A 232,942-nucleotide genomic window follows, 5' to 3' on the forward strand; every position below is an offset into this window, starting at 1 on the left:
CGGTGGGGTGGAAGGGCCTCACATTCCTTCTCACTAAACACACGCCATAGATCTCTGTATACGTGTGGGACTTTTTCTAGACAGGACATCTCCTTTCCAGTCGCTCCTACATCTCTATTGTCTTCAGGTGGATCAGGGCCTACTGCCAAGCGTAATTTGCGAAAACCCCCTTCCCACCAAATGGTAGGTTTCCACTTATCTAACCATGATAGGCCTAGAATGATGGGTTCAATCATTTTTTCTACAACCACAAATCGTACTACTTCCCGATGATTCCCGATCTCAAGTGTCACAGGTTCTGTAACATGGGTAGCTGGTTGTCCTCCTAGTGTTGAACCATCCATTTGCTCAAAATAAATAGGTTTCTGCAATTTCACTACACGGAGTCCAAGACTGTCTGCTATCGCCCTTCGTAAAAGGCAACGGGTGCAACCGGTATCTACTAAGGCCCCTTGCTGTTCCAGTCTACCCGACCCAGGGTGTTTTAGTGTCACCTGGATAATGAACGGTCGAACAGGATCACATACCATAGGATCCGTGTGTTCCGTTTCCTCCTCAATGTTCCCCTCCTCCGTCGGTGTTCGGATGATGTCAGGAGATCCACCATTGCCATCACGACCATTGGCCTCGCCACCTCTTGTTTGAGCCGCGATACGAGAGCGCTCCGATAGTCTGGAACGGAAACCTGCCCGCCTACCGGAACCTGATGCCTGGATGTCTGGGGCCCGGAGAGGCGGGAGTGGGCAATCAAGCGCTCTGTGGCCCTCCTGGTCACACCGGTAACATCGGAATGGTCTTCGTGAGGCAATACCACCTCTTACTCCTATAGGCATATATGTTCGAATACCTCCCCGCCCTGTTGGTGGCTTCTCCAACACTTTCCGTGGTGGGGTCACGGTGTCGCTTCGCATCCGGAACTCCTTCAGGCCTACATCCAATTCGACAGCCGCTTTATACCAGGCTGTTATGTAAGGACCAAGGCCCCTATAAACGCAGGCCTGACGTAGGTCTCTATCCAGCCCCTTATGGAAATGGTGAACCAATAAACGTTCGGGCCAGCCCCTCAACCGATTAGCCAAGGTACGGAATTCCTTTACATAGTCTTTAGCCGCTCGTCCATTTTGTTTTAGTGAAACTAGATCGCTTTCGACAATGGCCTGGGTGCTGGCATCGTCCTCAAATCGACTTCGTAACGCTTCCAGGAACAGTCCCAAATCTGCCAGTTCTCGAGCGTGCATGGTGTGTAAACTGGCCACCCAGTCAGCTGCTTCACCTGTCAAAACCGTCGTAACCGCTACTACTCTGGCCCACTGAGAGGAATAATAGTGCCCGTAAGCATCCATATAGCTGATCACCTGGCTTAGAAAGAGGGCTACACGGTCTGGATTCCCATCGAACGTGGCTTGTAAGGGAGGGAGGCCCCATGGTATTTGCTGTACCCAAGGCCCTGGGATCCATGCAGGTGCTGGATCCCGTTCACGCCTGGACCGCTCTCCACCCCGAGGGGCTCTTCGCTCCAGTGAGCGGGACCGTCTAGCAGCAGGCTCACCTTCCTGGTCTTCACGATGCCCCTGACTATGTGGCTGTCGTTGTGTACCATGTATCCCCTTGCTTGACAAGGAACCCCCCCCCCCTGGGGAGCAGAGTCCTCATCCCTTCTGCCCCTATATCGACTATGGTCTACTCACAGCTTTGGACTGGCCAAACGCACCCTGGATTCTGACATTCCGCCCGTTGCTGCTCCCACCCCACTCTGCCACGTGTTTGACTGGTCTGCCCTGGGTGCCCAGGGCTGCCAAGAGGGGGCATCCCGGAAGCTAGCTTCCCCAAACCTCTCCCTCAACATATCCATGGTGGTTACGCCGGGGCCAGAAGAATAACTCCAGTCCCCCTCTTCCTCCTCCTCCATCCATCGCCTTTCCCACCATCCTTGGAATTGAGGGGCTGGAGGGGGGTTAGCTGACGTCTGAAACCCCAACTTCCCTAGTATAGCGGTACTTTGCCACCAATTTCCAGATGGTTTTCGAGCAGCTTCAGTCCCCAATGAATCCTGTCTTTCCCGCTTGTCTTCTGAGGGGGGGGGCGACACCACTCTCTGTTTGGGGCGTACTACTGGCTGTTCGCAATGCCCCTCTGTCTCCACGTTCTCCTCCTCCTCTGCCTCCAGCTCTGTCCCCAAATCCAACACCGTGGCATCATCCGTCACGCCCTCTGCCATCACAGCTGCTTGCAGTCCTCAGACAGAAGAATAAAGCGTCTCCGACTTTCTGTCAGCCTCCTCTGGAACCACCTGTGCTCCGCCGAACAAACACCACACGCACACACTCAAAGGTGGAGCTATCCGGTTTAATCGTAGCTTACACGGTGGTCATTCAGTAAAGCGCTGAAGTTTTCTGATGAAAAACAAAGTCGGAGACGCCCGATTCCTTCGCTTATCTGGCTTTATAGAACGCCCCCAAGCGCCCCTCCCTTGCTCAATTGTGCATTTAAAGTGACCGCGCTATTTAATCCTTCAGTTACTTCCGGATCGCGCTGTCCCTCGTATTGAAGGGCGTTTGTTTCCTTTGACATCGTTTTATTGACCCTGCCCCCAGATTCCCTATACCGTCCACCACCTGATATCACCGTGCCCTGCTAAACGCTACAACACCCCCCTTCACCGTGTCTCTGTTCTTCTGGCTTGTCACAGTCCCCGGGAGCATGTGTCGAGGGAATGACTGACACTCGACACAGAGAGCATCCTGTGAAAAGGCTTGAGTGTTTTTTCCCCTAACGCAAAAGTCTCCATAAACATTTCTTGTAGTAGCAGTGAATGCTTCCTATTAATTATAAAAATGTACTTTTTTGATGACCTCAAACGTATTGCCATTTAGTTGTAAATATTGAAATTACTATTACAAAGAAAAGAAAGGGAAAAATGCTTTTTTTCCTATACCACTCACAGGAACCGGATTAAAGACTGTAGTTGTAGAGAATTGCAGAGATGACCTTGGAGAAGGCATGCAAGTCAGTTAGCAAAACATGAACTCAGACCAGAAAACAAGATAGAGTGAAGAAACATAAAGTGACCCTGCTTTGACTCATTTTGATATAAAACTGAGGGAAGGGAAAACCTTCACAGGGTTTCAAGATTCTGGCCTTGGTCAATGAAATAGAATTCTAGTATTTTTTTTGTGCAGCACATTTCCTGACCTGACATATTTTGGGGGTGGATAGTAATCTGTCATCTCTCTTTTACCCACCCCATTATAAATCTCCAAAGATTTGATAGCTCAATCTGAAACATGTCAATTTAAAAATAAGCAATACTGAATCCAGTGGAATTTATTCCCAGGGAACTTTGGGGTGGCTGAGCAGAACAACTTCATCTCAAAGTATCTAGTATAAAATGTATGAGTTTGAGATCCATAGATGCAATCCTTTTCCTACTGCCTAGCCCTAGCTCAGATGTCAGCAACCTGTGGTTCCAGAGCCACATGCGGCTCTTTGGGCCCTCTGCTGTGGCTCCCTGTCAGGTGATTCCACCACTGGCTGGCTCCGCCCCTCACCCTCTCCTCCCAGTCGCTCCTCGCCTGGCCTGAGAAGATAAGGATGGATGGCGGGGGATGGAGAAGCGGCCGGGACAGAGACAGAGAGACCCAGAGAGAAGGGGGAAGAGAGGGAGAGAGAGGAGGGAGGGGGAGGGAGAAAGAGATGTCAAAAGGGTTTTGTGGTTCCCGGTGTTTTTTAATAACCGGTTCTCTGCCCTGACTGGGTAGTCGTGGCTAGGTGGGGGGCATGTGTGTGTGTGTGTCATGTGACTGGTAGAAGTGAGTGATGTCGAGTTGGCCACGCCCACTCAGGTTTTGTGGCTCCCAGTATTTTCTGTGGGAAATGGGCCCAAATGGCTCTTTGAGTGTTTAAGGTTGCAGACCCCTGCCCTAGCTGATCCCCATAGTGGGTGAATCATAAAGAAATGGATCACCAAATTTCTGCTGCCATTAGTGACAAGTCTACAGTGTGGCTGTTGGAAGACCAGCTTGTTTATTGCCTGGAAGAGACTGTAATACTGCTGTCTCTTTGCTATTGACAATGGGAACCCAGCGACCTGCATCAGATCATTGGTATGTGGGGAAATGGGAGAGAGAAAGATGAAGAAATTTACTTACGGCATGCATGTCTGCGAAGGGATCTTTGTATGCTTCTTTTTGGTTCCTTGATCATCTGTTATATACTCTCAGTGTATAAAATGGCTGCAGTTCTATAGCAGTGATGGCGAACCTTTTCAGCATCGAGTGCTGAAAAGGGAGCGTGCCCGCAACCTGGAAGAGGAACTGCCCAGGGCGCATGCGCACACCTGAAAATGAACTTCCAGTTTCAGCCAGCTACTCTTCTGGGTTTCTGGTGCTTATGAACACACGACGATCAGCTGGCTGGCGTACATGCTTATGCAGGAAAACGGAAGACCAACTCTTCTAGTTTCCGGCACTGCCGCATGCAAAATGGCCAGCTGATCATCGTGTGCGCATGCGCGCCAGAAACCTGAAAGAGGAACGGGTGACGCCACACATGCCAGGCGACATGGATCCGTGTGCCACTTCAGGCACGCGTGCCATAGGTTCGCCATCACGGTTGGATAGTCTCCAGGCAGATGTCTCAAAAGACCTCAGGATTTTTCTGAATTTTCTTTCAGAACCTGACGAGTTCATATCCTGATAGCGGCAATGCAGCCCTGGAGATCTGTTCCTATCAATCATCCCGAAAGCTTCACATCACAGCTCTTTCCAACGTTGACAATATCAAAAAAGACCAAACGGAAGTTTGGCTGAGGCAGTTGTGAATCCAACCATTGTCCCAGTGTGCATTCAGAGTCGTCATACATTACGCCAGTCTTGGTTTTGGCATGAGGAAGTGAGGGAGGGAACAATTACCTTCTACTATCAGACAATGCGATTTTCTGAGCGGGGGAACAAGAATGGATGTTTGCCAAATACTGCAGACCAAGAATGGACAGCAAAAGTGCCTCCTGAAATCAAGAGAAAGTTAGGGTGAACAGCATCAAGGAGGACCCTCCATAATGTATCTACTGACACAAAGTTTGTTAATGTATGTATACATTCTGTTTCCAAGATTCTATTATTATTTTTTTCCTTGCAAAGAATCTGACTAAAAAAGAAGTTGTGAGAATCTAGCTTTCTTGGAGAGAGGGCTTGACACATTCCTCTGAAAGAACAGATTTTATTTTCTTCCAATTTCCAACCAGAAAAATGGGATAGTCTAGACTAGTATTTATGCCTTGTAAAAGATGAGTACTTTGTAGTAGCGTATTTCCCCGAAAATAAGACCCTTCTTATATTTTTTTGAACCCTGAAATAAGCGCTTGGCTTATTATCATGCGCCCAAAAGCCCAGTGGGGTTTATTATCAGGGATGTCTTATTTTGGGGGAAACAGGGTATATGCAACTTCTACCAACCTTACATCAATGCAATAATCTGTGGGCTAGGAACTATTACAGAAGGATAATGGGTGGGCTGTATCAGGTGAAGAGGGAGAAATATTACATTTGTATTATGCTTATATTATGCTTTGTTTGGCATTTGAAATGTTTAAAAGACAAGCATGATTGAGATGCAAACTTAAAGTGCCTCCCCTCAACATTCCTTTCAAGTTCAAATTCTCTTCACTTTTTCCTTCTTCCATTTTACTCTTTACCACCACATCATAATCCCATAATTTATTTATTGGCAACCCACACATTTTTATATGCAATTTTAGGAAGGGAAATCCTTGTAGATACAAATGTAGAAAAATGATTGCAGAGGTGAAATAAAGATGGTGGTTTGTCAACATATGCTTAGATAGTAATTGATAGACTGCATATTGATTAAATTCATTGAAACAGATCCAGTTCTATATTTTTTCCTAGAATGTCCTTCCACACTATAAAGCTGCCATGCAATTTATACATACCAAAGAAATCTAAAACTTGGTCAAGATGTGTTAGAGGTAAAAATTTCAAAAATCTGCAGGAGGTAAACGAATTTGAAAAAAAAATTAAATCCCGCTTTCAAAATTTGATTTTGACAATCCTTTTTAATATAAACTTAAAATATTACTTTTAAGGCAATCAAAACCGCAGCTTGCTGAATGCAACTTTTTACATCCCTTCCTTCACCTTAATATTCCCAAATTGAGTGATTTAAATTAAAAACAAAAACAAAAAACAGGTGTTTTGCAAAAAAAAAAAAAATTTTTTTTTTGGAAGAGTGAAGTGGAGAACACATATCCCTTTCAGAAAAAAAAAAAGAACTTCGGTTCTGGTAGGAAAAAACATGACTTTATTTAATGCAATGTTGAATAAAAGAATCATTTTTGTTTTTTCTTTAACAGACCTCTCCAGACACTTACTTTTTACATGCACAATAAGTAATAATACAATTTTTGCATTATCTGTAATGCCACATCAATTGTGCATGTATTGGAAGGGCTTTGTGTCATGAATTACTCCTCAGCAGTCTTCTTTCTTGATGCAAGATCACTACTAAAAGAGAGAAAATGATTGTTTCTCCCTAAGAAATGAGCTCTGTGCTAGTGTGCAATTCCGTTCATGTATTTTTTAAAAGTTAAAGGTGTTGAATTGTCTCAAAAACGCTGGGGAGGCAGGAAGAGAAACCAGACTGAGGGATTCAACAGGGCAAGATTAACTCAGGTTTTAAACGCTGTTTTAATTTTTGTCGATACCTGTGTAGAGAATTGGGAATATGACCTTGAAAGAAATAAGTAAAAACTCTTGCCTTAACAGAGGGGGCTGAAATATCTTTTAAGATCTGAGAAATATTAGGATGTAGCCTCTGATGTACTGGAGCATACAGTAGTGGCCAAAATTGTGGAAACCTTTTGGGAATAGTGTATTTTTGAGGTTTGATGGTTAATAACACCACTTTTTTTTTTGGAGTTTCAAGATAATCATATTCCACTGCTGGAATGGCCTGGGAATAGCCCAGACCTTAACCCAATTGAAAATCTATGGAGCCGACTAAAGAAACTTGTTAGTCAGAAGCGACCCAGCAATAAAACCCAGTTAATAGAAGCCATCACTCAATCTTGGTTTAACATTAGAATAGCTGCAGAACTAAAAGACTTGGTTCACTCCATGGGAAGATGTTGTAAGGCCGTAATTCTGCTAAAGGTTACCCAACTAGTAACTGACATGGTGATAATTTTTGTACATCTCGTTTTTTCTATGGTGATAATTTTTGTATATCTCATTTTTTCTACGTGTTTCACGTTTCTTCTTTAAACTGTAAGTGCTATTCTAGTATCAAATCCTTCATAAAAGTTATTGCATTACATTCTTGATTAATTTATCTTTCCATTGATATATAATTTTATGGTACTACTCCAAAAAAAAGTGATGTTATTAGCTAGTTTTAGAAAATACACCTCTACTGGAACGTGGGGCCAGCAGTCAGGAATGGGTTAACTCTGTCATCTGTCCCGGACTGAGTCTGCAATCTGTTAAGCTCCTCCTTTTCCTCCTGCTTCCCAGATTTCAGACTCAGTCTATCTGTTTGGACAGACTTCGCTGAGCTGTCCCTTTCTGACTGCTTTTGCAGGCTTTTCGTTCCAATCTGTTTTTGAAAAATATTTGTTTCCAGCTTTTCAGCTTCTGGAAGGCTCCCAGGGATCTGGTTGAGCTCCTCTTTCCAGCACGAAGGGCTCACACCTGATCCCGCTGAGGACCGCCTGGGGGCCCAATCCACCCAACCGGTTCAGGCTGCCCAAGTTATTTCTCAGGACCTGGTTGCCTCCCAGCTTCCTTCAGAGGCCCCCATTCCACTGGCAGGGGTCCCACCGCAGGGGGCTGGGGTTCCCCCCCACTGCTCCTGACTTGGCTACCCTTATTCAGGCTGCTGTCCAGTGGGGCATCACTGAGGAGATGCAGCGCAAAACTAGTTCATGGGTAACAGAGCAGGCCAGGGCTCAAGGGGACCTTCTACTTTCGCAAGGCTCGGTGGACCTGGACCTGGAGTATGCTAGGGCTTCTTCTAATCAGGTTTCTGCTGCTGGGGATGACCTCGGGGAACCAGGGTTGTCGGGTGATGAGGATCTGGCCCCAGATCAGCCATCATTTGTCAGTCTGTTCAAGCCTCAGGTCTTCAGATCTCTCCTTCACAAGGCCAAACTCACCACCTGACTGGGCCTTCCTCATCCTAAACAGGGCCCATCTGGTGAAGCCGTGGGCCCCTCCATTTCCTTGTTTGAGGAGCCAGCGTTCGAGGTGGAGGAAATTCCTGGTCCAAAGATGTTCAAGGACGTTGTCATGCGGCAGTGGTCAGCCTGTGTCCGGCCCTAATCCTAATGCATTGGACAGACGGCTGTATAATATGGCTTCTGACATCTCTTCTATTCTGCAGGTTCCTGCAGTGGACCCCCCCAATGGTCGCTCTCGCAACCCCAGCTGTTCCCACAGGTTAGAACACTCTCACCAAAGCCCATCAGGCAGCAGCTTGGGCCATTAAGGCTTCTTCGGCCGTTTCCTTCTTTAATAGGGCCACTCTCATGTGGATTAAACAACTGCAGGACCGCTTGCCGGTATCTGATACCAGGGCTTACCAGGATGTGAATAAAATCGTGGCTGCCCTGGAGTACTCGGTGGACGCCACTTTGAATGCCTCCAGTTTTGCCGCCAAGGCTATCGGCTCTAACATTACATCCCGCTGTCTCCTTTGGCTTCGCCAATGGCAGGTGGATGCCAAAAATAAATGGCGGTTGCCAGACTCTCCGTACTAGGGGGACAGGCTCTTCAGAGCTCCTCTAGAACCCATTCTCATTGAATCTAAAGATAAACGTAAGATTCTCCCATCCTTGTCCAGGAGGGGGGAATCCCGCCCGTTTTCTTCCTTTTGACTCTTTAGAGGTTCAGCCTTCGGCTTTTCCGGCTCCAGGGCTCAGAGATATTTCTCCTCCCGCCAGGACAGATCCCATAATAGGCAGGACGGATTCAGGCAAAGAGGCCAGACCCATAGACCCTTTCGTGGGGGGCGGGGTCATCCCTTTCGCAGATCCCATTGACTCCTCGTCCGGCCCTCCCATCGGAGGCGCACGGGCTCTTTTTGTCAGCCAGTGGGAGGCATCTTCCTCGGAGGATTGGGTCAGGGAGATGGTCAGATTGGGCCTCTCCCTGGAATTCTCTGCTTCTGCCATGCAGCTCGTCACTACCAGTACAGGGCTCTCCCTTTCGGCCTCTCCACGGCTCCCTGGGTGTTTACCAAATTGATGGTGGCGCTAGCGGGCCACCTCCGGACTCTGCCGATAGGGATTCAGTTCTATCTGGACGACCTCCTTATACAGTCCAGTTCGGAGCGACTAGCGCGACAGGACCTGGAGACCAACATTTGGGTCCTGTGCAGCCACAGGTTTTCCATCAACATGGCCAAAAGCCACCTGGTTCCGACGACCTGCATTCAGCACCTCAGGGCGGTGATAGATACGGTCCAGAGCAAGGTCTATCTTTCCCAGAAGCGCCTGACCAGCCTGCGGTCACTGGTCGGGATGGTGACATCGGGCCGGCCCGTTCCGGTTGTTTTCACAGCTCCTCAGAAAGATGGTGTCGTGCATCGGCATCGTTCCGTGGGCATGTCTCTATTGCAGGGCTCTGCAATGGCTCCTTCTTCTGTATCAACGAGCTCACAGGAGCTCCTCCACTCACATGATTCGGCTTCCCCCCAAAGTCTGCCTCTCTCTTCGCTGGTGGTCCTCCCTGGCCCTAAGCAAGGGGCGGGGTTTCAAGGAGCCTCACTGTCTGTTCCTAACAACAGATGCCAGCCTTTACGGCTAGGGGCCCACCTGGGCTCGGATTTTGCCCAGGGTCGGTGGTCTCAAACCAACTTGGCCAACAGCATAAACTGGCTGGAGCTAGGGGCCATCCACCTGGCCCTGAAGGCATTCCAGGGCACGGTACAGGACCATCACATTCTAGTCAGAACGGACGTGGCTGCAAAGGCTCATGTGAACCGCCTGGGGGGTACCCACTCCTGGCGTCTGATGCGGGAAGCCGAGCGCCTGGGCCTCTGGGTGGAGAGACACTTGAGATCCATCTGTGCCGCCCATATCTCCGGGACAGCGAATGTGCAGGCATATCTGCTCAGCAGGGCCACGGTGGACGAAGAGGAGTGGTGCCTGCATCCCTCCATCTTCCAGGACATCGCCTCTTGGTTTGGCACTCCAGCAGTCGATCTCTTCGCCTCCAACACCAACAACCAAATGGACAGGTTCTTCTCATGGTTCCCGACACTGGGGGCGGAGGACGTGGATGCCCTGCGGACCCCTTGGCCTCGGGGCCTCCTTTACGCCTTTTCACCTCTGGCAGTGATCTCCATGGTCATCCACAAGATGCTGGACAAGACGGCGGAGCCGATCTTGATCGCCCCACATTGGCTGCCTGTTTTGCCCCTGTTTTGCGGACCTGGTGGCCTTGTTGGTGCCCCCCCCGCGGCGGCTTCCCCGGGACTGGCTGGCCCTCAGTCAGGCCTCGTTGCTCCTCCCAGACATCGGCTGGCTCAAGCTAACCGCCTGGAGGTTGAGCGGCAGATCTTACGGGGCTGCAACCTTTCTCCGGGAGTCATAACTACATTACAAGCATTACGTTGGGCCTCCACCAACCGTATTTACCATTCGACCTGGTCCTCCTTCTGTGGCTGGTGTGACAGATGGAACCTGGTCTCCACTGAGGCGTCCACGGAACACGTCCTGGAGTTCCTGCAGGCTGGCCTGGTGTCAGGTTTGTTGCCCAACACCCTGCGGAGACAGGTAGGTACCCTCTCTTCCGTTTTTATCTTGTGGGTTCTCGGGGTCCCTCTCCAGGCTTCTGCTTATCCGGCAATTCCTCAGGGAGGCCACAAACCTCCGCCCTCCCATCATTCATAGGTACTCCACCTGGGACCTTCCTAAAGTACTCAATGTGCTCACTCGGGGCCCCTTTGAGCCCTGCGGAAGGTGGGTCTCCATTTCCTTCCCTATAAGGTGGCGTTCTTGGTCGCCATCACTTCGGCCCGCTGGATCTCGGAGTTGGCCGCGCTCTCTACGAGGGCTGACCTCTGTATATTTCACATTGACCAAGTGATCCTGCGGTTGGACACCACGTTCATCCCAAAGGTCAATACCCCATTCCACAGGTACCAGGAATTGGTACTTCCCAATTTTTGTACAAATCCAGCCCATCGTTTAGAATGTATTTGGCATACCTTGGACATCCGTCGGGCTCTCTGTATTTACCTTAAATGGACCGCCTCTATCAGGCGTTCTGAAAGTCTCTTCGTGTCCTTCCAGCCGGCGTCCTTGGAACATAAGGTCACTTCCTCCACCATTGGTCGCTGGCTTAGGGCAACTATTGCCCCAGGCTACAGGGTTCAGGCTCGGACAGTCCCTCGAGGGATTACGGCCCACTCGACTCGCAGCGCTTCAACCTCTGTGGCTTGGTCCCCTCAGGCCTCCTTAGAGGACGTTTGTCCTGGTCGTCTCCTTCCCCGTTCATCCATTATAAGTTGGACGTCTATGCGGAGGTGGAGGTGGCATATGGCCGCCGGGTTTTACAACAGGTCCATTCGGGGGGACAGCTTCGGTCTGGTCGGTCCCCACCCAATAGGAGGTCTGCTTTGGCATGTCCCATTCCTGACTGCTGGCCTCATGCTCCAGTAGAAAGGGCGTTGCCTTAGCTGAACGCCCGTTCTGCTGAGCACAGGGCCAGCAGTCAGCTCTGCTTTTTCCTTTCTGGCCCTTACCGTGGGGGGGTGGGGGTGAGACGTATGGCTAATGATGTATTTTCAGCTCAGCTCACCAGTCTGCAGCATCTCCTTCGCTGGAAATCTGGGAAGCAGGAGGAAGAGGAGGACCTTAACAGATTGCAGACTCAGTCCGGGACAGATGACAGAGTTAACCCATTCCTGACTGCTGGCCCCTCTGCTCAGCAGAATGGGCATTAAGGTAAGACAATGCCCTTTTCCCCAAAAGGTTTCCACAATTTTGGCCACTACTGTAAGTACAATGGGTGCTGTACTGTAGTACTGTACTTTAGTATGGTGGGGAGGAAGGTACAACACAATTGGACTTGAAAGTTTATTTTTATAGTAGCCAATCTCAGTAAAGTTAATTCTGGTTTTCCTATAGAGTTGATTTCCCCATTTGGTCTACCAAGTGAGGCTGACATAACCCCATTTCAAGGACACAGCCATATTCCTCCCACCCTCTTTAATCAATAGCTTTACTGTATAGAAGATAGCATTTTTACGTTCTTTTCAATGGAGCCCTTCCATGAAGCAAGAACTTCAAGTACTGCTAGAAGAAGGACAGGTACCTGCCGTGACTCCCACCTGTCCTAGTCCTCTAAGCTCTGATTTGTTCCAAATCAGGACCATCTGCTCAAGGGGTTGAACAGCCAACAACCTTGCTGGATTTTGGAAAGCCATCATCAGAGGGTTTCTTCACTGCAAAGAAGGGGCTCAGTGGTAGAATACTAGCCTTATACAGGTAATCCTTGATTTACCACAGTTCGTTTAGTGACCGCTCAGTTACAGCGGCACTGAAAAAAATGACTTATGATCATTTTTCAGTTATGACCTTTCCAGCATCCCCATGATCATGTGATCAAAATTGAGATGCTTGGCAACTGGTTCATAAGCTATGACCCCTGCTGTATCCCCAAGGTCATGTGATCCCCTTTTGCGTCCTTCTGGATAAACCAAATCAATGGGGAAGCCAGATTCACCTAACAACTGTGTACTAACTTAATAACGGCAGTGATCCACTTAAAAGCTGTGGCAAGAAAGTCCATAAAATGGGACAAAACTCACTTAACAACTGTCTTGCTTAGCAACAGAAATTTTGGGCTCAATTGTGGTCCTAAGTCGAGAACCACCTATAGGCAGGAGGGTTCCCAGCTGAATCCCTGGTACAGATAGTCCTCATTTAGACATGACTGGAACCACCAACTCTATTGTTGAGCAAAACACTTGCTTAAGTGAAATCATGACTGTTGTAAAGGGGGTAAGTGTAAAAGTAGAGTTGTAAAGCTGATTTTTCATCACTGTTGTAAGTGCAAACAGCCACTAAATGAGGACTACCTATATTGCCAGGTAGCATTGGACAAACTGCTTAAAAACTCTAGGTTGAGTTAAAGCTAGGCAAAGCTGACATTAATACAACAGATGGACCAGTGTAAGGCAGTTTTCTGTGTTCCTCTCTTGTCCCTGCTTGGCTAGATCCTCCTTGCCCCTGTAGTAAGCTAGGCCCAGGACTATTTATTACTTGTAGTGGTGCTCTGCTGGCATGAGATTGCCAAGACATACAATATCCCAAGATATAAACAATTGCACCTGCCTCTTTTTTCTTCTCCTCAGCAGTCTCCTGGAAGGGATTCTTTAACTGGCAAATCAGTCTTAAAATAAAAGAATCAACAGGGAACCAGGATACTAAACTTCAAGATTTTGGTAGGTGAAAAAAAAAACTAACTTTCAGTTTAATAGTGCTCTGTCATCACAGTAATATCCATATAGAAAGGGAGATATAAATTATGCCACATTTCTGCTTGGATACGATTAGCAGATTTTGTAGCTGGATAGGAAATCGCTATGAAAAGTGGCTCAAATAAAACAGGGTTTTCCCCATCGTTCCTGGTGGATGCTATGCTGGTGGCAATCCTAATGCCACCTTCAAAAAAAGAAAAAAATGCACACAAACTAGGCGAGGAGAACCTTTTTCCTTTTAACTGACCATGATTTGTCTGACACAGAAGGAAGTTAAACGCCAATGGACTCCTAAGCCTTCACAGCTCGGTGCAACGTCAGAGAGGAAGGAAGCAGCAGGCTGGGGCACAATAAAACACGAGGAGATCTCCCCTCTTTCACTTCAGTCATCACTATAAACAGGTGGCAGGGGCAGGGGAGACTTAGCCACAAAGTGCTCACGGCAGCCAGGTAGGGAAAGGGAGATTCTCACTTTGAGCTCCAGCCCTCAAGGGATCTGAAAGACGTTGAGTTTGCTGGTGTTTTTGAGTGTCTGTCGCCGGTTGCAGAACCAAACCCGGACCACTTCCCGGTCATAATTGAGCTCCTTGGCAATCTCGGTGATTTCATGGCCGGTAGGGAGGGTGTTTTTCTCAAAATAGGCGTTGAGGGCCTCAATGGCCTGCGGGGTGAAAGAAGTGCGGCGTTTCCGCTTCTTGGAAGGCTCCCCACCCACAAACTCCATCAGGTTCTGCTGGCCTTCCTGATTCCGAAGCTCAGCTTCACTCAGCCACTTCTCCAGCACGGGCTTTAGCTTCTGGGCACTCTTGGGGGTGATGTCCAATTTTTCGAATCTGCAAAATCAGCAGGAACCATTGAGGAAGGCAAGGCGGACTTCTTGTCACTACTGTTTGCTACCCAGCCCTGAGGAAATAAATATCTCAATGTTCAGGTTTGATTCATTAGTCATTTAAGGCAGGGCAGAGGTCAAAATGAGTGGGCTCCACATGATCCCTTAGAAGTAACTGCCATCATAACGACAATCTACTTAATTCAGGATTAGAAACTGATATGGAACCCTTCTGTGATGGAATGTGCACCTGGAGGAGCAGAGGGGGAGGGATTTGGCAACATGGAGCTTTCCCAGAAAGGGGCCCAGAGTAAGAGGCCACACAGTTCCGAGATGGATGTGGGAAGGGCGAACAGGTTCAATGTAGCCACCTTAGAATCTGTCAAGAAATATCTAGTAGTCAGTAAGTTATAGCTTTAGTTTGGCAAGGTTCTGTCCATCGGGTATAAGCAAGTAAAGGATTGAACTCAATTGGACCTTACTGTCTCATCTCTGAGCTTGGGCCAGGGATGAAATCCAGCAGGTTCTGAGAGGTTCTGGAGAACCGGTAGCGAAAATTTTGAGCAGTTTGGGGAACTGGTAGCAGAAATTTTGAGTAATTCGGAGAACCGGCAAATACCACCTCTGGCTGGCCCCCGAGTGGGGTGGGAATAGAGATTTTGCAATATACTTCCCCCCAGAAGTGGGTGGGAATTGGGATTTTGCAGTATCCTTCCTCTGGAATGGGCTGGGAATGGAGATTTTGCAGTATCCTTCCCTTGCCACGCCCACCAATCCACACCATGCCCACCAAGCCATGCCCACAGAACAGGTAGTTTTAAAAAATGGATTTCACCACTGGCTTGAGCCCAACACATATATAGGGCTATAGTATTCTGTTTGGGCTGCAATTATTTAGATATCCACTAGATGATAATCAAGATATACAAACAATTCTATCCCTTTTGCTCAGTGGTGGGATTCAAGTAATTTAACAACCAGTTCTGTGCCCTAATGATTTCTTCCAACAACCAGTTTGCCAAACTGCTCAGAAATTTAACAATCGGTTCTCCCGAAATGGTGCGAACCGGCTGAATCCCACCTCTGCTTTTGCTGCCATGTAGTGGTCATCTGGATTTTGCATCCTAGATACGATAGCCCCATCTTATTGCTTTGATGATATTGAGCTATATAAAGAACTGGGAAGGAGGAAGGCCTAGGGTTGATTTAAAAGAAGACTGGGCAAACTGTTTTTCTATTGGGGGTTGCATTCCACCCAGAGTCATCTGCACAGGGAAACAGACTCGCTTACCTGCATATAGCAGACTGGCTGTATGCAGGTCCTTCAGTGGCAGTTAATGCCTGTCCCACCTGGGTTTGGGTGAGACCCAGAGAGAGACGTCGAATCTTAAAGTTCTTGGCAAACTCTCTGATCTCCTCCAGGTTTATGCCATCTTCATCATTTCCACTACTTGAAGGTTGAGGCTCTGGTAGGAGAAAGAATGAAAAAGACACCCTTGTTCCATTTTGCAGTTTCTGACTAAATTGCACTATAAATCCTTTTCTCCTGCAGCCACATGCATCTTTCATGCCACTGGGCAGGAAGTAGTTTTTATTTCACAGCAGTTGAGTTGCGATCTGAAAATGGGGGACATTTCCATCAATCCCTTTAAATCTCACACTGGTCTCCTTGGATTAGGTGCTGGTGATTCTCCTTCCTGACTGAATGGTTGGTTCCAGTCAGTGGAAGAGGTTCAGCCTATAATTAGTCTATGACAGGGTGCCACAGGGCTTGGCTCTTTCCCACTTTTTATTTAATATCTATATGAAGCTGCTGAGGGGTGCCCAGATATCTTACCGAGCAGGTTGCCTTCATAAATAATGAGTAAAGCAATAAAACCTGGGTCTGGGAGAGAGAATTTGCAAGATGTTAGATTTTGGTATTCATTCTGTCGGTCAGTGTCATTACAACCTATATTGTTAATTAATGTTGTGTTGTTGTGATCCTCCGTTTTTCTGTGTATGCTGCTGTTTTTTTTTAAAATGTTTTTATTATTAAAATATAAACAAAAATATAAAGACAATACAAAGACAAACAAAACCCCACCACCTACAAACCCACACAACATTCTACATATATGCTTTTTGTCATCAACAGAATATATATTTCTTTACGTATTAATAAGAAAATAGTATTAAACTCATAATTCAAATGGTTTAAACTAAGAATAATCTTGCATCTTCTCTGTATTCATCTCCTACTATTAATCTTTCACCCTATTTACTTTCATCTACAGTTGTACTGATTTTCCTTTCCAGCCATTGGTACCATTGGTGCCACACAAGATAATAGTCACTTTCTTCCTTATCCTGGAGTTCCAGCGTCAATCTATCCATGTTTGTTATTAGAAGTAGAGTGACACATTTTTAAAAAAAGTAATACTGTACGTGGGGTTTTTTTTTTGGTTTGGATTAACACTTGCAGGCGTCCCCACCATCCGCCTTTTTCTGAACAGCTGTGGGATGTATAACAATGCCTCTTTAATACAGAAATCAGGCAACCCCCCCTTCATGGTTTTCTCCCATAAATGTTCCACGCATGTGATCATGAACCAGCCTCCAGTACTGGCAGCTTCTTTCTCTGCCTGCTACAAGAATCACAGGGATACCAACATGCTTACTTGAAACCAGCTGGCTGACAGTTGGTGTCTCTGAGCAGGTGATGGGGACAGGAGTGGAAGCTAGTTTGGATGCTGGGGGAGGACTTGCAATGACCACAGTTGGCTGTGAGAGAGCTGGGGCAGGTTGAATTGGCTGGACCTGGCAACGGAGCAGAAAAAAAAAAGCAATATTCAGACCAAAACAGTTTAATACTGCTTTTGTTGATTTAGCTTGGCTGCCAATTTTCTACAGGTAGCCCTTGACTTACAACAGTTCACTGAGTGACCATTCAACATTACAACGGCACTGAAAAAAAAAGAGAGACTTATGACTGTTTTTCCCACAACCATTGCAGCATCCCCATAGTGACATGATCAAAATTCAGAGACTTGGCCACTGGCTCATATTTATGACGGCTGCAGTGTCCTGGGGTCATGTGATCACTTTTTGTGTGTCTTCTGATAAGCAAAGTCAATGGGAAAGCCAGTTTCACTTAACAACCGTGCGACTAACTTAACAACTGTGGTGATCCCCTTAACAACTGTGACAAAAAAAAAAAGCTTGCAAAATGGAGCAAAAGTCACTTAACAACTGTCTCACTTAGCAACAGAAATGTTGGGCTCAGTTGTGATCTTAAATCAAGGACTACCTGTATTTATTTTGCATCGTTTGTAGTTTTATAGTGCGAGTTTTTCAAATTGTTGCAAGTCACCCAGAGATGCCTGTTAGAGATGAATTGAGATAAATTGGATGAACGAATAAATAAAGAAATGAAATGAAATGAACTACGAATGAAAAATGGACTAATGAGCCATTATGCCAGTTGCAATCAGGGTCAAAGAAGGTGCATTAGCCAATGAGAATTTTGCCAGGTAGGAAATACATTTACCTTTGTTTATTTTATATGATTTATACTGTTTGAATAAAGTTAACATATCTTGACTCTCAAGTGCATGCTACAAGAGCTCTTAGTTCAAGTGTCAGTGCCAGCTTTCTCACTTCCTAATTGAAATACCAGCCATCAGATCAGCCAATTAGATTCTAGCTCAGCTGCAGGACATGCCTGTCAGCCTTATAAAGTAATGGTCCATAGGTATCAGCTAATTTTTGCTAGGCATCACTAACTTCAGCTACAAAAGGAGTAGGATCAGGTTTTCCAGAGCTTGGTGCTGGAAATCAAAATGGATTGGAGGAAGGACATTTTAGGTCTGCTGGCTCTCAAAACACTACTTCTGTTTTCATCTCAATCCAGGATGATATTATTTCAACCAGGACTCTCTGCATATGGGCCTTAGTTGCTAACCTGAGCACGAGTGTTGCTATATCTAGCATATAAATCCCACTGATCACCCTGACACAGATATAACATATGTCATGCCACAAGCAACACTTGACAAGAGGAATATTTTACACATTCAGCTACCAAGTCATCAAGGGTCAGGGCCAAGCGAAGAGGTTTTGCAGCCTGAGGCAAAACAGGAAATGCTATTCCTGCTTCCAGCCAATTTTGTGACACCCCAGGCTTGATTAACTAATTTGACAGGTGAGATGCAAAATCCCACTGGCCTGCCTCCTTTTCCTCAGCAGTAAAAATAATAAAGTGCCTCGTACTGTGCCTTGCTTTTTAATATATTTTTATTTTTCATAATGGTTGTTTTATATTTTTATAAGGATTGTATTTATAGAATTGTTATTCTTATTGAGGTATGCCACCCAGAGTGGCTTTTTGTGAGATAGGCGGTTGTATAAATGTGATCGATAAACTGGTTTATTAATCTAAAGCATATGAAGAATGGTTGAAGGAACTGGGTATGTCTAGTTTAATGAAAAGAAGGACTAGGAGTGACATGATAGCAGTGTTCCAATATCTCAGGGGCTGCCACAAAGAACAGCGGGTCAAGCTATTCTCCAAAGCACCTGAAGGCAGGACAAGAAGCAATGGAAGGAAACTAATCAAGGAGAGAACCGACCTAGAACTAAGGAAAACTTTCCTGGCAGAACAATTAACCAGTGTAACGGCTTGCCTCCAGAACTTGTGGGTGCTCCAACACTGGAGATTTTTAAGAAGAGACTGGACAACCATTTGTCTGAAATGGTATAGGGTTTCCTGCTTGAGCAGGGAGTTGGACTAGAAGACCTCCAAGGTCCCTTCCACCTCTGTTATTCTGTTAAATAAATAATTTGGAGCTCTTTCATGACTTCTCCTAGTTCAACAATCTATCAAAAGCAGTAGGCTCCCCATTTCTATTTAATCCACATTCCTCCCCCCCCCCACTCTCTCTATAGGTGCCTCTTTGGGCATCTTGGTAATTTTGTTGTTAAGATCCTCTGGTGATTTTCTCAGCAGCTTTGCTAGTTGCACTCACCTCGCTCTTGGCAGGAGATTCTGGGGGGGTTGATTTCCTGATAGTGGTTGCTGTCTGGATGGTGCTAGCCAAGGTGGCGATGACCTGACCTTGGGCATTTAAAAGCAGCTGGGGTGTCACCGCCTGGACTTGTAGATTTTGTGCCGGCAACGTAGCAGGGGCAGGAGTTGCCGTTGCAATTCCGGTTGGGTTCACTACCCATGGAAGAGTTCCAATAACCTGGAGGACAAAGGCAAGGGAAAGCACCAAGGTTGCAGTGTGTTAATCTTCTGACATTTTCCTATCAAAACCACATGGATTTAGTTTTGCCTTTGTAGCAGAGCCAAGATAGTATAAAGTTTAGGGTGTAGGACTGGGACCAGGCAGAGTCCCATTTGAGTCCATCCATGACTATGAAAATTCACTGGATGACTTTGGCTTAATAATTATCTCTATGCCCAATCTATAGCAAAACAGGAGAAGAAAATGCTTTCTAATGCGCCTTAAGCTTTGGAGGAAAGGCAGGCTGTATAACATTAATGAATAAACTGCACAGATGTTTGGCAACTAAAAAAAAAAACCATTCTTGTGTCCTTTAAGCATGGCCTACAGAATCCATTAATTCTGTTTCCAGAATGGAAACAGCACTTACTTGCCCTTGAGCATTAGTCAGGATTTGTCCAGTTATTCCTTGCACACTAGGAATGGTGTTTGCAATGACAGGCGTGGCAGCTAGTGAGCTAAGCAGCTGGGTTGGGGCTCCAAGAGAAGCTGCACTGATCTGTAAGAGATACCAAAACGAAACAATAAATGAAAACAAAGATCAAAGGTTAGGATTCTTCATTTGCATGCAAAGTGAGATCTTCTCTGCCTCAACTGCCTCCATACTTTCTTCCACAAGGCAGAATTACATATGCATTTGTCACTCTCTGAAGATATGAAGTGTTTATTATATCAAGGAACCTGATAACTCCTGAGGAGGTCAGTTTGCCCTGTTCCATGATCTAAATAATAAAATTACCTTTGAAAATATGCAATCTGACTAACCTCGTTCCAAGTTAATACATGGATAATGCTTGCCATTTTTGGCACCAGTCTTCAAATATGGCTAAGGAGCTATTTGTTACTGCAAAGGTCAATGCTTCCTTCAATAAGAAAAGAGTGGCTGGATTCTTGTTTTTCTTATTTTTAGCATTTTTCTCACTTTGTTGCAGCATTTGCTTGTTTTGCACTGCACACTATAGTCAACACGGCAAAGCTATCAATGCATGATGTAACGAGAGTTTTTGTTTTTCAGCCACCATGTTGTGGAGCCTGACGCTGATTAGAGCTGAGGTCATCCAAGCCGACTTTGAAACTGAAGGGGGGACTAGAGCCTTAGGCTTGGGAACCTGGACTATAACTAGTCTAGCACTTTAACCACTATGGTATACCATACCCGCGTTTCCCTGAAAATAACTTTTCCTCCAAAAAACGCATTAGGGCTTATTTTCTGGTTAGGGCTTATTTTTGGGGATATACGATACTAAATGCATCCGTCTGGCTGACAATCTTAACTGGGGCTTATTTTTTGACTAGGGCTTATATTATGAGCATCCTGAAAAATCATGCTAGGACTTATTTTTCGGTTGGGTCTTATTTTCGGGGAAACACTCTATTTTTTCATATCCTCATTTGAAATGAAAACTGAATATAGATTGTGGTTCAGATTTTACCGTTTCCCCCAAAATAAGACATCCCCTGATAATAAGCCCAATCGGGCTTTTGAGCGCACAGCAATAAGACCAAGCACTTATTTCAGGGTTCAAAAAAACTATAAGACAGAGTCTTATTTTCGGGGAAACACGGTATATCAGGGACATTGAAATCTATTTTTATGTATCGAAGAAATAGATTTCTCATTATCAGCGCAGAGGCTTATTCTATGCAGTTACTAGATTTGTTGAATTTATTCAGTACTGAATTCATCACAGAAATGTACATGAGATTTTCTTCTTTGGAAAAATCAGAAAGGATCAAAGTGATGTGGAAGGCCTTGAGTTGGGTCAGAAATGTATTTATAGAAGGTTTGTCAGCTCCCAACCCTGCTTCCCTGTAGCTCAAAAGTCTTCTTCAAGGAAAGGGGTTTTCTAATGTCTTACTATTCCTGCAAATCCTGCCGGCTGAACCGTGATCTGTGTTGGAGTTTCCAGTGGCTTGGCGGCAGGTGGAGTGGCTGTTGTGGTTGGCTGTGACAAAAGAGTTGTCTGAGCTGCTGGTTGGAACACAGTCTGTGTTTGGATGGATGGCCGGGGCTGGGCTGTTGGCTGTGCCTGGAAAGGTTGGGCTGGCTGCAAAGGGGCTTGTACTGCTGTGTTCAGCACTGCAGTGGCTGCGAGAGCAAGACAGAAAGAGATGCGTTAAATTCAGGGTCGTCGCAAAATGTACTTTTTGAAGGGGAGGGACAGTCTCCAGGTTTGTCACATAAGTTCTAGGTTTGACCCATGGGAAAGCAATGGGAAGAATTACTTCTCAGCATTTATGGGATCTAATGAGCCAAGAACTAAACCTTGAAGATAAAATGGGGGAAAGGCTACAGGTAGTCCTCAACGTACGGCCATAATTGAGCCAAGAATTTCTGTTGCTAAGTGAAACATTTACTAAGTGAGTTTTGCCCCCATTTTACAATTTTTCTTGCCACAGTTGTTAAAATGAATCCCTGCAGTTGATAAATTAGCAACCCGGTTGTTAAGTGAAACTGGTTTCCCCATTGATTTTGCTTGTCAGAAGGTCGCAAGAGGTGAACTGCTGGACACTGCAACCGTCATAAATATGAGTCAGTTGCCAAGCAGCTGAATTTTGATCACATGACCATGGGGAGGCTGCGATGGTCGTAAGCATGAAAAACAGCCATAAATCACTTTTTTCAGTGAGGTTACTTGGAACGGTCACTAAATGAACTGCTCTAAGTCGAGGACTACCTGTATTTCATATTCAGAGGAACTATTGTACCAGCTGGAGTTAAAAGATACACCACACACAATGCAATTATATTGAAACAGGGTTCCGTGGAATTCTCTCTACTCATGCTAGAAATTATCTCTCTAATGCAAGATGAAATCAGGGGCCACCTAAACAAGTAGACAACAGCTTGGTGGGCTGGGCTCCATCATTGCCGGAACAGCTGTTGCAACTCAGAGTAACCACAGCTACTTTGCATCACTGGCTCCTTGTGTGAATTAACTGCTAGCAAGAAGTAGCGCCTGGGGAATTAATCCTAGCTCTACATTTTTAATTAAGCATTGCTGTCCTACCAGTCTTCAGAAAATGAAAGTTATTTGCAGAGAATACTGACTGGAACCATGGTTTCCTTTATAAATAACAGGCCCCTGAAACCAAACCGCACTGTATTTTCTGCTGTCACACAGACTAGGAATTTAGTGACATCATTTAGCCAAGAAACTGCTGGTCTACAAGGGAACATCCTGGGGGCTTTGATGCAGCCATAAAACTTAGAAAGACCTCCCCATTCATTTCAGAGGGGGAAGCAGATCCTTTCCATCAATGGATCTGGTTCCTGCACTCAAGTTAATGGGGGAAGTCTGATGCATGCCGTTTTGGACCAGAATACCTTGGCTTTTGACCCAGAGCAAAAGAGCTATCCCTCCCTCCCTCCCTGAAATTCAAAAAGATTATCAGCCTCCCAACATGCTCCCTCCCAGATTAAGGCTGATTCTGGTTAGGGCCCAAGTGCCGCAGACTCTTGCTCCCCCTATGTGACCTTCCAAGAAACAATGGTTACCTTGCAAATTGGCTATAGGTGATTTGAAAATTCCCCCAGTAGGAGAGGCAGCCGTCAGTCCTGGGAGGGCAGCCACCGTTGCTGCAGGAAATGTCCACACAGCCAGCCCCTGCTGACTTGCCACTTGACCTGCAATACTGATGGGGATAAGAAGAGGTTGAGTAACTGCCCCTGCCGGAACCATTACGCCTGTCACAACTGTTGCTAAGTTTTCCTGAGTCAAGACCTGCAAAAGCAAACGAGATGTAAAAAAGAAAAAAGGGAAAACAAAATCAACGCCACTGCAGACAGCATCAGTGCAGCAGTCACGTCAGCCGGTCCACCGGAGGCCCAGCCCAGCCAGGAGATGCCTGACTGAGATGTGCCGGGTGCGGCTTGGCCCCCACCCCGTGGCCAGCAGCTGGGTGACCCAGCTCTGTAACACTCCAATGGGAGGGGGCTGGTTCAAAGTCAACCATGAAAGAACCTGGGACATATCTTTTTTTGTTTTTAATTCCCAGCCCTGATCGATTAGTCTCTGCTGTCTGTTCGCCCAATCCCTTTTTGACTCGAAATGCAAAGTCCAAAGCATAGCACAGTAAACCCTAGTTATCTAATTTATTAGTTATCAGGCCAGTTTTAGCCAAGGATATGTCCTTCAGAAAACTGGCACTACTGTACTGCACCCTGGGGTGCATGGTCATCCCACAGGTCAGTGTAGACCAGGGGTGTCAAACTCAAGGCCCAGAGGTTGGATTTGGCCCATGGGGTACTTAGATCTGGTCTGTGAAGCCACCCTGGAAACAGCGAAGAACTGCCCCCCCCCCCCCAAAGCTCCATTTTCATTGGCAGAAGCCTGCAGAAGGCCATCGTGGCCAAAAATGGAGCTCAGGAGCCTGTTTTTGCTGGCAGAGCACTTGGGCCACCACAGGTGCCCCAACACGAGTGACGTCAAGCTGGCCATGCTCACCCTGGCCACGCCCACCCCAGCCCCCCAAGGTCAAACACAACCCTGATGCGGCCCTCAATGAAATCGAGTTTGATACCCCCGGTGTAGACTAAGAGGGAGGCGGAAATAATTTCCTTGCAATGTTCACAAGCTATCTAAAATACATGCTGTAAACAGTACTGGCTTTGTTTGCCATAACGGTGGGCAGCAGATCTTCCTGCTGGGAAATCATTTCATCACTTCAGCTACTTTTCTTTCTTTCTTTCTTTCTTTCTTTCTTTCTTTCTTTCTTTCTTTCTTTCTTTCTTTCTTTCTTTCTTTCTTTCCTTCCTTCCTTCCTTCCTTCCTTCCTTCCTTCCTTCCTTCCTTCCTGAACTACAAATCCCAGCAGCCTTGGCCAATGATAAGAAAAGCTGGGTATTGTTGTTTAGCAATTTCTCGAAGGCCAAATGTTCTAGGATGTATTCCAATCTGCTATTTCAGAGCAAAGCTGATAAGCTTATTTGACAATGAAAATACAATTTCTCTTTGAAGGTGCCAACCGCAGTTTGAAGTATTTTGACAAGAAGAGGCATGAGGAAGGAGAAATCTCCCCATCCTGGCAAGCAATGATAGGTGATTTTAATGTATCGCCTGTGAAACTGTGTGCATCACCTGAATGGGGAAACATTCATTCGCCAATGCCTGTCCTCATTCTTAATCCCACTGTTGTTATCCTATACATTATTTTCTAAACAGGTGAAAGTAGGGAAAAAGATTACTTTGTATAAAATAACAGTGCTTGCATCACAAGTAAATGAATCAGAATTCAAAGGCATTTTATCCATTCCTTTACGTTCCAAAGCCCTATGAATAATATCAAAACCCCCAACAGGTAATGATTTTGTTCTCCATGTGACAAGGATAAGATGCAGGACAGTGAAGGAAAAAAAAAATCAAAAGATACCGTAGAAAATGAGTTTTATTCTCTTTATGGGTCTCAAAATGTTCAACCTTTCAGCCCTTTTCTGGAGAACCACAAAATAAGTGAAGAAACTCCACATCCTATTCCAAGAGCTAAAAAAGGGCATTACCTCATGTATTTGACACTCCTAAATATGTTATTTTGGAGAATGAAACTAATAGTCTACAGCACATTTGGATAGTTTCCTCTTTTGTGTTTTTTTATATCACTGAACTAAGGCGGTTTTCTTATTTCTAAACTGTGAGGCAATTTACACTAATTTTCTTAAACAGCTGTTGCTCTATGAGAGCTTGTATGGAATAAAAGGTATACAGGCTTTATAGAAGATAAACAAGGCAAGTCTCTCTTTACCTCCTTAATTTTGTTGGGTTGGGCTCTCATATAAGGGATTAATGATATGTCAAATTGCATTTGTGTATCTTGCAGCACTCTTTAAAAAACCCACCCAAATGCCTGCCAAGAAAACACTGGAAGGGTGCATTTGATTTCTACAAAGCTTTGTCAACTGCATCCTTTAAAAAAAATGAGACCACATTCCAGAGTACCAAAGCTATCTGTAACAGGGCTCTCCAACCTTGGCAACTTTAAGATTTGTGGACTTCAACTCCCAGAATTCTTCAGCCAGCATGTCTGGCTGAAGTATTTTTGGAGTTGAAGTCTTCAAGTCTTGATTGGAGACCCTTGATCTATAACATCAAAAAGTATCTTAAATGTGAGAACCTCTAAGTTCCATAACACTCTGGGATTTTAGTAAAGATTCTCCTTCTGCCTAAGTATCCTGCCCATATTCAGCTGCTCCACAGGGCACTGGGAATTCCCAACTCCACTAGAGAAATTGAATGCATTACAGTATTTCCTTCGTTCATTGAACAAGAGGTCCCTCCTGTTTATATTAAAACTACAGTAGTAGGGTAGTTACCTGTGGTGCCGCTTGCACTGTGACAGGAGTTAAAGTTGGTGTTGGTTGGCTTGTCACTTGGCTAAATGGAACAATTCCTGGGATAGGCACAGGTGTTATTTCAGGCAATGCCTTGACTTCACCTTAAAAAAGAGAAAACATGTTACTCTGTTAACCTCTTCAACTATCATCCTGGATATTGTATATCAAACCAAGTTACTTTCATTGAATGAAGAGGACATCCTGAACATGGATCAATAGACTGCATGCATCTCAAATTGGCAGGATGTAGGCAACAGTCTACTACATCGTTCAATACTTGAAGTCTTCCAAGGCTGCCACAAGGAAGAGGGGGCCAACTTATTTGCCAAAGCACCAGAGGGCAGGACAAGAAACAACGGATGGAAATCAGTGGCGGGTTGCCCCCGGTTCGCACCGGTTCTATAGAACTGCTAGTAAAACCAGCGTGAGGCTCCGCCCACCAACCCCGACCTTATCAAAACGCTTCTGCACATGTGTGCAGCCCTGCTGCGAACCGGTAGTAAAGGTAAGTAGAACCCACTCCTGATGGAAATTAACCAAGGAGAGAAGCAATCTAGAATTAAGGAGAAAACTCCAAACAGTGAGAACAATTAACCAGAGGAACGGCTTGCCTTCGCAAGTTGTGGGTGCCTCGTCACTGGAGGATTTTAGGAAGAGATTGGATAGCCATTTATCAAAAATAGTATTATACCGCGTTTCCCCGAAAATAAGGCCCTGTCTTATATTTTTTTGAACCCTGAAATAAGCACTTGGCCTTATTGCCATGCGCTCAAAAGCCCGATTGGGCTTATTATCAGGGAATGTCTTATTTTGGGGGAAACAGGGTATTGGTATTGGTATTGGTATTGGTATTGGTATTGGTAATAGTATAGTTATAGTTATAGTTATAGTTATAGTTATAGTTATAGTTAGTTTAGTTTAGTTTAGTTTAGTTTAGTTTAGTTTAGTTTAGTTTAGTATAGTATAGTATAGTATAGTATAGTATAGTATAGTATAGTATAGTATAGTATAGTATAGTATAGTATGAAGAGCATGGGGTTGGATGACCTCCAAGGTTCCCCCCAATTCTGTTACTGTCACTGTATTGTCTGCTGGCAAGTAGTATCTGGATCAGAGATCCATAGAATGCTTATGTAGGAAAGCACGAGCATGATTTAGGCAAAGCTGGCCTTTGGTTGCTGTTATGGCATGCTGGCCAAAATGTTTCAAAATTACCACTATTAATAAAGAATGCTATTATGACTAAGGCTGATCATTTAGTCTAGCCTACAGGTGTCAAACTCGCCGCATCACGTTGTCGTCACGTGATGTATTGTGACACTTTTTCTCTTCGGGGAGCTGGTGTGGGTGTGGCTGCCAATCTGACACCCCTGGTCTAGCTTTTCTTTCTCTAATTACATGTATTATGCAACCATTTTGATTTATCTACCTAATGATGCTGAGGAAGCTACTGAAGTCCTAATTATTTTCCCAGGCATTAGGGCAGAATTATAGTTGAACCCCTGCTGGATATTTTTTTTTTTAAATTGCTGCTTTATGTTTATTTTTGGGGCTGTTCATGATTCCTTCTTGGGTTTTGTACTTTTATTTTTTTTTAATAGTACGTTGGTCAGAGATGTTGGGAGTTTGGCGGTCTCTAAATTGTATGCATGTGTATTTGTATGTGTCAATAAATGGATACATAAATTTTGTTGTTTAGCCGGTTTTGAAGGAATATTATGAATGAAAGTTTACTGTGCATTTGTTGATTTAGAGAACGCATATAGCTAAGTGGGTAGGCTTGAAATATATTTTATATAAACATGAAGTTAATAGGGGGTTAATGTGTAAAATAATAGAAATAAAATCTTAAGTACGGTAAGTTTAGAGAGAAGGCTTAATAAAAAATTTGACACTGTTTCATGGAAAAGTTATACCATTATAATGGTATAGCTGTGAACTAGATTTATTTGGATTTTATTTTCTAATCTCATACCTTTAATTTCTTTTTCTTCTTCTTTTTTTCTTTTCACAACCCTGTAATCCTTTTTATTGGGGTGGAGTTGGGGTGACTGAACGGAGCTGAGTGTTTACTGGCCCTTCCTAATGTCTCTGTGGAGTTTGCAGCAGATATTTTCTCTTTGTGCCCTGATAGAGAAACATCTGTTGCTGCCTAGAATTGAACTCTCAACCGCCTGAGTGTGAGGCAGCTGTCTTCATCTCTAGGTCACCACACCACACTACCTTTTTTTCTTCTTGTTTATTACTAGATTTTTTGTGCTTTTTATAGCACTGCATGCTCCAAAAAGGAACAGTATGATGGGTACACATGTGCAAGAGTTTATATAATTAGCAAGCGTGATGTGAAACGATCCTTCGAGAAGGAAATTCTTACTACAAGAACTACTTGAACAAGGAAAGTGACAGACAGAAAAAGGACTATGTGACCAATAGAAGAGAATATCTTGTTTTCTGGAGGTATCACGATTTACTGATCATTTGCAAGCAAGCAACCAAGTTTAGAGAGCACAAAAACCAACTCTGACCTACAGATATTCTCTTCAATTGGAACCGCATATGGGCATCAAACATTTCAGAAAGCATGTATAACAGAGGCACTGATGATGTTACCTAATTGGGTAATGAAATGTCTGTAAGCAAGCAACCAGGCTCCTAGAGTGTCAAGGACTCCACAAATAAAATTACATCAACCATTCCTTCCCTACTCTCTATTTCCTATCTTGATTTTCCTCTGGAAAAAGTTTTACCTGTTAAAAAGGATTTTTAACGCTCACATTTCTCTCAGTTATTTGTGATCATGATTTTTTCCCATTGCAAACTGGATAGGTTCTGAACTAGATGGGTTGCTTAAAATAAATCTGATGATGTTTCTCCTTCAGAGTGTTAAATGGTTTTTAAGAACATGCAATATTTACACACAAAAATGGAACAGAGAATTTCCAAGGGGACTCTTCTTAAGGCCAGCAGCAGATTAAGGAACATAACACTTGTCAGAGCCACAGATCCCAACACTACATGCAAGCCCAATACCCAGGAAGTTGACATCTCACCATCCATCTCATATCCATCTGACTTCAAAAGTAGAAACCAGAATTCAGCCCAGTAACTGAACACTTTGAATAGAATATTTGTAGTCAAGAAATCATGTCATGAGATAAACACACCATCCTCCCAGGGGTGAAATCCAGCCGGTTCTATCCAGCTCGGGTGAACTGGTAGCGATGGCTGCGGGAGGCTCCGCCCACCCGCGCAGACGTCATGACGGCGCTTTTTTGCGATGATTTTAAGCCTCTGCGCATGCACATTTGCGAACCGGTAGGGAAGGTAATTTAATTTCACCCCTGCATCCTCCACTACCATTTTCTAATCCAAGTAACTTCTTGTTGCCAAAAATGTCACTCGACTGATCCTGCCTCACTGCCAACCAGCTGTCTTCTTCATTTGCCCACCTGTCATTTCTTCAACCTCTCTGCTCTGTTGTTGCTTGGTCCACTGCCTATAAATTGTTATTTGAGGTTTGAAATTTGGACCATCCAATACTGCAGCTATCAGGCTCAATCCATTATTATTTTCTGCACACTTAATATGTGGAAAGGCCTAGAAATGGGACACCTGACAACAGGCTTTAGGTACACCATTCTCTATTCATCTTATCTGTATTTTTTTCCTGCCTCTCATGATGAATCTCCAGTTTGTTCCAGAGGAAGTTTTTATTCTGTAATCTCCCTGCCTCAGTCATATAATTTAAGGTTGGGGAAGAAGATATCTTGATGTCTCACATTTATAGTCCTTCTGCATTTTCTCATTACTTCTGTCTTATTGCAAAAGAAGAGCTGCAGAATGTTTGCTGATGGCTAGCTCCAGAGCCCTCTATATGGAAGTATCCCTCGGCTATTGGAGAAGAATAAAATGGGGAATTTCAGTAGGTGGAAGCAGGACCTAAGGAGACCTCCATGGTTCAGCTTATGTGTTTTTGAGGTCTACAGATTCTCCCTATTCCAACATATCATTTTAGCAACCAAAGAGAAGGAGGGTGTTTTTTTTCCTGAATACAGATACCTATAAATGACCTTTGTTAAACTTTGTGAGAGCCTCACACAGTCTTGTTCTATGTTTCTTATGAAATTGTCCCATATGGCTTCTATCTTTACTTTTCTGATTTTCTGATTGGGTAACAAGGTGGGGACGTAGAAGACCAAATAAATGGAAACATATGAAGTGCCACTTCATATGGCACTTCATTCCTACCGTCTGGAATGAGCTCCCCCCAGAGATACGGAGGATTCCGGATCTGCGCACCTTCCGCCGCGCTGTGAAGACTTTTTTATTCCATCAAGCGGGCTTGGCCTAATCTCCTCCCTCTTTTAATATGTAAATTTTAATCTGTTTTTAAATTATTGGGGTGTTTTAATCTGTCTGGGCCAAAATGATTTAATTTGATTTTATCTGGTTTTAAATTTTGTGTATTTATGTATTTTATTGCTTGGCTGTTCACTGCCCTGAGTCCTTCGGGAGTAGGGCGGTATACAAATCAAATAAAACATAAAACAAACAAACATAAACACTTACCGCTTGATTCTCTGAATGCCTTCTCTGGGTTTTGTTGTACCCTTTCCTGTCCTGTTTTACTTGATTCTGGAGGGCAGTTTGCAGAATCCTCTCCTCCAGCTGCTGCATCTGTTGCTTTCAGCGTTTTCCCTTCATTTTTTATTGAGACTGGAGCATCTACTCCCACTTCTAGTACCCTAATTGTCTCATGTCCTGACATCACAATCACCTGAGAAAAGATAGCAAAGCATATGGGGACATCAGGGCTCCAAATCATCAATGCAATAGGCAAAGGGAAGTAACTAGGGAGATATGCATTGCATTCTTAAACAGGGAAGCCAGGAGCAGCCTGACTATGTACACCAAAACTCCCCCAGAGAAGTTTTGGAAAACTTTCTGCCTGAAAACCAGGCTGCAGATCTTGGTTGACAGTGCTGTCAGACTGGATATAAGGTGGATAAATGAGGGGTTATTATTAACACCCCTCCGTCTATTATTTTCTTTTTCTGTATTACTTTTTCCTTCCCGGTTTTAAATATTTTTTAAAATAATTTTTATATAACAGTTTTAGATAATGACTGTTTTATGTATCTACTGTATTATTGGACTGTTGTACACTGCCCACAGCCACACACCATGAGATGGTGGCTATGTAAATTTGAGAAAGAAAGAAAGAAAGAAAGAAAGAAAGAAAGAAAGAAAGAAAGAAAGAAAGAAAGAGAGAGAAAGGAGGGAGGGAGGGAGGGAGGGAGACAGAGACAGACAGACAGACATACCTGTTCATTAACAGTCAGGGAAGCTTCCTGTGAGGGCACAGTTTCAGTCTCCATAATTCAGTGCTGAAAAATGGGTGCTACCACTGATGGGTCGCATACTGAAAAGCAACAGAATAGTATATTTGTATGTCAGACTCTCCTTTAGCTCATCTTATTCTCCATGTTTATGAATTTATCCAGCCTTGTCAAAGCATTTTTAAAATCCTTTTATCTGGCTCCTTCATCACCTTCTGATTCTGCTCATCATTTCTGTTAAAGGAAGTTCAAAATGTTTTGCTTTCTTAAGAAGTAAGCATACTTCTGAAAGGACGGACTCTCTATAGTAACAAAATAGAAGAACCCAACGAGGGAAATCCACTTCTGATCCTGGCATCCTGATGTAGTTCTTCTTGACATGCTCATCCCACAAGGTTGTGTTATCTGCTTGTATCTTAGCCCACTTGGTAGACCAAATTAACTCCACAGGAAGACAAAAACTGTACTGCATTGAAATAGGCAATAATAACATAAAACTCTGATTGTGCTTCCCTACTCTTGTTTCTTATATGCCAGTAAATCAGGGAAGTGTTTATCTGAGCCACTTCCTAATATTATCTTGCTTCTTGCTTTTTGTAAGATGTTTGATAGCTTTCAACCAAAGCTAAATATAGGCAATATGAAATAGTTGTGTATTTATTGAAGAATGATATGGCAAGCTCCTGACTTCTGCTTATATATGATACAGAAAGTGACTGTTCACCCCGCCCCTTTTCCCAAGTAGCACTTGAGTTCCCATTGGTCCAAGATCTACGAATTGAATATGTAATTCTAAGAAGACATTGAAGAGAAGTATGCCAACTGTTGGTTACTATAAGCCCAAGAGCTCACCCTGTAGAGTGCTGCTATGCTGTGACTCAGCAATATATTCAAAGAAGGATAGTGGCAATCATGAGAGACTATGAACTATAGAGTCCTAAAAAGACAGAAAGAATGATCTGGGCATATTCAATTTTGTGAAAGAGATTTAAAATAGCACCAGTGAAATCCCTCAGCGAACATCACACCCCCAAAAATTGATCAAGGCTACTTTTTTTTGTCACTCCAGAGTGCAGAACATGAATTAATATATTTAAATGCCAGAAGGTAAACAATAAAACTAGGGCTTTCATTCATGTCAGAAAAGTGTTTTTGTGCACACAGGAGCACGAATGAAGCTCTGACTGCAACTCATCAAAGCAGCCAAATTTGTTTCCAGGATCATATAAGGGCAATGTAAGCTTCTCTTTAAGAGCCACTATATCAGTGATGGCTAACCTTTTTGCCATCGTGTGCCAGAAGCGGGGGAGGAGGGGGGGTCATGCGCATGTGTGCCCACACCCATAATTCTATGTGCCCTGCGCATGCACACATGACCCCCCCTTGCTTCCTCCCCGCTCCTGGCACTTGATGGCACGGTGGGCCTGGTAGGCCCGTTTTTTGCTCTTCCCCAGGCTCCAGAGCATTTCTAGGAGCTTGGGGAGGGCAAAAACAGCCTTCCCCACCCCCCCGGAGGCCCTCCAGAGGCCGGAAACATCCTGTTTCCCTACTTCCAGTGAGCCCAGAAGGCCCGAACGCTCGGGTGCCCACCAATATGGCTACACGTGCCACCTGTGGCACATGTGCCATAGGTTCGCCATTACAGCACTATATGATCCTGAGTTGCAGGCAGGCATTTGTTAACGCTCTTGCACATTCTAAAGGACATCTCCAGAGAGGTTGTGTATTTCCCAACCTGGACAACTTTGAGATGTGTGGACTTCATCTCCCAGAATTCTTAGCAATGGCCATGTTGGATAGGGAATTCTAGTTGAAGTCCACACATTACAAAATTGTCCAGGTTTGCAATGTAGCTACACTGCAAAAATTCAGGCCAACTCTACCTGACAAAAGATTTTGATGCCAGCTCTTAATTGTCAAGATATGCCTTGTTTCATCTTTCAAATTTTCCCTGGCACTGTGGCAATTGTAGATTGTCACAGTAATGCCAAATAATTATTTGCATTTCAGCTGCTAACTTTAATTAACCTGGGTAAGCTTGGTTCGTGTTTAGAAGGAAGCAGTTAAGGTGAAAGATTATTTGTGTACATCATGGTTAGAGGTGGATAGAGCTTGAATCCCACTCAGTGGTGGGATTCAAATAATTTAACAACCGGTTCTCTGCCCTAATGACTGGCTGGGTAGGTGTGGCCGGGTGGGCATGTGACTGGGTGGGCATGGCCAACTTGACGTCACTCATCACACCCAGCCCTGCCTCCCGGCCACTTGCCTCAAAGGCCTCAACAAGGTACAATTTCCCTCTCTATTTATTTACTACTACTGAACATACAAACCGGCCTGAAAAACGGCTTGAAAACAGCTCAAAAAATGGGCAAGGACAGGGCCAGCCAGTGGTAGGATTAGCCAGTTCGCCAAACTGGGCAAAATTTTAACAACTGGTTCGCACAAACCAATCCAAATTGGCTGAATCCCACCTCTGCCCGTGCTATTGAAAATAGAGGGGAAGAGTTTAAAGAGATTTTTCTTCTTAGCAAATTTTTTTTTTTAAAAGGTTAAAATACAAAACTCCAAGAAATTTAAATTTAAATTTTAAAAAACAAAGAAAAGATACAATGCATACAAGGCATTAAAAAAAGAAGAGAAAAAAACCCAACATATATACACATATAATTCCCCCTGGTTGAATACTCATTAATACATTGCTACAATATTAGTTCCCACCTCTTGTGAAACAGCCCCCCCCTTTTAAAAAAACAAATAAATCTATATGCAAACTATTGACCTGTCATCTACATTGAAGACAAAATAGTTAACAGGGAGAACAATAAGAATGAAAAGGACAAGATTACAGTTTCAAAACTTTCTGTTAACAAAATGTTACTGTAATCAACTCATAGAAAATTTACCATGGCATATCCCAAATCTTCCCAAAAGTGAAAAGTACCATAATTCATCCTGGATCAAATATCCACATTTGTTATTTGATACTTTTTCTTATCAATTGTTGTCTAATTACATATAATACATTCAAACTCTACAACAAAGTCCAGATAAAAGTGGCTTGCAATTAAGAGTAATAAATCCATTCCCCAATCTCTCCTGTCCTCTTAAGAAAAACCAATTTGCCACTTCTCCATGTCAGGCTTCTGCTATGGTAAATAAATACAGATTTAAAGTTCAGAGAGATATATGGAATCAATTTAATTCCCTGTCTGTACAGTTGATATCTCTTTGATCTACACCACAGCTTTCAAATCAAATTCCTCCAAAGCTAAATGCCTCCGGATATTTTCCATGATCATTATCATGTCATCAAACTTTTTAAAAAAGTTTTCAATTAAAAGCTGCATGTTGCCAAAAAATCTTTTCTCAGATTTCAGCCACTGCTTATCTGTACTCTGAAATATTGTTGTTCGATGAAGCTCAACCAGAGAATAAGCAGCCTGAAGCAGAAGGAAACAGGAAAGGTATTTTCTGGATATTTCAATTGGAGATTAAAATAAAAATTAAAAAGAAATAAACTCCAAGTATTTTTCAAATTAAAAAGATGCAAAAACCATGTGGTGAGAGTCCAATGTAAATCCAATGAAAGCATTTCACCGTCCACAAGCATGTCCTGTTTCCATACAGAAAATGAAAGTTATAAATCAAAGAAAAAAAGAAAACAACTGAAGTCCAGCAGGGGGTTGAAATAATTCAGCCAGCTGGTCTACTTTTAAAGATAAAAAACAAAGTAAAAATTCAAAAAGCCCATGTATGCTTATAAAAACCTGAAATGCCAATAGGAAGATAGATGCTCACAACTTTCTGACTGCTACCAAAGGTACTTGATGTCAGACCTGGAAGCCATCTTTTACCTTTAAGCCTTCAGGTCTACCACAAATTCTACTGTGGGAAAATGGGAGGGGGGATTGTATGGAGTGAAGATGATATGTAGTCAAAATAACATTCTTTCCAGAAAGTCAAGGCCGCTTTGCCCTGCAGTTGTGCTGAGAAGAGGTATCTTCTGTTCTGGAGGGTACCCGATTGATTTCGGTGATGGACATGTGGGCGATGGGCAAGGACTTTAACTTTCTTTTGGGTGAGGAAAACCTGGAAGCTCTCAGATTCGGGTTTTCCCAAATGTGCCAATGACATCTCTAATAAAAATTAGCTTTGAGGTAATTCAAGCCTTGGAGTTTGATTTCGTTGGGGGTGTTACTTGGAACCCTGACACTTGAATCTTCAAGACTCCCCTTCTCAAATGGGTCCACGGCTATCTAAAAGTCATCTCAGATCATTCCTAAGTGCTCCCATTCAAATCCAGGGAGCAGCACTATCAGAGAGCCAGTTTAGGCAGCAAAATCGGCAGATTGTCAGAAAGAGAGAAATATCCCCTTACTGTTCAGCAACCATCTTGGGGAGGAGAGTTTAAAGAGATTTTTCTTGTGTCTTAGCTCAGGAAATAAGACAGGGACACAAAAGTCCTTTGCATCATATAGGGCCAAATTTGGGCCTACAAATTATCTAGAAATGAAATGAAAGAGTTTGAAAGCACTTTGTAGGTCACGTAACTCAAGCGCTTCATAATACAGGTAATCCAGAATGGGAGCATCCATAAGAGATGCATATTGGCCATCTACTGAAGACCTCTACAGAAGATAAACTTGATCCCTTGTGCAGCCATTGTAGAGTTAAATTAATTCAGGTTAAGTTATGTGAATACATCCTGTAAGGACAGTCTCTCCCCCCACCCCCCCTCTCCCTCTCCAACTTAATGTTGACTCCTGGCAACTGCCTGGATTAGTCCCTGCAGTTTTCTTGGCAAGGTTTTTCAGAAATGGCCTGCCACTGCCTGCTTTTTAGGGCAGAGAGAGACTAGCCCAAGGTCACCCAGATGGCTTCATGTCTAAGGCAGAACTATTCTCCCTGTTTCTAACCTTTAATCAAACTGGCTATTTTATGATTGGCTTGCTAACCTTGAATTAGCCTTGGATCATCTATCACACCTTTAATCAGTTTATTAGCTAAATTACCACTAGGAACCTAGCCAATGCTTTGCTAAAATCAAAATACATTACATCCACAATATTACCATAATGCATTATATAATAACTTGATTGAAAACACATTTGGCAGGAATTATTCTAGCCAGAAGTGCATTGTTTTCTATTAATTCTATGAAATCTTGTTACTATAATCTGTTTTGGTAAGTTCCCATACTGTATTGGAGTCACTTTAACTGATTTATAGTTTTATCTTTCTTTTTCTGTTAGATACTTTACTGCTCTTCTGAGTCCTTTCTTCCCAGTTCTATGGCATCTTACCCATTCCTCAGAACATTTCAGAAATAATAACTGATTTTCTGAGAACACATTAGCAAGTTGCTTTAATAATTGTCTGATGCAGAAGTCTTGAATTCCTGAAAAACACCTTATCATTTTTGAACCATAGCCCTGATCATAAACCAGCCATGGCACTTATTAATCAATATAATTTTCCTTTTGTCTTAAGAAGAACCATGTTTATCTTTTCCATTTTATTCTTTAACATTTACAACATCCTCATTGAGTGGATGACTTATGAATTCAATTCCTTTCTTCAAATACTCAAAATACTTTTTGGGGGTTATGGTTCATGTTCCCCAGACCTGCCTTGTTTTTAACTTTCTTTCCTTCTGTCTCTGTAGATGTGAACCAATTGTCCATACTCGCCTTCCTGTTTCTTAAACATGTTCTTTTAACAATTCTGGTGTCCACAAAACATTTTTGTGTAATTTTTCCTTGTACTGCAGTTGCTTATTAGTGACCATGCTTGGATAAGTTGCTTTTCAGGAAGCCTAATCTATTTTAAGGCTTTTTTGCCTCTGAATATATCCAGCTACTGAACTCTATCTAGCCTTTTTTCCTGATTTATTCAAGCCAATTTCCTGATATCCAAAGTATGTATTTAATTACGCTTATTTCTACTATCTAAAAACAAGTAAGCCAAAGCCACTGCTTCTTAACTTTAGCAATTTTATAATATATGGACTTTAATTTTCAGAATTCCCCAGCCGGCATGCCGGCTGGGAAATTATGGAAGTTGAAGTCAGCATATTTTAAAGTTGTCGAGATTGAATAACATTGATATAAACTGATCTTCAAATCCTTCTGCAGAATTTTAAACTCTTCAAGTTACTGTGTGGAAGACAACTCAATATCTCCTTTCTCATCATCTACCTTTCTTCCAAAGGCTCTCTATATTGGATTATTTTTATTCATGTCAGGCTCTGTATCTGTTTACTTGTTTTGGACCGAGAGCTCCATTGCAAATGTTTTCATAACCTCACATAGTCCCTGTACTGCCTTGTGGAAAGGTAATTGTCTTTATAAAAGACTTGATTCATTTTTTATAAGGGATATATCTATAATGCACTTATCTAGTTTGTCTGGATGGCATTCAACTTCTTGATGCATGGAGTTGAATTTTTTTTTTATACAGCTACACGGCAGGTCAAAAATTCCAATCTCCGAGCTTCAGTTCTCGAGAAAATTTGAAACTGTGATGCTAACGTAGGTTTATGAGAGCCCAGCTACCATCCCAAAAGACTTCCAGCTTCGGTTTCTCCCATTTTCCAAAACCTCCGAGACTTGTGTTGTGTTAGGTCATTCTTCAGACAGTGATTGATTTGTGGTCATTTCCCAAGTTAATTTAACGTTAGTATTTTTTTTCTGTTCAACTAAGATGCTATTTTCATTGCTTCCCAAGCACATCTACTTCCATCTACTTATGCTATACATGCAGAAAATCTGCCACTGTCTGCAGTTTGAAATCTTATAATGCAGAAACGAAAACATCCTACTGTCTTTAAAAAAAAACCCTGGGATATAGCCGAGAGCTTTATGTATAACTTGAATCTATTAAAACCACAGAGCCCCTCCAGATTCACTTAGGCCAACCTACAATCCCCCAAGGCAAACTATATATATATATAAAAAATCACATGCCAGCTCTGTAGCTCATCTTTGCTGTCCCTTTTCCTATGTTCCATTTCTGAAACATCTTGCTCTTATCTGCCTTTGATATCTCTTTGGTGTCATCTTCCTTAAGTGGATTTCAGATGAAGAAGAATGGGAAAAGATTAATGCACAGAGATAATTATCCTGTAAGATCTGCTTTACAAGAAAGGAGAATTCAAACCATTAGTTAATTTAGAACAATGTCCTTATTTTAATTAGATTTACTACACAGATACTGGTAGGCAGACCTACACACTATTACACCTACATATAATTTTACCAATTTGGGCCACCTCACCTATGAAAAATTATCATGCATGCAATCATTTATTTGTCCTCCAAAGTCAAAGAAACTAAAATTACAAAACAAAAAAGAGTAATATCAAATAAATGCCTGATGGTTTCAAAGGTGCAGAAGCTGCAGCATTGTGGGTGCTGTGCCTGCAAGAGATTTCATTGATACACAAGGTCAATGAATCAGGATCATCAGTTATGTGACCGCATAGATAATTTATTCAAGCCTATACACAAGATGATGACTTTACTCAGAAACTGAATGGAGAACTTGCCCACTTAGAATATTCAAATAGAATATTCAAATATATTTTTGTAATTAAACATCAGAAGTTCAATCCAAATTGAGGGATTCTTTAAAAATGTGGGGATGATGGATTCCAGTCCATTCTGTTCAGTATGAACAGAAGAAACTGCAGCCCACAGTATCTCTTGAATCTAGAAATAATTCACTTTGTTTACTTCGTTTCTTTCTTCTGAAGATAAGAAGTCCATCAAGTGAATGGACTAGAAGTCCTTTCGACTGAGGAAGATGAAGCAGCTTTTAAGGCTTGTCTCACACTATAAAAAGCTTGTAACTGCTCACCAGGTGCCATGTCTTGTACTATTGAACATCAGCTAAGCAGGATTTGCAACCACCTATGTGGTACTCAGAGCCATTCCAGAATTTGCCTCCAAAGTGCAATCTTTAATATGATAAGGAGGGGGATCATTAAATATACGAGGAAGAGATAATGAAATTGCATGTGCAATAATTAATTTAACTAACAAATGAAATCAAAAGCACTAGTGACATGCATCTACTTCCAGCAACTCTAGATCGAAGTCTAGATATATTTAGCACTGCCTGGTGATCCATTCAATTGCTTCAGTACAGATCAGCCAGAACTATGATTTGGTTAAGAGTGCCATTAATTCTGCAGCTCCAAGTTCCTTCCAGAGCAGAAATGATTGCATTGGAAACATGGATGGGGCAGGGGGAGGGAGGCAGGGCCCAGGAGGGAATAAAAGCATACATCTGTCTCCTTACAATAAGAGTCCCTCAGAAACTGATGAGCAGGTAGCCTCCCCTAGACGCTGGGAGAATCAACCAAGAGGAAAGCAGTGAAAGGACTTCAATCATTCTGCTGTTAAGGTCAATAAGCATTCAGAGATGTCCTCATTTCCTCTCCACAGAGGGAAAAAATTGTTGGAAGGTGTGAAGGCCTCAAGGGAGTTACAGTATATGCGTGCATAAGTGCGTGTGTAGTTTCCACATGAACCTTTCAGGTGGCGGTGGTAGGGTTTGAAGATCACCTATCCCTGCCTTACAAAAAGGTTCATTACACAAAGCTGTGGTAACAAGTCAAATCGAAGTGTTATTTTTAGACTCTCTTTGCATGCAAAAATGATGAAAAGTCTGAAGCCAGCCGTGGTAGGATAACATTCAAGTCAAGGTATTTATCATTTGCAAAGAAACTCAGATCTTCTCAGGCCCTCCCAGTGGGACAGAGTCAAGCAGAGAGCTATTTTTTTCTGATGCCGTGCAGAGACCAATTAGCAAGAGAGGCTATTAAAATAGACATTTCATAATGTCAAGCTCTGTGCATGTTCTGTAGCTCACAAGTGGGCTGGATTTCATTTAGCCGACATTCCACTAACATGTAGTAGCATTTTCATTTGCTTCTCCATACATTTCTGCAATTAATGGGACAAACAATTTTGCCCAGATGGCAATGTTATGAGTGCACTGCAACAACAACAACAAAAACCACAGCCATTTCACAGCAGATGGTGACAAAGAATTGAAAATGTGCAAAACTAAGAGAGAGAGAGGGAGAGGATGGATTTGCAACACTCCAAATCTCACGGTGAACATAATTACCAAGTTTAATTACAAGTGCTGATGAATCAGACATGATACTGTCCCAGATAGCATCCCAGGGAGAATCTTATCTTTATTCTACCATAGGTAAGAAATATATCATTGGAAAACTGTCCTAGTGTCCTAGTTCTCTAATCCTAAAAGAACTGGCCTGTAGGCAGATTGCAGATTATCCCTATACAGAAATGGTTCTCCAACTTGAAAGCGCATGAAGCAGGAGGATTGGATGGTGACTTTGGTTGCACATTTATTTACACATTATGTTGTCAGAAACAAGGCAAAACACCAGAGCAATACAGAGCCCAAAGACTCTAAAGCGTATTTCTTGTGAAAACAAGCTATTGATGTGGGGAATGTGCTCTGTAGGGGAGGTACAGAAAGGATCTCTTTTCAAGTTATAGTAAATTGCAAGTGAGGGTATTTTTAGACAGCCAGTTTAGTCTAGCAATTTAGACACCAAACTAGAAAGAAAGAGACCATGAGTTCAAGTCCCATCTTGGCCATGAAAACCAAGCTGGGTGATATTCGGCCAGTCACTCTCTCTCAGCCCAACTCACCTCACAGGATTGTGGTTGTTGTGGGGAAAACAGGAGGAAGAAGCTGTACTGGAGATGTTCGCTGCCTTGAGCTATTTGTAAAAATAATAAAGATAGGAAAGAAATAACAAACGTTCCTTGCATTTCCACCACCACCCCTTAGCTTTTCTGTGCAACAGGAAAAGCCATAGTTAGCTGATAGTATCCAAGCACATCTAAGAAATCTGGAAGGTTCTAATATCCACACTTTTTTTTCTGGAGGGCCAAGAATGATGTCTACAGCATTTATATTTAAATTGGGTGAAGTCCCAATTTCATGTTGGGTAAAGTCCCAACTTCAAGACTACATTCATTCATTCGTTCATTCATTGGTTTGATTTATATGCCGCCCTTCTCCGGAGACTCAGGGCGGCTTACAATGCGTTAAGCAATAGCCTTCATACTTTTGTATATACCTGCTTAGTAGGGGTTTCGCCCCCCCCCCAGCAGTGTACTTTTTTATACAAAGTCAGTTTATTGCCTCCACAATCCGGGTCTTCATTTTACCTACCTCGAAAGGATGGAAGGCTGAGTCAACCTTGAGCCTGGTGAGATTTGAACTTGCAGTAATTGCAGGCAGCTGGTGCTACTTAATAGCACTTTAGTCTGCTGCGCCACCAAGGCTCTTGGTGTCCACATACATGTGGACAAAACTGTATTACAACTACATTTAAATATTTGTTTTCCTCCCACTCCTACTCCAGCATCTTGGACTCTTATGGGGACTCTCCACAGAAAAGCGTTTGGCGCCTGATACCTTTCAAATGATATTGACCATAATTTCTGTGCCTCCTCCAAACTGGATGGTAATATTTATAGTCCCAATGGAACTAAAAGGCCTGCAGCTGGGAAAACCACCACAGAGCCTCTTAATTCTTCAGCTGTCCTCATCCTTGTTTCACTGCTTGTTCACCTGAGACCAGAAACACTCACAGAACAAGGGCAAAAGAGTATACTTGCTTAACACACCTCCTCAATATGGTTAGACAAGTGGAAAGTAGTGACAATGTAGAGAAAGAGAGAGACAACACGGATAGCATTTTTCTCAAGGAGGCTATGCAGTTTCTCCCGGATAAGACCAAAAAAAAAAATCCTTTGTGGGTATTGACTGCAAATTATTGGCAGAAGGGCTGCAACCTTTAAACAGCTTGATTGGTTTTATGTGATAATCAGTGGCTTTAATATTTAACCAGAAAAGCCGAGATCAGAAAGCTGACATATCCATTTCTCAAATTCTCCATCTGCAATTGCCCTAAATCTTGCCTTTCTTGTATTTTAAAATATTGGTAGGTACTTCCCGGCAGGCTTTTGGGAGAGATAGCTGGGAGGATTATTTTAAACCTACATTTATCCTGTAAGCGTACTCTGTACAGCATACCAAGATAGTGTGCATTTTATGCTTGGAATCCAGAATGCGGGTGGAAAAAAAAAAACAAGAAACAAGGGGGAAAAAAACCTCAAGCTTGTTATAGGTGATTTTAAAAATCATGAAAACAATGAGAAATTTAGTGACTCCTGCTGATGCAGCTTTTGGAATGCATCTGACTGCCCTCAATATCCCAAATTTCAGTAATTATTTAAGGTGACTCATTCTTATCCCTGAAAAGACTACGCTGGGATATCCAGCTTAGAAAAGCTTTTACTGGTGGAGTCTCTAAAAATACATTTACAAAATAAATAACACCAGAGAATTTGCTTAAAACTGTTGGGAGGGCATGGGGTGGGCGGGAGGAATATCATCCCAAACTATAAAATAAGATGTCATCTCATCTAGAGGCTTAGTTCAATTACGCTGTTCCTAAAGGAAAACCAAGTTACTAATGACAGCCACACACTGAACTATACATCTAAGCCAGTGGTGGGTTGCCCCCGGTTCACACCGGTTCTATAGAACCGGTAGTAAAACCGGTGGAAGGCTCCACCCACCAACCCCGAGGTCATCAAAATGCTTCTGCACATGCGCGCGCACGTGCGGCCCAGCTGCGAACTGGTAGTAAAGGTAAGTAGAACCCACCCCTGATTTAAGCTAGATAATTTAAGCTGCAGTCAGCAAAACAATCCTAAATAAAAATAAGATGCAGCATCTTACTGGTCTCCTAGTGCAGCATGATCTATGGCAATAACCCAATATGTTCGCACTGAAAATGCAAAGAATTTTCAACATTTACAGTAGGCAAATGGTTCCAATTTGCAGGTATGCCATGAGCTAGAAGAAAACACATCCCTGTTTCAAACTCTGGCTTCAAAGCAACATTATCTGTACAAATGATGTGGCGGTTTCACATACATAACACTAAGCAACAGTTTTCTTAACCATAATTTGCATATTAAATTAGAATTAACTGGATTCACCTACAGTTTAAGCCATTGTAGATTTCTTTGCATAAAACATTAAACTAAAATCAAACCGATCATGTTATGTATTGCATACTGCGTGTTAGGAAATGATTTTACCTAACTTGTTGGATTGGCAATATATTTATTTATTTATTTATTTATTTATTTATTTATTTATTTATTTATTTATTTATTTACTTCAAATTTATATACCGCCCTTCTCCCTAGGGACTCAGGGCGGTGTACAGCCAAGTAAAAACACATAAATACATAATACATAAATTAAGAACAGATTAAAAGGAAATATCTCAATTTGGCCCAAAATTTAAAAAGACAAACAAATTTAAAATCATTTAAAAGGATTTGTTAGGCCAGCCCGGCTTGTTGGAAAAGGAAAGTTTTAAGGGCACGGCGGAAGGCACATAATATAATAATATATAATATAATATATAAACCATAAATATAGCTTTAAGACTGCTGTGTTGCTGTATTGCATCATACTGTGTCCTGATTGGTTAGCTCTGTAGCCAATGTCCTTAAGAGGGAGCTAGAAACATGGTTTGTTTCTCTTTACTTCTTTTTGATGCTCTTTGCTGTGTTTGCTACTGTTTGCAACTGTTTATCATGTATGACTACAACGACTGGTAAGAAGACTTTGTTACTGGATTATCCCTGGACTATTGTTTTACTATCTACTGCTTTATACGTGTATGACCTGGACTGTTTATTGGACTGTGCCTTATTACTATTTCCTGAAAGTAAACACAACTCAGTGTATCTCTATGTTGACTGTGTTATTTCCTAACTACTCTCAATCGCTTTTCATGTGCACACCCTTGCTACTCAAGGGTTGCTCTTTTTTTTTTTAATTTGATTTATATGCCGCCTTTCTCCGGAGATTCAGGGCGGCTTACAATGCGTTAAGCAATAGCCTTCATACTTTTGTATATTTATACAAAGTCATCTTATTGCCCCCACAATCTGGGTCCTCAATTTATCTACCTTAGAAAGGATGGAAGGCTGAGTCAACCTTGAGCCTGGTGAGATTCGAACTTACAGTAATTGCAGACAGCTGGTGTTAATCACAATGCTTTTAGTCTGCTGAGCCACTAGGCTCTGCAAATTCCTTAACACTGCGTTAATGATTGTTTCTAATTATCTTATTACTGTTTTTGAGTTCTTAAGATCCAGGGCCATGCAGTCCAACTGCCAAAACCTGAACCTAGTGTATCAGGTGGAATTAAGTGATTCCACTTAATTTAAAATTGAAACACCATCCTGTTTTCAGAGATAGAGGTAGGAGATTCCAATTAAAGTTAAATATACTTATGCAGTATAAAATTACTGCTTTATTCTACATGGCAATGGGGAAAGAATAATGTTCTATATAAGAGGCAAAATTATTCTGCCAGAAATAATGAAATATTATGAATGCTATATCTGGAGATTGTCATAAGCATGACTCACATTTAGTAAAGAACAGAAGAAATTTCCTACACCGAAAGAAAACTGCCATTTTATTGTGTATATTTATTTAATAGGATGTAACACTGCATCCCTTTGATATAAAGCATAAAGAACATCTACTTTAGTAGATATTTGCTACTTTGATTCCTTCTGGTTCAACAAATAGCAAAAATTACCATTTCAGAAGTTTCCTGTAATTATTGTTTCACAGGGGGGACAATGTTGTCTTGTATTTTTTTTTTTCCCAACCCAACAGAATATTTAAAAAATAGATGGAGGGGCAATGCCCTGTCTGCCAGCAGGGCAATTTTCATAACACAGAACAGATTAAGGCCAAATTTGATGTTTGTGTGTGTGTGTCGGGGGTCAGATTTAAAAATGGATCAAAACTGGTCAAGAGCTACCAAGGAGAGGAAAAAAAATAATAAATTTCTCTAGTGCCTCTCTATAGGAGAGGCAACTGGATGGTATCTTGGAATGCTGATGACTGTCTCATTCTAGGCTTTTCTCCTAGTCATGTGACCCAGAGTTCTGATGCTATTAAGCAGGGGTGTCAAACTCAAGGCCCGTTGGCTGGATCCGGCCCACTGGGTGCTTAGGTCTGGCCTCGGTACCTCTGTGTGGCCCTCCAGCACTCCGTTTTTGCTGGCAGAGGGTTGCAGGAGGCCGTCACAGCCAAAAACGGAGTTCGGGAGCCAGTTTTCCCTGGCAAAGCGCTTGGGCCACCACAGGTGCTCCCGACACAAGTGATGTCAAGCTGGCCATGCCTACACTGGCCACGCCTACACCGCCCCTCCTCCTGATGTCAAACACAACTCTGGTGCAGTCCTCAATGAAATCAAGTTTGACACTCCTGCTAATAAGGGATCATAATGAATCCCAGAATCCAGGATCTGCTGGCTTTCCCTTCCTTGTGTTTGAACAGTACTGTATTATATTATATACCTGTTGTACAACAGAGAAATGTGATAATTTACCTGCCTTCACGTACTATAATAAAAACCAAAGGCTCTTTCCTGGCATTTTCGATTTGAAGAGAAACCTGCCCTACCAAAGAGAAGAGCAATATATAAATGTAAGGTTTTGTTGTTGTTTTTTAAAGAAACTAGCTGCTTTGTTTAGATTATTTCAGATAAAACATTGGCTCACTTTTGCAATGAATTTGGCAAGAGGAATAAAAAGATAAAAGCTATTTCCTGAACTCTCAGCACACGGGAAGAGGTATATTTTTGCCTGCAGTGCAAAATAAAACAACATATTAATACAACATTGAATTAAATGTTTCAAATGTATTGACATTCCATGTTAGGGAAAAGAGAAGGTGGTATCTAGTAATGCTATAGTTTACTATTGCTGATTAACAGGATTTCAATGTTTGTAGGTAAATCTATTAAACATTTGTTGGTGGAGTCCTTTTTGGGTGCTTGGTCCCTTGGTGCTCTCTGAGCTTGTTTTCTTGCAAATGTTTTCTTGCAAATGTTTCATTACACAACTACCCAATGTCTGTAAGAAAACAACCAAGTCCTTGGTGCAGAAAGCACCAGGGACTCCACAATTCAACTCTGAGCTACAAGTATTATCTTTTTTTTTTTTTATTGAAAAAGTTTTTCAAATACAGATTTTTTCCCCATTTCCCCCCCTCCACCCTAACCCCCCCTCCCCCTCCCCTCCCCCCATGACTTCTCCAAAATAAAATCCAAATTAACATCAAATTATATAATACTTTACCATCCTTTTACACCCCCCCTCACATGCTAACCATTTCTTTCTAACATTATTATTATATCCCCCCTATACTATACTATACATTAATCCAGTTGAAAGACATTACAGAAGATATTATATGGATTACAAATTTAAAGTCATTTGAGGATTTTATTGATAAATATTTGTTTCCTCCACTTTAAATAAATGAAATATGATGCATTTAATAATAGTTTGAACATAGATTTTCAAAAAGGCAGGCACAGGGCCAATAGCTTGCCCTCCTATCCTAATATCTAAAGCAGTGAATTAAAAAATGGAGTAGACATAAATTTTTAAAATAAGGTGTAGTGCAATGGATGCATATATTACCCATTTCTTTTATAATTTTGTAAACTGCCCCAATCTGGTCATATATCAGGCAGTGAACATCGAAACAGAAGTAAAATAATCCTTGGTATAATATCTAATAACTTCAACAGATTCATCATAGAAAGCTGCCTATGATGGATGGCCACAATCAGCTGGGTTGAAGGCTTGCTTGGAAAACAGTTTTCAAATGCAGGAAAGGATGGGGCCAAGTATTTTGGGGGATGACATCTTCCAAATCTTAGAGCTGTTTTAAGTTAACCCAAGTGAAATGAGTTCATTTTTAGACAAGTTATCCTAAGCAAATCTATCAAGTTATCCTAAGCAAATAAAATAAAATACAAGACCATTTGCAACCTCTCCAGCTTTGCACCTCCAGACAAACATAATAAACTACAAATGGAATAGCAGTACAGGTGCTGAAAGTACTGTCAGATCCATGATTTTTTTTGCTTCTCACAAGTTCCCCCATTTTGGCATTACTTAGCTGTTTTAAAGAATGTAGTATCTTCATATGAATGGAACCTGCAGAAGAATTCATCCCAAATGAAAATGTATACCAGTATTACTGTTATTACTGATTGGTTAATGATGTTGTTTATTTGTTAATAATGTGGTTAGTGTGGAAGTTTTTAACTGGCTGATTATTACAGTACCATGATCATCAAATGTCCCCAGCAGTGTGGGACAAACAAATTAGTAAGATTCCTTCCATCTCTCTCTTACTTATACAAGGAGCTCATGGCCAGCTACAAGGCTAACTTCATCTCATGGCTCATCCGTCTCTCAATCTGACCTTCATACCAATCCAGGGAGCATGAGGGAAGTCAGAATGAGAAAGGGTGTCCAATCTCACATGGCTGTGGGGATCTGAACAGAAATCTCCTGTGCAAAGGATCTGGATTGCACATAAATTCCAGTTCATAATGTTTATTGCTAAAGCCAACACATAAGGATTTAGTTAACTAACATACAATACTAAATTGGCACCAGATAAGGTCAACGGAATTCAAGAGGGGTTAGACCTAGATTGTTTATGAAAATGTAAGGACTCTAGGCTGATGACTCACTTAACTCCACCCTTCCAACTCTGTCTGCTTTTCTATATGAAGTCACCTTAATTTTAGAATCATAGCCTGTACATTGCCTTACACCAGAAGTCCCCAACCTTTCCAGTTCTAGGGACTGGTGCAGGAAGTAGCCCTGGGGATGTGGGGGGGGGGTGTAGGGGGGAAAAATGGTTCTGTGTAAGCAGCGTGCATGTGCTCACCCACTGTTTGTGCAAATAGAGTTTTGCCCACTCGCCCACCGCTTGTGTGACCCAATTCCCAATAGGGGTTGGGGACACCGCCTTACACAATAGCATTTACATGTATACTTATTATAATATTACATCAATACTTCATTCTGGAGTCTCTAGGAGACCAGAAATGTACTGTCTTTCACCAGCCATCTGAGCATGTGTGAACATCTATTGCACAAACACTGCCTCTCAAATCACGCCAAGAGGACTGTGGACAGAATAATTCAGCAGGCACTAAAGCGATGCTGCCACATCTCTTCATTTCCTGCTCAACAGGATTATTTTTAGAACGGTTATCACATAAAATTTGAAAATGATTAGCTCTAATTATCACATTTTGTTGCTATGTTGGTCCATGACCAAAATAAAGATTTTGGTGTGATATGTTAGGAATGGTTCATGGGTGAAGACAAGAAACTGTCATCCTCAGCAATAACTCAGCGATTCATCCAAATTTCTTATATAGGACACTCCCAGCTATACCGGTGATCTTATTTTACAGCATTTTCTATGGATAATGTTTTAGATAGCAGAGGTACCTGTCAAAATGTATAATGTTAAACCGATGCTCACTCAACAATCCTTTTCAAGCACATTCTTCTTTACAATCCTCTAGTCTAGTTCTTACTAAGAGGATAGGGTCTTCCTTGTACTTCTTGAGATTATAGGCAGGCACTCACAAAATTGTAAATAGCATTTCAGAGGGAAGGTTATTGGAGGTTTTTTCTCCACATCTGGATTATTATGCAACACAAGTTTTAGAATGAAGGACAGAATGGATAGAAGCAATATGGTTCATATAGCTTTTACCACATTTAACAGCCAGATCTTTAGTTTGTTGTTAAATCTATAAAATGTAAAGGAAGCAGGGAGGGAAAGGGTGTTGAGAAGCTGTTGTGGAATTTGTGTCCTTTGGCCTAGATCTCCTCATTCCTTAATTTCAGATTTCACAGGATTTAAGCAACATTTTCAAGGCTAACCATTATGTGACTGAGTGAAAGATCTATGGCTTTCAAAGATGTTTAGGCATTTGTGGGCGAAGGGCTAAATATGGGAGCAGACATATCTGATTATTTGCTCCAAATATATACCATTTGATAAAAGCTACTACTTACTGTTTTAGCAACAGATTGGAGAGAAAAGGAAATAAAATATGAAGAGTTCCCCTTTCTTTTTTGCCCCAGTGCTACAATTGAAAAACATCACCAGATGTCACTTTTCAATCCCCCCTACACACACTCTTTCTCTCTCCTGCCGCCCTGATCCTTTGAAGGCTACAATCGCATAGCTAAATCCCCCATTGCAGGCGATGGAGCTTCCCGAGTAGACAGATGCACGATTGCTCTGTTACAGCTAATAAAACAATTGGAGCTCGGATTCGGAATCTATAAATAGCCCGAAGGAAAGCGCTCAGACTTTTTCCTAAACTAGAAGCAGGACGACACCGTTGCTTTTCCAACTCTTTTTGGTCTCCTTGTTTATATATACCCCGTAATAGCCACCAATCCGTCTGCAGAGGAACCTCCAAGGGCGCACAGAAGATCTCTTGCGTCGGATTTTCAAAATACGAGCCACAATAAATGGGATCGCCTTTGCCTTTACACACGGCGTAGGTCTCGGTTTTGCCGACAGCTTTTCGCCTTTCTCGAATTTTCTCATTATTTATGTATTTAGGGTCGAGCTCCGGTATTGAACAGAAGCTCCATGGCTGCGCTCGGGCTCCAACGAGTTTCTTCTTTCCCGCGCAGTTCGCTCCGAGCACTCGCGAACTTCCCTGAATTTCTCCTTTCTTGTTCGCTGCCCGCTCCTCCACCCCATCCGCAGCCCAGCTCATCCTGGCTCTCCCTTCTTGCTTGGAGAGGAAGTCCCGTTCTTTTTCACCTGCCTCAACGTCAGTGCACCCCCGTTTCGCACCTCCTTACCCCGCCCGCAGGCTTTGCCCAGGTCAAGTCCTCGCCCGCCACCGCCTCCTTTACCCACCCATCCCCCGGCATCGTCCCCGATGCTCAACTCTTCCAACTCCCAGGGGAAGCTGGAAAGGCGCGCCCTCCAGGCGACGACAGCCCTTCATCCCGCGCTTCAGCCTTCCTCTGGATAGCATGAAGGATCCTCCCTCAAGTGGTTTCCCCCGACCCAGATCCTGACAGGGAGCACGATCCCAGTTCCCACCGAAAGCCTTTTCCCGCACGCCTCCCCATTCACCCCGAGATGGGTTGCTTTTCCCGACAGAAAACCCAGAAACACCGCCTTTTCCATGCCTCCCCACCCCACTCCCCCCACATCGCACCCACAGCTTCCCCTGCAGCCCGCTGCTGCCATCCCCATGGACTAACCCCGTCCCCTTTCCCTGATTTCCCCACTAGCCTGATTCCCAAGACTTCCTCCACCACCTCCCCTCTCTTAAGCAGCCCGTCCCGGTCCCGACATCCAAGAGGACGGATCGTCCTCCAAAGCTCCATTTCAAACCACCACCACCCATTGATTCGGGAGGGGAAGACTCCCCGCTCCGACCCCCAAGACCCACTTCTGTTTGAGCACCAACTTCCCCACCGTCTCCCAAATATCCCGTTCGATCGATCGGACTCCCTTGGCTTAAGTCCCTCCATTATTTTGATTGAGCCCCCTCCCCGATCGGAACCCCCCCCCAAAAAAAATCTTTCCACAGACCACATACAACGTGGTCCCAACCCCGTCCTCCCCGTTCCCTTGCGCCCCGTTCCCTGTTTTCTCCCCTCTCTCTTTATCATAAATATATAAATTATGCTAATTAAGACCATTGCATATTCACCGAACCGGGTCCCCCCCGCCCCCCGATCCACGCCATACCGGGCCGCCGCACCCCCACTCACCGCTGTGCAGCCGGGAGAGAACGCTTGCCCCCAGCCCGGGCTGGGGCTCCGCCGAGCCGATCTCCCCCCCTCCCCACACTTTTTCTTTTTTTTTCCTGGGGAATGATTAAAAATTCATCTCACAGCAGCTGGAGCGAAGGTTGCTGCACAGACACAAAAAAGGGGGGGCAGTGCTTGTTTCTCCCCCCCCCAGGCCCAGTCGGCCTCAAATCCTGCTGGAACCGCAGCCCCCGAAGGTTTGCATCAGGGATGCCCCCCTCCCCATCTCCAGGTACAGCCAGCGAAGCTCTTACCCCGCCTGGGGGGGGCTGGAAGGCAGGGGCAGATTTTGATACTCGGGATTTTTTAGCTGCTGCGTCATGAACATAATTTATGCAAAGGCCTTTGCCGCATCCTGCATACCCCCGAGGTTGCCACTAGGTGGAGCAGAGAGGCCCCCTCCCCTTTCCAGCCGGCTTCCCCTCCCGCCCGTCCCATTTCCCCACCCACAACTCTCAATGCGAGGAAGGCTTCTTGTGCATATATAATATATTCTTTCTCTTTTCCTTTTTTTTCCCCCCTCTTCCGTTCTCATCAAGTCAGAGAAAGGGGGTGGCGGTGGCGGAAAGCTGCCCAAACTGAAGGTATTTCAGTAGTATGTGTTTTTGATGCTGTCTAAATCTCTTCTCAGCTTCAGACTGAAATGTACTATAAAGGCAGATCTAATTTTCCCAATCCTGCCAAATGCTTTTGGACGAGGTCTGGATGATATTTTTTTTTTAAAGTTCAGCTAGATTACTGCAGTCAGCCTGACAAAGGACAGGTAAACAAACTGCAATGACCTAGAGAATTAAAGCAGAAATCCAGTCGTGCTGTACAGTATCCTAGTCTAAAAGTAACTCCCATTCTGCGGGAGGGTTTTTTTTTTTTAAATAAGCATGCAGATAGTATGCTGCCAGTATTCTTTCTCCAGCAAAGGTTTGTGCTGTAGCTTAAGCAAAAAATCAGTTCTTCCATGAGCATTTCCACTGCTACAGACAGACTATATGGTTGATTTACATTGGGAGATGGTTGGAAATTCAGTACAAAAAAAATACCTATAGGTTCAGCAAAAGAGAAGAGGAAAAAAGAAAGGAAAGGAAAGAAGGAAGGAAGAGGAAGGAAGGAAGGAAGGAAGGAAGGAAGGAAGGAAGGAAGGAAGAAAGAGAAAGAAAGAAAGAAAGAAAGAAAGAAAGAAAGAAAGAAAGAAAGAAAGAAAGAAAGAAGAAAGAAAAAGACCAATACAGAACTGTACTGCAGTTTGCTTGATAAGAAAAATAAATAATTCTGGTGTCTCCAAGGAAACAATAAACTAATCTCTCTTTTTCAATGGCAAATTGTTGTTTACCTGACATGTTAGCCCTTCAAGTTAGGCCAAGTCAAGAGACAGATTTGGCGGTGATTCCAAGAATGTGCTTTACAGGTAGTCCTTGATTTACAACTCCATTTGAGCCCAAAATTTCTGGTGTTAAGCAAAACAATTGTTAAGTGAATTTTGCCCCATTTTATGACTTTTCTTGCCACAATTGTTAAGTGAATCTGGCTTTCCCATTGATTTTTTCTTGTCAGAAGGTTGCCAAAGGTGATTGATTACATGACCCTGGAAACACTACAACCATCCTAAATATGAGTCATTTGCTAAGAGCCCGAATTTTGATGACTTGACCGTGGAGATGTTACAATGGTTGTAAGTATGAAAAATGGTCATTTTTCAGTGCCTTTGTAATTTTGAATGGTTACTAAATGTACTGTTATAAATCAAGGACTACCAGTATAACAGTAGGGTAGAATAACAGAAGTTGGAAAGTCCTTCAGAGATTTCCTCTGCCCCACTTTATATTGAACAAAATCAAGGTAGGGTTATTTTGAGTTTCATTCTCGTGCTTTCCTCTCTCTCAGAATAAAGTCATATTTTCTCCAAATTCCCTCTTAAGGGTTGGCTCATTTCTTCCTCATTCCCAAGGTCTACATTCCTTCACCCTTCTACCCACAGAGACCACAATTCAGGTTATTTTTTTACACTGCTTATCTATCTATCATTCTGTGATTCTAAAGGACTTAAATCATAAACTTTATTTTGGAATTTAGTGGCAAGGAAAGATGATTGCCCCAACTTTGCAAATCAGTAAGAGACAATATATGATAACTTGCAGTACAAAACTTGGTTAGGATTTTGTATTCTGAATATGACCCAGAAAGAGGTCATTGTGGGAGGGCTAGTTTAACAGAGAACCATTCAAGCTTTCTACAAAATATTTCATTCAGGATAGAGAAAATATCACATGAATAAAAGTATTTGCATATGCAAGTAGTCCTTGACTTATGACTTACAAGCACTCCTTTAGTGACCGTTCAAAGGCACAGTGGGCTTGAAAAAAGTGACTTTTGACCAGTCCTTGCATTTATGACTATTGCAACATCCCCACGGTCAAGTGATCAAAATTTGGGCCCTTGGCACCTGGCATGCATTTATGATGATGGCAGCATCCCAATATCATGTGATGACCTTCCTAGCCAGCTTCAGACAAGCAAAGTCAATGAGGGAAGCCTGATTCACTTAACAGGCACATGGTTATCTTTAACAATTACAGTGATTCACTTAGCTATCATTGGGGCAGAAAGGTTGTAAAATTGAGCCCAAGTCACTTAACAACCACCTTGCTGAGCAATGGAAATTCTGGTCCAATCATGGTCATAAGTTAAGGATATCTATAATTTAAGTTATCATTTCCTATCCAGCTAGATCTTTGATTCACCTAATTCAGTACTGTACTATAACTGCTTAGTGACAGTGTCCATCCTGAGGCTAAATGTGGGACTTTTGCAAAACACCAAGTTGCAGGCTGCATTCTGTCATCTCTTTGATGTACATTGGTCAACCTCTAAAAATTATAATGTACTTTGACATGTGAGAGTACAAATCATCGTTTACTTCTTTGAGCCCAAAGAGTCTGTTTTACATTGGATAAACACACCAGATCAAAGCTGTGCTCTGAGTAAATGAATGAAGAAAGGACATGAGCATTTAATGGAAACAAATTAGAGTAATAACAGAGCTGAATTTATAGCTTCCAGAAATTTAGTCCTGTTTGCCATATATAGCCAGCTACTGCTTTTCTAAACATGAAACCAAACCACATTTGCGATCAAAGCAAATGTTTAGGAAAAAAAGGTTGTCTGCATCCAGATCCATGAAGCATATGAACATTAATATTATTCATGTTCTTTTTCTGTAATGTATACCCAAGTAACATTGTCAACATTTTCAGTAACAACTGAATCCATTATGGTAAAATGTGTCTGCTCTGGTACAGCTGGTTTCAGACATCATATTGCAATTCAGCTAAGAACTTAGTTTGCATAGGCTGCCTGGTGATTATGAATATTTAAATACATCCATCTCACTGAATTTAGGCTCATTTACATACATTGGCATACTATTAATATAATACATTCAGGAAGGTAGAGCACATTAATTTTTTAGCTCAATCAAGAGATCAACAGAAATTCTTTCTAAAGCAACATTTTAGAAAGGGGGGGCAAAATATACTTTAAAAAATAAAACCTCTTTATAGATGTTAAGAAATGCACTACGTAGAAATCTTCATAGATTTTTATTCCTTTTGCAATAAATCTGTATTTATTGAGGTTATTGTAGTTAGAGATTGCTCCTTTATCATGGTCAAAACTCCCATTTATACATTCTCTCTGCATTCTCTGACAGGTATTCTTTAACGGCTCCATTTAAAAAATAACCTATATGCCCATTTTGAAACTTCCTGATGCTATTACTAATCTATACTTACCTATGTTCAATAGTAAAGCTAAATTTCCCCTAAAATGACTTTTCATTTAGATATTGCATAAGTACTAAAAAGAGCAAAAAAATGCCAAAGTTGAATTATACATCTTTTTCAAGGTGATAAATGGTGCTTAACATAAAGCTATAAGGGACTATAAACCTACCAGTAGTGTAAAAGTATGTAGTATATTTATATGTGTATGTGAAATATCTATCAATTGATATATATCTCTAGAGATATAGAGATATATAGAATAGAATAGAATAGAATAGAATAGAATAGAATAGAATAGAATAGAATAGAATAGAATAGAATAGAATAGAATAGAATAGAATAGAATAGAATTTTTATTGGCCAAGTGTGATTGGACACACAAGGAATTTGTCTTGGTGCATACGCTCTCAGTGTACATAAAAGATATGTTCATCAAGAATCATAAGGTACAACACTTAATGATAGTCATAAGTTACAAATCAGGAAACAATATCAATATAAATCGTAAGGATACCAGCAACAAGATTAGATAATAAAGATTAGATAATCATGCTGCAGCGTGATTCTATTCGTTGTTGAATTTCATTTTTTCTCATTAATCTATACTCAGTACCCCATAATGACAAAGTGAAAACAGAATTTTAGTATTTTGGCATAGGTCAGTGATGGAGAACCTTTTCGGCACCGAGTGCCCAAACTGAAACGAATGTGCGTGCATGTGCAAGCGCACCAGAACCCCAGAAGCTCAAAGACAAGTTGGCCACTGCGCATGTGCACACCGGCCTCCTGGTCTTCGGGTTTCCAGGGCTCCAGCACACGTGAAAATCAGCTTGCCAGCACACATGCGCACGCTGGAAACTAGAAGAGCAGAGGACTCTGTGTGCCACCTCTTGGCACGCATGCCAAAGGTTCGTCATCACGGCTATATAACTTCAACTCTTGTAGATTCATGAATGTGCAGAACAAACTGTTAGGCGCAAAGCTTAAATAATTCATGAGTAGAAAAATATTCTTATTTTAAAAAGTGGGAAAGAGTCCTGGATAAATTTAGAGTAAAGCCAGGCTCGCTGCAAATTCATTATGGCTGCTCACTTAAAAGGAGAAACAGTTTGAAAGCAAGAACTAAGCTGTCAGAGATAACAATTGTCTCAATCTCAGGATTTTCCTGGGTAGAGAGAAATGGATTCCAGATGAGCTTCTCTTCCCATTGAAACCATCTGCATTTTCTTTTTTTCTCTTTATGCACAAAAAGTTGAAGGAAAGGCAGAAAAGATCTCCAATATTTTTTGCTAGGTTAGAGGTGATGCTGAAGATATATCCTGAATGTTTATCCCTTACTAGTTCTATTTGATGAATAGAAAATAAACTGCTTTTACTTCCTCAAAAGACAGGAATATTTTGAAAGATTCTTATGGCTGATAGGGGATTCTTATACTTAACAGAATAACAGAGTTGGAAGGGATCTTGTAGCAGTGGTGGATCTCAAATGTTTTTACTACCGGTTCTGTGGTTGTGGCTTGGGCATGGCAGGGGAAAGATTCTATAAAATCTCCATTCTCACCCCACTCCAGAGGAAGGATACTGTAAAATCTCCATTCCCTCCCCAATCCAGGGGAAGGTTTCCCAATCCATTTTCTCCCGATCAGCTGGGATTTGGGAGGCAGAGAATAGATGGGGGCGGGGCCAGTCAGAGGTGGTATTTACTGGTTCTCCGAACTACTCAAAAGTTCCGCTACTGGTTCTCCAGAACTGGCCAGAACTTGCTGAAACCCACCTCTGCCTCGTAGGTCATCTAGTCAAACCACCCCCCAAGTAAATACTTAATTAGACACTTAAATCAGTTAGCTGATTGAGGTGTGTGAATATCCAGTTTTTCCACTGTGAAAATCTCTTATCTCCTTGTCTTCCAGTTTTTCAAGTTAAATGGGACCCAAAGAAAAAACTTTTTCCATTTCACTCCTAAATTAGAAATTGTGGGCAGAGGCTTTCAAAGGGAGGCAATAATGTATAAGAGAAAAAAACATCACTTCTTGTAACATCCTCCGTACACTATAGTCTTCCTCAATCTGGTGTACATCAAATGTTTTATATACTGTATTGATGAAAGCCAAGCTGTTGTGAAATTACAAGCATGCTTTCATGTATTTTGCACTGAGGAGAGGTTTCCGTCTAGACATTCTGCCATAAAGCCCATATCGGTGGAGGGCTGCACTGATGATTGTCCTTCTGGAAATCTGTCCCATCTCCACACAGGATCTTTGGAGCTCAGTCAGAGTGACATCAGGTTCTTGGTCATCTCTCTTACTAAGGCCCTTCTCCCCCATTTTGTTTGAGCAGACAACCAGCACTTGGAAGAGTTCTGGTTGTGCCAAACTTCTTCCATTTGAGAATTATGAAGGCCACTGTGCTTTTAGGAACCTTCAGTGCAGAAGAAATCTTACTGTAGCCTTCCTCAGATCTGTGTCTTGCAATAATCCTGTCTCTGAGCCCTGCAGGCAGTTCCTTTGACCTCGTGGCTTTTGCTCTGCTACAGTATGCATTGTCAGCTGTGAGGCCTTCTATAGAGAGGTCTGTGCCTTTCCAAATCAATTTAATTTACCACAGCTAGATTCCAATCAAGGTGTGGAAACATGGCAGCAACGGTCAAGAGAAATGGGATGCACCTTAGCTAAATTTCAAGTGTTGTTGCAAAGGATCTGAATACCTATGCCCGTGATGGCGAACCTATGGCACAAATGACAGAGGTGGCACACAGAGCCCTCTGTGGGCACGCGTGCCGTCGCCAGCTGCTGTTCTGGTTTCCAGCATGTGCATGTGTGCCAGCAAACTGATTTTTGTGTGTGCCGGAGCCCTGGAAACCTGAAGACCAGGTGGCTGGCGTGCACATGTGCAGTATCCAACTGGTCTTTGAATTTCTGGAGTTGTGGTGTGCTCACGCATGCACGCACATACATTCTGGTTTACGCACTTGGTGCCGAAAAGGTTACCATCACTGTTATATAGCAAGGAAATAGAGTGTTGATCAGAAAGCTTAAGACTGTCTAAAGCAGAGGAGGAAGCCTTTGGTTCTCTGGACCAGGGGTCTCCAACCTTGGCAACTTTACGACTTGTGGACTTCAACTCCCAGAATTCCTCAGCCAGCGCATGCGCTGGCTGAGGAATTCTGGGAGTTGAAGTCCACAAGTCGTAAAGTTGCCAAGGTTGGAGACCCCTGATCTAGATCAGGGCTGGGCAATTAATTTTTCCAAGAAACTGGGACTGGTCTAAACCAATGCACTTGTTTACATTTGATTTCTAATTTCTGATTGACCTCACATGGGCCAGACAGAGACAACTGAAGGGCCGGATGTAACCTGGGGACATAAAATGCCCATGTCTGCTCTAGATGTTACTAAAGAAGACTTACCACTAACCATGCTGGGTTCTGCAATTTCAGTGTTTACTATGATTACCAGCAGTGTTTTTAAAGTGTGGTTCAACGGTTCCCAAAACCATCTCAGGTGTCTACAAACATTTTTTTTTTTGCCAGATATTAAAGATATTTGTAAAAATGTTGAACGCCATCAACATTAACAAAATCACCACCAGTCAATTGCAAAAGGCAGTTTTATTTGGAATAGCTTACATCTTGCAACAATACCTTTAATGCTATCAAAGAACATCTGCCTATCCCAGGTCCTAGTTAATAGGTAAATAAAATTTCCAAATATAATCTAAATATCTGGCTAACTGTGCAATCAACCATAATAATACACATTATGTCAACCAGAGTCCTTGAAATCTCTAATACAAGCAGCCTCTGTCCTTAATCTGTCTTGCATAGATCACTTTCTGAATGAACTCATCTATATATTTACATAGAAATCAGAATGCATTCAGAGCTTGCTGTCAATTACACCAAATGTAATTAGTGGGAATTATATTTGTAAATCTGATTACATTTTGACCAGGATTTTTTCTATATTATACCACAGGGGTGTCAAATTCAAGGCCCGTGGGCTACATCCGGCCCGCAGGGTGCTTAGATCTGGCCCATGGGGCCGCCCTGGAAACAGCAAAGGACTGGCCCGTGATGCCTCTGCCAGCAAAAACGGAGCTCAAGAGTGCAGCCCTCACGGGCTCCGTTTTTGGCTGCAACAGCCTCCTACAGCCCTCTGTGATGGTCCTCCTGCAGCCCCAGTTCCATTTTCACTGGCAGAGGGCTGCAGGAACCATCGCAGCCAAAAACGGAGCCTAGGAGCCTCTCAAGCCTCGTTTTTGCTGGCAGAGTGCTAGCAAAACAAACTACTAGCCAAAGTGGCATTTGATCACACGAGTGACATTGAACTGGCCATGCCCACCCCCCCAGCCATGCCCTCCAGCCCCGAGGTCAAACACAACCCTGATGCGGCTCTCAATGAAATCGAGTTTGACACCCGATATACCACAACCATCCTATTACAAAATTCTAGATGCTCCATAAAAGAGATAACATGGCAAGGTGGAAAATATAAATATAGGTAGCTCTTGACTTGCAACCATAATGGAACCCTTTTTTTTTTTTTTTTTTTTTGCAGCAATAGTTAAGCCAATCTCCATGGTTGTTAAATGAACACAGCAGTTGTTCAGCTATGGAGTGCTTTTGCTGACAACCAAAAGTAAACGGTAAAGTAAATCGCAGTCCTGTGATCAAATGACCATGGACACTGCAAATAGTCATAATTGCAGTCTGGTTGCCGAGAGTCCAAAATATGGTCTGCAGTGGATCAGCCATCGGAACTTCAGAACAGGGATATAAAGTACCTTTTGGGACAGTCAATAAACGACCAGTTGTAAGTTGAGGACTACCTGGTAATAGTGTTTTTCCCCTTGTACTTTCTAGTGCAATGAATCCCTCCCCATTCCGTTCATGTCAGAGGCACCCTTCAAAGTGCTTTCCGGTTGGAAGACTTAGGCAGTGACATCACCATTGCTTGGGGGATGCCCATGGGGGCTCCTTTCATGTCCCCATCAAGGAGCTGGAGCAAGTGACGGGAGTCGCCCCACCATGCTGCAGCATTTGACTCTTGAACACGGGCTTGCTAACCTCCAACCCAGCATCCTAACCATGTCAGCCACCGTGCTCTGAGTGCAATGAATGAAGAGTAAAAATTCCTTTAGGTTTTTCAACTATCTTGCCTAGCATACAGCTGTGACTTCCTAGTGGTCTCTTGTCCAAATATTAATAATTGCTTAATACTTGAGTCCAAGGAAAATCAATTAGATGTTGACATCTGCTGAGGTTTTATAATGATCACTTAAGCCAAATACTGTAACACGTAATACTATAATGTATTCCTTAGTTAGGTTACAGTGCAATGCACACTTATTGTCATACAAAACTGAGCCAGTGGGATCTAACTTCTGAGTAATTTGTTTAGGTTTATTATAAGTAATTTGTTTAGGTTTAAAGGTGTTGGTCATCACCTTTAAAGCGCTCCATGGCATAGGGCCTAGCTATCTTCGAGACCGCCTGCTGCTACCGACGACCTCCCATCGACCTGTGCGCTCCCACAGAGAGGGCCTCCTCAGGGTGCCATCAGCCAAACAATGTAGGCTGGTGACCCCCAGGGGGAGGGCCTTCTCTGTGGGGGCACCTACCCTCTGGAATCAGTTGCCCCCAGAGATAAGGAGAATCCAAGACCTCAGTGCCTTCCGCCGTGCCCTTAAAACCCACTTTTTCCAGCAAGCCAGGCTGGCTTAAGAAGAAATTTTTAAATGTTTTAATTGGTTTGTGATTTTTAATTTTGGGGCCAAATTTATATATATTTTAATTGTTTTTAATATTTGTATTTCATGTTCTTAATTCTGGCTGTACACCGCCCTGAGTCCTCGGAGAAGGGCGGTATATAAATTGGAACTAAATAAATAAAATAAATAAAATGAGCGAGAATCTGCATTAAAAATCAGAGTGGATCAATGTGTTTGGGGGAGATCTTATCTACTTGTTTGTTTTATCTTAAAGTGAGGAAAATGTTTTAAATCTCCCCTCAGTAAAAGCTATTAAGGTGACATACAGCAAAATATAAAACATTTCTTTAAAAAAAAATCAATGAAAAATCAATAGGGAACAGGCTAACAATTCTGATAAAGTAAAAAATGTCTTCTCCAGATAATCCTAGAATCCTATCATGCATGCTATTTTGAGGAGGATATTCCATCTATGAATAACAGAAAAAAACCCTCCTCTTTTAACTAGACCTATATACTTTAAATATCTGAAGGTGTCAGAGAAGTGAACAGAACATTTCTATGGTGAACAGAATGTTTCTATGGTAAACAGAACATTTGGGCACATGAATCTTGAGTTTTATAGTTCAGCACCAGTGCTTGAAACGGTGGCGTAAACTAGACTGAAAGTCAATGGCATTGATGAAAAACTGGTGAAGGAACTCCATACTGTATACTTACTCCTATGTAACTGCTACAGTAAATTGTACTGTAATATGCTTCAAAAGCTGCTCTATGTGTAATACATTACAGAAATCTAATTTCATTCCTCAGAAAAACAAATTGCATATTATTATTACTTTTTTTTTTTTTAATGAAAAGCTCATGCCACAGTTTTTTTTACCAGCCTCAAATCATGGCTATTCAAACTTCATTTTGTTAGTGTGGATCCCTGAAACAAACACTTCTGGGGTTTTGAGCATTGAGTGAAGCTGGGGTTGGACAAATTTACAGCACTGGGGCTTTGTAAAACTCAGTACAGCCATCTGGTGGAGGAGAGAAGCCAAGGAGGGTAGAAAACATCAATTGGGTTTTGGAAAAGAAATGTAAAGCTTCGAAGAATGAATATGAAGGGCTGCTTGGACTGAAAAGCTGATCATCGTTCTCAGGGTAAGTACTTTGCAAGAAAATATTGCAAGTAACCAGAAACCTTGGAATAAGTCTGCCTACCTCTAGGAATCAGTCAAGAGCATGGAGAACCTTTCAGCTATGATAAAATCAGTGAGGTTAGCCTTTAAAGTAACTATCATTATTAGCTAAGCCTGATGCTAAAACAGCAGTGTGAGAAAGCATGCTTTTGATGTTAAAGAACAGTACTCTCTAGTGCAAATTAAAAGCTTTCTGGCTTAATTAAATTTGAAACCTATGTGCAAGGTCTTCCATTGATCTCATATGCATAGATTTGGACATGTATGCAGTTCTTCAACTGGGAAAGTAACTCCTGAGAATTTCCTATTTGATTTTTATCTCCCTGAGAATTGTTGTTTTGCAAAAAAAGAGAACCAAATTGATTTGTATTGATCAATATATGAAAATAGCTTCTTAATGTATAATGTATTGCCAACGGGCCATACAGGGTTGATATATGATTCCTTATTGGTTTTAGAGTCAATATAACACTAAGACCTACTTTTTACATCATAATAAGCCATAATGTGATTTGCTAGGTTTTGGCTTAGCACAATATAAGAAATCTACCACTGTGGCTCATTCAGCAAACTGGGATTAAATTAAATAAAGTCTCAAGGGAATGTGCTGATTTGCACTTGTAATTTTGGCCTACTAAAGCATATCCTAGCCCAGTGATGGTTAACCTTTTTAGCACTGAGTGATGAAACTGGAACATGCGCATGCCGGAACCCGGAAGAGAACAGCTGGCCAGTGCGCATGCGCGATGGACTATCTGGCCGGTGTGCATGTGTGCAATGGAATCCAGAAGAGCAGCTGGCAATGGCGCGCACACCCACAGAGAAGGCTCTGGGTGCCACCTCTGGCATGTGTGCCATAGGTTTGCCATTACGGTCCTAACCTGACTACCTTTTTTTTTTTTTTTAATTTGATTTATATGCCGCCCTTCTCCGGAGACTCAGGGCGGCTTACAATGCGCTAAGCAATAGCCTTCATTCTTTTTGTATATTTATACAAAGTCAGCTTATTGCCCCCACAACTGGGTCCTCAATTTACCTACCTTAGAAAGGATGGAAGGCTGAGTCAACCTTGAGCCTTGGCGAGATTCGAACCTGCAGTAATTGCAGGCAGCTGGTCTTAATAACCAGCTTAATAACAGGGTGCCTTAGACCAATGTACTACCAAGGCTCTTCATACCTGCTGGACTGCAACTACAACTAATTATCCATAATTGGCATAAGTAATGGGAGTTGCAATGTAACATACTGTAACCTGAACGTGCCAGGTAAAAGAAGGCTAGTCTGTTGTAATATAGATAATTGTGCAGTATTTCGGAAGTAAAGTATTTTCTGAGGACTTTCCAAGTTTCATTGCAACCAAACTGCTGTCAAATGAATTATGCACAGTTACTTTTTGGAAGGTAGTCCTCGACTTAGGACCAGTGGTGGGATTCAGCCGGTTCACACAGGTTCAATTGAACCGATACCTAATTTTTTTCTGAGTTCGGCGAACTGGTTAGACGTGTTCCGGAAAATCGGTGTTTTCCAGAACATGTCTGATTTTCATTCAACTTCCTTCTAGGCAGGGGAAAAAGAAAACCCTCCCCAAAAGTCCAAGAGAGGAGTGGCAGAAACCTTTACTCAGGCGAACACTGTCTCAGGCAGCGAGGAAGGGCCTGTGCATAAGGCAGCAGCCCAGGGCCAAAGCACCAACAGAGCACCAGAGGGTCGGGGAGGGTACTGAAGCGAGTGGACAGTACCTGCCTGCATCCTGCCTGCAGTGCCCATGCTGACTGCCCCTTCCCGGCCAGAGCTGGAATTCTGCTGCGTTTAAGTGTGTTTAAGTGCCGGTAGATGCCAGCCTTCCCTCCGGCGGACCTGGGCAGCTGCTGGAGAGAAACAGGCCTGTTTCAGCACCTGGCACCCAGATGCCCTCGCTTCCCCTAAGCATTTCTTTCCCTACTTGATTTCCAGCTCCATCATGTTTCTCTGTCGCGTTTCTTGCCATTGTGATCTTTTTTTTCGCAAGAAGTTCAAATAGATTGGTTGAACTTTTTTTTTTTAGTCTCACAAACTTTTATTTCTCTGCACACAACGGCAAGAAATGTGACGGAGAAACGCGACGGAGCTGGAAATCAGGTAGACAACTAAATGCTTGGGGGAAGCAAGGGCATCTGGGTGGTGGTGGGTGGGGCAAGCGGCGCGGCGCTGCAATGGAGAAAAAGGAAATGGAGTAGCTGGTGCAAGAAGGAGGAAGCCACATTCCGTCTTTCTTCCCCCTGCTCCCCCACTGCTCCATTGCAGCGCAGTGCCCAGGATCCACTTTGATAGCGGGGGGAGAAGGAAATTTAACAACCACTTCGCCCAGGGTCAGGTTGGCCATTGCAGGAGGCTTGTATCACATGTGCGGCGAAGCTGGGGGATGGGCCACGCCTCCCACATCAGCCAACCTAATCCTGGGCAAACCAGTTGTTAAATTATTTGAATCCCACCACTATTTAGGAACAATCATTTAGCAACCGTTCGCAGTTAAAACAGCAGTGAAAAAAGTGACTTGCAACCTGTCCTTGCATTTATGACTGTCACAACATTCCCATGGTCATGTGATTAAAATTTGCATGCCTCGTACAGTTGCCGCATTTGGGGAATCGTGATCATCATTTGTTACTTTCCCAGATGGCTTCCGACAAGCAAAGTCAATGGGGAAACTGGATTTGTTTAATGATTCACTTAACAACTTCAGTGATTCACTTAACAACCATGGCAAAAAAGGCTGCAAAATTGGGCATGACTTACTTAAGCTTGCTTAGCAGTGAAAATTCTGATTACAATTGTAGTCATAAATCGAGTAAATGTATGAATGGTGCCTGTATTTTCATTTTTTTTTTTTTTTAATTTGATTTATATGCCGCCCTTCTCCGGAGACTCAGGTCGGCTTACAATGTGCTAAGCAATAGCCTTCATTCTTTTGTATATTTATACAAAGTCAGCTTATTGCCCCCACAACTGGGTCCTCAATTTACCTACCTTAGAAAGGATGGAAGGCTGAGTCAACCTTGAGCCTTGGCGAGATTCGAACCTGCAGTAATTGCAGGCAGCTGTTCTTAATAACAGGGTGCTTTAGACCACTGTACTACAAAGGCCCTTTTCATCTGACTGAGATCTTACAGCATACAGAATTAGAAAGGAGGGGATGTTTGATTGTTCCTTGCCATGTTTGACAAGCACTTTAGGATGCAACTTTCTCACGTTTATTAGGAATAAGATTTACTGAATGTAGTGAAACTGCTTCTAGAGCAAATATGCAAAGAAATATAAAATATTTATGAAATTAAACACTCGTCTCTGTCACACTCATTTTGTATGCTGTGGCATTTAGGATTACATATTTTGAATGTATTTTTTGTTTGTTCAGAGTCAATTTATATAAACAAACCCATTTATTTAAAATTGCTCTAGTACAAATATTGCACTAAAATGAGCTTCGTTGATATTTGGCTAGAAGCAGTTTTTCTTAGGAACACTTTGTGAATGAGAGATTGGGAAGATGTTTAACAGATCAAGAAGACAAAATGTAACATTTTAATTTAAAATTTTAATTTAACTTAGTGACTGGAAAAGGGTCTTTTCTGTAGTGACATTCTAATTTTGGAGCATCTCTTTGGATATCAGTTCAGTGATTCGGAGGATCTTACACATTTTTAAGGCTTTATTTTTCTTAGTTGTGGTGGCATAGTGCTTAGAATGCAGTACTGCAGGCTAACTCTGTCCACTGCCAGGAGTTTGATCTTGACTGGCTCAAGGTTGACTCAGTCTTCTATCCTTCTGAGGTCAGTAAAATGAGGACACAGATTGTTGGGGGCAATATCCTGACATTTATAAACCACTCAGGGCTGTAAAGCACTGTGAAGTGGTATATAAGTCGAAGTGCTATTTATAAGTGTATTTTATTTTATTTGGCAATTAAACTTGACCAAACATGAACCACAAATATTAAGGCCTACCTTATGGCAGTAAAGGCGATGAAGCAGCAATACGTCTTTGATCTTATTGGGTCCTCAGATAGCCAACCGGCAGCCTTGTTTAAGGTGACCTGCATTCTCCTAGGGAAAGAGATCTGTCTACAAGGCCAGGTGGAAGAATTTGCACATCATCTGTTGGGACAAAATCATTCACAATCATTCCAAGTTGGATGCCAATTTTGGTCCATGTCCAGGGAAGATGCTGAGATACAGTCTTGATTGGTTATCTGGGAACAGATTGATCCTGTTGGACCTTAGGAAGTGGACCAAGGGTGCTTAGAACAGTGAGCCTAGCCACCTGCTCCTTAGATCCATGCCCTCATGCTAGTTAAGGCTGCCCAAAGGGTGCTTTGTGATTGGATCTTAGTGATGGTTAATTCTTCCTTAAAAGAGAGGATTGGAACAAAGCATCATTGGTTTGCTCCCCTCCTCAAGCCATCACTGGATCCTACTACACTGGACAATTTTTGTCCAGTATTGTGGAGAAAGTGGTTGCAAAGCATCTTTAGAGCCCTGGATGAAGCAAATTATCTCGACTCCTTTCAGTTGGGATTTAGGCCTGGACTTGGGATACACTTGTGAAATTTTGGCCTCAATTGTGGTTGTACGTCGAGGACTACCTGTACTATAATGGGACTGTACAAAGGGCTGCCCTTAAAGGCTATTTGAAAGCTTCAGCTGGTGCAAAATGTGGATGCACAGATATGCATGTCCTTAAGAGGGCACACAATGGGATGCAGTGGCTCAGTGGGTAAGACGCTGAGCTTGTCGATCAGAAGTTCAGCGGTTTGAATCCCTAGTGCCGCATAACGGGGTGAGCTCCAGTTATTTGTCCCAGCTTCTGCCAACCTAGCAGTTCGAAAGCATGTAAAAAATGAAAGTAGAAAAAGAGGGACCACCTTTGGTGGGAAGGTAACAGTGCTCCATGCGCCTTTGGCGTTTAGTCATGCCGACCACATGACCACAGAGACGTCTTCGGACAGCACTGGCTCTTCGACTTTGAAATGGAGATGAGCACCGTCCCGAGTCGGGAACGACTAGCTCATATGTGCGAGGGGATCTTTACCTTTACCTTAAGAGGACACACATGATACCTCAGTTCCCCAGTTTGCTTCCAGGTGCAATTCAAGGTGCTGTTTTTGACCTTATAGAGTCCTACATGTCATGGGGCCAGAGTATTTGAGGGACCATCTTTTCTCAATTGCATATACCTGTCCCTCCAAGTCAGGCAGGAAGGGTATGTTGTAAGGTTAGCTCATCTCTGAAAACCTTGAGAAAGGTCTTTTAAACCTGATTTTTTTTTGGGGGGGTGGTTGTCTGCAAGATGGCTGCATATTAAGTGATGTTTGTTCTTTTTTATCTCCGGTTTTATGTTTAACTGTTTCCTTTATCTGTTTATTTGTTTTTAGGTTGTTATGGAGTTAACAGTTTTGCTGTATACGGCCCAGAGTCGTGTGTTTGTGAGATGGGCGGCTATATAAATATGCTAAATAAACATATGAATGTAATTGTGTAAACATGAAAGGATAGGTAACAACTCGTAAGGCTATATGTTTTTTCCGCTCTCGGCACAGAACACGTAGAACATCTCCCTCAACTCCCTTCCTCCGCCCACTGCCTACAGACCGCCACGCCCCCTCGCCTCCGTGGCCACACCCCTTGACACAGCCGGTCGGGTTTTTTTTTTTCCCTGTTCCATTCCTCGCGGCAGCGCTGCGGCGTGACGTCACACGCTGTAACGTAACCCCTTTCATCAGGGCTGCAGCGACAACAACAAGGAAGTGGTTGAGCGAAGAGGGTCGCCGCCGTTGCTAAACGCTAACGAGTCGCCTGAACCTTTCGTAGTCGGGTGGACCGTCGTTCTCGTCCGTTCGTCTGCAGCGCCGCCATCATGAACAGCAAAGGCAAGAGGCTGATTTCCTCCTCCTCCTTCCTCTCCTCCCCCACCCCCCCCCACCAACAACCCCACCCAACCGTCTCACCTTTAGCAGGGTCGCTGCTCCTTTAAGGCTACCGCCGCAGTGTTGTTATGTGCGGGCCTAGTCCATGACTGGCGGCAGGCCTGACCAATAGGAAGCCGGGCGAAGTCGGGGGGGGGGTTGGAAGGCAATGGGGGAAGGGCTCAGGTTAGGTGGCTATGACGTAACCTTCCTTGGCAGGTTGTTAACCCTTTGGCTGCTGCCACCGGAACGGGTGTTCGTGGGCCGAAAGAGCCCTCTCCTTTCCTTGGATTTCCAGATGTTCGCCGGAAACACGCGAGTCCGGAGGGGCACCGGAGGGTGAAAGGTTTTTTTTAATGGAGGCACCGTTTCTCTGGGGATGGAGCCCCTAGTGCCACATGCACCTGAAAACACTGACATTTGGGAGAAGGGTAGAAATTGGTCGCCGGGAGCTGTGGGGCTGGGGGTGGGTTGGTGGATGGGGAGGATCGCAGCTTTGACAAGTAGAAAATCCCTTTGGAGTCGATCGTTTGGTGGGAGCTCCCCTTTTGGCACCAGACAGCAATGGGCAGGCATGGGGCCTAATACTGCTGTGCCTCTTTTGCCCCTTAGTTCTGAAAAGGATTTAGATGCCAAAAGTTCTTCTGCGGTTCCAGAACTGACAGTCAACCATTCTTCTTCTCCTTCATGCACGATCCCTGATGTTACATGGGATGCTTTGAAATTGACACACGTGCCCGGGGGCCAAGGGGGCATCATTTGCTCCCTATCAAAAAGTGTCTCTGTCTGATAACATTCCTTATTTCCTTTGCAAATTTAAATGAAGAGGCTGGAATGGGAAATTGTGTTTGATCCTCAGGGAGGGGTTTTTGACACCGGAGTGTGCCCTCTGCCATTAAGAGTAAAATGGGAAAGGAATGAACAATGAGCCACAGAATGCAGAAGCAAGTCGCAAAATTGTGGGAAGGGTTCACATTCGTTTCTTCTTTTGCACCTTATTAGGTGTTGCCTTGCATTTAATTCATTGCTTCCTGGAGGAGAGGTGTAATTTGGTTGCACCTTGGCAGGTCCTAAAAGGAAGGAATACAAATCACAGGATCATCCCTGGATAGTTGGGGGCATGTAGGGGGTTGGTTAAAATAGTACGCCGATAGTCTGGTCCTTTTCAGGAAGCAAACCTGGCCAGATTTAGGGTTGCATTTGAACTGGTGGTATACCCAAGCTTACAGTTTTACTTCTCATGAATTTTTTTTTTTTTAAAAAAGAAGAACTGATTTGGTAGGTTTCATAGTCCAAACATTGCTCTAAATGGGATAGCCTACATCTGTTTAAATCCAGCACATTCCAAAATGAAATGTGTACAGTTTTCTTAAAATGTGCAATGTGGCAGTATAAGCTATCGAGAATAAAAGTACAAAACATCGATTAAAAAAATTCTGAGTAATCTTAAAGCATTATGGCCTCTTGAGTTGCTCAGAATATGAACTATCTGGACTTAAGTGACTCTTGAGTCACAAAGCTTATTAAATAGTCCCTAGTAAAAGGGGTTACCTCAACTGAATTCATTTAGCTTATACATTTATAAATAGTTATAAATTGATGGTATTAACTGTGTATGTCCTTATTTCTCATTGCTTCCTATTACTTTTTTCAATACATTATTCCTTAATGGCTACCTACCTACCGAATATCAGTTCAACTCTTTTAAGCCACAAAACAGTCTTGACTGCTTGAGCATACCATCCAAATGAAAGCTATATGCTCAGGGATGGGCAACCTAATGAGTGAGCCTACATAACATTTCAAGTATAGGAAACTGGAGAGTAATGTCTAGTTTCTTGTAAAATCTAGCTCTTTATAGCTGAATTTGGCCTATGGTTTCTTTGATTGTGTTTGTGGCAGGCCAGAATGAGGCATTTGAACAGTTTAACTGCTTTTGCAACAGCAAAAGATAGCCAGTTTATTTGGGGGGGGGGGGGTTGAGGGGTAGAACCAATGGTGAAATCCAGCTGGATCTATCCGGCTCGCGCGAACTGGTAGCGCCAATGGCGGCAGGCTCTGCCCAGCCGCCAGGACGTCATTACATCCCGTTTTTTACCCACTACGCATGCACGCTCCCATTCCCAAACCGGTAGTGAAGGTAAGTGGATTTCACTGCTGGGTAGAACCCTAAAATCTGGGTAAAGGTGCTATATGTGCAGTGTTGTATATATTGGAAGAAATACCCATGCACCCTTACAACTATCAAGCAAGCAACCCATTGGTTTTGCTTGCTTGTTAGTTAAATCAATGGGTTTAAAATAGATTTGGTATCCAATGGTGAGAATGGTTAAGCAATTAATTTCTTGTTGACTTCTGAAAAATATTTATGGTGCCCATAAGATGGCACTGTCCATTTAAAAATACAATTGTAAAAATACAATTATTGACTACCTTTGTTCTTAGTGGGAAAGCTGGTTTGAATGATATCACCTGGATCTCATCTAAGGAATTTTACATATTAAAGAACAAAAACACCTGTTTGGCTCTTTTGCTGTTTAGATATTGTTTTTTGAAACTTTTTCTTTCTTTCAGATAAAGCTCGCAAAGGAGGGATTTTTCTTTATTTCATACACTTCCAGATCCTTTTACAGGAAAGACAATTGTGCTGACATTGATTAATTTCTTCTCTTAGGTCAATACCCTACACAGCCTTCCTATCCAGTTCAATCTCCTGGTAATCCGTCTGTGTTTCCACAGACCATACCACTTCCTCAGGCTCCACCTTATTCCGATGCCCCTCCTGCCTACTCAGAAGTATGTACTCCAATCACTTTCTGTTGTAAGAATTAAGATAAGACTTTCTGGATCAGATCAAAAACATTTTTTCACTTACTAAAATAACACCTGTGATTGATAATTGATGAATCAGATAGATTACTATCATACCAGCTGATTTAGGTACAAGAATTTTCTCTAGAAGGTTTCCAATTATTTTTGAGGTAGTTTTGCCAAATGTTTACAATGTTTGAGTTATGATTTCATCATATGCAAATTATAGATCTGCCTGAGCACTTCATTATAAGCCAGGGTCAGCATGATGATCAAGATACCCATTGATGCCAAAAGCAGAAGTATGTAACTTCAGCTTTAGTTGAATATAAATGAAAAGAATATTTTATACTGAACCTCTTTCCACTTTTCAAACTGCAGCATCTGGCACTTAAGACTAAGTATGGTCTTTGCTTCAGATACTCTTTTAAGTTGAAAGTTTTACAAGGCAAAGGACAAATGAGAGAAATTTATAAAATTTGTATGTTCTATTGTGAACTTCCCAGAAACAGCTAGCCAGCTGGTCTACATTTATTTATTTATGGAAGCTTATTTCCATTATCAGTGGCAAAACATCTTCCTAAGTAGAACCAGAACTTTGAGAACAAAAATTTCTGAGTATATAGCCACAAGGATTTCTTTATGTGTGCTTTCTTCCTCAGCTGTACCGCCCAAGTTTTGTACATCCTGGAGCTGCTACTGTACCTACCATGTCTGCAGCTTATCCTGGTGCTTCACTGTACCTTCCTATGGCTCAATCTGTAGCTATGGGGCCAATGGGCTCTTCAGTTCCAGTGGCTTTTTATCCTGTTGGCCCTGTCTATCCTCCTGGATCTGCTGTACTCGTGGAAGGTGGCTTTGATGCTGGAGCAAGGTTTGCAACTAGTGCTCCTGGCAATATCCCTGTAAGTAGGCACAGAATATTATATTTGCTATCTGTGTTAGAGAATTATGAAAATAGTTTCCCTACCTGACTTTCATGGTAATAATGGTATATTACTATCTATGTGCAATTACCAAGATGCAAATGAAATCATTCCCCCCCCCCCCCCCGCCCCTAATATTTCACAATTATAAATGCAAAGTACCTGCAAGGATTTTAAGGATTTTCAGCCTCAGGTATTAATGTGATGTAAACTGTGGGATAAGGCAGGGAAAAGGCCCGCAGGGTTCCAGTGTCACTTATGCTTTTGTCTCCGTAGACGTTAGTGAAAATGATAATAACATAAATAAATTTCCTTGAGCTCAAAGTGACACTGGAGCTTTTCTAAGGATGCTGTGATCTTCTTGCAGTGATTTCATCTTTATTGAGGAATTACCCTTCTGAAAGGATAGCTTGCTTGATTTGCAAGCCTAACTCATCTACAGAATTGTCAGGGAGGTGGTTTAAAAAAAATCCTAGTCTGCTATAGTTTAATCACCCAACCATACAGTTTGGGGGGGAAAAAATCTAGTTAGTGTAACTTGTGCATTCTGGAAGCTATGCAAGAAGCATAAGACCGATTTTTGCAGCCCAGCCTGGCAGCCTCTGTCGAGTCTGTGGTCTGCACTTTGTTAGCCTTGTCATACGGCATCCCTCTAATACGTTGCTGTTGTTCTCTTTCAGCCTCCTCCTCCTGGCTGTCCTCCCAATGCAGCCCAGCTGGCTGTCATGCAGGGTGCCAATGTGCTAGTGACGCAACGGAAGGGCAACTTCTTCATGGGGGGCTCCGATGGTGGCTACACCATCTGGTGAAAGAAGGGGGGGGCTACATTGGTGTAAAGGAACGACATCACATACTGTCAGCACTTCTCACAATGTAACCGCTTTAGTCGTATTAACCTGGAGTTGCAATTTAGACACATGATGATGCGGGGTGTCTTCCTGGTGCCCTGACCCTTCAGGCACTTTTTCTTTAAAAAAAAAAAAAAAAAGCAAATTTTAAAATACAAAACCATGCAATGGTAGGAGTGCCTCTCTTAAACCTTGGGGGTTAAATTGTGAAATGAATGTGAGCTAAGCTTCCCTCAGATTTCCCTTTAGATCCACCAGAGAGTGCTTTTCACTGCAGCTCTCTTTCTCTGTGTCTGGCTTTTATTAATCAATTATATATAAAAAATGGGGTTGGGGATGAGAAATGGTTGGGGGAGGGAGGAATGGTTGGAAGAAAACTCGCTTCCACGTATCAAACGTACCAAGCTTGCAGATCAGATATACCTGTTGCCAATGACTAGGACTAAGACCCATCTTTCCTTTTCCTTAGAATCAATGGTGCTGGGGAGAAAGATAGTCAGACATAATTTTTTTTTTGGGGGGGGGGGCATCTGTGGTAGATGCCTATTGGAAGATTATGATTGGGGGGGGGCTCAGTTTTCATTTCAGAACCCCTCGGTTGGTTCCTTCTACTCACCTTTGCTCTCTGTTCCTTTGCTAGGAAAGTATGCAGCTAGAGCGATGTCCCAGGATGTCCTTTTTTATATATTCTTAAGTGATCTTGGACTCCTTTGCACATTAAAAATCTAACTGAAGCCATGTTTTGGTGCCAGAAATACAACATTTCATTAAATGCTTCCTGTATGTTTCAACAAACAAAACAAAAGAGCTTAAAATGAAACCATTTTTTTAAAAAGGGTGTGGGGGAGGGAAGCAACCCAGTGTCGTAATAACAAAAACTCTTTAAGTGGAATGTTATTCAGGCTAGAGAGACAAAAAAAAATGTCTGGTAGATGTCAATCAGTGTGCAAGTTTGCTGGATTGATGGGTTTTTTTTGTTTTTGTTTTTTTAGACGCAAACATTTAAAAAAGTGACTTGGGTACAATGAAGTCTTATTAGGATTAAGAAGAATATTTCAGGGATCCTCAATCTTTTGTTGTTGTTGTTGCTTTTGTTTTTATGAATTAAAAAAATTATCAGATTTGGTGAATATATTTTATCTTAATTTTCTGTGTGTTGTATGTGTCATGGTCATCCATACAGCTGACTGTTAATGGAAGGTTGGGATTCTAGGTCTCTCTGTAAACACTGTGGTGCACTTAACTTGTGGACTTTTTATACTAAAAACAAGTAGAATAAAGGCTATTTTGAAAATTTGAATAAAGTGACAAAGTTGAATTTAGCCTCTTAAATTCCTGTCCATTATAATGCTGAAAGTTTTAAAACTGATTTTGCCTTCGTATCTGTTCCTTTGTTCACTGTGCTGTCAGTGTGAAAAAATAGAAGTTATATGATATAGGGGATGATATAAATATGGAACACATTTACCGCTACATAATAATGTTAAGTATGTCATTAGGAAGCCAGTTAGTATGCTTTTTGGAAAAAAAAATTAATACAAAGCCAGTTAATATCTTCCCCTTCCCTGAAACTGCTATTAGTCCCAGAAAAGAATTGTCATTAGCAGCCATGCATGCTTTCTTTTCTCAGATGACAGCAGTGTAGAAAGGATTATTTTCTTTGGGACTGAGTCATGGGAGAGAAAGAGTTAAAACTTTTCCTTTCCATATGCCACAGTTCCAATGGAAATCTTCCTCCTGCTTCTGCTGTTAATAAGAATACAGTAAACCAATATGCTTCTAGAAGTGTTTAGAACTGTCTTTAGTCCTGAATGCACTGATATGGAAGTAAATATAATATTTCACTTTTTTCCAAGTATTTTAAAAGATAGCAATCTATTCCCCCTCTGCTTCTGTCAAGATCTGCTAACATATATTCTTCCTCTTGCTTTCTCAGCCTATGGCAATATTTGCCCTCATGCAACGCATTAACCATACAAATTATTTCATTATTATTCCTCTTGATATATTGGAAGTTTAGGTATTTCCATTTAGACTGTAAAGCACATGCTTGAAACTATGAATGCGGGTGTTTCTTCACAGAACCAAAGGTTTGATATGCACAGACACTACATTGCGGGATTAGAATGAATAAAAAAGCCGTTAAGGTACTTGTTAGAAATATACATATTAAGAAGGTTTAGAAAAAATAACAAGGCAGCTCATTTTTTGGAGCTTTGGAGTTGGTTTGCTTAACTGAAAGCAACACCCATAGAGAGTTGCTCGTGACATTAGAAGTTCCTAATGCCTCACTTCCATGTGTGAAGGCTTGTAACAACTAAAAAGTAGTTTTGCATGTTAAATATATTTTTGGTTTGAAATGGGTTTTATTTTTTTGCTTTACAGATGGGTAAGATGTGAAAATAGATAGCTGTCATTTGGGTTAATCCTCACCCTGGTGTTTTCTTTCCTATACCAGATAGCAAACTATCTGGGGTAAAGAGGTGCCTATCTGCCTATTCTAATTGTAGATAATTAGAATTGGACAGAGTGATGTCCACTCTGCATTGTAAGGGTTGCATCACTGCAATCCATAAATAACTTGTGTGTTGCCACCAAGGTGTAGAACTCTTTGTTCACTACTCTGTTTAAGCCAGAGTTCCCCAAGTATATAAACAAAACTTACTAATACAGCTTTAATTCCTTGAGTAAAAGAATGACAAACCTAAAACTTTTGTTTATTTAAGTTAGGACAGTCTAAAACATGGCAGCAGTCCGGTATTTTCTATATGAAGTACTCTTCTTTTTCACGTTTATAGGGGAAGTCTTCCATTTGGACTGATCCCTCTGGATCTGCTTCAGGTTGTTCATAAGTGTGATAGTTGCCTTTATTCTTGTACAGGTAAATAACGATTATCACAACGACTGAAAGGAGAGTGAGAAAAACCACGGCAATAACAGCTTGAAACAAAATAGAGAAAAGAAACTGTTTAGTTTTTGAGCAGATCTAACAGACCAAACAATTGTTAGTCTGAGAACAAGTTTCTATCTTACTTGCTTGTTTCTCTGTAGCACAGACCTCCCTCCCTTTCCCTTTCCCATTTCATCTACCATTATATTTGCTGCCAGAAAGGTAACATTTGAAAGCAAAAACGTAGAGTTCATTTAGGGGAGCTAATGTTAATAGTGGTTAGAACTATAGCAATCTGGGGACCCCAAAGCCTTTTAGGCTGAGTACCTTTCTACCTATGACTCTAAATGGTAGAACAAGATTAAAAGAATTGAAGCAAAACAGCACTGAGCGATGAGGAATTTATGGAGGGAGGAACCTAGAGCCTATTCCTTACATTTTATTTATTTATTAAAAGTAATTGAGGTTTATGCTTAAGAGTGTAAATAAGCTTCTACATTAGATCCTCCTTTCTCAAGCTCAGCAACTTTAAGCTATGTGAACTTCAACTCCCAGAATTCCCCATGCTTTAATAAATGTATGCAAGATTTTAGACAACATGGGAATCTGATCAAAATCCTGCACATGTCTTGTGATCTACCATTGAGCTCCCACTGAAGGAGTGGACACACAGCGAATGGATCTTCATCAACAATCTTGTTTTTATGTTCTTGCACCAACATCGCCTTTGCCTACTAAGTCCTGCCAAGTCATATTCTTCCTGAATCTGCAAGCCTTCATTTTTCAGATTCATTTATGGAAAGGTTATATAGTTTCCATAACAATACAAATGCTGAAATTGATTCTGGTCCTCTTTAAGAATTACAGCCCCGATCGACAAGAGAGTTAACTTCCTATCCTTTCATGGGATGATAACGTAGCTCCTTCAGAGGTTATATGGAGAGCAGCAGAACAGGCTTCTAATGTGCCCCGTCCCCTGAATGAATTCTCTGCCCAGAGCTGTATGCCTGATCCTCTACAAGCAGGCAATATAGATAATTAGTTAAATACAATAATACGGCTTGAAAACAGTCAAGATTTCAGCACTGGGGTAAAGAAGAGAGGGCTTTCGCATAATAGCTCCCTGGACTAGACAAGCAATTTTGTTCCCCTCTAGAACTGCTTAACCATTTCTTTTAAGTTAAAATAGGCAACCCATACACAAGAGGCAGAAGCCTGTCTTTGAAGAGGGAAGTTGGATGATTTAAGGGGGGAAAAAAACATAGAGCAAGGTTGGAAATGGCCATTGCTCCTGGGATCATTACCTCCAAAGCCACTACCAAAAAGGAATGGTCTAACACCTTGCATATCAGGAAATAAAATGTGCTAAGTGGGTAGTCTTAGCTAAGTCAAGGGATAAACAAGACCAGCATCACACTCTTGTCCTAGGATGCCCAAAAGTGTACACGCTGTGCATGAATGAGTACATGTGTGCATATACAATACTAATAAAAGTGCAGCTATTGGCTGAAAAAAATATCTGCCCTTGTGTCAAAGATATGCAGGTCTGATTGGAGATTACCTCCTAATACGTAGGATACACTGGCACTTTTACCACCCGCCATCTATGCTGCTGGCTTTACCATTAGTGCTTTGGGGCTATGTTGGAGTGCACCCCATAGTTAGCCTTGGAAAGATAATGGCTATTACCTCCTATAACAGCCATATTGGCATCCTCTTGGGACGCAGGCGTGTTCATCTTCTTCATGAACGGACTGGTCAGCATCCCTTCATGGAGGAAAAGAGAGGGAGACGTCAATATAGCAGCAGACGGTGCGCTTGATTTGAACCAGGAAGTCCAGATTCAAATTCTTTTCTGTCATGAAAATGGAAGAAGGGAAAGATGACCTCGCAACAGGCTCCCCCGCCACCCCTTTCAGGCTAACCTACTTCCCAGAGCTATACTGACAAGAAGAGCAGGAAGGCGCAATGATTTCCTTGGAGAAGGAATGAGAATACGTAAGGTATGCTAATCCATATACTACATCTTCCAGAAGTAGGCATGCATGCATCCTGCACACACACACACACACACACACACACACACACACACGTTTTTTCCTACAGGGAAAAAAGTGTACGCTAAATAAGATGAAGTGTTGAGGCATAATATGCAGCAACAATTGCAAAGAGAGAGCTTAAAATAATTAAAGGTAAAGATAAAGGTTCCCCTCGCACATATGTGCTAGTCGTTCCCGACTCTAGGGAGTGATGTTCATCTCCGTTTCAAAGCTGAAGAGCCAGCGCTGTCCAAAGACGTCTCCGTGGTCATGTGGCCGGCATGACTAAATGCCGAAGGCACACCGAGTGCTGTTACCTTTCCACCAATTTGGTCCCTATTTTTCTACTTGCATTTTTTACGTGCTTTTGAACTGTTAGGTTGGCAAAAGCTGGGACAAGTAACGGGAGCTCACCCCGTTTCGCAGCACTAGGGATTCAAACTGCTGAACCGCCGACCTTTTGATCGACAAGCTCAGCGTCTTAGCCACTGAGCCACTGCATCCCTCTTTAAAATGATTAGGGACAAGTAATTTTGGTGAAATAACTGGCCAAACTGCAAGGGGAAGAAAAGTGCCATTGAAGCTGCTGGAAGAGTTGCTCAATAAAAGCCTTCAACCTTTGGCTCCAGTTACAAAGCAGAAACAGGTCTGTTCTGTAGTGTTTCAGGGCTTAGGTAATCAGGCTTACTCAGTGAATATCTAATAATGTACAACAGTGGCAGTGCCAGCAGGAACAAATGTTCTGCCAGCAGCTCATTTCTAAAGATTTCTAAGACTTGCCAGCTATTTGGGAGCCAAACTCTTTACAAGAATGTATGACATCGAAGGATCTTATCATATCTTATCTTATCTTATCATCCCGGATCTGCGCACCTTCCGCTGCGCGCTTAAGACTTTTCTATTTTATCAAGCTGGCCTGGCCTAAATCTTCCCCCTTTTTAAATGTGGAAATTTTAAATTCGTCTTATTTATAGGGTCATGGGTAAGGCGTTTTAAATTGGGGAGCCATTTTGGATTTAATTCTGTTTTGAACGTATTTTAATGTTTATATTGTATGTTTTTTAATTTTGGCTGTACACCGCCCCGAGTCCTTCGGGAGAGGGGGCGGTATAAAAATCAAATAAATAAATAAATAAATAAATAAATAAATAAATAAATAAATAAATAAATAAATAAATAAATAAATAAAATAAATAAATAAATAAATAAAATAAATAAATAAGGGCCTCTGAGCCAAACCAATGTTTTCCAGGCTGCAGATAACAACCTATTCCCTCCAAACTGTGGCCGAGTCCATGGCATCCAACCATATACACACCTCACCCTTTCCCCTGCTGCAAAATTGAATTATATTTGTGAAGCATTAATTTATACTGTCTCCACCCTATCAAAATCATCAGTAGGCACAAAGGAAAACATTATGCATGACAGCAACCTATCTAATGTCTGGTTAGCTAAAATTGATGTGTGTAATTATGGCTTTTGATCCTGTCCCCTGCATTTTTGCCTTTGCAGAAATGAACACCTTTTTAACAATACACAATGTTAACTTTAGACTATGTATGTACAACTTGCTAAGATGACATTTGTTTAACTTTGATTTTTTTTTTTTTTTACTAGAACTTAAATGGTGAAATTTATATCCAATTTAAGCTGTAACCCATAGTTTATAAATCACACTGACCAAACAATACAAACAAGCAAACAAACCTCATTTTGACTTGAAGTCTGTCTTGGAAGCAGCCTTAGTTTGGCATCATATGCTAAGCAGCAATGTAGTTTGGTTTCAGCTTAGCATGTTGGGTGAATCTGTTTAATTGGATCTGTTTATTTGTCGTATATTCAGTAAACAATAGTGATGCCAAAAATGCTTCAGCATGATGTAAAAACCTAGGTTGTTTAAAAAACATTTATTTCCAAATAAATAGGCTGCTCTCTCTGAAGAACTCTGAACTTTTCCTGAGACATTAGGATGATTGCAAACATGCTATGACATTACAGCCAGTTCATCCAGTAATTATTTGGAGAAAGTTAAATGGAGTCAGAGAAGAAGGAAAAAATCTCTCTCTCTCTCTCTCTCTCTCTCTCTCTCTCTCTCTCTCTCTCTCTCTCTCTCTCTCTCTCTATATATATATATATATATATATATAAATATATATATATATATATATATATATATATATAAATATATATATATATATATATATATATATATAAATATATATATATATATATATATATATATATATATATATATATATATATATATATATATATATATATACAGGTTTATGTAGGTAGAACCTGGCTAAAGAGAAAGACACATAAAACCTACGAAAAAGAAAGAAAAACAAATATTGTACCTTTACAGGGAGGATACATGAGATGAGGGTGTGGCTAACTGATGAGGCCTTATAAGGCCGAAATAGATCTAGCTTAGTCTCCCAATGAGCAGCAAAAGGTCTGCTGGCTGCCAGAAGAAAAAGGAAAAAAAAAAAAAGCCCAGAAACTAGTGAATTGTGAGTTCACTGAACTAGGCCTGCATAACATCTTGGTTTATGTAGGTAGAACCTGGCTAAAGATATATATATGTAAAAAAAGAAGCAGCAAAAGAAGCAGCATACTACAAACTCTGGACATCGTGCATGACGATAGCAAAAACAACACAGCTGATTACAAGTGGGAAATGGATGGAAGGGCCTATTACACGCGCAAAGGCTAAATTGATTAATGGCATATAAAGGCAGAGATCTCTGTAATGGTAGTTTAATACTCTGACGATGTCAGCAGATGGCTGATGAAAGCTTAGTAAAATAAAATTTTAATTCTTTTAAAATTTTAAAATCTTAAGTTCCGGAGTTCGCAGTACGTCTGCTTCTTTTTTTACTAATATACTTAGAACTCGTATTTTTAGAAGAGTTTGTTTTATATATATATATATATATATATATATATATATATATATATATATATATATATATATATATATTTGTTTTCTCAGGTTTTCGCGGGTGTTTGTATGTAGGTCTTTGGTTATTCGGGTCTTCTCCCACGTAAAATTTTACGTGGGAGAAGACCCGAATAACCAAAGACCTATACATATATATATATATATATATATATATATATATATATATATATGCAAAAAATTAAAATCTCCGGTGTTTTCCCGCGTCATATTAAATAAGTATATTTATGTATACACACACACACACACACACACACATACACACACACAAAATCAGATTACTGAACTGCCCAATTTTCTCAAAGAAAGGACTTCTTATTAGCAAAGAAAGAAATTACACTAAAAATAATAGAAATGATAATTTTTGCCTGCCTTTCAAATAACTTTTGGATGCTGAAGCATACTGTGACATTTATTGCAAATTGTTATAGCTACTCGCCAAAGAAGGAACAGTGGGATGGCTACTATCTTAAGATCGTGTGCTACTTTCAACATGGATGGTGCCAGAACTGAACATAGAATGACATTCTAGTATTGTTCCAGGAATACTATGACAGAGTTCTGAGATTTGCGTGGTTGCAGTGCACAAAGAAATGAAAAACCGATGTGCTGGATAGCTATAGATTCTTCCAGTAGAATAATATCAGTAACTAGATTCGCTCACTGCAGTAAGTCAATGTTTCTCAACCTTAACACGTATGGATTTCAACTCCCAGAACTGAATGAATTGAAGTCCAGACATCTTTAAATCGATCAGATTGAGAAACCCTGCATTAAACCATTATCTGATTTACTTGGTTTCCATTTTGGCATGTTGTTCTAACACCAGTGATTTGCAAACCAACCTTTTTATGAACACAGCCTATTTTGGCTCAGTCAGGAAACCATGATTAAAAATCATGGCTCAGTACGGGGTGATAATGTAATAATTTATGTATGGATCAAGTCTAGTGGGAACAGAGGAAATGCCAACTAAATGGGCTACAATCAATATAGAGTATGATGAGTCCTCCCTTCTCGTGGCTGTTTCAGCAGCAAAGAAACACTGCTTCCTTATGTTTTCAAAGATAAAAGAGGAAGGAAATTGACCAAAACCAAGCATTTCTATAAATATTTTTACACATAGAAACATCTACATTCTTATCATTCAGGCAAGAGGCTGGGCTCACAATTTACACTAAACAATAATGTAGCTTCCTTGATCTGGGCTTTTAATAGAAGCCACGGTGGTAACAAAATTGTGAATTAAGCCATTGTGCAAATGTTGTGAATTACATACCGGCATCATTTTGTATACTGCAAAATGTCCAGAGAATGTAATTTGTGATGTTTAGGTGCTGATATCCTGATGCAATATTGTTGCCTTCCTCCTGCACCTATGTCCACGAATACATGTATCAAAGTCATACAGCTTGTACGCCATAGGTGGTCTATTATCGTGTCATCTATAATTGACAAATCTGAGGAATACTGCAGAGCCGAATATACCATTCTCTCTAAATACTTCAGCATTCACTTTTCTGAATTCAGATTCTGAGAATGCCAGAAGCAAACCAGTAAGCCAACATAGCAACACCCACACAGACAGACAAAACCTGGGACCTTTGGTCCAGACTGCACTGAGAGTGTTGGTGGAGAAAACAGTGGTATGCCTTCCTTGTGGAGCAAAGATTTAGGACTCAAGCAAATTTAGGTGAATTGAAAAAAAGTTCCACATATATTTATAGGATAAATCTTAGCACTCTCTGCCTACGCAACAGCAGCTGTCATTATCGAAAAAGGATTTCCATTCCAAACTTTGGTATTTATTGCTCAGTAGGGTTAACTGGGCTCAAATTCAAAGGCTTGCCATTGGAATTGGGCTTGTTTTAGTTATGGGCAGGCAGACTTATGCTTTCTGATTGTGGCCTCTGTTTATCGTAATGGGACATACGCTAACCTTCCAGTATTTAATCAGTTTTTTTATCTGCATATCTTCAGAAGTCTTAGGGAATTGAATTCCAACTGAGAAAATCTGTATCTTGTTCTCTTGCACTCTGCAATATTGATATTAGTAAATCGCATAACTTTATTTGCAGTTGCAAATTTTAAAAAATCAGAGGACTATTTTACTTAACTTGCAAATGATGAAGTCAACTGTTTTGGATTTTCAAGTTATATTTTATCTTATTACTAGCTGAATACCCGTGCTCAGCTACAAAACTATATGATCGAGCTTGATAAATCGGCACTTACAGCTTGAAAATTAATGAGAAGTTACAATTGGCCTCTCCTCTCCCTTTCTCTCCCTCAGCCTAGCCCCCAGAAGCCTCCCCTATCCTATCCCCTTGTCTCCCTCAGCCTTGCCCCACAGAAGTCTCCCCTATCCTATCCTCTTCTCTCCCTCAGGCTTGCCCCACAGAAGCCTCCCCTATCCTATCCCCATGTCTCCTCAGGGATGCTCCACAGAAGCCTATCCTATCCTATCCTGTTTTCTCCAGAGTTATTTTCAGGGTGGGAGGGGAAGTAGAACTTCTAATTAATTAGCATCTGACCATGTTAATAATAATATAAGAAATACTAATGATCTGATGGTCAGGAGCCTGAGTGGTGTAGGAGGCTAATGCCTCCTACTAAGGCAGCATTTAACATCCAGCTGCCTGCAATTACTGCGAGTTCAATTCTCACCAGGCTCAAGGTCGCCTCAGCCTTCCATCCTTTCTAAGGTGGGTAAAATGAGGACCTGGTTTGTGGGGGCAATAAGCTGACTTTGTATAAAATATACAAAAGTATGAAGGCTATTGCTTAATGCATTGTAAGCAGCCCTGAGTCTCCGGAGAAGGGCGGCATATAAAAATAAATAAATAAATAAATAAATAAATAAATAAATAAATAAATTAAAAAATTCTTTCTTAGTGAGCACCTAGAAGCCAAGAGGAACATACGTACCAAATTTCAAGTTTGTAGGCTTTACAGTTCTGGAGATTTTGTGATCGCGGCGTGAGTGGTTTTGGCTTTTATATATATAGATAAAAATAGCTCATCACACACAAAATCTACTGGAATGGAACCATGATTTGTAGCTTAGAGTTGTGTATTACAGTATGGTTTATATGCTGTATTCAACAAATCATGTTTAAAGTCAACTATGGATTTATGTGGGCCCAACTAGATGGAAGATGTTTCCTGAGTATGTTCTCCTTTGTTTCTCTACTGTCACCTCCACCTCTTGATTTAACAGTGAAAGAAGATAACTATCTTCTCCCCTACTACCATAATTTGTTATAAAGTGGCTAAATATGTTAGATATTGTACATATACTTTTAAATCCTATCCACGGGTTCTCAACAATAAAATACTCTGAGCTGCTGAAATGAGGGAGCCTGGGGAAAAATAATTTTCCACATCCGTCATTTTGTGAGTAAGCTTATTCCCCATCCTATACAAATTAAAACAGCAAGCTTTCCTTTCTCTAAAAATCTTTTTATTTTATCATCCCCTTATTCCTGAGCGGACTTACCTGTGGCCGATGACGTTGTTGGAATAGCTGCCATGGCATCACCCTTCTTCGTTAAGTTGTTTTGACTTTTAAAATTGTAAAAAAGATTTGAAGCTGAGGAAACCAAAAGAAAGAAAACCAAACGATAATGCTGTTATCCAGATAATGCTATGAACAGAAATTTATCAGTTCATCATTACTGCTGATCACAGTGTGCAAGATGCTATTATAACTTCTTTCTTTCTTTCTTTCTTTCTTTCTTTCTTTCTTTCTTTCTTTCTTTCTTTCTTTCTTTCTTCTTCTTCTTTTTCTTTTCTCCTCCTCCTCCTCCTCTTAAATATCAACTACAGACTGGTAACTTCAGTAATGCTGCTTGCATTTTTAAACAAGCTTACTAAAAAGTACACCCCATGGACTTTATTAGCTCCATCAGGTCAACCCTGCAGTCTTCTTGGCAACATTTTTCTTGCCAGTTCCTTTCTTATGTTGGAGAGAAGCTGACTGTCTCAAAGTCACCCAGCTGGCTTTCATGCCTAAGGCAGGACTAGAACTGTTAAGTAATAGCAACTGAATTTCTAAACAGGCTTACTAAGGAGCACACCCCAAGGAGCACACCCCAAGGAGCTTACTACTCATTAAAATTTTAAACAATTATTAGCCGTGCAGTTTTTTCTGTGACTTTGACAGGTCACAGACAAAAAGGGAGGAAGAAGAATACCGGTTAAAAGCACACACCAGCACTTCTGAATAGGGACTATAAGCAAATAAACAGTCTGTGAAGTTCTTTTAAAACTGGCAAGTTATCAGAGCAACCAGAAAGTAATCACGTCTCTGACTGCTGCATCTTGCTCTGACTGAGGCTTTTAAATTATTTTCAGAAGTAGTCTGGCATGTAATATATTTAGAGCAGGGATAATAGAACAAAGAACCCAAGGGGCTGATTATCATAAAGAGTTAATAAAGAATGGAAGAAGGAGTATTTCTAAAGCAAAAATGAAAATCAAATGTATCAACATGTACAGACTCACAGATCACGAAGAATTCCGTGAGAAATGAGTGGTATAAAAAGAAATAGAAATGGGATCAGGTGAGAGAACTGCACAGTAGAAAAATGAAGAAACAGGACAGTTTTGAGATAAGACCAGGAACACCACAGCAAGAAGTCATTAGTTTAGGTAAAGGCTAAAAGGTGAAAGCTAAGAGATGAAGATCAGGATAGATGGCAAAAAGCAGTTGACTCATAGAATGATAAGGATGACTACAGAAAAAAATCCAGCATCTGTTCCAAGAATTCTGCAATAGGAGGAAACAAGGGCCACATCTATTTCCAGACTTAACATTCAGAGTGGGTCACTGGGTTAGGTCACCCATATATTCAACAGGGAAAAGGGAACTAACTACAAGTGAGGATGTCATCCTTTCAAAGGTAAGTGCTTTTTTCAGGTACAGTAAAAAGGTAAAGGTGAAGGTTTCCCCTGCCAGTCGTGTCCGACTCTAGGGGGCAGCGCTCATCTCTGTTTCCTAGCCGAGAAAGCCACCATTGTCCGAAGATGTTTCTGTGGTCATGTGGCCAGCATGACTATACGCTGAAAGACAGGGAACACTGTTACCTTCCCACTGATCTCCATTTATCTACTTGCATTTGCATGCTTTCGAACAACTAGGTTAGCAGGAGCTGGGGCAGGAAAGGAAACTCACTCTATCATGCAGTACTTGGTCTCAAACTGCCAACCTTCTGGTTGACAAGCCCCACGGTTTAACCGCTTGGCCAGTGGCCATATTTTCTTGGAAAAAATAAAAGACCAACCCCCAAAAGGACTCACTGAATATTTAGGGTGTGAGGAAACCTCAGTTCTGGAGACAGCTAACACAGTAGTGGGTTTTAATTTCGTCAGCTACTGATTCGCTCGTGGGCATACGCAGAGACGTCCAGGCGGGTGGGCGGAGCCTCCCGCCATTGCTGCCACTACCGGTTTGCCTGATCTGGGGCAAACTGGTAGCAACCCACCACTGAGCTAACAAAAAGGATCTAAGAACATGTGGATTGACTATGACTGGGTTCATCTCAGACATTGAACTGGGTTACACATTTAGCCCACCATTTGAGCTCATACAATAAACTCCATGGGTTCGATTGGCTTTACAGGTTAATCCATGCATGCTTAGCCTGTTGTGCAAATGCAACCACTGCCCTAGTTAAACGAGCTATGCGAACCCATCCTATAATAAATGACCCAGGGAGGGCAGAAGTATGTAAGACACTGCCTAGCCCTAACCCTATCTGTAGGCCTCTGCAGGGCTATTTTGGTTCAATGGTGGCAGGATCCAATTTGGTGGGGGCAGAGAAGAGCAGGAGGGACCGTAGGAGGAAGAAGCCTCACTTACCTCCTGGTCTTGTTTCCTCTTGTCCCCAAAAACTCAGAGCTGCAGAGGGACCCTGTCAAGCCCCATCCAAGGCCTAGATTAGCCAGACAAATGTACACCAGAAGCCACACCTTCTGGTCCGGGCCTAGGAGAGAGGAGGGCAGGAAGTTAGGAACAGGAAGATTGGAGAAATTGATCATCAGGCGGCGGCTGCAAAGCCGTAAGAAGCAAACTGTGCTTGGTGTATCATGAAAATAGCAAGACCACAAGACTTCATTGGACATACCGTTCTCGTAATACATCACAGGAAAGCTTGAAAGGGGAACTAGTTTGAAATGGCATCCTTTCAAAAGAAATTGTCTGTGAAATGGAATCTGGAACGGCAAGATTAGCTTCCTTCCATTAATCATTTCTCCATCTTAATTATTATTTCCATATTTCAGATGTTCGAAAGGCACCCCCAAATGTGAGTCTTAAAACTCATTACTTTTTAAAATGATATATTAGAGAGGGTGACTGTGTGCACATGAGACATACTCCTTCCTGTTGGACATTTTATCCAGCACCAATAACCACAATGAACCCAGAATAGTTTGTGATGCTACCGTCTTAATGGCCATTTTGGCATGGAAGACGGTTTTTGTTTTCTCAGATATTTTAAGTGCAGTTTAAACAACGCTGTGCTGTAAGAAATAAATAGCCATATGCCTTCTAATACTTCATTTAAGTATTACTTAATGTAATTACTTAAAATGCTTCATTTTGTTTACATTTTAGTTGTTTTATTCGTTTTGTGAAACACCCATGAGAATACCATCAAGGGATGATTTAAATATATTAATACGGTAGTAAATTAATACAACATCCGCAAGTTACTTTGATGAGAAGAAAGGTTCAAAAGAATATATGAAGATATTCTCAGAATTTCTGTAGTGCCAAGAGACAAAATCGTATCCATAAACTATAAAAATGCATGCCAGTTTAATTATGCCATTGCTGATTGTAGCTAAAGAAAGCCACAAATGATCTTTTTATCTTCCTGAAGAAGGCAGCCACTGGTTCTGTGAGTTGGATCAGGATTTAAAGCTGCTCCCTTGTTTGCTATTAACACCACTGCTCCGTTTACTCTCCAGACTGGTAAGATTTGTCATCCCTTTTTATCTAGAAAATGACATCTTCATCACCTCTGAGATCGTGCCTTATGAAGTGAATGACATAGAGAGATGGTGGACATAAAACCTTGAGAAATAAACAATGCATTAAACTCCAGTGAAAAATTAAATCTAAAGGAATCTTAAAATGGAATAATGGATTAAGTATTAATGAAAGAAAACCAAGTTGGTCTATAATATTTTACAAGTTATATATAAGGCATATAATCAAGTTGTTTCATGTTGTGCAGAGAAAATTGATTCTTAGGTACAGAAATCTTGTTCACAGGAAAAATGCCCTTCCCAATTTTAGAACCGATGCCACCCTTTCACCCTCACATTATGATCACAAAATGATGGCTAATCCCAAATTTTGAGTGCAAGGATCTCTTGGCATTCTTTTAACAGCAATGGTGAATGAAAGGAAATGAGTTGCTCTTGGATTGACAGCTGATGCCATCATGGTATCTGAATTTACCAATGCATATTATGCTCATTTAATCTTCAGGCCCTTCCTTCCAAAATTAGGACATTACTAGTTGCTTTTTAAATGCATGATTGATGCATGATGTACTTAAGTTATACTATCGCAAATACAATCCCCATCACCTAGTAAGAAATTACACTCTGGTCTGAGAAAAACCACAGTGCAAAGTTAAAATGGTTATTCATTTTTGATTATATATTAATTTCTCTTTATTCTTATCCTAATATTTGACGAAGTGATGCCCTTAGTACTCCTCAAAACAATTCTCATTGGTGTAGTTTTAAGGTGTAGAATTATGCAACTGGACAACATGCAAATACATAAAAATAATATGTTTTGAAAAATAGGCTAACGTGGTTTTATTGAAATAGAATGCTGGGCTACAGATCATCTGGATGAGTTGTTGGTGATGCCAATAAAATGGATACTGAATAAAGAACAAAATGCAAAATGTAAATGTATGGACAGAAAAATATGAAAAATCAGAGTGAATTATTATTGTAAGTAGATATTGTTATATTTCTTATAATTTTTGGCGTACTATTTCTTTCTTCTTTTCTGCATAATGCTGCTTACCCCAAAAAGTAATAGCGTGATGGGAATGTATATTTATATGCATTTAATTTGGATATATAGCTTGAGAAACAAATGTGTTCTCTGTGTGACATCAAGCCACTCCTAGGTAGAGTTGCCCGTCTTTTGAGGAATTAGAGACACTTTTGTACAGTCCTATTGGATTTCAGACTGTCTGGTAAAAATATAAGCCGCATATTTGATAAATGAAGAACAATATGTCAGCTGCCATTCTCTTTGGGCTGCTGGATTACAGACATCTGGAGTCACGAGTCCTCTGCTCTGCTACTCAAAGGTTGGTGTTACTAAGTGTTCTTACCACAGTTCTGTATTAAGAATAGAAAAACATGGAAGACACATTATGTTTAGAAACAGCCACCCTCCCACCCTATCCTTTTTTGTGATTGAGATTGTGAAATTATAGTCTCATCTAGAAGCAGAGCAATCTACCACTCCCAGAGGTAGGAGGAGGATCTGCTACTCAAGACTAGTTGAGACTTTACTGCCCATAAATGTTGCCAGTCCTATCATTGTCCCCTCCTGTTAAGCTTCTGGACCAGTCACTTTCTTAATATCATTCTTGGGATATCCTGCATAGGCAATTGGTAAGAAAACAACAGAGAGACATTTTGATATAATGGTTAAGGCACCAGGCTGGAAACCAGGAGGTAATGAATTCTAATCCTACTTTGGGCACCAGTCTCTCTCAGCTCTAGGAAAAAGCAACGGCAAGTCATTTCTGAAATTTATTTATTTATTTGTTTCCATTTATATACCGCCCTTCTCCAATAGGACTCAAGGCAGTGAACAGCCGAAATAAAAAACAGAACATACAAAATTTAAAAGCAGTTTAAAATGATTAAATATTTTTGGCCGTAATTTAAAACAACCCAATTTAAAATCAATTAAAATTTAACTCAAGCCAGCCCGGCTAGTTGAAATAAATAAGTTTTCAGGGCCCGACGAAAAATCCAGAGGTCTGTTATTGTACGTATCTCTGGGGGGAGGTTGTTCCAGAGGGTGGGCACCGCCACAGAGAAGGCTCTCCCCCTGGGGGTCGCCAGCCAACACTGTCTGGCGGACGGCACCCTGAGGAGGCCCACTCTGTGCGAGCGTAATGGCCAGTGGGAGGCTATTGGTGGCAGAAGGCGGTCTCGTAAATCTTGCCAAGAAAACTGCAAAGACTTATCCAGGTAGTTGCCAGGAGTCAACACTGACTGGAAGGCATGCACACACAGACATATCCAAAAAACTAGACAATCTGGAGAGCTTTATATCTTAGAGACAACAAGCATGTTGCTCCATTTGTAAATTAAAATACAAGGGATGGTCACTTGGCCTCAATTTAATGCCACATCCCAGTCTACCTCTTGAAACAGTTCCTTCTTTCACTAAATTTTGAATTAACCCTGCTTTGTTCTCCATACATTAGATTAACATGAGGTGTCTACTGTTAGCTGGAAATTCTAACTGACTCACCAAGCAGCTTCCCAAATGCCAACAGGAAAAGAAAATAAGAACACATAGCATCTCTTTGTGCCAACAGTACTGTTTATCCACTTTGATTTGTCTGTTTGAAAGTACTACAAATTAAGTCTACGGACTTAATTCTCTCTGAGCTCCTTCCAGACAAATGCCTCCTACCATGACCTTATCTCACAACTAGTGTATTCCATCTTTTGTTCTTTCACACATTGTGTGTGTGAGAGGGTGTGTTGAGAGGGGGAAAAAAGACAGAAGAAGCAATGTGGAAATATGGAACATTACACATGGAAGATGGTCACTTTTTGTGTGTAATTTCATCATCCGAGTAGAGCCATTATAGAATAAAAGCCTCCTCTGAAGCATCATAGATTAACAAAAGAATAATCTTTATCCATCTAAACAGTTTAGTCATTACTTATAAGATTTATATTTTACCTTTTATTCAGAAGTTCCAAGTTGCATGCAAAGTACTCCCATATTTTAAGACCTTTAGGTCACTGTCAAGGGATGTGGTAATGCTGGTTAGGAGGAAAAACAATATAGAGTTTTCTGAATTATGGGAATCCCTTTGTGTGGTTTTGTTTTTATAGCTTTGGTCCAAGATCTTCAAGAAAGTTTTATAAAACAGATTTTTAAAAGCTGGCCTTTCCCTCCTATGTATCTCTTTCAAAACTTCAAGCCTGGTTTGAATTATTGCATTTCAATGATAAGGATGAGGTTGATTTTGTTATATGCTTGCTTCCAAATGTTGTTTTTGAACTACAATGTAGAACCCAGATTCTACATAGACAAATAGCACAATTCACTAAGAAAAATTTAAGCAGCATTATTTGACTCGTTCAGTAAATTGTTGATATATGCAAACCATATGTATTCATGACTGACTTCTGCCACCAATAGCCTCCCACCGGCCAGTTCGCTCCCACAGAGAGGGTCTCCTCAGGGTGCCATCAGCCAAGTTATGTCGGCTGGCGACACCCAGGGGAAGAGCCTTCTCTGTGGGAGCCCCAGCCCTGTGGAATGAACTGCCCCCGGAAATACATAAGATCTCCGACCTCCGGGTGTTTCGCTGCGCACTGAAGACCCTGTTGTTCCGCCAGGCAGGGCTATCAACATAATAATTTTAAATTGGGGTATTTTAAATTTTCGGGGTTTTAAACCGGGCCAAATCTATTTAATTATTTTAATTTTTAATCATTGTTTTGTCTTGTGTTTTTAAATTGGCTGTACACCGCCCTGAGTCCTTCGGGAGAAGGGCGGTATAGAAATAAAATTATTATTATTATTATTATTATTATTATTATTATTATTATTATTATTATTATTATTATTAATATTATTATATGAATGTTTTCAGTTTTTTTTTACAATTCTGCTTGCTTTAGCACAGTTTTGGAAAAGAAACAAAACTAATCAAATATATGTTTGAAAAAAAAACAGGAAACTATTAGCCAAGGAAAGCAAGCATTATCTATAGTGTAGAAATTGCTTATCTATTGCTTTCTAGCCAGATGTGCAAAGTGGTAGCATATAGACACAGACTTCAGAGGATAATTAGAACTGCAGAAAAAACAATTACTACCAACCTGCCTTCCATTGAGGACCTGTATACTATATGAATCAAAAAGAGGGCTGTGAAAATATTTACAGACCCCTCGCATCCTGGACATAAACTGTTTCAACTTCTACCCTCAAAATGACGCTATAGAGCACTGCACACCAGAACAACTAGACACAAGAACAGTTTTTTCCAGAATGCCATCACTCTGCTAAACAAATAATTCCCTCAACACTGTCAAACTAGTTATTAAGTCTGCATTACTATTAATCTTCTCATAGTTCCTATCACCCATCTCCTCCCACTTATGATTGTATGAGTGTAACCTTGTTGCTGGTATCCTTACAATTTATATTGACTGTTTCCTAATATGATTTGATTACTAATTTGTTCCCTATGATCATCATTAAGTGTTGTACCATATGATTCTTGAGAAATGTATCTTTTCTTTTATGTACACTAAGAGCGTATGCACCAAGACAAATTCTTGTGTGTCCAATCACACTTGGCCAATAAAGAATTCTATTCTATTCTATATTTCAGTTAAACATCTTATCAAGGGGCCTGTTGTGTAGATAAGCAGATTTTCAAATTGGCTCCTTGTTAATTTTGTGAATAGAGCTAGGAACATTGCACCCTTTACCACTGTGTATTATGGCTACATCAATTAATTACAACTAACTAATAAATTGATTTTGTGTCTCCTTTCCTCTCCAAAGTGCTTCTCTCTTTATTCCTCTTCCTTTGTTTCCAATTGTTCTTTCAAAAAGTAGTTTTTCAAGAAAAGGATTTTTTTTTAAAAAAATGTTGGCGTGGATAGGAAGACAATACTGCAATTGTAACTTAAAAAATTGTACGTAAATAGTACTGTATGACTACTAGTTAGAAGGAGTGCAGGGATTCAGTTTTGCAGATACAATACTATAAGCTTGAGAACAAAAATACAAGTTTTTCCTGCATCCATGATATCATATGCTTGCATAATTGATCAGCACTCTTTTATCACTCAACTGAAGGGATTGATCTAAAATGTAAATTAAGTGAGCTGCATATTAAAAGTATCCTCACACACCTACTGGTTGATTGCTTTAAAGCAAAAGTGAAATCAGTTCCATAGAATGAAAAATTTCTTAGTGATTCTTCCAAACTTCCGACTTCCTATTAATATTTCTCATTAATTCATGAAATAAGAATGATCCACATTGATGGATGCCAGATTTGGAACGTGTGCAATTATAAATATTGAATTTGGTAGCAAAGGACTCAATCCCTTGATTTGTTTTTATATTCCTCTATCGCTACCCCACCATATCAAAAAGCAATTAGAACAAAAGAAAAAAGAAAAAAGTTTTGCATCAAAGCCCTCACTTAATGTTTTATCTCTACAAGTTTCAAAGCTTTTTCTTTACCCCCTTTTCATCAAATGTATATACCAACATTCAAGAAAGTTAAGTGGCTAATCCTTATGGGAATCTCAGGGGATAAAAAGACACCTGCAGACAAGAAAAAGATTGGGGAAACTGGATAACCAGCACACTACGAAATTAGTGGTGCATGTATTTTATATTCCTGTTAGTGTGCCTGGAGAGTGTGCTCGGGAGCAGCACAAGCTCCGTTTATGTGTAAACATATAGTTCAGAGCATTTACAGGATCCCAGATGTAGAAATAATTTTATTTTCTATTTTATTTTCAATTACTCCTGGGGTTAAATTGGTTCCCTAACCATTCTTACCTGATTGGAGCAATCCTGGTTGATGGGAAAATAATATTGGCTTGACAAATTTGTTGAATTTCTTCCCCGGCTCCACTAGCATGGATATTTCTTCTCTACTTTCTTCCTGTAGCTGCTTCCTAGCCTTCTAGTGAATAGGCTAAGGCGTTCCCCTGCCCATCTCACCTTTCCAGTTTCACTACGTTGATAATAAACAGCCGAGTCATCAGAATGCTTATTCCTTAACTCTTTGTAATACCGACGAGAGTGTCAAGGCCCATAATATTCTTGTGTCACTTACTAATAAGGCAGGGCAGTTTGGTTCAGCAGGAGGCACTTTATTCGAAGCTGCTGAGGTTGCCAAAATTAAAGATTGAGGTGGAGGATGGAAGATTTCTGCAAGCCAGTGTAGGAAGTTAGCACCCACCCCTTTCCTAGAAGAATGACATATTTTAGGAAATATTAAAAAGGCAGAATATTATATTTTCTTGGTTGAGAAATGGAGAAACATATTTTAAAGACAAAGCAGCTCCCACTTTCCTGCCCCCCCACCCTTTGTCAATGGACCATCATCTGCAACACAATAGGACCCATCTAGCAACAGAAACTCACCACATGGCACCTGGGAAGATTACATCAGCCAGCAAGGCTAGCTAAGACCCCCACCCCCTGGGAGTCTGACAACCAATCAGGATACTCTTTCTGGGTCCCAGGAAATTCAAAGCCAGAGAGGGCATAAAACCCAGGGACTCACAGCATTTCGGCCCTTTTTCTGTTCAGGAACTCAAACCATGTGATCCTGTCCACCATTAAACCATCTTTCCAAGCAGTCTCCATGTTTCCAGTGTCTTTTTCCCCATTTGGAGCTGAACCCAGAAGGATAATTCTTCTAACACCAGTATAGCTTATGTAGCCCCAAACCACCCTTTTTTCTGAAATTATGTAATCTATAGTCAGCAGAACATACAAAGTAGTGAGCTGCTAATGTTTTGGGGACCATTCAGCAGCTCTGCACAAAAAAATGCTTCTGAATGTACTATAGATGAGATCAATCTTCCCCAAATTAGCTTCTCCTCAAGTCAGCAAGCAATTACACCTCCAAAGATATAATAGAGCACCGCATTGAAGGAATCAGATGCACGTGTTTCAATTTAAAATGCAGACATATTTTATTATGTGTTAGGCAGAAAAGAATTATGTTTTTATTGACTGCTATAGGTACAGATATATTTACAATACCTCTCAAACGGTATCTAAGTGATCAAGCTGGAGGAGATAGGTTGATCAATGATTACCATCCATGATCATAATAAAATGCTTCAAGCAAGCAACAGATGACAGCTCATTTCGATTTTAAATTTTGTATATCTATGTGTCTTATTTCATGGCTGTGCACCGCCCTGAGTCCTGCGGGAGTAGGGCGGTATAGAAATTCAATAAAATAAAATAAAATAAATATTTGTAGTCCAAATGTAGTCCAAATCTGATCCCAAACCAGATATTTCTAGTTAAAACAATGGTCTAAAACAGTGGTCCCCAACCCCCGGTCCATGGACTGGCACCAAGCCGTGGCATGCCAAAAAATGGCCTGCACAAACAAGCAAAGCCCCATCTGTGGGCTGCAGGCAGCACGTGAAACCACACCCCCTCTCATCCACAGAACCAGTCCCTGGTGCCCAAAAGGTTGGGGACCACTGGTCTAAAATAAGAGAAAACAGAATACAATGTGCTTGACAACATGACAAAATGGATGATCTTAGAAAAAACAGGGAAGAGTTCAGAAGCAGTTGAGCATGGAAGGCAGTTCCACGATTCAAAAGGATTTTATAAATATCCTCTAATATATTCCGTAATGCCAGCTTCTGATTGGTGATTCATATATACAAAAAAGAAAGCAGTAAGATTTTTCCATAACAAACTGCTTCAAACACAAACAGATAAATGGTAAAATTAAATGGTTCCCCATACATGGGAGAAAAGTCCCATTACATGTTGGGGAAGAAGGTTTTTTTCCCCCTTATATATACAGTATATATTTTCTCTGTGCAATATGTTTTATATATGAACTTTAATGTGTGATTTCCCTATCCAAAGTGATAATCTCATCATGTAAAGTTTCATTAAGTTTCTCCTCCCTCTCATCCTTACAGAATAGAAGTTAATCATTTTTCTTACTTTTCCCATTCTCCGAATAATCATTTAACTTTGTCTAGAAAAGCATGATTGAACTGCAATTATTAATTGTACTATTTTCTAGTAGATGAATGCAACGAAATTGCAACTAACTTAAATGGAGGACTTCTCTAAAGAGTCCAGTGTGGGTAAATGGTTCAGAAACCCCAACTGTATTCTGCAAAGGAGGCTATCAGCTATTCTATAATAGGACTCTTTATGGTGATGTTCCATTTTAGAAAAGTACCTCTGAGACAGAGGCCTCAGAAGGACAAATTTCTTTCAAAGATTGCCAGTTTCTGATTTATAATACCATAGATGGAACTCATATTATTCAAAGGTTCATATATCTTAAATATTGCCACCTGCATGATATTATACTGATGTGACGCAGCTGGCCTGGAGGGGAAAAAATAGTTTAATAATTATAGAAAACTAGATTTTGGAAAACGAGGCTTTCTCTTTCTTCCTTCATTCTGTTGCTTTTGAGCTTATTTCAGAGGGACCGATCTGATGAGGACCTGGGGGAAAATGCCTTTCTGTAGCATATCTTGGTTTTCCTTCCAGTCACTTTCTTTTATTCCCATCCAAAATCCTTTTTCCTAGAAAAGTAAACAAGTAAACAAACTTCAGTCAGAGCTTTTCCATAAGCACACTCATGTTCGTTATAATTTAAAAATTTGGAAAAGTGACTTGAATCCTTATGCATAGAAAATAAGTCTTCAAAGATGCTAAATGTAGGGCATTACGAGTGATAGTCATCATTATGCTAATAGTGCAATGTTTATAAGGGTTGACTAGTCCCTGCAGTTTTCGAAGCAACATTTGAAAGTGGCTTGTCCTTGTCTCCTTCCAAGGGCTGAGAGAGAGGGACTGGCCCAAAATCACTTGCCAGTCTTTGCGTCTATGGTGGGAGTATAATTCACGCTCTCCCAGTTTCTAGCCTGGTGCTACACACACACACACACACACACACACACACACACACACACACACACACACTTATTTATTTATTAGTTCGATTTATATGCCGCCCTTCTCCGGAGACTCAGGGCGGCTTACAATGCATTAAGCAATAGCCTTCATACTTTTGTATATACCTGCTTAGTAGGGCTTTTTGGCCCGTCCTAAACGGTGTTCTATTTTATACAAAGTCAGCTTATTGCCCCCACAAACCGGGTCCTCATTTTACCTACCTCGAAAGGATGGAAGGCTGAGTCAATCTTGAGCCTGGTGAGAATTGAACTCACAGTAATTGCAGGCAGCTGGCAGCTAAGTGCTACTTTAACAGCAGCAGTTTAGTCTGCTGCGCTACCAGGCTCCTTGTGTTTATGTACATAATACATAAACACATAATACAGGTAGTCCTCAACTTACAACTACAATTGAGCCCAAGGTTTATATTGCTAAGTGAGAAATGGGTTAAGTGAGTTTTGCCCCATTTTGCGACTTTTCTTGCCACATTTGTTAAGTCAATCACTGCAGTTGTTAAATTAGTAACACGATTGTTAAGTGAATCTGGTTTCCCCATTGACTTGGCTTCTCAGAAAGTTGCAATCACATGTCCCCGGGGACACTGCAAACTGTCATAACATCTGAGTCAGTTGTCAAGCATCTGAATGTAAAAATCATGGGGATGCTGCAACAGTCAGAAGCAGGGATGAAATCCAGCAGGTTCTGACAGTTTCTGGAGAACTGGTATCAGAAATTTTGAGTAGTTTGGAGAACCGACAAATACCACCTCTGGCTGGCCCCAGAGTGGGCTGGGAGTGGAGATTTTGCAATATCCTTCCCCAGGAATGGGGAGGGAATGGGGATTTTGCAGTATCCTTCCCCTGGAGTGGGGTGGGAATGGAGATTTTGCAGTATCCTTCCCCTGCCATGCCCACCAAGCAACACCATGCTCACCAAGCCATGCCCACAGAACCGGTAGTAAAAAAATTGGATTTTACCACTAGTCAGAATTGTGAAAAATGGTCATAAGTCACTTTTTTCAGTGCTGTTGTAACTTTGAACGGTCACTAAGTGAACTGAGGAGCCCGGTTTAGCTCAACAGACAGAAGCACTGTAACTTAACACCAGCTGTCTGCAATTAAAGTAAGATCGAATCTCGCCAGGCTCAAGGTTGACTCAGCCTTCCATCCTTTCTAAGGTAGGTAAATTGAGGACCCAGTTTGTGGGGGCAATAAGCTGACTTTGTATAAATATACAAAAGTATGAAGGCTATTGCTTAACGCACTGTAAGCCGCCCTGAGTCTCCGGAGAAGGGCGGCATATAAATAAAAAAACAACAACAACACTGTTGTAAGTCGAGGACTACCTGTAGCTACTTTTATAGGAAAAAACCTGCTCTGTGTTGTTTCTGCTAAAGGGAGAGTTAATGATTAATGGCGGTCATATCAGACACAAACATACAAAGAGGAAGAAGTAAATAGACCTGAAACCTAATGGCAACAGGAGTAGCAGCTCTGAACTCTCTCTAAACAGCATGGCATTTTCAGCAAGAACATTTGCAGAACAGGTGACTCCAAATTACACCTTATTTTTTTTTTTTTGTCAAACAGAGGTCCTGCTTTGCAAGGAGGAGAAGGCCCAAGGTTCAAGACTTGAAGAAGGCAAGGTATACATCACACCATACTATGCGGAGTCCAACACTGGACCAAGAAGTCAACTCCCGAAAGTGCTCTTCCTTTAATCTCTCTTCTGCAGTTTAGAATAGTGGCTGCCCCTCCTGAACTGTTCCAGCTCAGGGGTTTCAGACTCAAAATTACCATGCGTGTGCATGAGGACTAGTTAATTAGCCCAAGGGCCATGACTCTGAAACTTTTTTTTTTAACCTTAATATAAAAGTCCCTGATGAGTTACTGGCAGATGGTATTACTATTAAACACATACATATTAAATACTTTTTATGTTTACCAAGACTGTTATTTTATAGCTGGCCCCAGTTTTTTTATTTTGCTTTTGTTACTGGGTTGATACACACTGTATTTTTTCAATATCATATTTTCCAATAGGATATTATTATGTATATAATCTAGGAATTGGTCCTTCCAAGAACTGCCTAAATCCTGGTATTCTTTTCCTTCTCTCTTGTTGCTGAGCAGAGAGACCTGGCTTTACTTTGCTGTTTCCCTCATTGACTTTCCCTTCTCTTTTCTCTATATTGGACAGAGATCGTCTTTCTTAGCAGGAAAATCTAGCTTGTGTGCATGCTCCTCCCTTTTCCTTGCTAGGCAGAGAGACCCTCATACAGGGTGAACAGATTTGATATTCCTCTTCAGCTATACTGCTTTCCTTCTCTCTAGCAGCCCAGCTATGTGGATCATCTTTCTGGACCAAAAGTTGCCTCCCTGTTGCCACTGCTCAGAAGCTCAGGCATCACCTCAGAAGTAACGCTTGCCACAAAATCGATCAGCAGGTGGTATCAGCCCAATCAGGTGGATGAAGAAACCAATGCCCTATAGGTCAGGACTGGGGTGGGCTGCTGGGGGTTCGCAGGGGTTCAGGAGAACTTCTAGCTAAAATTCTGGGCAGTTCGGAGAACCACCAAATCCCACTCCTGGCTGACTCAGCCCACCCCATCCCGCCCCTCCCAGGAGTCCCCTTGCAGCCCATTTTGGATGCAGATAAGTGCAGATAAGTGCAGGGCGCGCGTGGAGGCTCGGGGAAGGCGAAAAACGGGTCTACCAGAAGTTTGGGAAGGCAAGAAATGGGCCCATTTCTGGTCTCCAAAGGGACTCCAGAGCCTGGGGAGGCCGTTTTCGCCCTCCTGGAGGCTCAAGGAAAGCCTCTGCACCCCAGGGAGGGCAAAAACCGACTCTGCACCCCAGGGAGGGCAAAGGCCGACTAGGCCATGCCCACCATGGCCACGCCCACCCAGCAACCGGGCAGAGAACCCCTTGCTAAAATTTTTGAAGCCCACCCCAGTCAGGACTATTTTTATTGTAACAGCTATAGTAATAGAGTCTTGCTAGTCTAGTTGTGTGTCTCCTTCTGAGATGTTCTTCTCAAGTTATTGTTTTGACCTGGGCTCAAGCCCCTCTTATCTGACTGTTGCCTTCTGATTCTTATCTGACTCTTTCTCCTGTCCTTTGAGGTCATCATTTTGCCCTCAACAGGTGAGAATTCCCAGAGAATAAAGCTGCTTTGTATATGAAGCCTATGGGCATCACCTGTCCCTCAGTGCCTAGAAAGCATTGTTGTAAGCTGCAGAAAATTCCTTGGAGGGTTGCATGTGACCCAAGGACCATGAATCGTCATTCATTGCTTTCAAGAACTATGGAGTCAAGGCTGCCAGCCTTTAATTAAAAGAAAAAAAGAAACCTTCTGGACTCAAGAAAGTGTAGCTGCTGGATTATGCAGGAAGCTGTCAGTATCTGTTAGATAGAAGTTACATCCAGGCAGAATGTGATAAATCAGTGGGCATAGTAGATTATGATGTAACTTGAGCAGAAGCTGGTGGAAGAGCTGATAATACATTTACTATCTTTACAGACCATAATGGTGTTTACTATTCAGATTTTAGTTTCATCAGCCTGGCAGAAAAAAATATAGTTATAAATGTTACGTTAGGTCTCCAAGATCCTACATCCGAATCTTCATTTGGCCTAGAAGGTTGCTGGATGTTTTTGGGCCAGGCACTAATTTTCATCATACCCAACCTCATAAGGACTGGGAAGGAGTGGGAAACATTACAGCAGATAAATATCATAAATGTGTCTATCAGTCCTACATAGGAGGTTGCAGAAGGATTTGACCATGCTAGCTGGATCTTCTGAGAGTTGTAGTTCAGAACTAAGGGACGCCCACCTCTAAATTATAGCTTCCTTTGCCCAATGTATTTCAAATTATCATGCCAAGCAAGTCCTCAGATGTTACCTCCGCTTGAATGTCTGATATCACAAGTATGATATCTCCTTCTCCAAACTGAAGATGATTGTCATCTTCTGAAGCATGAGCTTGAGTTGCTTGAGCCTGGAACATAAAATGTGAAAATAATAAAAATAGGGCAGTGTAAAAAGGGCATCTCAGCTCTTCATCCATCCATCCCACATCTGAATTGAATACTACCCTGTTTCCCCGAAAATAAGACATCCCCTGATAATAAGCCCAATTGGGCTTTTGAGCGCATGCGTTAAAATAAGCCCCCCCCTGAAAATAAGCCCTCTCCGAAAATAAGCCCTCCTTGAAAATATTTAAACATATGCACAGCCGGTCCCTGCCATTTCCTCTGGTTAGGGTTAGGGAGACAGAGCTGGAAATCAGGTAAGATGGCAAGAGGAGCCTCGTCTTGCTCCATGTGCCCCAAAATAATAAGACCTCCCCGAAAATAAGGCCAAGTGCTTATTTCGGGGTTCAAAAAAAATATAAGACAGGGTCTTATTTTCGGGGAAATACGGTACAGAAAAGGCTGAAAAAAATAATATTTAAAGTAAAATTTAAAAAGTCAGCAATGGTCTCAGCGGACAAGGCTTGGAATTAATACCCTCCCTTAATTCATATCTGGGTTTTTATGACTCATTAGCTGGGGAAGCCTAAAAGCCAGTTTCTTTGATTGCTGCATCTTACCTTGAACAGGAACCCCAAGGGTAGCTTGTTCTCTTTCTCTTCTTTAGCTTCTGGGAAAAAATTAGCAATGATCTGAAGCAAAAAGACCATATGGTTATTTAAGGGACAGGGAAAAAGATATTGGCCAGGTATAAGAAGATCTGGAATCAGATCCCTGATCTTCAGACCCCTGGGGAGTGGTGAGGTAGCAGTCTTCTACAATTAAAAGCTTTCAACATTTTACAGACAAACAAAATTCAGACGACCCAAAGGTGCTTTTTTCACGAGGCAACTGGACTTTCTGGTTTTTCTTTGAAGATGTTTTGCTTCTCATCCAAGAAGCTTCTTCAGCCCAGAAAGTCCAGTTGTCTCTTGAAAAAGCACCTTTGGGACAACCATGACCTGAATGACGTAGAATCTCCATAGAGAAGATTCAGATGAGGGTCTCCCCTGCTATTAATCCATGTAGCTTGGTTGTTTTTGGCTTCCTATGCTGTATTGTCAGCCTCCCAAGCAGACCAGTCAGGAAACACCACGAGATGAAATAATTCTTCTTTATTGTAAAGTTACATTAACAAACTCTTGTAAGTCTTGAAGTACAAATCATTTTTAACATTCTGCTCAATTAGGATGGATCCTTCCTAAATTTCTTTCTCTGACCGCTAAGCCACCGGTGTTCTCTGTTCTTTTGTCTGATCATTTTCAGCTTCTCTTCGCCTCATGCCTCAAGGTCATTCTCACCTAGAGCTATCCATCATGGATTACCATTATAAACCAGGCCAGTAAATTCAACAGATTATAGTTAAAAGCTCTGTCATTATGCAATCCCAATTTTGTGCCTGAAGGAAATGGAAAAGAGAGATGACTATCACTGGGGGCAGGAGATTCCTTTCTTAGGAAACTTCCAAAAAATACCTGTTTAAAAATTCAAAGCGGCTTTTTACATTAAATTAGAGATGAGGTGAAAAAAGACTTTAATTATTACAATAGAAGTTTCTCACTAAATAAAAATTCTAATGCCTGTAATGAAACCAACAGGATAGCCCAAATTCTTTAGAATCCCTTTGTTTCAGCCCCGTATGATTCTGGCTGTTTAATTTCTTGTAAGAGTCAGACACTGCAGTGTGTATATTAATTGCGTTGATAATTTAGTCATCAGCAGCATGCAGAAATAGACCTACTCCCTTACAGAGTGAGAATGGCATGAATTAGCTAACTCAGTTTGCTCTGTTTGAGACATTGATACATCTCCCAGCTATTGCACTTCCTATGTTGGAAGGCCAACTTTTGCAGTGGGAAACTTAACTTGCATATAGGAAGACCCCTTCGGCGGATCCAGTATATGAGAGATATTGAGATTATCATGATTCCAACAAAATCAAGGGATTCAGTATAATTTCTGATCAGGTAGGTCTTGATTAGTGCAGCTAAAGTATCTCATGAAATGACTGCGCTATTTGAATTCACACAACTCAAAGTCATATTTCGGTGGAAAACACTGTAGTTGGCATCTTCAAAAACACACTTGCTTTGCATACTTATTTTTCTAATTATTTTTTGGAAATTGCGTGTTAACTGCTTTTCAGCTATTAGAAATCTATAAATATACATACATACATACATACATACATACATACATACATACATACAGTAAAAGGGTGATTTTGGAGAGCTACAGACCAGTGGTGGGTTCCTCCCGGTTCGGTCTGGTTCAGCCGAGCTGGTAGCGGTGATGATATGACGTCACCGAACCGGTTCTCCCCCCCGCCCTCCCACCCCCCCACCCACGTTATTCTTACCTTTTATTTGGTCCCACCCCCAATCTATTGCCTCCTGAGTCCCAGCTGATGACTAGAGGGAAAAAAACTGTTTAAACTCTTGCCGCGGGGCTTCAAAGGGCCGTCCTACAGCTGATCAGTGTTAAAGCAAACAAATGAGTCAGGTCGTAAGTGCGAGGAGTGGTCGTAAGTGCGAGGAGTGGCCGTAAGTGCGAGGAGTGGTCGTAAGTGCGAGGACCTTCCAGAAATGACTCTGACCAGCTAGCCACGCCCACCTAGTCACATGACCTCCAAGCCACACCCACAAAATAAGCCACGCCCACAGAACCGGTAGTAAAAAAAATTAGAACCCACCCCTGCTACAGACTGAAGACCCAGGTGCATTTGAAATAAGAATTTGGGATGATGTAGAATTGTTGGCATTGGAAAATGCTTTTGTTTTGAATCCTCTTAAAAAAGAGCAGGATGAAACTTGAAAGGGAGACACTAGAAGGAACCAGAAGGGACTAAAGATTTCAATTAAAGGAGAACTCTTGTATTTGACTTATTAATGCAGCATGAAATACAGCATGCACCAACTCAGGAAGCTCAAACTGCCCAAGGAGCTGCTGATACAGTTCTACAGAGGAATTGAGTCTGTCATCTGCACCTCTATAACTGTCTGGTTTGGTTCTGCAACCCAACAAGACAGACACAGACTTCAGAGGATAATTAGAATTGTAGAAAAAAACAATTACTACCAACCTGCCTTCCATTGAGGACCTGTTTACTGCACGAGTCAAAAAGAGGGCTGTGAAAATATTTACAGACCTCTCGCATCCTGGACATAAATTGTTTCAACTTCTACCCTCAAAACAACACTATAGAGCACTGCACACCAAAACAACTAGACACAAGAACAGTTTTTTCCTGAACTCTGCTAAACAAATAATTCCCTCAACACTGTCAAACTAGTTATTAAGTCTGCATTACTAATACTATTAGTGTTCTCATCATTCCTATCACTCATCTCCTCCCACCTATGACTGCATGACTGTAACTTTGTTGCTTGTATTCTTACGATTTCTATTGATATTGTTTCCTAGTATTTGTTTGTTTATTTGTACCCTATGACTATTAAGTGTTGTACCTATAATTATTGACGAATGTATCTTGTCTTTTTATGTACACTGAGAGCATATGCACCAAAAACAAATTCCTCGTGTGTCCAATCACACTTAGCCAATAAAGGATCCTATTCTATTCTATTCTATTCTATTCTATTCTATTCTATTCTATTCTATTCTATTCTATTCTATTCTATTCTATTCTATTCTATTCTATTCTACAAAATATTTAAACATTGGACATATTGGAGGATATTTTTAAACAATGAATCCAGAAGTTCATTTTAAGAGTGTCTAGCTCCATAGATAATGTTTAAAAGATGTTTATGAAAGAAACACAGTTTTACCAGACAAGATTGTTCTGAAACTGGATTTAAAATGACAGGCTACAATAATGATATGAACAAAGATGCTACACTGGACATACAAAAGAAATACTAGGGTTCAAACTGGATCTTTGGGGAGCATTTTTCTACTTCTTTCATTAGATATATAGATAATAGATAGATAGATCTAGATTATAGATATATAATTTTTTTTAACAAGGTTAAAAACAATACAAATTTTAGAGAAGAAATAAAGAAAAACAGTGAAAAAAAATAAAACAAGAAAAAGAAAGAAACAAGAAGAAAACATTATAAGGCAGTGCCTTCTAATGTTCTTAACAGCAGTTATAAATCTACTTACATTTTACCCTTTCTCTCTAAGATTACATTCTAATTTCCTTATTCACATAGTTTAACCTTTTTAATCATCCAAATTACAAGTTCATTTTTTCCTCTCTTCAGCAAAAAGTTAGTATAAGAAGTTTCCAGGCGCTAATAAATGAGGTTATTGTCCTTTTCCTAATCAGACAAGATAATGTTGCCATCTCTGCTAGTTCTGTCACCTTCACTAACTATTCTTCCATTGTGGATATGTTTCAGAGTCTTTCCAGTTTTATTGAACAATAATCTTGCAGCAGTTAACATATAGAAGAACAATGGTCTATGACTCATTTCTAATTGTCTATCCATTAATCCCAGCAAGAAAAGTTCTGGTTTCAGTTGAATGTTGATACCAAAAATTTTTTGGTATTACTGTGTGTATCTGAACCCAAAATTTCCGGGGGTTTTATGAGTCCACCAGGCATAATACAATGATTTTGTATTCCCCACATTTCCAGCATAATTGTTTCTCATGTTCCGACTACAGAAACCTCATTAAGGAAAGAAAGAAAAGCTGCACACTGTTTTTCCGATGGCCAGGAGCCATCTAACTCTTTGTTATTCTCCACTCCTTTCTGTCCATTCATTTATGCTTTGGGTCTGACACAGCTCTGAGCTTCAGCAGCCAAGAGGTCAAATACCAGTCATATGTGGAAGAATGGAAGGCTTTTGAGGTACCACAAGTTCTTTGAAGATATCAAAAGCACAATGTGAATTTGAAAGATTGACATGATTGTTTGAAGCAGCAGATTTAGTACCCTAAAGCTCTGTGGTTTTAGGAAACTAGTTGGTTTTCCTCATGGGGTGTGATGGTCCCTTTTAAAAAAAATGTCGGTCATGCCTTCCAAGAGCACCAAGCCCTGGGCTTTTGGAAAACATGTGCTGTTAAACATGGAGGCACATTTGGCAGGCAAAGATGGCCTTGAGAAATCTCACTTTAAAGAAAGAATTGAGCATCATCAGATGAGTAAGAAAAGCAGACCACTGTAAGAAGCTGAGCTATCTCTTGCAGAGCCTACTAACAAACTCTAGGAAAAACAATAGTTGAACTAGATGAGACTTTGGTGTGATCTGAAGGGGTGTGTGTGAGAGAGTGAGTGTTTGTGTGTGTTTCATACTTGTGTTCTTATTTTATGTATCATTATACCTGTATCCCATGAAATGGACATTGGATAGTGGAGGATAGAGGGATCTGGTGTTCTATGGTCCATAGGGGTCATGAAAAGTCAGACCCAATTTAGTGTCTGAACAACAGCAAACAACAACAATCCCATGGAATTTCTGCAGTGAGGTTGTCCTGGCAAGCGACGAGCTGTCTTCATGAGTGTTGGCAAGAATGCGTTGGCAAGGATGTGCTTAGCTTGAAAAACTGAATGTGTTTGGGTTTCAAAATGAATCCTGTAGCAGACGAAGCCCCAGAAAAGAGTGCAATGCCAAGGATTGGGAATGAAACTAGGAATGATACACCAGAGATGGAGACATCCAGTACTGTAATAAGTAGACAAGTACAGGAAGAAGTAGATCAAGTTATACTATATGACGTAAGGTTTTCACTGCCTCCATGCCAATACATGGGATATAGGGAACAAACAATAAGACATCTTAATGTGGGAGGACAAAGATGATTTTGTAAGCATTCCTGAAATGTAGAAGTAAACGCCTGAGTAGAATGCAGGGACTAAATGATGTAACTTAATTGAAGGATTAGGGCACACTGTAGAGAAGCATTGTATGCCGAAGTGGGCTTCACATACTGTAGCAACCGGTTAGACCAGCACCACAAAACACGGCAATTCACTCATGCATGCCATCTGGACATGTGTGTGACGTAAAAAAAACACAGCAATATAGGGCGGGATTGCGCCCAGGCTGGTGGGTGGGTACGGGCCCACCTGCAAGTCGCCACTACCAGTCTGAACCGGCTAAATACCACCTCTGATTGTATGTGAAGGAGGTACACATAGATATAGAGATCCAGGAATTTAAATATGGATCCAGTTAAGAGCATTTGAGTAAGAATACCAGGAAGAAGAAACAATAACCAAGCAGCAAGCCAGGCAGAAGATTTTCATAATCTGCCCTTCTGGACTGATGACAGAACTTCCAGGGAGGAGAGATATACGAAGAATGGGAAATTTCAACTCATTGGATTTCTGCTGGAAAGGCAATTCAACCCAAACCTCAAGGTCCTTCGGAGGACCTGTTGACTATCTCATTTCAGGGGTGAAATCCAGCAGGTTCTGACAGGTTCCGGTAATGGAAATTTTGAGTAGTTCGGAGAACCGGCAAATACCACCTCTGGCTGGCCCCAGGAGTGGGGAGAGAATGGGGATTTTGCAGTATCCTTCCCCTGTAGTAGGGTGGGAATGGAGATTTTGCAGTATCCTTCCCCTGCCATGCCCACCAAGCCACACCACGGCTAAGCCACGCCCATAGAACCGGTAGTAAAGAATTTGGATTTCACCACTGTCTCATTTCGTAGACAGCTGGAGAAGACCCAAGGGAATTGAATCCATAAATCTTTCCTAACCAACAGGAAAATAAAATAAAATAAAGCATTTGGAGCCTTGGAGGAAATGACCATGTCGTCTTGCATTTAAAGGGTCTGCATAAAATAAAATTGGAGCATAGTCGTACATACAAACTAAATTTCAGAGGAGACAACTTCAAACCAGTTTAGAGAGGTACTACCATGTTTCCCTGAAAATAAGACATCCCCTGATAATAAACCCAATTGGGCTTTTGAGCACATGCACTAAAATAAGCCCTCCCTGAAAATAAGCCCTCCCTGAACATATTTAAATGCATGCGCAGCCAGTCCCCGCCATTTCCTCTGCTTAGGGTTAGGGAGACACAGCTGGAAATCAGGTAAGATGGCAAGAAGAGCCCCGTCTTGCTCCACACACCCCAAAATAATAAGACCTCCCCGAAAATAAGGCCAAGTGCTTATTTCAGGGTTCAAAAAAATATAAGACAGGGTCTTATTTTCGGGAAAACACGGTAAGTGGGATCTCACATATCAAAATCCTCAGGTCAAAAGGAGGGTGAAAACGTTGGGAACTTCTCAAAAATATGTTGCTGAAATACAATTATTTACTGTACCAATCTTAATGAGAAAAAACGGAGGAAGCTAAGGAAACTGTTACGGATGTTTAGGAAGCTTTTGATCAAGCTAAGAGGGTATGCATAGGAAATGGTTGATGGTTTAATGACCGAGAAAGCTATGCCGACAAATAGTTAATGTCGGTAGACACAGAAGTGGAAGGAACAGTTTTTGGCCTACGTACTACTAAGAGGAAGAAAAAAGGATGGCCTACTGCTTAGAGAACATAGGATATTAACTGGTGACCAAAAGAACTGAGAGAAAGTGTTTTGTATGCCAGTTTTATGACACATATAAAAAAAATAATTGTGTCTCAGTTTTCCTGCTCTGACAAGGGGCCTCCTTGCTTTTTGTGGCAAAACAAAGAAGTGGACAGCCAGTGGCATTTAATTTTTCTCTTGATTTTTTTTTTTTGGTTAGCAAACATGTCCATCCCCTGCAAACGGATGTGTCCAATATGCAAAATATCATATTATTCATTTGAAATACTTACAGACAGTGGTGAAATTCAAATTTTTTTATTACCAGTTCTGTGAGCATGGCTTGATGGGTGTGGCTTGGTGGGCGTGGCAGGGGAAGGATACTGCAAAATTTCCATTCCCACCCCACTCTGGGGCCAGCCAGAGGTGGTATTTGCCGGTTCTCCAAACTACTCAAAATTTCCGCTACCGGTTCTCCAGAACCTGTCAGAGCCTGCTGGATTTCACCCCTGTTTACAGAGCAGAAGCATGCTTGAATTGTTGCAACACTTATTTTAAGTACCCTGTTGGAATATTTTAGCTACTGCAGTTGTTTTTTTTTAAATGTCTAATTAGCAACTGGAAAAGGGGTCGGTGACATTTCTTCTGGTCTCTTACCTGAGCATTGGTACCCTTGGGGGAAATCTCAATTTCTTCCATGCTTCCTTCGCTGCTACTGTTATCATCTTCTACATCTCTGCAGCTGTGGCTACTCTCATCTGTCTCCGTATTGGGTGGTGCAGATTCATCGGTTGCAGACGGGACCTCTTCTGAGTCTCCTTCAACTTTGGTTGAAGAGGGAAGACCTTGGGGGTCATCTTTAGGGCAAGAAGAGCTCTCCTCAGGTGGCCCTTTGTGGTCCTGACCGTTCGCTTTCTCAATCTGCATCTCATCCTGGATCTCTTCGGCATGCTCAAGGTCATGTTTCAGTAGAGTTGGGATTTCATCCTTTGCCTGGGGTGGGGAACCATCCTCTGTTCCAGGTGTATCATTGGCTTCAATGTTTTCTTCCAAGAAGGGCTGTTGTGCAGGATCTTCTGAATCTTTAGAAATGCTTTGCCTCTTGCCAGTAGCTTCAACCATTGCCTGTGATAAAATCTCGGCCGCAAGGTTCTTTGCCACGACCTCAAGGGTCCTGCCAGAAACACCCTCGAGCTCTTCCAGTTGGGTCTCTTGGCTTTTGCCTTCTGTTTCACTAGCAGCCTGAGCATCTGATTCGGCACCCTGGCTAGCCTCGTTTTGCAATTCTTTGACCTCTTCTTTGGCTTCATCGTCATATACAGTTGTGGATGCCACCTTGGTGGCAGAAATAGTTTCTGTTTCTTGATTTGGGCCAAGGAGAGATGTGGAGACCTCATTTATGCTATTCCCTGCTGGCAGAAAAGAGTTGCTGGTTGGGCTTACTGGGGATGAAATAACCAAAGAGCCTCTGTTGCTGCATTGGGAGGGGAAAAAAAGCATTAGCCAGTCTTAGAATATTTGAATATGCAACCTCTAACAATCCAACATTTAATTAGTTCAGCATTCCCCAGCCGGGCAGCCTTCATATATGCTGAGATTACAAGTCCAAGAATCTTCATCTGGAATTCACTTTGCACTTCTGGTTATGAATTTGGGGAGTTGCAGCCTCAACCCGTTTGAGAATCAAAGCTCTATTTAGACATTTATACCCAAATGAAGGCCATATGTAGGCGTTTCAAATGCCAAATAATAGAAGTGTAAAAGCATTAACATACTTTAAAACAGCAGAAAACTACACAGTCAGTTCTGAACGACTTGTATGACTTAATTAATTTTTGTGGTTCAGTCGGAATCGGCTGGGAGAACATGTGGTTTGAAGGCTATTCCTCATTAAAGCTCACCTCATGATGCCCTTCAGACAGTGGTGAAATGTAAAATTTGTTACTACCGGTTCTGTGGGCGTGGCTTGGTGGGCAGGGTAATGTGACTGGGTGGGCGTGGCCAACTTTTTTTTTTTTACTTTTTTAAAGCATTTTTTTACAACCTATTTGGGCGTGGTGTGCGATCGTCAGAGCCTTCTTTTTTACATTTTAAAAGCAGGAAGTAACAACACCCGGTGGGTGGGTGAAGCCTCGTGCTGCCATTGCTACCGGTTCTCCGAACTACCTGCCACAATCGCTACCGGATAGCCCGATCCGGTCTGAACCGGGAGCATTTCACCCCTGCCTTCAGATTGTATTAGACTACCACTCGCATCATCCTAAGTCAGTATGGAAGTTAAAGATCACTTTGGGGACAGTCGGTATGAGCAAATTCAGGGAAGCAGCTACTTGGGGCATGCCGTATTCTTCACAGCCCTGAAACTTGTTCAGGTAGAATTTCTAACCATCAGAAATTCTGTAGCTTTCCCCTCTCCAGGTTGTGTTACCCACTAGGTGTTAAAAAACTTGTTTCACATTGTCTGTCTCTTACTATACACTTACTTTCCATAGAAATTGTAAGTATTTTCTACAGTGCAGTGAAAATGAATCCTTATTGTGAGGAAAAACTGATATGGGGTTCCAGATATCGCCACCGAGCACCTGTCACTATAATTGAGCTTCACCTGAAACACACATGCCAAAATTGCTGGAAGGAACAACCTCTCTCTTCATTCTCATACAAATTGTATAAGAATGCAATAGAGCATGAGGAAAAGAGCATGAATTTTGCAAGGGGCCAGCTGTCTGGTCCCAATGCCCCTTTAACTGCATGGTTCCTTTTCACCTGTATGGCAGAAACTGAGTGATACAGCAAGACAGTTTTTAAATTTGCCAATAGGTAAAATTCACTACCAGCTCTAATTAAAAGACTCCTTTGAAGATAATTATATAGGAGAAGTGTTGTTATATTCAAGAAGAGCCTGTGGAATTATTAATTACTTTTAGTTTCAAGCTAACTAAAATCACCTCATTATTTCGGTGGTCACTGAACTTCAGAATAGGCTTTACCTTTTTCAATAATGGTTCAGAAGTAATAGAATCAGCTACCTGTATGGGTGAAATTATTGCAAAAGCTTCCTTCCTTCCTTCCTTCCTTCCTTCCTTCCTTCCTTCCTTCCTTCCTTCCCTTCCTTTCCTTCCTTCCTTCCTTTCATTACTTCCTCCCTCCTTCTCCTTCTCCTTCTCCTCCTCTTCCCCTCCCTCCCTCCCTTCTTTCTTTCTTTCTTTCTTTCTTTCTTTCTTTCTTTCTTTCTTTCTTTCTTTCTTTCTTTCTTCTTTCTTTCTTCTCCAATCTTACAAAAGCTGAGATGCCCCTCCAAAAGGCTTCTGTGTTTGTTTGCTTTTTCTCTGGCTGCTCTAGGGTTGCTACTTACATTTTTTAAAAAAATCACATCTTTATTTTATGAATATTTTTTCTAAATAAATTAAAGAATCTCTTTTAGTGAAGATATGTTCTAAATCTTTTAATCCATAACAAAAGCAAACAAGCTAGATCACTTGATAGCTACTGAGGGAGTAGTAGTAGAGATGGAGATTTTTTCCCCCTCAGCATTCCTGGGATGCTACTCAGAGTCCTAACATATCTGTAGCAAAAAGGAAATGACCTACCTGGAGACCCCTTTAATGATGAAGACTTTATTGGAATGTTGGTTCTCCAGCTTGCTCATTACATCATACAAGTCATGGTTTAGCTAGAAGCAGGAAGAATTGGGAGAAAAAAACATTCATACCCAACAATCACAAAGACACATCACCATAATCATATCTCCAACTTTATTATCACTATCTATTATTATTACAGTTGTCACTCGTTCAACTTATTAACTCTGTTTCCTGAATTTATTCTTGATGAGGATTTCAAGGTGCCATTGGCTGAATAATAACTCTTCCTTCTCCCAGTGAAAATGGAACATCTGGCTCAACAACTGAAATATCAATTTCTGAATATTACATAAAAATCACATCCTTCCAATTTTGCAGGGTTAGCTGCAGGACACAACTAACCTGCAGACATTTCCACACAGAAAAAAAATACAATAATGTGAAGGAAAGACTTGGCCAATATTGCTATAGAAGAGTCCATGGTTTTTCTGGATCCCATGCACAATATTTTACAGGGTGCTGATGGTGAATCCTAGGACATTATCACTCAACTGTAACCCTGCTCTGTTTTCACACTGTTGTCTGAATCTGCTTGGAATATGGGAGAGTTGCCTAGTATCTTTTGATTGGTATATCTAGCATCTCTGCTTTGAGAATCCTCCTCAGTTAGAGTGTAATGGTATGTGAGAAAGACCTTGGGAGACAGGGCAAAGAGATGCTACCTAGGGGATAAGGGACAGCAAGAGACAGGGTAGTGGGCGAAGCGAGCAGCTCAAAACAAACCCTCCCTAGTTTTTCAGGCTGTAAAGCAGATGGCAGGAGAACTGTATTTTCAGACTTGTAAGATTCTATTATTAATGTATCTATTAATATAGCTTTACAGTAAAAAAGGATTAGTTTATGCGGTTGTGTTTCCTGTCTGGTCTGCCTGGAAAGGCTGACATAGAGGGAGTAAATGGGTTCTATCTAGGTGTCCATGGCTACTGCAGATTGCACTCTTAGCCAAATTTGCCTGATCTTAAAAATTTGAGCAAAATACGATCAAATGGATATTTGGATGGGAGACTATAAAAAAAAATCACTGGGTCAGAGATTAAAACATCCCAGATCAACCAGCCTTGTAAACAAATCAATTCCATGTTTTTCCTACATGGCTGCATTCCGGAAATCACTAAGAGTTGAGCTTCACTCAAGGACTCCTTTACTTTTAATCAGTGTGATCAACAGAACTGCCTGCACAAGCGGGCCATTCTCATATCCACTCAACAGCTGGAGCTCTTGAGGGAAGAGTAGTAGTAAAAGGCATGCAGTAGTACCTGCGCACGCAGGAGGCAACTTGAATAGTTGATTCAGTATTTGTTATTTGCAGGAAATTTACAAAACTAAATAAATGGTGTTTGTGTGTATAGAATTGGGGGTAATTCTGATCAGACCTCATTATTTATTTATTTTATTTAGCATATGGCATAACATACATGGGCTAGCAATATATATTAACATTTCATTTGGATTAGTAGAACACAATAAAATATAACTATTAAAAAAATCTATGTTCAAATACGAATGTCTAGGCCAGGGATGTTAAACTTGATGTCACTGATGGCTGCATCAGGCTTGTGTTTGACCTTGGGAGGGGGGCAGTGTGGCCATGGCCAGTGAGTGTGTCCAGCTCGATGTCACTCGTGTTGAGGGCGCCTGTGGTGGCCCAAGCGCGCTGCCAGCAAAAATGGGCTCCCGAGCTCCGTTTTCGACTGCGATGACCTCCTGCAACCCTCTGCCAGCGAAAACAGAGCTCAGGAGGGCGGCCCTCCCGAGCTCCGTTTTCGCTGGCAGAGGCACCACGGGCCAGTCCTTCGCTGTTTCTAGGGTGGCCCCACGGGCCAGATCTAAGCACCCCATGGGCCGGATCTGGCCCTTGGGCCTTGAGTTTGACATCCCTGGTCTAGGCCATCTAATCATTGAAACACAGCATTGTTTATATTTTATAAAATCAGATACTGGACCAGTATATGACCTTGTCTTACAGCCAGTCATGATATGATCTACAGTCTGCTATGGGATCCCCTAGTTACACTGAGGTGGGGATATTATATCCCATTTATACAGAGAGTCTCAGCAGATGCTGTGTGAGGTGTGAGGTGCGAATCCTATTTAGGATTGTCCATTGCTGATGTAATTCAAAGCCAGGCATCTTTTTTGTAGAGTCATTTATACGTCATCCTAGATCAGTGATGGCTAACCTTTTTACCGTTGCATGCCAAAAGCAGGGGGAGCATGGGGGGTCGCGGGTACGTGTGCCCTCATCCATAATTCAATGTGCCCCACCCTCCCGCGCATGCGCACATGACCCCCCCCCCACACTTCCCCCTGCTTTTGCCACACAATGACACGGTAGGCCCGGTAGGCCCGGTAGGCCCGTTTTTCCCCCTCCCCAGGCTCCAGGGGCTTTCTAGGAGCCTGGGGAGGGCAAAAACAGCTTCCCCATCCCTCCCGGAGGCCTTCCGGAGGCTGGAAACAGCCAGTTTCCCGACTTCTGGTGGGACTGGAAGGCCTGAAAATCAGTTGGCCAGTGCGCGCATGTGCGCTGGAGCTCAGCTAGGGCAACACTTGCATGCCCACCAATATGGCTCTGCATGCCACCTGTGGCACCCATGCCATAGGTTCGCCATCACAGTCCTAGATGTTGTGTGCAAGTACCAGAAGGGGCTTCCTGGATTTGAGTTTTCCTGCTAATAAATGAGGAAGGTTTCGTGTATCAGGTCTCGTTGATCAGCTCTCATATCTCATGTTTTTGGCACAGGATAAATGATGCCTTTAGTGGTGAAATTAAAAAAGTGAAGGTAATCAAACCTCTCACGAATTGATAAGGTTACTATTTGGTCTACAGCTGGCTCTGTCCTGGTTTCTAGACACTTAAGTAGCAATAATTGCTTTCACATTTGCTGGGTTTGCACATGCATAACCTAAGGTAGCATTTCTTAACCTTGGCAGCTTGAAGATGTGTGGATTCAGAGAATCCCCAGAATTCTCTGGCCAACTGGAGAATTCTAAACAAGCACAGATGGGAAAAAGACATTAAGAGTCTTTTCTAAATAAATTGTATGTTTTCCACCCCTGCATATTTACCTTACTCATTTCCTTGTAGAAGATATCTCTCAAATTGGAAATATTCTGGAATATTGTCACATAGCATGCAATTCGACTAGGAAAGAATGAAGACAAAATAAGCAAGTCAATGTTAAGTTAGCTGAGCAACTCAGTGAGGAGGAAAAAAAAAAACATTTGTGAGCCAAACAACTTATTGCAGCAAGAAAACATGAATTACACTTCTTCAGAGTACAGATAAGTCACTTGGCAGTCCACACTCCCTCCTCACCTCTCAACTAGCAAACTAATGTATTTCAATGACTATTAGGCTAGAATATTTTACCCAATGGGTTAGCTTTCTGGGAGAATGGGATTTCTCATTGTAACGGGAGATTGTATACAAGTAGTCTTCGACTTACGATTACAATTGGAAGCAGAATTTCTGTTGCTAAGCAAGGTGTTTGTTAAATGAGACATGTCCAATGGCAGTGAATGACTGCCGTTGTGAAGTGAATCACACGATTGTTAAGTAAGTTTGGCTTCCCACATTGACTTTGCTTGTTGGAAGTTAGTTGGGAAAGTCCTAAATGGAGATCACATGGCCTGGGGATGCTGCAACCTGTTGCAAATACACGCTGTGACAAATACATGCACCCAAATTTTGATCACATGACTGTGGGGATCCTGCAATGGTTGGAAGTGCCAGGGCCAGTTGTAAGTCACTTTTTTTCAGGCCGTAACTTCGATCACTAAACGAATGGTTGTAAGTTCAGGATCAGGACTACCTGTAAACATAAAATCCTATATTAAAATGTAGTATATTTAATAAATCCTGGTCAGAGAAAGGATGGTTTAACAAAAGATACAAAGTCTGTGTTTGCATCCGTACTTATCAGATGCGAAGAGGATTTGACACAAAAGATGACAGTTCCCCTTTGTGTTTCTATGAATACCTCTTTTGTGAGGGCATTTGAAACCATGCTAGTTGAGCATATCCAGATATATATGTAAATGTAGATTCAATCATCCAATTAAATCATGGCAAATGGATCAAAGTTGCCATGATTTAACCTTTTTACATGCATACCCAGATCCTTCACTATTTTTTTTGCCAGGTCCCCAGTCTCAGCTGTTGATAGTCAGACAACTCAGTTTCTTCTTCTCCAGCAGATTACCTAGGTTAAATTCACCAGAAGACATAAGACCAGCATAATGGTACTAGCACTAATACAATAGTTAGGAACAGATGTGTGGATAAAATAATGGTTATTAGGATTGGGGGAAAATGTCTACATATAGGAAAGCCATGAAAATTACTTCTAAGTCAATTCGGTCAACTGAAGGAAAGGGCAATATCACAAGAATAAGACAAGATATTCAGGGAATTAAGTTTAGAATTTGTGGCCGTTTGAGGACTGGGGCCTAGTCTTACGAATTTTGAGGGGACTGAGGATTCCACGGATGGAATGATGACGTTGTGTGATGGGCTGTGAGAATAACCCTGAGGAAAAAGAGAAGAACCACTTCCAAGGTCACAGTCTGATGAAAAGAAACATGAGACCAAAGCAAAAATGTAATTTGAGAAAATGTCTCAGACTTGACCCTCCTTAATTCTCTTTAGGATAAAGGCAGCGAGTGGGGAGGCATTTTCAGACTTGCAAGATTCTATTACTGTAACCGTATAATGAAAGTAGTTTTAGTATTCCTAACTTTGGTTTTCAAGTCTGGTCTACTTGAAGGGTTAGCACCGTGATGGTGAACTTATAACAAGGATGGCATGCTGTTGCCAGCTGCTCTTTTGGTTTCCGGGGTGTATATTTCCAGCCAGCTAGTCTTCATGGGTGCCGGAGCACCAGAAAACAGTCTGAAAACAGCCTGAAAAACGGCCAGAAATGGCCAATAAACAGGCTGTTTTTCAAGCCATTTTCCGAGCAGTTTCCAGGCTGTTTTTAGGCCATTTTCCAGGCAGTTTCCAGGCTGTTTTTAGGCCATTTTTCAGACCATTTCCAGGCCATTTTTCAGGCTGTTTTTGGCCCAGACTAAGGTCTGAAAACGGTCCAGAAAACAGCCTGAAAAAGGCCTGAAAAACGGCCAAAAAACAGGCATGCGTGCACTGGCCAGCTGGTCTTCAGTTTTCCAATGCCCGGCATGTGTGAAGACCAGCTGACTGGTGTGCGTGCGTGTGCCAAAACCCAAAGACCAGCTGGCCGGCACACTCATGCGTGCTGGCCAGCTGGTCTTCGGGTTTCCGGCGCTTGGGCATGCGCTCATGCACACACATGCACGCGTGTTCCGGTTTGGGCACTCAGCGCCATCACTGGGTTAGCATATTGTGTCAGCAAGGCAATGAAGCAATATGGGCATAACAGCATCACTCCCATTATTTTTTTGCATTCCTTTTTGATTTGGGAGAAGTTCTTTTATTCTTCATCTGTTAAGCCTGTTCTAGGGATGGCATAACAGCTTCTATGGCTGTGTTCGCACAACACACTTAACTGTTACTAATAAAGGAGAATATTTGTAGCTCAGGGTTGACGTGAGGGGTCCTTGGTGCTCTCTGAGCTTGGCTGTTTTCTGGCAGATGTTTCATTACCCAAACTAGGTAACATCACCAGTGCACCAGTGGTGGGTTGCTCCTGGTCCGGTCTGATTCTATAGAACCGTTAGTAAAATCGGCGGGAGGCTCCGCCCACCTGGCACGACATCATCATGGGTGATCTGCACATGTGCAGAAGCTTCTGCGCATGCGCAGTAGTGTGCGTGCGCACATGCTCCGCTGCGAACTAGTAGTAAAGTTAAGTGGAACCCACCCCTGCAGTGCACTGATGATGTTACCTAGTTTGGTAATGAAATGCCTGCAAGAAAGCAAGCAAGCTCAGAGAGCACCAAGGACTCCACACTTAACACTTCATTCATTTATCTGTTCATTCATTCTTTCGTTTGGTAAGGCTGTTCCAGGGGTGTGTTCTAAATTTTTTTTACTACTGGTTCTGTGGGCGTGGCTTATTTTGTGGGTGTGGCTTGATGGTCATGTGACAATTCTTTAAGATTTAGCAGAGGTACTGGTCTACCAGGCTTTTAACTGCTTGCAGAGCTGTACCGGTCTACTCATTTGTTTTTGGAGGCACGGGTCTACTCATTTATTTTTTCAGGCACTGGTCTACTCATTTGTTTTTGGAGGCACCGGTCTACAACCACACTGCCTTTTAACACTGATCAACTGTAGGGTGACCCTTTGAAGCCCCATGGCAAGAGTTTAAACAGTTTTTTTCCTTCTAGCCGATCAGCTGGGACTCAGGAGGCAGCAATAGATTGGAGGTGGGGCCAAATAAAAGGTAAGAATAACACGGGGGGGGGGGGGGCAGAGGGGGCGGGGGGTTGGGGAGAGAACCGGTTCAGTAACGTCATATCGTCACCGCTACCGGCTCAGTGGAACCAGGAGGAACCCACTACTGGGCTGTTCTGTAAAGACTCTGGATGGCAAAATATAAAATACACAATATATTGAACATAATAGATTAATTTAGAATGCAGGGCTGGGCACTTCGTAAATGTTACTGTTGTGTTTTCCCCTAAAAAATATCTGGAAACTATAACATTTTACAACAGTTTGGTGAGGTTAAATTAGGCTTGCCCATCCAACTTCGAGTCTGAGTGAAAATTTGAACTTGTATCTGGCACCTAAACCTGTTTTAGGTTTGATACCTAAATGCACTCCTACTAGCTTGCAGAATGTGAAACTTTAACCTGATGAGCCGCAACATCAGTGGTGGGATTCAGCCAGTTTGCACCACTTCGGGAGAACCGGTTGTTAACTTTCTGAGCAGTTTGGCAAACTGGTTGTTGGAAGAAATCATTAGGGCAGAGAACCGGTTGTTAAATTACTTGAATCCCACCACTGCCCAACATTGATTGCAGGTGGAAAGAAACAACAGAGTGTCCAGTAAGGTGTCATCAGGCATTTCAGGAACTTGGTGTTAAGAGAAAAGAGGAATAAATGGGAGAATTTGGGTTGAAATGAACAGTCTAATCATTTGGGTTTGTTGTGTTGTCTTCTTTTTTCTTCTACAAGCCATTAGTAGTTTTCTTCTAAATTACCTTTTACAGAGAACTAATATTCACTTTACCTCGATTATGCTGCCATCCTATGGCCATCAGGCCTCAGTACGTTCCTAGCACCAAATATAACCCCAACTCGCGCATAATCCATCATGTGCTTTCACAGCAGAGTCTGGAGAAATTCAACTTATTCTCTGCCTTTATTCTGCCACTTCTGTTTAAATAATCTTTGGGACTGTCTGAAGGGTTAAGGAGTAACAACCAGCCTAATACCAGAGAAGGAATTGAAAAAAATAGACCAGGATGGTCAGGCAGAAGTGGTGTAACTAAAGACTTTTGACTGTGGTCTGATTGGTCTCCTATGATTCCCATTAGACGGTCACCTTCATTACTTAAGCTGGGAAGCACCCAAGTCTTATTTTTTCTTTCTCACTCTCACTGCTATTTTAGCACATTCTATGGCTAAATATATTCCATGTGATAAATTGGTGGAGAAAAGGATTCTAAAAGACAAGATAATAATATGAGCACCTATAAGATTGTACATGCTCCCACAATTACAACATGTTTTTAAAATAAGTTGCTGAGGAGCTGAGTTTAATCCTGGAGTCAAATTCTGTACATGTTTGAAGATGGTCTACTGTTGTTTTCAGGTCAAACTTGACTCTGAAAACTTCCGTCCATTGAGAGTTGTTAATAAGTGGCATCTTAGTTATGTTGTACAGGTAGTCCTTGACTTACAACAACTCATTTAGTGACCGTTCAAAGTTACAATGACACTCACACGAGCTGCACGTTTATCTCCTTCCCTGTGTGTTTCTGCTCTGCTCGTTGCACAAGCAACAAATACTTTTTACACACACCCTAACACTTATGACCATTTTGCACACTTATGACCATTGCAGTATCCCCTTGGTCATATGATCAAAATTTAGATGCTTGGCAACTGGCTCATATTAATGACAATTGCAGTGTCCCAGGATCACCTTTTGCAATCTTCTGACAAGCAAAATCAATGAGGAAGCCAATTTCACTTAACAATCGTGGTTTACTAACTTAACAACTGTAGGGATTCACTTAACAAGTGCAGCAAGAAAGGTTGTAAAATGGGACAAAACCAGTGGTGGGATTCAGCCAGTTCGCACCACTTTGGGAGAACCGGTTGTTAACTTTCTGAGCAGTTTGGCAAACTGGTTGTTGGAAGAAATCATTAGGGCAGAGAACCAGTTGTTAAATTACTTGAATCCCACCACTGGGCAAAACTCACTTAAAAACTGTATCGCTTAGCAAGAGAAATTTGGGGCTCAATTCTGGTCATAAGCCAAGGACACCTGTAATATTTTTACATCTCCATCTTTCCTTTCTCAGCTGCCTCTTGCATAGTCAATAAATAGATTCCCAGGGTTGAACACTGACATGAATGAAGAATGAAACTCTTTTTTTGTTGTCTGTGGGAATCACAACTCCAATTCTTGGAGAGGCATGGTGGAGATGGAGCTAAAGGTTTTCAGAGAAGAGACGTCAGCTATGTCAACAATCCCAAATAATTTGGCTTCAGGAAGTTGAAGCACAGAGCAAAGAGTCATTTGAACATGAGAAAAGACAGTAGTAGCAGCAATAGGTTTAGCGGGAATGGTACTCTCATGTTGACAGAGAGCAGTCAGTATCTTAATACAGTTTCAGTCAAGTCTGTAATAGAGACTCTTATCTGCTGTGCTGGTTAAATGTCCAGTAGGCTTCTCCCAAGTCGGAATTTAACAATCTAGATAAGCTGTGTAAAAGTCAAGACTTGTAGGGTTGCAACTTAATCTTAAACCTGATGCTATAAACTGCACTTCCTCTGCAGTTGCAACTGGACCTTTAGCGTGCATTACCTGTTGTAAAGGACCGGAAGTTCTTCTCGTAGTTCTTTATTGAGTTCCTCAAAGACAGTTTGGGCTTTGTAGAACTCCTCTTCAGCCTATGGAATCCAAACATGAATTAGAGGAACAGAAACTGCAAGGCCACCATGCATTAAAAAGTCCAGATTCTGATTACACCGTCTTCTGCAGAGCTGCCTAACTTTTTTTGAGACTGGAGGCTATTCTCCAAGAAATATGCCGAGCCAGGAAAAGTATGTGAGTGAGCCAGGTTAAAAAAAACAACCACACACACCTAATTTTAATTTTACAATTTCCTCTAATGGTAATTAAAATTTAATTTAATCAATTAAATAGAATCATAGTTGTATGATTAGTCTACTTTTTAAGTTTTCTCTTCTGTGATGGGGAAAAAATAAAATCAAATCACCGTAACTTTTGTAGGGACTTTTTGAGAGCCACCCACTTTCTAAGATGTGGGACTGGTTGTAGCTGGGTGGCTTCATGCTGTCTCTTTGTGCTATGTTCTTTACACAAAAAGTTAACAGTGGGTAAGCCCATCTATGATTTGTTGACATTCTGCCAGCATAGAAAAGCAGAGGGATTTGTAGAGCCCCTGGGCTGCCTTCCTCCATCTTGCTATTTTTTTCATTCTATCTTTCCATATGTTGATGCTTTCCAGATGTACTGGAACTGTAACTCAACTTTCACCACGTGAGCTGGGAGTTCTGGACACAGCCGTGGCAACACACATGGAAGAGATCAGCCAGAGAAAGATTGATCTCTGCTCAACTTTCCTTCAGCACTTACGGTAGTTCTTTCTGTTTTTCCTTTCCCAAAAATATAAGGAAAAACAAATCACTTGGAGCAGTGTTTTTCAACTTCAACAACTTCAAGTTGCATGGACCAACTCCCAGAATTCCCCAGTCCATGCATCTTAAAATTGCTGAAGTTGAGAAAGAATGTTCTGGAGAAGAAGTAAGAAGCAGCAGCTCTTCCCCATTGCTTGCCACCAGAAGCAGCCTTCTGGATTTTCTCAAGCTGCTTACATGTTGCTTTCCCACCCCTCCACAAGCTACACAGGGAAGCCAGAACAGCTTTTTCTTTCTGTTATTTCTTTCTGCTTATATTGCTCCTTTAGCAATTAATTGCCCCAGCTTTTCCTCTTTGAAAAATGAAGGCAGTGGTGAAAGCCAATTTTTTTTACTACCCGTTCTGTGGGCGTGGCTTGGTGGGCGTGGTGTGGCTTGGTGGGCGTGGCAGGGGAAAGATACTGCAAAATCTCCATTCCCACACCACTCCTGGGGGAAGGATATTGCAAAATCTCCATTCCCACCCCACTCTGGGGCCAGCCAGAGGTGGTATTTGCCGGTTCTCCAAACTACTCAAAATTTCTGCTACCGGTTCTCCAGAATCTGCTAGAACCTGCTGGATTTCACCCCTGATTGAAGGGATAATTCCTGACCAATGAAACAATAAAGCATACAGAATTGGTTCTTTAAAAGTAGAGGAAAGCAGCTGATTGTTCCGTTTTCTCTGTATGTTTAGCAGCTATTCCTCTGGCCTCATTTATCTACATCTCTTTAGGATCTGGCAAAGTCTCCTTTGATGTAAATGTTGGTAGGATAGGAATGCACACCTGCCACCTCCAGAGCCGAAATCCCAAAATGGATCAGGACAACATCTTTCTGAAGGAGGTTCAGGAGTGAAGTAGTTGTCTTAATCCATTTGTCCCCTTAGCCCCTCCATGAAATTCCTCTAGTGCAGTGATGGTTAACCTTTTCGACACAGAGTGCCAAAACCGGAGTGTGTGCATGGACGCACCGGAGCGCCGGAACCCGGAAGAGAGCAGTTAGCTGGTGCACATGTGTGCGATGGAACCCGGAAGAGCAGCTGGCGATGGCGTGCATGCCCACAGAGAGGGCTCTGCATGCCTCCTCTGGCACCCGTGCCATGGGTTCGCCATCACGGCTCTAGCGCAAAGGCAAAAAAAAAAAAAAAAGGTCTAAAATGTTTGGTTCGGCACACTGGAGGAATTAGGGGGAGGTCAATGCCACATTTTTTGCCTTAGAACCAAGAACTCCTCCACCAACCAGGAACCACATTGATTCCTCCAACGTGTTGACCCTAAGGATGGAAGCCGAAGATGGAAGCTGAAATGTCTGAAGAGAAACCCTTTGATCTGAATCTAATTGGATTCCTCAAGAGGTATTTTTACCTTGGCAATTTTAACTTCATCTTTCTTTTTAGCATTCTGAAGGGTTTCCAAGTGATGTCTGCTGATATCATAATCCACCAGTTTCCGTCCTCTCTTGGCAATTCGCTCCTGTAAAGGAAGAGAACACATCAAAGGTCATCTAGAGACAACAGTCTTCTTTGTGTAGTGTTTTTAAAAGAATATCTGGATAGCTCTTCTGAATCTGCAAAGTAATCAGTCTTCAAGACACCATTCAATATTTAGGGGAGGAGCAAGGTATTGGTAAAGATTTTTTTTGCACAAGGTCTTGCAGGATTATCTAGAAAATCCCTGCAGAAAGTTCATTCATGTCTGGGATAAAATTTGGGAAAGAACATTTGTGGCTGTGTCTTCGGTATTACAAATCCCATTCAAGTAATATGTAAAAAACCAAAATTATATTCTTTTGGCCTGCTCAGTTTGAGCTTCTACATTTTCTGATAGATTTTTCCTTGCAATTCATGTCATCATTGGATTTCAGAATGCTGGTCATTATAATTCAGAATTTGTGATGGTGATGTATTGACCTAAGCAAAAATGTAAGGTATTCCACCTATTTTTATAATTATTTTATTTCAGTCATTGGCCAGCAAAAGAAAATGAGATTTAACTCATTGAATATGAATATAACCTATGCAGCACAGAAAGGCTAAAGTAAGACAAGCTATAAAATGATATAACAATATAAGTAAAAAAAATATTAAGAATTATTAACATTAAAAATTAATACAATAAGATATTATACAATTGATATAAGTCAATTAAATTATTGTTTAGAATGTATTTTATAAATATTGATGTCAATGGTGGCCAACATTTTGGGCATTAACTACAGGTAGCAGGATTAAGAATTAATCCTTTATTGTCTATGGAGATTCTGTCATCCAGGTCACCAATTCTAATGCATGAGCAAGACATCTTCAAGGAAAAACAAAGAAACTCCAGTTGCCTCTTGAAAAAGCACCTTTGGGACAGGATTAAGATTGTTCTTCTCCCATTGACCTCAGACACCACCTTCCCTTATGCTCTTTCTTTTCTGCCAATCTGGCACTTTCCTGATGTATTCCTCCAGCCAGCTTGGAATTTATGTGGTCCAACACATCTGGGGGGCATCAGGTTAGCAAAGAATTATAGTTCTTTACCTGCTTGACTTCTAAGCTCTTTAGATATAAATACCACAGAGAAATAAAGAAACAAAGAGGCAGAAAATACTTAACAGGATATATAATAAATATGCTGTCAGGATGGAAAGAAACTTTGCCATATGTTTTTTTTAAGTAATTTCTTTAATGAAAGAAAAAGAAATGTGTGGATGTGCATGTGCGCGTGGAAATAAAAAGTCCCTGAACACACATGCATACATTTAAAAAGGAAAAAGAAAGAAAAAAGAAAGGCAAGATTCAAGAATGAGCTGCTCTTCATGTGGGATTAGTGACATATTTTTCCCAAAAGAAGTTAGATAAAGATAACGCTCAAATGAATTCTTCGCAAAAAAAAAAAAAAAAGATCGAATTTTATATGTAAACTATAAATACTTTAACAGGAAAAATGGAACTTCTTGGCACTGTATTTTGTTCTAGACGGTGGATACCGTATCTACACACAAATTCAGAAGTACAATACATACTTTAATTTCATTGAACTGACTCAAGTAGTTGTCCATGGTCCTGATCGCTTGGTCTGCCAGTTTTTCCTCATAATCTTCCCATAGAAGATCATTGCTCTGTAAGGAAAGAGAGACACTTTTCAATATGCTATTGAAATAACCCCCATGCAGTTATTCTTTTCTCCCAGGACAGGGGTCAGCAACCCGCAGCTCTGGAGCTGCATGTGGCTCTTTCATCCCTCTGCTGCAGCTCCTTGTTGCTGGTCGGCTCCACAATTGATAGGGCTTTCGATTAGGACAGGTAGAGGAAAAAGGATGCCATGCTAGGAGGCGACTCTATGGTGGGGGAATTGACTTCCGGTCAGCAGAGGAAAAAGGACGTCGCGCTAGGAGAAGACTATGATGTGGGAACTGGACTTCCGGTTGGCTCCAGAATTGAACGGGGGATTCCGGTTAGGACCTTTGTGGCTCTTTGGTGTTTAAGGTTGCCGACCCCTGTCCCAGGAAGACCTAGAGGTCTACAGGGTCACTCTAAAAATAAAAGTATAACTGTTTTATACAGAGACTGGGAATAAACAAGAAGAATTGGTTTAGTTTCCTCTTGTAGATCATTTTATTCCATTGGGGCTTTTTTTTTTATTGAGCAGCAGAACAAACAGTATTCAAAAGGAAGAGAAAAGAATGGTTAGAACTGAAATATCAAATATACCCTACATATTTGCAAGGATATTCTAGAATACTAGAAAATTAAGAATGGAGGTCTAAGTTCTGAGAGCTGGTTTCTTGTAATAGTTACAACTAGGAACTAGTGGGAAGTCTAATGTTTCAATTTAAAAAGTCAGCCCTGATACCTGGAATATATCATAATTACCTGAACTATGGCCTTCAATTCTTCATATCCATTCCATTCATCACAGTAAATTTCTTGCAGTGTTTCAGACACTTTCTTGGAACTTTCATGCATTCCTAGTAAAGTCAAAATAAATGATAACAAAAGTCACTATTAATCTAAGTCAGCATGTTCTACTGATTAGTGGCTGTATTTGCATATTACAGTAAGCCATATTTTAACCAAGGTTTGCTAAATACCCACAACTGAATAGGTTCACCCACTATGTTAAGCTACAAACAACAGTTTACAAAATGGACTGTCTGGGTTCATACAACATACTAATTAAATTTTTAAAAAGCTTTCTTATGGTATAACATGATATATGAACTGGGAAAATTAGGAGAAATCTTCACTCATTAATGACTTTGATTTAAAATCAAGTTGCTGGAACCTCAACTTGGTGAAGTTTATGATTACATGATAAATTTAATCTCCCTATCAAATATGATTAAAATATGAAATTCTGAGGCAACAGGTACAGCTTCCTAACTTTCTAAACTTCCCATCCTATTTTTGTGAAAGAGAGCTAATTGGCAGATAAATGTACATAAATTGGAATTAAAAGGGTTCTCTCATCCTCATTAGTGGCAGACCACATGAAACCATATCAATAATGAAACTTCCTGGGTCATTTCCTTACAGGGATTTTGTGTAAGAATTAAGGGTCAAAGTGACATATATGCCACCAAGAAGCACCTTGACGGAAGGATGGGATTTTTAATGGCCTTAACAAGGGCTCGGAGATAAGAGGCAGATTCTATCTGTTTTCTTTACAGATAGTGTCTCATCAGATAACCGATGGGATAGGAAAACAGAGGAGTCTTGCGGCTAAGATCCGATACCTGCTGACTTAACTTGGAAAATGTGCCATTCTAGAATTTGGGCTTTCTGTACCTTTCACAGCAATGAGGAAAGCCTTCAGTTCTTTGTAGAGTTTTTGCCCTTCAATCTGGGGGAAAAAGAAAGGGAAATTGTACTTCTAGTACATTTCTGCATGTCATTCCTATCAGAATTCTGTTCCTGGACTTTGGTCATTGCCAAGTCTGTAAACTTCAACTCCCAGAATTACCCATTCAGCATGGACAATGTTGAATTTTCTAGGAATTGAAGGCTATACATCTGGAAGCTGCCAAATATGGGCAAGATTTCATTAGAGTTTTTAGAGGACTCCCCTCCCCCTGTGTTCTTACAATTCAGGAACTTACAGAGAAGAGGTCTGTGCCAAATATGTTTTACTGTATTACCATAAACTTAGCATCCCACATATTTATAGACAAAGCATCATCAGAATCTTTCACAGCAGCTTAGTTTCAGGTTGAGCTTGTACAAAAACATTTTGAGAGTCTTAAACAAAACCTGGTATAGAGACATTTCAGATTCCGGCATGCCAAAAACGCTAGGTAAACCTGACCTAAGCTTGTATATCCACCATCCCCAAATTTCCAGAAAGCAAGTTGCTCCCACAGTTCCATCATACAACCTGCTGCTGCTGGAAATTATAGGCACTTTGTTCAAATTGTTCATCTTTTGTTTCCACGGTTTTTCCCAGTTTCTGTAGAACCTACGGAAGAGACAGAAAAAGAAAAGAGAACTGCAGCAGTTATTGTACATCTTATCCTTCACCTGTCCAGTGAGTTGACCACAGCCTTATTTTTGGAGACGTGCATCTATGGAGCAAGTGGTGCATTTGTTTCCATTAATGGCACTGCATTGAAAGAATTATGTCAAGTTCTGCTTCTAGCAAAAAGCCCCCAATCATTAGTCTTTCCATGAGAAAGGGTGGAGTAATACCTGCTGTACCACATGTCTTGGTATTCAGGCAGATAAACATACATGGATTTTCCAGTAAGTTTAAACCCAATAGGAATCCTATAGAGGTCCTCTAAATTTTCCATGTGATATGGGGTAGATGGCAGAGTCTCTTTTTTAAGGGCGCTAAATTTGAGCCGAGAAACCCCAGCTGACCAGGAGAGGACAGCAAAGAGATATAAAAGCTGCCAACTTTGTCACCAGAGTTGGCAGCTTCTATGGTACCTGTAGAAGCTTTTAGAAATCATTTGCAGCCCACTCTACTCTTTTGCATACATTTATTTTCCACACAAAATGAAGTTCCCCCCATTACAGATGTGTGATGAAGCTTGCTAGAATAACCACACAATGCCCATCTGTCAGTTCCCATGAATAGCCTATATGACTTCAGCACTATTCCTTTTTTAGATATTTGTACCACATGGAGGATATGATAAGAAGCATGGAATGAGTAGGCAGAGCTCTGCCTTCTCTTGGTTTGTCCATGCAACCTTCCTTATACTGTATTCAAATTAGTAACCAAAAAAGAGATTAGCACCACTTTTTTTAAAAAAGTAAAATGAACTGATCCTTGATGTTAAATATATGGATAGGCCTATAAAATCCAAAGAGTGTAATCCCAGGTATATTTAACTGGGATATTATCATCTAGCAATAATACGAAATCCCAGTTGTTGTTTTTTTTTAAATCTACCAAAAGCTTAACTCTTGTTTACCTAAAAGGGGAGTGCTAGCAGATAATCACTAGATGACAATACAAAGAATTTCAGTAACTTTTCGTGGCTATCTTTTAGTCATCTGGATTTTTGCAGCCCAGATCTGATAACCTTAAAATAGACACTATCTTGACATACAAATAAGAAACTACAAGCATCTCTCTGTATCAAATGACTCCAAGCCATTGTGGTTTCATTGTGACTTCAGAGGAAACAGCACTACTATTGTTTACAAAAGATTTCCCTCTAGAAATTTGGGGATTATATTACCCACAATTTCCAGGAATGACAAAAAACACCAGCCTGGGGAAAGTCGTTTGTATAATTGCATTTCCTGAAATTAGGCTCTTCTGAGATGTTGGGATCCTTTGGTTGGACATTCTTCCAGAATCTTTCCAAAAGGACCATGCTGAGAGGATGAGGAAACATGACAGAGCATAAGATTTGCTTACAGAAGATTCCAGTTTCAATATCTGGCATCTCTGGAGCAGACAAAGAAATATGAGCTTTACTGGCATAATCCATCATTCCATCATTAAGTAACCCTATTATTTTGGCTAAATTCAGTCCTGGGGTAAAACCATGCAGTCCCTCATTCAGTCCTCCTGCTCAGCATAAACCACTCTGAAACCGAAGAATAAAGAAAATCTCTATATCCTCCTTGAGGTTTTACTGTTCTGCCTTGATGGACTTCTTCAAGCCACTTTCGTTTTTAATCCAAGAGATAAATGGTCCTTTGTAGTGAAATACATCAGGAGAAGTGGTTCAGTTTGGAAAAGCCACGCACCTCCAAAGCAACTAGCGTTTTAGAGGTAATATTGAAAGTGGTTTCCAGTTCCCATTTCTTGTTGCACAAGAAGAGTTCAGTGAGAAAACTTCATGAGACATTTCATGGTGATAGGAAACCCTTCAAAACAAGGTTTGATCCATCCAGCGGAGAAACAATAATTCTCTGCAGTCAGGGCTCGCATTTTGCAGAACATCGTTATTGTTTAATGGCTAAATAGTTTTATGTGCCCCACTCCAACAAAGTTTTGGCCTGCTGCCTATGATATATAGTCACATATCCAGAAAAATACAACCCGTGACATATGCTGTTGTGTACGTTTTACTTACATATACAAATAAGAAACTGCACTAATGACCTATTTCAACACAGACACTGTTAGATGCAAACATAGCTCATGATTGCACTGAGAATTTGGACAGCACACCAAGGCAAAGAGAGCTGATTTGACAGGCCCCAAACAAAATCGACACTTGGAGATTCTTCCAAACTGAGATTTTTATTTACTTAATTCATTAAACATGAAACTCAGTCAACTAAACATTCAAAAATGCATCACAAATACCATTGACTGGTGCTAATAGTTGATATGGGTTGCTGCCAGCATCCTAGGTATCAACCATGTACCTTCTTAAGGTATGATGTTCCAAGCAGCACAGTTTTTTGCAGTTCTGTAGGTATTATTGCAGAAAGCTGCAATTTGTTGATGTATCTTATAAAATTCTTGGATATGGTACCAAGTGCCCCGATGACAATGAGTATCACTGGTGTTTCATCCATAATCGTGTAGTTTCTATGGCCAGGTCAAGATATTTCATGATTTTTTCCCAGTTCTTTTTCTTCGACTCTGGCATCTCCTGGTACCACGACATCAATACATTGTACGTTTCATTTTCAACAACCGTGATATCTGGCATGTTGTGTTCCAAGTGACGACCCGTCTGTATTCGAAAGTCCCACAAGATCTTCACCTTCTCATTTTCTGTAACTTTTTCCGCTTTATGTTCCCATGACTTTTTGGATACAGGTAAGTCGTATATTTTACATAATGACCAGTGGATTAATTTAGCAACTCGGTCGTGTCTAGCTTTGTAATCAGTTTGTGCGATTTTGCTGCATTCACATATTAAATGTGAAACAGTTTTGACTTTGTTGTTGCAAAGTCGGCAGTTTGGATTGTCGGTGGATTTTTGTATCTTTGCTTTCATGGCATTAGTTTGTAGTGCTTGTTCTTGACCAGTGAGTATTAAACCTTCCGTTTCTTTCTTGATGGTTCCCATCTTAAGCCATGCCCATGTAAAGTTGTCATCACATTTTCCTTCAATGTTTTTCAAGTGCTGTCCATGCAAAGCTTTGGTTTTCCATCTATTTAATCTGTCATCCAGCTGTTTTTCCTTATATTCTGCCTTTGTTTCTATTGTTTTTATAATGTTCTCCGTTTTCACAGCCTGCAGCAATTTTTCTGTACTTTGGTTCACATAATCATTCAAACTTCGCTTTTTTAAAAAATTATTATTATTATTATTTAATCTTTAGTGAGATTCACAGCCTTTGAGGCTGGTTAATAGCTCAGCAGCTCGAGTCCTAACCAAGGACCTAGGAACTGTTAAGGTATCGTCGGAGGATGTAAGCTGTTCCGAGTAAGGTGGTTTTTTGTAGAGTCAAAATGTTCAAGTCTGGCAAATTTAGAATTTCTAAATAGCGGGGTAGCCCTTTGGGTATTGCTCCAAGGGCTCCAATTACAATCGGGACAACACACGATTTCTTTTTCCATAGTCGCTCAACTTCAATTTGCAAATCCCGGTACTTTGTGATTTTTTCTTGCTGCTTATATTATTATTATTATTATTATTATTATTATTATTATTATTATTATTTTCACACCTATAGACAAAATCTTGCCAAACTGAGCACTCTACTGTCTTTGCCTCTACAATATATCTGTGAACTATTAGGGAGGGGCTGTCTTCACCCTCGTTCTCTCATGCATGATATCTGGGCTGAGTTGCCTCTTACTCCTCTGGAATGCACCCCCTCCCTCCTGGGAATCCATCTTGTTACTACATTCCGCCACATACAGATAGTTCTCAACTTATAACAGTTCATTTAGTGATCGTTCAAAGTTACAACAGCACTCAAAAAAGTAAGCTATGACCGGTTTGCACCCTTACGACCACTGCAATGTTCCCATTGTCAGGTGATCAAAATTCAGATGCTTGGCAACTGATTCATATTTACGACAGGTTGCAGTGTCCCGGGGTTATGTGATCCCGTTTTGTGACTTCCTGACAAGCAAAGTCAATGCGGAAGCCAGGTTCATTTAACAACTGTGTTACTAAGTGAACCGCTGCAGCGATTCACTTAACAACCGTGGCAAGGAAGGTCGTAAAATGGGGAAAATGTCACTTAAGAACTTTCTTGCTTAGCAACAGAAATTCTGGCCTCAGTTGTCGTCGCAAGTTGAGTACTACTTGTACTTTTTGCAAACCAATTCTACCCCATTCCCCTAATTAAATGACTGCAATGTTTGATGGCACTGATAATTTTTCTGTCTTGCAAGTTAATAAGATGAGAGGTAGTGATTGAACGGCCCTTGCTAAATAACAGAACATTTCCACAGCATCCTATGTGTGCAAGTATTTATTTATTTTTTTGCTTGCATCTAATGAGGGCTTGGATGGAATATTTACTTTTTGTAGCAATGAGAAAAAAAAAAAGGAAAGGTATGGGGTTTTTTTTTTTGTTTTTTTTTTTAGCTTGAGCACAGCAGGGCCTACACCCTAAGCTGATGACACGCCCTGCATTCTGGAACATTCTTCTTGTGGTTTCCTTCACTTCCATTGCCATCCGATACTATTAATACACTTACACAGAAAAACAACAAAGATGCATTTTACTACTATAAAAGGACTTCCTTCAGTGTCTATCAGGACCAGCAGAATGTTTCGGAGGAGATTAAAGTCAATCCAAGCATTAATTATGAAAACATGTTTTAAGAGTATGGTGAATTTGGCCTCAGCAGACAAATGAAGATCTATTCAGTAGAACAGTCTGGTATGCATAATTATGATATCTGGACAAACCTAGACAGCCACCAGTTAACAGTAAAGACCTGCTGTATCTTTTTGCTGTATTTAGTGGTTATCTGAATTTTTGTAGCCCTTAAACGAAAGCTCTATAGCAGCCAAGTGCTCAAAAGCAAAGCTAAGGAAAATGTGGCTTCCTCTGTTCATTGTCCTGAGCATCTGGTTCTCAGTAGTATATTGTTTCTGAACATGATTGAGGTTTCATGATGCTAACCTGACCAATAACGAGTGGTTAAACTGATGACACAGACTTCTTAAACTTCAGTTTCTCTCAGTTATCAAAGCCCATAGCAAAGGACTGTGGGAACTGTAGTTCAAAATGTTTTGCAGATCTTAGGGCTACCAGTTCCATTAAGGCAAAGCAATAAAACATGGGGCCTGTAAAGACCTGCCCACTATAGACTCAGAATCTCCTGTCAAATGTTGCTGTACTGAAGTAGCCCCTCTGAGGAATATTCAGTTTGCATAATGGAGTAACTTGTGACTAACTAAGCTAGCATGTCATCCAAATCCAGTCTCAAGGGAGGGAAACTTTATTATAATAAATATGGTAATGAAACATTGTGCTAACTAAGCTGTCCTTCCCTGTTTGGGTGGTACACAGCAATTATCCTCAATAGTTAAGGGAGGAGGCCTCTTCTCAACTATTTGCAACAACTGATTATGGTACATCCATTGTAGTAGAACACAGAAATACGGCAAGCATGCTATTAAGAAGAGTGATGGATGAGCCACCCAGACACATTCCCTGTAATAATCCACCACAACATCAGCAATAACAAAAGCTGTATGTTCTCATTCCATTAACATGTTGTTTCTCAGAAAGCAGCTTATAAGATGAAAGGGATAGTTAGAAATCAGATAAAAACACAAATTAATTCACAAGTCCTCCAGAGTCATTGGGTGTTGGGCAGTATGTAAATGCCTTAAAGAGGCTGAAACCTTCCCTGTCTCCGATACTGAAGATGGTGTCACCCCTGTGCAGTTTATAGGATGAGCATTTTATTTTATTTAGTAAATAAAATAAAATGCTCATCCTATAAACTACACAGGGGTGACACCATCTTCAGTATCGGAGACAGGGAAGGTTTCAGCCTCTTTAAGGCATTTACATACTGCCCAACACCCAATGACTCTGGAGGACTTGTGAATTAATTTGTGTTTTTATCTGATTTCTAACTATCCCTTTCATCTTATAAGCTGCTTTCTGAGAAACAACATGTTAATGGAATGAGAACATACAGCTTTTGTTATTGCTGATGTTGTGGTGGATTATTACAGGGAATGTGTCTGGGTGGCTCATCCATCACTCTTCTTAATAGCATGCTTGCCGTATTTCTGTGTTCTACTACAATGGATGTACCATAATCAGTTGTTGCAAATAGTTGAGAAGAGGCCTCCTCCCTTAACTATTGAGGATAATTGCTGTGTACCACCCAAACAGGGAAGGACAGCTTAGTTAGCACAATGTTTCATTACCATATTTATTATAATAAAGTTTCCCTCCCTTGAGACTGGATTTGGATGACATGCTAGCTTAGTTAGTCACAAGTTACTCCATTATGCAAACTGAATATTCCTCAGAGGGGCTACTTCAGTACAGCAACATTTGACAGGAGATTCTGAGTCTATAGTGGGCAGGTCTTTACAGGCCCCATGTTTTATTGCTTTGCCTTAATGGAACTGGTAGCCCTAAGATCTGCAAAACATTTTGAACTACAGTTCCCACAGTCCTTTGCTATGGGCTTTGATAACTGAGAGAAACTGAAGTTTAAGAAGTCTGTGTCATCAGTTTAACCACTCGTTATTGGTCAGGTTAGCATCATGAAAGGCATTTCTACAACTCTCTAAGAATTCACTTTTGCTACTCTTTTGATGCCCAAATTCTGCTGGGGTTGTACTATAGCAGTGGTTTTCAACCTTCCTAATGCCGCGACCCTTTAATACAGTTCCTCATGTTGTGGTGACCCCCAACCATAAAATTATTCCTAAGACCATTGAAAATATGTGTTTTCCGATGGCCTTAGGAGACCCCTGTGAAAGGGTCGTTTGACCCCCAAAGGGGTCGCAACCCACAGGTTGAGAACCACTGTGCTATAGACTTTTGCTGTAAATGGTGGCCAAAAGTCAGGATATTCAGTACCTCTTTGCTGCCATCTGATGGGTGGGTAGATTTTTGCAGCCTAGGTTGCAAAATCTTAAGAGTCTCTCAGGCCTTTAAAGTTGAATTTCAGAAAGGTTTCACAACACATTCCTTTACCTTAAAGCATTGTACAAGTTAGACTTCTGACTAAATACTGAAGAAAGAAAGTCTTCTCCTAAGGTATCAGCCAATCAACTGAAAGTGTCACATCATTTCTTAGCTTTCCATTCTGCCTCCCCTCCTTGCCTCCATCAGACAATATGCACTGATCCTGAGCACAATTAATTCTTTTTTGGATTATTTTATTTTCTGTGAGGCTTGGGATCCCCCCCTCCCCCAAACCTTGTACATTCCATCTTGTGCATGGATCATGCTCTTTTTTAGTTATACATATCCTGCTGTAAATTTAGTAAATTAAATAAAAAGCTCATCATATAAATTAAATGGGGATGACACGGACAGATATACTACCTATATCTGCCTAAAATTCATATGTGTATATGTATACATCCTCAAGAACGAAGCTGTCAAGATATTTCAAATTAAAGAAAAGTTAGCATTGCGAGGCTGGATATAAACCAGTGGTAGAAAGGGAATTATAGATAAGGAATCAGAGAATGGAGAATAGAGCTATCAAACTGAATTTCGGGTTGATGACATAGATTATATAGAAAACTTACCTTCTGTTACACCAAGAAAGCATGATCAAACTGCAAAGAAGGACATCCAGACTAAAATCAGGGAGACATTCCTGACTATACTAAGTAGCAGCCAGTGGAATGGGCTGCTAGATGAAGCAGTGAGTTCATCACTAGAGGTCTCCACCCCATGGCTGGATGATCAGAAATGCTTTAGTATATCCTGCACCAAGCAGGGAACTGGGCTAAATGAACTTTAGCATCACTGCTTTAGTTCTATGAGTTTATGCTTCTAATGTGTGTGGGGGTAAAGTATTGTAGAAAATGATCAGGTTCTGCCATAAGGGAATGTGAAAAGATTTAGCTTATCACATTATGAGCTTTTTCTTGATCAGCATTTACTCATTTTTGTTCAATTCTGTTTGACTGAATATAATCCTCTCCCACTTATTATACCATCAGATGATCGGGCTTCTTTTTTTATACAGTTCTGGAGGGGCAAGGCCATTTAGGCTGTGCTGTGTGATGCTGGAGTGTGTTGTTATGGTTTGTGGATTGTGGACATGGTGGGAAATCAAACACACTACACTATAAGGTAAAGTAAAGATAAAGGTAAAGGTTCCGCTCGCACATATGTGCTAGTCATTCCCGACTCTAGGGGGCGGTGCTCATCTCCATTTCAAAGCCGAAGAGCCAGCGCTGTCCGAAGATGTCTCTGTGGTCATGTGGCTGGCATGACTAAACACCAAAGGTGCACGGAATGCTGTTACAGTCCCACCAAAGGTGGTCCCTATTTTTCTACTTGCACTTTTTACATGCTTTCAAACTGCTAGGTTGGCAGAAGCTAGGACAAGTAACAGGAGCTCACCCCGCTACGTGGCACTAGGGATTCGAACTGCTGAACTGCCGACCTTTCGATCGACAAGCTCAACGTCTTAGCCACTGAGCCACAGTATACCAATTGTCTTGCAAGTAATACGGTAGCAACTTTAAGATGATTTAGAAGAAAGGAATGGATTTGGAGGAAGTATTAACCCTGAGAGACAGTACTGTATAGTGTAGTGGCTAAGGTCCTGGGCCAGAAATCAGGAAGAGTCTGTTAGCATCTTTTCCAACTACCAATTTTATTAAAAGGCGTAAGCTTTGTGAGCAACAGTTTGCTTCCTCAGAGGCAGGGAGTGGCAAAACTTGGGTGAGACTATGAAGGCTGACTTTTGATTTGACAGTCAGGGAATAGAAATCCCCATGAGACTTTGGATAGTCCCTGCCTTTCCATCCAACCTTCCACAGCTGGGCTTTGCGGTAAGGATAAGGTGAAAAGAGAGCCAGACTCTTGCAAACTGCTATGAGCTCCTAGAGGAAAAGAGCTATAAATTACAGAAGTGCCTCCAATCTGGATACCACATCCTTTGTTTAAATGTCCCATTGCAAGTGGTTTTGACAACAATGACATTCGTATGCTGCTCCAAAAGGACATCCAGTCAGGATAGCATAGACATGCTACCCGTGTCACAGAAATATATGCATGACGATATATTTCTAAACGTTTCACATAAAATCTCTCCGACAACGTAACACCTCTTCTTTCTTACATGATGAAATTATTTTCAAAAGGCACTGACACGTTGAACTGTGGACAAACTGACTTTATATGGGAATATGTGTGAATCCTCAGCTGTCGCCTGCAAGATAGCAATGCTTATGCTACGTGTATTTCTTTTCTTTTTTCAAGATTCTCCCCTTCACCCTAGATCAGGGGTGTCAAACTCAAGGCCCATGGGCTGGATCTGGCCCACGGGCAGTGGTGAAATCCAATTTTTTTTACTACCGATTCTGTGGGTGTAGCTTGGCGGGCGTGGCAGGGGACGGATACTGCAAAATCCCCATTCTCACCCCACTCCTGGGGGAAGGATATTACAAAAACTCCATTCCCACCCCACTCTGAGGCCAGCCAGAGGTAGTATTTGCTGGTTCTCCCCGAACTACTCAAAATTTCCACTACGGGTTCTTCAGAACCTGTCAGAACCTGCTGGATTTCACCCCTGCTTAGATCTGGCCTGTGGGACCAACCTGAAAACAGTGAAGGACTGGCCTGCGCTGCCTCTGCCGAGCTCCGTCTTCACTGGCAGAGCGTTGAAGGAGACCATTGCAGCTGGAAACGGAGCTCGGGAGCCCGTTTTCGCTGGCAGAGCGCTCGGGCTGCCACCGGCGCCCCTGACAGAAGTGATGTCAAGCTGGCCATGCCCCTGGCCACGCCCCCACGCCCCCCTGGGGTCAAACACAACCCTGAGGCGGCCTCAATGAAACCGAGTTTGACACCCCTGCCCTAGATAGAACCTCTGCCAGAGGAGGCCCTGTTCATGGGAACGCTCAGCCTGCTTTAGATCAAGACTTTCCGGGAAAAGATCACTATCCTGCTTGATAGAATGACATCTGCTAAATCTCTGGGGTGGGGAATACAGGTAGTGCTTTATTTACAACCCTTTGAATAGTGACCATTCAAAGTCAGACTGAAAAAAGTGATTCTGACTATTTTTCACACTTATGACCACAGCAGCATCCCTGTGGTCATGGTCATATGATCAAATTCAAATGCTTTCCAACTGACACTGCAAGTGACAGTTGCAGTGTCCCAGGGTTATATAATCACTTTTTGTGACCTTCTGAGGAGCAAAGTCAATGGGGAGGCCAGATTCACTTAACAACTGTGTTATTAACATAACAAGTGCAACAATTCACCTAACAACGATGGCAAGAAAGTTTGGAAAATGGGGCAAAACTCATTAAACAAATGTCTTGTTTAGCAACAGAAATGCTGGGCTCAGCTGTGGTTGTAAGTCGAGGACTACCTGTACTGATTTGACTAGTTTAACTCTTTAGCTTCACTGGGCTAATCCTTCTGTAGATTAATTAGTATATGAAAATTACCCCCCACCCCACTGCCCAGCCCTTATACAGTCATAACTACAGAGGTGGTTTAGATTGTTTGTTCCAAATATATAGGAGAAAAATCTATTCTATAATTGGGATGTTATTGAAGGAAGGAGAGCAAAAGCTTTAGGGTGGCTTAGAGATAACTGATAAATTGTGATGATTAGGATCTTATATTAGGATGGGGTGGGTGGAGAAAATCCATTTTCTTCAGTTTCTCATTCAGCCCTGGATTTTAATTGAATGCTTTTTTGACCCAGTCATTGCTTCTCAGCCCAGCCTACAAGATTATTGCTGGGATAAAATTTGGAGTATACTGGTACGATATGTATACCAGCTTGTTCCAGTAAGTGAAAAATATTCAGAACAATATGAAAAATGTCCAGAAAGCAGAAATGAACAACAACCCAACTTCCCTTTCAACTTTATCTAACCTCTCATTTTGGTGGGACAGTTCAGGAGAATCTAAAAAAAAAACAATATCATTTTCAGGTCATAATAAAACTAGTAACGTGAAAGAACATTTCAAAATAAATACCTTTTCTTGGGCTCGGCTGAGCTGCTTTTGAACCCGCTTAGCAAACAGGCCGGCACCTCCTGTTTTGCCTTCTGCCATGACTGTGTCTTGCTGTGCAACTTCTGTTTTCAGCATCAGCTTTATTTGTGGTTTAATTTTTTTTTTTTCCCTTTAAGGAAGGAAGTCAAGACGTGTTAGAGATCACTAGGCTGGTTCTGCCTCACCATTGGTTTGAGGCAAATTTGCTTCCTCTGCTGGGTTCTGGGTAAACGAAGTTTCCCTCACAGACAATGTAAGGTAGAAAGTTGCTCTTGTATACGTGTCAGGACAGAAAAACCTTAGCGAACAAAATTTTAATTTAGGTCAAAACCTGGTACCGAGTAAATAGAAAACAAAAGGTGCAATAGCTATATTTAGGCCTCGTGTAAATAAATTCATGGATCTCATGAGATTATTACAAAAAAACTAAACACTGACTGTTGTCTCATCTTGGGCCTTATCTGTTGTTGTATGTTGTGTGGAAAAGCTGCTGCCTGGCTATTTAAGTAGCACACTTCCTCGTCTTCTAGGTGGCCTGGAAATTTTTATTTCTATGGTAGTCCTTGCATGTGAAGCCACTGACTCCATGGATATAGTCAACTGCGGTCACATTGATTGAGAGCAGCTCAGAGTTGGTTACAAGACAGGCCACTGTTAGAGCTCTCTGGCTTTCTTTGATAATTACTGCTAAATTTATGATCACTTTTGTTTTCTCATTTGCTGTGATGGTGCAGTGGTTAGAATGCAGTACTGCAGGCTACATCTGCTGGCTGCCAGGAGTTCGGCAGTTCAAATCTCACCGGGCTAAAGGTTGACTCAGCCTTCCATCAGGGGTGAAATCTAAAATTTGTTACTACCGGTTTTGTGGGCGTGGCTTGGAGGGGAGGTAATGTGACTGGGTGGGCGTGGTCAACTTTTTTTTTTACTTTTTACTTTTAAAAGCATTTTTTCTACAACCTCTTCGGCTGAAGAGGTTGCAGAAAAAAATGCTTTTAGAAGCCTCTGACGATCAGGCAACTCAGCTGGGATCGTCAGAGGCTTCTAAAAGCATTTTTTTTTCTACAACCTCTTCGGCCGAAGAGATTGCAGAAAAAAATGCTTTTAGAAGCCTCTGACGATCAGGCAACTCAGCTAGGATCATCAGGGGCTTTTAAAAGCATCTGACGATCCCAGCTGAGCCGCATGATCATCAAAGGTTTTTTTTAAACTTTTAAAAGCATTTTTTTCGGCCGAAGAGGTTGTAGAAAAAATGATTTTAAAAGTAAAAAATACAGCCTCTGATAATCGCGCGGCTCGGCTGGGCAAGGGGGGGGGGGCGCACAGGGATTTTTGCTACCGGTTCTCCGAACCACCTGCCGCCATCGCTACTGGATCGGGCGATCCGGTCCGAACTGGGAGCATTTCACCCCTGCCTTCCATCCTTCTGATGGTTGGTAAAATGAGAACCCAGATAGTTGGGGTCAATATGCTGACTCTGTAAACCGCTTAGAGAGGACTGTAAAGCACTGTGAAGTGGTATATAAGTCTAAGTGCTATTGCTATTTAATGTATTTTATTCCTTCTAAGAATGGACTTAGGTCAAAGTCGGTCCATCCCCATTTGTTTGTGTAAGAGTGATCATAGATCTTACAAATCTTCTTCCTGAACAGATTTTATAATTTCCCATCTCTTCCTCAGCTATCTCATTGCCTGCCACTCTTATTCGTGCAGTGGGAAACTCAGTTCTAATGTCTTTCTTTCAAAAACATTGCCATTGTTTGTTGGTTTATTAAAAAATATTTCCATCTTGTTAACCCTGGTTACTAGTGGACTACTTCCTTCAATATTTTGACTCATAATAGGACTCTGTATGTTTTGAAAATAATTGGAAGGAAAGCTTTAGCTCTTTTGAAAGCACAGCATCTCTCTACTATTCATTCAAGCAAATTTGGACATGAGGGAGGGGAAAGCTTTGGTCAGAGCCAGATTTAAGGGGGTGGGGCTTGATTTACAGCGTTGAATTAACTTGGGTGAATGGAATTCTTAAAGCAACTTTCTCCTTCTGTCTGGCCACTTTTTACAGAGGCCCGGTTGAAAGTGTTTTAACAAACTGCATCATGGTTTGGTTTGGGGGTAGCAGTGCCTGAAATAGAAGGTCCATGCAGAGAGTGGCAAGGAAAGCCGAGAAGATTATAGGAAGCTCACTTCCCGTTATTCAAGATACTGCTTATAAGCACTATGTGCTTAGAGCTCGAAGTATTGTTAGAGACCCCCACATACGCACTTTACGGCCTATTTCTGTTGCTCCCCTCTGGGAGGAGGTTTCAAAGTATTTCTAGCAAGACTACCTGATTTCGTAACAGCTTTATTCCCTATTCCCTTATTCCCTATGTCTGGTAAACTCGCAAGATTCGTTTTTCTCACCATGTACTTGTATTATACATCCGGACTAGACTGTGTTGTTTCTCTGTGTCGTAAAATATATCTGGGTATGTGGGTGTATGCAATTTTTTTTGGTCATGTTTCTGTAGTGTATATTGGAGGTGGTGACCCTTTGAGAGCTGTATGCAACGGAATTTCATTTTAATTTATTCCCATTAGCGTACATTTAAAGTGACAATAAAGTTATTGTAAGCTAAGCTCCAAGCTCAACAGCATCATTTGTTTTCTCATCTCACTTGGAAGCCTACAAAAGCCTGGCTGCCTTAATAAATCGCAGAGAAATGCCGCAATCAGAAAAAGCCCCAAATGCTTCTCTTAAATTATTTTTGAAGCATGCACAGTTCTTACTGTGTGATCTATAGAGGGAAGTGTATAAATGGAAAATAATTGTCAGAGGTAACCTTTGTTTTCTAGCCTATACTGAAGATAAGGGACTTTCAGTATTGTTTTAAATTGTTCTGCAGATGATGAAGTTTGATATTTTACACGACTTCCTCTTTGGGGAACAATCAATTAACACAAAGAGCTACTGTTCTGGCTAACCTTACCACAGGAGGTCACTGCTTTCTATCTTCTAAATCATCCTTATTGCAAACACTAACATTAAGTCATGATTGGTTTTTTGTTTTTTGGATGTCTAGTAGCCTTAGAACATCAGTGCTAGACAGATCTTAAAATATTTAGTAACTGTTTTGTTACTAGAACCTCTTCAGCTGCTATGTTTACAGAAGCAAAAGATATAGCATGCTTTGCTTTGTGATTATAAAAGGTAAGCCACATATCAGCTATCCGACTGTGCTGGAAAAATTCAGACAAATGTTTTCTGTATCACTTTGCTGCCCTCCAGACCTGGGAGGCCTGTTGTGGCCCGTCAGCGGCCTGTGCGGATTGTAGCTGATTCTAACAGCGAGGAGGCTGGTGTGGTGCTGCGCCAGCAGCCTGTGCAGCTGGCACCCGAGTCAGACAATGAGGAGGCTGGAGAAGATGTGGTGCCAGAGGCAGGGATTCAGCCAGGGCCTTCAGAACCTCCAGAAGCTCCTTTAAATGAAGAGGATGAAGAGGAGGAGCCTCTTCTTGATGCACGGGCGCGCAGAGCTGCCAAAAGGCAGGAGTGGCTCCTCAGGAGGAGGTCTTCTCGAGAGCAAGGCTTGGGGCTAATTGGCCACTCCCTTAGCCTATTTAAGGAGGAACGCCGACTGAAGCTATTTGTAGGGAACAACTTTAGTTCATTCTCCTTCGCGTCTGGATTCTCTGCAAAATTGTTTAACCTTAGTAAGATTGTGATTACTTTATCTTTGTTTTCTTTTTTTTAAAATTTAATTTATTGAATTAAATTTAAATTAAATTAATTTAAACTAAATTTAATTTAGTTTTCTTGTAGGTTGTTAAGGAAGTTTATTAACAGCCTTTGTTTGGAAAAGACTGAGTTATTTTAGTAAATTTAAGTTTTGTACAAACTTTGTGTGTGCTGTGTTCTTTGGGATCCGTAGCTGGGGCAGAACAAGGCCAGAGGTTTTCAAACTTTTTTCTATCACAAACATCATATATCAACATCAAGCCACTGCTTGAGGGCTCCTGGATTGGAGCTGAAAGGCAAAAGGAAAGCAGTATGCTCCTTCTCACATTGAGGTAGACCAGGTGCTTTGACAGAAAAATATTATATATATATATATTTATACACACACACATATACATATACATATATATGTATGTGTGAAAAGTTTTTATTAACAAAAAGAGGAAAAAAATAGAAAAACAAAAAACAGAGCAAAACAACCAGACCGATGGGTTATTGGAAGTTTGTTTTTAAAAGGAAGTTTGCAAAAAGAAAAAAAACTAATGATTTGAACCACGGCCTCCTGGGCCAGTGAGGCGCCACCAGCACAATCTCCGCCCCCTCCAACAACACCTTCCTGATGACTGCCAGGATCAGGGGAAGGGGAAGAAAGGCATATAAGAGGCTACGGGGCCACAGGGTCCTCAGAGCATCCACCCCTTCTGCTCCCAGGGCAGGGAAACAGGACAGGAAACGTGGAAGGTGAGTGTTCATTGGAGAGGCGAAGAGGTCCATCACCGGGTGACTGAACCGGTCTACTATGTCCGCAAACAGGCGAGGATGGAGCCTCCACTCTGATGGGTCCACGGTGGCCTGACTCAGCCAGTCTGCTTGTACGTTGTCCGTCCTGGCGATGTAATCCACTGTCAGGGATAAAAGGTGAGTCTCTGCCCATCGGCAAAAGTTTCTGCCATGTTTTGAACTGCAATCTTCTATTTGCAAGGCAAAAGTTGTCGTATAACCATTCTGCTACTACAGCATTTATAGTAAAGGTGGATTTAAAAGACATTGAAACAAGATAGGTCAGATGACTTGTTGTACCTGCATGTAGCTGCATGTGAATGCTTTAACTTTCTGTATATGTGAGAGACGTTTGGTGTATTGGTTAAAGCACCAGGGTGGAAACTGGGAGATAGTGAGTTCTGGTCCCACCTTAAGCATGAATGACCTTGGGCCAGTCACTCTCTCTTAACCCTAGGAAGCAGTCAAGAGCAAACCATTTCTGGTGACATTTACCCCCGATGAGGATAGCCAGAATGTTCAAGAATAAATTGGAGAAGTGTTAGAAGTGTCATCAGACTCCAGGATCTTATTACCATATGTGGTGGACATGCACAGAAGCAAGGAGATATTGGACTAAGATACACATGTGGTTGGAAAAAATGAAAAAGAGACATATTGACCTTAAACCAGAGATATTTTTATTAGGGATCTTGCCAGAGACATATAATAAAGAATTGCATTGTGAATATCTTAACAGCAGCTAGAACTGTATTTGCTAAAAATTGGAAAGGAGAAAGGATACCTACTGATGAAGAAATTATTAAGGAAATGATGGATTGTGCTGAAATGAGTAAATTGACATTTGAAATAAGAGAACAGAAAGATAAACAATATTATTTGATATGGGATTTATTTTATCAATGGATAGATAATAAAACATGGAGATAAATATGAAATATGAAGTGGAACTTGAGATAAAATAAGGGAAATATTTCCTTATGAAAATAAGCTTTGGTCATATATTGATACTTTGAAGATGGGAATGAGCACAAAAGGATGTTAACCGATTGATACACTGTGATTGCTTGGAATGATGTTGATTTTATGTTTTATGTTTATTTTGAAATAAAAATTGTTAAAAAAAAAAAAAGAAACGCAGCAAGGAAAGGAAATCCCGGGTGCAAAGGCAAAGATGTTGAAAGATATGGGCTTCCAATTCCCCTTGGAAAGTCAAGAGCTGCTAAAGTTTTTGGTGGTAAGGGTGTTACAGGATAAGTACAGGATAAAAAGCTCCTCAGCAGTAGCTTGCAGGATGCTGAAATAAGTGCAACTCCAGTTATTCCTTTTTGTATTGGTCATAGCCCAGCCAGATTTGATCAATTTAAATAACTGGAACAGTAAAGCGATCAGCAAATTTTAAGAAGAAAATGGTTAGACGGAGGAGGAAATGGATGGGGAGGAATGAAAGTATATTTCTAGCAATCCAGAGAGCTTTCCAGTTCTAAATAATTTTCTTGAAAATAGGATGTGGCTTCGAAATGTATATTTAGGACTGCTTTTATATATACCTTTATATTTAAGATTGCTAATCACAAACTTTATAAAGCTGGTTTGTTTTTCCCGTGTCCAAGGGAAGAGGCGTTTTTCAGGACTGAAAAGACAAGACAGTTGGGGCAACATTAAAGGATGTTTTTATAAGGAGGGAGGGAGCTTGTGGAGGAAAGATACCAAGAGATAATTCTATTTTCACTTTCCTTATCGCTAATATATTCTCCCAGAAGAACCGTCTAAACAAACACTTGCTTTCCATTTTAACCACTTCTGTAACACATAATGAGAACGAATCCGGGATAAGCTATTCATGAATTCCATGCGCCTAATTAAATAACACTAACAAAACGTGTTAGAGGGTGGTTCTCAGAAGTTCAAGGCCGAAAACTTGAGCTGTCTATCTGGAAAGGGGGAGAGCTTTGTTTGGGGATGCTAAATATGTGATTACTGTGCTCTTCTGGGGTATTTGGGCAGGACAGGAGAAACGGAGCAAAACAGAATTAGGAGTCATCCTTTGCCACGAGATTAGAAACCAACCACCGAAATAAATGGTCTTTTCTGCCTCCAAAAAAAAAAAAAAAAGAGCAAACCATTTCTGAAATCATGCAGTTACCATTAGTAAAGACTGACTTGAAGACACCAAAATAGACAGACAGACAGACATGTCCAAGAAGATCTACCCACAGGAAGGAAAACGATTGGCTATTTCTTTTCTGGAACAAAAAAGTGGAAGAACAGAGCAGCAGGGGAATTGTCCAGCAAGAGGATGGTGGAAGCCTATAGTTTCCGCTAAAACCTTTGTAAACTGTTGTTAAAGTGTTTGAGTCTAGATAGCATTTTCTTAGAATTGAAGGACCCGTGTAAATGATGAATTACTCATTTGATGTATATCCTGCCTTTCAGCCCTGAAAGCAGCCTGTTACTCCCTATAGAAGCAAGGCAACAACTGGTTTCTATGGAAACTAGTTGAAGTGCTACATACAGTGCAGGATACCACTTAATAATTCGATTATAATATTACTATCTAGACCAGGAAGTTCTGCCAACATGAATCCTGATTGTTCCTTAGGGAACAGCATATATAGCATGATCCCAATATGTATGATTTTGCCTGTCTCAGCATGATTTTGCCTGTCTTGTGCTATTATTGGGAGAGGGCATGCTCCAGAGTCTTCCACAGCGAGAGGGGAAGGGATCATGGTTGAGGAAGCAATTCTTCTCTGTAGACTTCTGGGCACTATGATGAACACTGTCTCCTGAGATACATTGGTCCTGGCTACTTCATTTATATCCCTTAATGTATTTTGTTATTTGATGTTTATTCTGAATTTTTATGGACTCTATACTGTGTTTAGAATAGAATAGAATAGAATAGAATAGAATAGAATAGAATAGAATAGAATAGAATAGAATTCTTTATTAGCCAAGTGTGATTGGACACACAAGGAATTTCGTCTTGGTGCATATGCTTTCAGTGTACATTGTTTAGTGTTTAATAAGTGTACAGTGTTCAGTCTTCAATACTGGAACTCTTAATGCTATAAAATACAGATAGTCCTTGACTTACGATCCTATAATCGAGACTGTTGTATGTTGTTGCTGTTGTAAGTGGAGGCATCACATGACCAGATCTGCTTTTTTAAAAACATTATCCATTTTCTCAAATGGGTATTTTTTTTCCTGGAAACCAGAAGTAAATGCCAGAAGCCAGCCAAAAAAAATTCCACAAATTGTGATCCCACAATCATGGGACACTGAAAATGGCTGTAAAAGTGAGTCAGTAGCCAAGCATCAAAATTGCGATTATGTGACTGGAGGGGGATGTGTATGGCCATCGTAACTTTGAAAAGAGTTCATAAGTAGCTCTGGCAGGTTTGTTGTAACTTCAAATGGTCATTAAACAGTGGTCGTAAAATGAGGACTACCTGTAAAGAAACTTACAAACGACAGCAAAAAACATTTTAAAATGAAATCAGCAGCAATAAAAGCAACCATCCAAAAATACATTAAATATATATATATATATATTTAAATAATTGGAAAACAACAAATGAGACCTGTTTTTGGAACAATTGTTACAAACAAAGAAACGTGGATAAAATGAACAAGTTCTGTAATCCATGACAATGAGAGAAATTACTTGCAGAACTGCTGATTCTAAATCAACTGTTCAATATATATATAAACCATGACTCAGTTTCCCCAAAGAATAATGTCTTTCCATGTTCCCTTCCCTCTTTGTGAAGTGGAATGAGGGGTGCAAAATGATAGTATAACAGTCCTAGATTCATCATAAGGAAAGCAAAATATAAGATGAAGACTGCTTGGCTTGTGCTCAAAAATTTGCAGATTCTTCTTTATTGTTATTAATATTAATATTAATTCTTTTTAAAAACAATTGTATTCACTGCTTAACCCTCAAAAGCCCCCAAGACTATTCAAATATTTTTTAAAATCATTTATTTGTTTGTTTATATCCCACCTTTAATATTTTTACAAATAACTCAAGGCAGTGATCATATCCAACCCACCTTTCTCCTCCTATTTTCCCCAGAAAAACAATCCTGTGAGGTGGGTTGGACTGACAGAGTCTGACTGGCCCAAAGTCACCAATAATTTGAGTTATCAAAGTAAGGATGAACAAAACAGTTTTTTCATAAGCATACATCCAATGTGACTTCGGATGTATTTCAGAATAGAAAAAGAAGAATTAAATTTAGTCATTAGCAATGCTGTAAAAAATGGAATGAAGAATCATTGTATATCACAAATAGGCATTAATATTGCCATTCTGAAATTTTGCAAGATGTTGAAAATCAAACCAAGCACATTTTGTTTCTTAATAATAGATTTTAAAAACACCTTTGCTTTCTTTATATATGTTTATAATCCCAAACCAGCATGGATAAAATGGGAATTGCAACTCATCTTGAAGAGCACTGGGTTGGGGAAGTGGTACAGAATATAGACCGAATAAGTTCAGCCCCTTTGTAATAAACTTTAACATTTGCCTCAACCATAAAATTTGCCTCAATCATAAAATAAACCCAAGAGAAACTATACCTATGAACAGAAAGTGCACTCAAAAATGTTTTCAATGGATGCCATCTAATCATTACCATTCTATTGAATAGGATGGGAATTTAATTGAGCCTCCCCTCTTTATTATGGCACAACGAGTCATGCATAAACACCTGTCTTGTGCATGATCAGACATTATTACTTCCACATTGATTTAATTAATAAAATTTATATCCTGTCAAATTAAAGCTAAAAGTCAGAGGGCACAGCAGAAAGAAGTAGCTTATCAGTGGCCCGCAGATACAGCTTTCCCACCACCAAGCTGCTTTTTCCATCTGGTTTTCCATTTGTTTTCTATTGTTTCCATTTAAAAATGTGCCGTCTACCTTTATCTTCCTTTCCTAGGATACACTTGAATCACACACAGGCCCTGATGGCTTTTGTGAAAATGGGAACAACTGCAGCCCGGTGCTTTCTTTAGAAAGGATGTCATTCTCTCAGGAAACAGAGAACCAAAAAGGAAACCAGGATGATGAAGTGATCTCTGGGGCTCAGGGAGTAAGATCACCAATTTGCCTTTTGCAAAAGGATGGTTTGTGACTTCTTAAATTACCAGAAAACCTACATAGATGCTTCTCTAGCAGGGGTGTCAAACTCGATTTCATTGAGGGCCGCATCAGGGATGTGTTTGACCTCGGAGGGCCGAAGTTGGGCATGGTAATGGTGAGTGTGGCAATGGTAAATTTCCAGGATAGTAAATAGAAGTGACTGTCAATTATAGATACAGAATAGAATGCAGAATAGAATACAGAATATAGAATATAGAATACAGAATAGATTGTTGATTGTAGTTTAAATGGACCTACAGTATAGGATGTTGTAGTGGTGAATTCAAGTTATTTTACTACCAGTTCTGTGGGCGTGGCTTGGTGGGTGTGGCAGGGAAAGGATACTGCAAAATCTCCATTCCCACTCCACTCCAGGGGAAGGATACTGCAAAATCCCCATTCCCTCCCTACTCCTGGGGGAAGAATATTGCAAAATCTCCATTCCCACCAGGGGTGGGTTCCAGAGGTGGGTTTCAGCAGGTTCTGACCAGTTCTGGAGAACCGGTAGCAGAAATTTTGAGTAGCTCGGAGAACCGGTAGTAAACATTCTGACTGGCCCCGCCCCCATCTATTCTCTGTCTCCCAAGTCCCAGCTGATTGGGAGGAAATGGGGATTTTGCAGTAACCTTCCCCTGGATTGAGGACAGAAGGAGTGGGGTGGGAATGGAGATTTTACAGTATCCTTCCCCTGCCACACCCACCAAGCCATGCCCACAGAACTGGTAGTAAAAAAATTTGAAAGCCACCACTGGTGAGTTCTACTTACCTTTACTACCAGTTTACAACGGGATCATTCACATGTGTTTGCTTTGCTTGCATGCACGTGCGTGCTTCTGCATATGCGTAGAAGCATCCGGATGACATCAGGGTCGGTGGGTGGAGCCTCCCGCTGGTTTTACTACCAGTTCTTGTAAACCGGTCCAAACCGGGGGCAACCCACCACTGATTCCCACCCCACTCTAGGGCCAGCCAGAGGTGGCATTTGCCAGTTCTCCGAACTACTCAAAATTTCCGCTACCGGTTCTCCAAACTGCTCAAAATTTCCACTACCGGTTCTCCAGAACCTGTCAGAACATGCTGGATTTCACCCCTGGGATGTTGCTTGTTTTCTATCCAGATCAGGCACTTACTTGAGGCCACATAATTGTAATCCAGTCCAAGCCAGTCCTCCTGTAGCACTTTGCCAGCCGAAAACTGGCCACGCAGAGGCCCTTTGAGCTGGTCAGGATCGAAGGAATCTAACTCCTGGCAATATGAGTAAAGTTAGCCTGCAATACTGCATTCTAACTACTGTGCCACCACGGCTCTTAATGTGGATGTTGGTGGACTTCTGGCACATGTATTGCAAAATGAAGCTGACTCTATGCAGAGCCAATGACTGTGGCAAAGATCAAAGAACTGGTAAGCAGACTGATTCCTTTGAACCTTTCTGGATAAGGAGAGGATAGGAGATGCCCACATGTGATTTGGGTGGCTGGTTCTTGCAAGGGGGTTGCATGACAGCAGTATTCCATGCTTTTGAGACTTCCAGGAAACGATGGGACCAATCATCTTGCTTGCAACTATGGCAGAGCCTTTAAAAAAATCATGAGCAAACCTCATTTTTGAATAATTAGAAATGGATATTAACCAGCTAACAGCTAATAGAGAACTTCAGAACAATAAGTTTAAAAAGTCTTTATCGGATATGTTTATCAACTCTGAACAAAAGAAAATAAAGAATTTTGACTTCCGGTTTGGCATTGCGGCAAGACAGTTGGGGAAATAGCGGGCTCTGATGAGCGCCACGAAAACCGCAGCTGCCGAACTGCTGCTGATGGGTCTTCGGACTGGAACCATCCTGCAGGGACGGGGAAAAAGACACCTCAGATGACCAAGAGGAACAGGCAAGTTCCTCGGAGGTCAAAGGGAATCCTCTGTGAGTCGGCGGCGGGGGAAGGCAGCCATGGCAGCTGCCACGAAGCTGGGACAACTGGGCTAAGAGATGTCCTGGAGGAAAGTGGATTGAAACAGAGCCTTTTGAAGCCGGGAGAGTGACAACCACCCAGGCTTGTAACAACGCCTAGAGCAATATTACTAACTATAAGACCCCTAGCCATAAAACAGAGGCTGAACAACAAAGGGGCTATGGAAAGTTTAAAATGCAAATTTAAAAAGACAAAGACCCAATAAACAACTAACTCTTGAATAGAACTAATGGAATCAAATACCGAGACATGGTGAAAAGACTGAATACTTTAAAATTTGAATTGGATCTTAAGAAAAAAAAAGACTTGATATTTTCAAAATTAAAAGAAGAAGAGGAAATAAATTGGACTGTTACATAATTGCAGCAAAATGGACTTGCATGACTAATGGAAAATGTGGATTGTAGAGGGACACCTTCTGATTTAAAAAGGAACATTGTAACTCACCTTTGTTATGGAAAATTTTGAGCTTTCCTTCTTGTCTGCAGGCAGCTTGACTGGTGAAAAGAAAAGGAAATTATAATGGAACTCCTATAACTGAAATAATAATAATTTAAAAAACTAGCGCAGGAATAAAATAATGTGTAGATGGATAATAATAATAAAGAGGTTTTTATAGAAATATAAGAGAAATTAAGCATATTAAAAGAGATTTATAAATATATGCAAAGGTATGTTTTAAGTAAGAACCATGTCTCAATGTTAAATTGTCATGGAAAAGGATAAGGATAAATATGATTAACTGGAAATAAGCAATGTATAGATGGATGGAAACAACAAAGAAAGGATTATGTAGGGATTAATAGTTAAACTAACTATGATTATGCTGTATTTAACAGCCAAAAAACAAAAATGGTTATGCAGTGTCTAACAGCCAAAAAACAAAAATGGATATGCTGTGTAACAGCCAAAAAACAAAAATGGTTATGCTGTGTCTAACAGCCAAAAAAACAAAAATGGATATATTGTGTAACAGCCAAAAAACAAAAATGACTATGCTGTGTTTAACAGCCAAAAAACTAAAATGATTATGATGGGTAGGACAGCAAAATAATGAGAATTTTGCGGGGAGTAATAGTAAAAATGAAATGATTATGCTGGGTTTAACAACAAAAGTAATGACAACATTGCTGGGTTTAACAGTAAAAATAAAATGAGGTTAGACAGCCAAAATAAGGAGGAGTATGTTGAGATTAACAGTAAATATGAAATGAATAAATTGGGTTTAAAAAACAGAAACAAAGATAATAATGTTGAGTTTAATAGTAAAAATAAAATGATTATGTTGGAATTAAATATTTTTTGAATGCTTATAATAACTGTAATGATTTATATTTTTAAAATATATCCATCTAAGTAAAAAGAAAAAGAAAAATGGAATGATATTTGGTTAGGTTTTAAGATTTAAGTAACAGGTTTTTGGGATAATGGAATAGTTAAATAGATAGAATTGAGGGAAATAACTGAGTAAAATATTAAGTTGTGTTAATTGAAAATTACGATTTGTTAGTGATTTGTATTAATCTGTGACCGGATCAATGCTTCGTTTTGGAAAAGATGTGTTTTATGTTTATGTTTTAAAAAAAATAATAAAAAACTTTTTTCAAAAAAAAAAAGAAAATAAAGAATTTGAAGGATTTGAAATAAACAGCAAAAAACGAAGAAGATCTTGATTTAAGAAAGTTATAAATGGATTAAGGGTACAGATAAATTTGGATTATTGACTTTTATTAGAAGATTTTGGAACTAACTATAAAACATAAATAGCTTCTTATGGGCAAAAACTTATTTTGGCTATTCTGGCTATTACAAAGATCTTTGTCGTAACAAAGATAAGTGATGATTTTAGAAACTGGACATTAGAGGAAACTAACAATTGTAAGCAGAGGAAAAAATACAAGAATGTTCTTGATGTCAGTTAATACTGAGGCTTGCAAAAATGACAAAATATTTTAGGATCACAAATATTAAAGGAGAATATTTGAATTTTACATATACAATATACATTTATGATCTTTAGGAGAAATACAAATGTTTTAAATATCCATAGTCAGTATTTCAGGCCAAAATGACATTTGTAGAGATAAAAAATAACATTAAAAAAATCTAATATAGCTAAAAAGGATAGTGACTAGATATATTCCCTCGAACCCCACCCAGTGAAGGCACTCAGCCTGTGAGAGTGGCCTAGCTCTAGAACAAGCTTCCATTCCTATTTTGTAGATCATCTCGTCTTGGAAATGGGTTGGGCCATTTATGGACATACAGGGGCCATGAGAGAAAATGGCAACTTGCAAATACTGACATGACTTAATATGCAAAATATAGTCTTATTTTCTTCCAACCCTCAATTTGTGGTTGATGCCCATGAATCAAACTTTTATTTATGGGCCTAAAATCATTACTGAGGTGTTGTGACTTTTTGTTACATTTGGAATATCAGATTTTGTTAATGATTTATGTTAATTTATTTTTTTATCGTGGATGTTTTATATGTCTGTAATGAGGTAAACACCAGGTTTGAGAGTATGCAATTAAATGAACGAATAAGGAAATAAATCATTACAATTGTTTTCCCACCCACATTAATTGCTGCTTCTTTTGGCTGGTACTCTAAATCATTTAAGGAAAAGACTTGGTGGAAATAAATAATTGTGTCAAACTTTCACTAACACACACACACACACATACACACACACACACACACCAGTAAACTGGCTCTTCTTTACCAATCTTATTTATGGCTAAATGGGTATCGCAAATTTGGCTAAACCAGGCCTGTCAAAGTGGCAGCCAGTGGGCTGGATGTGTCATGCGCAGGCCACGCCCATCCCGGCTCCGCAAAGGTAAAAAAAAAAAATCAATATGTCCCAATACGTCACGTGACACAATCAAGTTTGGCACCTGTGGTCTAAACTGTCAATCCATCTGCATCGTTCCACAATTCTTCAGTTGTGAACACCTGTCTTCTGGAATGATCTCCTATCACGACACCATTGGTCCCAACTCTTTTGCCTTCAAAAAACCACCCTGAGGTTTTCCTTGGGTGTTAAGCCAAGATTATTAGAACTCCAAATTAGAGAGGATGTAAATGTGAGATTCCAGCTGCCGACTTACATCTGTTTGGATTTGAAATGAAAATCTTTCTCCTGTTTTGGTGCATTTCCTGTCATCTAATCTTGTATGCAGTGTGTGAGTTGGATGGACGTATCATTAAAAAAACAAAACAAACAAATGAAGCTGAACAGAATCAGTTGTGAAAACTCCCGGAGTTTGTCTGACCTTTTCCCTTATCTAGTTCCCATAAAAACATTTCTAGGCCTGGGGATGAATAAAATGATCAACCCTTACATGTGATAATTCTTTGATAAGCTTCCATTATTCATCCAGGAAATATAAGCTGAGACAAGAGTAAATATAGTAAGCTTTGGGTAAATGTTGCGTCCGCTACTGGAAACAAAGCTAGTGATTTCATGGACAACATATCTGCCATTTGCCATGTGTTTAAAGGCCCTCCTGAATGCCCCTAGAATGCAAAGCAAAGATGGGAGAACTACATTACTGAATCTATTGTGCTCTCTGGTTTTGCCACAAAGCATGAAATAGCTGGTGAAATAAACGAAGGTAGGGCAATGTGTAGCCTGCAAATGATCCACCAAGCAGACAACTGCTTTTGGAGTATGGTTATTTTGAAGAAATTTGGATTTCAGAGATATTGCAGGTAAGAAGTGGATAAATAACCAAATCCTCAGACTGGATCCTCAAGGTAAATTTGCCAGAGTTTTCTCAGATAACGAAAAGTTCTTCCTTAGGAAACAGATATTGGATGGTGGATTCTTGGCGTTGAAATTATACACTTCTAAAGAGTTTTGGACCTGAAGTACCATTTCCAAGCCTTGAGAACTTTTAAGATGTATGGATTTCAACTCTCTTAATTTCCCAGCCAGCATTCTTTCCCTTTGCTTTGCATGGGGAAGACCCCACTGTAGGTTTTGCATCCAATTCTGGCTGTTCCATCTCAAGAAGATTCATAGAACCTGGAATGGGTGCAAATCAATGAGAATATAGAATAACAGAGCTGGAAGAAGACTTAGAGGTCTTCCCTAATTCAACGCCTTGCTCAAGCAGGAGACCCTAAACCAGTGATAACTAGCCTTTTTTTCCTCGGGTGCCAAAAGCGCGCATGCCTGTACACGCCATGCCCCCCATGCATGCGTGCGTAACCCCCCCCCCCCGGGTTGGCCTGGCCCTCCGGAGGCCAGAAACGGCCCGTTTCAAGATTTCCGGTACTTCCAGGAGGCCCATTTTTCGCCCTCCACAGGCTCCAGAGGCTTTCCCAGAGCCTCCATGAGGGCAAAAACGGCCTCCCCTGGCCCTCCGGAGACCCTTCGGAGGCTGGAAACAGCCTGTTTCCGGACTTCCAGTAGGCCTGTTTTTCGCCCTCCCAGAGCTGCCACTTGAGCCTTGTACTTACCTGGCATCCAAAACGGGCTGTGTGGAGATTCCTGGGAGGGGCAGGGTGGCATGGGCATGCATGCGCGTCTCCCGCATGCGTGGCAGAGACCCGAAAATCAGCTGGCCAGCGGGAGGCGCGCGCACATGTGCAATGGAGCTGACCTAGAGCGATGGCTTGCGTGCCTGCAGAAATGGCTCCACATGCCACCTGTGGCACACATGCCATAGGTTCACCATCACGGCCCTAAACCATTCTGGACAAATGGCATCCCTTCTTAAAAACCTTCGGTGTTGGAGCACCCCCAATTTCTGGAGGCAAACCATTTCACTAATTAATTGTTCTGACTGACAGGAAATTTCTCCTGTCATGTAGTTTAGAGATGTGCAACTTAGCATTGCTGAATTTGCACACTTTCTGCCAAATTGAAGTGGTCCAACACAGAGCAGAAGGCTGAGCTAGATAAAACTCAGGCAATTGTGGCAGGCAATGACCTTCCTGAAACTCCCTTCTGTTGTTAACAAGTATATGCTTTTTACACCATGTCTTTATAGCATGAGATTACCAGGCAGCCAGCACACACCATGGTATCCTTAACTGTTAAGCCCCAATAGCATGGATTGCAGTAGATAGCATGATCCATGAGTGGGAGATAGGCTTGCTGCAGAGTTGATGCCAGCTGTCCATTTGCTGTACCAGAGTGATGGCGTCAGTATGATCAAGAAGAACAATAAGTCTAAACTTTATTTTGACTTCCCGCCTTGTAAAATGGAAGGAGGATTTCCCAGGGATGAACAGCATAATGTAGGATAGCATAATGAAGAATCTTTGGTTCTTCACTAACTGCTGAACCGCCTCACCATTGGCCATATTCATGGGGATGACTGGGAACTGAAGTTCAACAATATCTGAAAAGCCACATGTCCCTCCTATTTCATGCAATAGATAAGTAGATTGCCTATCTAGCTTCATTATTTTTCTTTCAAGGCATCAAGATCAAACTAGGGCAAAGCCAAATGGCAGATCTATATACCTAGCATAGCATAGACGTAAAGGTGTCATAATTGGAACACAGTTCAAATTCAAGTCTCCACTGGACATGGAGTTGACTGGGTGATTTTGGTTAGTGTCATCCCTATGAGATGGAGAACCAAAAATAAAATCTACAGGACTAGAATACTATAGCAGTAGGCTATAATAATAGAATCTTTTAAGTTTGATTGTACTATTCTCTCTTCTATATCCATCAAATTAGGGAGAAGCCAACCATAGCATCTTCCTAATATTGTCTCTGTTCCCAAGACCCAGGGGTGGGTTCCTACTGGTTTAACAACTGGTTCGCTGAGTGTGCAGAGTTTGGAGAAAAGTCACCTTCCGCATTGCTGCTGGCGAGGAAAACAGTTGAGACGCAGCAATCCACTCTGCCGCGCCAATCAGCTGGGCTTCGGAAACGGAAATATAGGTGAGTGTAACGCAGGGGCGGGCAGGCGGGCCCATCTCAAAGTTGAAGCGAACAGGTTCGCTCACGGCTGAAAGTCGGATCACACAGCTGGCTACAATGCAAGGTCTCTTTGGTTCTATCCTGGTCCTTTAACCACCACACCAAACTGATCCTCCGGGCATTGATTAGATATCTCCCAATGCTAGAGACACTTCTTCCTTGATGCAAATCATTTACTTGATGCAAATCATGGACAGAATCTATGGTTTGTAATGACTAGAAGTTACTTGTATTTTGGGCAATGTGGTAAGCCATGTGCTGCAGAACCTTCAAGGACAACCTAGGCAATAGTTCAGCACATTCAGAACCCAACTATCCAATAGTTGGCATAATTGCAATCTTTATCATAAATTGGAACCTCCTCATTGGTTTAGCTTCAGATTGACTGGCCCTAGTCATGAGAACATTTTTTGAGAACAACCTCCAAGAAAATCTCAATGTCTCAACACATCTATTGACCTAAAAAAAAACCACACACACAAAACAAACCCATGAATCCCCAGCTTAAAAAATGCATAGGTAGGACCTAGCAGTTTTCAGGACAACTCCATTTAACCTTCAGCAATATTATTGCTATTCCACTTCAGATGCACAAAGATCTGCTCCGCACTTAGGGTCTGCTCAGTTCCTTCATTCTTATAATTGTTGTGGTCACCAGCCACCAGACGGAAAAGCATTCTTCTAGATAAGAGAGCAAGGAAATAAAATGGAGCTGTGTCGTGAATTTTGAATCTTTCCATAAATTTCAAAAATGTTACTTAGAAATATTGTCCAATAAGGAACAGAAGTAATAAAGTACTTAAGGCAAAGAAGTTCAGTTTATGGCAATTAATAGGAGTCGCTTCCTACTTTCATAGCACTTGGTAGCCCATGAATATGGCCCACTGAACAATGTTTTTGAATGCACAGTATAATTTTGGCTGCAGTGCTTTCAAAATTACACTTAACTAAAACATGTTACTTATAAAGGTAAAGGTTCCCCTGCACATACATGCTACTTGTTTCTGGCTCTAGGGGGTGGTGCTCATCTCAGTTTCTAAGCCGAAGAGCTAGCGCCGTCCGAAGATGTCTTCGTGGTCATGTGGCCAGCATGACTAAATGCCGAAGGCGCACGTAGAGCTGTTACCTTCCCACCAAAGGTGGTCCCTATTTTTCTACTTGCATTTTTAAAGTGCTTTTGAACTGCTAGGTTGGCAGAAGCTGGGACAAGTAATGGGTGCTCACTCCATTACGCAGCACTAGGGATTCGAACTGTTGAACTGCCGACCTTCAGCGTCTTAGCCACCGCATCCCTTATGTTACTTATAAAGACGGCTAAAAAGATATTTGCAGCCAATTCTTTTCTCTCAGCCTTGCAAGGTGTAGTCCAGGCAAGAAGCACAACTAGGAGTATTAGCTCTATCTTTATTGCAAGGTTATATTAACAAAAACTTGCAAGACTGAAAGTATTTCTCCACCTTCTTCTTCCTTCTGTCTCCCAAGGTCATTTCCACATACCATTTCATTTTCCCAGGATTCAAGGCATAGTTCTTTTATTAAGTGACTTAAAACTGTTTTTCACGCTTACGACCATTGCAGTATCCCCATGGTCACGTGATCAAAATTCAGGCGCTTGGCAACTGTCATGTATTTATGACAAATGAACTGTCCCTGGGTCATGTGATCAACCTTCCCATCCAGCTTCCATCAAACAAAGACAATGGGCGAAGCCCAATTCACTTAACAACCGCATGATTCACCTAACTACTGCAGTTGAGTCACTTAACAGCTGTGGCAATAAATATTGTAAAATGCCCTGCTTAGCAACAGAAATCTGGGCTTCATTGTGGTCATAAGTTGAGGACTACTGGTATAGCTTATATGACTACCAACCTCCTTTAAATGAAATAGTGTCACTGAGGAATGGGGCTGGGTGGGAAGTGTGCTTAACATTAATTATAAAGAAATGCAGAATTAGTGAAAAAAAATGAACCCAACACAGAATTTCCTCATAAAATAGTTATCAGCTTTATTATTTCCAGTCAAGATAACCAGAGCAAGACTTTGTTTCAATGGAAAATTTTTCCAGCAGATGAACCAAAACTTCTAATGCTAGCTCCTGCATTCAGAATCTTAAGTCCTTTCACCCTGTCTCCGTTCTTCGAAAATGCTAAAAGAATTGTACGGAAACCAGCCTTGTCTTTTCTAAAATGGAAAGATGGAATCATGCAGATAGGTTTTGATCTGTAATGTCAACCAATCGGCGATTAAAAGTGTGGTGTGCTCATAAAATACCCAGTACTTATAAAAATCCAAAATCTGTTTTTCCCTTTGGACTTATACCTTCCATTGAAGGTGAAAAATGCTAATTATTTATAAGTTACAAGTATTACCAGCATAATTGTCAGTTATAAGAAAGTTGCTGTTTGGGAGCTGACAACTTTGTTACAGAGCGGACTCGCTCCTTCCTGCCCCTTATCTGAGGAAATTCAAGAAATGTACATCTGAATGTTTTCTTAGAAACATTACAAACAAATAATAAGGGCAAATTTTTGGTCCAGCAGATCACTTTGATTAGCAGTAACCATGATCACTTTACTCAAGTTGCTTTCCTAGTTGGGTATTTCTTGTCAACAAAATGCAAACACCAGTATACAGACACACACACACACACACAAATTTGGGGTTTTGCGTTGCTTTAACTCCCATCCCCTGATGTGAGTAAATAATTCGTTTGGCAGCTGGTTTCTCATGAGAGACAGCTTCCTGCTCTGCTAGTGTTTTGTTTTGTTTTTTTAAAGGCACATTAGCAGCTTTCCTTATTCCTGGCAGTGCAGTGTACCGCTAAGGCTATGGATGTTTCTGAAATCAAGCCACATACCATCTCCCACCACAGCAGGATGTTCACACCAGTGCAGTCTAGGAAAGCCAGGCTGGGCCCGGTTTAGTCATAAAGAATGGAAGCAAGTTGCAGCCTTCTGAAGGCCTAGACCGCAGGGGTTATGAGGAGAATTAAAAGGCACATCAAGCTCAGACATGGGGAAGGAATTCCTTCTCTTCAATTTGCAGCTAGAGGACACAGTTTTAATTCTTCCACAGAATCATCAGTTGCTACCTGCAGCATGCTGGCAAAGTTTCCGAAGCTTGAGGTAAAACACGGGCCACAGCCTGTGCAAAAGGCCTAGGATTTCAGTCGCACAACAATACTGCAGGCCAGCATTTGCTATTTTAATTGCAGGTAGCTGCACTGAGCCTTTGGAAGCAGAGGTTTACCTGCTGCTCACCTGCATGTCAGTGCAAAGACCTTTAAGACAGCTGAGAAAGCATTAGAATTATGGAGATTTCTCCTCCCAATGCCCAGTATTGTCAGAAGCCGCATTTTCTAATGTAACAGATTAAAGTCATTATCTTTGGCATCCGATTATTCTCTAAAACTACACACAGACAATTTATTCCTTAGGACAGAGCCTCAAAGTACTACTTCCTATAATATTCACAACATACAAATTAGGGAAATGTTTGAGTTCACATCTGGCTGATGGCCATTTTTTTCTCTACAGCCATAGGAACATCACCAGTATAGTCTGCCTCAGAGTGTGGAACTTTGATAATGCATCTAGTATTCTAAAGAGCAAACATACCAGCTTGCAATTATTTTTATCAAGAAAAGCCCAAATAAACCGATATACCGATGTTGGCTGTTTTTGACCTTATTGCAAAAAGGCACAAGAGTGTTAACAGGCAAATTTTGGATGATGCAGCAAATTGGTTCCTCCTCTTATTTCCTGATATGTACCCTCTGTTGCTAGAAAGCAAGTTCAGAAGAATGGGAGCTTTGACAAGAGATGCATTTCAGAGCTGCTTTGGTCTTTTTCTTGGACTGCTTTAGCTGAAATGCCAAATCTGATGAGCATCTGCAGTGTTGCAGGGAGCCATGGATGGATGCTCACCTCTTGCAGACAAACACCAGTTAATTGCTACATTCTTAAGCAGGTGATCCTAAAAAAAAAACAAACAAAACAAAAGGCACACTGTTGAGATAAAACAAATTAAAAACAACAACAACAACAACAAAGAGATAAAACATAATCAAAGACTCCACTGGCTAGGAATTCCGGGAGTAGAATGTTAATATCTTTTTTTTTTTTTTTTGTTACTTGGAGGGAAATTCTACAGCTAGAGGTTCTATTAAGCCAAGAAGATGCTCAACACCAGGGCTGTCAAACTGGCAGCCCGCGGGCCGGATGCGTCACATGCTGACCATGCCCACCCCAGCCCCACAAAGGGGAAAAACATTGCGATATGTCACGTGACAGCAATGTGACAGCACAAGTTTGACCCCCGTGCTCTACACAAAAGGGCACGCTGGCCATGCTTCCACCTGGAGGACCTTGTAGTGTGGCTCCCATTTAGTCAACCTATGCCCTACCCTTTGAGAAAAGTGGTGCAATCGAAGCTAGCAACAGCCACATTTGCTGATGTAACATCACCACCTGGAGCACACTCAAACCACTTCCTGTGTAGTAGGTAGCAAAAGAAGGAGAACTTTTTTCATCTGCAGGTGCAGGGGAAAAAGCTATTTTTTTATGTGCAGATATAGGTGGAAATGTATCACTCCCAGCTTCTGCACTGATAAAAATCATGATATCTGAGGATGGAATTAGACTTCCGCTTCTTAACCCTCCATGACAATTTTTGAACTGCCAATGCTGGTTCACATCTGGAGGGTTTCACCCAGAGGTCTTCAAACTTGGCAGCTTTAAGACTTGTGGACTTCAACTCCCAGATTCTGGTTTAACCTAACAGCCTCTTTTGCTGGCTGGAGAATTCTGGGAGTTGAAGTCCACAAGTCTTAAAGCTGCCAAGTTTGAGGACCCCTGGTTTAACCAAACAGCCTCTTTTGTGAAAATTTATCTTTCTCTGAAAAACCTTTCCATTGACTTTGGACAAAGACAAGGAAAGAGGAGATTCATAAGCTTTGAGAAACATTTAAATATATATATGAACTATTTCCTTAAATGTTTATCTGACTTTGAAACTTCATTTAACTCCCACAGCTACAAAATGGGAACTGAACAGCTCTTCTGGTTGATTGCTAAGTGATGAATGATGTCTCTCTCTCCCTCCAGAATGATGTCATGTAAGATTACGGTTGATTGGGCATTAACTCCAAATAGGGACAAAGGATTTCTTTAAAACATTTTTCAGAATTTTAATTGGCTTCACTGCATACCTAACAATCAAAATTTGGCAAATAGATTTCTTCTCTTCAAATGATTTTTGCCATTTTGCTCATGGCAGAAACAGCCATGATCTTTGTAGCACAGACTGAATTCATAATCTTTGGCATCAGATATTTCCTAAAGTTCTTATTAAAGGTAAAGGTTCCCCTTGCACATATGTGCTAGTTGTTCCCGACTCTAGGGGGCGGTGCTCATCTCCATTTCTAAGCCGAAGAGCCAGCGCTGTCCTAAGATGTCTCCGTGGTCATGTGGCCGGCATGACTAAATGCCAAAGGCGCACAGAACACTGTTACCTTCCCACCAAAGGTGATCCCTATTTTTCTACTTGCATTTTTTATCTGCTTTCGAACTGCTAGGTTGGCAGAAGCTGGGACAAGTAACGCGGCACTAGGGATTCAAACCGCTGAACTGCTGACCTTTCGATCGACAAGCTCAGCGTCTTAGTCACTGAGCCACCGCATCCCTTAAAGTTCTTATTATCACCAGCCAAACTCATATGCTACTCTGGCTTCAGATTTTCTTTTGAAGAAAGAGCCCAGTAATGCAAATAGGGACCTTCAAAACTCACTCCGAAATTGTATTTTTAATTGTCAGTGCAATTTTAGCAACCAGATGTGTTAATAGATTCCTTAGCAGGAAAGGCATTATATTCTGAACTTTGGTGTGTGTATGTGTGTGTGTCCCTACAGTAAGAAATATTTGGCTGACAAGTAATATGAGACCGGCTTCAGGTAGACATAGCTGATTCTGGAAAGAGATGGTTTAAAGAAGAGCATATTTGTCTGTAAAGTTCACAGATTAAACTCACATGCGTCAGTTCCCATTCTTCATTTTCTGGCACTCGGGAGTGTTTCCCTGTATAGTGACATTCTCCCAACTCAACAGCCCCCTTCTTGGCTCGGAGGCAGAGCTGCTTGCCAATGTTGTGTCGCAGATCTCGCTGGGATGTGTATTCAAAATACTAAAAGCAAAACAGGGATAAGAAGCTTTCACTATTAGAAACAAAGCCAAAAATATTAATATTTTTTTTTTTAAAATTAAATACTTCAGTTTTGAAGTATTCAATACTTCAATTTTGTTCATTACATTTCTAGACTGTTCTGTCTTCACAAATCATCCCATCTCTATATATTTCTTACATTGCTTTTCATTCTTTAGAGTGCCTCCCTCCCTCCCTCCTCCTCCTCTCTCTTTCTCTCTCTTAGGATTTAATACACTCCATCCAACTACCACTTTTTCAGCTCTCTGTTTTCTCTCAACTCATTTGCTTTTCCTTGGTTACTTATAGATAGCTACTTATTCCTTGTTTACATATGACCAAACTCCTCCACCTGTAACTTTGGACGGTCACTAAATTAAATGCTGTAACTCAGACTCCCTGTATAAAAGAAGTATACAGGGAGTCCTTGAGTTACAGCATCTAATTTAATGACCATTCAAAGTTACAACGGAACTGAAAAACTTATGACCGTTTTTTTAAATTTATGACTGCTGCAGCATCCTCATTGTCATGTGACCAAAATTCAGATGCTTGGCAATTGACTTATATATATGCTGTTTGCAGTGTCCCAGGGTCATGTGATCACCTTTTGTGACCTTCGGACAAGCAAAGTCAACGGGGAAGCCAGATTCACTGAACAACTATATTACTAACTGCAGTGATTCATTTAACATCTGGGGCAAGAAAGGTCGTAAACTGGGGTAAAATTCACTTAATAACTGTCTCAGCAACAGAAATTTTGGGCCCAATTGTGGTCGTAAGTCGAGGACTACCTGAACTGATTACTTCCTATTGTACTCAGGCTACATTCATCCATCCTTGACTCTAACTCTTCTTGGACAGACAAGATTCTTAAATAACCCATTCAACTTACTTTTATGCCTTCCTGACATTTCAAATTCCCACTAATAAAAAATGGTCAGAAGCTTAGTCTTATAAACAACAATGAGGTTGCTGTTGAGGGCTTATCCCAACACTGACAGGCTGAATCCTACCAAGACTGAATGGTTGTGGATATTAGGGTCCCACAGACCCAGGGGATTTCCTCTAAATTCTTGGATAAGACTTCTCCATTCAGGAATTATGTACTATCTGAGCTTCTCTTGAACTAAGCTTCTTCTTAAAGAGTAAGTGGCAAGTGACAGCTGTGACCAAGTGGCCCTTTGCATACCTCCATGTGGTGCACCAGTTGTACCTCCTCTTGGATTGGAAGGCCAATCTTTGGTCAATCATTCATGCCCTGATCTCCTCCCAGCTTGACTACTGTGAGTTGAGGATTATCACTCCCGATCAACACCGATTGGGACGAGTCTTGGAGGAAGGAGGTGAACCAGCACAATACTGTGCCCCCCTCCATCTCCAGCTCCCAAAGCCGATCCGAATGAAAACCATGATCAATGGCATCAAAGACTGCCCAGAAGTCAAAAAGAATCAGGATGGATGTCCCAAAGGTGCTTTTTCAAGAGGCAACTGGACTTTCTTGTTATTCTTTGAAGAGATTGTGTTTCTCATCCAAAAAGCTTCTTCAGTTAATTGGAAAAATGTGTTATGCTGGATTTAGTTACATTTATTATGATGTAAAAGCTTTCCCCACCATAGTTACTTTATGAAATCCTAACTTTATACTACATAAACTGGCCTTGCATTTAACTGGTTTTTTAAAATTTAAACTAAGAAAATTTGAAGAACTTGTCCTTTTAAAAGAGAAATTATTTCTCACTATTACAAGTTATATTTTAAACTTTTGTTTATGTTAGGATAATGGGATTACTTTCTATTTTGAAATGTGGGTGTGTTTATAGTTTAAAGTGGAGATATGGCATGCATATTTGAACTGGGTAAGTTGATAAATTGTGTATGGGAGCTTGTCTTTTATAAAGGAGAAATGGTCTCTCTTTGTCATGTTAAATTTGGTTTTTAAAATTTTGTTTACATTATGATTTTATACCCTTTAAATGAGATTTTGTTATGATTGAGATATATTTGGAATGTGGAGTTTTATATACATTAATGTTAAAATCCCAGAGATTTGTTTAGATCTTTTACTAGCAATTGGTTTGAAAAAGACATTACTTCTTGATTTGCCAAATGTTAAGAGATGGGTTATCGGATGAAGAGTTTTATATTTGTTAGCTAAGAGGAGGTGAAGAGATCATGGAATTGTATAGACTTGCCATGATGATGGTGGGAACTCGCTTTCTTGGAGGGAGGAAGATTTTTTAATACTTTCTTTTCTCTCTGTGTCCATGTCTCTCTCATACTCTTTCTAAAGACAATACTTTCTATTATCTTTTATTATTCTATTTTAAACTTTTATGTTTTAAAAAAATACATCTCTAAAAATAACATTTCCTCACTTCAGTCTCAGCCAAAATACTTCCTTCCCTTTAGCTGAAATTTCATTTATATTCTATTATATTCTTATATTCTTAATATTCTATTTAGCTCTCTTTCTGAAACAATTTTAATTTCACCATATCTGCTTGCATTTCATCTGCTCTTTTAATCTTAGCTGCAGCTTATTGTCACTGTTCTTAGAAATTATCTTTTTTTTGTGGTATATAATCTCTCATCCACATTTTTACAACCGCCATTCGTTCATAACAACTTCTACCTGATAAACTTTTAATATTTCCTATTACTGTAACTCCCAGTGCTTCCATGGCTCTTTGCATGCACAATCCTTTTTTCACTTTTCCAAGCAGCTTCAACATTATGCTTCTTTACATCTAATTTTCTTTCCTCCAGTTATAGTATTAATCTATGTTCTAATACTTTCTCCATAAAAGCATGGAATACGGTACTTTCGCTTCCTGCGGTCATTCTAATTTCAGCGAAGATTCTTTCCTCCCTTCCTCATTTTGATAGATCATGACCTGAGTTCAATGTTTGCAGGAGCAGAGATAAGAATGGATACATTTTCACAAAGCCCATACCTGGTTGCCTCCCATCCCATGACAGGGATACAAAATTAAAGGCTTTCCACCATGGTTGTTTTCTCCAACATCCAGGCACTGCTGGGCACCTTCATTTCTAATCTGTAGTGGAATAGATTTAATAAAATCAGGAGCATATTAACAGATCACCCATACAAAGCTTCAGGTTTTAGCTAAACAGCTTGGACAAGAGTGTTCTTATTTTAAATGTTGCATTTTTTTTCTAAACATATGTACTCTTTTATCTCCCTTCTGAGCTCAGTTTGCCTCTAAGTACCTCACACCAACAGGAGTCAATTAATAAATCCTTTTAGGAATTATAATATTTATGAATATTCAAGTACTGAGTCAATGGCAAGACAGTTTGAATGGGAAATGCAGAGCCAAATAAAGATAGATTTGTTTCCTCAGGTCTTTTAATCAAGTGTAAGTCAGTTTGAGAGTGAATTTATAATAGCACCCCCCCCCCCCCCAATTAATATATCAGATTTAGTTCTCTAGGATTGAGTTGCAATTCTCTGACAACTTTAGACTTTTAAGATCTTCTTCATTCTCTTGATGTATCCACTTCTAATGTTCTTTTTGACTTCAGTGTGCTTGATATTGCTAGATGCCCACATAATTGTAGTGATTTTATTCATCCGGACACCCTGTAATTTCTATAGGTTATCTTGACAAGTTGTATTTTCACTTACCGCTCCATAGAAAGCTGGAGTGAGGTCTGGAATGAAGATTTCAGGATAAACAGTTTGTAGATACCAAGTGAAATTTTTGCAGTGTAACTGCTCCTTCAGCTGCAGTCGCTCACCAAGGTCTCCATATGTTTTCTAATGACACGTGCATGTTTAAAAGGAATCACATAAAGCAGACAAAAGAGCCATTTTCAGTTTGTTTACTAAAATAGCTAAAGGTTTTCACTGTCTTTATTCTTTAATTTGTTTAATCCATGGATTAAACCCGAGACAGTTCCAGCTAGAATTTGATTTCTAGGATTACTTTCAGATATGGAACATTCTAACCCTGAGATTGTCCAAGTTTCTCTCCTTCAGTAGATCCTGGAGGTCCTTGATAATAAAGCCACAGCTCCATTTTATAATCTATCAATGGATCTGTTTTTGTATCAAATCTCTTGCCAGTCACTCCAGTTCTAGAAATGAGGCCACCTCAGGGTGTCTAAGTCATTGAAATAACTACTGGAAAATGCTCTAATATTTCTCTTCCTTTGGTAAGGTTTCCAGCAACTATGCTGAAGAATCTTGCCTTTATTTAGAGTAGTGGTTCCCAACCTTTTTTTGGCCATGCCACCTAAGCATCTCTAAAATCCTGATGCCTCACCCCCCTGACATATAATTCTTACTATTAAAAAAGTGACTCCTACCCATGCGGAGGAAGCCTAAAAGGCCATTAACTTGGTTTAATCAAGGTTCCAATTACCCCCATTAAAAATCAAATTGCTCCCGTGTGGGGTGTGGGCCCCACATTGGGAACCACTGATTTAGAGGAAACAGAATCCATTAAATCAAATATTTAGAATTTAAAGACAAGACCTACAGATTTTGTACATTAAGGGAAGTAGTTCTCAAGAAAAGTACTTCATACCTCTCTGGCCATCTGGGAGGCCTGCTGGTTCCTTCTGTAGAAGATTTCCTTATAGTCATCCATCCAGACTTCTGCCAAGCGCACCTGATTCCTAGAAATGACTTGAGTCCCTTTGGGGAAAGTGTGTGGACTCTTGGAACGGAACACATGGCCAACTACAGAGCAGGGAATAATCTCCAGCTGGCCTCCACACTGCCAAACCTGAGGATGCAAGGCAGAGGGGAAGAATACCATTCAAACCACGAGAAAATTACAAACTCATACTCTGAACGTCGAAGTCAGGAAAAGGAAATAAGATGTGAAATTCGCAAATCTTTTCTCTTTAAAACAGGAATCAGGATCAGATTCCAGCTGCCTAAAATCAGGTCCCTTCAGGACAGAAGCAGCCATCAAATAGCAATAGCACTTAGATTTATATACCACTTCATAATGCTTTACAGCCCTCTCTAAGCGGTTTACAGAGTCAGCATATTGCCCCCAACAAACTGGGTCCTCATTTTACCGACCTCAGAAGGATGGAAGGCCGAATCAACCTTGAGCCGATCAGGATCGAACTCCTGGCAGTGGGCAGAGTTAGGCTGCAATACTGCATTCTATCCACCATGCCACCATGAAAGAGCATCTTCTTAGGAGGATGGGATGGCAGCCTTGTGTTTGCAGGCAATATCTTAAGGAGAAAAGATCTATCTATTTCAAGTTTGATACCAGTTTTTTCCCTGCTTTAAAAGAGAGTGGTCCTTTTAAAAGGTAAACTGGAGTCCTGCACCAGAAAACTAAGGAGCTTCCAAGATCAATAGCATTCACATCTGAGGACGTGCAATACCCCAATTTCCTCTGACCAAAACCTGGGACTGGTTCAATCCAGAATGGACCACTCTCCAAAGAATCTTCATCTCAGAGAGGTGGCTTTAGTTAAAGATTTACTCAACCTGCAACTGGTTTGGATAAAAACTGGTAATACTATGTTGATAAACAAAACATGTAATATTTTCCATCTAGGAGCCATTCTTAGCCCCTGAGGACCAGGACAAAAATCTAACTTTGAATTAAGTTATGAATTAGAATAAATTATGAATTAAGGCATACGCTAAACATGTAATAAATAATTTCACCTCTGACACATTAAAACAATTTGGTAGCAATTTTGAACAAGGCCACAAGCAAGGTTTGGGAGGCAAGTACATATTTTTGCCTTGAGATTACATTCATGCTTAAGGACTCTGGTTCTCGCTGGTTCTCTACCATTCTTGGTCTTGCAAAACATGTTCAGTGCTAGGATTGGTTTTGTCTTATTATTATTATTAATAATAATATTTTTAATGCTGGGTAACAAAATGTCATCAGAGCAAAAGCAAAGCAGAAAGCATACATAAACACATGCATTAACCTGGATGGAAGGTGACTTTGAATTTAACATTATGCCTGACTTTAGGTAAAGGTAAAGGTTCCTCTCGCACATATGTGCTAGTCGTTCCCAACTCTAGGGGACAGTGCTCATCTCCGTTTCAAAGCCGAAGAGCCAGTGCTGTCTGAAGATGTCTCTGTGGTCATGTGGCTGGCATGACTAAATGCCAAAGGCACGCAGAACGCTGTTACATTACGACCAACCAAGGTGGTCCCTAATTTTCTACTTGCGGTTTTTACATGCTTTCAAACTGCTAGGTTGGCAGAAGCTGGGACAAGTAACGGGAGCTCACCCTGTTACACGGCAATAGGGATTCGAACCGCTGAACTGCCAACCTTTCAATCGACAAGCTCAGTGTCTTAGCCACTGAGTCCCCCGACTTTAGTTAGACAAAAGCAAAACAAAAGGCTTCTCTATTTTCATTTAATCTGAGACAACTGTCCCATTTTAAAGGTACCTATTGAAGGCAGAAAAACTTATATTTGTTTCAGGTAGTTACAGGAAATCGCAACTCAGACCAGAGGTTCTTAACCTCACTTTTAAAACAAAAATCAGTATTCCTATTTCTCATATTCTTTTTTGCCACACGGTGGCACTCTACACAGCATTTAAGATCTCATTTTTAACAATTTAAAAAATCTTTATGTGCAAAGTTACCAACAAAGCATCTGCTTAAACATCTGCACTGTAAAATATATATTGAGAAAAAAACCTTCTCTAGATCCTGAGATCATTTCTTCTTCACAATATCAATAGTAAAATAGATGATGCTTGAATTTTACTTAGATTGTCGGATAATTTTCCAACAATACTGTGTTTTTTTTAAAAAAATGCAGTTGGTGCATACATTATGATCAAATTTGGTATGCATACTTAGAGAAACAAAGTATAATTCAGTGTATCTTCAGAATCAGTTGATCCCTTAAACTGGGAGTAATTGTGGAGTATCCTGGGGGGTGGTGGGGGGTAATAGAACCATTTCTAATTGCTTGTTTCTAAGATGAGGATCCAATTTGGGACTGCTGCTGTCAAGATGCTTGTGTAAAACAGCAGGATGTGGGTTCTGTTTTTTGTGGGGGTAATGATTTGAAAGCAGGAAAAGGGGCAGTTGGGCCAAACAGTTTAAGAACCAATGCTGTGGCATCTATGCACCTGCACTGTAATTACTGTCCCTGGATTGGACAGCAAATGAAAGTTTTACTCCCAGATGGACAGTCAGAACTGAGAATCCAAATGCAATAATAATAACAACTTTATTGTCATTGTACGTGCATACACAGTATACCCATACAACAAAATTCACTTAACACCCAAAAACCAGGTCCAACACACAAAACAATCCCCAAACACACTCCCACCCACCAGAAATTTCCCACCCCTAAACCACCCAAACATCCACACAACAGACCAAGTAAAACAGACCAAGTAAAAAGACTAACTACAAAGTAGTTAATCAGCCTCCAAACCATGTCATGTTTTGTTTCCATAGCAACAGAACCATTTCTTAAATTTTACTACTTTGTTTACTACCTCTCCTTTCTTTACTTTCTTTTTATGACTTTCTTCCTTTACTAATTCTATTTTCTCCCCTTTACTTTCTTTTTATGACTTTATTATTACTTTCTTCTGCTACGATTGCTACTACTATCACATAACTCCATTCCATTTTGAAAGCACAGAGCTAGGATAATGGGCACCGGATCTATGTAATCAATTCCAGGTTGATCTATCCTGACTTTTAAATTTATTGTGACAAATTCTATCCACTGTTAGGTTACATGATACTGCTATTACTTTACATACACACTTTTTAAGTATTAGGTTGTAAATACAATCTAAATCGTAACAGAGCAGAAATAAAATAACCCTTATGTAAAGAAACATGACAATAACTTTGTAGGTCCATTTAAAGCAATGGTCCCCAACCTTTCCACCTTGGTGGTCTGGGCCGGCGCGGGGGGAGGCATGTGTGAGTGGCAGCTCCATTTGCGCACAGCTTGCATAAGAGTGCTTCGCATGCGAATGTCCTCCCCTCGCATGAATGGAGCTTCGCACGCGAGCACACCCACCCACCACTTGCGCATGAATCTCCATTTGCAGTCCTCTTGCACGAGTGGAGTTTTGTGTGCGAGAGCAAGTGCCCACCGCTTGTGCAAGTGGAGCTTCATGCGTGCTTGCCCATCGCGTGTGTGGCCTGGTTTCGAACAGGCCGCAGCCAGGTAGTGGGCTGCGGCCTGGGGGTTGGGGACCCCTGATTTAAAGTATATGCAGTTCAAGGAATGAAGCCTACAGTTAAAGAAGCAGTGGTGGACTTCAGTGTAAATTCAGGTTTAAGCTTACCAAGAAAACTCACTGAGTAATTTACAGCCAGGCATCATTGAGCATAATGTATCCCCACAAGACTATTGTTAGGACAAGCTAGACAGGAAAAAAAATATGATTGATAGTCTTTACCTGAACCTTTACCCTAAAACAAATTAGGGGGTAAAAATAATAAAATTCAATACAAACCAAATCCACATATTATGTGGTGCTGTATATTGGCCTTTTGATTGTTTTATAGATTTTCACTCTGAAATTTTCATATTTTTCAAGATATATGCCACCTAATTCTCTCATGGGGAAAGTAAACTGACAAATCTAACCCCCAAATCCTGAACCAGCATTATCAGGCAGTGATGGCAAACTTACGATATATGTTCAAATGTCACAATGTTTTGGGTGACACACTAGTGTTCATCAACACTATGTCTCAAAAATGTCTCAAAAGCATGCTCTGTTCTGAAACAATATTCAGAATGGGGTGTCCTTTCCCACAGCCTCCAGACTTTCTGAAAATGAGTTTTACTCATATTTCATTTTTGCAATTATTTGACATTATAATACATAATGTCTATGCTATACAATACATAGCATCACTCAAGATTGGAATGCATTTTTTAAAAATAAATGAATATGTAAAGAATCATTTCTCTTTTGTTCAGGGGATGCAAGGTGCGTGACATGCCTGCAGTGTCAAGTTAGATATTTTCCAAATTTTTGACATGTGGAGCCCAAAAGTTTCCCCATGACTGATATCAGGCAATGATAATCTATTACTTCTCATTTACTCTCTAAAGATAGCTTTTTCAGAGAACTGGTAAAAAAAAGAAAGAAAAGAAATCCTCCCCTTTAAAAAAATTATATCTAAACATAGCTCTACTTCCAAGGAATATTTTGTAGCTTTCCTTCTTACCCGAAAAGACATCTCTACATTTTCCCCTCCCCAGATTTCCATCTGATCATCATAGGAGCCAATATGTTCAAAATAGGACTTGGAAATGGCAAAGAGACCACCGGCAAATGTAGGAGTCCTGCAGAAGAAGCATAGGAATATTATGAAAACAAATTATGGAAAACTGAAATCTTCTCTCTGAACTGAAGTCTTCATTCTCTCTAACATTTCTGAGTGAAATATCAAGGAAAGGTCAAACCAGGTTTACAATGGCTAAAGTAGGGAAAGGCATTGTATGGCATTCCAGATATTGTTGAATTTCTAGTGTCTCCACTTAGCATAGGCAATGCAGAAGGATGCTGGGAGATATTGGCAATGACTTCTGGAGAAGGTTCTCAGGGCCTTGATCAAAGCAGATCACATAAATTGGAAGGCAAGCCTTTTCCTGCACTATATCAAAGGCAACTTTCAAACATCCTTGTACTGAAGCAACCTTTGAGAAGTGATCTCAGGCTTTTACTACAAGTTTCAAGTTTTTTTTTTTTTTTAAAATATGGCAAAAGATGTGAAGATGGCTGGAATATTTGAATATTCAAAATATGTAAATGTTTTACGTTTTAATATTTTTTTCCACTGATTGTCCATAAAGCTGAACCTCCATGTATTTTCTAGTCCTCTACCAAGTATCCTAAAAATCTTAGTTTTCTAAATTACATGGAAAGCATATTTGATATAAAAGGAAGCATAAAAATGGAATTTTTAAGAAACAAAATAAAAGCATTAAATTAGCACACTACCCTCCCCAAACAGTACCCACAATTTCCTGATTTAGTTACCAAAAAAGTCAAGAATCACAAACCACACCTATCTGAATGATAATGTTTCACTTAAAGGAACAAACAAATTATGTGACCTGGAGGGAGGGGGGCAGGGGTGTGTGCAAGGCAACACTTTCACTCCCATTCTCTGAAGTTTTTAGGCAGCAGTATCATCTACAACTTTTTTTAAACAAAAAAAAAAAAAAACCCAAACCAAATTGATGCTTGTACACCAATTTTTATTTAATAGAAATCGCTGTATTGATCAAAAAGCAGGGCTGTACATATAAAATCTAAACAAACGCAATGAAGTCAATATGCATGATTGTGCATCAGTGTTGTACGTATTCACACAAACATATTCTCCCCTCATCCCTCCTACCACTTTTTGTCCGAAACATTTTGCCTGGTAGTTCAAACACTTGCTGACAAGACGGCAGCTGTTAATTCCAGAATTAGATGCGATTGGGGGGGACGGGGTACTCAAACCTGATAATTTGATGCATATTCTTGATTAACTGCATCCAAAAATAAGAAATAACCACAGTGTTTGGGATGGATCACATTCCTTAAGAGTTTCAAGGATGGCCCTTCAGAGGCAGACTGGGCCTTTATTTATCCTTGGGTATCATTGCTGCAAAGGTTGGGCACAAATAAGAGTATTTGGGGATAGAGTGTTGCACTACTTTCATTATTAGTTACCCCAGAACTCTTTGTCCTTACTTGCATGTTCATTTGTTTTAAGGAAAAGAAAAGCTGAGACTAGCACCAGAAACTAGCTTCAGCAGAGTTTTCTCTGAAACCAGTCCTCTGCTTCTGTTGTAGAGGAGATTAGGAGCTGATGAAAAGCCAAGTTGCCAATGTCTTTCTTTCTCTCTCTCTCTCTTTTGCTTTCTTTTTCTCCATAAGCAATAACAAAAAGGAATCTCTGTGCCTCTTTCATTGAGACAGAACAGCCTCCTGTTTGACCTCTGCACAAAGGAGAGCTGTACTTGAGGCCAAAGGAACAGGATTTTGTCTCCCTCTTGGAAGGGAGGAGGGCCAAGGCGGTATCAAATGGCTGGCACCATGAATTTCAAGGTCATTTCAAGCTTTAAGAAGTGGAGAGGCTGGTTACCTTAATGACTTTTCAGTTGTCCACTGCCAAGAGAGACAAGGGGCTGGCAGAGTTTGAAAGAGGGAGAAATAAACCTTGGTCCTTTCATGTCACAGCTCTTATTATCCTGCTTTGATACAGCAGGGGGAAAAGGTCCTGTCATTGTCTCTCAAGGAAGTGTGGGTCTCACAGGCAGTTTACAAACCTTGTACTATACCAAATGACACTTGGGAGATAAATCACTCCAATTCTTATTTTTTCTGATGTTGTGGTATGGGGGAGAGTGCAGGAGCAGTCTTAGAAGGCTATTAATACTGCAAACCTTTTTTTAAAAAAAAAAATAATCCTAATTTAATTAGCTAAAAGAGATTCTAAAAATGAAAAGAGGTGGGTATTCCCCATTAAAAATTTCTAGCATCTTACAAGACAGAGGTATAGCTCTTAAAATTCCTTTGCAAGAGGGACTGTTATACTTTGTAGATATATCTTTTAACTGTGTAGCAGTAATATCTGTGTCATTAATATTGAGACTGACTCTAAACATTTCCAACATAAAGCTTGGTGAAAGTTGCTGCATAAACAGTTGGTTTCGTCTGCACATTTCGAAATTCAATCCTGCTTCAAATATGCAAATTCATTATTAGACGATATGGAAAAATAAAATTAAAAACTCAGCAGCAGTACAGTTTTCCATTTACATGCACTCCTATATCTTACAAAATACTGAAATGTCACTGAGCCATAATAAAGCACTCCATGAACTGATTAGATAGATAGATAGAATTCTTCATTGGCCAAGTGTGATTGGACACACAAGGAATTTGTCTTTGGTGCATATGCTCTCAGTGTACATAAAAAGAAAAGATACCATTTTATCTGTTTTATCTAAAGATATTTTATCTTAAATTTTATCTAAAAGATTAGATAAAAACTCAACAAGTGATATAACAGTAAATACTGTACGATGGAATCAGTTTCAATCATCAATCAGGCTGGAAAAGTCTGGAACCAGTTCAACCATAACTAGAGCAAAACAAGAACAATATTGCTACTTCACAGAATATCAGGAGAACCCCAATCAAGAGGAATGTCATTTTTCCTATTTAAGGATAGGAAATTAACACCTTAAAAAATGGAGCATCCACTTAGCCATTATTTTTGTTTAAAAATAAAATTCCTTCCTTCCTTCTATCTCTAAAGATGATTCTTTGAAGTGGGCAGGGAGGAAAATTCTAAGAACCCATAGTTGTGCCCCTTTCTGAGTTGGGATTCCTTATGCACAGTCACTCATGCTCTCGTCACTTCTCGCCTGGACTATGGCAACGCTCTCTACATGGGGCTCCCCTTGAGGAGCACCTGGAGGCTCCAACTGGTCCAGAATGCAGTCGTGTGGGTGATTACGGGAGCGACATGGTGCTCCCATATAACACCTCTCCTGCGCGAGCTGCACTGGCTCCCGGTGGTCTTCCGGGTGTGCTTCAAGGTGTTGGTTCTCACCTTTAAAGCGCTCCATGGCTTAGGGCCAGGGTATTTATGAGACCGCCTTCTGCTACAGATAACCTCCCACCGGCCAATACGCTCTCACAGAGCGGGCCTCCTCAGGGTGCCGTTGGTCAAGCAATGTCGGCTGGCGGCCCCCGGGGGGGAGCCTTCTCTGTGGGAGCACCCGCCCTCTGGAACGAGCTACCTCCCGGAATACGCCTGATTCCGGATCTCCGCACTTTCCGTAAGGCCCTCAAGACGTTTTTATTTCAGCAAGCTGGCCTGGCCTGAATAGGTTTTATGGGTTAGTTTTTTAATTGTATAGCTAGGGGTTTTAAATTGGGAGGCCGATTAATTTAATTTATTTTTAATTATCTTAACTTTTATATTGTATGTTATTTTAATTCTCGGCTGTTCACCGCCCTGAGTCCCTTCGGGGAGAAGGGCGGGATATAAATTCAATAAATAATAAATAATAATAATAGTCTCACTCAAATTTAGTCATCCTTAAGCCTACTGGAATGATGTGCACACAGTTCAGTGCTAGATTGTGTCCAGGAGTATTTAAGTGTCAGTTGCAGAAATAAATGCTTAGGAACAAAATTCATCTGTGCCAAAAAAATATTTGTCTTTTAATGATCCCGTAATCCCAGGCATTAGGGTAGAGTCGGGGCAACTGGAGCGAGCTGAGTGTTTACTGGCCAGAAGCCCTTCCTGTTGCCAATGCAGAATTTGCAGCTCATATATTTACTCATTGTGCCCAGAGAGAGAAATACCTGCTGCTACCTAGGATCGAACTCACAGCCTCCTGCTTGTGAGGCAAGAGCTCCACCTCTAGGCCACTGCACCACTCTAAAATACATCTGTGCCAATTCCAATGGCAAATTAGAGATTAGTGGGTTCACTAAAAATGACTATTCCATATCGTCCATCTTATTATTTATTTATTTATTTATTTATTTATTTATTTATTTATTTATTTATTTATTTATTTATTTATTTATTTTGTATACCGCCCTTCTCCCAGAAGGGACTCAGGGCGGTGAACAGCCAAAATTAAAAAACATACAATTCAAAAGTTAAGATAATTAAAAAAAAATAAATCCCTGGCTACCCAATTTAAAACCCCAAATCCATAAAATTATTTTAAAATCCCAATTAAAACCATTTAGGCTAGGCCGGCTTGATGAAATAAAAACGTCTTCAGGGCCTTACGGAAGGCACGGAGGTCCGGGATCAATCGTATTCCAGGAGGCAGCTCATTCCACAGGGCAGGGGCCCCCACAGAGAAGGCTCGCCCCCTGGGGGCCGCCAGCCGACATTGCCTGACCGACGGCACCCCGAGGAGGCCCTCTCTGTGAGAGCGTATTGGCCGGTGGGAGGTTATCGGTAGCAGCAGGCGGTCTCGCAAATACCCTGGCCCTAAGCCATGGAGCGCTTTAAAGATGAGAACCAACACCTTTATATGTACCAAAGTATCATAATAGTAAATAGTACACTCCAAGGAAAATGTACATCCTTCTGTCATATTGGCTCACATTTACTCATGCCCTAGTAACTTCCAGATTGGACTATTATAATGTGCTTTTTTTTTTTTTTTTAATTTGATTTATATGCCGCCCTTCTCCGGAGACTCAGGGCGGCTTACAATGTGCTCAGCAATAGCCTTCATCCTTTTGTATATTTATACAAAGTCAGCTTTTTGCCCCCACAAACTGGGTCCTCATTTCACCTACCTTAGAAAGGATGGAAGGCTGAGTCAACCTTGAGCCTTGGCGAGATTCGAACCCTGCAGTAATTGCAGGCAGCTGGTCTTAATAACCAGCTTAATAACAGGGTGCCTTAAACCACTGTACTACCAAGGCTCTGTTCTACATGGAGCTGCACTTGAATGGTATTTTGAAACTGCAGCTGGTGTAGAACATAGCGGAAAGTTATATATACTCCCATATTGCAATTCTGCTCTGCACTGGATGCCAGTTTGCTTCTGGTCTAATTCAAGGTCTTGTTTTAGATTTAAATTTAGATGGCTTATTTTTCTAATCAATATTGTTCTACCTCTGCAAATTCCCTCCTCTGCTGCATCAACATGCTGGCAACTTTCATTTACTTCTCTCAGTCTGGAAGTATAGATGCAAATTTTTCTGCCAAACAAACTCAGAACACCCGGGAGATGTGGTGGCTTAGTTGAGGACTACCTGTACAAGTAGTCCTCAATTTACAACAGTTCATTTAGGGACTGCCCAAAGTTACAACAGCACTGGAAAAAAAAGGGTTTATGACCTTTTTTTCACACTTACGACCATTGATGCATCGCCATGGTCACGTGGTCAAAATTCAGATGCTTAACAACTGATTCGTATTTATGATAGTTGCATTGTCCCGGGATCACACGATTCCCTTTCTGACAAGCAAAATCAATGAGGAAGCCAGATTCACTTAACAACTGTATCACTAATTTAACAACTGCAGTGATCCACTTAACAACTTTGGCAAGAGAGATCGTAAAATGGGACAAAATTCAATTATCAATTGCCTTGTTTAGCAACAAAAATGTTGGGCTCAACTGAGGCTGTAGGTTGAGGGCTGCCTGTATTGCTGGGAGTACATACATAACCATAAGGCAGTGTTTCTCAACCTTGGTAGCTTGAAGATGGGTGGACTTCAACTCCCAGAATCCCCCAGCCGTCCACCCATCTTCAAGCTACCAAGGTTGAGAAACACTGCCATAAGGGTTCTAAACAAGGCTTAAAAATTGTATATTTGTTTGCATTACGTTGAGAGGATGCTAAAATGCTTTCAGAATACATCTAGATTTTAAACTACAATTTGAAGTATTTGATCCCAGTATCAGTTCCATAAAAGCAATTTTTAGAAGCACGTGAAAATCCGAACAGAATAAGTGCTGTTTAACTACAGCCTACAGATGAAAAATGAAAGATAACAAACTATGCTTGGTACGATTGCAGAGATAAGTGTTTTCACATAAAATATTTAAAGTAAACCAAACTCAAAAGCAAAGTTCTGAAATAGCATCTGCTGCTCAAAGATGGATATATTCTCCAGGCACTGGAAAGCAGAAGAAGATCCATTACTCGACAGACGGAACTTCAATTGGTTCATGGAATCGTACCAAAAACAGGCAGGCCACTTTTTACAAAAATTCTGGAAATAAGGCCAGAGTGAATTCGATCAGCTCAATGAGCTAAGGAGACTAATATAGGTAGTCCTCAACTTACGACCACAAGTCGGGTCCAAAATTTATGGTTATTAAGTGAGAAATTTGTTAAGTGAGCTTTGCCCCATTTTACCACTTTTCTTGCCACATTGGTTACATCGATCACTGCAGTTCTTAAGTTAGTTAACGCGGTTGTTAAGTCAATCTGGCTTCCCCATGGACTTGTCAGAAGGTTGCCAAAGGGGATTGCATGACTGCAACCGTTATAAATGTGAGTCAGTTGACAAGCACCCGAACGTAAATCATGTGACCAAGGAGATGCTGCAACAGTCATAAGTATGAAAAATAAGTCACTTTTTCCAGTGCCGTTGTAACTTCAAACGGTCAACTAAATAAATTGCTGTAAGTCGAGGACTAGCTGTAACCACCGACTTTTTCTATTCTGCACTACAACTAAGCTGTCTGCACCTTTGATTTATAATATGCCTTCTGCTTTTTGAAAAGTTATCATGTATATACAGTATAGTCCTTCCGTATCAAAGTACAGTTCAGGAGTGGGAAGATTTTTCGGCACCGCATTTACCTTCCCCTCTGAGATAGCCATGAAGCCGCTAGAAGCGCCTATTTCCTTCTCAAACTAATCTGAATTCTTCATCATATCTGAACTTGGGGGAGCTCTGGCTACATCAGGGTTACCCTAAATTTGGAATATATCAAGGGATTCAAGTTACTTTACAAGTAGACATGGATGATTCTAGTTTCCTTCTCTGGGCTTCAACAGAAAAAAGCCAATGGGGGTGTGGGAGGCATGGGGAATGGGACAGGATTTGCCAGTGCTTGTAGTGACAATGTTAAACTATGGTGGTGTTGCTAAAATGGATCCCAGCTGAATGCATCCGTCCTGTTCCTGCTCGACCCAAAACTATTGTCACAATGCAAGCAGCAGATCCCTTTGTTATATTTTGTTAAGACTAAATGTATTTGCCAGAATTTAAAAACGCAAGCAGGCCTTTGCAAGGCATTGAAATGACTGAATTTAAAATAAAGAGTGACAGATTAAAGAAAACAATTGACTTGTTATTGAGAACTAAACAGCAAGGCCTGACTGGAGTCTGAAGAGATGTAATAACTTCTTTCATTTGTAGGAATGAAGCTCATCATGACCTCCCTTCGCTCAAGAGTTCAAGGAAGAGGCTGCATCCCATCCCCCCCCCCACCTTGACAGCCTTAAACCATTAAAAAAATGTTTTATAGGCAGAGTTCAGCCATGACAGATCAAAGATCAGTAAGAAAGGCGCTTGGAAAAGTTTGGGCTTCAAGAACTCTAATATGGGAAAATGCTGCCTGATGAATCTCTGGATTCTCTGTTCATTAAAGCTTCCTAGCTGGCTTTATACATCGCACAAAGTACATGTTTTCTTTGCAGTTTAGTGCGATGTGCAAACAGGAACAAGGCATAAGCCATTGTTATTTTTTTAGGGCGGTAAATCACTATTTGTTACTAGTTTATTTATTTGAACCGTGGCTTATGTGAAGTATGAAACATGAAGAGATGGTTTAATTTGTGGTTTCATGAATTATTTCTGCTTTTTCTGCCACATCAAGGGGCTTTAACTAATCCTTAGAAGTGCAAGGCAAGGGTGATAAAAGTTTGAAAAAGTTTCTTTCTTTGATATTCCTTATCTGTCTTTTGAGAAGTAGCCTAATGGTTCATTCTTGCCTGTGGCATTGTTCTTGTTCCCTTTCAACTGGAGAAGAGAAATATTATTCTGCCTAATTAGGCTTGGCTCATGGGATGCCAGAGGGAGGCCCTTTCTGTTTTTTAAATGAGAGCAGTAAATACAATACCTGTAAGTACAAGCTGTCACTGTAATTTATGATATTATATCCATGTTATGTGAAGCATTAACATCAGCACGACCCGATAACAGAGGCTAAACCTACAGGCTTCAGACCTATAATGGTTTCCTCACATCAACACTCTTAACTTTGAGAAAGACAACAGTTAAGGTAACGAACTCGGGCACAATGGAGAGAAAGCAAATCCCTTCCGCTTTGATTTGAAGATGATAAGAACATCTCACTGCAAACCTTCAGATATTCTCTGCCGGTAGATTCCATACAGATGCTACTTTAACATGAAATGCTAAGTCATCTAGATGCACTTCCTTGGCTATCTCTGAGGAATGTGCCTCAGCATCTCCGTCTCATTAGGTGACCATTTTGGAATGTACGTATGTATGTATGTATGTATGTATGTATGTATGTATGTATGTATGTATGTTTATTTATTTATTTATTTATTGAATTTGTTTGCTGTCCATTTCGCCTGTCAGAGCCAATGGTACTGATGCCGTTTTCAATCTGAGGGCTCCCCAGATGTTCAGGCTTGACACAATTCCAGTCAGCATGGTGAGAATTTTAGGAATTGAAACCCACCCATCTGGATGGCACCCAGTTTATAGAAGACTAGATTAAGAGATCCAAGATAAACCTGAAGCAATCCGGCTACCTTAGTCCAGGCAAAACCCCAAGCTCTCAATTTCTGTCAAAAAATTGAAATGCCGTGATTTTGATTTCATGACTAAGATTCTTACAGTGGGGTATAAAAAGAAAGAATTTGTATATAACTGATTTCAGGATTTCCAAAACTGAAACCTATGCTTTGGAAAACCCTGCTTTTTTAAGGCAATCTCTTGCCACCCATCACTTCTCCAGACATGTTAACAATGGTATCAAACTTTCAGCTTGAACCTACTTGATTGGGTAGGTCTCATCTTTTCTTCTCTGCTTCTCGTGTTGAGGGATAGCCTCCCAGCCAAAAGTAAGACTCCAATCAAAGTTTCCCCGACTGTGCTGCTTCCCATATTGGATGGGCTTGGAAAATTCAAAGGTGTTCAGGTCAATGGTGGTGATATCTGGACTGACCACAGCTGTGGGCTCTTCAGCAATGCGCGATAGGAGAGGTTCTAACCATCCATGGAAACATTCACCTGAGGAAAAAATCAATCAGGAACTGCTACACCATCTCCACAAAAATAAATCCCTATTTCCAAATTCTGCTGTTGTAGGAGATGACCAGGCTGAGCCCGGGGACGGAGTCAAATGTGTCATCAGTTTGGAGTCCCTATGCTCCAAGAGACCTAAGTCCAGCCCCCCTTGAATTCCAATTACTTTTATCTAGCACCAATTTACCTTGACCGTTTAGTAGATCAGATTCTTGTGTATAAGTAGCATGTAATAAACTTGAAGTACTTTGAACTAAACTCCTGTTCCTGCTTCTTTCTTTGTACCTGACAGTTGCTGCGGTCACTTCTACCTTTCAAAGTTTTTCAGAGATACCTGATGCTCAGGAACTGCTACTCTGAAAATATTTCTCTTATAATGTTCACTTTCTTGCCCATGGAAAGTCATACGGATCCCCAATTTTCTTTGAAAAGCTTCAATATTTATTGCCTTAACATTTGCAAGATGAGGACATCTGATCTTTTCTGGGCTAAGAATATACCCAGGATCAAATCTGGCTGGTATGTGGATTATAGACAGTTTTGGAATTACCTGGGCCATAGGTTAGACCAGAGGTCTTCAACTTGGCAGCTTGAAGACTTGTGGACTTCAACTCCCAGAATTCTCCAGCCAGCATAGACTGACAAATAAAAAATGCCTTTCCAGAAAAAGATAATGACAAAGCATTTTCATATTGCCGTCAAGAAAACTTGCATTAAAGTGTCCAGATGTCAATCTCAATGCATAGAATTATAGAATCATAGGACTGGAAGGAACCATGGAGGCCATCTATCCCTATCCCTATTCTGCCCCTATCCAAGGCAAGAGTCCTTATACTATCCTGGACAAATAGTTGTCCAATCTTTTCTTGAAAACCTCCAGCGATAAGAGCACCAATAACTCCAGGAAGCAAGATGTTCTATTGATTAATTTTTCTCACGGTCAGAAAATTCCTCCTCATTTCCAGGTTGGATCTCCCTCTGACGAACTTCCATCCATTGCTTCTTGTCCTGCCCTCAGATGCTTTGGAGAATAAATTGATGCCCTCTTCCCTATGACAGCCCTTCTAGTATTGAAAGACTACTTTCAGGCCTCCCCTAAGCCTTCTCCTCATTAGGCTAAACATGCTGTATTTTTTGGAGTGTAAGACACACCTTTTTTCCCCTAAAAGAGGCTGAAAATTTGGGTGCGTCTTATACTCCGAATGTAGCTTTTTCAAAGCTTTTTTTCAGCCTTAACGAGGCACTAGCGAGGCGCTAGCAAGTGAAGCGATCTTCCTAGCTTTGCCTCCTCTCTCGACTCTCTGCTGTGTTTTAACGAGGCACTAGCGAGTGAAGCAATCTCCATGCTTTGTTCCGACTCTCAGCTGTTTTTTAGAAGCTTTTTTTCAGCCCTAACTAGGCGCTAGCTGAGTGAAGCGATCTCCCCATGCTTTGCCTGCTTTTCTCATTGCTGCTTCCTCTCAGCTGTGCCTTAGAAGCTGTTTTTTATCCCCAAGCAGGGGATAAAAAACCAGCAAACTAATGTGCTGAAGCTGACCAGACTAAGCCAGATGAATACCTGGTAGGCAGATTTCCCCCCCTATTTTCTTCCCCAAAAACTAAGCTGCGACTTATATTCCGGTGCATCTTATACTCCGAAAAATATGGTACTTAGTTCCTTTAGCTGTTAATTTTTTATTTATTTTTTATTTTGATTTATATGCCGCCCTTCTCCGGAGACTCAGGGCATCTTACAATGCGTTAAGCAATAGCCTTCATTCTTTTGTATATTTATACAAAGTCAGCTTATAGCCCCCACAAACTGGGTCCTCATTTAACCTACCTTAGAAAGGATGGAAGGCTGAGTCAACCTTGAGCCTGGTAAGATTCGAACCTGCAGTAATTGCAGGCAGCTGTGTTAATAACAGGGTGCTTTAGACCACTGTACTACCAAGGCCCATAATTGTATGATTTAGCCTTCAGATCCATTATCATCTTTCTTGCTCTTCTCTGCACTCTTCCTAGGGCCTTAACATCCTTTTTGAATGGTGGTAACCAGAACTGGGTGTAGTATTTCAAATGTGGTCTCACTAGTGCAATACAGAATGGTACTATCACTTCTTGTGATCTTGATGTTATCCTTCTGTTGATGCAGCCAAGGACTCTGTTGGGTTTTTTTGGCAGCTGTAGCACACTGCTGACTCATACTTAAGCAATAATTCCCCAGGGCATCAAGATCCCTCTCACAGGCACTACTGTTGAGCTAGGTACTGCCTGCCCTGTACCTGTGCACCCGGTTTTTCCTGCCTAAGTATGGGACCTTACTTTTTCAGCACTGAACTGCATCTTATTGGATAGGGCTCAATGCTAAAGTCTGTCAGTATCCTTCTGACTCTTGAGTCTATCTTCCAAACAAATAGAGCCATTAAGTAATTTGCAAAATTGGACAAAATGGACAAAAATGGAACCATGGAGGGAAAAGATCGTATGAGATCTAAAAATGGAGAGACAAAGGGCTGAAGTAAATATAGTGAACATTCTGGGAATCAAACTTATCTAAGGGTTTTTTTAAAAAAACCACATACTCTATACAAGAGAATCAGAACATGCCTCCAGGACAGAGACGCTTATATGTATATTAAATGAATAATGCATTGAATGCATAGGTTCCTGACTCCTAGCTACTCTACTTCATTTCCTTTGCAATTAAATATTGAATGATGATGCATCCAACCTACATCTGAGCATGTTGGATGCAGTTTTATTGCCTTAACATCTTGAACAAAAAATAGCATTCTTAGTACAGTCTGTTAATTAGGTCATTCAAGTGCCATCCACACAACACAACAATCAGAATCGGTAGCATTAAGCCTGCCATGCCCATTCAACGCATTGGGCTGCTCATTAGTGGATGGAGATTGATCAAGGGGCGAATATGGTTCTGTGAACCAACCCGAGATGTAGAGCAATCAATTAATGCAGTGTTTCTCAACCTTGGCAACTCTAAGATGTGTTGAGACACCCCGAATTAACACATACAAGTCTATGAACTGGCACTGCGTGTCAAGGGGGGGAAAAGGCAAACTTTATCAAGAAAGAGATTTATTACTTACAATGAGCATCCAAGAAAGTGAGGACATCACCCTTGGCAACACTGGCACCAAGCAATCGGGCAGTTATTAAGCCCTTTCTCTCCAACTGCCGGACGACTCTGACTACCTGCAATTGCTTCACATAGTTGTCCAACTCGTCTTTCAAGTAGTCTGAAAGAGAATTCATCAAACATGAGGCCAGGTTATCTACAGAACTGTCTTTGTACCATTACACTGTCCCATCCCACTCGGTCAGGCAGGGAAAATACGTTGCGGACACTGTCAGTTAAATAATTCTGATTGGCAGGATCCAGGAAGAATGCCTTCTCTGCCTTTGTCCTCACTCTGTGTGGCTCCACTCTCCTGGCCTTTCAGAAAGGTATAAAGACATGGTGGTGCGGGCGGCCTTGCTTGCGGTTCACATAGAAGCATGCGGCCATGGGGTTGGTTGGTTGGTGCCCTGAAAGCAATGGTGAAATCCAAATTCTTTTACTACCGGTTCTGTGGGCATGGCTTAGTGGGCATGGTGTGGTTTGGTGGGCGTGGCAGGGGAAGGATACTGCAAGATCTCCATTCCCACCCTACTACAGGGGAAGGATACTGCAAAATCTCCATTCCCTCCCCACTCCTGGAAGAAGGATATTGCAAAATCTCCATTCCCACCCCACTCTGGGGCCAGCCAGAGGTAGTATTTGCCGGTTCGCCAAACTACTCAAAATTTCCACTACCAGTTCTTTAGAACCTGTCAGAACCTGCTGGATTTCACTCCTGCCTGAAAGCCCTCCCTTTTTCTTTTAATTAATTTTTAACATTTTTTAAAATCATCCTTGCCTCTTTTTAAATTTTAACTTTTGTTTTTATGTTTTAATATTTTATTGTACACCACCCAGAGTCCCTTTATGAGGGAGATGGGCAGACACGTAGTCAGCCAGTCAGTCAGTGGGATATGATGCTCAAGAGTCTGGTGACAATGGGAGTCAGATTCTCATCCCTATGGGGGATCAATTTAATCTCCAGTTTTTAATTTCACGTTTACTTTTTGCTTGAAAACAAGCTTAAGAACTAAAAAGTGCTTATGAAACCATATATGATGATTAGAGAAATGAATGGCTCAGGAAAAAAAATGAGAAGTTGGGACCAGAGAAAGGTAGTGAAGAAAAAAAAATATACAATCTTTACCAGTCAAAGAGTGCGATTTTATACATGTTCGAGCAGGAAAATAAAAGCCTACTATGATCATTGAAATTCGTTCTCAAACACACACACACACACACACACACACACACACACACACACACTCTCTCTTATGTATTAATACTTCAAAGCAGGTTGCTATACTTTCAAACAAATACACCCAAGAGTATGCTGTAGAAGACATATGCTTTGATTCTTGCTATTCAAGAATGGGGAACACACCATAACAAACAACAAAAAACAAACCCCACTGGCAGCATTTGATTAAAGCATTAAATTTTATATTATTTAATAAAAATTATTTATTATAAAAAAAAATATTTTTGCCCATTGCCCAAATTTCTTATCCATTACTTGGAAAATGTTTTCAAATCACTGGTCTTCAGCTAGCGGCTCAGAACATATTAGAACTTGCTTTGCAGCCTTGTTCACTTTAGATTACATGCACAGGAAGGCCGCTACACTTTTTTTTTAAAGAACTCAAAAGTGAATTAAAATTAAACACTGCATAACAAACTGCACTAGAGGTTTCAAAAGTCTAATAAACAATTCTGGGCGATGATTTATCTCCCTGACTGTTCTGGGTCTAAGCATTTCATACAATGTTGACATGGGAAAGTATACTGATCAAAAAAGCAGAATGCACTGAGTAAGAAAGCAGGTATTCATTGGATAGAGGTGGGGTGGGAAAATAGGTGATTTTGTACAGATGCCTAAAAGTTTATCTAAGTGCTTTTGTTGCTCTGTTGCTTAGCACTAATTTCAGGAGTGTATACAAGGCAGTTCCTATCGCTACCCACCCATTCTTCAAACAGAAGATAATACTTCTCAATGACGTCCTTTCTTATGCTAATATCTAAGAGTTACAGGCTCCTTTCCTTCACTGTGTGCCCCCAGAGTACATCCAGTAATGGGAGTTGGGAGTCTAACATATTTGGAGGGATCAAGATTGGGGGCAAAACCAGTAGTGGGATTCAAATAATTTAACAATCGGTTCTCTGCCCTAATGATTTCTTCCAACAACCAATTCACCAAACTGCTCAGAAATTTAACAACCGGTTCTCCTGAAGTGGTGCGAACTGGCTGAATCCCACCACTGGGCAAAACGATGTTGAATATCTTGCTTGCCAATATCCAATTACTTGCATTAATTGCAGAACCCTATTTATTTATCAGGAAACAAAAAAAGGGGAACTCTGTTTCTCTCATCCCCACTCCCCCTTAAGCCAGCATCTCTTAGCATCAAAGCTAAGTCCTTATTTAGAATTACTCTAACCACACTTTTGGTGGCAGGTGCAACCTGTGGGCAGGAAGCAGTTCAAGTCTCTGTGGGGAGAGATTGTTAGCTTTGTAAATTGCAGCCACCCTGAAGGACTCTGTTGTGAATCTGAAGGGTATAATAGTGGTACAGAAGAGGAAGAGGGCAGGAAATGACAGCACGGAATTGGAAAATGACAACTATGAAATAGAAGCAACTTTCAGCCAAAGTAGCTGAGGAGTTGTCTTCTTACAGTCACATATACACGAACAAACACACTCTCCCACTAACTCTGAAGTCTTTGGAGATACTAGAAATAATAGTTTACTACAGCGTCAACAATAAAAATTGTTACTTGATTAACTAGGTCAAGCAAATTATTGTCTCCCCGCATTAGACAGGAGGTTTTTAACAAAGTCCATTCTCTTTAAAATTCACAGATTATGTGCAGGATAATGGGCAAATAATTTTGTTTCATTCTTCACTGTGGATAGAATGGTATGGTGGTGGCTTGTTCTTGAAAACTCTCCATTTGAAGATCACCCAATATAAATCTGGTTTTAAGATAACAAATGATAGGAAGGGACAGCAATAAAGGCCTTGAATCTGTACTTTACCTGGACTGTTGTGAGCATAAAGGCAGTGAGTGAGAGCAAAACTCTGTTTTTTTGCTTCGCAGGAAAAGCAAGATAAAAATCTTATTATCAGGAGAACATAATATTTATAGCAAGGAAGCCTAAAACCAGATATCGTGTTTCCCCAAAAATAAGACATGTCCAGATAATAAGCCCAATCGAGCTTTTCAGCGCATGCAATAATATAAGTCAGCCCTGCAAAATAAGCCCCCCCACCAACTACTTACACGCATGTGTAGCCGGTCCCGCCATTTCCTCTGATTGCTTGCCGTGCAAACAACATGATGTGAGGAGGCAAAGCAGGAGGATGGAGGGGAGCATGCCCTCCCTTCCCTGTTCTTCGCGCCGGCTGAGTGGCCCAACATGTCCCACCCCACGCCAATGACAACAGCACTCTTGCTGCTTCCCTTCCCCGCCATCTCTTTATTGAGAGGGGTGGCAGATGGGGCGGGGGAGAAGCAAGACGTGTGGAGCGAGACATGGCTCCCCTTGCTGTCTCTTCTACCCTCCCCCTCACTGGGCACGGCAGGGCTCCTCCCCCTTGCTTACCCACCAACCCCCTTTCAGGATGGAATTTGTGGGTGGCAGGTGGGGCAGGTGAGAAGCGGGACGCAGGTCTTACCTTTCAAGCTCCATCACTTTCCTTGCCGTTGTGTCCAGGGAAACACGCTGTAAAAGAAAACCTCCTCGCGAGTTCGAGAAGTTTGATTGAACTCACGAGGAGGTTTTCTTTTTTAGTGTGTTTCCCTGGACACAATGGCAAGGAAAGCGATGGAGCTTGAATGGTAAGACCTGCGTCCCGCTTCTACCTGCCCCACCTGCCATCCACAAATTCCATCCCTAAAGGGGGCGGGTGGCTAAGCGAGGGGCAGGAGCCCTGTCATGCCTGACGAGGCTGGGAGAAGAGACGGCAGGGGGAGCCATATCTCACTCCACATATCTCGCTTCTCCCCCGCCCCACCTGCCACCCCTCTTGATAAAGAGACGGTGGGGAAGGGAAGAAGCTGTTGCCATTGGGGTGGGGTGGGACGTGTTGGGCCGCTTGGCCGGCGCGAAGAATAGGGAGGGGAGGCGACGGGAGCTATGGGATATCTAGTCCCACGCTCGCCGCCTCCTGCACCCCCAAAATAATAAGACCCCCCCGATAATAAGGCCAAGCCCTTATTTGGGGGGGGGAATCAAAAGAAAATAAGACCTTGTCTTATTTTCGGGGAAACACTGTAGATAGGGATGTTTTCTGTCTTCATGTGAGTGCACATGCGTTTTCAGAGTCTAACAGCAAGCAAAAACCTAAACAAAATAGCCCAATAAGTGTAAGTTATCTGTATTAAAATATATATTAAAAAGAATTCTTAGTGACAGTAGTTTACTTGTTCTTTATATTAATTAAAACTCTAGTTAAATTCTTATTGATTTTAATATTTCCTGAGCGATTGGGTCAAAACTAGCTTTGGAATTTTTTCTATATATGTAAAGGTAAAGGTTCCCCTGCACATGTGTGCTAGCCGTTTCCGGCTGTAGGGGCGGTGCTCATCTCCGTTTCTAAGCCGAAGAGCCAGCGCTGTCTGAAGACGTCTCCATGGTCATGTGGCCGACATGACTAAACGCCAAAGGCGCACAGAACGCTGTTACTTTCCCACCAAAGTGGTCCCTATTTTTCTACTTGCATTTTTTACGTGCTTTCAAATTGCTAGGTTGGCACAAGCTGGGACAAGTAACGGGAGCTCACCCTGTTACGCAGCACTAGGGATTCGAACCGCTGAACTGTCGACCTTTCGATCGACAAGCTCAGCGTCTTAGCCACTGAGCCACCACATCCCTTAAAGTTCTTATTATCACCAGCCAAACTCATATGCTACTCTTGCTTCAGATTTTCTTTTGAAGAAAGAGCCTAGTAATGCAAATAGGGACCTTCATAACTGACTCCGAAATTGTGTTTTTAATTGTCAGCACAATTTTAGTAACCAGTCTTAGCCACTGAGCCACGATGTCCTCTCTGTATATGTATGCAGCCTAAATAATAGACAACAGATAAAAAAATAAAATAAAACAATGCTTATTAATTAAGTAAAAGAGAGAGAAGTTTGCTATCCATTTTGTTGTCTATTATTTAGGCTGTATATGTACATATACAGCCTAAATAATAGACAATGAAACAGTTAGCAAACCTCTCTTTTACTTAACTAATACGCATTGTTTTCTTACGAATTGGCTCTGCCTTCTGTACTGGTGTTAGTTTAAGATGAGAACAGGAAGGGGTTAATCGTTAATGGTCCTGAATATTTGTTCAAAGCAATTCAAAGCAAGGAAGGCCTTTTGTTAAGAAAATTTCCAGCTAAGGAAAAAAAATGATAGGCAACTGCTTATTCATATGGGGTGAGTTAATGCTTGCAAAGCAATTTATAATCCATCTAGGCATCTCTATATTACAACACTACATTACAAGATTCAAAGAGAAACATAATTCTTTTATGTTTGGAGAACTCCTAGGCCTTTGTCTACAAGTATCAACAACTGTAGAGGTTTTGTATCAAATAGGTACTTTCCTGCTCAGAATGCTGTGTCAGGCATTCCAAGATGTCTGGAACTTATAATTTATGCATCCTTGACTCTACTGCTCAAGAAAAATGCTGCTCTTCCTCCCAAAATCCTGATGTTGAGGAGGCGATGGGGAATAGTAATCTCTGCATACATACACTAAACCCAAGACTCAGCTGGAGAACTAATCTGGCAAAAAAAGCTGGCAAAAAAAAAAAAAAATCAATGCACTTCTAGGCTGCATTAACAGAGGGATAGTTTCAAGGCCATCTGAAGTGTATACTGCATTGGTGAGACCATACTTGGAATACTGCATTCAGTTCTGGTCACCATGATACAAAAAAGATGTGGAGACTCTAGAAACAGGGCAGAAAAGAGCAACAAAGATGATTAGGAGATACAGTGAACGGTTGCAGTAACTGGGTATGTCTAGTCTAAGGAAGAGAATGATTAGTAATGATGTGATAGCAGCCTTCCATTACTTGAGGGGCTGTCACAGAGAAGGGGTTGACCTATTCTCCAAAGCACCTGAGGGCAGGATAAGAAGTAACAAGTGGAAGAACATTAAAGAAAAAGCCAACCTAGAACTAAGAAGAAATTTCCTGACAGACCAATTAATCAGTGGAATGACTTGCCTCCAGAAGTTGTGGACACTTTCATCACTGGAGGTTTTCAAGAACAGATAGAACAGCCATTTGTCCAGCATGGTATAGAGCCGTGATGGCGAACCTATGGCCACCAGAGGTGGCACGCAGCGTGAGCCATCACCCCAGTTCAGCTCCGCTGCGCATGCACCTCCCGCCAGCCAGCTGGTCTTCGGGTGTCTGCCACGCATGTGCGGGGGGTGGGGTGTGTGCAGGGGGGGCCACAAGCGCATGTGCGGGGGGCGTACACAGGGGCCGCGCACACATTGCATTTTGGGGGTTTGGGCATGCGCTTTGGGCACTTGGTCCGGAAAAGGTTAGTCATCACTGGTATAGGGTCTCCTGCTCGAGCAGATGTTGGAGTAGAAGACCTCCAAGGTCCCTTCTACCCCTATTATTCTATGTTCTGCATAAGCATCCATTTGGGGTATGCAAAGAAAGACAACTACAACATCTCGTCCACTATATGAAAGCAGAAGACTAAAGAAAATCCTTAGAACTGTTTGGCAATGGTCCTATCATTAGATAAAATGAAAAGTTACTTCAAGATGTATCATGAAAATTGCTAGATATTCAATTTCTCTTTCTGGTATTTTTTTTGCCTCCCAGATAGAATCATCTGAACTTTTCTGGCTTTTTTTTTTTTTTTTTTTTTTACAGAACTATATGAAGAGAACATTTGCTGTTCTACCTCCAGCAACAAAGTTCCTTAGGACAACTCTAGCAATTAATCTGTCTTCAGAATCGATTTATTTATTAGTGTTTTACCTTTCAATTTTAAAGTAACTCTTTTAAAAGGCAGGCTGCCAGCCAATAATCTGCTTTCTCACCTTTCCTGCAGGGCAGGTTTAGTGAAAAACATAGAAATAATACTTACAATATCAGCGTTGTGTGTTGGCATAGTATCATGTGCCAGAATCTCTAAAACAGCTGCATAGTTAAATGCTGCAGTTACAGCAAAGGAGTCAAAGAGGACATTAAACTTTTCAAAATACAGTGCTTCAAAAACCACACCGCTTTGAACAAGCTGCTTATTATTTCTGGAAATAAGATCTGCTTAATCTGATAAAAGCAGCAAGAAACTTTATAACCAGTTTGCTCACGAGCAGTCTTCTCAACTGCATTATTTCCAGTTGTGGAACACCTCTTAAAACTCATTCCCATTGTTAAATTAATGATGATTTAAGATTTCTTTGACTCATTGGTGGGGTGGGGTGGGATGGGTGGGATGGGGGAGCATGAGTGAGAAAAGGGAAAGGGTTAGAAGAAAATGCATGCTGTGGTGGAACAATATCAAGTTAGGAGCAGGATAGCATCACTTATAGCCATGAAGCTCAGGGGTTTTGGATGAAATCACTTCCTTTCAATTTAAACTACTATAATTTCTAACCTAATTTATGAGCTACAGAAACACACTATAAGGAGAAAGATGCCTTCTGCATTTCTCTGACACTCTGCCATGGAAGATACCGTATTTTTCGGACTATAAGACGCACTGGACTATAAGACGCACCTAGGTTTAGAGAAGGAAAACTAAGAAAAAAAAAGTTTTTGGCCTCCAAGCATCCCGTTTTTGCCCTCCCCGGGCCTGATTTTGACCTGCAGAGTGCTTCTGGATGCTGGGGAGGGCAAAAACAGGACACACGGAGGGTTTGGGAGGCCAAAAACAGACCCCTATTCACTATAAGACGCACAGACATTTCCACCCACTTTTTCGTCTGAAAAATATGGTACCTTTGGCTACAAGGATCAATAACCTGACTTGGCAAAAGCAGGACCCAGCATACAATCCTGGAAAAGATGCAGAGCCTCTTAGAAACAAGCATGGATTCTTCAAAAACATGCTGGCCAGCCTCCACATCTTGTCCTATGCTTGGAATGCCTCTGAAACCAAAGAACCTGAACAAGATTGTACCCGCTACTTTCTGTACTCATCTCTTGAGGTTGGAAGCTAATACCAGTAGTCCTTGACTTATGGTCATTTGTTTAGTGACTGTTCAAAGTTATAACAGCAATGAAAAAAGTGACTTATGACCGTTTTTCACATTTACGATTGTTGCAGCGTCCCCATGGTCATGTGATCCAAATTCAGACCCTTGGCAACTGGCATGTATCTATGACAGTTGCAGTGTCCTGGGGTCACGTGGTCATCTTTTGCTAACCTCTGACAGGCAAAGTCAATGGGGAAACCAGATTCATTTATCAATTGTGTTACTAACTTAACAACTGCAGCAAGAAAGGTTGTAAAATGGGACTAAACTCCCTTAAAAACTGTCTTGCTTAGCAACACAGATTTTGAGCTCAGTTGTGATCATAAGCTGAGGACTACCTGTAAGCATTTGATTGGCCCTATAAGTGATTAAAATACTAATCTTACTAGAAGGAAAAAATACACTTGTGTTGTTTCCATTAATAGATTTCATATTGGCTAATTGTGTTATTTGTCTAACTGCTAATATAAAACATTGCATTGTAAAAATGTGGAGCTAAGGGCACAGGAAAAGATACATGAGAAGAATGTCCAAAATAATCTTCCCTCCCTCCTGGAAAATGGTATTGTTCCCCATGAAGGGGAAATGTTGGAGACAATTTAAAGAGATTTAGAGAGAAAGCAAAGAATGGATGCAGAATGGAGTAGAAGAGAAAGATTTAAATCTACGATGAAAGGAGAAATAACGAGTCAACATAGGAGATAGCAGTGGTGGGTTCCTCCCGGTTCGGTCCGGTTCGGCCGAGCTGGTAGCGGTGACGATATGATGTCACCGAACCGGTTCTCCCCCCCGCCCTCCCCCCCACCCCCCCAAGTTATTCTTACCTTTTATTTGGTCCCACCCCCAATCTATTGCTGCCTCTTGAGTCCCAGCTGATGACTAGAGGGAAAAAAACTGTTTAAACTCTTGCTGCGGGGCTTCAAAGGGCCGTCCTACAGCTGATCAGTGTTAAAAGCAAACAAATGAGTCAGGTCGTAAGTGCGAGGACTGGTCGTAAGTGTGAGGACCTTCCAGAAATGACTCTGACCAGCTAGCCACACCCACCTAGTCATATGACCTCCAAACCACACCCACAAAATAAGCCACGCCCACAGAACCGGTAGTAAAAAAATTTAGAACCCACCCCTGGGAGATAGTATGCACAAGCTGGTATTAAAACTTGCAACTCATTAGTATGTTAAAAAAAAAACACCTCAGGAAATCTTTCACTGTAGTATCTTTACTGGCCGTTTGAAAACCTTGAGTAGCAGAGAGCCAGGAAAGCAGGCTGAGGCACAGTATACAAGTCGTGATGTTGAACCATGTCATTATCTTAATCTGAAGTATAACCAATTTAGATTGCTAAATACAGCTTGCGGTTTCTAAACTTGCCCAGCTGAGTAGTTTGGGACAGAGGCTAAATACAGTTCTGTGAAAAGGTATTTGGGGGTTTTAAATTTTTGTATATCTTTGCTGCAGGATATTATAATCACACGAGTTCTAGAGTCCGAGTTAATGAGTAACACCAAAATGTGGTGTTTGCTTCATTTATTGTATAAATAAAGTCAAATAACATGTGACACGGCAGCATGAAAAAAATATACAACTGCTTCCTTAGATTGAGTGACCGGCTGCACTAACTTTAGCTCAGCAACTGCAACCAAAAGCTAACTGGTGATCTATTTCTCATATTGCGGGGTAGGAATTTTCCTTACCATTCCTTAAGAGAAAACTAATTCAAGGTATTCCAGTATAAACAGCTTGTTTCGTGACTGGCAATATTTTTGGACTTAGGTCTGAATTTTGACTTATTTCAAAACAATGAATCTGTTTCTCTTCATGTCATGCATTATAGCATGGGAGGCAAAGTTGATGAAGAGAATGAATGCCCATAGTCTGATGTTCAGGTACTCATTGTAGATGGCTAATTTCAAGGACCTTCCTTGCTTTGGCTTTATATAGTCCTCAACTTTAAAGTTAGATTGGATCCATCCAACAGAGAAAGGAGCACTAGCTATCCTATCCCTAGATATAAATGCAGGTATTGGGTAACGTAGCTCTTAGGCAAATAGGATATTATGATCCAAAAGTCTTAAAATATTTCTTACATACAGGATAGTTCATTGTCTTTCAGGAGCAATACACAAGCACACACACTTTCAAAAGGATTATACTTGCCATCTGTACTGGCATCATCTACAAGAATGATTTCCTTTAACAATATAGCTGGAGAAGAGTACAGCACACTATAGACAGTGCGAAGCAACGTGGACCAAGCTTCATTATGGAAGACAATAATGACACTGGTGGTCGGAAGGGGTGGGCAGCGTTTGAACTTTTGATCGATGCACCTGCAAAAGGAACATTAAATCTAAATTACAACTAAGATTAGATAGGATTGTTACATTAATTAGATAATGAACACTTTTACATTTCAGTTAGATAGGCTCTGCATCCAAGAGTTATATACGGTGTTCAGTTTAATACGTATGTTTTTTAGCACTTTGGGGTTATTTAAGAAAACCCTTCTTGTAAGTAGATATTATCTCAGTTTTAATATGCAGACATATACGACAATAAACTCCCTTTTTACAACCTTGTAATCCCTTAATTTGGGGTCTGAGGAAATGGCTACACCCCAAGGACAAACTTGTCTATAGGACAAAATGTGCTTTACTACGTGTTCTTGGTATCTGGAATTGAAACATTATGTCCTTCCAACACCAGAATTTTCCAAATTAGCTTGGACTCTCCAGGGTTCTGGGACCTATCTGTCCTGACTATTATTCTTGGCTGCCCATATAGCTTAAGATGGCCATATCTGAGCTAAGATATATGTTTAAAATACTGGGTATAAGATCTATAATCTGTCAAAGCATGTGAGTTCTTGATCTGAAGACCTCCCATTGCCATGCCACAAACCACCAAAACTACACATTCAGATATAATACTAAACTACTGCTTAGTGCTGTGGGAATGAACCTGGGTATACATATTCCCTCTTCTCCTGCATGTAGACCCATGTCTGACACTAAGCTTGTAACTATTTTATAAGTCTTCAGTTGCTTTAATTAAGGTATATGGACTTTCTCAGAGTCAATGCAGTATCTCTAACTAGTTAGACATCATCTCAATAAACACTTTTGATCAGGGGTGAAATCCAGCAGGTTCTGACAGGTTCTGGAGAACAGGTAGCGAAATTTTGAGTAGTTCGGAGAACCGGCAAATATCACCTCTGGCTGGCCCCCGAGTGGGGTGGGAATTGAGATTTTGCAGTATCCTTCCCCTGGAGTGGGGTGGGAATGGAGATTTTGCAATATCCTTCCTCCAGGAGCGGGGAGGAAATGGGGATTTTGCAGTATCCTTCCCCTGGAGTGGGGTGGGAATGGAGATTTTGCAATATCCTTCCCCTGCCATGTCCACCAAGCCACACCACGTCCACTAAGCCACATCCACAGAACTGGTAGTAAAAAAATTTGGATTTCACCACTGCTTTTGATGCTACTTTTGAGTTTCATATTGGAGAAAATGGGGGTTGAGAGAGGCACCATTCAAACCAGGCTACTTAGTAAATATATGGCAAAGTTAACCTTTGAAAACGAGTGCTTGTTGCTTCAGGGCTCAGTCTCTTAATCACTTGATTATGCTAGTTCTAAGTGGGCCCATAAATAAAGGAGAGTTTAGCAGGTGCAGCTTAGCATTTTAGTACTGCAAGGGAGTACTGTAAAGACCTGCTAAAATCCCCCTTCTTCCTAATTTTTGAAAGGGACAAGAGCTCTATTGCATTTGGTTACCAGTCCAGGCTGCTTCACCCCTCCTTTACCTTGCCCTTAAGTGCCTGTAGGTCACAGGATGAGGTCATGAATTGCATCCCTGAAAGAAGGCCGCAACAATGAAGGGTCTCAATGGGTTCTCTCCTATGTGCTTGTGAATGGAAGCTCTGCCTGGCAGAGTATTAAGGGGAGGGGTGGTAGAGAGGGATCATTTATTCTCTTTAAGATTTAGGGACTAACGGCATTGCCTTCTGCCATTGTTTGCAAGCCCAGCTGTAAAATAGAAAGTTACAACGAAGGTCTTTTTTTTTGTTCACAGAGAGCATGCATTCCTTTAGAAAGTAGGAAAGCTTTCTCCTTCTCATAGCTCATGCAGTTTGGGATCTTTTGCCAAGGTTGGCCATTCAGATAAAAAAAAAAAAGAAAAGAAACCATCCTTCACTGCTCACCGCATGATAAACGATCAGAAGCTTCTGCTTCCTGTTGTTTGACCAGTTGCAGTACAGTATATTGTAACATCTAGAAAACTTGGCACAATTAAACTAAGGACTGTTGAAAGAAAGTGGGACCCTAGTTCATTCCAAGAACTATTTGTTAATCTGGGAGCTCCCCTGATAACATTCAGTTTCAGCCGTAATGAGAAAACCTGGCTACCTTAAACTCCCTAACAAGTGTTGGGCAATTTTTGAGGATGAGTGAAGGTGTAATGTTGGAGAGCAAATATCTTCAAATGATTTGGGAGGTATTGTCAATAGTTTTTTTCCCCCTTTGAGGGAAGAGAGTGCCTAGTGGAGAGAAAATGATATCTATATGATAATGGGATTTAAAAAGTATATGGTAAAAGGATTTTTCTTTCACTAGTCATTTAATCTATATTATTTAATGTATACAGGTAGTCCTCGATTTATGACCACAATGGAGTCCCAAATTTCTGTTGCTAAATGAGACATTCGTTAAATGAATTTTGCCCCATTTTATGACCTTTCTTGCTGAATTTGTTAAGGGAATCACTGCAGCTGTTAAGTTGGCAACACAGTTGTTAAATGAATCTGTTTTCCCCATTGACTTTGCTTGTCAGAAGGTTGCAAATGGGAATCAACAATACCCTGGGACACTGCAACCGTCATAAATAGGAGTCAGTTGCCAAGCGTCTGAATTTTGATCACATGACCATGGGGATACCTCAGTGGTTGTAAGTGTGAAAAACGGTCATAAGTCACTTTTTATAACTTTGAAAAGTCACTAAATGAACTGTTGTAAGTCAAGACGATCTGTGTACTGTAATGTATGTGGTTTAATGTATGTTTTCTTAACTTAGGGCTGTGATGGCGAACCTATGGCACGTGTGCCACAGGTGGCACACAGAGCCATATTGGTGGGCATGCAAGCGTTGCCCAAGCTCAGCTCCAGCGCGCATGCATGCAACGACCAGCTGATTTTCGGGCCTTCTGGGCCCACTGAAAGTCGGGAAACAGGCTGTTTCTGGCCTCTGGAGGGTCTTGGGGGTGGGGGGTGGGGAAGGCCATTTCACCCCTCCCCAGGTTCCAAGAAAGCCTCTGGAGCCTGGGGAGGGTGAAAAATAGGTCTACCGGGCCCTCCATGCCATCACGTGCCAAAAGTGGGGGGAGCGTGGAAGGGGTGTCGCACGTACATGTGTGGGAGGCGGGGTGCATTGAATTATGGGTGTGGGCATGCACGTGCACGACACCCCCCCCCCCACATTCTCCCCGCTTTTGGCACACAATGGCAAAAAGCCATCACTGGCTTAGGGTATGATACTATTTCTATGTCTTTTCCAACCCACACCTCTGATTTTCAGTGTTTTCTCCACTGAAGCTGTCCAAGAGCTGTGAAAAGTGGATTTGATGAGTTTACGTTGCCTTCTACATTTTAAGTCCTAAGCTGGAGAAGAGAGGATCACTGAAATCTATGGTTGCTTATCCCTTCATTAATATGTTTATTTATTTATTGGATTAATATTGACTTATTTTTCACATATCATGCATTGCTACATGCTGTGTGTAGAAAATTAAAATATATCCATTGGCCATCACTTAGTACGGTACTGAATTCAGTGTCAAATTTTTCATATCCCTCTCCACTTTGTATATAGTATCTATCTGCTAATATGTAAACTATTTATATATCATTACAACAGGGATGGAGACTCTGTGGACCTTGGTAATTTGTGGAATACGAGAAGAATGTCTGTTTAAGGTTTGGCAAGTTGCTGCAAGAGTTGATGCTGAGATTTAAAAAAAGAAAACATCAAAGAGCTTTATTTGTTTAAAATCCGTAGGACCTATACGTGCTAAAAAATTTAAGAACACTTACTGGGATTGCACGTTTTTTCAACATACCTAGAGCGATGCTCTGCTTTAAAACAGAGAAACTGTTCTTTGGTATGTATGACTAGTGTACAAGCCCATTTTACTGTGTACAGGTAGTCCTCAACGTACAGCTACAATTGAGCCTAAAATTTATGTCGCTAAGCGAGATAGCTTTTAAGTAAGTTTTGCCACATTTTATTACCTCTCCTGCCACAGTTGTTAAGCGAATCGCTGCAGTTAAGTTAATAACACTGTTGTTTAAGTGAATATGGCTTCCTCATTGACTTTGCTTGTTAGAAGACCTCAAAAGGTGATCACATGACCATGGGACACTGCAACTGTCGTAAATATGAGTCAGTTGCCAGGTGACCATATTTTGATCACGTGACCCATGGGGATGCTGCAACAGTCATAAGGGTGAAAAATAGTAAAACAAGGAAATCACTTTTTTCAGTGCCATTGTAACTTTGAATGGTCATTAAATGAATGGTTGTAAGTCGAGTAGTACCCGTATAAGGCCATCATTATGTGGTCTAAAGAAATACACAAGGCTCACATCACACACATTTTCCAAATGAAACAACACCTTGTGAGAAAGTGGTACCCTTCTTTTTTTTTTTCTTTTTTTTTGAGCTTCCAGAAGCCAAAAGTATCTCCCACAATAAACACACCTATGGAAACCTAGGAAGCCCTTTAAAATATCTTTCTGTAGCATGTTCTTGCTTTTCTCACGATTGTCGCAGGAGAGGACCTGACTGTAAACCAACCACGAAGTCCTATTAGCTTGAATCAGTGGTGGGATTCAACCAGTTCGCACCACTTCGGGAGAACCAGTTGTTAACTTTCTGAGCAGTTTGGCAAACTGGTTGTTGGAAGAAATCATTAGGGCAGGGAACCGGTTGTTAAATTACCTGAATCCCACCACTAGCTTGAAGCAATAAGCTGCATTATTATTATTATTATTATTATTATTATTATTATTATTATTATTATTATTATTATTATTACCTATGTGGTACGTTCTAGGATATACGAGATGAATCCTGTGCAGGGATGCTTGGCAGAGACTCAGAGAATTCAAATCATTTTGTTAAAAAGAGGCTCCCACTTTATAGCAATCTCTTTTGATTCCACTACCCATCCCACCCTCTGAATCTTTCAGCAGGAAGAGAGAGGGGTCCCTTACATGCTGCATACCTCTAGGGCACATCAAAAGGGGGAGGGGGGGAAAATGTTCCACATGGCAGATCAGGCCCTCCCCTCCCTCGCTCCCTCTCCAAAACACTCAACAATAAAAAAGAAGAAGAAGAAGTTTCATTCACAGGCTCCCTCCATCTGAGCCAATTTCCCCGATTTATGGTTTGGGTTCTGGGAGGGCTTTACACCCTTTAATTGAAATTGGTTTATGCTTTTTTGGGTTGACTGAATAACATTCTTGCCCTCTGCCTTGAACACAGCATTCTTCTATTGTGGGTATCTACACCTGCTAGGCAGAAATAATCAGCTGTCAGAAGGATAGGAGGTAAGTTGAAGAGAGAAAACCGTCTTGCCAACCGAGCCTAGTTTTTAAGCCCTTATTCAAGCTGCCTTTTGTTGGCTCCTTTGACTGACTTATCCCCCTTATGAAAAGCCGCAGCAGCGGCCTTAGAAAAAGCTTCGGGGAGACCACAGGGGAAGGGGTGACGAGCATCACGTTTGCCTCCTTCCACACCCTCCTGCTGTACTGTAAAAAAAGCCCCCGTCTGTTCCACTGGCCGAGCAAAGTGAAAAATTATGGAGGCAGCGGAGCTTCTCGGAGGGAGAGGAAATGGACCAAAACCAAGGGCAGGAGACAGATGTAATCAAGAGAAGTTTTTGAACTTGAGCAACCCCTTTTCTTATTTATGTATTGAAAAAGGCCGCAATTGTCCATGTTCACCGCTCTGTAAATGGGGCAACGGTGGCACTGCAAGGTAACAGAGTGAAGAAGGCGGCAGGAGGGTGGGGGGGGGGGCGTTCACATCGGATAATTAAAAAGTAGAACTGAACCCTGGGCTTTTCTTTTTTTAAAAAAAAAAAAAAAATCAGAGATGAAAGGAAATCAGTTAAGAGTTAATCTGTGTGATCTTTTCTCCCTCCCGACCCACTTGTCACTGCCCACTAGTGTATAGCTAGAATCGGAGGCTCTGGGCTGCTTTCCTTTTTTACACTTGCAAACAAAGAAGAGAGAGAAATTCTGAGTTTTTGCACTCTGGCCATTTTGGCAGATGGGCATTCTTTCACAGCTATTGATTTCTAAATACTCCTCAACTGATGATGACCACAACGGAGCCCCAAATTTATGTTGCAAAATGAGACATTGGTTAAGTGAGTTTTGCCCCGTTTTACGACCTTTCTTGCAGCAGTTGTTAAGTGAATCACTGCCATGAAGTTAGTTACACGGTTATTTAAGCGAATCTGGCTTCCCCCCATGGACTTTGCATGTCAAAAAGTCGCAAAATGTGATCACGTGACCCCGGGACACTGCAACCGTCATAAATACATGCCAGTTGCCAAGCATCTGAATTTTGATCATGTGACCATGGAGATGCTGTCAATGTGAAAAACAGTCATAAGTCACTTTTTCCAGTGACATTTGAATGGACATGAAATGAACTGTTGCAAATTGAAGGCTATCTGTACTGACAAGTTGGATGTCATCAGTCCAGTGGTGGGTTGCCAGTGGTTCTTGCAAACCAGTCCGGTTCGGACCGGTTCGCAAGAACCGGTAGTAAAATCGTCAGGAGGCTCCACCCACTGACCCGGACGTCATCATAGGTGATCTGCGCATGCGTAGAAAAGCGCGCAGGCGCGATGCGAACCGGTAGTAAAGGTAAGTAGAATCCACCCCTGCATCAGTCATATATAGATATTTTCAGTCTTCTGAAGAATCTCAGTTTCTTGGACAGCTACCCAAGAATGTTTTAATGAAAAAGTCCATGTAAATCTACAGACTCTCATTCCAGCCATACACAGGTGTTGATAACTCCACTGTATAGTTCCCTAGCAAGACTCTCAAGGCAGCAACAGGATTTTTCTAGATCACTGATGGCTAACCTTTTTCTCTTTGTGTGCCAAAAGGGCGTCCGCACGTGCACAACAGCATGCACAGGCACCCATAATACAACGTGCGCCCCCTGTGCATGCATGGGAGGCGTGGGGGAAGTTGTGCACGCATGCGCGGGGGCGCACATTGAATTATGGGTGCCAGCACGCCCGCACACTATCACAAGTGACCCCCGCCCCCCGCTGCGCATGCATGTGAGCGGTGGGATTCAAAAAATTTAACAACCTGCACCATGGCGGGGAGGGGGGCCCTTTTTGCCTTGCCCAGGCATTGGTGGGTTTCCTTGAGCCCCTGGGAGGGGGAAAACGGCCTCCCCCGGGCTCGGGAGGCATGAAACGGGCCCGTTTCTGCACTTCCGGAAAACGTGCACCGCACCACCCCACGCACCCCGTGTGTGTGACCCCACTCCCGTGCATGCGCGCACAACCCCTGCGCATGTGACTATCTTCCGCACACGCCCCACCCCCTGCGCATCCCAAAAATCAGCCTGCCAGTGAGAGGCACACACGCGCACGCGCAGTGAAGCTGAACTAGGCGACAGCTCATGTGCCCACAGAGAGGGCTTTGCATCCAAGCTCTGGCACGCATGCCATAGGTTCACCATCACAGTTCTAGATCAAAGGAGAAAGAGCAAGGAAGGAGGCATTCAGTACGGATATCCAAGGAGATATTAAGCTTGAAGGTACTACAGTACACAATGCTACACTAGTAGCTTAAATTAATACGGGAGGTGTTAAAAATAGAAAAAACAACACCACCTTTCTGCCCATATGCAATGCATGTAGATGCGCTGCCAGTGTTCCAGTTGACTATGTAGCAAAATCAAATTCCAATTGTATTCCATGTTACAGCTTTTGCAATCACTGCGGAGCTGCTGAGAAGTCTAAATCTACTGTAAGGGACCATGTGGGACTAACTAAGCACATGAAAGCCACAAATCCTCCTTATTTTCAAGTGGAGAAGATGAGCAATGACTAGCAGCAGCACGGATAAAAACTCTTTAAAGAGGAGCTTCTTTAAACAGCTTGCTGCCATAGTCACTGAACTCCTTTTAGCATTTGAGAAGTCTGTTAAGAACCGGGTATTTAAACTGGCTGGAGGGTGCGGGGGTGGCAGGGGGGGATGGAATGAATGATTGCAATGTTATTATTAGATTTATGACTCAGCATTTAATAACCATTCAAAGTTACAATGGACCCATGAAAAGGTACTTGTGACCCAGTTCCAAACTTCTGATGCCTTCCTCCCCCCCCCCAGTCACGTGACTGCATTCATGGCCATTTGCAGTATCCCAATGTCACATGACTGTAATTTGCTATATTTTTGCAGACAACTGGCATTCATTTCCGGGTTTTGGCAAAAATGCCCCATAGCCAACAATGGGTTCATTTAATGACTGCAACAAAAATAGGTTGTAAAATCAGGTCGGTCATGTGATGACCTGCTTATCAACCATCACGATTTACAACCATAATGTGCCGGCTGCATTGTGGCCATAACAAAAGGACTATTCACATTATATATGGGTAATCTATAGTTAGATTCAATGTAAGACTGGTGGAAATCTGGTAATTCAAATCCTAACCAAGGATCTAAGAATTATTAAGTTAGCATTGAAGTTCCAAGCAGGATGATTTTTTTTTTTGGTAATATTGGGGTGTTCATGTCTGATAAATTCAATATTTCCAGATATTGAAGAATTTCTTTAACTATCACACCAAGGGCTCCAATCACAACTTATATAACAGATTCATTTAACATAAGCTAACTTTGATCTATCTGCAAGTCCAGATATTATTATTGTTGTTGTTGTTATATTATCATTATTGTTGTTGTTATTATTATTATTATTATAATACACTGCACAGTCAACTAGAGGTTTAGACTGAGTGTCACATTTTTATCCACCTGTCAAGTCCTTCCCAAGTATCTGAGATAGGCAGAGGTTGTTGATGTTGTATTAAGTGTTTCTATCCTGACCTATGAGCTAGAACCCTCTCCAAATAAATAAGCACATAAATGCCTTTTTGGTAATGTAGACAGGATCTGATCTAAGACATGGCCTGAGAAACATGACATTCTCCCGATTAAATCTGACATACCGCCTGTAAGATAATTTAACTTGAGATCAGAAACTGTGGTATTTTATCTATAAATTGGGTGGAATACTTCTGTTCCTCCAGATGTTGCTGAATTACAACCCTCAGCATCCTTCAACTATTAGTCATGCTGACTGAGGCTGCTGGGAGTTGTATTTGAATAGCATCTGGAGGGCTGCAAATTTCCCATAATCCTAGTTAGAATCCACAGGAGTAACACTCTTACTCTTCCAAGGGAACAAGATGTTCTGCAGACCAGGAAGTATTCTCTTTATGCACCTCATAAATTTAAATGTTTTAAAAGGAATTAAGACACCATTTTTCTCTATAAACCTGTCTATCCACCCATCTTAACTAAAGTGTAGTATGTACCGTATTTTTCAGAGTATAAGACACACTTTTTTCCCCTCCTAAAAGAGGCTGAAAATTTGGGTGCATCTTATCTCCGAATGTAGCTTTTTCAAAGCTTTTTTTGAGCCCTAACGAGGCGCTAGCAGTGAGGCGCTTTGCCTGCTCCCTCCGACTCTCAGCTGAGAAGTTTTTTTTCAGCCCTAACGAGGCGCTGGTGAGTGAAGCGATCTCTGTGGTTTGCCTGCTTTTCTCATTGCTTCTCTCTCCAAAGATCAGTTGTGCTTTAGAAGCTGTTTTTTATCCCCAAGCAGGGGATGAAACCCAGGAAACTAATGTGCTGAAGCTGACCAGACTAAGGACGCTAGCCAGATGAATACCTGGTAGGCAGATTTTTTCCCCCTATTTTCCTGCCCAAAAACTAAACTGTGTCTTATACTCTGGTGCGTCTTATACTCCGAAAAATATGGTACATACAAAAGCAAATTCTCTGTATTTAAGAAATGGTGAATGGTTGCTAGAATTCAGATAGAGATTTTGATTAACATCTAAAAGCTGTTCTTCACTCAAAGGCTGAAGAATTAACCAGAATGTTTCAGGAACACCATCTTAATCAATATTCCCATAAAATTCATTTCACAAATATAAAGCTGAAAGCTTATTCCACTGGGCATGCAAACGTATGGGCAGCAATTACTGATTAACATGGACATACCATAATTTTATGATATATCTCTATCTAAATAAAAAAAAAACCCAAATAATAGTAGAGCGGTAACAGTCTCCACCTAGCAAATAGCCCATTTCCCATATGATTACATGCCCAATGATTGCTTACAGTTATCCTGGGTTGCTTTGAAGCAGTATTTCTATTGGAAGGAGAGATGAGAAAGAAATCTTACTCTGGAGGCCTGCTGTCAGGTCCGAGGGCCCTTTGAAGAGAAATGCGGTCACTGGCATAGGCATTAAAACAGTGCTTCTCATATCCATGTTCTTTCTCCTTTGTCTCTTCTTGTGTCCACTGGTCCTTCTTGAAAGCTTTTCCATCAGCACCAGGGCTATTGGGGTCCTGTGGTGGACGTTCCATGAAGGGCTTCAGTTCTGCTGGTGTGTAATAGCCTGGCAAGCAAGACTTGCTGTCCTGCTCAAGTGCCTCTTGTTGAGCAGGTGCCCGGATCTGCAGCTTTGGCATAGAGTCACGGATATTGTTGACAGCTCCCATCATTATATCTATCATCTGGTCTTTCCTCTCCACAATATTTTTCAGCCACGGCTCCTCCTTTTGTTCCCCATTGCCCACATCTCTTTGCATTATGAAGAGGAAGATTACAAAGACAATACCCACCAAAGCTAGCTTTAGTGGGCCATAATGCCTCCTGAGTAGCCTCATCACGGCTGAAGTCCAGCAATTACTCCTTCATCAAAGGTATGCTCTTCTCAAAGCTTCAGTTGATCTGTGGAATCTCAGCATCTTCTTCCAAACCTGAGAAGCATACAGGGAGACAAATGCCAGAAAAATCAGAAGGATGATTATGAATGCCACCAAACTCTTTCCCGACCTAAACGGAGAGCCTTCTTACTATATTTTGAAGTGGTATGTTCAATGGAAGCAGTAAAAGGAAACCAGACCATTGAAGAATATGGTGGCTGGACGCTAGCAAAGCTGACAACAGCCTGAGTACAGAAAAACTCCAAGAAGCAATGAAAGATCGGAAGATGTAGAGAGACTTGGCTTATAGAATCGCCGATAGCTGGACACGGTTGAGTGGATATCATCATCATCATCATGTTCTATGGCATCAACTTTTTAAAGTGCTAAGCCAGGTTGTTGACACATGGTTGCAAACAGTGGTGAGATGCAACTGGTTTAACAACCGGTTCTGTGAGAGCGCGCCTAACGCGTTTGCGCACACTTTCAAAATACAGCAATTTGAAACTCAGCTGCTTACCTTCTAAGGGAGCCCCGGTAAATAGAACAGCAGAGGCGCGGAAATCAGCTGTGCCACGCGAATCAGCTGAGCCAGAAAGAAGGAAATATAGGACAGGATAGGGCCGTCGGAACTACTGATTCATCCGAACTGGTCCGAACTGGCAGCAGGCCACCACTGGTTGCAAATAGGAAAAGACGAAAGAGAGGAGAATAAAAGGCCACAATCCCACCTAAGCTTCCTATGGTTTCAGAAGTATCACAATGTTTATAAACAAAGCCAAGACTGAAAGTGCCACAAAGGTTGTGACATCCACCTAGTAGTGTATGGGGTAAAAAAAAAACAACCTCTTAAGCTGTGATGGTTGGGAAAAACACTGTCTCAGTCCTGATGTATTCAGTGTACAAAAATAGCAATCGCACATCCTAGCTATACAAATGCCACTAAATTCTGGGGAAACACTTTTCAACAGGCTCTGGAAATTCTAATTTTGTTTTGCTGTGTGTGGTACGGACATGGCAAGATTTAGTTACTGGCTGTCTGGCCAATACCGGAAAAGCACCCAGAGCTTTTGATTAAGGAAAGAACAACAGTTTTGTAAACTCTTTATGGAGTTTTTGCTAAAAAAATGAACAAAAATGAATTGGTGATTTCAGGATTCATTGATTACATAGGACTGTTTATGGAAGAAGGGAACCTTCATATATATAATTTTGGAGAATGGAAATGGTAATATGCTTGTAAATGCTACAAAGGAGATCCAAATACCGTTTGATTTTTGTTTTTCATTTTCTTACTCTTATTTTCACTTCCACTTTTTCTTTTATTCTTTCACATATTTTGCTTTCTAGAAATACACTGTAATTTTGATTAACATAAATTGAAGTAAGTATATTATCTTTTTATCTTTTATGGTAATATTTCATTAATACACACAGAGAAATTATGTCTAAATTTTTTATTGCCTATTTCTATCGAGCTGAAATCCATTATCATATTTTTGATAGAAATATCACTTTGAATAGTGGAAATTCAAATAATGTGATCATTTTGTGGGGTTCGTTAATTGCACTGAGAGTGAGACCTACCTGTAGTTTCACCAGGGTGAAGCTAGAGAGTAAAATACCTTTCTTTGCAAGAAAATAATTTGTAAATAACAGCAACATCCTTCTCAGCAGGATCAGAAAGACTGTTCCCCTATTTATTACAGTAACGAGCTTTTAATCTGGGTATGAGATCCAGATTTGTGCATTGCCACACCTTTAAAACTGTATATATTCCTTTGTAAAATTTAAAGATAAAGAAAGCTCATAAGGACACGGAAGTGCAATAAATTACAGATGATTTTGGAAGCGATACCAGCCATCAAAAGGACATCACAGCAGCTATAAGAAAAACGAGGTTTTAATTAGCCCTAATTCCTCTGCACAATTAATCTTGTTAGGAACCAAACGAACAAGTTAGCCCCACAAGAGAACCAGGTTACAGGAAGACTAAAATTCTAGAGGTGTGTCCTTTTGGAACTGGGGTGTGTGATTCTCAGGAAGTGGTTAGCTTTTTGACAATCTTGTCTTTGAGTCAATAAAAAATAGTTTACTGCGTTGATTTCTACAGGTAAATTTGCAAATGAGACCTAAAACTTCCAAAAGGAACAAGGAAGAGAACTTCCCCAGTTTTAAAGGAAAAGGTTCATTTCCACATGCCATCACATTGGCACAAAGCTGAAAAGCCATTTTAACCATTTTGTATGAATACTGTTATTAGTCTGCAAGAACAAAACACATAATTTTAGACAAAGAGTATATGGGAAAACCCTAATATATCTGGGTTGACCACACATTTACTTGTAAATGCACGAGGCTGCGGTGTTGGCCTCTGCAAATTGCTCTTCCCAATCATACACAGAGCAACTAAAAGAAGTGCAGTCTGTCCGCCTAAATACAACAGGGAGTCTTATAATGAATTTATTTCCTACTTTATCTTCCCAGTGATGCAAGCTAACATACAACTGGGAAAGCTGCTTTTTTCAAAAGGCATACTGTACGAACATAGACAATTTCCCTTAAAGAGCCACAGAGTCAGGGTTATGACTTCAATCTAGAGATATGAGCGTGTACACAGCATGATTTCAACAGAGCTCATTTTTGATCCAGGAATGTTGATTGAAGGATTTTTAAAAAGCTCCATGACTGCCCCAACCAAAGCAGTTGTGATATTTTAGGCCAAAAATGCATGATGATTTTTGCTGATAATTAAACACTGAATTTATACACAGAGTAGTTCCGAGCAAGAAAGTGTTGTAAATTGCCCCTCTGCCATGTACTGTGACTTGTATCTAGGCCTTGGCTGCTGGGTCTAGCTCAGTGGTGAAATCCAAATTTTTTTACTACCGGTTCTGTGGGTGTGGCTTGTTGAGTGTGGCAGAGGAAGGAGACTGCAAAATCTCCATTCCCGCCTCACTCCAGGGGAAGAATACTGCAAAATCCCCATTCCCTCCCCACTCCTGGGGGTAGGATATTGCAAAATCCCCATTCCCACCCCACTCTGGGGCCAGCCAGAGGTGGCATTTGCCAGTTCCAAGCAGGGAAGTTCAGTTCATAAGACTGGTAGGTCAACTGGTGGCTCAGCAGACTGATAGCATTGTGATTAACACCAGCTGCCTGCAATTATTGTAAGTTCGAATCTCACCAGGCTCAAGGTTGACTCAGCCTTCCATCCTTTCTAAGGTAGGTAAATTGAGGACCCAGTTTGTGGGGGCAATAAGCTGACTTTGTATAAAATATACAAAAGTATGAAGGCTATTGCTTAACGCATTGTAAGCCGCCCTGAGTCTCCGGAGAAGGGCGGCATATAAATCAAATTAAAAAAAAAATGTTGCTGTCCTTTTTAGTATTCCCCAATTGCAGATTTAACTGTTAAAAAAGAGCTAGGATCAAGTATTTCTCTTTATGTGCAAATCTGCATTCAGGTCTTAAGGCGAAACTAGTAAACTTGAAAGGAAAATGGACGAAAAGTAATTCATACCACCCATGCATAGAAGGCAATTCTACATATAATCATATACAGGTAGTCCTCAACTTACAATAGTTCATTTAGTGACCGTTCAAAGTTACAACAGCACTGAAAAATGTGACTTATGGCCATTTTTTACACTTATGACCTTTGCAGCATCCCCATGATCACATGATCAAAATTCAATGCTTGGCAACTGGTCCATGGTGTTTTCCCGAAAATAAGACCCTGTCTTATATTTTTTTGAACCCTGAAATAAGCACTTGGCCTTATTGCCATGCGCTCAAAAGCCCGATTGGGCTTATTAACAGGGGATGTCTTATTTTGGGGGAAACAGGGTACTTATGACCACTGCTGTGTCCCAAGGTTATGTGATCGCCTTTTGCGACCTTTTGACAAGCAAAGTCAATGGGGAAGCCAGATTCACAACAACCGGGTTACTAACTTATCAACTGATTCACTTAACAACTCCAGCAGGAAAGGTGAGGCAAAACTCACTTAACAAATGTCTCACTTAACAACAGATATTTTGGGCTCAGTTGTGATTGTAAATCAAGGGCTACCTGTACTTTATTCAGAAATTGAGAAACAAGCCAAGAGTTGAACCTTAAGAACATCTACCTAATACAAATAGTCCTCAACTTATTGACCGCAATTGGTAATACCAGAATTTCAGTTGCCAAGCAAGTTGGTTGTTACAATGAGTTGCGCCTGATTTTATAATATATTTTTTTTTTGCAATGGTGGTTAAATGAGTCACGTGGTTGTTAAGCGAATTTGGCTTCCCCCATTAACTTTACTATTCAGAGGTCAGCCAAGAAGGTTGCAAATGGCGATCACATGACCTTGGGACACTACAACCATCATAGATACACACTGGTTGCCAAGTGCATAAATGTTGATCACAAGACCATGGGGAGCTTGTGATAGCCGTAAGCACAAGGAAGGTGTTTTCAGTGCCATTGTAAATTTGAATGGTTGCTAAATGAATGGTTGTAAGTTGAGGACTACCTGCATATGGATGGTTAGAGTCATGATGCCTCTAATTTCCTCCTTCTATTCTAAACCATCGATCAAATCAAAAGAACTACACATAATTAACTGCTATATAACATTTTCCATTAATGACTGTCAATTATTGTCAGTTGAAAATTCAAATTACAGTCATTCCATATGTCACAAAAGCTAAAAAAAAAACCACCCCACAATGTAATTAAAACATTGTTAAATACTTTATTCATTAATTTGGAATAATTCAGAATGGAGATGTTCAGAGGAGCTTGGGAATCAAGTCAGCTGCAGTTGCAGACGTGTTCTGGGATCAATCTGATATGAAAACACAAAAACATTTGCTTAAGGCTGAAAAAAGGGGTTAGCTGATTTAAAGCCCAATTATGTTAACAATCTTAGTTTAGGAAGAATTCTGGACCAGAATCGAACAAAATTTGGTGGCAAATCACTAACTGCAAATGCAAAGCCGACAAAAAGAAGAAGAAATTGTTGCAGAGATGGGAAGTTAAAAAAAGTCTTCAAACTTTCATTTCCAACTTGAAAATTTAGTAGTTGGTACAGTGGATTTATGGGGCGCACAATTACACTACAATTAAAAAAATAATTGACTGCCCATCCTAATCCAGTTATCTTCATAGAAACTATTATCCCACAGTAGTGATATTATGTAAGATTTTAACTTGATTCTTCTAGTTACTATCAAACACTTCCTTGTGAGAGCTACTTGTAGAATCCTCTCACCATTGCAGCTTTAGTTATGGAGATGAGGCAGCAGGCTTAACAAAGAAGAATGGTGACTCCCTTCCAGGAGAGGAAAATATGATTTGTAACTGAGGCTCACAATGGACATGGCAAGGTACAAGGCAGAAAGCAACAGCTGTTCTCCCTTTCTCTTGGAAGAGAACTTTCCTTATCAAAGCAATGCCAAATCCCTGGCAGTGTCAACGTTTGGTTAAGCTGAAATTACCTACTCCACCTAGTTCAAACAGGATGTCCTTTTCTTAGTTTGAAAAGAGCCAAACGACACCCTGTTCAGAAGATCAACATTGCATTTTGGGGGTGAGGGGGGCGGAGAGAAAGAAAGAACTGTATGATGTACTCAAAGACTGGTGGCTTTAATTTAAGCTTCTGCTAGAAAAAAGAGCCGCTGCATACATTTTTCTTTCTCTTACAGATACAATCATATGTTAGACACATTTTCAAGAATTGAATAATTAATTTTATCCTGAGGATAGAGACGCAAAAGGGTGATCTTCCTTATGCAGATTTCATAGATATGAATGATTTATGGGAAACCTTTAACATTTCCCTGTCTTTTTGAATTGTACCAGTTTGTGTTCAAATCTAAATTATTTCCAATATAGGTAGTCCTTGACTTACAACCACAAATGAGCCCAAAATTTCCGTTGCAATTGTTAAATGAGTTGTGCCTCGTGTTATGACTTTTGCCACAGTTGAGCTGCAGTTGTTAAATGAATCATGTAGTTGGTTAAGTGAATCTGGCTTTCCCCACTTGCTTGATGGAAGCTGGCTGGGAAGATTACGAATGGTGATCACATGACCGCAGGATAGTGCCAAATTTTGATCATGTGACCATGGGGATGCTGCAGGAGTTGTCAGTGTGAAAACCAGTCATACGTTACTTTTTTCAGTGCCATTGTAATTTCCAACAGTCACTAAGCAAATGGTTGTAAGTCGAAGACTACCCGTATATGAAAACAAAGCCAACTTGGATTAGAGAAGGTATAGTAGCACAGTCCTCACATGACTTTTCTGTTATGTTCAATGCATCTCTGACCAATACAACTGCAGGATGTTGCTCAGAAAATTAAAAAGTGGGAGTACTATTATTTAAAATATGCAGTTAACTAGTTATTTTGGGTCAATCATACTTGGCTCCACTTTTGCCCTCACAGAGTTTCTGGGGTGGAATCGAAGAGAGAACTCTAAATAAGTTGCTTTGAGTTCTTGCAGGAAAAGTGAGATATAAATCCAGCAAACATCAATGCTATTTTTTATTCTATAAGTCTTGCATAATTCAGGCAGTCTAAGAAATGAAAAGCTGCAATGCATCTCCAGAGAACATCACCTGCAACTTTTTTAAAAAAACTCTTCCGATTAAAATATATGTTGCCTGATTAATGTAATAAGTTTTTGTAAAACTAATAAAAAGAGGCAGCCTAATTTATTACATTGATTTCAAACATTGCTACTAACAAATAATGTAAAGTGGCTTTACATTACATAACACAACCCTCCAGTTGTGTTATGACTACAGTTTCCAAATTTGGGGTGGGTGGGTGGCTTAAGGAGCTGGAAATTTTAAGGGCAATGCTATCAGCAGACTTAAAGGAATTAGGCCGTGAAGGTTAATTTAATTCATACCAATACTGTAGAACATTTTTTCAAACTTACTAGTTGGGGAATCCTAGAACTTGCCAAGTTTGAAAAGGACTGTTCTAGAAGCATTACAAAGACCCTCAAAAAAACAAAAGAACAAAAGCCTTCAACAACCATTTTGCTATGAGTTTTACTAATGGTATTTTAGTTTTGTTTTGGAATCCCCATCAGGCCCAAATTTTATTCTGCATATACAAGGTAAAATGCATTTGATCATGCAAGAAGATGCCTGTTAGTTGCTTCTACCATCTTTGCACCTTTCCTTGATCTTTTCTTTTCTGCAGCTGAGAACAATGAAGCATGAAATAATTTGCCAAAGCTTACTGATCATGTCATCGCTTAGAAAAACATGTTCCTTGTAAAATAAACACTGAGAAATAATGTAAGTCAGAGGTGTTAGTGGCCTTTGTTGGCCAAAGACATGTTCCAACAAATACTTTACTGAAACAGCTGATGGGAAACTTTTTCTTCTGTAGACAGGTGACTGGCAGAATCCCTAACCATCTTTGACAATGCCAAAGAAGGCAACAAGTGCATGAAGTCATAACCTTAACGCAGTGATGGCTAACCTTTTTGCCATCATGTGCCAAAAGCGGGTGGGGGGAGCACAGGAGGGTCATGCGCATGCATGCACACACCCATAATTCAATGCGCCCTCCCCTCCTGCGCATGCACGCGCAACCCCCCACGCTCTTGTTTTTGGCATGGCACGGCACGGGTCCGGTAGGCCTGTTTTTCGCCTTCCCCAGGTTCCAGAGGCTTTCTTAGAGACTGGGGAGGGGGAAAACAGCCTTCCTCACCCCCTGGAGGCTGAAAACGGCCCATTTGCTGACTTCCGGTGGGCCCAGAAGGCCCGAAAATCAGCTGGCCGGCACATGCCTGCACGCTGGAGCTGAGCTAGGGCAATGCTTGAGTGCCCACAGATACCTGTGCCATAGGTTCGCCATCACGGCCTTAACACTATCCAAGGTAAGTGGTGGCATCATCTTGGATAGGTAATCATTTGCCCTCCTTTGCAGATGATCTTCAATGTGAAAGGTGGAAACAAAAGCCTCTTTGCATCTCATTTCAGAAAGATGAAGGCTATTTTTTCAAATACAAATGATTCATAAAAGCTATTGATTTAAAAAAAAAAAGCTGAAACCAAAATCCACCTGTTTATTTCAATGGGGCTCGGACTCAATGAATCAGGTAGGCGAAGTGTACCATCAAAACCTTACCAGCAGCAGCCAACAGTTACCAAACTTGTTCCACTTGTTCCAACTTCTCATTTTTAAAAAAATGCTTTCTCAGTTTATTTCTTTGGGCAAATAATTAATTAGGTGAATTAACTAAACTAATTCTTCATTTATAGGAAACTTTTGACATGACCACTATGCTTGTGCTTCCCCTCCTTTTACGAGAAACCAGAGCCCGAATAGTATAATTGACATAATAGCTCACCAATACATAGAGGCTTTGATTGAGAACAGCATGTGGATTAAGCTTTAACACATTGGGAAAACACTTCATTACAGAAGGCCAGTCTAGAAAGCCAAAATACCCTTCTTCAACTGGGCAACTCCTAAATAGCAACAGCAACAGCACTTAGACTTATATTGTGCTTCATAGTCTTTTACAAGCCAGCATATCGCCCCCAATAATCTGGTCCTTCTTCTCCTACCTCGGAAACTGAGTCAACTTTAAGCCAGTTAGAATCGAACTTATGGAAGTGAGCAGTAAGTTAGCTTGCAATACTGCACTCTAACCACAGTGCCAATAGTCCTTGCTTATAAGACCGCTTGTTCAGCAACAATTTGAAGGTATGATGGGAAAGTAGACTTATGATTGGCTCGCAAAGTTGTGGCCATTGCAGCGTCCCTTTGGTCACGTGATTGTAAAATGGGTCATTGTGCAAACCAATTTACAATCTTCACAGCCAGCTTCGGACAAGCAAAGTCAGTGGGGAAGCTGGCAGGAAGCTGCAAGTTTCAGTCATGATTCGAGGTGATTCGCTTAACGACCACAGCCAGAACTGATGCTAAGTAACATGATGTTTCCCTTAACAACCATGCTACTTAGCAATGGAGTTGCTGGTCCCAAGTGTGGTTGATAAGTGAGGATTGCCTGTACATGAACTTGTGCTCACCCCCACATACCATGGCCATTGCTAAGAATTCTGGGAGTTAGAATGGAAAGGCTGGACTAAGATAACCTTCATAGCTCCAGTTTCTACACCTCTTACCAAGGCCATATTCTTCTATAACCCTGTGGCAAATAACCAGCATTGTGCTCACAGCATTTTCTGGACTATTTGCAGCCAGAGGCTGCTGGAGGTGTGTGTGTGTGTGAGATCACTTTGCTCTGGAACTTGCCATAATGTTGGAATGTTTGGGGGAAAGTTGGAGCAATAAAGGGGCGATTTGAACTTTCAGCTGGCTGTGTTGCCTCTGTGCCTTGCCCCAGGTCATCACAACCAGGTTATCTGAGGGACCATCTCTTGTGGGTCACATCCATCGATCCACTGGAGCGGAGAGGCAAGGAATGTTGCGGGTCCCGTTCCCTAAGGAGGCACATCGGGCGGGAAGAAGGGCCTTCTCTGTGGTGGCTCCCTCCTTTAAGAACATCATCCTTGCAGAAATTAGACTCCAGAAAAAAAAGACACTTTAGCAGTCTTTTGGAAGGCCCTGAAGACGTGGGTTTTGCCAAGGGACTCGGGGAAGCCAGAGTGTAATGGAGCCCATCAAATGGCTTATTTAACTGTGTGCTGTTGCCAGGGGTAAGTGGGTGAGGGTAATTGTTTTTTTATTTTTATTTCTATTTTGTGTTTTTACTATTTGTAAGCCACCTAGAGTCGCTGTGAGTAGGCGGCTATATAAATGTTCTAAAATCAATCAATCAATCAATCAATCAATCAATCAATTTTTACCTGCAAATTAGGTAAGGAACCAGGTGATGAGCTAATTCCATCCCAGCTGCAGCCAGTCCACAAGAACTGGTAGGATAAACAAATGTTAGGCCTAGGGAGGATCACAACAGCTTAGAGAAGAGAGAATGCCAGCCACCCAAATCTGTCTGGGAGCTAAGCATCAGGCAAGTCAAAACATATGAGATTTTTCTTTGGAAAAAAAGAAAGGAGTTAATGGTAATATGAACGAGAGACGAAAAGCTAATGTTCTGCCACATAAGATGTCAGCTTAACACAATGATAAATGATTTTATCTTTTAAGTTCACGCTTTATTCTTATTAATGGCTTTGCTGTTTTTAAAAGGTTAATTATACTAAATTGCTTTGGATTGCAAATGGAACAGAATAAAAAAAAAAAAACCCGAGCTGATCTCCTTTTTAAGAATAGGCATGTCCACACACTGTCTGGATGAATCACAATCTGCATCCCAGACTCTTTGTAAAACTATCTAGTTCTGTGTTTTACAAGGAGGATAAGCCTTGTTATTTAGTAGTGTGTGACTCAGCCTTAACGATGGGAGCCAGCATCATAGTCAGCATTGTCAGGCACCTGACAGACCCACAGTAAGAAAAAAATCTCACTGCTACAACTATTTTCTTTCTCTTTTTTTTTTAGCCGTGGCAATTCCTCTGTTGAGAGGACGCAATGGAACAATGGCTGATTCACTCTTCTGATCTGCAGGCTTTGGGGCCCAGAAAGAAAGGAAGTGGGCAATTTGTTATTAAACACAACGAAAGAAATGGCACTGCAAGAGTCTACTCTTATGCCAAATGCTTTGCATATCCTTTGATTTAAAAAATGCTTTAATGATTACTGATTGCTCCGCTGCTATGAAGCGCTGCAGAGTTTGGCTGTCTCCTTACCCCATTTAGTATCTGCATGGCATTGCCGGGATGATCAACTGTCAGTCTGAGGTTTTTATTTATTTTATTATTTATTATTTATTTATTTCGTCAAGCATGTATTTGATAACAGATACAAGTGTAACCATAATTATGAATACATGAAATGGATACAAATAAAAGGAAACATTAGGGCAGGGACGGTAGGCCCGCTGGTGCGCTTAAGCACGCCCCTTAAAGACCTCTTAGGAATGGGGTATATCATAAATACACTGATGATACTTACAGTCTTCAACTTATGGCCACAATTGGGACTACAATTTCTGTTGCTAAACAAGATGGATGAGCCGCATCCAATTTTATGAACTTTTAGGCCATGGTTGCAAAGTGAATCACTGTAGTTATTAAGTGAATCATGCAGTTGTTAAGTGAATCCGGCTTTCCCTATTGATTTTGCTTGTCAGAAGCCAGCTGGGAAGGTCAAAAATGGTAGTCACGTAACCCTGGGATGCTACAACTGTCGTAAATTCATGCCGATTTGCTAAGCGCCCAAATTTTGATCCAATGACCAGTTGTATGTGTGAGGACTGGTCATAAGCCACTTTCTTTGTACTGCTGTTAACTTTGAAAGGTCACTGAATGAATGGTTATCAGTCAAGGACTGCCTGTATTTGTGTATCACCATCCAGGACTGACTTTGTTCCAGGATGCTGTGAGGATCTAGATAGGCCAACTGAATCTTTGCAGTACAGGACGGCTGTTCACTGGGGACATATCTAGCTTTATCCTGGTTCCAATGTTTGCTTTGGATGGGACTGCATTCTCTGTAAAGGAACAGGTGTGAGATTTGGAGCGTTCTAGAGTTTTCTAGAGCAAGCGTCTTTTAATTTCTTGGCTTTAGTCCCCACCAAGATCACTGAAGATGGGGACTACAACCAAGAAATTAAAAGATGCTTGCTCCTGGGGAAGAAAGCTATGGCAAATCTAAACAGCATACTAAAAAGCAGAGACATCACCCTGCCAACAAAAGTGTGTATAGTCAAGGCTATGGTTTTCCCAGTTGCAATGTATGGCTGTGAAAAAGTTGGACCATAAGAAAGGCTGAGCACCAAAGAATTGAGGCCTTTGAACTATGGTGCTGGAGAAGACTCCTGCAAGTCCCTTGGACTGCAAGACGATCAAACCAGTCAGTCCTAGAGGAGATCCACCCTGATTGCTCTTTAGAAGGCCAGATCCTGAAGATGAAACTCAAATACTTTGGCCATCTAATGAGAAGGAAGGACTCACTGAAGAAGAGCCGAATGCTGGGAACAATTGAGGGCAAAAGAAGAAGGGGACGACAGAGAACGAGGTGGCTGGACGGAGTCACTGAAGCAGTAGGCGTGAGCTTAAATGGACTCCGGGGGATGGTAGAGGACAGGAAGGCCTGGAGGAACGTTGTCCATGGGGTTGCGATGGGTTGGACAAGAAGAATTTTCAACTCCAAATGGGGAGCATAAGCCAGAGGATCTTTGCTCATTTTTGGCCTGTCCACCAATTGGACCCTTTTTTGAACCAGAGGCCCTGACCATAATGACTTGTGACCTTATGAGCAGACCACTGCAATGCATTTTACGTGGAGCTCCGTTTAAAAAAATGCCTCAGAAGTTCCCATTCCTCTAAGAGTGCACCAGTCATTCTCTTAACTGAGGTAGCCTATTTAGGTAACATCTGTGATCCAGCCACTATACAGATTGTCAATTTCTTTACAGGTCCAGTTCAAAGTACTGGTTATTAACTTCCAAACTTTACAAGACTCAGCTCCAGAACTTACCGAACCGCCTTTCCTGACAAGACTCGGCATGTACCATCTGCTTTTGAAAAGAGGAGCTGTCAAGGGACACAGCCCCAAGTGAAGGTAACTAAACTAAAGCATCCATCATGCCTTCCAAATTCTGCAATTAATTAGAGAATGAATCAGCAGAGATACAGTGCATAAAATCCAGTGTTAAGTGACTAAATACAGCTGATAAAAGAATTAAATAATCACAGGTGATGAAAGAAATCTCTACAGACTGTGAAAAACAATCACAGCTATGAAAGTTACAATGCCTCTCCAAACATAATTATATTATGACTTTTGAAAGCATTTCCAGCCAGTATATGAATATTAATTTTTCATTGTTTGCTGTTTTACAGAATTGGTTGTTCTCCTTTCATCGATCTGGCTTTATAACTTTATTAAATTGAGGTGGCTGTATAGCTTTATTAAACTGGGTCACGAGGCATCTTAAAAGCTATTCAAAACTAAATAGATAATTAAAAAAAAAACAAATAAGGGGAAGGATAAAAGGCAGAATGCAAGTGAGACAGACATTAGTAGCTCAGTAGAGTCACTTGGTCTCATTTCTTAGCCTTTGTCAGAATAAAATCTCTTATAATATGAAAGTCAGAATAAGCAACTTGTCAGGCACAAGCAGCCAGAGCCGCTAACAATAGTGCAAGCAAGCAACTTTATTGACTTCTACCTATATTATAAGAATCTGCCTTTTGCAGTTGCACGACTCAAGGCTAATTCCCCGCTTGATTCCTCCTTCCAGCCTGACAGCTTCTCAACAAATCTTTTTCCCAAAGTCTTTGAATTACTATCCAAATTCTAGCATTCATGTTAGGTTTAATTATTTTTCTGGCTTTTAAGGTCTTCGCAACCATGCCCTCCTTTTAGCCGTTTTCAGGATTGGAAACATAAACTATATGCCAATAATGGTCTTTGGGGTTAATGTTATTAGAAAATATCAATAATTGATCGATCCTCTTTCAAGAGTAGTCTTCCCTAGTTTAGTATCTTCCATGTGGCCGGATTTTTACTCCCCAACATCCTTTAGGTAAATTCTACCATCACTATTTAAAGTTGAGATTGAAGAGAAATTTGGTGATAAGATAAAGAAAGGAGAGAGCCATGATGTCACTTTAGAAACAAGAAGCTTAAAACATAATTGTAGTTATATGCTGTGAAGAAAAGTGAAGCCACTGGTTTACATCTTTCTTTATATCTAATTGTCTTTTCCATTTTTTTTCTTTCTGCACTTTTAGGTTTTTTTTTCTCCCTTATTCTATTTTAGTTTGTATTAGTTTTTATTTTTAAAATTTTTAATTGAAATTTTACTTCAATAAAACTTTCAATTAAAAATTTCATTAAGAGAGACTGAAGAGAAATTAGGAACTGAACTGGCTACAATATATACAGATTGAGATGATTATACATACATTTAAAAGTAATAAATGCATTTATTACTAATGAAAGAATAAACATCCTAAGCCTTTTGTAACACTTTTTCTCTTAAGATTATAAACCTGAAAAATAAAGCACAATTATTATTTTAATATAGTTGTTATATTCACTGACATTTTCTTAGAAAACTAACATACCAGTATATATTGAAACCAGCTGAAGAATTATTTTTATGGCGTGATTTATAAAGTATTGAAATAGTGAGATCAGTAATCAGCCACTCTTATCACATTATAAGACCATGGAAAATATAAGTGTTGTGAACTGAATGTATAGATACAACTGGTTAATTATTGTGTCTGTACAACTGTTAACACAAAATAGATTTCAAATGCCTTTTTCTTCAAACTTTGGCCATTTCTTGCTACAGTTGTTAAGTGAATCACTGCAGTTGTTAATCTAGTAACAGGGTTATTAACTGAATCTGGCTTTCCATTGACTTTGCTTGTCAGAAGGTTGCAAGAAAGGATTATGTGACTCCAGGACACTGCAACTATCATAAATGAGAGTCAGTTGCCAAGTGTCTGAATTTTGACCACGTGACCATGGGGATGCTGCAATGTGAAAAATGGTCACAAGTCACTTTTCTCAGTGCCGTTGTAACTTCGAACAGTCACTAAACAAACTGTTAACCAGTTAGGGTTAAGTAACCCCAACCCTAACCCCAGGGGTGAAATGCTCCCGGTTCGGACTGGATCACCCGATCCGGTAGCGATGGCGGTGGGTGGTTCGGAGAACTGGTAGCAAAAATCCGTACGCCCCCCCTCCCCCACCATGGCCAGCTGAGCTGCAGGATCATCAGAGGCTTTTTTTTAAACTTTTCAAAGCATTTTTTCTACAACCTCTTCCGATGAAAAAATGCTTTTAAAAATAAAAAAAAAAAGCCACTGATGATCACGCGGCTCAGCTGGGATAGTCAGAGGCTTTTCAAAGCATTTTTTTTCTGCAACCTCTTGGCCGAAAAGGTGGTAAAAAAAATGCTTTGAAAAGTCTCTGACGATCCCAGCTGAGTTTCCTGATCATCAGAGAGGTATTTTTTTAAAAAGCCTCTCTGACGATCCCAGCTGAGTTTCCTGATTGGCAGAGGCTTTTCAAAGCATTAGAAAAAATGCTTTGAAAAGTTAAAAAAAAAAAAGTTTGCCACGCCCACTGTCATATTACCCCACCAAGCCACACCCACAGAACCCATAGTAACAAATTTTACATTTCACCCCTGCCTAACCCTAACCTCTTTGTAGACTTCAGCTCAGTATTCAATACCATGATTCCATATTCTTCTAACTAAACTAAATCAGTTAGCTGTACCTGACCACACTTGTAAATGGATCAGCTGTACCTGACCACACTTCCTAACTGACAGGAAGCAGCAGGTGAAGCTAGGCAAAATCACATCAGACACCTGTACAATTAGCACAGGAGCCCCCCAGGGCTGTGTGCTCTCTTCACTTTTCTTCTCTCTATACACAAATGACTGCATCTCAAAAGATCCCTCTGTTAAAGTACTGAAGTTTGCAGATGATACAACAGTGATTGGTCTCATTCGAGACGATGAATTTGCATACAGATGAGAGGGTGAACAACTAGCCTTGTGGTGCGACCAGAACAATCTTGAACTAACGTAGAAATGGTGGTAGATTTTAGGAGAAACCCTCTTATACTATCACCTCTTACAATACTAGACAACACAGTATTAACAGTAGAGACCTTCATGTTTCTAGGTTCTATCATATCTCAAGACTTAAAATGGACACCTAACATCAAAAACGTCATCAAAAAAGCACAACAAAGAATGTTCTTTCTGGCCAACTCAGGAAGCTCAAACTGCCCAAAGACCTGCTGATTCAGTTTTACAGAGGAATTACTAAGTCTCTCATCCGCACCTCTATAACTGTCTGGTTTGGCTCTGCAACCCAACAAGACAGACACAGACTTCAGAGGATAATTAGAACTGCAGAAAAAACAGTTACTACCAACCTGCCTTCCATTGAGGACCTGTGTACTGCACGAGTTAAAAAGAGGGCTGTAAAAATATTTACAGACCCCTCACATCCTGGACATAAATTGTTTCAACTTCTACCCTCAAAACAACACTATAGAGCACTGCATACCAAAACAACTACGACAGTTTTTCCCCGAATGCCATCACTCTGCTAAACAACTAATTCCCACAATACTGTCAAATTATTTACTAAGACTGTAATAGTATTATTCTTCTCATTCTTCCTGGTACCTCTCTCTTCCCACTTATGACTATAACAGGGGTGGGTTCTACTTACCTTTACTACCGGTTTGCAATGGGACCGCACGTGCTCGCTCGCTTTGTGAGCGCCGAACTTTTGCACATGTCGCCTATGACATCCGGGCAGTGGGTGGTGCCTCCCGCCGGTTTTACTACCGGGGGCAACCCACCACTGGACTATAACCATGTTGCTTGTATCTTTATTTATATTGTTTCATTTGTTTTCTAGTATGATTTGATTGCTTATAGTAACCTATGACTATCACTAAGTGTTGTATCTTATGATTCTTAATGTGTTTTATTTTTCTTTATGTACACTGAGAGCCTATGCACCAAAGACAAATTCCTTGTGTTTCCAATCACACTTGGCCAACAAAGAATTCTATTCTATTCTATTCTATTCTATTCTATTCTATTCTAGTCTAGTCTAGTCTAGTCTAGTCTAGTCTAGTCTAGTCTAGTCTAGTCTAGTCTAGTCTAGTCTAGTCTAGTCTAGTCTAGTCTAGGATTACCCATATTGCAGATGTGACTGTTTCTCCTACAGCTCCAAATGAGATGCTTCCCATCTTCTGAACTTTATGCCTGGAAAAATTCAGTTGTCAGTCATATCTGGTGAAGTAAATTTCTGGAAAATAAAATAAGGGCATGCAGCCATACAGCATCTTGGAAACACAGATATCACCAACATAATTTGAGTGAGAATTCTTGGAACTCTATATAGTTGTATCTGAATGCTTGCCATGAAAGTGTATCAGTACACAAATATGAACATATTCTCAGGTTATTTATCCATCCAGCCTGATGTAATCTGCTCTGCCTAGTACCATGACAGGGCTTCAAAAATGGTACCAGCCCACCCATGCAGGATTTTAGGGTACAAGTTCAGGGCTTATGCAGTAAGAATGATCTTTAAGAAGAATAGAGTGAGTCACAAGCATTGTCTTGATGCAGAGATTAATAATTTGCATTAGTAACTCTGTCATGCTGGAACACAAGAAGCAAGATTTATATATCAGGAAAAGCAAGCTCTAGTTTTGAGTGACATTCATGGACACAACCATGCATTTTTCTTGGCAACCTTACAAAAGAGCCTTGGTAGTACAGTGGTCTAAGGCACCCTGTTATTAAGCTGGTTATTAAGACCAGCTGCCTGCAATTACTGCAGGTTCGAATCTCGCCAAGGCTCAAGGTTGACTGCACCCAGAAACAAACTGGCAGCCAATGCAGCTCATGGGTGCGGTGGTGTTAAATGGGACATCCTTTGGGCCCCAATAACTGCTCACCCTGCCATACTCTGCGCCAGCTGTAGCTTCTGAATGCTCTTCAAGAGTAGCCCCATGTAGCGCACATTACAATAGTCCAATCATGAGATGACTGGGGCGTGAACGACTGGGTGCAGATATTCTTGATCCAGAAAAGGCTGTAACTGGTGCACAACCCTAAGTTGCACAAAGGCACTCTTAACGACTGCCACCTGCTCTTTGAGCAGGTGTCGTGAGTCCAGAATTCACGCCAGGATTGATTTTACAACACGTTTCTGTGTAGTTAAGAGAGATGGTGTCCCCCAAATCCTCTCCCCCTTAAAATTGTAATAATTTTACAGATTTGAGAAATTATTTGCTGGTTTTTTCCCCCTATTTCAACATGCAATTTGGACATGGAAGGGAAGGATGGATGGAAGGAGCCTGGATAGCTCAGCAGACTAATGCATTGTAATTTAACTCCAGCTGTCTGCAATTAGTAAGTTCGAATCTTGCCAGGCTCAAGGTTGACTCAGCCTTCCATCCTTTCTAAGGTAGGTAAATTGAGGACCCAGTTTGTGGGGGCAATAAGCTGACTTTGTATAAATATACAAAAGGATGAAGGCTATTGCTTAGCGCACTGTAAGCCGCCCTGAGTCTCCGGAGAAGGGCGGCATATAAATCAAATAAAAAAAAAAAAAGTAATTTGGCAACTGTCTTCTTCTAGGATATTTTTCAAGTACATCTTGCAGTCTCAGATGGTTCCTCATTCACGCACTCACATTTGATTTTACATACAGGTAGTCCTTGACTTATGATCACAATTCAGCCCCAGATGTTGTTGCTAAGCAAGACATTTGTTAAGTGAGCTTTGCCCCATTTTATGACCTGTCTTGCCACAATTGTTTAGAGAGTCACTGCAGTTGTGAAGGTAGTAGCATGGTTGCAAAGTGAATCTGGCTTCCCCATTGACTTTGCTCACTAGAAGGTCACAAAAGGTGATCACGTGACACCCCCCTCCCCCGGACACTGCAACCATCATAAATATGAATCAGTTGCCAAGCGTCTGAATTTTGATCACATGACCATGGAGATGCTGCAACGGTCCTAAGTATGAAAAATGGTCATAAGCCACTTTTTAAGTGCCATTATAACTTTGAACAGTCACTAAGCAAACTTAGGACTACCCATACTTGCATACTTGTCTGAAACAATGGGTAAAGGAACAAGTACAGAAATACTGCACATGAAGAAAGCTCCGTAATTAAAGCAGCGGGCAGAGACCCCTAAAATGTTCTTTTATTAGCTACATTACTCTGAAGAGCTTTGTGCTGTAAGCATCTTTCTGTCCTTTATAAAGGAGGAGCCTGGATAGCTCAACAGACAGAGCTCTGTAACTTAACACCAGCTGCCTGCAATTAAAGTAAGATTGAATCTCGCCAGGCTCAAGGTTGACTCAGCCTTCCATCCTTTCTAAGGTAGGTAAATTGAGGACCCAGTTTGTGGGGGCAATTAGGTGACTTTGTATAAATATACAAAAGTATGAAGGCTATTGCTTAACGCATTGTAAGCCGCCCTGAGTTTCCGGAGAAGGGCGGCATATAAATCAAATTAAATAAATGAATAAAATAAAATAAAAAAGCACTAACCTAAATATAATTACACGAAATAAGGAAATTTCACAGAAAGGAAAATGATATATCCACATCACATTTTTACCAAACACGACGGTGAAGGCTTTATTTACCTGAGAGGTGAAATATAAACGTTGGAAAAGCTCACACTGTTTTACATCCCACTCAATATTTTTCACAATACAATTCTCATCTGGGCAAAATAACTACAAGGTCCCCAGATATGTACTTTTCTTCCAAGAGAACAATTTCAAATTTTCTTGACCTCAAGCATTATAGGTACCTTCAGTGCAGAGATGCCGGCACCTGGGTTTTGAGAGAACCTAACTAGAAATCTAGATTCTCAAAAGAAATCAGGTAAAGTTATCCTCTATACCAGGGGTCTGCAACCTTAAACACTCAAAGAGCCATTTGGACCCGTTTCCCACAGAAAAGAAAACACCGGGAGCCACAAAACCCTTCCCGTGCCTGACTTATTTAGATCCATTCCAGTCGGGTTTCAGGTCTGGGCACAGCATGGAAACAGCATTGGTCGCGTTGGTGGATGATCTCTGGAGGGCTCGGGACAGGGGCTGCTCCTCTGTTCTGGTCCTGTTAGATCTCTCAGCGGCTTTTGATACCATCGACCATGGTATCATGCTGCACCGGCTGGAAGAGTTGGGGGTGGGAGGCACTGTGTTGCGGTGGTTCTCCTCCTTTCTCTCCGACCGGTCGCAGTTTGTGTTGGCAGGGGGGCAGAGGTCGACCTCGAGGCCTCTCATCTGTGGAGTGCCGCAGGGATCGGTCCTCTCGCCCCTTCTGTTCAACATTTATGTGAAGCCGCTGGGTGAGATCATCCGTGGCTTTGGGGTGAGATACCACCAGTACGCTGATGACACCCAGCTGTACATCTCCACCCCAGGCCACCCCAACGATGCCCTTGAAGTGATGTCCCAGTGCCTGGAGGCTGTGCGGATCTGGATGGGGAGGAACAGGCTCAAGCTCAATCCTTCCAAGACTGAGTGGCTGTGGCTCCCGGCATCCCGATATAGTCAGCTGACTCCATCGCTGACTATTGGGGGCGAGTCTTTGGCCCCCACTGAAAGGGCTCGCAATCTGGGAGTCCTCCTGGATAGGCAGCTGTCTTTGGAGGAACATCTGACGGCTGTTACCAGGGGGACCTTTTATCAGGTTCGCCTGATTCGCCAGTTGCGGCCCTTTCTTGATCGGGATTCCTTGTGCACAGTCACTCACGCCCTCATCACCTCTCGCCTTGACTACTGCAACGCTCTCTACATGGGGCTCCCCTTGAAGAGCACCCGGAGGCTCCAGCTGGTCCAGAATGCAGCAGCGCGGGTAGTGATGGGAGCAACATGGCGCTCCCATGTAACACCGCTCCTGCGCGAGCTGCACTGGCTCCCGGTGGTCTTCCGGGTGCGCTTCAAGGTGTTGGTTATCACCTTTAAAGCGCTCCATGGCATAGGGCCTAGCTATCTCCGAGACCGCCTGCTGCTACCGACGACCTCCCATCGACCCGTGCGCTCCCACACAGAGGGCCTCCTCAGGGTGCCATCAGCCAAACAATGTAGGCTGGTGGCCCCCAGGGGGAGGGCCTTCTCTGTGGGGGCTCCCACCCTCTGGAATCAGTTGCCCCCGGAGATAAGAAGAATCCAGGACCTCAATGCCTTCCGTCGTTCCCTGAAAACCCATCTTTTTCAGCAAGCCGGGTTGGCTTAAGAAGAAATTTTTAAATTCTTTTAATTAGTCTGTGATTCTTAACTTTCGGGCCAACATTTATATATATTTTTAAATGTTTTAATATTTGTATTCTATGTTTTTTATCTTGACTGTACACCGCCCTGAGTCCTCAGGGAGTAGGGCGGTATATAAATTGGAAATTAAATTAAATTAAATTAAATTTCCTTCAAAGATTTTATGTTTCACATAAGAAACATGCAAGATCTTCTTTACCCCATTTAATCTTTATTGGTAAAATGAGCCAATCTCAATTTAAATTCATACATGGATAGGCTTTATTAGTGCTAGTAGAATTACTTGGTGGTTCCTAGCTAATGTCTTCTGGAAAGTCTATTAATTTTTCATGTCCTATTTTAACGTAATGATTTTGGCTTAGCACAGTGTATAAACACAAGCATACATATGTTTAATTCATCTATGTGGCTTTATATCCTGGCTGCAAACAAACAAGCAAACAAACAGGCTAAAGCAGCAAAAGAGGCACAGGAAAACTCCTACCTTTTTGTTCTATTTAGTGACCTGAATGTTTAATATGCCTACTTTATATACTGTCAATTACTGAAGTTATTTGGAGAGAAAAAAAAAACCCACGAACAACATTAAAGACGAGTTAAGATGATGAACAATTAAAGACGTACTTTGAAGTCTTTCTAAATGTGAAAAAGGAGATCAAGCAATCCAACTCTATAAGTTTGGATGAATCCCAAACTGCCTTTGTCAGTTTTTTTTGCCTTTTTGAAGTGCTGGGCTTCCATAATTCCAATACCCATGCAAGCGGAGTATTATGGGACTTGGTCCCACATATCTGGAAGGCCTCCAATAGAGAACCTTATAAATGTAATGCAAAATGAAAAAGATAAATTGATACAGAAAACTTCCCATCAGGGTGGGACGTTATGTACTAGCTGATAACTGCTCATACCTTCTACGTTCCAAGACTATCTTTTTAAGCAGCTCTCTTTAATATATTGTGCATTTGAGCACATACTGCCACTAAGGCTGAAAACAACATTCAATTTCCATATTGCTGGACTATTTTGATACAAGCTACTTTCACTTCCAAGAACTTTAAGCATTAAAAACCTAGACTCTGGGCATTTGTTTAACAAATTTGCAAAAAATGATCTGTGACTGTCCCTGATTTCAAAGGTCAATTTGCTCCCACACTGGAAAAGCAGCTGGGTTGGTGGGTGGGTAAAAGAGCAGGTTCTTCCACATAATTTTACCCTATTTTGCTGTCATCTTGCCTATGGCAAGAATGATCGTGACCAGGAAGAAATATGCAATATGCAATAGAAAGTACTTTGTAAACTATGGAATTAAATTATGGCTCCTTTTTTTGAATTCTTTTTAGCAAGTAATTTAGAACAATCAAAAACACAAGCATTTGAGATTTTAGACAGTTTAGAGCAAGGGTGCTCTTTAGGGGGGGCTTGCATGTCCTATACCCATGATGGCGAACCTATGGCACGCGTGCCGAAAGTGGCATGTAGCACCCTGTGGGCACATGAGCCATCACCCCAGTTCAGCTTTGCCGTGCATGCATACACACCTCCTGCTGCCCAGCTGGTCTTCGGGTCTCTGCTGTGAATGTGCAGGGGGCATGCGGGGGGGGGGGGCATGCATGTGCGGGGGTGGGGCGCACGTGGGAGCCACATGTACATGTGTGGGAGGAGCATGCAGGGACACACATGCATGTGTGGGGGCTGCGCGTGCATTGCATTTTTTGGGTTTGGGCACGCACTTGCGCATTCGAGCTTGCAAGTACATGCTTTGGGCACTTGGTCCGGAAAAGGTTAGCCGTCACTGTCCTATACAATTTTCAGCAAGCATGCAGCTGGGAGTTGTGGGAATTGTGATCCAGCACACCTGGAAGGTATCTGTTTGAGGAGTCCTGCCTTTGGACAGGACGACTGTTCTAAATGTTTCCCTGATGATTCTCCACAGAAATTATTTTCATTAGACTCAGACTTGGTTCAAACATCACACAAAGCCGAGGTTTGTTGAACAACTCAGAACTGGCTGTGCTTTCTAGTGTTATCCTTGTTTCTCAGGATAACACTAGAAAGCTGGTTTAGTCACATTCATATTAAAGTAACTATCTTGGGAGGGGGTATATTATGATGCTGTCAAGTTAGCTATCATCTGTGTAAAAATGTGAATCATTTTTAGGCAGGCAAGCATTTAATTTAGACTTAGTCACAACAACAATGTTCAAGATAGCTCAAAAGGTACTTGTAAGACATCAGCTCTGCCTATTATGACTACAGCGATCTTCCTTCTCGACTAGAGTTTTATTTGGGTCAACAGCTCCTGATATTAAAACTCTTACATCCATAATGGTCCAAAACAATTTGAAATGTAGGATGAAAGACAAAACATCATCTAAATACCACATGGAAGACAATTAACAAGAGCACCAACTCAATAACAAAAGAGAACATAGTGGTCACCGTGTACCGTTTTATTGCACAGGTGACAGACCTAAAAACAGGCAGAGCTTAATTACACCATAATGGCCCCTATTTTAATATCTATGGAGATTCTCAGTCATCCTGGTCACGTCTGTCACAAAGGTGGCTTTTCAAAAGAGAGCTGGACTTCTTTTGCTCAAAAACTGTTCGCTTCTCATCCAAGCTTCTTGGATGACGCTTGGATGAGTACTGAAGCGTTCAGAACCGAAGAAACTTCTTGGATGAGAAGCAAAACAAAGAAAGTCCAGTTGCCTTTTGAAAAAGCACCATCTTAGTTTTTTTGTCCTCTGGACACTCCTGAGAGGATGACTGCATATTATTTCAAGATATGATGAGGCATCCCTCTTTGACTGTGCCCAAGAGAGGAGACTTATTTTTGGGAAGAATAGCAAATCATGTGAAAAACATAACTTGGTTCTCCTCAGAAGGTGACATTTGTTCTCTTCAGCATTTAGAAACAAGATAAAAGATATCTCTCATCTGATAGGGCATTATTAGATATTTTAATATTTCTTTTATCATCCATTAAAATATTTTAAATAAATTGTTGTTCTTTTAAGTTTTAGCTATCAGGAGTACTTGCCAGAATAGAAAAGTGAGGTAGAAACTTGTGGTCACAAACCAAACCAACATCATCTGCTTAAAGTGGCCAGTTGGCAGTGTGTAGTAATCAAACTAGATCAACAGGTGGCAGCATTGAGTTGATTTTGACTCAGAACTAGCTACATGGATGGGAGACCATGAGAAAATCCCAGGAAGTAGATTAGATCAGCAAATTGGAAATAACCCCACCAAACACTGTATTCTCATCCTCATTTCCATACTGTTACCATGATGACTATACAGACAAATCAAAATCAGATACTACAGTCCTTCATCTCTTAACAGTTGAGCTTTATTTACCATATTTATCCAAGCCCTGAGTCGACCATGATTTATGGTTTTGCTGGAAACCAACATTTACTTTGGGCTAAACCTGCCCCATTGTGAACAGTGGGTTTGCTTTATGACTACCACAAGAAAATATCATTAAAAGGGTCCAGTCCCATGGTGATGATCTGCTTTATGCTTTATGATCATAACTATGAGGCCCTCTGTAAAAATTATTAATAGAGAGTGGAATCATTTTTTTAACATCAATTATGTAGGCAAGAGTTGATGTTCAGGGAATATAGGTAGTCCTTGACTTATGACCACAATTGAGGCCAAAATTTGTTAAGTGAGACATTTGTTAAGTGAATTTTGTCTCATTTTATGACATTTCTTTCCACAAATGTTTAAGTGGATCACTACACTTGATAAGTTAGTAACCCAGTTGTTAAGTGAATCTGGCTTCCCCTTGTCAGAAGTTCGCAAAAGGTGATCGCATGAACCCAAAACACTGCAACTATCATAAATATGAACCAGTTGCCAAGCATCTAAATTTTGATCACATGATCATGGGAACGCTGCAAAAATTGTAACTGTGAAAAATGGCCATAAGTCATATTTTTCAATGCTGCTGTAACTTTGAACAGTCACTAAATGAACTGTTGTAAGTGGAGGACTACCTGTAATATGTAGATGTCAAACTATCTGGAGAGTTCAACCAAGAAAATTAGAAGGAACCAAAACCTGAGACTGTTTATCTTTGTTATGCATTTTGGTAACACCACATAAAACATACTGCCAAAAACAGATTTAAAAAGGGGAAGTTATGTAGGCTCACATGAAACAAAATCCCACAAAAACAGAAGTTATTCTTAGGGTCCCAGATCTCGACTTTCACTTTTTAATGTTAGTTATACATTTAACTTTTAAGAGGAAGGATTCTCCATTCCTGTGATGCATCTTTTTACTACCATCTCTATGTGGATTACCTGTTAATTTAGAGATTCTCAAAGTGGGGCCACTGATGACTCATAGCAGCATCCCAAATTCACCAGCCAGAGCTGATTTTCAGTGTCACTAATGACCCACTTTAACTGGAGTCCACTTGCCAACATACCCCCTGCCTCAACCTGCAATTAAAGCCTTAATTTTGGATTACATCCTTGGTAAGACATTTTTTAAAACTCTTTTTAAATGGGGGGTATAAAAGTATATACAACTGCACTTATTACCAGTATTTTATTCACCAACAAATGTTAATTTCCATGCTCTTAGACATAAGCACAGAGAGAGGGTTTGTGTTTAATTGTGGGATCCCCACATTTTCTAAATTAGTGTCCTACAACTGTAGCAATTTGGGGGAACAGTGTGATAGATGAAGCTGCTAAATCTTTGAACAGAGGCAAGATGGATTGTTTCATTGTCTATATGACAGTTCTGTTCCTTTTGCTTTACTTAAGTTTACTGTTGGAGATCCAATTGATTCACTTTCATTTTATGCAAGCAGCCTTGAGGAAGTGAGACAACGTTCTCTCAATGCTTCTGTTCAAACATCCGCTTTGGTGAGCAAGATTTAGACCTGAAATACTAGCTATTTTTACTTTGTGTGTCCCGAACTATTTTTCCTGCTGATAAAAGTTTCCAGTGCCAAATCATAGCTCCGGCTCAGCCTGACTTTTAACTCACTGGCTCCCTCTAGCGACCTCTACTGTAAATACAGTATAGAGTATAGGAATGTCTCCTCTTGAGGAACTTTCCTCTGCTCATAGGATGGGGGAGTGGCAGATATGACACACTGTTTCTATTCCCATCATGACTGGAGAGTTGAAGGCTAAGAGTCAATAAAACAATAATTCCACCCAATCCTGTGAATCATCTAAGAGAAGCCAAGATATCCCAAAGCACATAGTCTCCCTCGGAACCTTAAAGTCTAGATTTTATGTCCTGCTTTAACTGATTAGTGGCTTCCAGCAAGTTATTTTTCCTCTCACTTCCGTTCTAACAGGGGTAGTGATAATTACCAACCTTCCCTGCACTTCATGGTTTTCCTAAAGTAAGAATTACCATAATAATATATACAAGAAGGGTTTCCCTCCTCAAAAATTATTGCTAGAAAACCCGAAAGCTCTTATTTAAACATGATTTTCCAAGGATTTGTTTGGTTTCATAATGCCACTGGGAAGTCACAACCAGTTGCTACAAAATGTAGAGTTCATTGTTTCTAGATTACATGATTTTCAACCATTACTGACCCAGTCCAGTAATCTTTTTGAGTTTTGGAGGACTTTTGAGCTTGCAACGTATTATTTAGATGCACAGTTGGCAGTTGATATTAACAAAGGGCTGAATGGACTCTGTTTCAAGGCAAATAACACAGCGCCAACAGAACTAAAAGTGATACCTATAGTATAATGGTAGAGACGACCAGTTAAGCTGGGCTTGATTACAGGCAACTACATAGCATATAGTTTCCTTCACAATAATATAGAACTGGTCTGCCAAATGCCTTCTTCCAGGATGGTTTTCAATTAACCAGTTTCTTCTACACATCAACCTAGGATTTCCTAGTTGTCTCCCATCCAAGATCTAATCCTACAGAGCACCTTCAAAACCAAGTCAAATCATGCATACCCACTTTGAATTTATTCTACTTCAGCTTAAGCATTCTTTTGCACCAGCTTGTATCGTTTAAAACCCTGTCACTCAAAAACAGTGGTGAGGTAGATCCCAGTGCAGTAGTGTTGTGATGGCAGGGTTAGAGTTAGGGACAGACAACCAGGGTCTTCCTCAGAGAATGAGCTGAGCAATCAAGCACAGGAGATACCTTTACCAAGCATCTTACTTCCTTTCAATCATCTTAAGGCTTTCAAGTTTAACACCTAACTGCACTGTTAGATAACTACTTCCCCAGACAACTCCTCTGATGGGTTGGGACCTAACATGGATTGTTTCAGTGGTACCATCCCCCCCCCCCCCCATTTGAGTTATTTTCAAGCAGCCTTTCCCCAAATTACAATTCCTGGGATTTACTATCAGAATATATCTGGAAAGCACCCGGTTAGGAAAAGTTGTCTTAAAAGAGAACAAAATGGCAGTGAGAAAGCAGACTGAAGTTCTGTAGGAAGTAATAAAGGAAATGAACAAATATAAACTCCAATCTAGAAGCGTGGCACTTAAATCTTAACAACAGACTACTTTCCCCTCAACTGTAAGCCATCCCGACTTCCCCTTCCACAGGCCAATAAACTAAGTAAACTCGGTTCCCCGACTTATTTCAGTCTAATCGTCTGGTGGCAGGGCTAGGATTAAATCTAAGATTCCGGGGGGTTGGTTTGGAAGCGAAAGAAAACTTGAAAGAAAAAGAAAAAAAAAAAAAGGAAGCAAAGATGCAGTTATCCAGAGTAGGCTGGATCTCTCTCTTTCCAATGAAACCTCAGCTATACGAACACCCCAAACGCCGGAGCTACTCGACTTAGCTCGCAAGTTGCATTTTGTCTGTCCGTCCGTCCCCGTCCTCGTCCCCCCCCCCCCACGGTCCCCTCCCGGGTCTGGGACGCGAGATAACCGCGGCTTCTTCCAAGAATGGAACGCTGCTAAACCTGCAAAGCTCGGCGCGCCGTCCAGACCAGAGCAAAACGCCTCCGAGCCTTCGCCCCGAAGTCCGGCGACACTCGCAGAGGTCACGCCACGGCCAGACCCCCGAGAAACACAAAGAAGAGCTTCCAAGAGACTCACCCAGCAAAGAGCTTAAGAAGAGGTCGGGCTCGGAGGAGCCACTTTACGCGCAAAGCTGGCAATAGTGGGGGGGATGGAGCAGGCGAGGTCTTGGAAGGAGGGAGGGAAGGAGGGGCAACTGCCTGCCTGCCTGCCTGCCTGCCTTCTCACCTGCAGCCGACCTCAGGCGAGGCGGTGGGGAACTCCGCCGCCTTCGGCACAGGTGTAAGCGTGCTCCGGCTTGCTGGGTCCTAGCGCCGTAACGTCACCCACGAGGAGCCTAAAAAAACCTCGCTTTATCTTGACGCGGGAATCTCATCCAGTCTCCGTTTTGTAAGTTTCAGGCAGCGTTCAAGAAATAAACGGACGGATCGAGCGGGTGGGGTGGAGAGTGGGGAAGAAGTAGAAGAAAAAAAAAAGGCGGGATTCTGAGGGTTGTTTGCTTAAAAAAAAAAAAAAAAAAACTACCCCAACCGTGTACCATTTTGCCACGCACGCTTTCTTTTTCTGCGGCCAAAGGAAGTTAACACAGTTGTGAGGTCTTGGTTCACAAAAAGCCATTGTGTTTGGGGGGCAAAA

The 232,942-nt window shown here is 41.2% G+C and overlaps 5 protein-coding genes across 11 annotated transcripts; 1 reads left to right on the plus strand and 4 right to left on the minus strand.

The window, feature by feature from the left end:
* Positions 1 to 13,470: 13,470 nt before the first annotated feature.
* POU6F1 (POU class 6 homeobox 1) lies at positions 13,471 to 65,841 on the minus strand. Of its 3 annotated transcripts, none has more exons than XM_034412221.3 (11): positions 65,706 to 65,841; positions 31,255 to 31,352; positions 30,500 to 30,707; positions 25,910 to 26,031; positions 23,099 to 23,324; positions 21,459 to 21,688; positions 19,970 to 20,098; positions 19,339 to 19,557; positions 16,993 to 17,131; positions 15,624 to 15,798; positions 13,471 to 14,336 (listed from the first exon to the last, which is right to left on the minus strand). In XM_034412221.3, exons 2-11 carry the CDS (start codon positions 31,306 to 31,308, stop codon positions 13,991 to 13,993), a joined length of 1,848 nt encoding a protein of 615 aa, XP_034268112.2. In that variant the 5' UTR covers positions 31,309 to 31,352; positions 65,706 to 65,841; the 3' UTR covers positions 13,471 to 13,990. The 3 variants fall into 3 exon arrangements, with proteins under 3 accessions (XP_034268112.2, XP_034268111.2, XP_087742941.1); XM_034412220.3 differs by lacking the exon at positions 65,706 to 65,841 and adding an exon at positions 51,012 to 51,429; XM_087886815.1 differs by lacking the exon at positions 65,706 to 65,841 and adding an exon at positions 51,305 to 51,360.
* A 1,504-nt stretch (positions 65,842 to 67,345) lies between these two features.
* DAZAP2 (DAZ associated protein 2) lies at positions 67,346 to 73,566 on the plus strand. The gene is made up of 4 exons (XM_034412223.3): positions 67,346 to 67,627; positions 70,338 to 70,459; positions 71,137 to 71,379; positions 72,081 to 73,566. The coding sequence occupies exons 1-4, from the start codon at positions 67,615 to 67,617 to the stop codon at positions 72,207 to 72,209; spliced, it is 507 nt and encodes a 168-aa protein (XP_034268114.1). The 5' UTR covers positions 67,346 to 67,614; the 3' UTR covers positions 72,210 to 73,566.
* A 1,383-nt stretch (positions 73,567 to 74,949) lies between these two features.
* On the minus strand, positions 74,950 to 93,110 carry SMAGP (small cell adhesion glycoprotein). 3 transcript variants are annotated; one of them, XM_087886816.1, is made up of 6 exons: positions 92,975 to 93,100; positions 90,119 to 90,201; positions 86,009 to 86,132; positions 83,645 to 83,737; positions 76,828 to 76,905; positions 74,950 to 75,152 (listed from the first exon to the last, which is right to left on the minus strand). In XM_087886816.1, exons 4-6 carry the CDS (start codon positions 83,676 to 83,678, stop codon positions 75,013 to 75,015), a joined length of 252 nt encoding a protein of 83 aa, XP_087742942.1. In that variant the 5' UTR covers positions 83,679 to 83,737; positions 86,009 to 86,132; positions 90,119 to 90,201; positions 92,975 to 93,100; the 3' UTR covers positions 74,950 to 75,012. The 3 variants fall into 3 exon arrangements, with proteins under 3 accessions (XP_087742942.1, XP_034268116.1, XP_034268117.1); XM_034412225.3 differs by having other exon boundaries at positions 74,950 to 75,188; XM_034412226.3 differs by lacking the exon at positions 90,119 to 90,201 and having other exon boundaries at positions 74,950 to 75,188; positions 92,975 to 93,110.
* A 1,427-nt stretch (positions 93,111 to 94,537) lies between these two features.
* BIN2 (bridging integrator 2) lies at positions 94,538 to 137,682 on the minus strand. The gene is made up of 13 exons (XM_034412224.2): positions 137,541 to 137,682; positions 126,373 to 126,453; positions 125,787 to 125,841; positions 124,872 to 124,966; positions 124,022 to 124,117; positions 122,377 to 122,484; positions 120,174 to 120,259; positions 114,280 to 114,355; positions 111,160 to 111,242; positions 108,227 to 109,043; positions 100,697 to 100,768; positions 100,007 to 100,102; positions 94,538 to 95,727 (listed from the first exon to the last, which is right to left on the minus strand). Exons 1-13 carry the CDS (start codon positions 137,652 to 137,654, stop codon positions 95,617 to 95,619), a joined length of 1,890 nt encoding a protein of 629 aa, XP_034268115.2. The 5' UTR covers positions 137,655 to 137,682; the 3' UTR covers positions 94,538 to 95,616.
* A 19,440-nt stretch (positions 137,683 to 157,122) lies between these two features.
* On the minus strand, positions 157,123 to 232,611 carry GALNT6 (polypeptide N-acetylgalactosaminyltransferase 6). Of its 3 annotated transcripts, XM_087886817.1 has the most exons (12): positions 232,385 to 232,596; positions 204,992 to 205,147; positions 203,945 to 204,525; positions 193,586 to 193,758; positions 183,190 to 183,339; positions 179,848 to 180,082; positions 170,537 to 170,654; positions 165,897 to 166,097; positions 164,993 to 165,124; positions 164,298 to 164,399; positions 161,170 to 161,322; positions 157,123 to 159,117 (listed from the first exon to the last, which is right to left on the minus strand). In XM_087886817.1, exons 3-12 carry the CDS (start codon positions 204,430 to 204,432, stop codon positions 159,004 to 159,006), a joined length of 1,866 nt encoding a protein of 621 aa, XP_087742943.1. In that variant the 5' UTR covers positions 204,433 to 204,525; positions 204,992 to 205,147; positions 232,385 to 232,596; the 3' UTR covers positions 157,123 to 159,003. The 3 variants fall into 3 exon arrangements, with proteins under 3 accessions (XP_087742943.1, XP_034268124.2, XP_034268123.2); XM_034412233.3 differs by lacking the exon at positions 204,992 to 205,147 and having other exon boundaries at positions 232,535 to 232,611; XM_034412232.3 differs by lacking the exon at positions 204,992 to 205,147 and having other exon boundaries at positions 232,385 to 232,601.
* Positions 232,612 to 232,942: the final 331 nt, after the last annotated feature.

This window comes from Pantherophis guttatus, chromosome 2, assembly GCF_059756535.1.
Source record: "Pantherophis guttatus breed Tessera chromosome 2, ASM5975653v1, whole genome shotgun sequence".
NCBI lineage: Eukaryota > Metazoa > Chordata > Lepidosauria > Squamata > Colubridae > Pantherophis > Pantherophis guttatus.

Coding starts and splice junctions, on each gene's coding strand:
- POU6F1 (XM_034412221.3), bottom strand. CDS start 31,308: ATGGAGACTGAAACTGTGCCCTCACAGGAAGCTTCCCTGACTGTTAAT. Junction 17,132..19,338: donor AATCTCCTGCCAAGAGCGAG/GTGAGTGCAACT, acceptor CTCCGTTGCCAG/GTCCAGCCAATTCAACCTGC. Junction 14,337..15,623: donor AGCCAGTCTGCTATATGCAG/GTAAGCGAGTCT, acceptor CTGATTTTGCAG/ATTCGAAAAATTGGACATCA.
- DAZAP2 (XM_034412223.3), top strand. Junction 70,460..71,136: donor CCCCTCCTGCCTACTCAGAA/GTATGTACTCCA, acceptor TTTCTTCCTCAG/CTGTACCGCCCAAGTTTTGT. Junction 71,380..72,080: donor GTGCTCCTGGCAATATCCCT/GTAAGTAGGCAC, acceptor GTTCTCTTTCAG/CCTCCTCCTCCTGGCTGTCC.
- SMAGP (XM_034412226.3), bottom strand. CDS start 83,678: ATGGCAGCTATTCCAACAACGTCATCGGCCACAG. Junction 76,906..83,644: donor AACAACGTCATCGGCCACAG/GTAAGTCCGCTC, acceptor TCCTCCATGAAG/GGATGCTGACCAGTCCGTTC. Junction 75,189..76,827: donor CAATATGGCTGTTATAGGAG/GTAATAGCCATT, acceptor TTTTGTTTCAAG/CTGTTATTGCCGTGGTTTTT.
- BIN2 (XM_034412224.2), bottom strand. CDS start 137,654: ATGCTGAAAACAGAAGTTGCACAGCAAGACACAGTCATGGCAGAAGGC. Junction 120,260..122,376: donor ATGAAGTTAAAATTGCCAAG/GTAAAAATACCT, acceptor TGGATTCCATAG/GCTGAAGAGGAGTTCTACAA. Junction 111,243..114,279: donor TCTACAAGGAAATGAGTAAG/GTAAATATGCAG, acceptor TCCTGCTTCTAG/CTAAACCATGACTTGTATGA.
- GALNT6 (XM_034412233.3), bottom strand. CDS start 204,432: ATGAGGCTACTCAGGAGGCATTATGGCCCACTAAAGCTAGCTTTGGTG. Junction 193,759..203,944: donor CCTGACAGCAGGCCTCCAGA/GTAAGATTTCTT, acceptor TTCCTTTTGCAG/GTGCATCGATCAAAAGTTCA. Junction 159,118..161,169: donor AAGAATGGGAACTGACGCAT/GTGAGTTTAATC, acceptor TTTTTTTTTTAG/GATCACCTGCTTAAGAATGT.